The sequence below is a fragment of the Drosophila mojavensis genome, unplaced genomic scaffold (assembly GCF_018153725.1).
Source record: "Drosophila mojavensis isolate 15081-1352.22 unplaced genomic scaffold, ASM1815372v1 contig_80, whole genome shotgun sequence".
Taxonomy (NCBI): Eukaryota; Metazoa; Arthropoda; class Insecta; order Diptera; family Drosophilidae; genus Drosophila; species Drosophila mojavensis.
The window spans coordinates 4,715,880-4,956,111 of NW_025318906.1; the positions used below are offsets into that span (position 1 = coordinate 4,715,880).

General features: G+C 41.2%; 23 protein-coding genes and 1 long non-coding RNA gene across 35 annotated transcripts; 10 read left to right on the forward strand and 14 right to left on the reverse strand.

Moving 5' to 3' along the window:
* Positions 1-4,201: 4,201 nt before the first annotated feature.
* Positions 4,202-26,944, reverse strand: LOC6578731 (proteoglycan 4). 6 transcript variants are annotated; one of them, XM_015163296.3, is made up of 10 exons: positions 25,561-25,702; positions 22,904-23,356; positions 7,102-9,063; positions 6,613-7,035; positions 6,298-6,461; positions 6,108-6,230; positions 5,374-6,048; positions 5,155-5,309; positions 4,950-5,091; positions 4,202-4,880 (listed from the first exon to the last, which is right to left on the reverse strand). In XM_015163296.3, the coding sequence occupies exons 2-10, from the start codon at positions 23,127-23,129 to the stop codon at positions 4,680-4,682; spliced, it is 4,071 nt and encodes a 1,356-aa protein (XP_015018782.1). In that variant the 5' UTR covers positions 23,130-23,356; positions 25,561-25,702; the 3' UTR covers positions 4,202-4,679. The 6 variants fall into 6 exon arrangements, with proteins under 6 accessions (XP_015018782.1, XP_043866390.1, XP_002004639.2 ...); XM_044010455.1 differs by lacking the exon at positions 25,561-25,702 and adding an exon at positions 26,929-26,944 and having other exon boundaries at positions 6,613-9,063; XM_002004603.4 differs by having other exon boundaries at positions 4,950-5,088; positions 5,380-6,048; positions 6,613-9,063.
* Positions 26,945-29,125: 2,181 nt separating this feature from the next.
* Positions 29,126-32,074, reverse strand: LOC6578732 (inner centromere protein). 2 transcript variants are annotated; one of them, XM_032729768.2, is made up of 6 exons: positions 31,868-32,074; positions 31,622-31,805; positions 30,470-31,562; positions 30,317-30,413; positions 29,561-30,251; positions 29,126-29,501 (listed from the first exon to the last, which is right to left on the reverse strand). In XM_032729768.2, the coding sequence occupies exons 1-6, from the start codon at positions 31,934-31,936 to the stop codon at positions 29,308-29,310; spliced, it is 2,328 nt and encodes a 775-aa protein (XP_032585659.1). In that variant the 5' UTR covers positions 31,937-32,074; the 3' UTR covers positions 29,126-29,307. The 2 variants fall into 2 exon arrangements, with proteins under 2 accessions (XP_032585659.1, XP_002004640.1); XM_002004604.4 differs by having other exon boundaries at positions 29,561-30,260.
* Positions 32,075-32,531: 457 nt separating this feature from the next.
* LOC6578733 (bromodomain-containing protein 1) lies at positions 32,532-38,380 on the forward strand. Its single transcript, XM_002004605.4, has 4 exons — positions 32,532-33,886; positions 33,955-35,213; positions 35,274-35,572; positions 36,243-38,380. Exons 1-4 carry the CDS (start codon positions 32,779-32,781, stop codon positions 37,903-37,905), a joined length of 4,329 nt encoding a protein of 1,442 aa, XP_002004641.1. The 5' UTR covers positions 32,532-32,778; the 3' UTR covers positions 37,906-38,380.
* Positions 38,381-44,631: 6,251 nt separating this feature from the next.
* LOC6578734 (putative mediator of RNA polymerase II transcription subunit 26) lies at positions 44,632-46,995 on the forward strand. The gene has a single exon (XM_032729769.2). It carries the CDS (start codon positions 44,737-44,739, stop codon positions 46,663-46,665), a length of 1,929 nt encoding a protein of 642 aa, XP_032585660.1. The 5' UTR covers positions 44,632-44,736; the 3' UTR covers positions 46,666-46,995.
* Positions 46,996-47,532: 537 nt separating this feature from the next.
* LOC26527263 lies at positions 47,533-48,296 on the reverse strand. Its single transcript, XM_015163299.3, has 3 exons — positions 48,211-48,296; positions 47,838-48,155; positions 47,533-47,775 (listed from the first exon to the last, which is right to left on the reverse strand). Exons 1-3 carry the CDS (start codon positions 48,271-48,273, stop codon positions 47,614-47,616), a joined length of 543 nt encoding a protein of 180 aa, XP_015018785.1. The 5' UTR covers positions 48,274-48,296; the 3' UTR covers positions 47,533-47,613.
* A 2,283-nt stretch (positions 48,297-50,579) lies between these two features.
* LOC26528280 lies at positions 50,580-55,015 on the reverse strand. Of its 3 annotated transcripts, none has more exons than XM_032730023.2 (4): positions 54,810-55,015; positions 51,303-51,387; positions 50,930-51,247; positions 50,580-50,858 (listed from the first exon to the last, which is right to left on the reverse strand). In XM_032730023.2, exons 2-4 carry the CDS (start codon positions 51,363-51,365, stop codon positions 50,697-50,699), a joined length of 543 nt encoding a protein of 180 aa, XP_032585914.1. In that variant the 5' UTR covers positions 51,366-51,387; positions 54,810-55,015; the 3' UTR covers positions 50,580-50,696. The 3 variants fall into 3 exon arrangements, 2 of the variants coding, with proteins under 2 accessions (XP_032585914.1, XP_043866876.1); XM_044010941.1 differs by lacking the exon at positions 54,810-55,015 and adding an exon at positions 51,771-51,943; XR_004364120.2 differs by lacking the exon at positions 51,303-51,387 and having other exon boundaries at positions 54,810-55,013.
* Positions 55,016-60,725: 5,710 nt separating this feature from the next.
* On the reverse strand, positions 60,726-62,105 carry LOC6578735 (growth arrest and DNA damage-inducible protein GADD45 alpha). Its single transcript, XM_002004607.4, has one exon. It carries the CDS (start codon positions 61,750-61,752, stop codon positions 61,264-61,266), a length of 489 nt encoding a protein of 162 aa, XP_002004643.1. The 5' UTR covers positions 61,753-62,105; the 3' UTR covers positions 60,726-61,263.
* Positions 62,106-66,270: 4,165 nt separating this feature from the next.
* On the forward strand, positions 66,271-68,370 carry LOC6578736 (adenosine kinase). Its single transcript, XM_002004608.4, has 3 exons — positions 66,271-66,915; positions 66,984-67,139; positions 67,220-68,370. The coding sequence occupies exons 1-3, from the start codon at positions 66,836-66,838 to the stop codon at positions 68,079-68,081; spliced, it is 1,098 nt and encodes a 365-aa protein (XP_002004644.1). The 5' UTR covers positions 66,271-66,835; the 3' UTR covers positions 68,082-68,370.
* Positions 68,371-72,321: 3,951 nt separating this feature from the next.
* On the forward strand, positions 72,322-75,280 carry LOC6578737 (odorant receptor 43a). The gene is made up of 6 exons (XM_002004609.3): positions 72,322-72,826; positions 72,895-73,162; positions 73,540-73,639; positions 73,699-73,800; positions 73,867-73,974; positions 74,074-75,280. Exons 1-6 carry the CDS (start codon positions 72,385-72,387, stop codon positions 74,176-74,178), a joined length of 1,125 nt encoding a protein of 374 aa, XP_002004645.1. The 5' UTR covers positions 72,322-72,384; the 3' UTR covers positions 74,179-75,280.
* A 19,375-nt stretch (positions 75,281-94,655) lies between these two features.
* LOC6578741 (protein prickle) lies at positions 94,656-174,806 on the reverse strand. Of its 3 annotated transcripts, none has more exons than XM_002004613.4 (6): positions 173,222-174,806; positions 101,064-101,655; positions 98,951-99,064; positions 97,210-97,338; positions 96,933-97,136; positions 94,656-96,833 (listed from the first exon to the last, which is right to left on the reverse strand). In XM_002004613.4, the coding sequence occupies exons 1-6, from the start codon at positions 173,311-173,313 to the stop codon at positions 95,001-95,003; spliced, it is 2,964 nt and encodes a 987-aa protein (XP_002004649.2). In that variant the 5' UTR covers positions 173,314-174,806; the 3' UTR covers positions 94,656-95,000. The 3 variants fall into 3 exon arrangements, with proteins under 3 accessions (XP_002004649.2, XP_032586424.1, XP_015018789.2); XM_032730533.2 differs by lacking the exon at positions 173,222-174,806 and adding an exon at positions 146,733-147,466; XM_015163303.3 differs by lacking the exon at positions 173,222-174,806 and adding an exon at positions 115,427-116,838.
* Positions 120,007-123,725, reverse strand: LOC122757727. The gene is made up of 2 exons (XR_006357846.1): positions 120,432-123,725; positions 120,007-120,374 (listed from the first exon to the last, which is right to left on the reverse strand). It is a non-coding gene; the product is annotated as an uncharacterized LOC122757727 (long non-coding RNA).
* LOC6578744 lies at positions 136,124-138,056 on the reverse strand. Its single transcript, XM_002004616.4, has one exon. It carries the CDS (start codon positions 137,963-137,965, stop codon positions 136,274-136,276), a length of 1,692 nt encoding a protein of 563 aa, XP_002004652.1. The 5' UTR covers positions 137,966-138,056; the 3' UTR covers positions 136,124-136,273.
* On the reverse strand, positions 138,116-140,447 carry LOC116804156. The gene has a single exon (XM_032730534.2). The coding sequence runs from the start codon at positions 140,445-140,447 to the stop codon at positions 138,225-138,227; it is 2,223 nt and encodes a 740-aa protein (XP_032586425.1). The 3' UTR covers positions 138,116-138,224.
* LOC6578746 lies at positions 140,483-142,857 on the reverse strand. The gene has a single exon (XM_002004618.4). The coding sequence runs from the start codon at positions 142,736-142,738 to the stop codon at positions 140,621-140,623; it is 2,118 nt and encodes a 705-aa protein (XP_002004654.2). The 5' UTR covers positions 142,739-142,857; the 3' UTR covers positions 140,483-140,620.
* On the forward strand, positions 164,946-166,859 carry LOC6578748 (serine protease inhibitor 42Dd). The gene is made up of 3 exons (XM_002004620.4): positions 164,946-165,126; positions 165,202-166,551; positions 166,616-166,859. The coding sequence occupies exons 1-3, from the start codon at positions 165,111-165,113 to the stop codon at positions 166,759-166,761; spliced, it is 1,512 nt and encodes a 503-aa protein (XP_002004656.1). The 5' UTR covers positions 164,946-165,110; the 3' UTR covers positions 166,762-166,859.
* LOC6578749 (serine protease inhibitor 42Dd) lies at positions 168,094-170,108 on the forward strand. Its single transcript, XM_002004621.4, has 3 exons — positions 168,094-169,136; positions 169,228-169,378; positions 169,469-170,108. The coding sequence occupies exons 1-3, from the start codon at positions 168,156-168,158 to the stop codon at positions 169,585-169,587; spliced, it is 1,251 nt and encodes a 416-aa protein (XP_002004657.1). The 5' UTR covers positions 168,094-168,155; the 3' UTR covers positions 169,588-170,108.
* On the forward strand, positions 169,866-172,636 carry LOC6578750 (serine protease inhibitor 42Dd). Its single transcript, XM_002004622.4, has 4 exons — positions 169,866-169,955; positions 171,146-172,041; positions 172,117-172,261; positions 172,364-172,636. Exons 1-4 carry the CDS (start codon positions 169,925-169,927, stop codon positions 172,483-172,485), a joined length of 1,194 nt encoding a protein of 397 aa, XP_002004658.2. The 5' UTR covers positions 169,866-169,924; the 3' UTR covers positions 172,486-172,636.
* A 1,026-nt stretch (positions 174,807-175,832) lies between the features above and the next one.
* Positions 175,833-176,357, forward strand: LOC26527337. 2 transcript variants are annotated; one of them, XM_015163304.3, is made up of 3 exons: positions 175,833-175,939; positions 176,005-176,145; positions 176,211-176,357. In XM_015163304.3, the coding sequence occupies exons 1-3, from the start codon at positions 175,891-175,893 to the stop codon at positions 176,279-176,281; spliced, it is 261 nt and encodes an 86-aa protein (XP_015018790.1). In that variant the 5' UTR covers positions 175,833-175,890; the 3' UTR covers positions 176,282-176,357. The 2 variants fall into 2 exon arrangements, 1 of the variants encoding a protein (XP_015018790.1); XR_004364224.2 differs by having other exon boundaries at positions 175,874-175,943.
* LOC6578751 (serine protease inhibitor 42Dd) lies at positions 176,297-177,837 on the reverse strand. Its single transcript, XM_032730535.2, has 4 exons — positions 177,750-177,837; positions 176,795-177,669; positions 176,585-176,729; positions 176,297-176,516 (listed from the first exon to the last, which is right to left on the reverse strand). Exons 1-4 carry the CDS (start codon positions 177,757-177,759, stop codon positions 176,392-176,394), a joined length of 1,155 nt encoding a protein of 384 aa, XP_032586426.1. The 5' UTR covers positions 177,760-177,837; the 3' UTR covers positions 176,297-176,391.
* Positions 177,838-194,700: 16,863 nt separating this feature from the next.
* LOC6578753 lies at positions 194,701-196,331 on the reverse strand. The gene is made up of 3 exons (XM_032729656.2): positions 195,803-196,331; positions 195,420-195,743; positions 194,701-195,367 (listed from the first exon to the last, which is right to left on the reverse strand). Exons 1-3 carry the CDS (start codon positions 195,872-195,874, stop codon positions 195,203-195,205), a joined length of 561 nt encoding a protein of 186 aa, XP_032585547.1. The 5' UTR covers positions 195,875-196,331; the 3' UTR covers positions 194,701-195,202.
* Positions 196,332-198,655: 2,324 nt separating this feature from the next.
* On the forward strand, positions 198,656-200,579 carry LOC6578754 (cytochrome P450 9b2). Its single transcript, XM_002004626.4, has 4 exons — positions 198,656-198,938; positions 199,011-199,521; positions 199,585-200,221; positions 200,344-200,579. The coding sequence occupies exons 1-4, from the start codon at positions 198,736-198,738 to the stop codon at positions 200,508-200,510; spliced, it is 1,518 nt and encodes a 505-aa protein (XP_002004662.1). The 5' UTR covers positions 198,656-198,735; the 3' UTR covers positions 200,511-200,579.
* On the reverse strand, positions 200,538-237,326 carry LOC6578756 (protein espinas). Its single transcript, XM_044010456.1, has 7 exons — positions 236,715-237,326; positions 228,214-228,277; positions 212,418-213,000; positions 211,402-211,515; positions 210,339-210,467; positions 203,476-203,679; positions 200,538-203,296 (listed from the first exon to the last, which is right to left on the reverse strand). The coding sequence occupies exons 3-7, from the start codon at positions 212,955-212,957 to the stop codon at positions 201,836-201,838; spliced, it is 2,448 nt and encodes an 815-aa protein (XP_043866391.1). The 5' UTR covers positions 212,958-213,000; positions 228,214-228,277; positions 236,715-237,326; the 3' UTR covers positions 200,538-201,835.
* On the reverse strand, positions 225,766-228,200 carry LOC122757647. Its single transcript, XM_044010457.1, has one exon. The coding sequence runs from the start codon at positions 227,160-227,162 to the stop codon at positions 226,164-226,166; it is 999 nt and encodes a 332-aa protein (XP_043866392.1). The 5' UTR covers positions 227,163-228,200; the 3' UTR covers positions 225,766-226,163.
* Positions 231,391-232,377, forward strand: LOC122757648. The gene is made up of 3 exons (XM_044010458.1): positions 231,391-231,813; positions 231,881-232,051; positions 232,109-232,377. Exons 1-3 carry the CDS (start codon positions 231,610-231,612, stop codon positions 232,256-232,258), a joined length of 525 nt encoding a protein of 174 aa, XP_043866393.1. The 5' UTR covers positions 231,391-231,609; the 3' UTR covers positions 232,259-232,377.
* Positions 237,327-240,232: the final 2,906 nt, after the last annotated feature.

The window sequence follows — 240,232 nt, forward strand, 5'->3', positions numbered from 1 at the left end:
GAGCTTTATGTTGTGTCCATTGAGGCGTTGTCCTGCAAAAGATGCAGACGAAAAACCGGCTCAGTGGCTCACTGGCTCAGACCAGGCTCCAAATGGACATTACGCAATGGACCAAGCGAACGAAGCCAAGCCTCAGTCAGAGGTCTCGCATTCCAATTTGCGTAGCTGACGTCTTGCAGCTGCACATGCGCGAATTTCCTCATCTATAAGCCGCTTGCCATGCGCTGAAGACACCGAAGACCGAAGACATATTTTTAAGACTGCCATTTGACAAATATTGCTAATTAAACACCGTTTGATCGTTGGGCAATTCGATGGCCAGGCTCTGGGCACACTTTAAGCGGAAGCGTGGGTGCCACCTTCCTGCACAAACAGAGATAGAGATAGGTAGATAGATAGAGAGTTAGAGAGCGGCGGCAGGAGAGGGAAGCGACGATTGGCCAATTGCGCAATCGAATAATTCCAGCGACGAGCAACAGGTGTCGCTGCTTGAAGATGCAACCGCGTTACGTCAGGCGAAGACTTTCACATGGACTCACTCCGATTCAAAAAGCCATGTGGCTGCCGGAATGCCATCCAATTGAATACCGTCCAACGGTCCAACCGTCCTAGCCGCCTGCGAGGAAGCTTCAATGTAAATGAAGTTATTTTATGTGCGTGCGAATCTTTCGGCCTGTGTGTGGCTTGGTGGCTTGGCTCATTAACACGTATGTTAATTCATGCAGCGTCTTTTCATGGCATTTATTTAGTGTTGTCTGTTGCAACTGCAACATTTGAGTGCATTTTGTCGTGCGCCGCCTTTTTGTGATTTTTTGTAACTTTTTTTGTTTTTCTCTGTACACTCTTTATATGCCTTCCAACTGTTGTTCCGCTTGTGGCAGCAGCAACAAAAACTATACATGTATGCGTTGCACAGTGGTTCGCATCACAGATGCTTATCGACTCGAAGGTCTCTCACTGCTTTGATTTTAGTGAGTTTTCCACGCCAATTAGCTTAAATTCCCATGAGATCTTTATTATAATGCGATAAGTGTGCTCCCTGTGTTAAATGAGACTTTAAGCGTTGGCAGACATTCGCAAGCTGCTTAGCAAATGGATTCAAGTAATTAATAAGGGGATCTTTTTTATTTGAATTTTTTGAATACTTTTATTATTGCCTAAGCAAATCAAACTTTAATGAAATCAAAATTGATCAATTTAATAATTATGAATTATCAATCAAATATAATAAATCATGCCGTATGCATTAAGTATATTAAAATGTAAATATGTAATACATTTTAAGCTTTAAATGCCTTTCCAACTACCACTGTACCTGCGTGCTATCTTGTTGTTGTTAGACGAAAAAATTTGTATTTTGTGTTTTTGTGCTTGCGCTTTGTTTGGCCAAGTTTTTGTCAGCTTTGAGCCATTTGCCACACATTGACAGAAAGGAAAAATTTGTTTTCCAGTCCAACAAGGAAGTGGCGAGCGCATCTTCCACGCGCGTCCAATTATGACAAACGGCTACAGTGATCACCCACCGCCTTCGCTGTTACTCATGTGGCGTGTCACGAAGCTCGAGGAGGAACTGAGCAGCTTGGCTTTGAATTATTACTTGCAACACCTGCCTTGCAGCAGCAGCAGCGGCAGCAGCAACAGCGCCAATAGCAACAACAGAGACTTCCATTGTCATTGTCGCTGGCCCAAAGCGGCAGCAGTTGCCAATTGAAACGGCTGAGGTTGTGCGAAATGTGTTTATGGCTTTCAACAAAGTCTTGTTGCAATTCTCAGTTTAATGTTATGGCGCTGATGTCTGCAGTTGACCCACTACGCTTTGGCTCCTGATGTCCCATTCAGCTGAAGGCCGCTCTGCGGATGACATAATATACCGATTTGGCACACATCACACAAATTGACGCTAATACCGAGCATCGATTTAGACACCTGATATAATTCGCCATTGCCTATTTGCAAATTTGTACCCTCGACTCATTGAAAATGCGTAAATAGGGTATAACGGTTTACGTTGAAAAGACCAAGCAGATTCACAGTTTTGTTCGTCTTCCTTTACTCGTTTCTTCATATGTATCGATACTCTGATAGATCGTATAAGAGCATTGATACTCCAATACATCGTATAAGAGCTAGAGACTTGAAGATCTGTACATCTGCAATGTCCTCCCACAGCGCGATTTTTTTTTTCCTCTTTGATCTATTAACTCGAAGCGCTACGCTTAGCCTAAAGTTTACATATGAAAACAGAGGAACTTCCATTGTCATTGTCGCTAACCACAAGTGGCAGCAGTTGCCAACATAACATATTTATGCATACATAAACACATATGTAAGTATGTATCTGTAACAATATGGTTATGTTATATATTTATGTTACATATGTATATATGTCTGTATATAGTAACTTTTTGAATATCCCACGTCATTCAGCCTAAACGAAAGTTGTCAGCTCATATACAGCTCATATATATATGAGCATGTGTGAATGTCTATTTTATGCTATATTTATTACATGGAGATAAAATTAAGTTAGTAGCGAGTGACGTGCGTGTTTCTCGTCTGCACGTTTGTATACACTTGTATGTGTGTGCGTACGCACGCATGAGCTTATAGCTATCGTTATATATGTACATACATAAGTTAGAATATTTCAAGCCACCTTGACATAGTGTTTAGGGTATTTGCTAGTCGTTCACTTGCGACTCTTTAGCACTTTTTACACTGGTTACGCTTTAATTTGATGTCTCTTCGGTTTATGTTGCACGAGTCGCACGTTTACGTGAGCTGCTTTATATTAAGGGACACGCCCCCGCCGCTGTCGCAATTGAAAGGCACGCTAAAAGATTGCAGCGTCATGGCAAAAAATCAAAAATACAAAAAAAATGTAACTGAAATTGTTAGACAATTGGGTCAACATCTGCTGTTGACTGTGGATCCAAACAATCTAATAAAAATCATCTTCAGATGCTGTACACTACATAATATTTCCTTATTTTTAGTTATTTTTTTTTTCTTTTTATTTTTAGCTGCTCTTCGATCAACGGTAATGAGTTATGAAATAGGCGCTATTAACGAATGTTTCGACCTTTTCGAGTTTACAATTGCTGGCGCTAAGCGGTTTTGCCTTTAAGCCCAAAAAGCTCATCGACAACAAAAGGTGTCGATTAATTAAGTCGACATTGAACCACCAAAATATATAACCATTAGCAGGCTAATACATGGCGATTTGATAGATCTGTCGATACATTGACTTGTTTCAATGTTTCCATTGAGCTGTCGACAGCTCGCCCGCCCACTGTGCTTGAGATAGATAGAAAGATAATGAGTGATAGAGAAAGAGAGGGAGGGTGAGAGAGCGTGAACAGCGGTGCTAAGTCGTTACATCTGGTACATGCAAGGGTCAAGCAAGAGGCGTGCACCTGGCCAGCTAACCGTTACCACAAGCACTTCATATAATTGTTGCATAAGCCTCTGTTGGCCTCACTTTCGGGCTGTCGCACGCAAACGGAACGTACATACGAAATTTTCATATTTTCAGTTTTCTTTTTTTTCTAATAATTTTAATTTATGTATGCGTGTGAACCAAAGCAACCATACTCATAAATCATCAAATCTCGTTTCTTATTTTACTATTACTATTTTCCCAAAGAAAAGTGAAAACTGTCGAGACCATAAATAAAACGTAGTTAGCACCTTCAGGCATGCCAACTATTTTTGCCTTTTATTGTTAAGTCAGCATAATGAAAAATGCCAATTCGTTAGATAATTTAAATGTCAACAACTGAAGTTTGCAAATCATTTTGCTATGTAATTAAAAAAACAAACAAATTCAAAATGCGCGCCAACGGATAAACTTGCCTTACACTTTGAATCTTCTTCAACACTGGATTGAAGTGTGCTATATAGCTGTCACGCTTACACTGCAGCCTTTGGGGCTGGTAAATTGTGTGGTACACAGCAAAGAGTTAAAGTGAGATAGCATGAGATTTGTTTGCTGTACAGTTTTGGAAGCATTGGTAATTTGGCGGTATATTTGAAATTCTTTGAAACTTGGGCATAAAACACAAATTTATTGAATTTCAAAATTGTGTTAAGTGTTTTTATATTGACCCTTTTTCTTTAATAATAATTGAGATGATTTTTCTTGAAAAAAAAAAAGAAACAAACAGCAACGACCATAGAAAGCAGAAACAATTTAGGTAACTTATTATTACTATTATTATCTCTTTATTGATTCATATTTACATTCACACTTTAAAACTAAATACATAAGTACATCAAATTGGTAAATACTAGTGCTCGATTGATTTAAAATTGACTTTCGGCTAAGTTTTCATAGAACTGCTTTTAGAACTAGGGATAGAAGAATAAATTAAAAATTTAATTTTAGGTTAAAATTAATGATTAGTGATCGTTAACATTGCATTTAAATTTACGTTACTATCTGATATACATATATGTGATGTATACATATGTATTGTAAACTAAGTCTTCTTGCTTATTGCACAAAAACGCGTCTCAGCTGCAGTCATGGACTTCTCTTCCTCCTCTCTTGGACTGCAGTGGAAAAGTGTTTTAGGCAGTTGGACCTAAGCTAAACTACAGCTAAATTGCATATTTACAGGTTTTTTGCTAGAACTAGGGCTGGGGGATAGGGCAGTGCTGGAGGGGGGGCAGGGACTCTACTTCATGTAGTAACTGCTGGGCGCACGGCCCGAGGTGTACGTGCTCATGGGTATGCCCTGGGGGCCGGGTATGTGAGAGTTGCCTGACGAGTGCGTCACAGACTGATTCTGTGAGCCATAAAGATGATCGACGCTGGTGTTGCCAATGCCATTGCCCGAAGGCTCATAGTCCACATCGTAGTAGATGCCCGACTGGTTCTACATCAAATAAAAAGAACAATAAATGAGAGATCTGACATGGCTGAGATGTTGATGTTGTACGCCTACCGCTATGCTGCCATTGCTGCGACTCTTTGGGCGTGGCACTTGAAAATTGCGACCCAGCAGATCGGCGCGATCCTCCTCCTCACTGGAGCTGGAGTTCTCCAGTGCGCGCATGCCATTCGCACGCGCTCCCAGGCCGAGTCTTCTAGTAAAAATACCAAAAGGAGTTAGCAATAAATCAATTTCATATATATTTGCTTATATTCACCTGGGCAATGGCACTGGCGGCGCCAGGCTGGCGCTTGGATGCATTTGCATGGTGCTCTGCAGCGACATTCCACCGATGGTGCCCATGCCCATGGCACCCAGATTAGGGTACGCAAACATGGCCGACGATGGCCGTGTGGGTCCAATGGGTTCCGCCTAAAAAGCGAATTTCGATTAGATTTTTATACAATATAAATATTTGGGGCTCTCTGTAACTAACACTCACTCCGTAATGATTCGTCTGTGCCATGACATCTGCAATCTGTGCCCAGCGCATGCGATCCTCGAGCGTCACCTGATAGCCCGCTTGTGGCAAGCCCGCCGATTTCAATGGAGCCGTATTCATGTAGCCAAACACCGGCGAGCCCATTGCATTCTTTTGCTCGCGCTGCCAGCGACGTGACCACATGATGAGGCACACCAGAGTCAGCACAATGATGATCACGGCCGCCACAGAAGCGCCTATGGCCACGCCCAGCACCTCGCCGTCGATCTCGCACTGTGCGCCGTAGTGACTTGAATCGCAGGCGCAGCTCTGGGCGCCTTCCTCGTTGTAGCTGCAGACTCCATGGTTATTGCAATAGCCATCCGGACAGGCCTGGCACTCCCGGCCCGCACGCAGTGGCTGATCGGCCCAGGGATCGCGCAGACCCGGTGCGCAGGCACACTGGAAGCTGCCCCAGCTGTTGCTGCACGTGGCGCTCTCATGGCAATCGTTCAGTTCCGCCGACTGGCATTCGTCCACATCGTGCAGCGCCGAGACGGCGCCCTCCGGCGAGCTCACATACAGCACCGAGTTGCCGATGTTGTTGTTGCGACGATGCAGCACACCCAAGAGATGCTTCTGCACATCGCTGCGCAGATTGGGACGCAGCGTTTCCACGCTCTCGTCCAGCTTGAAGGGAGGAGAGAAAGTTAGTAAATTTTATGACCTGACTCTTTGATTTCACTCACCTTCAATGTCAGATTCACATAGACGCCACTGCCGCCCAGGTTGGGATCGCCTCTGTAGATGTTATTCACCTTGGCCTCCATAAACTCATCCGAATAGGGTGTCATAGACATGGCAGAGTCCAGCTGTAAAGGATGATTAGCTTAAGGCTTTCTCTTGATTCTCTGGGAATATTTATTCTGCTCTACTTACTGCGCGCACAGCTTCGTAGCTCAGCTGGCCATACGGCTCGCTGTTGAGATCCAGAAGTTTGTTGTCCCACACAATGCGATGCTCATAGATGCGATCCACGCGCATGCCCAGATGGAAGGAGATGACGCGGCGGCAGGGCTCACGATGTTTGCGACGTGAATAGCCTAGAAGTGGATGAATGTTTAGAATGGAACTTGAACAGAGAAACAGATGATTCTCTAATCTCTACTACAAAGTCTACTCTTATATATAAAGGGATTCTCTACAAATAGTCGAATATGATCTCTCTAATCTCTCACAGTTCCCTTGGCTCACCTGGTCTGCAGTGACAGCTGGACACGCCGTTGTCCGTTTTGCAGCGCTCGTGTTGCGCCTGATCACAGGTGGTGTCATCGCCCACGATGCAGGTGTCGATGCGCACGGGCGGTGGTGTGGGTCGCTGGCGGTAGTGTGGTCGCGTGGGTCCCGCATGTGTCGTGGATGCTGGCACCTTACTGGCTGTCTGTCCCTGTCCATGTCCATGTGCCGGTCCATGTCCCGGACTTGTGCCTGATTGGGACTGCAGTTCTACGACTTCCGTTTCCGGGACCGCATAGCCATTGCTGCTCTGCGTGACACCGTGATTCGGCACAGTTGCACCACCCTTCGAACCACCACCTCCTGCACCACCACTGCTGCCAGCTGCCCCTGGCAATTGGGGCAGACGTGTCGCCGGTGTCGTAGCGCCTGCGGGCGGATCTGTGGGATCACCAAATAGATTGATGTAAGTTCGTTTGCCATCGATTGAGACGAAGCCCTCGTCACCTGATGCTGACACAATGATGTCCGCCTGTGCTCCGCCGCCGCCGGCTGGCCCTCCCCCATAGCTGCCGTACGGCTTAATGTTGATCGTCTGCTGGGAGCCGCTGCCCTTGGGACCCGGACCTTGGATAGCCGACAGAGTGACGTCAAAGATCTCGCCATAGCCGGGCGGCAGATGCTGGCGCGTTGGCTGTATGGGCTGCTGCGGAGCTGTGGGCCGTTGAGCGGCTGGGCGTGGCCGGCCACCGGGCTTGAATTCGGGATCGTCCAATACAATGCCGGGTCGGGGATGGTAGGGAGCGGCCGGAGTGGCGGGAGCGGGCGATGGGCCATTACCGATGGGCGCCTTTTCAGTGGTGGTCGAGGTGGTTGAGGTTGTCGAGGTGGTTGTGGTAGTAGTTGAGGTGGTAGTGGAGCTAGTACTGGTGGTGGTGGTGGTGGTGGATGTAGAGGTGGTCATAGGTGATTTGGTTGTCGGAGCAATGGTATCCGAGGCAACCTGTTCGCTCAGAGGCACAGTCTGAATGCTGCTCGTAGCGGATGAGGCGCTGGCCTCCAGTCCCGGCGTGCGATTGGCTGTCATAAAGATGACCTCCTCCGTGGAGGGATCAAGATCGTGGCTAGCATCTGCAGCGCTATCCATGGACATGGGCACATAGCTCGACGACATGCCCATAACGGTGTTCACCACGGAGCTGGTCTCAATGATGGTGGTGTAGCCATCATGCTCCTCGTGCGGCTTCTTCACCGGCTTGGGCTTGTGCTTCTTTTTGATCACCTGTTCTTTGGTTGGCGTTGTAGGTGAGGGCTCGGCGGGTGGCATCAGCTCATCTTCGATCTCGCCGCCAGCTTCGGTGTCCTGGTCTGAGACTTCGATGTACTGCGCATTGGCATCTTCGTTGGAGAACTCCGAGTCGTAGGTGGTGTCTGTGGGCGGCACAGCGTCTAGATGGTCATCCGTTGGCTCTGGCTGCTGCTGCTGCTTCACATCCTCTTGCTGATGCACTGGCTCCGGCTCGGCGGGACGTGCGGGCAACTGCTGCGGCATTGGCTGATACTGCGGCAGCGGACGTCGACTCCCATTGACGCTCGTTGTGATTGGTGGGCGTGGCTTGTTGCGATACCAGGGCGGCCGATTGCTCACGAAGCCCGGACGCACAGGTACAATCTGTTCCGGAATGGGCACGCCCGTAATAAACGGACGGTCGGGTCGATCGAAGGGATAGGGAGGCGGTCGCATCGAAGTGCCTGGCTTCTGTGCCTCGTAGTCCAGCGGCAAGGGCTGCACCTCGGATATGCGCGGCGGTCCACGATTATTGATACGGCTCGCCGAGGGTCGCCGCACACCTTGCGTATTGGCGTGCACATTGACGTTGCCGTTGAGCAGCTTCACAATACCCGTGATGATGTCCTGGATGTCCGGATTGCCGTTTTGGCGTGGATTATGCGGCGTTTGAGTCGCACTGGCTGTCGAGCTGGCAATACTGCTCGGACTCGGGCTGATAGGGGACCCCGACGTAGTCTGTCGCAGCCCCCTTTGCACTAAAAAAGGCTGCTCGCTTGAGCTGCTGCCAATGGAGCTGCTGCTGCTGCCACTTAGAGTCTTTCCTGCTCGCATGCGATGTGTGCGCTCTGGCTGCTGCTGCTCCTGCTCCTCCTGCTGATCGTACGTGCCCGTCGGCTTGATGTTATAGTGAAAGTAACGGCCCGCTGAGACGTCCTTCTCGCCATCGTTGCTATAGCTGATATCATTGGGATGCTGTTGCTGCTGCTGCGGCTCGTGCAGTATGGGTGAGGCCGAACGCTCTACACGCGCACGCGTCTCACTCTCATTCAGCGGCTCTGAGTGTACGCTCTCCGGGATGCTGTTCGTGTCTGTCATGGTGCTCTCAATGCTCAAGCGAGCTCCAGAGTTGTGGCTGCTGGACTTGGGCGAGATCTGCGAGATGTCATTGTGCTGGGCAGCTGCAAGGAGAGTAAGAGAGAGGGGAAGTGGTGCAATTAGAGCTGGTGAAATTCTTGAGATTCCAAAGCTTCAGTTTCACTAATTATTTATTGCAGTGCAGAGAATCTGGTGCAGCTGCAACGGCAAATGTGGCGGCTGCCAAAACAAAAGCGACAGCGGGTTTCACTTTTCAGGTACGCCCCAACAACAGCAACAACTAAAACAACAATTGCGGCACCTGCCCTGTGCTTTGTCTTTGTCATTGTCATTGTGGATGCCGATGTGATGCACATTTGCATTTCTTAGAAATTCGAAACCGACTTTGAGCGAGAGATTTCAGATTGCCTCGGCTGGCAGGCATCATTTATTTTCGATGTCAAGTTTGTGTCTTCAGTCTTTTGTTCTTCTTTTCACTCTTGCAGTGTAATTGTTTGCTGTAGCCAGCCATATATGCATACTATATATGTAGGTATATACTTATATGTATATCTAAATCATATACGCCTGCCAACATCTGAAATTACGGGTTTCGCCTTTTGGCAAGCCAAGGCTGGGCAAACAGATGTCTTGCAGCAGTCAGACGCTCATCTGTCACACTTTGTGGCAGTCATATTACTTATTACCAAGGCGCCCCCTTCAGCCACGCCTCCTGCAAGGCAGGCACAATTGCACTGGCAAGACGAGAATTTCACAAATTGCTACGTGAAGCGTTGAAAAGATGCCAACATATTTACGACTGCCATTTGTATGGCTGGTAAAATATACTCGCTGCGCTACTTATCAGAGATGGGCAGGCCTATATGTGTGTATATATAGAGAGATATATCTCTGGGGGTTGCGCTAGTCTGCACAATAAATCAATGAAGAAATTCTGCAAACATTTCTGTTGAAGTTCAGTTTTACTTTTTACTCATCTGGAATTGGTGTGGCGAAAGATATAATATAGATATTATATCCAAAGCAGCAAAAGAATAAGAAAGAATTAAAAAATAGAGAACAATATCAAGAGCTTTCCCTTATTTTTTGCATTAAATCTAACTCGAGCTATTTCTTCTAGCTATAAACATTAGTTGGAGCTCTCATTTATATTATTTAGATAATTGTTAAACATAACAACTAAAAAAATGTATTTTTTTTTTTTGCAATTATATCATAAATTGAAAGAGAAATGCAAGCAATTAGTCTTAAAATTAGTTAAAAAGTAAATTTTAATTGCAATCTATAACTAGTTTTTGAGCTATAAAAACTTCCAAAATAAATCAACAAAATTTTTAATTGCTATACGAATTTCTATCTAATGCAGACTGAGACAGGTGGATTTCTATTCTTTTCAAACTTTAAAGTGCTTTCTTTTTTGGGGCGATTATGAGCCTAAACAAACCCTTTAGAGATCGACACCTGCTGAGCTTTGACTCAAATGAACTGACTTGAACTCGATTCGACAAGAACAGAGTGAGAGAAAGAGAGAGAGGGAGAGAGAGAGAGAGGGAGAGTGAGTAATGGAATTTGAGTGTCTGTGTGTGGCTTTTAACACCACCCGCCAAGCATTCAATATAATGTTACAACAATTTTCAAGAGTCTTAGCCATCCGAGTGCTATAAATCTGGTTACTTTCTTTGCTTTGGCTGTGATTTATGTGTTGCTGCTGCTGCGATCGTTGACTTGCCCCAGGCGCTGTGAGCGCAGCCTCCGAAAGCGAAGCGGTGTCAAGTGCATGTGTGGCAGACAGACACACAGATGGAGAGATGGACAGACGGATAGACAGTTAGACAGATGGCTGGGGCAAGTGCTTTTTGCCGCTGACATATTAGCGCGATGCAAGCTCGACTCTAAGGTCTGCCCAAGTGGGTGCCGAGTGCCTCGAGCAACCAGTTTAATATTATTTTCGAGTTTATGCCACGGCGCGCATAATTCACACGAGCAACAACCGCAGAAGAAGAAGACGAGGCATAAATAAAACACGTTTAGTTATTGAGCTTAACCCAATTGCTAAGCGGTTTTTTTTAATATGTATTTCTCCTCCTTTTCGATCAACATTTTGGCACAGTTTTTACTTTCACCAAAGCAAAGGCGCAACAATACGAAACACGCGGATTGATAACTACAAATATTATTTGTTTTGCTTTCTACGAAATGCGGCTTTGATATAATTAGCGCTTCCTTTTTAAATTCCAAATACCAAATATCAAATACAAAATACCGAACAAACAAAGCCGCAAAAATGTGTTGATCGCATTTTCACTTTCCTTTTGCGAAATAATCATCAAAAGAAAACAAAATAAATATGATTTTCCCACCTGTTTTTCAACTTCACTTTTTTCTCATTTGATTTTTGCGCTATTATTGATACGAAAATTGAATTGGTAGCGGGGTAAAAGTGTCTGGCCAAAATGAAAATCTTGCCGCGGGCCATTAAGTCAGTCGAGCAGAGACAACGCTAAAGGGGAACAGCAACTGCAGCACAATTTACCAAATTGAATCTGTGGCATGCCACACACTTTCACGGACAACGAAAGTAAAAGCTCTAATTAACTATCTTTTTGGGCAGCCAACTCCCAACTGTCTATATGGCACGGTCTGACATGTCTCGCAGAGTTCAATGCACCAAGAGCCAGCAATAACGACAACGACAACGACAACAACAACGACAGCAACAACTACAACAACGTTGACAACTTCGACAAGACAAGAGAGTCATTAGTTGCAGCGCTTGCCTACATTAATTTAAACGCTACTTGAGCCCACGACTCAGTTACTGCAAGGCTAGAAGGCGGCAGCAGGGCAGACAGGACTGGTTTTCCATCTCGACTGAATTGCAGCCCACACACACTCGCTCAGTCGCTCACACACACACACTCACACACATGCATGCTACACGACAAAGCAATTGGCAATTTCAGCGCCTCCAAATTGCTGACAACAGGCAGCAATCACTTTCTATTTCAGCTGCTTCGAACTGACAGAAAAACAACGACAGCAAAACTATTTCACAACTTGGCCAAAAGACCATAGATACAGTACCTGGCACAAATATAAGCCTCTAGCCCAAAAATGAAAGAAAAATTAAAGCTAGCGACAATAATTACATTTGCAGCGCTTATGAAATGCAGCAATTTCATATTTCGATATTTAACGCACGTACGCAAGCATTACGCATACGACATGTGCGCCAAGCTGAACAAAGCTGAACCAAGCCAGCCAGTCAGTCAGTCAGACACATTAGGCACTTTGGCAGCTGTTAGCCTAGCCAAATAACATATGCATGTCATATTTCAGCTCACATTTTTAGCTATTATGTAACTAGCAAATAATGGAGAAGGTGGCATAATAATGACGACAATTTGCAGCATTTAATATATGTTGATTGCCTATTAAATATTTCATTCACATTGCAATTTCATTCAATTTAAGCAGATCTTATAAATTATTAAAAATTAACTTAGCTGGGAATGCGAATATAAATTTATGGAAATACAATAAATGCAAATGAAACAAGTAAGAACGTTGCAGTCGGGCGTTACCGACTGCGGAATACTCATTCACATCCCATCAACAATTTAGTAGTTAAATTTCGCTTTAATACTGTAGAATATACAGGCTTTTCCGATTTGCCACGCCCCTACTTGGCGTAGACACCTCATTTTTGGTCAGTTTCTAGAACGAGATAACAGTACCCTAACTGCAAAGTTTGAATGCTTACTCTCAAAAAAAGTGAAAACTACAGGGTATTTTTCGATATGCCACGCCCCTAAAGAGGCGTAAAAATTATTTTTTGGGGAATCGATAGGTGAGGCTACCAGTAACTCAACTATCTAAATTTGAAGCTTCTAGCTATTATACTTTAGGAGATATACATTTTTGCGGTTTGCCACGCCCCCTGTGGGCGGACATATATCCGACAAAGCTTTTTGGTCTTGGGTGATCAGCCCGAGTATATATACAAAATTTGAGATCTCTGGCATCAATAGTGTCCAAAAAATAGCAGGCTTTGAAAAATCACTATATCTTCAGGTCCGATTTGCCACGCCCCTAATGGGTGTAGACTTATAATTTTATTTTTAGACTTTATAGAATCATAAGATTAGCTGACATGCAAAATTTCAGCATTCTAGGTTTACAACTTTAGGAGATACAGTTTTATCCGATTTGCCACGCCCCCAATGGGCGGAGATATATCCGCCATAGCTTGTGATCTTGGGTTGTCGATGCGGACCTATATACCAAATTTCAGCTTTCTAGCTCTTCAACTTATATGATTCCTGGTATATCGGAAAATGCATTTTCCGATTTGCCACGCCCCTAGTGGGCGGATCGGGAAAATTTTAACACTTTATAAATCGGAGATATACACGAGTATGCGTTCATACGGACAGACGGACAGACGGACGGACGGACAGACGGACGGACAGCAAGACGGACATTGCACAAAACCAATATACTGATTCACTTTCGTGAATGAGTATAAATATAAGACTTCCCCTGAAAATAAATATTTTAGCAGTGCCGAGTGCTACTCCGATTCTGGACTGTCCGACTAGAATATATTCAGAGCTGAAGATCTTCTACTCTATCATTGCTATCTCATACATACTTTACAAATAACAGACACATGTATGTATGTAACACATAGGCACGCACTGCATGCATGGTCTTGCTTGGGCTTGATTTGGAACGTAAATGTTGCATAACTTTTAGTCTAGTTGGACTATCTTGCTTAAATTTTCAGAGCGTAATAATGGCATATAGAAGCATATTCTATATTTGCCATTATCTAACTGTCTATCTATATTTACCAATGCATAAGTCTTTGAAATACATGTTTTCTAATTAGGAAGACGATAGATATACGAAATCTGATATATCACATACTGTGTATCGATCATCTGTGATGATTTATCTACTGTAAACTTTGTGGTCTGGTATGGTATGAGTTATAAATATTTACTGCACCCAAAGCTTGAAAACTCAGCAAAAAGAAATTTGAAACCATAAGTCGGCTTGAATCTCAACTCTATCTCAAAGCCTAAAATTGCCACAAACTTTTGATTACAATTCTAAATTTACTTTCCCTCCACACAATTTATAGCAAATATAATGTAAATTTTATTATTTACAACTCTCTTTTACACAATAGTAACTGAAGCCAGCTCAATTTACAAATTGTTTCATATTTCATATCTATTTTGGCCAACTTTCTACTTGATTTAAGCCCTTACGTGTGTTATTTATTATGCTTGATTTCTATTATTAAATATGGCTTTTGTTTTACTTTCAAAACCGCAACAAACCTATTTGTCAAGGCCTTCTTTAGAATAACGGTACTCCCTGACAATATCTAACAAACTCTGTTAATTGGAAAGTATTGATAGTGTTTTGTTATCTCACTATTACAGCATTCATATCTGAATACTACTCTTAACTCACTTCTCCAATTGGCTCGCGGCTTAGCCTTTACATTTCACATTTTTTCAGCTACCACAATTTAATCTTTCAAACGTCTCATAAAAGTCTTTTCTAAATCAAAATAAAAACGAACTCGAGCTTACGTCTGGCTTTCTGTAAGATTTCTATTTAAGATGCTAAGACCATCTGAATCGCCGCCTTGCCCTGTGGCTTCAGTCGCAGCTCACGTTCGTTCAACCTGGCTCATTGCACACACACACACACACACATGCCCTGAGAGTCAAAGAACTTGTGGGCAACGCCTCGGCTTGTACGCTAAAGATATTAGCTGGGCTATCGTGGCACGTCGCTTACATTTGAAATATCGCCATAGTTTTTATAGACAGACAGACGGACAGGCGGGGCGTGTTGTTCCCCAGTGCAGCCCTCAACTCAAAAAGCAGGCAATAAAAATAGTTTGATTTAATGCTAATTGATTCAGACAAATGCTTGCCGCACAGACTCCAGTGGGCGTTGCTATAAAAACCACAGCAAAACCAAACAAATGTTGCTGTTTATGACCACCGCAAAGAAAGTTTGTGTAATAAATAATTTGTTTTTCTTTTCTTTTTTTTTTCTTTTTCTCTTATGGCCCCTTCTATTTGTTTTTTCTTTTTCGCAGCAGTCATGCTGGCAGAAGGCCTTGGACTTGCACCGACACCGACACCGGCATCAGCAATGGCATCGGCATCGGCAAGGTATTCATTAGCAGCCCAAACAAATTCTGTTTGGCATCACTTGTGCAATCAAGCGTGGTATTTCTTGTATACCCTGTTTGGGTGTGAAGTGCAGCGAGTGTTTTAGTTTTTACAGAGTTTGTTTACAAGTGTAAAGAATGTAGCTAAAAAGTAAGTAAGTATAAAGTTACTAATCAGTTGAAATAGTTATGTAATTTAAAAAAAAAAACTAGAAGAAGGAAGAAGGAAAGCTAACATAACTTCTCTTTAACTTAGGAAAGAAAGCTAGCATTAAAAATCTGTATGCAAATATGTATATCTCTTCCATCTATTATAACTCAGAAAAAATAAAGGTTCAAGATCTAAAATGTAGTATGAGACAAGCTCTGCAAGATCTGCTAAAATATTTAAGCTGCAAAAATAATAGAGAGCATCAGCTTATCTCTACATTTTCATATATCATATAGTCTATTAAGTTGTCGAGTCACACTTAAGTCTTAACCTTTCTTCAGAGCCTTCAAGTGAGGCCTGTTGTCGCGCTGTCTAGAAAAATTTCAAATAAATGCGCTGCAATTAACAAGTGACGACAATGATGCGGCTCAGCAAACACACAGCGATAGAGATACAGAGAGAAAGAGAAAGAGAAACAGCTTTGTTCCTTTTTCATCTCTAGTGAAATTGAGGAATTTCGTTGCAGTCATTTGACGCTGGCCATATATTTGATGTACCTGAGCAAGGGGCCAAACCGTGAGGTATGTCAAAAAAATTTGTTTTTCTCTTTTGGTTGGGTTTTTCTTACTTAAGTTTATTTGGTTTTTTTTTTCAGCATTTGCCGCGCGTGTCATGCAATTAGATATGTTAATTTTGCAGGCTGCCTGCAAATGGAGTTCGAGCCAAAGGCAACGCGGCGGCCATTGTGTTAGCGCACAAGCGAATGACCTTAATCAAGGTCTGAGACGCCAACTCTGGCTACGACTGCGACTGCAGCCACAGCCTCAGCCTCAGCTGTAGCTTAGCTTTGAGCCGGTTGCAATCGGGATTGCTCGGCTGGCTGCAACTGGGGCCTGTCTAAGCCGAAATAAATTTATTAGCCCTAACTTTGCTCGCTCCGTTGGCTACTCTAGCTATCTCCCTCTCACTCTGTGTGTGTGTGTGGAAAGTGGCGGATATCCACAAGTGGAGTCGTAGCATTGACCGCTGCCTAAATAATAGATACACTTAACAGCCTAATTGTCTGCTATTTATAATTAAAGCCCAGCTAAGACCGAACTGCCTGCGAGTAACTATAACAGATTCCAGCATAAAACAAAGCATCCACTAATAAGCAGCAAATGCCAGCCCAGAAGGCAGCTAAGTGGCTCGGGCTCGGGCCCGGCCAGCAGCAACAGGGTTTTGTGCTTGTAAATTGAACTAGCTGCAATTTAGTTGTAGATCGCTATCTCTCAGCCTCGACTCGACTCTGGAAATAGTTGCAATATTTGCTTTTCAGAGGAACACGCAAGGCGCATAGTTGCCATTGCAGCGAAGGGCGGCGGCAGCTGGAGTTCACTAAACTGCAGAATAAAATCACTCGGCTGCTTGAATACACTGCTCGAAAACTGTGAGCTCTTCTAAGCTCATGCACAACAATAAACAGTTGACTGCGCTCCATATACGCTTCACTAATTGAACAATTAAAGCTGATTAAATGCTGTTTACAAAAATGGGGCATAGAATGGGCACACCAACACACACTCACACAGACACACGCCGATATCAGCTCAGCTCAGCGCCACAGAGGCCCCTTTGGCCACAAGCAAGTCCGCAACTTGCCGCAAATTGTGTTGGCCAACATAAAAAGCCAACTCTAGTTGATTTGAGTTGAATTAAATCAAGTCTTGTCGCAGCCAAGTTCAATGCTAAAAGAACGTAAAATTTATTGATTGAAAAGCGGCTTTTGCACGGCGCTATCTCTCTCTCTCCCTCCCACTCTCTCTCTCTCTCTCTCTCTTTCTCTCTCGCTCTGTCTAGTTTTTGCTCTCCTGCTCTGCTCACTCGCAGCGAAACTGTGTCAACGTGCCCCGAGAAAAACGGAACAAGTTGCGTCCAATATGGACAAACGGGCGACTCTCAATGGCGTGTGACAAGTTCAAAAGCAATGTGTATATGTGTATATGTCTGTATGTGTGTGTGTGTGCTCAAGTTGTGCTATCATACGAAAAGTTAAAAGAAAAAAATAAGCGTTTACGTTTTACAAATGGCCCACAGAACCGGCCAGCGACAGAGCAGTCAGTCAAACAGCTTTTTATTAGGCTATTTCTAACTGCGCGCCAACTGCTGACTGTGTGTGTGTATGAGTGTGTGTGCGCATGTCTGGCCTAACGCATTTAACGGCATTCTATTTCAAGTTTTACAAACGTAGTTTTATGTGTCAGCAACGCTGCCGAGAAGTCAACCAATTGGGCTAATTGTGGTTTACGGGCCTTCGGTAGTCCAGGCAATGGGCGCAGCAGGTGCCACGCCCACGCAGCGTGCAGATAAGAAAGTGTAAAGACATGGATGCACAGTATGCAAGGCAATGGCAAGTTCGTTGTTGAAGTTTTGTTTTGTTTTTGTTGATTTATCGCAGTTGCTTGGCAAAAGCAAGTTCGTTGCCTAAGTCTTCGCCCGGGCGTATTGACATGTTTTTCTTTTTCAGAACATAGCCAGCTGCATGTTGGCTGACCAAGTCTTTTGCTTATTCATCAAAGAATGTTGACTGAGAGCAAGTTTGTTGCCTAAGTCTTTTGTTTATTTCACAAAGAATATCAGCAGCAAACAAGTTCTTTTGTTGATTTGTTTAATTAGTGTAGCGGGGGCAAGTTCGTTGCTTAAGTCTTTTGTTCAAAGCAGCCAACTTACATGCTTCTAGTTTTGGCAAAAGAAAGCCTTTTCAGCATGATTTCATTTCAAATCCAAATTTACGCATATATGTAAATGAAGTCCAAGCCGAAGTAGCATCTTACAAAATAATCAAAGAGAGGGGGAAAAATACCGAACAGAACCGGTTCACAGATAATTTGCAGTCGGCGAATGTATTCATTGATTAACATTCAATCTTCACACAGACACACGCAGGCAATCTACATACATATGTATTCCGTCTACCTGTGCTGCAGCTTCATCAAGCGCAAAGGTGAACGTTACACGCCCGTTGCCCCACCTCGCCGCCTGGCAACGTCTTCGATTTTCGCCGCCTTTGTGCAATTTTGCGTGCGCCTCAAATGTCGCTGAGCGCCGCGGGACAAATGTTTACCATGGCCAGGGCCAAGAAGGAACTTGACCAATCGAAATCAAGATAAATTATGGGTTCGGGCTCGCTGCTATATGGGTGTGTGTCAAAGAGTATGTGTGTGCGTGTGTGTGTTTATGGTTATACGCTCCAACAACTTTCGTTGTGCCGAATTTCATTGTAGAATTTCGGACAGACAAGGGAGTGAAGGGGCTGCTGCTGCTGTCTCTGTCTCTGCCGCCTGAGCTGTCTCCAGCATGCATGGGAAAGGGAAAGTTGTAGTTGTATGCGCGCATGCAGTTATTGATACGATTCGGATTCGAATTCCGATTCCGTTTGCACAGCATCGACTCTAATTGAATGAAAAGGGTGGAGAAACGTTTAACTTAATTGGAGCTGGGCGCAAACGCATAAACAAAAACTCTCTCGCTTTTGGACTGATATCATCATTGGCATGAAATTGAAATGGCCATTAAGTTTAATAAAATAAAATACGGGCAGTTGGGAGAGTTAAATAAGATTATAATGTGAGGAGGAACGGAGAGATATGATAAGCATACAGAGCAAAAAATGAGAGACAAATAGAAATTGAGTGAGAGAGAACGTGAAAGACAAAGATAGAGAGATAGATGTAAACAGAGAGCAAGGCAGATATAGAGAGTGAGTGAAAAGGAGTGAGAGAGAGTTAGAAGGAGTAAGCGAAAGAAAGAGATAGAGAAGGAGACATTTGAAAATTAAGTATAAATGATCATCTATCAAAAGGAATGCTCCATGAGAGATAGAGTGCCTTTATAGAGACTTCCTGACTAAAAGCTACCCGATAGCTCCAACTACGACATTTATCACAACATCTTCATTTCCCAATCTGAAACCTTTTTTATGTTTTTTTTTTTTTTTTTTTTTTTTTTTTTAACAAAATTCCTTTTATTTTAGACATTTTGAATCATTTTTTACCACAGCAAGTGATCGCGTGTCTTTTGTCTTTGACTTGGCTCACAAATTGCTTTAAAGCATTCAAAGATATCCAGCTGCTATCGCGTATAGCCAGCCAGCTGTCATTAATCTTTATATTTCAGCTGCAACGATAGCGCACCTGTTCGGCTAAAAAACTTTAATTAATTGCGTCAACATGCCGTGCATCTTGATGGCCCACCAAGAATGCAGTAGCATCGCCGCCGGCGCGACCAGCGCAACAAATGAAACCTGCCGATTGACCCAATAAAAAGCAGCGCCATAAATTCGTGAAGCGTTGCGGCAGATTTGAGAATCGCGGCATCTTTACACAGTTATACACAGGCCCTGGCTAAGTAACAACTTTTTTTGTTAACTCTGTACCTCTCTTACTCTTTTCTCTCTCTCACTCTCTCTCTCTCTCTCTCACTCTCTCTCTCTCTCTCTCACTCTTCAGCTATCTTTCACTTGCTGCAAGTAGGCCATGTAACCGAAAAATGTGCCAAAAAACGCAACGTGAAGAGCAAAGTGTGTGGAATGAGCGAAGCTAATCTGAAAATTTAAGCAGAGAGTGAACCAGAGAGACAAAGATTATGCGCGCGCGCGAGAGAGAGTGAGAAACACTTGAATAAAATATGTGTTAAATGCAACAGGTTATTGTTGTCAATGCGACTCTCATCAAGCGAATCAAATTGAAGCCCATGATGAATTGCACTCATCCAGCCGGCTAACTGTTTGATTTTCTTCGTAGATTTTTGGTACACTCACACACACACAGACATACACCTGCGCAGACACACACATACATACACAAATTCGAACTCATCACGCTTTCTAATGTCGTTACCTTGATGATGTTGATCTTGTTGTTGTTGTTATTGCTGTTGTTGTTTTAGCTGTCGATTGCCTCGCTTCGTCGAACGACACTTTTCCAATGCACACACAAAACGAATTTCAATTCTTTGGCGCTCACCAGTCGAAAGCCCCCAGTGCCGTTATTACCGTTGCCTAGCATCACCATGGCCCAAGCCATGGCCGCTACTCAAGAATCTCAATTGGCTGCCAACGCTTGAAGAATATTATTATTATTTTTTTGTTTTTTTAATTAAGCTGCTGTAAAATTATTTTCACTTCACCTAATTTTTTTTTTTTTTTTTTTTTTTTTTCGTTCTGCGAGCCATGAAGAATGCAGCTTCAGCTGTGAGCGTGAACGTGGAATATTTTTTCGCCTTTCTGAATACACTTTAAGAAATGTTAAAATTATTTTTTCTATGTACTGAAGAGTAATATATATATCAACATAATACATTATTTTTTTTTTTTCAATTTTTTTTTACATTTCCATATTTTTTTGGAATTTTCTGAAAAGTTGTATAGCTCAAAAACACAATTTTAAAATAAAGAAAAACCTTTTAAATTTATTATTACATTGTCTACTATATTCTTATATACCCAATTATGACTAGATAATTATCTAGTTAAGAGCATTAAATCTTCGTCAGAATGTAGCGGTTTATTCCATGTTTATGTAAATCTTTTGTGCTGCGCTGCACACACTGAATGAATGGACTTCAGCTCGTATGTTAATGAAGCTTATTAGCTGCATGAAAGATTTGCTTTGAAAATGCCAACATGTTTGATTTAAATGGCCCAGTAAACAGTAAAGCCGAGTTGGCTTTAATTGATTCAGCGGGCAGGCACTGAGACTCATGTGTGGCTCGTTGCTCGTGTGGTTGGGCATGTGGTGCACCAACGCCTTAACGGCGCAGCGAGTGTTGATTTATAATTGAAAGAGAGGAGAAAAAAAAAACAGCTAAATAGTGTTATTTTAATGCCCTTTCTATAAATATGCTTGGGAACATGGAGCATATTATGGCCAACTAATTGTGAAAAGGTGCGGCAGAACATATTCCTTTAGGCTTTTACGACGACTTGAATGCCCAGCGAATGCACAACTATTCGATTGCATAACTAACCCATTGTCTGCATTTGAGTTGCCTCGCATACTAATCAACTATTGTTTAATTACTAGCGTATTCAGCTATTGACGCATGTCACATTATATTATGTTATCAAACTGTATATAGAGAAAGACTTGCATATTTATTAAAATGAATAAAATCGTTAATTGTGTCTGCAATTCACGCGCGTCACGCACTTTGTCAGCGGCAAAGCCCAGGCCATGAATCCGGCATAAAACGCATATTACACAATTGTTAAAGATATTTACATATACTACTTATATAGTGACGCATCGTATGACACACATGAATACCATATAATTATAAAATGTCTTCATTTTTGTGTGTCACGCCTAGACAGGTGGCAAATCAACTTCAAAAATGTCTGATCATTGCTTTTGGGTCAGGCCCGTATTTTATTTTTGAAACCCAAATTAGCATAGCTTTCGGTTTGGCAAAGCCAACTGAGACGACTACTGCGGGTGCGACTCTGCCGGCTGCCCAGCCGTCAGTCATCTACACCTGCGTGCTGCTCAAGTACTCGACGCTCGCACCTGAATAGGTATGTGAGCATCTTGTTATCTACTTTATGTAGCTATTCATTCTTAGTAACGCCCAATAAATTATGCACCAAACATGAGCTTTCTAAAAAGAAAAGATACACAGACTCGCATACACTTGTGTGTGTTAGTGTACGTGTGTGTATTAGGTTCGCAGCACGCGGCATTCGCTAGCGGCAGGCACTTGGCTAGGCTAATGGCATGGCACGGAATTTAATGCAGTTTGTGAAGCATTGAAGAAAGTTAAAAAATAAGATCTGACTTTAATTATGATAAAATATTTAGAAAATTGAAATTCCGCTAGAAAGTGCACAAAAAAATGGTAAAAGGCTTTAAAATTGTTTAGAATAAACATTGAAAAGAAATGCTAGACATTTTAGACTATCCATAAATGGAGAAGCAGAGAAGAGCATTGCCATACATGGTGATGATGAAAGTGGCATTTGCGTGAGTAATGCTAACCATAAAAGCCAGATCTCCAAAGTTTTACATACAAACTGTAGAGATTTGATTTGCTACATTTATTACTTATTATTAATTTATAAATATTAAAATAGTGCTGAAAATATTTTTTCAAAATATTTTTTCTATGAAATGTTTTCGCATGTATATACTAAAAATTTGATGGCAAACAAGAGAAGGACATTTAGGAAGTGATTTCTATATATTTTATTATTAACCTACTTAGCTTAGCTTGATATCTACATAGCACAAGAAAACATATCCAAATTCTTTAACAACAAATTCGTCTTAATTTTCTTTCCTCAATTAAAATGAATTCGAGAATATGACCTGAATCAGCAATAAACATGTCTTATATATGCGTATACGTATTATTTGGCAACTTTGTAGCGTTTTTTATTTTCCATTCGTACGCTACCCGGTTTTAAATTTTCTCACCTTTCAGCTTGTTGACTGAAAGAAGCCTCAACATTGTCTACGGCAAACATACAAAATTCGCATGTGAAACTCCTCTGGAGACACCCTTGTGGCAACGGCTTAAAGACTTCTTGACTTACCCGCTGTGTGAACGTGGAACAGCAACAGCAGCGACAGCACCAGCAGAGAAATTGACAGCAGCTCTGCTGACAAGTGCCACATGTGTCGTTGTCTTGGTATTCTATGCGGCTTGTTCGTCTCCCTCTTCTGCTTCTGCTTCTCGTTTTCGTTACTGTTGTTGTTGTTGTTGTTGTCATTTCTGCTGGTCCGTTCAGTTTGTGTTAAGTTCTGTGGCTTTCGTCGCATTTTTGCATAAATTGTTTTTGTTTGTTTCTTTTTTGGTTTTGCGGCAATAAAAGAAAGCCTCTCTTTATTCTAAGCTGTTGTCAAGAATAGTTAATTTCGATATTTTCTTCTTTTTTGGATTTGTATTTGTCAGTTTATATTGTGAGGCTGCTTGGTGCTTTGGCGTGGCATCTTCCTATTCTTTCTATCCTTCTTCTGTTTTCGGTTGTGGATTTACATATTAAGCACTGCAAAAGGAAAGAAAGAAATAAGTTTCTGTTAGCTCTGGGCAGTTGATAAATTTTTTAAAAAGCGTTACTGCGCAAGTTTGTGGCTTAAGTCTTTTGTTAGACACTCGCTTGGAATCGTGAGAACACAGGGCACAAATAAGCTATCTCTGTGCCTCTAATGGGGAGCACTGTCCATTTAAGTGGCTCGCCAGAGAAAGACATTACGTCAGGCAGGGGCCAAAAGGCCGCACAATTACGCTAATAAATCAGAGTACGCCACATAATTGCCCAAGACATAAGCAGATCAAAGGCACGACTACTTGCCCCGCGGCTTTCTAAGCCACATTTACATAACCTCGTGTCAGCGATAGCAGGTGGGGCCTGTGATAGTCGCTGTCAGTGAACTGTTTGTTGCAACGAAACGCCCTGATTGAAATGCTAATTTTGATTGATGTAAAAAATAAAACCAAAATCAAAGAGCGAAAGTTTAAGCACACTTTTTTAAGAGGTGTCAAAAGGAAAAGTGAAACTCAATCTCGCACCCAAATAAATCAAAACCAAATATATTAGCAAATCAAAATGGTTACAAAGCTTAAGCTGGTATTACCCAATAAGTGTAACAGAAGCAACAACAACAACAACAACAAAATGTATACGTGACGCCCTACAATTGTCGATTAGCGTCTAATCAGAAGCAAAGCAAACGATCGTTAAAACGACCACAAAAACCAAAAACAATTGCGAGGCAGCCTTAGCTGAAAGTGAAAGCACTCATTCAGAGACAGAGAGAGAGGGAGACAAGTAGAGACACTGCGCATTGTAGAGCAAAGGTTGCTCTCTGAGTCGCGACGGAAACTTAAAACTCGATTACGCTTACAGCTAACAAAAGCGAAAGAAACAAAAAACAAGAAAAAAAAAAGAGTTTAACTTCGACTTTTAACTGAACCCAGACCCAAAATCGAAATGAGCCAGAGTGCGAAGAAAGTGACAGACTATGGTATACCCTGTTGTGCAGTTCGTCAGCAAAAACGAGATTATCATTGTCATTATTATCACCATTATAATTACAAATATAAATTAATAGTTAATTTAATTTATTTTAATATTATTTCCAAATTATCTAATCCACCCTCGAGAGTTACAAATATTAGCTTGCAAACAATATACCCTTTTTACACATATGTAAAGGGTTCAGCCCATTAAGAGCCAAAGCTGTGGCAGCCGCCAAGTTGAGTCATGAAAAATCATCGACTGCACATGTTCATTTTGTTGTTGTTGTTAACAGTTTTTGAGTGCAGGAAGTTGGTAAGGTTTTTCCATACGACGAACCTTGAAATTTTCGGCTGCTCCAAGTGAAATAGAAAGTTTTACTTTTAATAACAACGAGAGCAGACACAAACACACAGCAACAACAACAATCAAAACAAACAATGACGACAGCAGGCAAAGGTGTTGCTGTTGCTCGTGATGTGGATGTTGATGTTGTTGTTGCTGTTGCTATTGCTGTCATTAAACTCCATTTTGTTTCCAGTGAGCGATCGCCAAATGGGCAACAGTTGTTGTAGCTGCCCACGCAGGCGCCTGTCAACATGAGCAGCACACGCTTGTTTACATTATCCGTCCGGATGGCGTTTATGGAGTTGGCTTTCTTGGCGTCTCGATATGCGGCTTAAGTCTTGAACGGAAGTGTTGCATTGGACTCATAATTAGTTGGCTGCCATCCCAAGTTAAATGACTCATGCGATTTTTGGGACGCTGTTGCGTAACTTCAGCTGAGCCTCGGATATTGCATGCGACGATGAAGAAGAAGAAGCGAAGTTGTTGATATATGGACGAAATACGCAGAGAAAAGGTAAAGGCAATAAGTAAAAAAACAAAACTCTGGAATTGCATAAGAGCGAATATATTCCATGTATCCATTATCTGGAATATTTCCAATCATGATGAAAAAGAAGAAGATGAAACTTTTGATATATGGAAGAAGCAAGCAGACAAAAGGTAAATGCAATAACTAGAGAGAACAAAAACTGGAATTGCATAAGAGCGAATATATATTCCAGGTACCCATCAACGGGAACAATATCAATCAGATCTAAAGCAGTGTGGCCTTGGCTTATGAATACCAAACAAAAGGCGAGCACTAACCCACATACATAGATTCATAAATATGTATACTAAATTTATACTTTCAACTTTCCACGTTATCCATTGTTAAAGCTTACCTCAAATATCAATCATTAGTCCAAATGCATTAGCAGTTTTTCTTTGATGGATTTACGTTATTTACGTTTCTTAATATTTTTTTTTTTTTTCTTTATGTCTTGTCTATTGAACGTTATTTTCAATTACATTTCGCGCACACAACAAATTTCTCCGAAAAAAAACAACAAAAACTGCAAATAAACAGGCAAAAAGGCAACCAAATTGAAATTTCTATAAACATAATAGCCGATCCAGCGAATGACAGAGAAAGAGCGCGAGAGCAAGAGGAGAGGGCAGCGGATGAGCGGACGATACGGACGTTGGGATGGCCAGATGAAGCTCGTTTGACAGCCAACGGCAGAGACGGATGCGAAAATGTGGTTTTGCGGCTGCAAGGAATGCGCAGCAAAAGCTTTAAAAAATTATCGAAAAACAAAATCTAAGATAGCCGTAGAGAGCGAGGGAGACGGAGATGCAAATGTTAATGGGTAAAGCAGCTGCCAGTGTTGTAAAGAAAAAAAAAAAAACAAAACAAAATTGGCACAAAAGCGCAACGTCGCCAAAATGGAACAACTAACTGTACGTAGCTGGCGCTGGAAGAGCAGCTGGTATTGGATTGGAATTGGTGCTGGGGCAATTTAGTGCTCGATCCCATTGGAAATAGCCAACATGTGTAGGCCGCGCCAACCGGCATAAGCTGGTCAATTGAGCAAAAGACAGGTTACAGACATTTTTGTTTAGTGAATGAGCTGCCTGGAAGCGAACTGGAAGTTTATTTCAAAAAGACAACGCGCGTCTGGCATCCGGCTTGGCCAACCCACAACAAAGTTGCAGAGGCTAATTAGTAGCTTTGGTATCTGCCCTTGCAGTTAGGTCATTATATTTAATCAACGTTTAGTTTTAGTTTTTTTTTGTGTTATGCTGTTGGCTGCAGCGGCATTTATTTTAATTAACAGTGAAAAGATGTGCACGAAAACAAATTATAAAAATATGCTTGCAACAAATTTCACAGCGCGAAATCCACGTAATTTGCAACAACAACAATAATAACAAAGACGCAGTTTAAGATGGTGGTAAAAGGTAGCGCAAAAAAAGAAAGTTTTGTTTTTTGTCTGCTTATTGTTGTTATTGCCGTATTTTTGCTTTTCTACACACACACATACACACACAGGTACCGAGAGAGACACACACGAACACATAGCAACAACGGCGCTCAAATATCATTCATTCGAATTCCGTTTACATTTTGCCTTTTGCGTCTGCTTCTTCTTTCAATTTTTAATTTATAAGGCAACGTCAACGACAACGGCAAAAGCAGCTCGTTTAGTTATTCACTTTTCTAAGATTAACGCACACATAGGCACACACACACACACGCACACACTTACACGAAGTGTTCAACCGTTTCTACATTTACCGTCAACAGGTGCTCTACGCACAGCGGCTCAACGAATACTGAATGTGGATTATGCAGCCAACACTGAGCATGGCCTGTGGTGAGTTACTTCAATTTCTTTGAGTGAGTTTCTTAAGCTGCTGTGGTGAGTTGAGCGAGCGCCCGCTGCCATTGACTCTCGCCGCAACGACAACAACAATTGAAAGTGCCAACCTATCGAATATATCCAATTGAGCGGCTGCACTTGCCAACTGCAAAAGACAAAAAAAAAAAAAGGAAAAAGCAAAAGGCAGTACACTTCAATTGTAGGTAACTGCCAATAGATTGGCCTAAACAGCACATTAGCCACTAATCGCGGCAACTGCAGATTGGCATTTGCCAATTTCCATCTGCCCAAACGCCGCTAACAAGCCGCCGGCTTCAATTGCTCTATGTTCTCTACGCCCATCTGCCTTCTAGTTGAGTGTGTGGGAGAGACGGTGTGGGGGAAATAGTTAAATTCCAATCAGCAGCGTACTCAACAATTACCGCGCAAATTGCAAACGCACGAGATCAAGATTAGGCGTGCACAAAGACAAAGGCCGCTAAGCAATTGAAAATGAAAACTGGAAACAAGGAATGGGAAGATATTGAGCATAGGCGAGACCTTTGATGCCCTACAAGTATGCACACATTGCATTCGTCACCCGTTCAACAAATACAATGCCAAATAAATTTGCTTTTCTAATAAAGGTAGTTAATTAGATATTAAAATTATTTTATAATTCTTGTCATAAGTTTTATTCATTGCCAATTCGAAATATGGTTGCTGACGAATACATTATTGGTGGATTGCATCTAAATACATTTCGCTTTCGTCCAAACATTTAACCAATACGCTGTTAAATTCATGTGTTTTCCGCGTAGCTTCGAGACTTGCTTCAGGCCACAATGAACTTTTTTGTTTTTTCATTTAATTATTGGGTTTTAGCTCATTTAAAAATTTGTGCGTAAAACTATTATAATATAACAATAATTGAGATTGCATAATTTTGTTTTGTATATAAATACGCAAACACAATAATTATAACGGAATAGCAAGTTCATATAAGAGCGACTAACGGAATTGTACAGCAAGTGTGTGTGTGTTTGCATAGGGCAGTCCTTCGCTTTTAATGCTTACAATGTTTTTACATACTCTACCCGTTCCATTGAAGTTTTACTGTGGAATGAAAAAAATTCATATTTCTGTCTGTGAGATCATAACATACACACACACATAAATATGAGAATTTGAATATAAAATGTGCTTCCAAAAATGACAAGGAGAGAGAAATACGCATACTTCCAGCTGGAAGTGCAACTGTAAATGTACTCACTCACATACATACAAACATACATAAATGTGTGAATATAAATTAATTTTCTGTGCATTTCATTAAACTCGAATATTTTGGATTACAGAAAATTCAATAAACAACAAAATAGTATATTTATAAAATGTTATCCTCTTATATGCATGTATTTGCCATATTTATGAGTCCCTAGTCCCTTATATACCCTACGCTTGCTTGTAATGCTCGAACCCCGAAATTTTTCGTTTTCCATTTCTATGGAGTCTTCTCTGGTGCCGACGCCGCCACCGTCGATGGCTGAGCAAACCGCCTCTATTACACGAGTCACAATTGCGTTTGCGGCTTACCACGAGTATACGATTGCATTTGCACCCACCACAAAAGGAGTGGGAGGAGCTGTAGCAGCAGCAGCAGCAGCAGCCACAACCTGAGCATGAAATACAAGAGGAGCCGATCACGAATCTTGCTGGCGGTATTTCGTTTTTCATGTCACCTCATTTGGCAGCCAAGCAAAAAGGAAAAAAAAAAAAACTTAAAAGAGAAAAAACAACAAGTGATAAGAAGAAGACAATCGAAATCGAAGACAGAAAACCCATTGGCCATGACCAGTGAAATTTCTGTGCACTTACCTTCACAGTATTAACCAGTTTTTATTCCATTTTATTTTTTATTATTGTTTGCCACCTGTTAATAGGGAAACCCTCACAACTGGCCATAATTGAGCACGTCGGCAGCTTTAATAGTTCTTAGCCTCTTGGGTATTAATGTCAAATTGAAAGATGATCAAACGGTACTTGAGGGTTCCCCATTGAGCGTCTGATTCCATTTTGCGGTCAGTGGGCGCTGCGTTAAAACTTTGTTTATCTATCTTCTCATAATTTATTCAATATATGTATTTGAGTACAATTTGTGTAGCGAAACTAAATCTGAAGCAATGGTAAAACACGAAACGGCAATTGCCGAGTGAAACAATAAGATAAATTGATTGCAAACTGGAATATTAACTTAAGTTAAACAAAACATGATGGCTTCTTTGCCTAGTATTTGGGCAACTCGGAGTAGCGCGGAGGCGTGGACCAGAGCACACTTGAGTTCCGCTTCAAGTGACTGGGATCGATGTTGGGGAAGATGTTCTTTAGATCTGGCGTTTGTGGCGCTACCGAGAAGAAGCTATCGATGATGTCTGTTGGGCAAAAGGTTTGCAGTATCATTCCTGCGCCGCGCACGTGAGCTGCAAGAGATTTACATTAGTATATTGACGTAATAAGGACATGATGTATTGTAGCTTACAGCGACTCCAGGTGGGCACCGGTGGCCTCTTGTAGGAGACTTTGCCCTCATCATCGGTGGAGTCATCCTCGTGCAGCATTTCGAATGTGTATTTCGATTTCGGTGGTGGCGGCATCATTTTCTTGGCCTTGGCCGACTGCAGCTGCTGCTGCAGCTTCATTTGCGCCAGCAACTCGCGTTCCTGTTCCTTGGCCTTGGCCTTCTTCAGTCGTTCGGCTTCCTCTTGTTGATTCAACTTGCGTTGCAGCTCCTCCATTTCCATGCGTTTGCGTTCCTCCAGAAGTTTTTCCTGCTGTTTCTTCAGGCGCTTCTCCTCGCGTTCCTTGGCCAGCTTAGCCATACGCTCCGCCCGCTCACGTTCCTTAGCCTCGCGCAATTGTGCCGCCTGCAAATGCTTCTGTTCCCGCTGCTTCTTACGCTCCTCGGCCAGCTGGTGCAAACCCTTGCGGAAGTCCTCACCGCTGTTCTCACGCGTTAAGGCCTTGCTGGAGCCCGAATTGGCAGACTTAAGATTTGTACCCGTTGCGGTTTTCATTAGCGTTGTGGCCTTGCAGGCACTCAATGGCGCCTTCTTGGGCTGCGCTGAATTTGTCAGAGTTGCGGTTGAGCTCTGTGTAGGAGTCAGGAAACGTCCAAGCGTTGGAGCCTGTAATTTGCCAATGACTGGCGTTGTGCTCGAGCCAGTCGCGCCCTGGTAAAGCTGAAACAAGGAGTATTATACAAAGAAGAGAGAGAAAGCTTATCTAAAAAACGTACAGCATCCCTAATGCGTCTGGAGCGTAGATTATTTTGAGCTTGGGCAGCATTCTCAAAGGCCTCCACGCGCATTTTCACGGGGCTCTGCATCAAGGGACTGAAAGAAGAGAATTATATATTATTATAATACTTGTAATTCCGTATATGACTTACTTGAACAGTTCGTGCGTGCGCGCTGGCAGCTTGATGCCCTTCAGGGATTTGGGTATGGGCTGCTCAGGAATTTTTGGTTTGGGCGCCTCCTGCAACGACTCGTCCTCGGTCAACAAGCTCGTATCCTGCGCCCCATCGGGCAAACTGTTCTCCTCACGCGCCGTCTTCATCGAGTTGTCCTTTTCGGATTCCACTTGGAACGTGGCATTGCCAGCCAGATTGTCGCCCAGACACATTGTGGCATTCGATGTGGGCATATTGATATCGAATGTGGCATTGGGCAAGGTTACAGTCTCGTTCATTACAACACCAGTTGTTGGCACTGCTGCAGTGGGCACATCTTCCACAGCATCTTCGTAGATGGAAGCTTGAGGTGGAGCAGCTGCTTGTGACTCCTGGGAGTTGCGTGTGTTGTTGCTGCCACGACGTGTACGCGATGCGATTGGCAAATTTTTGTCCAGATCGCTGAGGCGCTCCACTTTGATGGGCTTGTGGGTTTCCTTCTTTTTGCGACCCTTCTTTGTGGTTGTGGTGCTGTTTGCTGTTGTTGTTGTTGTTGACAGTATGGTTGATTCGTTTGTGAGAGTTTTTGTTGATTCCAGCGTAGTGGTTGTAGCTTCCACGTTGTCGTTGCTCATTTTTTCACGCTTGACCTTCACACGCAGATTTGTGGTAGACAACTCGTTGTCCTTTGCTTTTGACCCAACGGCGGCGGGCTCTGGTGCTTTGGCAGCCACAGATTCTTCTGTGGGAACGTTTAGCAGTTTTATTGTATGCATTTGTGATGCACGCTGCTCACTCTCTAGCTTAATCTTAACCATCTCCTCATTGCTGGGCCGACGGAGTTTTACATTTAGCGGCGGCTCTTTGAGGTTCTTCTCAGAGCGCAATTTGGCCGCTCGCTGTGGCCGTCCGCTGCTCATGCTGGTCTCAGCTACAATCGCAGCAGGCGCTGGCGGTGGCGGCATCAGCGTGCCTGTGGTATTTACCACCTCTTCTTCTTCCTCCTCTCCGGCTGCAGCCAGTAGCTGGGCGTTACCCAAGCGAGCGCTCTGTCGCTGTGGGACCTGGATATCGGGGACATCTGCGGGTGCTATTTAGTATATAAATTAGCATGGAACATTTCACTTCGATTTTAATTTCACAATTTACCATCGCCATCATCCTCAGCTAAAGACGTCAAACGCTTGGCTCGCTTCTTCGTCTGCTGCGGCGTGATAGAGCTGTTGCTGCTGTTATTGCTGGGCTTCGCTGCTGCTGCAACTTCAGTGATTTTCACATCCGCCATGGCGGAAGCTATCCCAAAGAACAACTGGTCCAACTCCTCAAAATGGGTCTGGTGAGAAAATCGAGTTCAGTATCGCTACTTGATGTAACTGTAAAATTCGCTTTGTATACCTTGCGTATTGCTTCCATTTCTATATGGAGTTTGGACACAGTTTGCATTACGCCCAGTAGGTCGTCCATTTTGTGCACACACTTTTAACAAATAGCGCAATAAATAATTAAATAACAGAACAACTTTTACTTTTTGACTGCTTTCCGTTTATTTCAAATGGCGGCAATGAGAAGCGCGTCGCCCCTACAACACAAGCGAGATATGACATGAAAAAATATCGATATGAACTAAACAACTATCGATTGATACCAAGTGGCAACTCCACGCTGCTATGGCGATATTAACAAGCACTGTTCCAGCTGTTTTCCCGCGCAAATTAATAATTTTTTATGATTTACTCAATATTTTTAGCTTATTCGATATTAAACGTGTGCTTGCAATGCTAATGAATTGTTTTCATTTAATAAATTGACATATGGATACCGGCAGTTTTGTTTATGACAAATGTGCTCGTTGCAGCTGCTCGTGTTTGCAGTGCTGTAAAACGTCAAATGACGTCTCATGCCATGACTGTTTTATGAACTGCAACCAAGCCTATGCAACTAAGTGTACCACGCAAATCTGATTAAGCCTATGGTCTTTGTGTTTATTATACATTTTGGGTGAAAATTTTGCATACGATGAGCAAATATCGAGTATATCGAATGATATACGCAGTGTTGTTAGCCAACTAGCGGGCATGCTGGCCGAACCGGTGCTGTAAAATACTCAAATACATTGTTAAAATTCGCCAGAAATTCGCAAGCCAGCGAAAATTTAGTAATAACAAGGGTAAACAAGCGATTCGCGCGCGCGTTGCGTTAACAAACAAGTAAGATGTATATATGAGAAGCCGCACGTCGTACACAGACACCACTTGTCACCAGGATTAACACCAATACAAATACAACACGCAGCAGCAGCAGCAGCAATGGGACTCGACTTTGATGTCGTGGAGTACTGCAAAGGTGTGAAATCAAAACAGTCCCAGCCGCCGTTCGCCTGTCCGGTGCGCGACTGTGATCGCAGTTATAAAACATTGGTCGGCCTCCAGGGCCATCTCACCAATTACGACCACGACAATCCACAGCCCCTGACGCCCATTCTCAAGCCTAATCGAAAAAGGGCGCGCTCTTCACGCGCGCTCCACTCAACGCCCAAAGACAACGGCAGTGGCGGCGGTGGAGGAGGTGGCGGTAATTCTGAAGGAGAAAATGGTTGCGGCAATGGTAGGAGTACTACGAATCCGGAATCTTTGGTCTCGTATAATGAGCAGGAGGGTACGGTTACCTTCAATATTGATGGCAAGAGCGTACGATTGGGTATTGATGAGCCGCTGCCACTGGTCGACGACGAGGAGTTTGCCGAGCTGGTGGAGCGTGGCTGTATACTGAATGCTGACGCGCCGCCACTGGAGGAGAATGCAGCGTGGGGACAGGTGCAGGTGCCCGTTGCGAATGTCCGTGAGATCAATGACTACAATGTGCCTGATGCGCCGCCCAGGCCCTTGGCTTACTATCGCTTCATTGAGAAGTCGGCTGAGGAGCTGGACGGCGAGATAGAATACGATGTGGACGAAGAGGATACCGCTTGGCTGGAGCATATGAACGAGCTGCGCGCCAAGCAAAATCTCAATGCTGTTAGCATTGATACCATGGAGTTGCTAATGGACCGCCTCGAAAAGGAATCTCACTTCCAGGCAGCCGCAAATGGCACGCCCACTGGCGTTGAGGTGGATGACGATGCTGTGTGCTGCATTTGCTTAGATGGCGAGTGCCAGAACACCAACGTGATACTCTTCTGCGACATGTGCAACCTGGCTGTGCATCAGGATTGCTACGGTGTGCCCTACATACCCGAAGGCCAATGGCTGTGCCGTCGTTGCCTTCAATCGCCCAGCAAGGCGGTCAACTGTGTGCTCTGTCCGAATGCGGGCGGAGCATTCAAGCAAACGGATCACGGCCAGTGGGCGCACGTGGTATGTGCATTGTGGATACCAGAGGTGCGCTTCGCCAATACCGTGTTCCTCGAGCCAATTGGTAAGCCACTCAAATACCCCACTAATTAACATAGATCTAAATGCAAATTTCTGTTTATTACCCGGCAGATTCTATTGAGACCATACCGGCTGCTCGGTGGCGCCTCACCTGCTATGTGTGCAAAGAGAAGGGTCTGGGCGCTTGCATACAGTGCCATCGCAACAGCTGCTATGCCGCCTTTCATGTCACCTGCGCCCAGCAGGCGGGCCTCTATATGACCATGGACACGGTCAAGGATGGCCACAACGATAGCTCGGTGCATGTGCAGAAGTTTGCCTACTGCCACGCCCATACCCCCGCCGACGCAAAGCTAAAGACAAATGTGCCCGACTTTGAGGATACGCGTCTAAAGATGCGCGAGGCGCGCAAAGCGCTGGCCAAGAAGCGTTCAACGGCGCCCGTGGTGCTAATACCGACAATACCGCCGGATCGTGTTCACGAGATCGCGGGCATGGTGCACATGCAGAAGAAGAAGGAATTCCTTGATCGCATCATTGCCTACTGGACGTTAAAGCGTCATTATCGCAACGGAGTGCCGCTGCTGCGCCGGCTGCAGAGCCAGGGCAACAATCATGGGGTGATTCAGCGCAACGGCATCGAAGGCTCGCCGGACACGAAGGAACTGTACCGGCAGCTCAAGTACTGGCAGTGCTTGCGTCAAGATCTGGAGCGAGCGCGTCTGCTCTGTGAGCTGGTGCGTAAGCGTGAGAAGCTCAAGGTGGCATTTGTGAAAATCTCTGAGGAGGTTGTAATGCTGCAACTGAATCCGCTTGAATCGGCGCTCAGCAAGCTGCTGGATGCGCTGGAAACGCGCGACACCATGGAGATATTCCGAGAGCCCGTAAACACCAACGAGGTGCCCGACTATATGGATATAGTCAAGCAGCCCATGGATTTGGGCACCATGCGCGCGAAGCTCAAGGATTGCCGTTACACGAAACTCGAGCAGCTGGAGGCAGACTTCGATCTGATGATACAGAATTGTCTGGCGTACAACAACAAGGATACAGTGTTCTATAGAGCTGGCATTCGGATGAGAGATCAAGCAGCGCCGCTCTTCGTGCAGCTGCGCAAGGAATTGCAGCGGGATGGCCTGCTGGAGCGTGGACAACGCATCCATGTGGACCACGTGGAGGGAGAGGTGGAGCAGGAACTAAGACAACTACTGTCGGCGCCGCCCAGCGAGGATGTGGTGCAAAAGCTGCTAATACTCGCCGACAAGTCACAGGTGCTCAAGAATCCCAGCTACCGGACGAAAAAGATCAAGCAAATCCGCCTGGAAATCAATCGAATGCGCAAAACCCTGCAAAAGGCGCGCTTTGCAGCGGTAAGTATACAATTGCACATATTCCAAGTGGATTAGTAGATTAATGGCAATTCCTTTTAGCGCTATGCATCACACGCAAACTCACAAAGCGACGATGACAACGAAGAGACGCGAGTGAAGCCCTCGAAGAAACGAATGCGCAAACGTCTTAATAGCAGCGCCATGGATTTAGATGAGTCGCAGGATGTGCCGCAGAGCCAGCAACATGATGAAGATGAGGACGACGAGGATGACTCGGATGACGACTCGATGGCGGACGATAATGTCAGCAAAGACACTGGTCATATGGTTCAAACGCCGCCCTGCAGTCCTGTCAAGAGTCTCAACAACAGCAGCTCACCCGTGGGCATCAATCGAAGGTGCGTTAGAATAGGTCGAGGTCTTTAATATTGCCTGTATATGTCTTAAAAGAAGCTCCATTTTATATTCGTGTATGATTGAATATGTCGTCGAGTCGAGCATAGTCGGTTGTCAGATTTTGAAGAGTTGCCAATTATCTATATATATATATTTATGTATAGCATAGGTAGTTTATAGTAACTATATCTCTGAGTACTGTTATTATAAATAGTGTGGGCATATATATAATCGGATAGTTATTCTATATATATAGCATTGAAAGAGTACTTCCGTAGTTATCCCAGTAGCTCTTAATAATTTGAGTTGTATAGCAGAAGCTGAGATGGAGTTCCCAAAAAGTGAGTTTTAAGTATAGGGAAAATACCGCCAAAAACGTACAATTAAGAGGGCGTACCCCAGATAAATAAGCAAAGATGGGGAGGTTTTTTGAACTGTCCAAAAAGAGAAGATAATCCGTGCGTCACAATCTAAAATTATATGAATCATAGCCGATACATTTGCGAAATTAAATTATGAGAATAACAAAATTGAGAACATGATAAATAGGTCAGAGTATAAGATTTATATTAGCTAAAAGGTATTTCCAAGTCCAAGGTATACTCTCTCGAAATAATTCACGGGCATTATTCAATTCTTATTCACTTTTCGCTTACTTTTTGCATCCTTTAGAACGGCCATTTTATTGACCCGCAAGTCGCAGGCGGCACTCAAGAGACCATCGGAGCCACTGACGACGCCTGTCAAGGAGGAGCACCACAATTCGCAGTCATTGAGCACACAGTCGACGAGCGCCAGTTCGAGTTCGACGATAACCGCAGCCACCGCCGCCTCCAGCGCAATGAATGCTTCGCTGCATGCAGCGACTGCGACGCCGACGGCCATGAGCAGCTTTGCATTGACGCCGCACAACAGCACAGCGAGTGCAGTTGGCATGGGCGTGGCAGGCTCCAGCCTCACCTCCGCAGCGCTGTCCATGAGCAACAAGCTGAACCTGAGCCTGGGTGCAGGCTTGGGCATGTCCAAGTCGCCTAAGCGGCCACCCCGTTTTCGACGTTTGCCATCGACGTCACCAAAGAAGTCACCGAACCCAGCGGCAGCAGCAGCAGCGGCGGCGGCAGCAGCAACGACGATGACGACGCCGACCACGGTTCAGTCTATACCTGCCTTAGCGTCGGCGGATCCGGCGTTGCCATTCGAGCGCATTCCAGACAGCTTTCGTGTGTACCGAGCTAACAATCAGCGGGATGTTAGCGAGAGTGACGATGCGCCCTCCCAGTCGAGCAGTCCGTGCAGCAGTTGCTCGGACTTCAGCATGTCGGGCAGCTGCTCGGACTTCGATAGCGATGAGGCCAGCGATGGCGATGCGCACAGCGACGACGGCGATTCGGATAGCACGAAGGCGCATGCGATGCGCGACGATTCGCAGGAGGACTGCACCACAGATGCCATGGACTTGCAGCACGCGAGCTTGAATAATGCGCAGGGCAATGGCAACATGGCGATTAGCAGCAGTGACAGCAGCTCCGACAGCGACGATGACGACGACGATGATGAGGAGGAGGACGATGACGAGGAGGATGAGGAGGAGCAGCAACAGCGCCAGCTGGATGCGAAAAATGCGCGAGTTACGCGCAGCACACCCACGCCATTGCAAGGGCGTGGCGGTGCCATGGCAGCCGCTCGTGGGCGTGGCAAGCGGCGCAACAATCTAAGTGAATCGACAAGCTCAACGGCAACGCCGCCGCCGCTGTTGCGCAAGGCGGGCAAACTGCGATCAGCCACGCCCAATGCGTCGCCTTTAGTGAACAGCATAAAGTCGAGAAGAAGCACCACCACAGCAACCACCGTAACGAACAACAACAAGGCCAGCAAAGCGCACCACGAACTGGAGGAGACGGCGACCGAGGTGCATGTGCGGCACAACAATAGCAACCAGAAGGCAGCGCTGGAGCCACTGCAACTGGTGTGGGCCAAATGCCGTGGCTATCCGTGGTATCCCGCACTGATCCTAGATCCCAAAACGCCGAAGGGATTCGTCTACAATGGCGTGCCATTGCCGGCCCCACCAACGGATGTGCTGGCCCTGCGCAAGAATTGTCTGGATGATGTTGTCTTTCTGGTGCTCTTCTTCGACGTGAAACGGACGTGGCAATGGCTGCCCGCCAATAAGCTGGACATCCTGGGCATCGACAAGCAGCTCGACCAGCAAAAGCTGGTGGAGTCGCGCAAGCCAGCGGAGCGCAAGGCCGTGAAGAAGGCGTATCAAGATGCGTTGCTCTATCAGAGTCAGGTTTCCGATCTAGAGGGCCAGGGTCCGGATCCCATTATGTGAAAACTGTTTGCCCAACTGCATTTAAGATGTTAAATGCGAACGTGCTCCCGCCTTACTTGCTCCAATCCGTGTATAGCTCATTATGTAGAAAGATTACTCGAAAATTGTTCAGTCCGGCTAAGGAGTTCTCGAAAATCGTTCAGCCAGGGAGCTGCCGCTTGTATTGTTAAAAAGAGATGAGAGATAAGAGAAGGCCCTCCATTAGAGTATTTCGTTCGATATTTTCTTAACTTTTTGCAACTTTATCCAATTTCTTTGCACTGCAAGTGTTTTTGTTTTTTATTTGTTTTTATTAAAGAACATGAAGAGAAGATTCAATTCTTAGTTCAATTTTATTGTAAAATATATTTCCAAATTTGAATCCTTTGCAAGATCAACAACCACAACAAAATGGAATTTATAACCTCAACACGTTTCACGAAAAATCAAATCAATGTTTAAGTTAAATAGTTTTAAGCATAAAACAAAAAAAAGGGGAAAAAAAAAAAACACAAAATAATAAAAACATAGTTAAGCTATAAATTAAAAAGCAACAACAAAAACATTGTAAAAAGAAACAGCAAACAAATTAACAAAACATTTACAAATAGCATTAAATTGTATGTGTGTGAGTGTGAGCGAGTGTGCGTGTGTGTATCTATGTATGTATGTATGGCTGTATGTGTGTTAATTAAGCGTGTTCCGTTTTTAATTTCCGTATGAACAAATATGCAAAAGTTTGATTATTATTACGTTATATTACAATGATGATGATGATGATGATGATTATTATTATTATTATTATTATTATTATTATAATTATAAATATTATAATTACGGTGTGTAATTAATGCAAATTATTAGTAGTAAGCGTGTCAAGCGTAGACAATTAAGTATTTGTAGTAGTTGCCCATAACAAGATTGAATATTGTTTAAATCTAACGGTAAAGTAAATGCAGAAAATAAATGTTTTAAACAAAAATGTAAACCTATCTACTTAAACTACTATCATATCATTGAAGCATGCTACATACTTTTGCATTAGCATAAAATAGGGTATATCTCGGCAACAGCTAGAATGGATCACCATATTATGTAGCTGCCTATATGAACTGGAGTCTCAGTTGAGATATTTTAATGAAACACACAGTAAAAAGTCTTTTTTTTTCTGCTCAAGCTCCCCTCGTTCCGCAGCACAGTTCTAGAGTCATTGGCACAGTTTGAGAGTCACAGGTCGTACGCGTCACAACAAATGAATTTAATCCAATTAAATTGTCGAATAACGCAAAAAAATAACACAAACAAACAAAACGTAACAAAGAAACAGACTCCGACGTATTGTAATGAGCGACGATCTGAAACAGTTGACAGATTGGACAGGTGGTGCGAAAGTCGCAGTTAAAAGCGTAAATACACAAGTGCGACACCTAATAAACATGTTTAATCAGTCTTCCAAAATTGTAAAGAAACGCGTCATTATTTACGCGCTTAGGTGGACAAATTATTAAGGTGCATTCATGGAGGTGACTCGACTCGAGTGCGACTTTAAGCAGCTGATTGATGGGGCAACAGGTGAGCGTCTTCCCCCATAGACATAGACAACTCAATTCAATGCGAAACTCATAGAACGCCCCAAAATCCATCCAAGCGCCGCTTGGCCTTAATAACTAATGCAAATTAATTTAGCGACTGTCTGCGATTGAAGTGTATTTATGTGGCCGTTAACTGCACTGAGCGAAACTGGAATGACTTTGTAAAAAAGTTTAAGTTTATTTAATGAGATAAAATTTAAATTTTAATATCAGGTAATTGTTTTTTTTTTTTTTAATTATTTGGATTATTTATGATTTATTATTATTGTTATTGTTATTAACAATATAATAAATATATTTATGAATTAAAATATTGGCATTTTGGTTGTCATTATTATTACAATTTAAATTTTCCATTTTTTATTTATGATATTTTTTAATAATAATTGTTATTAATATATTATGTCATTATCAAATATTATTACTTTTATAAAAATTAAGAAAAAATAAATTAATAAAAATAAAAATTATTTGTATTATCATTGTGACTATTCATAATAACAATCATTATCATTATCATCATCATCATCATCAACATCAACACAAATAACACACACAGAGAAACACATTTTTCTCTCAGTGCAGTTATAAGCTGCACTTGAGAACTGCTCAGCGCTCGACGTTGCGTCGTGTAGGTCACTGTGCGTTGGCGCTCTAATTGATGTATTTATTTAGTAATTGCTTGTACGGCCGAGCATGAAACGGAACTGCGTAGAGCAAGGCGTCTGGCCAAGAGCCAGTGGCCAGTGGCCAATGGCCAAGTGGAGCCGGACGAAGTGCGCGCAATTGGAGCACGCTTCAATGTTGTTTGTCTGGTGGCGGGGGAACTTCCCCATGGGTCAGTATGAAACTCGTTTTCTTGTCAAATTTCAACGGATTTCGGCAAATGACGTAAATGCTACCATGGCGGCGGCTCAGCACTAACAAAGCATTTTTATCGAACGTATATAAAAAGAATATTTTGTACATGAAAATAAATGGCCTTGGCGCTGAAGCTTTGTTTTTAAAATAACCAACAATTTTATTTTTAAAATTAAAGCAATGCAAAAACCAAAGCCCCAAAATGTCCAATTGCCCAACATTCCGCAGCATATGAAACAAAATGCCACAATTATGATCAAAACACAAAATGTGGCTAACAAAATTTGTTGCCGCTTCATTATTTAGCAACATTTAGTTAAAGTAAAATCCTAACTAAGGAGCTTAGGGAAAAAAATAAATTGCTGGGTTTTTTGGCCAACAAATTAATTTAGAAAAAAAACCACAAACATTTTTGCTGACTCTTTTTTTTTTACCATTCACAAAAATTCATTGAGGCCAGTGGCTGATACCCTGCTTAATTTTGAAGGGGTTTGGAGTGGATGAAATGAGAATATTTAAACTACCATTTAATTTTTAATTTAAAATAGGGTATACCAGGTTTACACATTAAGCATTAGCAATATATAGATGTAAGCGCTTGATTTAATAAGCATTGATAATGAAATATAGAAAGCTTTAACAGCTATGCATAGTATACATATTTATATAATATATATTTACTCAACTAATTGCAGGGTATTTAGCGCTCAAGTACACACATTTGTTTGCTTTCATTGAGCTCAAACAGCGTTGACTGATTCGGGGGTCAGAGGGGGCATGAAATTTTTCAATTAATTTGCACGCAGCTGCAGTGCCGAAAGTTCCGCACTATGACGTCTGGCTGCTAACTGGAACTTGGAGCTTGGAACTGGGTCTGACTCTCGACTCATTTGAGTATGGGTTTTTTTTGTTTCACACACACACACATACATATGTATATCCATACTAAATATGCATAAATTTATGCGTAATCGCTAATACCAAATAACTAAAGGCTTAAGCCGCGTCGCACGTGAGCCGCAGAGCGTGGCTCGCTTTTGATGATTTTTTTTTTTTTTTGCGGCATGGTTCAAGTGCGTTTATTGGCCATTAGCTTTTGCCTTGTCATGAAATTCGGCTGAAAGCAAAAACAAAATAAAATTTCCATAAATCGCTGGCTGTGCTTTAAGGATTTGTTATTGCTGTCAAGGTTCGGTGACAGCAACAGGAAAAACATCTTAAAAAGCTGCAAAGTTATGGCGTGGTTTCATTTTGATTTATGTATGTATGTATGCTTGTATGTGCGGAGCAGACATCTTAATGAATGCTAATTAAATGGTAATTAACACCGGTAGCCGGTAGCACACGTCGTACAGCGCACACACATTGAGAATTAGCCTGGCTAATCGAATGGTATATATTTTTGTTTGATAAGATAAGGCGCAACGTGCATGAAGTAGAGTAACCGTTGTTCTAATTAAATGGGACGTGCCTCCGTTTCCATTTCGCATCCATTTAAGTTCGTTTGAAGCGCGTGGACAACAAAATAATTAAAATAAATTGCGAGAGTGACGCAAGTAGCCAAAAAGCCATAAAAACAGACGAAAATATTAAATTGATGAAAGTCTGTTCCAGGTCCAGAAATTCTCTGGCGAGCATGTGACGTCGCAGTCGACGTAGACGCCAATATCGCTGCCGCTGCCGCTGCCGCTGTCGCAGCGTGACTGTGGTCAGTTCATATGAAATCTATAGCTATAAATAAAATCTTTATACTTGGCAACAAGCTCTTGCCAAATGTCTTACGAAATCGGCCTTCTGTGTGAAAGTTGCCAAACAAATGAATAAACCAACTTCCGTGAAAATCTTAAATAATTGCCCATATTCATAAAGAGTCAGAGCTACTATGGAGGTATCACAATTCGCCTGCCTTGTGATCTGTTTCACTGCCAAGTGCTAAGATTGACAATACGTGATTAAAGCCATGTGTGCCAAGAATGTGATGAATGCCATGTGATGCGCAGGTGAGCCCGGGTTGGCTCCATGTGGTGTTTCATCAACTGCTCTAGATGCCAGGCTAGGTGTGGCTTGCAGAGTTTGATGTGGCCTATATAGTATATTTTATTCATATTTCTTATGCTCTCAGTCGGCTCCATAAATTCCGTTTGTCCTCTTTGACCTCTGCAGCTGCAGAGAATTGGATTTGCTGCTGGATGATGAAGTGAATTAATATTAGTATTTTATTTTGTTTTTATTTAGCTACACGCTTTTGTGGAATTTGTGTATTCTATAAATTTAAATATATTTTTTTTCTATTTCTTCTTTTTTTTATTTTTTTATTTTTTTTTATATTTTATATTAATAATAAAATATTTTTTGCTAATTTACTAATTGATAAATATTAATATTTTACATGTTGTATTACTTTAATTATTTAATTTACTTATTTTATTCTATATTATTTTTATTGCATTGCTTAAGTGTATATAAATTTTTTTATTTCTGCGTTATTTTCCATCATTTAATTATTAATTTCTTATTCGATGATTAATTGCTTTTATATTTTGTTTTGGTTTTTAATTTGATTTGTTTAATATTTAATTATTTTGTTTTATTTATTTTTGTAATTATTATTGTTTAATAAAGTTTTATTGGTCGTTGATTAACTAATTTAATTTGCAATGTCTGGGAAGAAAATGTTTCTAGAAAATATTCAAACAAATAATAAGTGGGATACAATTTTTGAGATCTAATTTCAAAATAAACAAATATTGGAAAATTTTGTTTGTTGTTTGTCTCATTTCTTTCTCTCATTTATTAAAACAAATCACGTTTCATTTAAACGTTTTCACAGAAATTGATAACAATGTTTTACGTCCATTTGAGCTTAGAATTAATTGTGCAAATATTTATTAAATGTCAATAATAATTAGTATCATTTTTACGTAAACTTATTTATTTTGAGATTTGAGTAACAATTTAATATAAATTTTTATTTAAACATTTTTTTTAACGCTTTTTTCTTTAATTGTGCGTGTTAGTTTATTTTTCTGTGAAACTAATTTTATGGAACTATATTCCGCCGCTTATTTTCTACATATACATATATGTATATAGACACACGCAGGTGCTTAAATTCGCACCTAACACATGTTCATCTATCTCTATCTCCACTCTAATTAAATATTTATATTATATATTGTATATATTTATGATATTTCCGACAATAACAAAGCGAGCCTCCTTAAATGTTAATACAAAATTAAATATAATAATTATTGCACATCAGTATTGCAGTTCACAGCAGCTGTCAACGACAGCCGAATGAAAAAAATAATTAAAATTTTATATCAATTAAGAGCCACAAAAATTTCCAATTGATTTTCACATTCCTGAGGCCGGCGAATAATTTAATTTGCATAATTTATTTTATGGCACCCTTGGCGACTTTCCTTGCATATTGTATGTATATACACATATATATAGCACTGTTTTATGTACTCAATGTATGTATATAAGTCTGTGAATTGCCCATATAACGGCGCCGATTCGTATTTAATATAAAATGCCGCAACCGAGATGCTCTGAACCGGTTAAGCCCTGTCAATGTGCCCCCTTAGATGGGGAACGGGTCGTCTTGCAGGCGCGTCTGGCCGGCGACTGTACAACAGTTGCGTCTATAAATAAGTGCACGCCATATTTGGGCCTCAACTGGCCAGCTCTCTTCATCAATTGATATCTTGACAAATGACAGACGCTCTTAATAATAATGGCCGAAAGTCGTCTACAAGGCCCGAGCTATGCTCTGGCTATTTGATAAATCGAACTGGGGGATTGAGCATGCAACTGTAGCTCAGTGTTTGCAGCTGCAGCTGCCCTTTGCTGGGCTTAATTTATGCATTGGGCCATAACATGCAACACAGGCAGGCCTTGCTACTAAAAATACACATCAGCTGACCTTGGGGCAGCGGCTGGTGAATGGAACGGGCCAGCATAACGGAAGAAGAACCAACAGGACTGACAGCCAAGACTCGCCTCAATTAACTGTTCGAGAACAGACAGCGAGACAGACAAACCGACTGGCTGACAAACTGAGAAGCGAGATCAGATACCTTAGACCGGAGATGCGATATCTGCGTGCCGATTCACTGGACCTGGGGTAACAAAATATTTATTGGCATATCCTCATGCCAACCAAACGGGTTAGCCCAAGGACAAGGCAGCGAACTTGCGCCCTTGCGGTTCTTAGCCTTTAGACTATAAAAGGCAACGGTTGCGGCACCGAAAGCCAACAGTCTCCCAGCTAAAGTCGTCGAAGTTGTAGTGAAGTTTTGTGTTTTTTTGTTGTCGTTGCTCAAGTAAAAAAAACCCAAAAGTCCTACTAGTCCTAGACCCATTCCATTCCCAACGAGGATCCACCAAGATGCGTCTGCTGCTGCTCAGCCTGCTGGCATTGGGTGCGCATGCGCACTCCATTGGCTATCGCACCAATCTGCTGGCCTATGCGCCGGCACGCGGCGAATTCCCTGTGCAGAGCGAAATTGTGCAAGGCTATACGCGCTATCTGGACAGCAATGGAGCCGAGCGTCTGATTGCCTTCAACTATCCGGAGCCTCTGTACGGCATACGCACCGTGGCCCAGCCCGACAATAATTTTGTGCGCACCTCGGCTAAAGTGGAACCACAACAGCAGCAGCAGCAGCATTTGGCCCTATTCCGTGCCTGGTGTGAACAGCGCTATAATGCCCTGCGCCTGGAGCTGGAGCGCTTGCGCGCCGAGGGCAAGCAGCCAACGGCCAACATCCTTTCGCAATATGAGCCACTGGAGCAGATCATCAAGATGAATGCCTTTGAAGCGGTGCCCGGCCTGAGTCCCGAGCTGCAGCGTGTGCGCGACGAGCAAATGCGCATTTGGAACGAGGCGCGCCTGAAGGTGATCAATGCTGAGGCAGCGCTGCCACAGCAGTCTTACGTCAAGCAGAGCATCTTTACCGCCCAGCCGCAGCAGCAGTCCCAAGTGGTGCCCTTTGCAAAGAACGAACAGCCCTTGGTCAAGCAGTATGCCTTCACGTCACAGACCAATGCTGCCCTGGAATCGCCCAAGCCCGTGCAGGAAACTGAGGAAGTGAAGCGCGCACGCGAGGAACATCTGAGGCGCTATAACGAGGCACTGCAGCAGCAGCAGCAGAAGCAGACACAGGAGTCGCTGGAGTCGCAGCCACAGCCTATTCAGCAGCAGGAACAGCTTGTGAAAACTATTCCGATTCCAACTGAGCAGCAGCAGCAACAGCAGGCCATCGAGGATACGCCTGAAGTGCAGCGCGCTCGCGAGGAACATTTCAAGCTATACAAGGAAGCCCTACTGCGTCAAGCGACGGAGGCACAGGCTCAGCCCCAGCCCCAGGCTCAGCCAGATGCCCAGCCACAGCCCCAGCAGCCATCCTATGCACCTCTGCCCACATCAGCACCCCAATCCGGCGTAAAGACCTACGATGCCAGCAGCTCTGGAGCATACGTGTCCGCCCAGACCCCAGCACAGAACCTGCAGCCCGACAACTTTAACCAAGTCAAGGTGAAATCCGAGGACAGCATCCGCTACGATGAGCGTGAGCAGGCCGCACAGCTGGAGCAGGAGCGTCAAGAGGAGATTCGTCTCATGGAGCTGGAGCGTCAGCGCGAGGAGAAACGTCTGATGGAGGAACGTCGCATGCTTGAAGCTGAGCGCATTGCCCTGGAACAGCAGGAGAAGCAGCGCATGGAAGCTGAGCGCCTAGAGGAGGAGCAGCGCCAGCAGGCCGAGCAGCAGCAGCTGAAGGCAGCATCTGCTGAAGGCAGCTATCAGTATGCCAAGCCCCAGGCAGCTCAGGCCGCTCAACCCGCTCAGCCCGCTCAGCCACAGACAATAGCACAGCAGCAACAGGTGCAGAACGGTTTCTTTTTGCGCATTCAGTCTGGAGTACCCAGTCAGATTAGTGCACCCAGTAAGCCCAGCTCTGAAGCTTATATCCTGGCCGAGCATAATCCCTTCCTGGTGCGCTATGTCCCGCAGCCCCAAAAGGCGCAGCAATTCCTGCAGACCTTCAGCGCCACCCCAGCAGCCACGATCAAGACTGCAGGCAGCGGCGCCAGCTCCAGTTCCATCTCCAGTTCCAGCTCTAGCTACATCTCAAATTCCAGCCCGGCCAGCTCTACCTATAGCTCGGGCTCGTCAACAAGTGCCTTGAAGAGCTCAACGGGCCTCAGCGAATGGGAACAGGCCACGCGCGATCATTTCAAAGCCCATGAAATCGCCTTGGAGCAGCTGCGTCTGGCCAATCTAAAGGATGCCAATCAGATACCCTGCACTCATTAAATACGATACACGCACACACACACGCGCATATACAACGACATCCACATCGAAATGGACATCGACATCGACACGCTTTGATATTTGTTTTATTTTTTTGCACAATTCATCAAAATTCAGATCCAATTTGTATGCATTCCACTTACTTAGACTTAAAATACTCGCACTCATTCACATTCACATTCACATACACATACAGATATACTCATATATTCGTACGCATACTCGATCACCTGTAGCGTTAAGCGATTCACTTAGACTCGTAAGTTTTCTTTAATGCATTCAGTTGAGAAACAACGCAAAAATCAAAGTAAATTCACATTTGTATTTTGAGTTGGTGTTTTCTTATTTTTTGCTTACTTATATTTATTATGTATTTTAGTTGGGTCAATCGGCTTTCTGACTGCACTCGGCTCGCAGAAGTTGAAAGAGAGTGGATGGGGGAAGTCGAAAATCGAATCGAAACGAAAACATGTAGAAAACAGAAGAAGAACAATCATGGAATAAGGTATTACCGAAAAGATCAGTAAAAAAATAGATTACAAAATAGGGAGATTAGAGATTACAAACTTAGAGAGCTAAAAGTGATTGAACTTTAGGTTAAATATTTTGATATATGTATTTTGCATATACATATTATTTGATCATATATGAAGTTCTTACGAGGAAAGTAATCAAGCGTTTCTTTTGAAAAATATATGCACATACATATACAATATATATATGACCTAAGGATTATACAAAAAACAATATAGAGAGATCTAGTATATCTAGTTGCAACTTAATTCGCTTTCCAGCTCTTATACCATTTATACCAACTATCTATATGTCCATCTATTTTTATATCTAACTATACATGTATTCATCATATTCATTACAATGGAACTTTTATTTTGAGTTTTTGCATTTAAATTTGATATTCCAATTTAAATTGATTTTTTAAGAACATAATTAATCGAAAATAATATCCTGCTTAAAATTGAAATATATATTCGTGTACATGCAGGGGATTTTGTTCAGTTTCCAAGTAAGAAGCACTAAATAGTCTCCAGATGGCATAGGCAATTTATAGTTCGAAATGTCCCAGTACATGTCCTTAACATATTGCATGCCCTGCATTAGATGCATAGATAGATCATATGATCAGGGAGCTATACCGTTCGTCTCTTACTCACCGAAAGGGGACACGAATGGTTTATGTTTGTGAAGGGCTTGATGGCGTCATACAATATTTTGAACACTGGATGATTAGGTTTGCGTAAGTAGCCACAGAAGTCGATATCATATTCCCCTAACCAGGGCTTGTAGCCATTTCCCCATACTTTCGTTTGCCAATGGACCTCTAGTTGTTTGGCTGCCTTCAGAAAATTAACCGCAATGTTTAGGATGGTTTTGTTGCGGCTAATCGCACGAAGGCGGCACTGATCGATGGTGGTCAAGCTTGGTTCAAGAGATCCACATTTAACATTTGTAAACTTCACACTGGCCTTTGTCTGAAAAATAGAGATCAAAGACGATTGCAAAGCAGCTGGATTCAATTTTAATTACGTAAACATTTTCGATTAGAAGAGAATACAAAAGTATTATTGAAACTTTCCACTTTGGTGTCATCGTTCCAGTGGTACTGATTTGACTGAGTAATCCATAGAAATACAATCGATTTAAATAATATCAAAGTCAATTGAAATTATAGAAATAATACTAGTTATTATTTTTTTTTTTTGCAATAATTATTATTTTAATGGCTCAATTCGCTAGTGTATATACTAAATACAAATATGTCAATAAATTAAATATACAATATATATATGAGTTAAGAATTATACAAAAAAAAAAAAAAAAAAAAAAAAAACATCATAGAGTGAGCTCTTATACCATTCATCTATTCTTACAACTATCTATATTTCCATCTATTTATCTATCTAACTATTGTATTCATCATATTAAATATCTCTCACTTCATGCCATGCAAGTGCATTGAAGCTTCGACAATTTGAGTTTAGCTCCGAAACTTTCCGAATTGTTTCCTCTTATCATATTTGGCCGCAGACAAAGGAAGTTGCCCCAATGAACAGTTATAGAACGTTCTGATGCAAATTTTTTGCTGTTGGAATTGATTGTGTCGCCAGTTTGGCGGAGCGCACGAATCGCATTAAAAATGCGCATACGGCGGAGCCAACTTGAGGCGTAACTGGAGCAGCCAGCAGATGTATCTCATATGCAATTGAGATGGGAAAGATCCGTTAGATGCGCGGCACTTGCCGTACTGTGCGGGGCAGGTAAACTGAAGTCCGTGAGGTGCATAAATTTCGTATGCTTATGCGACAATCACACGGCAACAGTAACGGAGACAAAGAGAGAGATAGAGTGGGAGAGGGAGAAACAGCGACATCGACACCTACAAAATCGTAGCAATTAGCATATAGACCAGACGAGCTGACAGCCTAGCTATTAACTGACCTAGCGTAACGTAGCGGTGGAACGGTAAAAAATAACCGTTGGACTATCATTTACTGTGCGATAGGCATCTGGGCGATTACGTGGCGTATGAGTAATGTACGTATGAGTAATGTGTGTAATTGGCAATCGCACTGAGATGGGCGAATCAGTTCTGGCCATATATGGCCATGGCCACATCCGCCAAGAAGCTGCAGCCACTGACAACAGTGAAAAGCGAGCAGCAAATCTTATCAGACATTAGAAAATGCCCATTTCCTCTACAACTGATGAGACACCGAGACACGAGACACGAGACATGAGAGCAAAGTACGCGTCAAGCATGATTCACGCTTTCAAATACGAATTTCAAATTCAACTCAGTTTAAAGACGAGCGCGCAATATTGCAGCAGTTGTACAAAAAGCTAATCAACTGACAAATTAATTGCTAATCGCTAAACTCAAATGGCTGATGCAAGAGGCCAGCGACTAAATCATTGTCAGGCGTCTGCCCTAAATTGGGTTTATGCCTGATAAGTTGGCCTTCGTACCATATTCCTAATTTATGTACATATGTATGTAGGTATGTATACATATACATATATGGCTTGTCTAATGCGCAGTTACAATTCAGTTGTGGAGTAATTACGTGTAGACCTCTATGTATATATCGTATCAGCATTGATTTGGATATGAAATGCGCTGACATTTGAAAAAAATAATCTAAAATATTAATAGGTTTTTTAGAAAATTTATAATGGCCAGCAAAATAAATTTAATTGCAACTTTAAACTTCCCTTTTCTGAAAATTTGAAACTAGAATATTTAGTCTTTTAAAATTTTTCTTATTCAAATTTGAATTTGTAAACTAGAATATTATTGCGTCAGATTTTACGAGGTACAATGTTAGCAGTTCTTCAGTTTCAGAACAAGTTAAGTCCTTTTTCTTTTTTTCTTTTCGATAAAAGCACAGTTCTATTTCTGATTACAGATTACAGATTAAATTAAACTAATTTACTAAAAGTAACATACATCAATTAAAATTAACATCCATAATTTCTGGAGGGAGAAAAACGAAACCACTGCTCAACATTCTCATATTGGTGTCATTGGCACAACGTTGATTGAAAAATTCGCAAATTGAGCATTGTGGAAGCCAAATATATATATTTATACTTTTGTTCAAGTATCATTATTTTATTGTGATTATTTTTCTATCAGTTGAATCAGAGAAAATGCCATTTATCATTAATTACAAACAAAATCAAAAACCAAAATTTGAAAGTAAAACTGATCCGTTTTCAATATTTATGGCAATGCCCAAATTTTTTAATAATAATAACTCACCCAATTGCATGAATACGTAACGAACGTTTCTCATTGCTCATTGAAGCGTTATTCCATTATGCAGAGTCTAAAATATTTTATGTTAGTATATTTTTTTTGGTTCAGTTACTTTTATGATATACTCAAGTTAAAAGAAATCATAGCATTGTAATGGAACTTTTATTTTGAGTTTTAAGAAACTCATATTTGACAATACGTAATTGCATTTAAATTTGATATTTCAATTTATATTAATTTTTCAAGAACATAGTCAATCGAAAATAATATCCTGCTTAAAATTGAAATATATATTCGTGTACATGCAGGGAATTTTGTTCTGTTTCCAAGTGAGAAGCACTAAATAGTCTCCAGATGGCATAGGCAATTTATAGTTGGAGATGTCCCAGTACATGTCCTTAATATAAAGCATGCCCTGGATTAGATAGATAGATAGCATAGATAGATCATATGATCAGTGAGCTAAACCGTTCGTCTCTTACTCACCGAAAGGGGACACGAATGGTTTATGTTTGTGAAGGGCTTGATGGCGTCATACAATATTTTGAACACTGGATGATTAGGTTTGCGTAAGTAGCCACAGAAGTCGATATCATATTCCCCTAACCAGGGCTTGTAGCCATTTCCCCATACTTTCGTTTGCCAATGGACCTCTAGTTGTTTGGCTGCCTTCAGCAAATTAATCGCAATGTTTAGGACGGTTTTGTTGCGGCTAATCGCATGAAGGCGACACTGATCGATGGTGGTCAAGCTTGGTTCAAGAGATCCACATTTAACATTTGTAAACTTCACACTGGCCTTTGTCTGAAAAATAGAGATTAAAGATGATGGCAAAGCAGCTGGATTCAATTTTAATTACGTAAACATTTTCGATTAGAAGAGAATACAAAAGTATTATTGAAACTTTCCACTTTGGTGTCATCGTTCCAGCGGTACTGATTTGACTGAGAAATCCATAGAAATATAATCGATTTAAATACCATCAAAGTTAATTGAACATGTAAAAATAATTTTTGTAAAATATTTTTTTTTTTGCAATAATTATTATTTTAATGGCTCAATTCGCTAGTGTATATACTATATATATATATATGTCAATTAAACGTCTTATACATTTTTTATTTTGTTTATAAATATGTAAATGATTGGTATTAAAAAGAAAAAGAAAACTGGGTTATGCAAAAAATGGAAAAACAAATCGAAATAATTGTTTTATAATGCTAGGCAAAATAATTATAGAGACTGTCAACTATTATCTTAATCTAGAACTTCATGCAGCACTGATTATAGTTTTTGGTTCGATTCCTCAATAATTCACATAACTTACTCAGTAATAAAACTCTTGTTTGTCGTGCAAATACTTAAAAATAATTTCGCCAGCCTATTAAATACTTTCCATATATGGCGCTACTGTTCAGGTAGTTCCCCTCCTGATTCGGTTGGGCTTTAACTTGGCGCACTTGACTTTTTGTTTTTCCTCGGAACTGCGTCGTCTGATAAGGTCTCTAAGGTATACACATATACATATACACACACATATATGTCTAGTCTTTTTATTGCTGATATAAAATTTTCCGCGATTTGTTATTATTATTGCGCTGTTGCTTATGGTTTTTGCTATTTATGCAGATTTTGTCAACATTTGCTTTTTTACCTTGAGCTAATTTTAGCTATGCACCAAAGCTATTTTTGTACCTACCCAGTTTATTTTTGTACATTCCTTACAAAATGGGCAAATACCATTTTGCCCACCATTTACTCGTGTCACATGAAGTATGCGATTGCTGTCATGCAAAGAGAGGAGCTCGGGTTGCTAACCCCCCGGAGATAAGCGGCCGTCAGTTGAGAGAATGTGGGTCTTTGTGGCGCCTTGAGCATGCCTTGCCCACCCAATTCGAGGCGTGAGACACTCGCTCTCGCCCAGTATGACTGATAAGCTGATTAGATAAATGCCCATTGGCTGAGACGAGGGGCAATAGCCGTGCGTTGTCTGGCGCATTCCGCCGAATGTAGTATTTTGTTATGACATTTAATTGCAGTCGGTTGTAAAATACTTAATCTTAATTAAAGCTGAATTGTTTGTAAAAATAGCGCCATCGATGGCGACAGCTGAAACTATTCTTGGCATGGTTTTCCAGTTGCCCATATTACTCATCTTGATGGTCAAGTGTGTTGTTATTGAGGTCTAATTGAACGAGGTGCTTAAAAACATTTGTTTGCTTACTACTGTTGGTTTTCCTAATGTTATTATTCGTATTAGTATTAGTATGAGTATTAGTATTTTTTTTATATTTTTTTACATATGTTTTTTTAAATTTTACTATCATTATTCTAATGATATTATAATCATTTCTTATTTTATTTATCTATTTTTTTTTTTTTTAATGATAGTTCTCATGCTGATTATTAGCAATAATAATTGTATTATAATTGAAGTCTTTGCACTTATTAGCAATGCTGATATTAGCAATACAATTTATGCATTCTATAACGCTATATATACAGATTCTTCTATGTAAAGACATCAAGGAGTTCTTTTATATACTCCCACGCTCCCTTTCAGCCAGCACGATCTGATCGACCCCCGACAATATGTAGTTCAGGAAGTAATTTGATTTATAGCGGTCATTGGCTGTTTTGGCTATATTATTTATCGGCGTTTATATACATATATTATTGATTGGGTAATATAACTGTATTAATATGGCCTATTTGATGGTAAATATAATAAATATAATTGTTGCCACGCCACAGAAATAGAAACATTTTATATGCTCCTGTGCCAAATACATCAGCGAAAAACGTGATCTGCTCGTTAGTCACATGTGGTTTATCACGTTTGCGATAAGCCAAACTAATGACAGTCGTTCCTGTATCGGGTACAGTTGCTGCTCACATTCAAAAGCATAATTTGCATTTATTTCGGAATATTTTGTATTGCAATCTTTAAAGAAATAGCGAAATATGAAGAGTGCGAGGGCGAAAGATAAGATGATTAGAAGTTGCTCTTTAACCAGGTTCAAAGTCGCTTGTCACTCTTAGATGTACTATATTAATGAATACGATTTAAATGAATCACATGAATTGGCAACTCTACAGGCAGCAGGCATTGATAATTTGAAAGACGATAAGTTTAACGCCTTTCGCTTGAGTTAGCTGCGAGGGGTGCCAAGGGGCGCTGTGTAGCTATCAGCGGCAACAGTGCGTATGCTTGACACACATGCTTAAAAGTTTGCTTCATTTGGCAAACACATACATAGATTGGCAACAGCGGATATATAAACATTAACTGTTGCTATGGCATTTAGGCATACATACATACATAAATACCTGTATATAGAGAAAATTATATAAAGTAGCGAGATGTTTTATTAAATTCGGGAACGTTTTCGAGCATTCAAAACTGAATGTAAAGAAAATACTTAAAAATAATGAGTGCATGTTTAATTATGGCAACACTTGAAACCTGTTAAATTTTACAAAAAATATGTTAAATACATTTTGATGAGCTCTGCGAGCTTTGCTAATTCATGCTAGACAGCTAAATTGATCTAGAATTAGCACAAAAATAGCTGGATTTACTTTGAATAGGTATATTAAAAAGTTCTTGGCAAAGAGACCATAAAAATGAAATATATTTATTATATGCAACATATATTTGTAGGCGTAGAACTATCGCGAATCAAAACAAAACAATTGTACAGCACCAAAAGAAATATACATTTCAGATAAAAAATATATATGTACATATGTGTTTTTTTTTTAAGGCTTCCTTCTTCTTCTATTTGTAGAGCTCTACATATCGTTATGCTTATTTGCAGACGTAAAGCTTCGAAATTTGTGATATACCCCTTGACGTCATGAATATGTTTTCGTCACGGGTTCCCATGTGACGGGATATATATGATCTAGCGTAGGGGAATATTGTTTAGATTTGAAATTCTGAATATTTATATACTACAAATTGACTGAATAATAAAATTTTGGTGTATAGTACTTCCCCTGTGCGATTCTTGGAAAATGTAGGTGAATTCCTTTGTTTACTTAGTATATTTTTGGCAAACGTATATTTACTGCAGCCCCATAAATGCTTTATATTATGACATACACAATCGGCACATATAGTTAGGTGTAAAAGTAAGCGTATAAGCCGAGCATGTTGACAGTTTCCCGATGCACTTCATTAAGGAATATCGCTATAGCTTCATTAAACAAGGGCTTAATGTGACATAAACGCTAAAGTTTGGAATTAAATGCGGCCATTAAGTCGTATTAATACATCTCGTAATATTCAGTCGATGTTCAGGGATGAGCCGCAATCTGTTCTGCTTGTTTGGGGGATAAGCAACAGCTAAATTTGACTTACGTGAGAAAGTTTTATGACATTGACGCAAGCTCTGCCTTCTGCCTGGCTGGTCGACTGGAAGTTTCTTTTGTGGATGGGTGGCTTTGGGTGGCTCAGTCTGTGCTAACGGTAAACACGGCCACACGCTGCGTATGCGCAACGACTTGCGTAAGCAAACAGACAACGGCAACATGTGCACAATTCCTGCAATTGTTTTTCAAGAATTTTATAACGTTTCGTTCGTTCAATAAAAAACGAATAAAAAAAAAACAAAACAGTCAAACGGAACTTTTACAGTTGCACATTGTTCGCTCGAAACGTGCTCGGGCATGTCGCACAGCAGGTGGAAGCCCCCACCCAGAACACTGAGTTGAACAGCCCTTGGCGCTCTCTATCTCGCAATATCGCTCTCGCTTTCCGTCTATCTCACTCTCACTTATTCTCTCTGTCTCTCTTGCAGCTTTTTGTACAATTCTTATCAGTAAACAATTCAAAGTTTCTTTGCTGCCTGGCACGCGCTGTACGAGCAAGTCGAAACAAGTTGTGTTGCGTTGAGTTGAGTGGAGATAACGATGCTATCGAAAACCAACTGTGAACGCCCCGTCGCAATTCTTGTGAAATTCAGCGCATTTATGTTAACTGATGCCGTCTCTGCAAAAAAAGCGCTCGAAGCGACCCCCAGAAGAGAAATCAATGGCAGCCCAATTAACTAGTTGAGAGAGTTAAAGTGGCTTGACTGTGCTGAACAGACGAATACCCTGTAGACGGCATAGTAGTTGTAATATGTGGAATAAAGAACATTTATGTTTAATAATAAACAAAATATTTCATAAGATTTAAGAATTGGGTAAAATGAAAATAATGTAAAACAAAAAAATCTAATTTCATTAGAATTTCACATAACAGAGGTTTAATAAGCCGCGTACCAAATTTACCTCTATTAGTTGCCATAACAGCTGAGTTCACACAGTTATAATATGATAGGATACAAAAACTAAATTTTTTTCTTTTTAAGAATTGTTAAATTATATCTGAAGAGATATAGTCTAATAATATTTAATAGTCTACTCTCAGCAATTTCAAATAAAGTACAGGGTATCAAAGATTAAATAATATAGCACGATCCAGACAGCAGACAACAAAGTGTGATTATTATATTTATGTATGCGAATACACGCATTTCACAAACGTAAACGTGGTGTTAATTCGGCTTTGTATGGGACGCCTCGTTTTTTTATCGATTGGGTTTACTTACATGGTTGCTGAATTCAAACTATTTAATCTAGTGCACAGGTGCAATTGCGCTTCAGCGGAAAATCAAACAGAGCACACACAAAAAGTCTCTAAAATATTCATATTTGGCTTTATCATTGGCAGTTGCTGCTATTATCTTTCTAGCTCTGTCCCTGTTTTTATGGCTCCTGCGCTCCTGCTCTACTCACAATTATTTCGATGCGCAGTTAATGGTTGAAATTTTTCCGCAATGGATTGTTGGGAATGTGCAAGATATCTAATACAAATAGACTTTTGTTTCCAGGTCAGAGATCCGTTTCAATTGTTTACATAATAAATTTCCACAGAATTCGGAATACGGAATTCCATTTATATAGAGCAAACAAGCCAGAAGTCTAATAATTATGGTCAAACACTTTGTGTGTGTGGGAAATTCCATGCCCGACCTTGGACTCTTTTTAGAGTGTGGCCACAATCTCTCTTACTGCAAAGTCATACTTACCAGGGCTTGTGTGTGCCTGATAAGGCCTTTTTGTCGTCTGTTTGAACTACTTTTCACTTTGTGATCTTTAGACAAATGCATATACAAGTGCTTAATTGATTGAGTGAATTTGAAATGGCTTTTATTTCATTGATTTTCGAGAGAAATTTCTTCATATATAATATGAATATATGCACATACATATACATATATGTATGTATGCATTTACAATGTCTGCAATTTACAATGATTGCTCAGCACGCGCCTCGCATTGATTTAATTTCGTAAATATTTGAAAATTTACAGGGGAAATTTTTAGAAATATTTGTTTTTGGAAAGAATTGTATATTTTGGCGATATATATTATTGGCTAAGGGTTTTACATTATTTGAGTTTTACAATGCCCCAATATGGTCTGATATCGGTTGTCTGTGTAACTTGAGTAAATGTGTAATATTTGTTATTTCAATTTACAAAGCTTATCAGTTGTTAATTAAATGCATTTAAATGAGCTGCTTGAGTGAGTTTGTTGTTTTAATATACATATGTATTTATACATATATGTTAAAGGTTTACCAATTGCTTCCACGAATTTTCCATAAATAAACAATATCGATTTCCAAGCAATTGAAGTATTCATTAAAGAAATACGCGTATATATCATATATATAGCACCCTTATAAAAAATTTATAAAGTTCCGAAAAATACCTTATAAAAAGTGAATGCACTTTCATAGTAAAAGCGATTGCAGGTTTTATTTATATTATCTATATTATATTTGTTTATGGGAATCTCCGCTGCTTATTTTTCTGCTCTAGGCAATATATTATGTAATATATGTCTGTGTGTTAGTGTGAAAAAAAAAAACTGAACCGGTTATAAGCAGTATTCCATTCATCATATAACTATATTTCTCCCGCTCGAGCCCAGCGTGTCTCGTGTCCAGCGTCTCGTGTGTGTATTTGTGCGCAGCTTTGTGTCTGTGTAATCAATTGATGCGGCGCAGTGGAAAGGTTCAGAGCGGTTCAAACAAATACAATTAACTAAATATATAATCGTAAACAAATCACAAAAAAATATGCGTGCCAGCCAGCTGCTATATATATGATAAATTGATATGATATACTAAATTTTGGAAATTTTTGGAAGTTATCTGTGGGCATTGACACAAACAGATCAATTAATACCCGGTAGACGTCAGATAAAACGAAAAAAATAGGTATAAATAGGTTATTTATTTATGTACATGTTCCATTTTCTTAAAAAAATAAATAAATATCCGCTTTTTGGTTATATTTCTTGTTAAACTGAATGAGAAGCCAATTGATTGTGTTTTTTTTTTAAACTTTTTTTTGGGTACTCGGTGAATCCCATTTACTGCAAAGTTGGCCTAATAAGCAAAACAAATGTTCTTATCTAACTGCAAAAATGGGAGAGTTTCCATAGAAATTCCCAGCGATAACTCACTTGCCATATAATAAATATAATCCATGTTTAAGTGAATATTGATAAGCTTTGCTGTCTTTTTATTAGAGTATTATAAAGTCTTATATAGTATATGTTTTTATGTGGAATACAGGCAACGAGAATAATTCAGTTCAAGCGAATCTCGTGTATTTGAATAATATTATTCAATTACAACTAAAAACATGTTTGCGCGCGTAAATGGAAATCCGAATCAAAATAAACAATAACAAAATATAAATATGAAAAAACAAAAAATAAAAAAAATGTTAGCTGAACTGAAATCCAGTTTATTTAGTGAGTTTAAGTTTGAGCTATATTGAGTTGTATAGTTCAGGTTTGCTTCTAGGGTAGTCAGTGGGCAAACAACTACCCCTCTGTCTAATTAGCGAGCTGGGAAGTTGAAAAGTTGTCGCTAAAACTGGAAACGGAGTGCTTTCAGCTAGCTAACGGATACATTTGACGGATACATTTGAGAATATGCTAATTTATTGTTAGTTTGAGCTTGGCATGAAGCATTATGAATCGATATGAATCATTACCTTCGACGACATCTCCATTGTTTCTCATTAGACTTCGGTCGGGTAGCTATTAAGCTTAACGGATTATTTTGACTTGAAATTATGCTAATTTTTCACTGGTTGGGGTCAAGCTGTAAGCATCGATACTAATCGGTATTAATCGATATATATTTTTATGATTCATTGCCTTCAACGATGTCACCATTGTCGCTCATCATCTTTTCCGTTTGATTGTTCGCCTTGGCTCGTGTTCCCAGCACTCGTTTGTTTAAGTTTTTTAAATATTTTTTTTTTTCTACTCATTCACGTCTCATGTGAATTGTGAACTACCTGAGCAAACGTTGCATTCACCATGCCCTCCTAAATGGTATTTGGCCTAGGATTTCCCCACTCGCACAATATCTCGAGCTGTTCAATGAATGTTACTCATGACTTGGCAAAAATGCTTACTTAGAGTTTGCCTCAGCTGTGTTCTTTGGAATTAACGCAGCAGGTGTAAAGTACGCTGATGATCTACCTGTTCGTGCATGTCTAATATTGACTGAACAAACTGAACTAACTGAGCAGCTGATTAACGGGCAATACAAACTACCAATGTAGCGCATTGTATAACTGATCAACGAACTGCACCTGATCAGGTGTAAGCGTCAATCTGGGCAAATTAGCAATGTTTTTGCTTCAAGCATGTAAGTTACTAATTAATGGGCTCATGTGAAATAGCATTTTATATAATTGACTTAAGTAGCGCTATAAAGTGTTACACTTAGGGTAAATAGATCTCTTTTAACGGTAGCAAATCTACATTAATTTCAATAATTCTTCGAACTTTTTCTCATAAATTAAGTTGCGTAATTTTTCATTTATAATTAACATATAGTTTGATTAGGTCCTCAAGAATATTATGTAATATGTATATAAATTATGAAAAAGTAAAAAACTTAAAATGAATGTATAAATATTATATAATCCTAAGAGAAATTTTATTTAGATTACAGTGAAAATTATATAAATTTAATAAAAAATATAAAGTAGGAACAAATTCTTATCAATTATAAAACAATGAAAATTCAATAAATAAACATGGCTAAGCATAAATAATACTAAAATATGTGAATAAATATTATTTGTAATTATTTTTTTTTTATTTTTTATTTTTTGCTTATTTATCAAAATAATATAAGTTGACAAACAAAACCTTATATATTTAAAATTTTCATGCAGTGTAAAAATATATAAACTAGCATAAATGATTTCAATTGTTAATAATTTAAGATCATAATTTTATTATTATGCCTATACTTATATACATATGTACATATGTAGATACACATCTGTCTCAAGCAAATTTATAGCCAATTATACCAATTTCATTGTTGTTTTTTTATTTTTATTTTTTTTTTTCCATTTACAAATTGTCTCGAGTTTTAGTTTAGAGCTAACTGACCTATACAAGCTATACGTGGCTCTTAGCAACTCCTAAGATGATATGTTGCAAATTGTTGTTTTAGTTTTTTGTTTCTGACGGGCTCTGCAAACAAATTTTTCCATGTATAATGGCACGAAGTCGCGCTGTCTGGATCGTTGGCATTGATTATATTAACATGTCTCTGGCTGAAGCGTGCACGTAGAGTCCATATAAGGTGAACGTTTTAATTGGCCACTTTACAGCATTGATTCAGACCATATAAGTGGTATATATACACATACACACATATGCATAGATATATATCTGTCTGTATGCATGTATGTAAATGTAGCACATGCATAGGCTTGATAAGAGCGTGCCTATAAATGAGATTCATTGGGGGAATACCGCTGATAAAGCGCTTTAGATATTGATTGATATTCTGCTGTGATTTTCGGACTTAAGGTGTTTCTATGATTCTGACGTCAAGAATTTGTCATTCGAATTCCAAATTGGCTGTGAAATAAAGAGCTGAAAATTTGTATAAATAAGAAGATTTGTAAGGTTTTCTTTTTCAAGTTTTTTATTTTCTTTTCAAAAAATTCTTTTCTTTAATTTTGTGACTTAAAATTAAATAACATTTTTTTTGTTGGTTTTTTTTCAATGCTTTTTTCTTTTGTACAATTTCTACGCCATTATATGAAAAGCTAACATAACAAAACTTTAACTTTAACATACAAATTACAATATTTTTTTTACATATTTTTTTAATAGAGTGTATTACAATTTATGCGTAAATCTGTTCAATGCGAACGAAAAATTCGCCATTATCAATAATCTCTCTCAGTTAAAAAAAAAAAAACCAGCAGCTTGTCACGCGCTTAAACGTGTGCCGTTGTGTTGGTGTATTGCTGTATTGGTGTATGATTGTATTGGTGCCAAATCCAAGAGAGTGGGAGCTTGAGAGAGTGCATGCACTTCCGCAGCAGCTGTTTTGTTGTTGCTGCTGCTTGTTGCTTTTTCTGCTGCATTCTCGTCTGCTCCAACGAAGGTCGTTGTCGCCATCAATTGCCTCTCTCTATCTCTCTCGCTCGCTCTCTAGCATAATTCAACGTTTTGCAGCTACTTTAGCTTTCGCTGCTCCTCCTGCTCCTCCCCTTCCTCCTCTATATACACTTATACATATGCATATATATATGTTGTATTATATGTAATTGGAATATGTCCCAACGTCGGTTTCCGCAGAACTCTCCAAACGTTCGGGTACATTAACCTTGTCTTAACTGGTTGCTTGTTTGATTTAAACCCATGTTTAGCCCCACTGTGACGGGCTGTTCAACTCATAGCTTCTGCCATCTCTCCGAACGCGCCTACACCGCGGGCAGCTGGACAATGGGATGCTGGGGCGCATCCCAATGTGCCTCGCAGTAGTCGACCAGTTGATTTTCGGCCTTGTTCAGCTGCTCCTCGTTCTGCTCGCCTGCCCAGGTCTTTTGAATCAGGCAGCATGACTCGATGCTTTCCTGGCCCAGAATCCGGCTCAGCTTGGTGGCGTCGTCCACCTTGATGACATAGATATCATTCTCATAGCAGAACGCCTCCAGCAGCACCTCGTGCATGTGTGTGGCCGAATCGCCATCTTTAGGCACGGCCATCAGGCAAAACAATGAACCCTCTGGTGATTTGGATAGGGTATTGATCGCAGCCGAGAGGCCGACAATCACACGAGCCTCCGATTGGGCACGCAGCAGAGCCGTTTTAACGGTACGTCCGATGGGCATGGCACACTCGGTTAGCTCCAGGCTGTTGTTGTTGTGGCTGTGATAGTGATGCATGTTGGCTGATTCCTCAACGACCATATTGGAATTGTTGTTAATCTCTTCTGATTTTGTCACTTGAGCTTGAGCTTCAGCTATTTTTGTAGCTTCTCTTTGCACTTTTTGTGTTTGCGTAACGCACACTTTGTCTCGGCTTGGCACTGCTTTGTTTTTCTTGTGGTTGCTAATGTTATTTAGCGTTAGTCAATTTTTGATTAGCTTTGAATTGTTTTTTGTTTGTGCTTTTATGGCTTGACAATTTGCGCTATATTAACTTTTGCTTATGAAATTCTTTTCACGTTGACGTTGTGCGCTTTGAAATCCGTTCAACCGTTTCGCTTGCTGCCTGTTTCAATTTTGATTTTCAATTTCACAATGAATGCCAAACGATAGCGACGGCTCGCTTTTATAGCGACGCTCTCGCCGCGTACGAATTTCATAAGAGCAGAGACACGATTGAACATGTGCTGACGCTTGCTCTCTCTCTCTCTCTGTGGCCCAATGGCTGAGTAGAGCTTTTTTCGAATTTTTTCACGCAGCAGACAGCCGGCGTACTTGCTCTCACTCTCGTTCGCTCTCTCTGAAAGTGTATGTGTATATGTGCGTGTGCGTGTGTATGTGCTTTATTCCAAGTAATTTTTCGCTTGACACCTCCGTTCGCGCTCTAAATTTGAAGCTTCAGCAAGTTTTTTTTATGCCTTTTTGTTGCTGGCTTTTGCATGGATGCCGCCAAAGATTTCCGTTAATTTTGGCAATTAGCAAAGTTTATTTCGTGCCTCTTCTGTGGCTTTTATTACGCACTGCAGCCGCTTACCTTGCCCTTTTAGCTCAAACTCATCTCGTCTCAATGCCGCTCTTTGGGTGCGCGCTCTGAGCACAGCTTGAGTGCATATCTATATGTGTGTGTTTGTGTACGTGTGTGTGTGCATATCAGTTGAATGCTCGTTCGAACTTTTACTCTCAATGAATTGCCTTGATATCGAGCAATCTTTTTTCGTTGAATTCGTTAATGATTTTAAATTTCCCTAAAAATTCATATTGTCACACATTTTTTGGGGGAAAATTCAGCTCAGTTTGTGTCAATTTATAGCCCATTTAACGGTAATCATCAATTTTCAGCATTCGCTTTTCACGCGAACTCAAGCTGATGGCTGGTCATGCATTTGGCTATGCGCCAAAGTGGTCAACAGGTCGTGCCAAATGACTCAAAGGCAGCATAATAATGTTTATGCTTAAGTCGATTACAAACATACATACGTGCATGTATACACATTTACATATGCATACAAAGCTGACGTCAAATTGGGTCCGCGGCGCACGTTGCGTATACTTGATGTCCGTGCGAAAGTGTTTTGCTGTCTCATTGTTTAATTAATGAGCGCGCGACAAACACATAAAATTGTGTTTGGCATTGTTATTGTTGTTGTTGTTGCTGTGTTTGTTTTTTTTTTCGCATGAAACTTTAGTGAATGAATACCAGTCCAGGGGGTAAATACGTGCACATGGAAAACCAGCCAACAAAACCAAAAAAAAAAAAAAAAAAAAACAAACACTAAAAAGACACTCAAATATATATTGTTTGTGATGATGCATTTGTTAAATTTATATAGACGCGTATAATTCAGTTTCAGGAACTACTATGTATTGAGCACAGCTGTCTCATCTGGCAATTGGCATCAATTGAAAGTCTGTCAAGCGGCAGTTCATTTACCGTTATGGCGTTGGTATTCACATGTTTTTTTTTTCTTGGCTTCTTTTGCACTTTTTTTTATGAATTATTTTGTTATTTTGCATTGGATTTTGTGGTGCGAGCATTTTTTGTATTTATGCTGAGCGTTGTTTTTTCAGAATAATATTTTTGTAATTAGCCTGACCTGACCAAAGGCACGTACATATATACAAATAAATGAAATACAATATGAAATATGCAAAAAATCATGTGAAATTCAATTGATGTAGTAAATTTATACACATTTAGGTTGAATGTACGACAATTTAGAAGTGATTTACGTATTTCTTGGAAGTCACAAAGGAATTTATTTTGTTTCACTTAGGCCAGCTATAACTCTAGCTGCCTTCCTTACCAAAAAACCAAGGCGAAATAAAGTTCCCACATTAAACAGCCAAGCCAATCAAGTTTAATGAACTTCTTGGAAAAACAAAATTTATAATTTGATGTGCAATATGTGTTGAACTCAATGAACTGCCCGTAAACAAATATGAAAAAGTGCATAGAGAAAAGGGTTTAGTTGGCATTTTTGGGGCAAGCGGTTAATCACCCGGTATATCTTCCATACGTAAAGATCTGCTCGAAAACACTGACCTATCTGAAGTCTAAATATAAATATTGTTAACTTGCTGCGCATAAACAACGAAAAACACGGCTTGCAAATTATCGCCTAGCTCAGCTCAAAAATACAATTGAGGCGTAAGAAACAATAACAATAACAAGGAAAAGAGAACAGCAAATGGAATACTATATTTATACTTATATATCTTGGATCAGGCCACAGAATTTGCGCGCCAATTTTGTATGGCCAATGAACTTCAGCCACGCCTCAGTGTTGTTGACGAACGGTAAAGTGCACTACAACAACAATTACAGTGAACTCTACTTTAAAGTACAGTCAAATTAAGCAACTGTATTTTCGTGACAGACTTGCCCCCAAAATAAAACATAAAGAAATTAAAAAAAAAAAAAAAAAAATTTTATATATTTGGAGCCCAAAGCTTTGTTATTGTGAACGGGTGAATTTTTATTTTAAGCACATTTTGTTTGTATTTCAAAATAAATTATATTATTTATGTATATCATAAAGGCTTTCAAAAAATGTCAAGAAAATTTTATTTATTTATGAGAAGTTTCTTGATGCTTTTTATATTATTCATATTGTTTTTAAACATTTTATATTATATTGCTTAACTTTATTATTATTTATTTATTTTTTTTTATCAAGCATGACCCATATATTTTTTTTTTTTTTTTTTTGAAAATTACTTAATAAAAAGTATATATTATATTTTATTAAAAAGTCGTAGTAGTACACAGGCAATTTTTGTGTGGTATATTTACTGATATTTTGAAATTTTAAGATTTTAGTTAAGTTAAGACTTCTTCCTGCTGAACATTCTAGATATATAAGTAATTTGTTTTATATACTGCATATTTTAATCTCGAAATTTGCTTTGCAATAGAAACAATTTAGGGAAAATAGTACATTAATTAATCCGATTAGTCCATAGACAACATTCATGTTCAATTTCCTGATAGATGCGAAATAAACATATGAAAGAAGGTAAAGAAAAACACATATCGGATATCACTGTAGTTGAGTTTCAGTTACATGCGAATAACTCATGATGCTTAATGGAAAATAGGTCGGGGTTTCGCATAGCTTCTACCTGTTCGGCTTGGCTTATTGACTGCTACATGCCACACCGAAACAAGTGGCCGTCGCATGGCTAATGATGGAATTCTCACATTCGCGCTGAGTCATGCCGCTCAACTAAAAATATGTTCGACATGACTCAAAATACCAAATCTTGTCACTCAGCGATGGACTGGCCGGTGCATGGCTAAGGCAGAAAACAGGTTTACTCGAATTCCCTTTAAAATACACACTCACACACACGTATACACACCTATACACCATCGCTCACTGTACATACGCATTTTTATGGATCCATACCGATATGGAAGGCAAGTCCAAAGGTCGATTGCAATACCTGACGCGCTTTGCGTTCGCTTAGACTGAGTCGCGTTTCCACTCACGTGCGCTGCTTTAAGACCAGTTAAGAGCGCCACTGAGAGAGCTTAAAACCTGGTCAAGTTTACAAGGTGCAATTATGTATATGCAAGATATGTGTTTAAGGGGAATTTCTTAGTATTGGGTAAACCCCAGTGCAGAATGAGGTTGAATGCCTTATGAAAAGACCCAATGTCTTGAGATGCAGAGATGCCAGAGACTCTCTTTTATCTACGCACAGTTTCCGTACTTTTTCGCTGCACACAAAAAAGAAAACGGTTTGTGTAGGCATATGCAAAAAGTTCCCCCAAATGATTGAAGCGCATACTTGCAGGGGATTGGGGATTTGTTATCGTATAAATAACTCTGAGTGGTAAATCCCAAAGATATTGTAGTTTTCATTATAGTATCTAAATTTCCATTTATGAAAATAATAATATATTTGGAGTTTTATTGTAGAAGATTAATTTTTTTATTTTTTTGTAAATATGAGTATTTTCAATATTCATCGAATATTTCATTCTAACTTTTCAATAAGCACAAACAAATTTACAAACGACGTCTTCTTTAAAAATTTCCCTGTGGTTCAAGTGCTTTAAGCTAATATTTCCCTTTTGAATTTCATTAAGCAACCAGCAAGCATTTCTAACGGATTTTTTCTACTTCAAGCAAGTTGGCAGCACGATTCGCTCACGAAAGCTCAAGGTTAAGCCAAAAGCTTTTGCTTAGGCATTTGTTTTGCCGGCAAACGAACAAAGCTCTGCTGCTTCTTACACATAAACAAATGCCAGCTAACAGCTGACCTTATGCGAAATCAGTGTTGAATAAGACCCGAAGTAGAGTCTCTTTTTTGCACGTTGCGGAATTGTATTATTCTAATACCGACAATTATTGTTATAATAGAGCAATTTAACGCATACCTGATGTTTTTCAATTTGAACTTTAAAAGGCGGCACAGGGTGACTCATTAGAACAAATCCCACATTGTCTGGTACGGTGAAAAGCTCTGTGATGTAATCAAAAGACCGCACGAAGAACGAAAAGAAGTCGAAGAAAAAGCAGCCAAAAATCTAAAAATATGACCACCAACAACAACAACAACAATACCAACAAGAACAGAAGCGAAACAATAAACGAAGTTTCAGACCTTTTCTTTGTGTGAGCTTCAAAGTAATTCAGCATGGGAATGGAAGTACATATACAAATATATATATGGTATATACATATAAATACTCACAGCGAAACCGGCTCGAGCATTCAGTTCGTCGCTGGCTGACGGAAGTGACGGAACCGCCAGAGCAGCGAAATTTTTGAAATAGAGCGCGGCCTTCAGACATTGGAGAGGGGAAATTTCGTTTGTTGAATCGATTTTAAATACAATGGAGTACCTGCAATCTGTCTATGAGAAAATCTTTGGAGCCGATGAGCCGTCAGATGCCGCACAAATTTGTTATGATACGTGAGTATGCGTGTGCGGGATTTTCCCAATTGAAATTGATTTATTTATTTATTTAAACTTCTATGCAGGCCCCGCAAGGTCGTTTGCTTCGGCAATGTTCTACTGGATCGCACTGTGAAGCTAGAGGAGCCAGAGCTGCTGCAACGCTATGATCTGAAGCTGGGCTCCAAGGGCGAAATGGATCTGGAGCAGCTGAACAAAATTGCCGCAGATGCAGCTAATGGGTAACTCATTCTCAGACAGTTGCTAATTGAAATAAGTATATATATATTTCTATATTTTTGTATATGTTTTTTTTTTTTAGCTCCAGCTGCTTAATCAATCCAGGCGGTTCTGCATTGAATACGGTGCGTATTCTGAAACAGCTCGGCACAGACGCCCAGTTCTTTGGCTCGATTGGCAGCGACAAGCATGGAGAGGAGCTGCGCTCTCTGCTGCTGGAGCGCGGCATCGAGGCACGCCTGCAGGTGGTTGACGATGTGCATACGGGGCAGTGTGTGTGCCTCATGTACAATGACAGTCCCACGCTCTACGCCAACATCGGCGCATCCGCCCACTTCTCTGTTCAAGAGCTGAAGCGCGCTGCTTTGCATGACACACAAAGCTTTCTGCGACCCATCGAGCGTAAGCAAATTCTTTATGTGGAGGGCTTCTTTGTGCCGTACCGTAAAGAGGTCTGTGACTATATACTGTTGCACCTGGTGCGGGAGCGTCGTTATCTGGCATTGAATCTCAGTGCTCCCTACATAGTGCGCCAGCACCCGGAGGACATGCTGCAGCTGGCGCGGCGGGCGATGTTCATATTCGGCAATCGGCAGGAGTTTCAGGAGCTGGCCGAGGTAGCCGGCTGTGAGACTGTGGAGAAGCTGGCCCGCCAGCTGCTGGAGTTGGGCCAGCCCAAGATCCTGCTCATCACAAACGGCGATGCAGGAGTGCAGCTGGCCACCAACTATGTGGCAGAGCGGGCACCACCCGGCGATTTACGATTCGAGGATTTCAGAGCACAACGCGCCGAGCAGCTGGTGGATGCCACAGGAGCTGGCGATGCATTTGCTGCGGGCTTCCTGCACGCCTGGCTGGAGAAACGTTCGCTGACCGAGTGCGTCCGTTTGGCCAGCAATATCGCCTCCAAGGTGGTGACTCAGGTGGGCTGTAATCTGCCGTAGCTCGCATCCGGAGACCCTCACACTTTATGAGATGTGGGTCAGACAAAGAGAAACTCAGCGACACCAAAGTAGGCCTTCATTGCACCAATATTATATAATATAGAGATGTATATATGTATACGAATATGTACATATATGTGTGTGTACATATGCTTTTGTACTTAGTTCCTTATGAAGCGACAATGCACTCAGTGAGTAATCTATTCGCTCGCTCGGTTGAAGCAACATCAAGCAGAAAATATTTGTAATTTCAAATAAAGCAACTATAAATATTTCCATAAAAAAATAAGGTGACAAATTAAACATTTTTTCTTTATGAGTAATTAGAAATCAAAACTAATCATTTTTAATAAACCTCACAGAGTAAGTACATGGCATAAATATATATAAGAGAAATGATTAAAAAACAAATTGAATAATTTATATTTTTTACTTTAATATTATTTTGAATTTTTTTTTTGTTATTGTATAATGAAATTTTCATCAAATCTGACAAAGTAAACTTTCTCAAATTATTCTACTTGGGCACTTAAGGCAATTAATTTATAACAGCGCGAGCTACAGATTAACCATATACCCGATATATACACATAGATATAAATACGTATACTATATTAATATCATACATGTATTTAGATGCTCTCAGATAAAACTACTGAAACTTTCATAATATATATCAGTATATAAAATTATCATATCTAATTCCATATATTTATTTTGTACATTTTAATTAAAATAGGTATATACATATGTATGTATTTATGTTATATTTATTTATTTATTTTTTTTTTTTTTTGAATGTATAGAGTACTAATTTTGAACAGAAATATTTTTAAACAAATTTTAGGCATTCTTATCAGCATTGTTATTTTTATATACATATACATACATATATACCTAAGATTTATATAAATATAATTGCTATACGTATTTTGTAAACTTTTTTATATGAAAATATTTAAAAATATGTATATATTAAAAATTATGTTTATATATTAAAAGCAAATCGTTTGCTCCTGTTAAATTTATTATATTTTGTAATTTTTTTCCATTACTATATTGAGTAAAATATTTTAATTTATATAGAGCTCAAGTTTCAGCAGAATGCAGTCATTATCTCAAGGCCAATTTGAGAGCGAATTGCAACTTTGTTTTTTGCTCTTAGAAAAATGTGTGTATATATTTTACTGCATGGTTTTATTTTGTGTAAACAATCACATCGCATTATCTTATGTTGACTTATTCACGGGCTGCCCACATCCATAAGCCAGAGCGGGATATGATGACATAGCTCCAAATCTAGCATGTCTAGATATCATCAAAGCGAATGTTTCATTGTTGTTGTTTATCTGCGAATGGGGGGATTGCTCGCAATCGCCATTAGAATTGGAATTGAAGGCGGTTCGGTTCGGCAGTCGGCAATCGGCATTGGGACTGTGGCAGCAAGTCACACGTGTTTGCAAATCGTTAACAAAACTAAGCCGTATTAGCCAGGCTGCTTGACTCGTTCTTGTTAAAAAGGGGGCCAGAAAAGAGGGCGTCTTGGAGCAGCTGACGCAAAGGCCAACTAAGAGCTAGAGATGGACTAGAGATGTGGTATGAAGGGGAGAATATATACATATATATCATTTGAAAAGTAAAAGGCAAAAAAAGTAGCATATACAGAAAATAAAAAAAAAAAAAAAAAAACAAACAAAATTGCAGAGATAACCCTTACAATATTGATTGTCTTATTTTTTTTTTTATAAAAAAAAAAAAAAAATTACAAAGTAAATAAACAAGTTCACAAAACAAATAAATTTATCAAAAATCTATTCGTATATATACAATAATTTAAATATATAAAAAACTAATTAAGTGCAGTAGAAAATTGATTCATTTCAGCCTATCGAATTTTACGCACGATAGTTCACTCCACCTGCCCATCTCTAGTTTTGCAATTTACGCCCAACAATATACCAATGCCAAATTAGAAGCTTAGCAAAACAATTTCAGCTTTCTAGGCAATTCTCTCATTATCTCTCGCTCTCTTTCCATCTAACTCCTGCACTTTACCTTTCTCTCTCTCTCTCTCTCTCTCTCTCTACCTAACTGTATACTGTTTCTCTGATTCTTTCTCTCCCTCGCTCTTTCACTCTCTTTTTCTCTCTTTTCAAGCAAAAATAAGCTACTGTGAGCTGCTTAATTGGCAAAAAGCTGCTTAGCTATCGCCCACTAGAATTGTGTTAAAGTCAATATTGACACGCCCACACAATTGCGGGCGTCCATCGAAAGAGGAGGCGGCTGCTGAGCTGCCACACTTAAGCAGTGCCTCCATAAGGGACAGACGAATCGTTTAAATCACAACGGAATTTGCTGTTAATTGCTTGATATTAATTTTATACAAGTTCAGCTGCAAATCGGAGCCCGGAGCCCGGAGCCGCAGCCAAGCAGCTGAGAGTATACGTAATTAATGTCAGTCTGTGGCTTATAGGGTTAACAGGACGAGGACCAATCTTCTCTGTGTGTGTGTGTGTGTGCTGTCCTTTGATGTGTGTGCCCCATTGTGCTGCTGCACAAAATGTGATAATTAAATGTCGTCCATTTGGCTGAGCTTAGCTTTTAATTTATAATAAATTCTGGCTGCTGTTTCAAAATGCATTTTTCGACCAGATACTTACGTCCTTTGGTTGTCCTTTGATTTATGTGCAGCGCCTCGCATGAGCAGCTGTAACTGACATTGCATGTTGCCTGGCAGCGGAGTGGGCAAACTGCGGTCTGCTGCCTGGCCTCGCCCTTAGTAATGTTTGCACGAAATATTGCGCATACGCCACAGACGCCCACACACACACACACACACGCAGGCACTTTTTCGGCTTGAGCATTTGGCTTTGTCCTTTGCCTTTTTGCGGCATAACGCGCGGTTAAGTGGCCATAATGTGTGCCTTTATGGGCTTGGTCTACCCCAAGGTCCTGCTCCAGTGCCGGCTCCTGTGACTGTGCCTGCGCCTTTGCCCAGGTCTTATTTTAATTCCCCGCCGTATTTGCTGAGCTGGCATTGTTGTTGAATTATGTTATGCCAGTCGCTTGTTGATTTTTATATTGTTTTTTCTCTCTCTCTCTCCCTCTCTCTCTCTCTTTCTCTCTCTTATTCTCACTCTGTCTCTGTCGCTCTCGCTCTGTTTGTTTTTGTCTCTGGCCGCTGTCCACATGATAAGCGAGCGGTTCGGGTCCAAATATTTGGCTCTGGCATGTTTGCTCAGTTGTTTACGGATAATCCGCTTTTATTGTTTAATAAGTCATGTCTGCCTATCGCCGCACTGCCGGGCAGCCTGGTCCATTGCCTGGCTCATTGCCTGGCCCACTGCCTGATTGCTGCTGGCCACGTTATCGCCTCGTTAGCTTTTTGAAAGGATATTCGAACAGCAACCGAACAGCAGCGCCTGGCACATTTTTGTGCTGATGATGTCCTCTGTACGTGTGGAAAATCGATGCTTAAATTAAATACGGATTTGCATATGCAGAGCACAATTTGCGATTTAATCCTTAATCTTCTTGGCATCAGTTGTACCAAGGACTTTTTGTATGTATTAAAGGAAACATTTAAGCTTAAATACAATTTTAATTTTCAGCATTTTTGAGACTATAATATATAGTTTAATTTCACCCACAGCTTTAGAATGAAATTTTGAATTTTTATTAATTTTATTAATTTTTAATTAAAAAAAAAAAAAAAATTTATTATATATATATTTTTAAGTTTGTAACTATTTTTGTTTTGTTTTTTTTTTTTTTCTGTTTGTTCACTTTTTTTTTCCACCTTGTTGTGATATCTTGTTTTTTTTTTTTTTTTTTTATTTCTAGGGACTCTTAGGGATTTATTAATCCAATTATCATTAGACTCGCTTATAGTCCGCCAGGTTAAATGTTCTTGAATCTCAAGGTCATTTCGTTCTTCCTTTACAACAATGCATATTACATGAGATATATACATACATACTTATTACCTAATTCTCTGCATTAAAATCAAATTATATATTGATTCGATTATATATTCAAAGATCTGCTAGCTATAATTACATTACGAATTGAATAGCTAACTGTCACAAAATGGAAATTTAGCCCCTACTTTGGCACTTCCATTGCATTGCATTGTCGCACAGCCAATTTGGCAAATTATAGGCTAAGGGCAACGCCTCCAATTGCCAGAGGACAATTGGTTAAACGCCTTGCGAGTGCGCCAATAAAAGATATTTGCCGAGCACTCGGGGGCCACAGTGTCGAGTGGTGCTCCACGCCGGAAGTTGTGCAAAGTGGTGCAGTAATGGCTGAGGATATTGCTTTGGTGGCCATCAATGTGGGCATTTGGCGGCGTCTGGCGGTGCTCTATCCCAGTCCGACGACCCGCTGGCGGAAGTACGCGTTTGTGTTGCCCGTTTGCCTGATGAATCTGATGCAGTTCATCTTCTTGCTGCGTATGTGGGGCGATCTGCCTGCCTTCATACTGAATCTGTTCTTCTTTTCGGCCATACTCAATGCCCTGATGCGCACGCTGTTCGTCATGTGGAAGCGTTTGGCGTTCGAGAAGTTTCTGGAGCAATTGACGCATATCTATCGGGAGATCGAGGCATCCAGCGATGAGTGCAGTCGAAATCTGTTGGCCATGGCCGTGGCCGAGTCGCGTCGCCTGGCCATATTCAATTTGACGGCCTCGTTTCTGGACATTTTGGGCGCACTAATCTTTGCTTTGTTCCTGGAGCAACGCAGTAAGCGGATCATGTTTGATAGGCTTTCCAGCTTAACAGTAATGAATACGCCCCCACCTGGCCAACAGCCCATCCGTTTGGCGTTGCCCTGCCGGGCATGGATATGCAGCGCACACCCGTCTACCAGATACTCTATGTGCTGCAGTTGCCCACTCCCGTCGTGCTCACCATCATGTACATGCCCTTTGTCAGTCTATTTGCGGCCTTTGCGCTCTTTGGCCGGGCCTTGCTGCAGATATTGGCCCACAAGTTGTCACGCATCGGCCAGCTGCAGTCGGAGGAGCAGCGCTATCAAATGTTGATTGCTTGCATTCAATTGCACATTACCATTGCCAGGTACTGAAGATGTCGAGTCTCATTATACACTGCACCCATTAAAAGTGGGAGAATACCATTTCATGTATTTTTTTAATGTTACAGAGACTTACATATATCAACCATATTATTATATAGTTTCCGATTATATATTTCTATACAGTGTGCTTTAAAAATATAAAAGTATAAATGAAATAAGTGCATAAAATATTTTTCCTGAGACCGATTTCTCAGTTAGATTATTATGGAATGGATTTATTCATAACCATATTTAAATTAATATTGAAGTAATATACGTATATGACAAAACATTAAAAATAAAACCTATAGCCAAGCTGCTATAAATAAGTTTAGTGATATACATATAAATACAAGTCTCTCTCTAACCTCAATTCCAGATATGTACGTAATTTGACAGCACTTGTCAGCTCTATCATAGGAGCCGAGGCTCTGATCTTTGGCGGTATTATATGTGCGCTACTGTTCTGTTTAAATATAGTTGAGTTTCTCGAATTTCCACTATTCAAGCTTATTAAATGCCGTTAATCTATTTCTAGATCACCTCGCAAACGCAGATGATCTCAATAATCATGTATATCTCGACCATGCTATATGTGCTCTACACCTATTACAATCGTGCCAACGATTTGATGATTGAGGTTAGCTGAGCCTAGATTGACAGTAAAAAGCACCTCTAGCCAATTAACGGCTTTTTTCCTTTGCAGAGCTTGCGCGTCTCTCAGGCTGTTTACAATGTGCCGTGGCTGGAGTGTGGAATGGCTTTTCGGAGAACTCTTCTGATCTTTTTGATGCAAACGCAAAGGCCTTTGGTGGTGAGTGAGTGAGCCTCGCATGCATTTCATCTGGCAGATTCTAATCGAGGCTTTTGTGCATGCGCTCCATTTCATTTGGAGTCTGGTTTTCCCTTTCAGATAAAGGCGGGCCACGTTTACCCCATGACTTTGGCCATGTTTCAGAGTCTGCTGAATGCATCCTATTCGTATTTTACCATGTTGCGTGGCGTGACCAACAAATGAGCTGGAAGCCAAAAACTTTTCGGGCCATAAGCCAGGCAGCAGCAGGAGGAGGAGAAGGAGGAGGAGCAGGAGGACAGGGGCACAGGGGCGTGGCAATCTGAGTAATGCAAAAAGTTGTTGTAGCTCGTTGTAGTCCGGGCATTTGCATATGCTATTCGTTTGCGTAGTTATTTTGAAAGGATTTAATCTGGCTGTTTGTACTCCGGAGTCCGGACTACGGTCTGTAGTGTTGGCATGTAGATATAGTCGTAGTCATAGCATTTGTTGTTGTTGTAGTTGTAGTTGTAGGTGTAGCTAGTGCGAGGCATCTGTGCAAATAGTTTGTAGCGTTGCCTGGGTGGGTAGAGCGACGTATTTCTGTTTGCTTTAAGTCTTTTGTATGCTTAGCAATGCTTCACTTAGTTGTTTTAAGCGCAGCTCATGCAATATCTGCTTTCGTTTTGATGCCTCTGAGCTAGGCTATAAATGTTCTATTTAATTGCAAAGATATGCCAAAGTAAATAGCTGAAAGCCAAGTTGAGAACTAGTAAATTCCAGTTCGGCCTAAAAGTATGCTGCAATAAATTGAATATATATTCAATCAAGCAAAATGATTTAGCAGCTTAAAATTGATAATAAAATATAGAAAATTGAGTAATAAAATTGATTTAGAAAAGAATGAGAAATTCGTGAAAGGGCAGGACTTATACATCAATTGTTTATAATTTTTTTCCCTTGAATTTAAGTTTATGTAATTAGAGTATAGTCTAAAGATGTGTGTGCTACGTAGTTAAAGTGCTAACGTAGTTAAAGACCTGCCGACTAATTTATGAGAATCGCATAGAAAGACAGCAGTTAAAAGTTAACGTTGATTGCCGTTCAGTCTGCTCGATTCCGCAATAAGATAAGTTTACAATGAACATAAACGAATTGAATTCATGAGAATTGCATAGAAGAGCAGCAGTTTATTTCGATTGGCAAACAGACTTCAATTCATGAGAATTACATAGAGCAGCAGCAGTTAACTGCGATTGCCTAACATAATTTCACACTGAAATCGAGTGGAAGCTAGTTTGAAGTCGTTTTTGCTTGCGCTTTTTAATTAAAAGGCCCCAAACTCACTCGCTCATTGTCTGCTGCAGTTTAATTAACATTAGTCATCCTCTTTATTATGCAAATAAACAGCTTTCGCTACAAAAACAACAAGAACGAAAACAACAGCAGCAGCGTTTAATGCTGGCAAAAATAACAACTTAATTTAAAATTCATTATAACTGACACCAACTAGTTAAACAATTGTCGAGGCCACCCAACAACAAAGGACAATAACTAAAACAGCAGCAGCAGCAGTAGCGACAGTGGCAATAAAAACAACAACAATAAACCAACAACTGAGCGCGCTTGAATATTGAAATGAGCCTCGGTCGCACTTGAAATACGCAAATAAACTTCAAAGGCCAAGCGAAAGCTGAAGGACTGCACGCTGAGCGCGTCCTGTGTCTCCTACGGGCAGACAGGCGGACAGGCAAACAGTTAGCCGGAGACCGCCTGGCGAGCGCATAAATAACGGACAGCGCAGGAGTCAGGCAGCGAAGCCGTGCAATATTGGAGCCGGCCTGCGTGGCGTATACTTAATTTTATTATGAGGTGTCAAGTGGGCCAGTCGACTCTTGGCTCTAGCTCTGGCTCCTGGCCTTTTGTTTGTGTTATTTATGTTGTTCCGCCATTCGGCGGCAGGTGAGCAGAGCCGCGCGTTGCTTGAACGCTGGGGGCGCGTATCGTTAACCACCTGCGGTTGCAAAATGTAAACTTCCTTTAGGCATTTGCTTTTTAGCGCTAGTTGTGAGGCGCAGGCTAGCTAGGCCAAAAGGAAAGTAACGAACAGAAAAAAAAATGGGAATATGCAAATGGCACAGGAAGTGTAACTGCGACAGCTCCTGTCCTGGCTGAGCTCCGGGCTGTCTGTGCGCTGCATAAAATTAACAAGTTTTGTCGCCCCCAAATGGCTGACAAAAAAAAAAATGAAAAACAACCGAAATGTTTCATTAGAGCCATGGCCATGAGCATGTTATTTACCAACAGCTGGCACTGCCAGCCGAACCCCTTGCACCACGCCCCACGCCCCTACCCCTTGCCATGGCTTTGTTGTGGCGTCGCGTCAAAGGTGGCGCTGTTTTATAATTGAATTCATATGCCTCAATGGAAGCGGCAGGCGCCAGCTACACAGCAACCACAGCATTTGGCTGGGGGTTGCACACATTCAGCAGCCCAAAAAGGACCTCTCTATGTGTGGGTGGGCGTATTTCTGTGTGTGTTGGTGTGTGTGCCATTTGGTGGCATTTCATTTAAATGGATTTTCAATTGCGGTTTGAACATTTTGCATAAATTGCTGTAATGAGTTTATTTCGAGGCAGCAAGTGGCTTCGTTTGCTTATGCCCGCCCTCCGCTTCGCCCTCCCTCCCACCACGTTTGCCTCATTTGCAATTGTCAACTGGCTGTCCGGGTCGACAGCTGTATTGACAGTTTGTGTTCGCTGTTAATATTAATTGTGGCGTTTTGCTTCTGATGCCATTAATAATATCAAATGGCTAAGGCAACAATCGAAGCCAAGCGAAACAGTTCAATCATTGACAAGAAACGTTAATGAAAGAAATTACTTTAATTGCTCTATTAAATAACAGATAATGAGCAATATTAAAAATGATCTTTGCAGTGTACAACACTCGATAGGAAATTCATATTCAGTTTCAACTAGACTCTATTACAATGGAAATCAAATTGAAAGCACTTACTTTTATTGGTTTGATCCAGTGTGAGTGTATTAGCAAAACTACTCAATCAAGTTGATGTATCTATAATGAAGTTCACGAATGCGGTTTGTGAGCATTTCAATAAGATGTATATTATTCGTTATAGAAGATATTATGGAGCAATAAGAGATGAGTATTTTTAATTTTACAAAAAAAGGATAAATATTTTGTTTAGTAATGTATATCAAAATTGTATTGAATATATTGTATCTTGTATTGTAAATTCCAAAATTTAATAGTATTAATATCATAGGGAATAAATAATAAGTTATGCATGTTTTGCTGCTGATACAGTTGAAATTGACATGAAATCCTTGATTGTTGGAAAAGACACAGTCAAGATTTTTTCATGATCTATCACATTCGGAGATTAAGATTAACTCTTGCTTACAAATTTCACAATTCAATTGGTAAGTCCAAACACTAATCATAAAATGCTGAACACATAAACAAATTCCAAATGCATCTAATTATCATTCTAAATAAATAAATAAATAAATATATATAAATAAATATAAATATATATATGTATATATATACAAATCGTCAGATGAAGCACGTGTGTGGTTATGGTCCAAAAACAGCAAAGTTAATTATAAATTTGCTATTTTTGAATTTGGTCATGCAACAATGGGCAAGCTACGTGGGCAAGCCTAAAGTGGAACTACATATCTGAAAAACTTTAAGTGGTTGGCTCTAAAATTAAGCAAGATTTTTGCTTATAAGTGACACAGAGAATTAAATACTTTTAATATTAATTTTAATATTAAGTTAAGTCAGTTATATATGTATATATATACAAAATATACAAATTCTAAATTAACTAATTATATGCAAGTTTTGTAATGCCAATTAAAACTATTATGTTTAGAGCCGCACTATTTAGTCATTTGTTGAAATTCATAACAGGATCATTAGCTTTGTAATAAAAAAAAAAAAAAAAACAAGAAGTAATTTTTTAAATATTAGTAAAATTGCTGAAGCGAAGAATGCAAATGAGATTTCATATACATTTGAAGCTGGTTGAAATCAATTTGACTGCCAGTGCGATGGAGCCCAGGCTGATGATTTTCTTACTTCTGGTCATATTGCTATGCCACAGTGTGAGTATACGTCGCAGCTAAGTAAACAATTTCACATAATGCAACTTATTCCATATTTAAGGATGCATCGGTCTTTAAATTTACGAATGCGGTTTGTAAGTCCATGAATGCCACATTGCTCACCATCAACGAGTGTCGACTGAAGGCCATCAATCGGACACGAACAGTGTATAATTTTTTTTCTACTCTGCATTATCCGGTGCATGATGTGACCGTTGAGTTTCAGATATTTAAGAGGGCCAATGGATATAAGCCATGGCTATATAAGACTAAAATCAATGCTTGCCAGTTCCTAAAGAGGCCATACAGTCCGATAGTAATTATAATATTTAAGCTCATGAAGGACAACAGCAACTTCAACCATACGTGCCCTTATGTGGTGAGTGCCAGCGATTTATATTTTATGTTTGATTCATTAAGACTCTCATGCTGAAATCTTGCAGGGGCCGATGTTTATAAAGGATCTGTGTATTCAATCGGATAATCTTCCTCTAGTATTCCCCACTGGCGAATATTTAGTGGCCTCCAAGTGGTACTCTGTAAAAAAATTAACATTGGCCGTGGATTTATATTTCTCATTTGTCGAGGATCTAATAAATCAATAAACCCAAATGCAGCGACTCAGGGCATTTTAGCTATAGTTGAATTGTAGAGGCATTATTGTTTGTCTTGAGTACAATCTCTTAAAAAAAAAAGAAATGATTAATATAATAAATTTAATAAATATTTTAGAATATCATATCTATTATTTGTATTTTAGATATATGGAAATTTATTTATTTGCTTTTGAAATTGATAGATCTACTACAAAGGATCTATATTAAGGGCTGTACCAGGGTATGCTACGTATGCTCTTTGGCAGTATGCAGTTTTTAACTGATCATCAGTTGCTTGTAAATCCATTCGCAGGATTGCTATATGGACATATCGTCAGCAATATCTCCACCTCATAATTAGCTAATTCATCATCATCTTCGCAATCACTTTTATAACGGAACTTGGCATCTTGTGCTTGAATTGCCAGTATGTGTGCTCATATCGACTATTGCAGCTCAACTGCTCTCGAGCCGTGCTCAGACGATCTGGCATCTCAATGCATTGCCACTTCCAAATTAAAAAAAAAAAAAAACGAACACGCACTACACTTAGAAATTGGGGCGTTTAATAACCCCAAATGTCACTCACAGCATATAACTATCAATATTGTCAATCGATATCTATATTCAAATAATTTTCTGACACGCATAAATGATTTACAAATAATAATGAAAATTACTCTTATTTTTGTACTAGGGTGATTATTTAATAGCACCGGAACAACATAAACACATAAATTCAGAAAATTTTCAGGTATCATATGAATTATAAACGTTGCCTGCATAGTCCCAATATATTACAAAAATATTAGTTAAGTCATTCAAATAGAGTAGAAATATGAATAAGATGAATAATACTAGGATGGTCCAGATCTGTCGTGAGTATATCTAAATATAAGTATCAGCAGGCTATATGCTTACATATTATATATTGAAAATAGGGAATTGAGCACAGCAACTTTGGATGTGTGTGAATTAAAATTTTGAAAACACTGTATACAACATCATTATTTTTTAACATATACTAATACTAGTTTGACAGTTGTTTTGACTATTTTGCATCTGCTAAGCGTTGGAGGTTTCTTGGTTAGGGTATCAGATTTGCCAGCGGCGCGTTTTACTGATTGCTGAAATGTATTATTGAGCTATTATTTACAATGATAATTAAGCTATATGCTCCAATCAAATGATCGATTTTAGTTAATGCATAATTCATATTAAATGGAGATTTTCAGCGGAAACAGCTGTCTAGTCGACCATACAAAATACAAAATAAAAATATTAATTGCAATTTAAGCTTCTTATTGAGAAGTTTCATCTAATGGCAGTCAAATTAAGTCGAAACACGATGAACTGTAGAACGATTTTTGTTGGACTACTGCTAATATTTTTCACCCCAAGCCTGTTGGTGAGTCTTGAAGTCTATATAACGTATTATATGTAACCATATTATATGTAACCGTAATAATATACAACAGGACGCTGCAAAATTTAAATTTACAAATTTCGTCTGTGAGAATTTCAACAAATCATGGCTTAACGTTACCGAGTGCCGACTGCGTGCTGTTAGTCGTAATGTGACGAATTTATATTTTAATACAACACTGCTACATCCAGTTAAGAAAGATGTGCTGGTTAAGGGTCAGGTATTTAAACGTGCAAACGGTTATAAGCCGTGGCTGTTCACGGCATCCATCGATGGTTGCCGATTTTTAAAGAGACCTTATAGTCCCATTGCAATAATTGTCTATAAGATGTTCAAGAAACATACAAATTTGAACCACTCTTGTCCATACGAGGTACGTAGCAAAGGCATTAGACTTCCATTTATTGTTTAACTCACAATGCGTATTTTTGCAGGACTATGTAGCGGTTCAGAATTTTAATTTGAATTTGAATAATCTACCACACGCTTTACCCACGGGTGATTATCTATTGCAATTGGATTGGATTTTCAGTATGAAATTGCAATTGACTACAAAGCATTACTTTGAATTCGTAGAGGATTTATGAGTCGACTAGATAAGTGAAAGCAAATATAAAATATAAAGCAAATATTGAATATAAATAGCAACAAGAAAATCAAAATATATATTTATTTTTATTTAAATAAATTAGCTTAATTAAATTTAATGTAGACTATTTCAGTGCTGAATAGTGATGGTTCGCTCACTTGCATATCTCTAAAATTGTACTGATTCTGGGCTTCACTTACACAATATATTAATATATTCAGCATCCAATTGTTAGCAAAGGTCAGCTGGCCATATCTATTGAGATGTGAAAAAACATGGAAATGAGACCAATTGAAAACTCTCATTGATGAGCCAATTGAGCCAAATAATAACGGCTCAATTATTATATACGAACAAACGAGCCATACAAATATTTTGTATAATATCTACCAATATTTTGCTGGAAGATCATTTTCAATTGTTCGATATGGGCATCAAGTTCTTTGTATCTGGGTTGCTGTTTCTGTTGATGGCCCTACGGCTCGGCTTAAATGTGAGTAAAGGATAAAAAATTTGATTTAATTCAATTTGATTCTGTAATATTGTATTTAGGATGCCGTTATATTCAAGTTTACGAATGCCGTCTGCGTCAATCATAATGAATCTTGGATCAGTCTGCATTTGTGTCGACTACGAGCTATTAGTCGCAATAGGAATACTTTCAATTTGAATTTATCTCTCAATTATCCTGTGTCTTATGTAACTGTCAAAATTCAAGTATTTAAGAAAGCCAATGGATATAAGCCATGGTTCTTCGCAACAAGCATCGATGGCTGTCGCTTCCTGAAGAGGCCCTACAATCCAGTTGCAATCATTGTTTTCAAGCTGTTCAAGGAATTCAGCAACTTGAATCATACCTGTCCCTACAGTTCAGTAAGTAAGCAAATGGTATATTTTAAATAGCTTCAGTGATGTAATTTCTGCCTTATAGGGTCCGATCATAATAAAAGGATTCTATTTGCGTCACCAGATATTACCAAATGGAATGCCAACTGGTGATTATCTATTGGCATTGGAATTTCTGTTTAATAATATGACTCAATTGGAAACGAATATATATTTTGCCTTCATTGAGGATCTTTTGACATCATAAAATGGATTTGCAACTTTAATTTTAATCAACTTATAATTGAGAAAGGTAGTTTTCAATCTCATGATTTTGTTTACACATAAAAACAATTAATCATGTAAAGAAAATAATACAAAAGTTGAGTTTTTTTATCAAGTCTCTTAAGATTTTAGAGCAACAATTTCGAATTTATATATACTTTAAGCAATCGAAAAATATGATACAAATAAATAAAATATAGTTGAAATATCAAATCTATTATCTTTAACTGTAAATAATCTATATAATCTGTAATGTATAAATAATTATATTTCATTATTTCTAACTAGATATTTTATTGATGATCTGAGTCGATATAGCCCTGTCCGTCTGTCCGTCCGTATGTGTAAGTTGATCTCAGAACATATAAGAGCTAGAGAGCTCAAAATTTGCATGTATACAAGTTTATAATATTTTTCGATAACTCATCCAATAAATTTTTTATCGAGAATAATCGATAAATTGATTTTGTTTTTTCTGCCTAATTTGAACACTTTTAGGCCTGGAGACTTCAGATTTACTGTGTATATACATTTGACGAAGGTTTAGTATATTACAGATTTTGGACACCATGCTCCCTTACGTATTTCAAGTTCCAGAGACTTGTGTACTCACATTTTAACCAAATGATGAAGATAGTCCCACTGCAAGAGAAATTATTCAACAAATAAATTCTCATAATATAGCAGTCGCTGCTTACTGTGCAGTTAGCAGAGCGCGGGCTTATGCCTGCCTGTGTATGTATTTGTGCATAACAGAAGTGCAGAATGATTAGAATCTCAGCTTGGAGGGTTCAGGGTATCTCCTAGTCGAGCAATCTCACTTAGAGCGCTCTTACTTGTTTAAATTGCAATCAATTACAATTGATATATGCTTTAAACTTGTATTCGTCATTATTGAATGGTGATTTTTATTTTGCATACAGTTTGACCTTTGAATGCGCAAGTCTAGTATATTCCATCAGCAGAGTGTACTTATTGAGTGTATTGGGCCGAATAATGTATTTATAATTGCCTGTTAAAGCTATTGCAGTAAATTTAAAGAGTAAAATTAAAATCAAACATAATTCATACGCGATGGATAACAGATCGATTTTGTTTGGAATCGTGCTAGTATTTTTCGCGTTAAGACTGCATGTGAGAGAGACCAGACCTACTTCTATAATCATATGAGTATATATATGCATATATAATCTCATTCACAGCAAGCTGTACAATTTAAATTCACAAATTTCATTTGCGAAACAATCAATAAATCGTGGATTGACGTTACTGAATGCAGACTGCGCGCTGTTAGCCGTAATGTGACGTATTTTAATCTGAATCTGACATTGCTACATCCAGTTGAGAGAGATGTGGTGGTTGTGGGCCAGTTATTTAAACGTGCAAATGGCTACAAGCCATGGCTTTATAAAGTATCCTTAGATGCTTGTCAATTTGTTAAGAAGCCCTACAATCCCATTGCAATAATTGTTTACAAGATGTTCAAGCAATATTCAAATTTAAACCACAGTTGTCCTTACAAGGTGAGTGGAAAATGTGATCTTTTTTCACTTCAAGTGTATCTTACCTTATGAGATTTTATTCTTTGGCAGGGTATTATATTGGTACAGAAATTGACTTTGAGGTTGGACACCCTACCACATGCTATACCAACGGGTGATTATCTATTGCAACTGGATTGGTTAATCAGTAAGAAATTGCAATTTGTTACAAAGGCGTACTTCAAATTCATAGAGGATTTATAGAAGCAATTGACTATTTTACAAATTGAATTGAATATTTTCAAATAAATTAACCGAATTAACTTCAATGTTGACTTCCCCAGAGGCATGAATAGCTTAATATTGATGATATCATGGTCGCAGAGCAGACAAGTTTAGTTCGCCCCCTCCACTGGGAACTTATATAGTCTCTAGCCGTACTAAGTAGACCATTGCCATTGTGTTTGGGGCCATTTTGAAATCTCGCATAAGCAAAGCATTCATTTTCCAATTATTTATTGATAACTGTGTGCGTGTGTGTGTGTGTGTGTATGCAATAGCTAAACTACAGTCGAAATACCTACCCCCTGGCAGCAGCAATCACCTGCAATAAATCTTTTGCCTCTGGCCTGGACTCAGCTGCATGGGGAGCCACAGATGGCTGTGGTTCGTCTGGACTGGCTTTGGCTTGCAAGGTGGCACGGCAATGTCTGGCAGTTGTTGTCTGCAAAATATTTGCATTTTCACTTTTGATTTATTATTGTCATTGCCGTGTGTAAATTGCCAAAGCAAAGGTGCCAACAAGCAGCAGCCACAGCATGTGTCTGTCTATATGCGTGTGTGTATGTGTGTGCATGTGTATGCTGCGTTGACAAGGACACATTATGTTGGCCAAATGAATGGTAATTGCGGCACTGAAACAAGTAATTGAAGTGCAATTCGTTCAAGCTCCTCAAATAGATACGTTGCCTGCGGTTGAGCCACCCAGACTCACATACACACACACACACACCCACAGTAGAGCCACTCGACTTGCAGCGCTTATTTAGTTTGCCACACTTCGATTAGTGCGCCTGTCTGTTGCACTTTCAAGTTAAAGTCGAGTTTGCTAATTACAAGTTCAAATTGGCCTGGCAAGCGTACAAGTTTTGCTTCCAGCTCTCTGCGTACGCTGCCATTGCCTATTACTTCCGCCTCTATGCAATTTCCGCTTGGCGCTGCCTAAGCAGCTTGCCAGCAAAATGTCAACATTATATGGCCGCAAGACGAGGCAATAATGACAACAGCATGAAAGGACCGAGCACAACATAACCAGATAATTACACAGCTAGCTGTCCGGGCGGTGTCCTCCTTGAAAGCGCTGCCAGCCACAAAGTGGAAAATGACAAAATAAAAAACCACAAGCGGAAAATTAACAGGCTGGCAGGCAGGCAGGCGACCTACCGCCTGGCCCATACTTTTGGCCAAAATAGAATGTCTGGCTCTTAAAGCAGTTGGACTGCCTTCGAGTTAAAGACAAATGCCAACTCATTTCTAGCTGCGGGCAGCTAGAACTTTATCAAGATGCCTATCGCCGGCAAATGCAAAATTCCTGTTTAACACAATTCCAAACTTCGACATTTCGTACATTTTTGACTGTCTGTGCGCGCTGTAAGCGAGCCACCCAACAAACCAATCTCCCATCATCTATCTCTCTCCCCTACACAGCCGGCAGCTACATTTAAATGTGCCGCCAAGTTTCGGCTGTGGCTGTGTGGCTCGCAACCACCTGGAAACCACCCGTGTGGATGCTGCCGCCGTCTGGCACTGATTTCATGCTGTATAACCTTCGATATGCGAATGGCAAACAACGTTTAGCGCTTTGCCAGCCGACAAGTGTGGCTCCGCACCTCGAGGGCTTCAAATCCAGCACGGCGCGTATACGCAATATTTACGACTCCACTCGTACAGGGAGTTTTTTTTCTCTTGTTTTTTTTAGTCAGTTTGCCGTGAGGGTTGCAAGCGCTCAGCATTTTTGGCATTTCCATACATCAAATATTTATGCCATATTTTAGCTATTGCGACAATGAGTTAAATCTGATGGAATTCGAAAGCTCTGTTTGCTGAGCCGCAGCGTCTGCGATAATAAAGTTTAAAGCTGATAAACGTTTTGGCAATCAAATTATGCGCATAACCAGATGAGGGAAAAGGTAACGAAATTGTTGTGAATTTGTGGCAGTGTGTGTGTGAGTGCTGTGTGTGTAGCACAATTTAGATAGGAATTTAGCTGAGGGCACGAACTAGACTCAGTTAAGGGTTCGTTTGAAGTAAGTTTGAGAATGAGTGAATATATTTGATATGAATGTGTAGCTCGGAATAGAGGCTGATGGAAAAATAAAATAATATACTTTAGAATGCGTTTACAATATATATATAGAACATATATAGAAAACATGCAGTTATGTAGGTAAATATATAAAATTATTTATTGTATGAGTAAACAGTTTAGATAGTTTAGAATTTGACTTTTTTCTCTTTTTATATGTATGTTTAAATTTGTATATGTATTTGATTTAGTTAAATATATTATTTAAGCCATAGAATGCATAGGGTGTGTATAGAAGACGTTATAAAATGTAACTATCACAAATAATGTCTAAGGGGATATTTGATAAACTTTTAGTCGAGACCTAATCTAGTAGGTCTGCTGCCTGAGTCTTCTTCTAGTTCTGGTATGTGGGCTAGAAGATCTGCAGTAATTAAACCAGGCTGACTACCTCCTATATAATTTGAAGCCATAAAGATTATTTACATATCTCAAATTGAACTTCAGCAAAATAAATCTCTATTTTACACTTCTATACAAACAAAACTCATTCATAAATTCTAATATTTCATAATCTATGCTCATTTGCATGGTAATCATGATTTTAAGATTAATTCTCTCCAAGTACTAAGAAGCTTAAGCATGCAACACTGTATGATTGCAAGCATGTAGGCCTAACTAGTTGTATTGGCCACAATTCGAAGCCTGGTAATCCGTATTCATTTGCATTTAATCCATGCTTTGACAGTGACAAATTTATGCATTTAGCCAAAGCCGAGCGACAAATTGAATTTATGCAACAAAATGCAAGACGGCTGCAGAGCGAGCAGTACAATGTGCTCTCCTGGCAATCCTCAGCACATGATATTGTTATTTTTGGCGTAATTAAAAACCCATGAAAGCGACGACCAAACAACTAGCCACAATCGCATGAGCAGACAGACAGAGACACAGTCAGCCGGAGTGTGTGGCAAAGTAAACATGAGCGTATTGATGATGGGAGCTGCTCGCATGGCAAAAACTTTCATATCAATTTTAAGCCAAAGTAATGAAAAAGTAACGAGGAGGAGTTGGCAAAAAAGGAAATGCTGAAAGAAACGAAAGAGCAAACGAAATGGAACGTATAGACAAAGCATATTTACACAAGCGCAAGTAAACGCAGGACCAAGCAGGACAACGTTGACGATGACGATGACGATGATGATGATGATGATGATGAGGATGATGATAATATTGCTACTGCTGATGATATTGTTGTTGGCAGCGCACAAAGCAACGCTTATGACAAGCAACTTCCCAAAAAAAATGAAAAGAGAAAACGCCCACTGGACAGATCTAAGGATGCTGTTTACACACGCAGGACCTCCTGCTGCAAACTGCGGGCGCGTCTGCAGGCGAACGAAATTAAAAACCAATAAAAAGCTGCACACGAAATTAAAAATTATGTTTTCCTTTTTACATTTTATTGCTGCACAACAACAGCAGTAAAAAACATTGTAGAAACGCATTAAAAAAGACCAAGAAAATAACGAAAAAATTGTAAAACATAAAACGCAAAGTTTTCGCTTTAATACAGTTGGGGAAAATATGCTAAAAACATAGCAGAACTTTTTATTTTCATGAGCAGTGTGTGAAAGGGTGGTTTGATTGGGTCATAGAAAATGTAACGCAAGCCAAATTAAAGCGAGAAGAAGGAGGATGGTGAAATAAAATGAGATAGAAAAGGAGAGAATTATACAGTCAAATTAAGTGAAGCTCTAGAGAAATATGGCATATATAAGTATATATATATATTTCATTTCTCTCCTATATTTGCGCGGTATATGTAATATATATATTAGCTAAAGACTTCTTCAATTTAGAGTACGATTATCTCTTGTAGTTCCTTAACTTACTATCTGTGAATGGCATTGATTGACTATTCTCTTAGTTAGGGTATTTACTCAGTCGATCTTTATATTAACTTACATATTCCGCTTGTTTTGGAACGCTGTAAACTTTTACAATTAAGCAAAGGAATAAAAGTTATGCGCGCTTCTAAATTGTTGCTGTGCATTTCGATAATTGAATATTTGAGCTAAGCTGCAGACAGTTAAAAAAGGGAATGAATAAAAATATAGCATACATTTCAGCGCCACGGCAACGGCGGTTAATTGACGTCGAAGCAGTTGATGTAAGGCCATGCCTATGTGTATACATGGGTATGCATATATAGTCTTAGTTTATCTGGCATTTGGCATGCATAGTAAAATGTTCAGTTCGTTTGGCCGCCATTCATTGTGAGCAATTAAACAGCCAGCCAGTCGGGGTCGAGTCATTCATTTAATTTACTACCTGCACTTCAGCCAATGGCCGACATAGCTCCCTTTTATAGCAGCGCCTACCAGCCAGGTCCACTGCATAGCTCTGGGCCATGAATAATTTAAGCAAATCGCCGGCTCTTTTCCGTCTGTACGTGTCGACTGTGCGGGATTAGACGGCATTTGCATATTTTAATTATTTAGATTGTTGTGTTCAGCTACTTACGCGTCACACTGTCTCTGACTGCGACTGTGCGTAGCGTCTAACGGATGTTCAAGCGGAACTGTCGGCGACGCCAGACAGCCCCCCAAAAAAACATACCGAAAAAAAGGAAAAACCAGTCGAAACATAATTAAAAGCCGTCGCTGCTGCTGACTTGGGAGCTGCAATCCTAATCGGTAACTGGTGCTATCAATAGGTGGAGCTTGAGGTAGTTAATTTAAGAAACATAAGAAATCTAGGAAATAATTGTTGTACTAATTTCCGATAGATAAAGGCGTAGCTGTGATATTTTAAAATGGGAAATTTTTATATATATATATTTAAAGAAATATTCCCGGTCAATTAGCAATGAGTTCTGGTCTTTAACTTTTTAATTTTTGTATAAAGAGCAAAAACTATAAAAGCATTAAAGGTTTGCATAGCTCACACATTTGTTAACCAAAAACTAACCATGACCAAATTTAAGTTAAGCCAATAACGCTACCAACAAAAAGAAAATAAGAAAACATTCATAAGCATTTGTGGCTGGCTTTGGCCAATAAACACATTACAGTTGCCAGTTGCCAGTTGCCAGAGCCAATCATAAATTCATAATGAAATATGAGCGAGTGGCCAAAAGATACATTGGCCAAGCCAAAAGCTAGCCAACTACGGCGAGCCAACAATAACAACTGTTAGACAACAATGTCTAGTAATAAATAGATAGAGAGTGGGGATGGTGGGAGGGGGATAGAGCGGATGCTATAGAGAGTGAGTTTCTATGTAGTTGCAGTAGTTTTGGTATTTGGAAAAGTGTAGCCGTAAAACCAGGCGCTGCGACCGGCTGTGGCATTACTTTTATGATTATTTGTAACGTCTGTTGCTGTTGTTGTTGTTGTTGTTACTGTTGCTGTTGTTGTGGGTGACTTACAGCCAAAGTGACTTGAACAGCACATATGGAGACGCTAGCCGAGTCTAGTTTAGTCCGTGTCCGGGTCAGCGCACAGCAGCGCGGCAGCTTTAATTAGATTTGCACATTAGGCGACAAGCACGGGGTGAGGGAAGGCGGCTAATGATACTCGCATCGCTTATGCGTTGCACGCAGCATGCGGGCTGCGGCGGCGGGGGTGGAATGAACTGTTTATGGCCAGAGCTGGGAGACTTACTAAAGTGCACAGATAGCAGCACCAAAGCAGCTTCCAGCTAGTTCCATCAATAAGGCTTTATTTAATTTCGTGTCTCGCTATCTCAGGGCAACAAAACTTGGCTGGCTCTGTCCGACCAGACGCCTATACACGTGCACATGATTATTATTATTAGTTATGATGATATATCCTTTTTTATATGTGTGTGTGTGGGCTAGCCTGGCCTAGCCTGGCCAAATATTAATAATTGTTGCCTGTTTCCATATATATATATATATACTTTTTTTTCTATTTGCAGCCGTCGACGAAACACGCTAAAAATTAATTAAACGTTCGGCAACGTAGGGGGCGTGGCACACACAGGCGGGGGCGGGCTGACCGGGACTATGGGTAGGTGTAAATATTTTTGCTTGGCCATTTCGTGGTTATTTATGCGCTTGATGTTTTGGGCTGTTTTTACAGCCGAAGCCGAGGCCGCCCTTCGCCTGCTCTCATAAAGGCCAAACGGGTCTGCACTTGATTCATGTGCTTTGTTGTTGTTGTTGTGTTGCTTGTTATTGTTGCTGCTGTTGTGGAAACAGCACGCACTCCATATTGGCAATTTATATTTGTATTAATTAATGGGCCAGTAAACAATTGCTGCAGGCAACGCCATTAGCACGCAGCTAGGGTTTGAGTAAATATACAGAGCGTAGCATAAATATGGAGGAGAATGGAATGTATATGATGTATATACATATATGTCTATGTATATGTATTGAGGATGCAGAAGGATACGCATTTTTTGTATTATTTCTGCTGCGAGCTAATAACAGTCAGGCTAGGCAATTGTGCAACATGGACTTTCAGTTATTTCATCAATTTGCAGCAGACATCATAAATTTGTTTGGTATTTTGTAATTTGTAAATATTTGCATATGAATTGTGATTAAGCACGGCTAAGTGGATCATAAAATAATGCAGACAACATCGACTGGCTGCTAAATAACTGCAGTGAAAGCTGTGTATGAGAATGAACTATATTAAGGATGCAGGGAGGAGGGAATTGCGATGAATTGATAAAGTGACAACTTATCCTAAACCTGGCATGCATATGTTTGATAGATATAATTTTACTCAAAATAATTATCGTCTATCGATAGATCTTGTCCTTGTGACTCCTGCGATACTTTTCTGCTCAAAATCCATCTCTTTTTGGCTGAATTAAAGGCATTTTCTCCTATAAAAAGCATATTTTTCATAGAGCCACAGCTCAGCTATATCCTTAAGGATCCTATCAGGACATGACATTATGACCGCACAACAAGCTAAACTCTCATTTGACATTCAAATATTTCCAGCTGTCAATCAATTAATTCGGCATTTCGATTGAAAGCTACTTCATTTTTGGCATCTGCAACTTTGATCTTGCCACATGCCGTGGCACTTACCTTGCACGTGCAACACATGCCACAACAGCTGCAACAGCAATTGCCTCAAAGCTGCACAGCTTCTGCTGCTCTCAGTTGCTTCAATAAGCATCAATCTAATGCATTCCATATTCAAATTTAACATTCGGTTCCCTTTGGCCGTTGGCCGTTGCATTTGAAATTCAAATTTGAATTTAACTGCTGCGACTGCCCCCGTGCTTATGCAATGGTATTTTAATTTCGCTGAATTTATTTTTGTTTTGCTGCTTGCTGCGATTTCTGTTCGCCTGGTACTTCAGTCGAATTTTCGTTCAAATTTCGCATCAACCGCCGCTAATGGCCGTACCTGATTGACATGTAACGGGATTTGAATTTTTGCTGATTTTTTGGTCATCAACGGAATTTTAAATTTAAACTTTTTTTTTTGCTGATTACTGCAGTTTGAATTAAAATGCAACGGAATTTAAAATTGTAGTGGATTTTGCTTAGTGTTTAGCTCACGTCGCACCTGTTGGGTATGGGTATTTTTATTTTATTAATTTATTTACTTTTATTTTTATTTTATTTTTTTTTTTTTTTTTGCCGATTGACGACATTTATTTTTTTGTTTTTTTTTTTTTTTTTTTTTTTTTTAGCAATTTGTTTCTGCTAGTTTTTTTTTTTTTTTTGCCTAAGATAAAATATACTATATTGAACATAGGCTCTTCTGATGTGCTGGAGCTGCAGCTGTTGCAACCCAGACTAATGCTAACCTAGGATTGAGCCCTCGATATTGACACAAGCAAACATAAATTCAAGTAACAGTAAAAGTTTTAAAAAATACAAATTTCGTTTCAGACACATCTGGGGCATCGCTGGTGTATGAAATTTCGGTTGAAGTACCAGGCCAACAGAAGTCGCAGCTGGCAGTCAAAAAGCAGCGATTGCAATGCTTACTGTTGTTGGGCGGCTGACCGTTGCATTTAAAAGCAATTTCGAATAAATTACCAGGCAAAGAGAAATGGCGCCAGCTAGATTTAAATATTGATGTATAAGCTCCATTGCATACCTCAAAGGGGCAACCCGCCAAAATGAGACGAACGTTATGTTTTTGAACAATTGATTTATTTCATATAATTTATTTATTTGATATTAGAGTTAAAAATTAAATTTAAATTAAATTAAAACTAACTTAAATATTAATATTTTAATCTGTAAATCTAAAAAGCCCTGTCCTTTTGAGTTGCTACTTGATATGGTTGACTTCCAGCTGGATGCTTGCACGTTGTCGAGCTGCAAGAAAATGTAGAGGGCTTATTTAATGATCTGAGCCTATACTTTATATATTTAAGTACAACTAAAGTAGTTTTATTTTACCTTTGATAGAAGTGTTCGAAGTCCTGGATTGCTGGCAGCATTCAGCTTTAAAGAACAGCTGAATGATTCATCAGTTGGTATTGAGTAGCGGAAAGTGCACTCGAAATGCATTGCAAATAAACTTGAATTTCGTAATAAAAGAGAAGGTGAAAAGCGCAGGGTAAAAGCGAGCAACAATCGCCGACTAAAAGCGCTGCCAAATGTCCTGCAGCCAGTCACAATAAAAGAACAGTTCGAGTGGATGTTGTGCGTGTGTGTGTGTGTGTGTATGTGACATTCCTTATGGAATAAACAAGTGGTGTGTGTGTGTGTATGGGATTGATTGTTTGTGTAGCACACACATAATAACTGCAGCTGCACGTTTACAATTTGTACGTGCTATGCGTGTGTGTGTGTGTGAGCGAGAGAGAGAGTGAGAGATGAAAAGAGAGAGTGTGTGTGTGGTTTTGGTTTTGGTTATTCGGGCTTGATAAAAATGAGCGTCGGAAATGCGAATATAAATTTTGCCATATCTGATGTACAACTGTGTTTGTGTGCGTGTGTACGTGTGTGTGTTTGTGTCAGGATAAACGTAATGGCCAGCATTGCAGCCAGGATGCCAAGCAGACAGCAGACTGGGTGTAGCAGACCAATCATCAGAAGTATGCAGCGCGGGCAGAGGAAACGGAAATGACATGCAATAAAACACAAAGGCGCACGCATTGCCGGTCGAACGTGGCGGGTGGGTGGGTGAGTGCGGGAGAGCGTTGCTGCCGCTTGGAGCGGTGCTGCTGTCAACCGCTGTGGATTATAAACGCAAAATGGCATCTAACAACAGAAATCTATCTGGCCAGAGAAACTTTTACAAAATTACAATTGCAAAAGTTGTGCACTCTCTATTGAAGATTGAAGAGAGCTGAGAGGGGGAGCGGCAGTGGGGAGCAGACCCGCAGCTGCTGGCCAGACGACAACAACAAGCACCACCCACTCAAGCACTCTGGCACTCTGGCACTCAACCACTTTGGCTCCCTCTGTTAGTGCGACGCACTTGACCAGACATTCGAGTGCGCCTTTGTGTGCGTTAACGCCAAGTCATTTGGCTTATCAATGCCAGACGCAGACAATTTTGCGCTTATCGCTCGAACGCATCGCGTTTCGCCTCATGCAGGTGCCGCAAACGGCCATCGATGCTCATTTAATGCTGCCCTCCCCCCAGCCCAGCCCCAATGGCTGTGCCATGTATTATTAAGCGCCCATTAGCCAGAGCTCTTCTGGCGACAAACTGGCTGACACTAGTTGTGCCAAGGACCCGTTCGCACAGGGCGCCCATTGACATGTATGCAAACATTGCTCTAATGACGGTCAGCCCAAGTGCCCGCAAAACAAGCAGCAGCACCAGCCACGCCTCCCCATCTCTCTCTCTCTCCCTCTGTTTGTCTCCTGCTCCATGGCTGGACTCACTTGACATGCAGTGGCTTGCTTTATTGGCTAATTACGCCCTGCAGCAAAGCGGCTGCAGTTGCATGCCTGCATGTGATTGCTGTGCCCCAGCTTCGCCTCCACGGCTCCCCGCCTCCTCGCCTTGCCGGACCTGCCATAATTTGCGGCCAAGTTATTAGTACTGGCACAAAACTGGCATCGTTTTATTTTCGATTTTAATTTCCATGTAGTCGCTGCTGGCACTGCTCGTTGTTTTTTTTTCCATTTTTATTTTTTTTTCTGCTCGACATGCGCCTAATTTATATTCATTATCTGATGCATAATTTTAGATAACCTGACTGCGTGTGTAGCGCAACACTCTCCAATTGCCAGTTCTTCAACTTTGTTGCCATCTCGCAGCTCGCAGCTCGTATATTCTATCTCCCTCTCTCTCTCTCTCTCTCACTCTCAATGTTTATCCTTGAGCTCAAATGTTATTCGCGTTAACTCAATATTTGACTAGCGCATTTGATAACAACCCCCTTGACGGCCCGCTTCTTAAGCTGGTTTAAGCTTACCTTTAGCTGCTGCTGTTGGCAACAAGCTGCAGGGGAACTTTGAGTGGGGCGGCTATACAAATATTTGCACAAAAATCAATTTCAAAGGGAATTGCAAAAGTAGAAATTAGAGAACAAATTCGTTGCGAGCTGGCATAAGCTAGCTCAGTGAATAATTTTTTAAAATGTAATAAAAAATCAGTTCAAGTATTAAATTAATGTGAAGTGTAAAATCTCTTCATTATAAAATATAAAAAAATAAATAAATAAATAAAGAAAAAAAATGTGTTTTAATAAAAAATAAAAAATTAAATAAAAAATCCATATTAAAAAAAATATATAAATCCATGTTTTCTTTTGCTTTGAACTCTTTATTCATATGCTTTATTAAAAATTAGTTCTTAACCATAAATTATTGTAGTTTTTTCTTTAGCCAAATCAGAATGCATCCGACAGATTTATCTGGTGTGTGTAAATAGTTACTTAAACTTGCAATAAATATATAAATTTGTTAAATATATAGTAGGGTATAGTGTAGTCTATAAATATAAGTTGTTATTGTATATATGTATATTGTATTATGTGTCTAGTTGATTTTCATATTACTCTTACGTCTTGTCTTACGGCTAGATCTAGTCATACAATTTGTGTGAATTTCTTATAAGTATAGACTTAGGCTAGTTTGATTCGCTTAATTAGGATGTACTATATTTGGAACAGTATTGAGGAGCCCTCGCTGCAAGGGCTTCCTTAACGTATTTTCATATTTCATTTGTAGTTTCGAATGCTTTAATAACTAGGCGCCTTAAATCTCAAGTTGAACTTTATTGCTTTGTAAAAGTGCGGGATATGAGTTCTCTTTCTCTCTCTTTCTATCTGCTAGCCAAATATCTGTTTGCCTGTGTGTGTGTGTGTGTATGCTGTAAATTGATGGCCACCTGGTGGCTGTTGCAGCTGTTGTTGCTTCGTTAGCAATTCGTGCTTGGGGCAGAGCTCATTTATTAGGAGGAAGCGCGCGCGCAATCAGCGCTAATTAAAATGCCCTTCGGCTTGGATCACGAGATGATGCAGTTTTTGTCCTTGTCGCCAGCCAGCTCGGCGGGCTTGCGCTTCCGATCGTAGGCCAGCGCATCGTTGGGCACATAGCTGACGCGCACGCCGCCATAGTGTCGCCTCTGTGGCAGCTGGTACATCATCATGTAGTCCTCGGAGCTGGACGAACTGGATGAGCAGGTGGAGCACACATCCGATTCCTCGGACTCTTCCCTGTCACGTTCTCGCTCCCGCTCTCGCTCCCGTTCGCGTTGCTGGCGCGGCGATCTGTGCGCCGCCTCCTGCTCGGCCACCTGCAGCACCGAGGGCGGACCCTGGTAGGAGGAGGACAGCGGCTGGGCCGGCGCATAGGTATCGGCGCGCGTGGTCGAATGCGAACGATGGCCGCTGCCGCTGCGATGATGACTCGAGGACTTGCGACGACGACGGCGCCTCGAACCGTGCCCATGTCCATGTCCCTGTCGATTGCCATCCCGATCTCTGTCTCTGTCTCTGTCTCTCTCTCTATCCCTGTCTCTGTCCCGTTCCCCAGTTCCGCTAGTGCCAGCCCCGTTGCCCGAGTAGCTGCGCGAGCGGGGCAGCGTGTCGGGTATGCCCTCGAAGCGCACGCCCTTCTTCTTGCCCGGCTCCCCGCTCATGGGTGAGGAGGAGCTGGCGCCGCTCAAGATCGAAACGGGATGCGTCGGCGGCTGCGTGGCCGACTGCGTGGACTGGGGCGTCTGCAGCGATCGGTCGCCCGCAGAGTGCGTGGGCGAGCCCATCAGCTCCGGCGGCAGCGCCGTGGACGCCACACTCAGGTTCGGAGTTGGCAGCTCGGGCAGCTCCCCGACTGGCGGCGGATGCATGATGTCTGCATACTCGTGCTGCGACGCATGGAATTGCTGAGCGGAGGCGTGCAGCGGCGGTGCCGGCAGCTGCTGTGCGAAATGCTGTGCCATGTGCTGGGCTCCGGCCACGCCCAGTTCGGGCATGCTGGACGTGATGGAGTTGTCCATTTTGGTAACCTGTTGCAGCTGCCGCTGTAGCTGGTAGCTGTGCGTGGCGCCCAGAGGCGGCTTAGCCGGCCAAGCGGCATCCAGATTGGTGGCCATCTCATTGAAGTTGTAGACGCCATCGCGCTGCAGTTCCATGGGCTTGGGCATCAGATTCGGCTGGAAGTCGCCGGGCGACATGTTCTGCGAGCTGGCGTAGTCCGGAAAGTCGCGATGAGCCTGCTCCAGATCCTTGACCACGCCCGCATCCGAATCGGAGGTGGCGTAGCTCTGCTTGGGCATCTCGCTAATACTCACGCCGGCTGCCAGCTGCTGGCTCTGCAGCTGGTACATGGCCTGGTTGAAGCTCGCCTGGTGCTGTTGCTGCTGCTGCGGCGACATGGGCGGTGAGCTGGAGGCGTGGCTGCTGGGTATGCGCGTCTGTTGCGGCCGGATGCGCTGCGCCGGCGGCGTGGGCGTGGTGTACATGCCAGTGCCGGAGCTATCCGAGGGCGTGGGCGGCTCACCCTTGCTGCACGCAATCGAACAATAGATGGCGCCACGTCGCGGCAGAAATGCGCGACCCAGCAGCGAGCAACGGCAGGTGTTGCACGAGAAGCACTCGTCGGTGGCATGCCAGTGCTGGCCATCGTGGCTCATCTGGCCCTGATCGACGCCAATCGCCTCGCCGCAGTAGTCACAATACTCGGCGAACATCGCATCGAAGCAGAGCAGACAGTAGGGCTTGCCCTCGCGCATAATGTATCGCTGGCCGCCCAGCTGCTTGTCGCACTCGTGGCAGGCGAAGTGATTCATGTGCCAGGCACGTCCCTCGGCCTCAGTGCACTCATCCGCCAGGATAATCTGCGAAAAGTTTTGCAGCCGTTGAGCGAAAAGTTTGGCTTCGCCTCTCCCCTAGGGGGAGTCGGAATCTATGAAGGGGGAGGTGGGGAAAAAACTTACCTCATCGCAGGCTGAGCAGCGCGGCTTGAGCGTCTCGGCATGATGGCGGCCACAGTACATGCGGCCATCGCGATGAAAGTAGATGAGATCCACGAGCAGCTCGCGGCAAATGCAGCACGTAAAGCAGCCCGGATGCCAGCTGGCGTTGGGGCCAAGGCGCGTGGCAAAGACCGCAATGTCACCGGTGGAAATCAGCTCGTCGCACTGTCAAATGCAATTGCAATTGTAATGAAAGTTCAGGGCGGGGCAAGTGTTGCAACAGTTACTGGATACTTACGCCATCGCATGGACGTGCGCTCATCAGCTGTCGCACGTTGCCGCGTCCAAGTGCATCACGCTTGCGCTGTGTGGAGAACAGGCGCAGCTCCTTGCGCTCCTCATCCGTCAGTGAGTGACAGTAACGAACCTGCAATGACAGAAGAACCGTTTCTTGAGACACACAGACAGACAGACAGACAGAGAGACAGTCAGAGAATGAGAGACAGCCAAATCATATGTTCAAGTTGTTCTCGTTGTTCTTCTCGCCGTTGTTGTTGTTGTTGTTGTTGTTGGCGGTGGGCAGGCTGAAGCGATCTTTCCAAGAAGTCAACAACGGAGCGTAGATTGTTTGTCTGCTTTTAGCTGCAACTCAAAGTCGAGTGGCCTGTGGGCAGGGCAGACAACCGCAGACAGCGAACGGTAGCCAAGGCTGCCCATCAACTGGGCTAGCATCTAGTGGACTAGAGCGGCCCTCCTGCGGCTCCTGCTCTTACTGCTTGTGGCCTGTGGTCAGCGTCTCGTTTGTGTGTTGTATGCAAATTTTTTTCCGGGCTGCCTCTTTTTTGTTGAAGCAGCGCACAATTTGATTTGACTTTCGGCTTGGAATTTGGGCATTTGCCACACAGACACACACGCACACAGGTACATAGCTACGCACACCCAGCGCCAAAGTCTGGTCAGCAACTCGTTAACATGGCAACCCCTCAGTTAGTGGCAGTGGTTAAAAGTGGTAAATGCTAAAATGCTAAAATGGTAACTGATATGCCCCGACTCACGCAGCTGTGGGAATCCGCTCAACCTAAGTTCTATACCCTAAGCAAAAAGGAGCTTGACTAACATATTGTTTAGCAAAGGGATTAAAGGAAACCCTTGGGATTTCTGATAAATAAGTTATGTGGAAGGCAATAAAATTATTAGTTGAATTTTAAAGTATTATTTTTACATTTTTTACATATATCTGGGAATGGAATTGATGTTTGATCAAATTGAGCATTTTTGTATAGTAGATTGTCCTTAGATATGTATAGGTTATTCTTTTTTTGTGGTAGAAGAATTTGTGTGGATAGTGTTATTATTTATGTATAGATCATGCCTTAGAATATTTACAAAAAAAAAAATAAAATAAAATAATAATAATTAAAAAAAAAAAAAATAAAAAAAAACAATATAGATAATATTTTGCTGGTAAATCTATCCTCAAAATCACAAAATATTATACTAAGTACAGCTTTCAGCTTTTCATTTATATTTATATTTGTATATATTTTTTATTTATTTTTTCACTTTTATCTCATTATTATTTAATTGTTCTATTTTTCTACAGTCTTATATATATCTCTTTACAGTAACCCCAGCTCATCATAGGGTATGCATGCTTCGATTTACTCCTCTTTTAGCATTCAGTTTTTGTTTATTTTGTTTATTTTGGTTGTAGTTTTGTGGTTTTTCGCCAGGGCTGTCCGGTTCAGTTAGTTGCACTTGTTTCCTTGATTAATTAAAAGGCACAGGAACAACAACAATAACAACAACGACGACAACAACAATTTGGGAACTGGGCCCGTGTGGGAAAATAGTTGTTGGCAGTGACTTGGATGCCTTTTTGGTCGTAATTCGAGCTGTCGCTGCGAGGACACGAGGCCATTCAATCACGATAAAATGCGCACACATTTGAATAAATACCACGAAATTGACAGTTTCACTAGCCAGAGCCACCCCAGGGACCCACAGTGGGTTGTAGTGGCGATAGAGCGGAGACTCACCTCGTTATCATGCGGCGGCAGTTGATGCAGCAATTGTCGCACACGATATTGCTCGCCGGGACTGTTGACGTATGGCACTTTGTCGTCGGGTATTTGCGAAAAATACAAGCGAACCTGGAAAGAGAAAGACAGAGAGAGTGGTAGAGAGAGAGAGAGAGGGAGAGTTAGTTAGAGATCACACACTAAACTCTAAGCTAAGTTCATGCAAAAAGGGTTTTAAGCTAAGCTTCAACGATTCAGCATTATCATGCTCATCGTCATCATCATCATCATCATCATCATCATTATCATCATGAAGTCTGGAGGCCTGTCAAATGGCGCACAGCAGGTTGCTTGGCTGGCTAGAAGATTTTCTCCTTTTGATTTTATTACGTTGATTTGGCCATTTTGGCCAGGTTGAAAGGTGCGCAACGTGCTGCCACGGTCAACTTCTAAGCCGCTGCAATCGGCTGCTCAGTTTATTGGCCACGTTTTTGTTTTTCTGTTTTTTCTTTTTCTTTATTTTTCTCTCAGTCTCTTCAAGTGCCGCGAAATTTAAGCATGCGATCTGCCGGCAAATGACCACAGACTGAGCCAACGGCCCGCCAGGCAGCCAACTGGCCTGCGTGATAGACAGACGGACGGAGAGAGAGACGGACGAGCGGACGAGTGGACGAACGGAGTGTCCGACTGTCCGACAGTCCGACTGTCCGACTGACTGACTGACAGACACATGGCTTATGCTGCGTCAACGTAAATGGTTGTAAATAAATTTTCAATTCTGTTTGTAGCGTTTGCCAAAAATACAATATAGCAATGGCAATGTCAGCTGGCTAAACAATTATGTGTGACTAAGGGCTACCCTGTAATTGAGCCTTAAATTGATTCTGTCATGTAATTATTTGATACTCTGTTGTCAGTTCTACGTTCCCATCTACAAATCAGTTTGACAATCTTAAACTGCTGCCAAATCTTTAGGTAATAAAATCTTTGGCTAATTTGGCTTTCCATTTCGGTATCTGATCTGTAATATGAGCATTATTACTAGGCTCGAAACGGAATGGTATGGAAAAGCTGACTGCAAAATCTTAGCTTTAACAGTAAACCACTTCAAGTTCTCTGAAAATTGAATTATAGCCTCAGATCGAGGAAATCTCTACTTAAGAATGCTCATCTCCTTTTCATAGAATCAGTCTGAGCTAGAGCCAAACTCAACTGATATTTATGCTTCTGCAAATGACTGTCCCAGCCACCCTCTTCTCTACACTCCCCGCTTACACGGTATTCAAACGTCTGCCAGCTCGACATGTGATAGGCGGCGTCAGTTTGAGCGGGATTAACGCGACTCTATGCATTCCGACTGGCAACTCAGCCGCCATCAGCATGTCAAACTGTTGTTGCCAAAGTCTCTTGGGCAGGGTCTAGACCGAGGTCCAGCCTGCAGCCAGCGCTATCTGTCACTGCTCTAGGTTCAAAAAGAAAAAACAGAATGGGCCCTAAAAAATGGTTAGTAGTGCGCTTCTGGGCGCCGCGGTCGCTGGCAAAGATTGCGCAAGATTTATTTGGCATTGGCGCATATTTTACGCAAATAATTTATGTGGCGTTAAAGGCAGCCAAAAAACAAGAAAAAAAACGAAACAAAATGGAAAAATAATTGAAAAAAAAACCTCATTCAAATACAATTTTTTGTTCGACTTTTTGGCCATTGAATTGGCCATAAAAGTCGCTTTGAGAAATGGCTAACAAGTTGCAGCAGAGCGAGTGGGCCGCAGCAGTTGGAGTTTCATTAGCGCAATCTAATTTTCAATATGCAGACAGCTCCAGCTGGCCCACACGCCGAGGGTCGCTGCCAGGCGATGTCAGAGCAGCTCGCAGATGAGAGATGCGCGATGTGCGATGCGCGCTGCATTTGCTATCGGCTCGTCGCCTGACTGATTTATGGCCCGCCGATGAACAGCTCGGGCTCCACTATTTTAGTGACAAAATCACGCACAATAAGTCAGGGCCAGTCAGGTCCAGGTCCGTTCAGGTCCGTTCAGGTCCAGTGAGAAGTCAAGTGAAGCCAGGACGGGCCCGTCGAGTCACGCAGCTTATCGGCGCACACAAATCACTGATCTAGGCGCTGAGCACTCACCTGATCCGGTCGCAGGCCGGGCGGCACCCAGGTGTATTCCTCCAGCGCACAGCCACTGTCATCGTCCGAGTGCGATTGCCGTTGCATGTCCTGCATGTGCGGACCGGCTAGGAAGGGCGCATGCGCAGCCGCCGCCGCTGCTGCTGCCGCCGATGAGGCAGAGGAGCCACAGTTGACTGCCGGGTGGTGCAGCAGTGAAGGCGGCGACGGTGTCGACAGCGCCGGCGACAGTTGATGATGTTGCTGCTGCGGATGCGGCTGATGTTGCTGCTGGAGCTGTTGCTGTTGCTGTTGCTGATGCGGCTGTTGTTGGTGGGCATTCGTATACTTGGCCTGGCCAACACTAGGCGGCAGCATCGGCAGCTGTTGGTGGTGCGGCGGCAGGTATTGCTGGTGCCGCTGCAACGGCACCGGCGATGTGGTTAACATGCCCGCATTCTGCGCCCCATACAAAGCCCCCGCCGATGAGCTGCTGGGCAGGCCAACAAGTGAGCTCAGAGGGCCTGCGGCCTGGCTGGGCGAGAAGTGGCGCGGCAACGTAGGTATCTTCTGCAGATAGGAGATCTGCGTCAGTGGAGTGCGACTTATGGGCCTGCAAAGAGAGCGAGAGAGATGGAGAGAGAAGGCGTCTTTAGTTATTGGCATTTTTGTGGCGTGGCGAAATTCAAACTCAATTAAAATATTTTCACATCACATTACATGGCGGGTTAAAGGTTTTACTATCCGCTGGGAAATTGTGGTAAATAAATTTAAAATTTAACAGCCAAAGCCAAATCATATTTTAAATGAATTATGAAACCGCAAAACAATACGATTTCCTTTGTAATTCGCTGGCTGCATACATATGTGTGTATATATTTAATTTATATATTTTTTCAATTCATACAAGCTGTCAATTTTAGTTTGTTTTTTATGCGACGCCGTAAAAAAGGCTTCGTTTTTTTTACTGTAACTGCGCATCAAAATGAAAGTACAAATACGCTTCACAGCGCTTACACAAACAAATCGACGGCTCTGCTTGTTTTTTTCCCAATTGTAAATGCGCACATATATAGAGTGAGAGATATATTTATGTATGTTTGTGTATGTATTTGTATGTTTTTCTGCTGTCTGCTTTCCGGGCCCTTGGGCTGTCGCTGTCGCTGTTTGTCATTTTGTTGTACTGCTGACATTGTTATCCTAGCCGCGCCCCCAAAAAAACTGCGCTGCAAGCAATTGTCGGGGGACTGCTGACTGCCTGTATGTATATATGTTTGTGTGTATGAATATATGTATATGTGTATGTGTATTCATGTTGGTGAGCTTTGATCGTTTCAGTTAAGCATTTCGATCATTTCGACGTTCGTTGAATTTGTTTGAGTTTTGAGTTATTGAACATGAGTGTAAAATAAGACTATAGACTAGATATATATCAAATACCCAATTTGAATGGCATAGGTACAACACTTAATAATGATTTATAGCACAAAGCTTTAAGCTGATGAATGACGAATGAGGGATTGAAATATAAGATCAGGTATATAAATCAGACTGATCCAGCCTAAAATATTCATTGAAAGTTTTATTAAATTTGCGCTTTTAAGATCATAAATCATTGAATATATTGTTTTTATAATATACAAAAAAAAAAAATAAAAATAAAAAAATAAAAATAAATAAATAAATAAAAATAAAAATAAATAAATAAAAAATAAATAAATAAAATAAAAATAGAAATAAATAAATAAAAAATAATAATTAAATGTAAAAAAAAAAAATTATATTGGCTACTAGAATTTCTAATATTTTAAATAACACTGGAGCTGATTGGATCTCCTGTAAAGACATATTTTTTGACAATTTTCCAAATTTTCTTAAATGCAGATAAGCTCTTAATACCAGTAATAAAATATCACAAAAATATCTTTCTGAGTATCCCGAGTAGCCAAATAGATCTGCGCTTTGTATTGTAGGGGAATCAAATGCGCGCCTTATATCAACCACAGCACGCACCATTTTATGCCAATTGTTGTAGTTGTTGTTGTTGTTGTTGTATCTATCAAAGGATAACTGTGCATTGTCTGTGCATATGTAACGCTAGCATTGACTTCCTCCTGGCCAAACGTTTGCCTGATGGGCGTGTATATATACATATACACGAATATTTGTATTTGTGTGCGTGTGTGTGAGTGTGTGTCCATGCGGGCGTTTTATCAAAACAATGTGGCCGCCCTTTTGTTGTTTTTGTTTTTTTTTTTTTTTTTTTTTCGTTTTATTTGAGGACCCGGATGATTTAACCAGGCGAATTCATTCTTTTTGTTTCAGCATCCGCATCCGCATCCGCATCCGCTTTAGCGATTGCAATTTCATTTCTAGTTCGCTGACTACGCGCTCAGTTGCTGATGTGTCAATATATTGTGGAAGGTGGTGCCAGTGGAACGGCTGCAGCGAGTGGCTGTTGCGGTTAGCCCCGCAAATTAATTGCGCAGATTTTTCGACTTTGGCAGCCAGTAAACCATGCTAAAATGTAGTTTTGCCCCATTGTTTTATGGAGCGTCGACATTTGCATTTTAAAGCGCAAAACGCTGTACCCCGAGAGAAGAAGAGAGGTGAGGACTGTAAGGAATGCGTGGCGTTGCAGTGCACTGGATTGGCGTGGGATAGCCAAAAAGGGGAACCACTGCACGTGCAGTCGCCGTCACAGTCGCGGTCGCAGTCCGCGTCGCAGTCACAGCTGGAGACAGATGCCAGCGGCGGGCAGACAAAAGTGTTGGCTGCTGTCAAATCAGCCGCATTCAAACTCAAATTACAAGCCAAACAAACGGGCTGGCGAGCCGAGAGCTGAGACTCGAAATTCAGCAGACACGGCAACTGGGAACCTGGCCGGAGCTGGCCTGGCTTGGCTTGGGTTGGCTTGGGCTGGAAATACTACAAATGAAAAGCGAAGCGAATGCCAAAACTGTGCCTAAACAACAAATTTGTTGCTGCAGCCAGGAAAATGAGAGGAGGCTGCAGCTGGCAGGAGTCGGGGCTGGAGTTGGAGTTGGAGTTGGAGCTGGAAGTCTGTTGAATTTATTGTGCGGTCAGTTGGCAGTTGGGCTGTTGTGCTGTTGTGCTGTTGGCGACCTGCATTTCTTTTCATTTGCGCGCCACATTTTTGCAATTTGCAAATTTATTGTTGACTGTGCGGCGAATTGCGTAAAATTGGCCAAAAGCAATTGTGGCCAAGTTTCAATTTGTAGTCGTCGCTAGCTGTATTAAGCCATTAAAGCAGCCGCAACTAGCCGGGCTCGCCAGTAGATGAAAATGGAAAGTGTCATAGCGAATACGCAGCGAAATTTGCGTGCTATGCAACAATGTTGCTGGCAACATGTTGCCCAACTGCCGGCTGTTGCTATAAAACGCAACGATTTTATTATGTTGCAAGCCCTCGAGCTGGTGCGCGTGTATAATAAATGCGGGCAGACTGTGGCCTGCGGGCAGCTGTTGCCAATATTTGTATTTGCATTGCCAAAGCATAAACTTGAAGAAGAAGAGGAAGTGAAAGAAGAAGAAGCAGCAGCAGCAGCAACAGTTGAAAGGGTTCACTTTGGCAGTCGTTGAACCAAAAAATAAAGAAAGACCTAAAACTGGTTTTTCCCACTTGGCTGTGCTGCCTCCACTTCTGTCTTGACGCTAGGCTCATGCTTTCGCGCCCTAAAACTAGTTCAAAGCGTTGCCATTGATAAACCGCACCACCTCCTCGCCACGCCTCCTGCTCGTCTCTGCCGTTGCCCATTGCAGCTGCACGACCATGTCAAGTGGTGGCAACATCGGCTTAAGCACTCGCCATCACCATTATATACACATACATATATATATGCATATGTATATAGGTATATATATCCATACTATATTTAGCTGGGCCGCTTATCTGGCGGCTGGCATCTAAATGAATGATCATTATATACGCCACGGCGAACGCGTTGACAAATTGCAAAGACGGACGTCTCAATGGCTGCCCCTAGATCTGAGCCATAGCCAACAGCCGCAGCAGCCGTAGCAGCAGCCACAGAGCAGCAGCAGCAACAATTGGTTGTGCGGTTAGCTGTGCCCACAAATTTGGGTTAATGCTGTTGTAGGCGAAAGTTTCCACACTCTAGTTTTCCATAGCTCAATTTTTCCCTCCTCCATCTCTCTCCACCTTCCCCCCGGACAGGTGGTCCCTTAAATGTCGTCTCTGGAATTTGACCAGTGAGACTTGTTTAGTAAGTTTTACGATGTCGACAGCAACAACAACAACAACAACAACAGCAGCAACAGCAGCAACAATTATTGTCCAGGTTCCTTTGCGACTCCTGCGAACAGCAGCGTCTGTTGCGTTTTATTGTTTTACAGCTGCAGGCAAAGTTAAGTTCAGTTAGCAGTAGTCGACTATGAAATACCCTAATCAGAATTTGCAATAAGTATAGGATATACATTATAGTCATTTATATAAGAACTCATACTCATTTATATATATAAACTCATTTTATATATGAAATGAGAATCCGTTTTCTTTGATATACCAAAAAGAAATTTCTTATAGAAAATTAATTTTGTTGAATAAAATTCAAGTATTTTATCTAAAGATCTAAACTATAATTTTTTGTTCCTGTCTATTTTAGAATTTTTAGATTTTTGACACTTTATTAATCAAAAAAATAATGCAAACTTTTATAATTAACAAAGCTAATTAAAAATATGATGAAATCAGACATATAACTCTACGCTCAAAGTAAGTAACAAAGCAAAATGTTTGAGTGTGAAAAGAAATGGCATTCTATCAAAATATAATAAAGACTTAAAAATGTAATTAAATATATATGAAATTATATTAAAGATTTAGCAAAATAATAAAATTCATATGAAAAACGCACGCCCAACTAACTAGTAGCTAGGATATACCTATCCCTATCCTATCATATCCCTATGCACGTCCAGCTACAACAGCCACTAGAACTAACTACGGCCAGAGAGCTTTATTAAAACCCATGCAGCGCGCACACAACTAGTGCGATTGTCATAAACGATTTTTGAATTGTCAATAAAAATTGTCGTAAAGTTTATGGCAAACATGGAAGGAACACACGTAGCACAGCTTCATCTAAGCCCCCATTCCTTCGGCTCCTTTTGTCTCTGCATTGTGTCTGGCCTGGCTTCAACTACACCCAGCCTCCAGCCTCCAGCCTTCAGCCTCCAGCCTCCAGCCATAGTCGCTGTCAACATGACATTTGGCGTGTTGACATTTTTATTGACTTTGGCAGCGAGTCGTACCCAGACCTCGTGCTCGTACCGCTCCATGGCTGGTAAAAATTCCAGCTCGTTGCTGCTAGCCTTTTTTTGCTGTTGTCGTTTTTTGCTGCAGCTAAAAGTTGATTAAGAATGTCTGCCGCAGTCAGAGTGAGCCCATGCTGTGGCCCATTCTTCGACTGCGTGTGGCCATTGCATTTATTGCGCATACGCCAAGTGGCACTAATTGCACAAAGACACAAAAAGAGAGAGAGAGATAGAGGAAGAGAGTGCGGAAAGGAGAAACAGAGAAATCAATTAAACGACTAACTGTAAATGAAAGGCAGCTGTTAATTTGTATGTTCAATTTAGAAAGTCGCGCATAAGCAAAATAATTGCATAATTCTTGCAGATCACAACGCGAATTTTCACACCAACCGCCATCGATGCGGAGCACCAGAGCGGGCCGAGAGGCTAGGGGCGTGGTTGGCTCCCAGGCAAGCCGAGAACAAATTGTTTGCTTATCTTTCGGTAACAAAGCTGATGACCAATTAATGTTGCTGTTGGCTGTGGCAGTTGCAGTTGGCTGTTGCAGTTGCTGTTGCTGTTCTTGTTGTCGCCAACATTTGCAGCAGGCGGCAAATATGTTGCTGCAACATTTCGCCTTGGCTTTTAGCTTTTCACTTTGGCTTTGCTCTGCTGCTCTGCTAACGGCAACGAAAATTGTTTTGTGAGCGTGCAAATTTTCACAGCTGCTGCAACAGCAACAACTATGCCAGCAATTTGTGTGCGCCAGTGTGTGTGTGTGTCTGTGCGTGTGTGTATGTGATGTTGCGCGGCAAACATCGAAGCAAAGATGCCACAACACTTCAACCACAACAACAATAACAACTAAAACGATCTTCGTCTGCCGCCCAGTGAAGTGTTAGCTGGAAACAAAAGCAGGTTTCAGAACTCTCTGTCGGAAAATGCCGGGAAACGTTGCACTCGGATCTGCACTTAGCTCAACTTGCAATCGCTGCTGCCTCGGCTGCTGCTGCTATTGCTGCTGTTGTTGCTGCTGAAAAATTGCATCATCAATGCAAATTTGGCGCGCTAAATGCTTGTCGAAAGAGAGAGAGAGAGAGAGAGAGGGAGAGTAAAGAGAGAGAGAGAGGCTGTGGGATCTGAGCCATTGCTGCTGACATAACGGCCAATAATGTTGACTATGGTAATTGATTGGACGCGTTAGTTTGTTGTAGCTGCTCCTCCTGCTCCTCCTGCTGCTCTCGGCTAGCGTCTAATTAATTTTTAACTCGCTGTAAATTCATCACAAAATTGAAATGCATTTGTCTCGGGTCGCCCACTGATTGAATATAGCCAGAGTTCTACCAAAGACTCGCTCTCTCTCACTCTCACTCCCTCTCCCTCTCTCGCTCATTCAGCGGCCTACGGCTAGCCAGCAGCAGCAGAAGCAGCCTCAGAACATCCCAGCATCTTAGCATTCAACGGTCGTTGTCTTTGGTCTATGAACTTGTTTTTGTTTTCTTCTCTTCTCTTCTCTCTCTCTTTCTCTCCCGCTCGTTGTTTTTAATTGAAGCCGTGTCTTTGCTTTTTATGCTTTTTGTTCAACTCGTGTTCCTCTTCATATCGTCTTTATATTTTTTCCGTTTTTTTGTGTTTGGGGCTATTATAAATTATGCGGCTGCTTCGATTTTCATTTTGATACATCCAAGTTTCCTTAGTGCGTGGTGATTATGCTCAATTTTGTTTTTGACCATAATTACTGGCTGGCCAGCCATTCGGGCCATTTGTGTATCCGTTAGCTTAACACATTTCGCTGCGGCTCATCTTAAATTTTTTTCCATAATTATTTCTGTTTTTTTTTTTTTTTTTTGGCTTTTTGACTTTTTGGCTTTGTGAGTTTGTGCTGTTTGCTAAACAAATTGGCATTGATTGATATTTGTTTCACCTTTGCCACTTGAAGCAGTCGAGTTCAATTGACCATACATCAGCGTCGAGACATGAGCACATAATGTATAGGATAAATGTTTAACTTATCATCTGAAGACCTTGACTGGAGGGCATCCCCTATGAATGTTTTGATTGAATGTTGATTGTGATGAGAAAATAGGCGCTTGAAGGTCATGTGGAATGGGAAATTGAGTGGGGCTAACAATCAAATATTGGTCAAATCAATATTCATTTCAGACAGGCCAAGAAGATATTTCTTTATGGCGATCGATCACATTCTATCAAAATCTCATTTCAGCTAATATGTTTTCTTTCAGTCATTTCGGGGCTATCTCAATGGCATTCACATTGCAGCAGCTCCATTTAGATATGCGTTCCAAGTACTGAAAGCTATTTCGCAATTTCACACCTAAGACCCACATTTGAGTCGCATAAATCATTTGATTAAAGCCTTGGCACCTGCCCGATGCGAGAGCCATAAAGCCCCACCGCAATTATAAATGACATTTGCAGACGCTAAACATGTTGGAGTGGGGGGACGAAGCGAGATGCAGTCGATGAGGATGATTTATGTGCGAGGCTCCTTAACAAAACTGTTCACAAATTAACCGTAATATGATTTACAGAAAGCCGCTTTTGCTGCCGCGGTTTATTTCCCAGAGTGCAAGTTGCCTGGCTTTGATTTATGGTCAACTGCAATCGGAATCTAATTTCTTGGCCATTAACAAAACCAAAGCAGTGCAGTGCAGTGCAGTAGGAGAGCACTAAACACAGATGGGAGCAGCGGGAGCAGTAGAAGATGCTGCGGCTGTGGCTGCTGCTGCTGCTGCTGCTGCTGCTGCCTACGCAGTCGGCGCAGCATGTTGGATGCTGCGTCTTTTGAAATCGAACTCCAGCCGAGAGCTGCATCGTGTCTGCATTTGGGATTCCGACAAGTTCTGCTTCTGCTACGACTGCGGCTTGTTTCCCCAGCTGAGTTGTAGTTGTTGTTATTGTTGTTGACTACTACATGACGACAACTGGCTCAAAATTAAGCGACGAAACTTTTGGCAAATGTTGACAAAGTCAAACGGTAACTGCTGAACTTGGCCTGGCTAACTGTTCTCTGGTATGTTGACAACCTCCAGCCAGCCGAGCTTAACATGCCACATAATTAGCTGCTAATTGCTTCGTTTTTTTATTTTTTATTATGACTGCATGACAGTCAATAATCTATGCAATTGATATCCACTGATAAACGCAAAGCGTGCAGGACTAGCCATGATAAGCAGTTAGAGAGATAGATAGAGAGGAGAGAGAGAGAGAGAGAGATCTTAATGGCCTGGCCATAACAGTTATACTGTGTAAAAAGTGGGTAAGGTCTGTCAGTCATAATTGCTTTGCATATACCTGTCAACAGGAATTTTTCTTGCTCAGGAATTCATTCACGTCATGCGGACAGAGGTTATCAATCAGCTTAACCGGACATAGAATGGATTGAATAAGAAATGAATTTGCCTCTTGTATATATAAACATCTAAAAACTTAGATTATGTGAATATATAAACAGTTTAGTATTTATTTATCTATTTATCGATTTTTGTCTAATCTTATTTCCTTATTATATTCACATATCTACAGATTTTGATTTGGATATCTTTTCTCAACCGATTCTTCCACACATTTCTTCGCATTTGACATTCCCATTCGACCCAATCTTTGTCGACTTTTTCCACACATAACAGTTTCGTTTCGTAGTGGCCTCTGCCCATATTCAGACGGAAACATTAATGCCAGATAGTAATGGCCGTGCTTTGCTCTCGTCTGCCTGCTGTGTGCGTATTGGACTGGTCGAGTAGCTCTGTTCTCGATAAGGTCTACATAATATCAAATGCACACAAACAATGATAATGCGCAACGTGTCGTCGTGTTGCCGGCCCCAAAAACGCTTATCATGATTAGAAATGGACGCAGGCAGCGTAGCCTTGCTGCCTTGCCGCTTGCCACTTGCCACTTGCCACTGGCCACGAGTGAAAAACCAGAAAAGCCTGGCCACCAACTTGGGCTGGCAAGTTCAACAGCTAACGAGGCAGGAATGCAAAGAGTGTTAATGCAACAACCAGCTCCCTAGCCCCTTCGCCCCATCCCCGTTGCTCATGCTCTCGCGCTATCCGTCTCCCTCGCACTGCGTAAGTGCCTCAGCGAGTGGCATGCAGGCAATTTAAATGCAAAGGCTCGCCAAAGTGAAGCTGTCAATGAAAATTACGCGCAGCTCTTTTTTTTTCTTTTTTACTCATTTTCATTGGCTCCGGTTATCGCGCAATAAATTTATAGCCAGCATGTTGTGCGTGTGTGTGCGCTAAATGTTTAATTAATTAGCGAGAGAAATGCATTAAGTGATTTGTAGCCGCATGCCTGCCTCTTAAACAACAAAAACATTAAGGGAGAGAGAGAGAGAGAGAGAGAGAGAGAGAGGGAGAGAGAAATATTTGTAACAATAAAATATTTTTGAGTGCGGCGCATGTCATTCAGCTGTCAACTTTTGGCAACAAAAGGCGGCCAAACAGATCTGCATAATGCCAAAATACGCACTTCATCGCATGCTGTGTGATAGTGTGCGAGTGTGTGTGTGTGTTTGTGTATGTATCACAAAATATATCCATGACCAATTGGCTAACGTGGGCGCAGACATGTTGAAGCTAAACAAAATGTATCATGAGTTGGCAGAATGGCAGGAATTCTTTGAGTTGGGCTAGAGATGAAAGCGTGACACGACAAAGCACGAAATGAAATTGAAACCAAATATTTCAAAGATGTCGAATACTATTTTATGTCAGAAAATGTATATACAGAATTTTTTTAGATTAAATGGAGATAGATGTGGAGAAAAAGATGGAGGTATAGAGAACATATTCATATCGAGACAGCAGAATATATTATTGTAAATAAAATAAAAGTATTTTATATTTCATATATTTTATACATAACGAATATCTTTTGTATTTCATATATATTTTTTGGGTGTAGAAGAATTACAGAGATATATCAATACCCACTGATAACTTTTTTCTAATAGAAAATATTGACAATTAATTTTTCTGAAATATTTCTAAAATCTATAGTTCTATGTGCGTCGCTCACGCACTCAGCTCTCGATGCGAGAAACCGATTTCAATTTCTTTTGATACCCTCGGATATCTGGCAATCGGACATGCCCCAAGTGATTCGAGTTTGGACACTTTGACAGCTGCTTAAGCGCTTAAGAAATGCGCCGAAACGCGTGGAAGGGCAACTTCAGCTTATGGCCATTATCGCGGCTGAGAAATCACGCTTTAACCGAATACACAATTAATATGCGACGCAATTGTTGTGTAAGGTATAAATACATGTATATATACACACATATATATGTATATAAGTGCTGCCCTGTTGTGCTGGCCAAAGTAATTAGCATGGCAAACATGCGCGCAAGAAAGAGACCGAGTGCGTAAAGAGCTGAAGCGTTTATTTCTTCAAGGAACAACATGACTTTAATGGCCTGCCTTATTTTCACAGGGACAAAATCATATTTTATCGTTTTGCATAAATAAATCAAGAGGCGGCACACTTGTTGTTGTTCTCCTCTCTGGCGCCGTCTGCCACGGTCTGCCTCTCAGTCGGAGTCGGAGTCAGAGTTGGAGTGGAAGTCTCCACCTTTGCAAATGGCACTTGGCAGGCAACTGTTTGGCAAGCTGGCCAATTGTCTGGCTGGCTATGCCAGTTGCATGCACTCACAAGATTTGTTGCATTTTGTTTTTGTAATTAAGTTGCATCTGCAACACAGCAACAGCTACAGCCAAGTCGCACAGAAATGCCTCAGTAACGCCCAAAACTCATTTGTCAGGCGCTTTTGGCTCAAATGGCAAATGTGCCAGTGGATCTTGGCTTAAACAACAGTTGCTGCTGCCGCTGCTCGCTGTTGTTGCCCAAGTGCCCCTAATGGCTTTCTTAATTAAAAACAAAATCAATACAAGTGTGTCTCTCCCTGGCAGGCGTTGAAGTGTTTGCCCTGACAAATGCCCGCCTCGCTCTTAACTATTGTTTATGCATGGCGCTCTACATGGAAATTTCGTGTACTACAACCCAACGCATTGACACTGGCAATGCCACAGATTTATGTTTGAATCGTCTATCACAAAATGCCTGCGACTATATTTAGAAATTGTTCTGTGTCTCTTTTCCTATTGTACTACTCCAAGCGTTAGTTCAGGCGGCCATAAATTGTATTGTCTAAGTGAACTGAATAAACAATTAGCCTGGGTTTGAGCCAGACCTGTTGACATACCTGAGATATATGTCTGGGCTCTTAGTGACATATAGATATACAGCTTTGATTCTTAGTCAAGACAATGTGATGTGTAGGGAATTTTATTTACTTTTGTATACTAGACTTGAACTAAGGCCCGAGTTATTATTGTCTTCTTCTCAAAAGAAATTTGTCTTGTGTCATTCTTTGAAAATATTTTTGAATAGCTTTTCAAAGCCATTGAAATGTTCGAAAGGGGAATATTATTTAGTTATGCATTTGTGTGTAAGAAACAGATCAAATCGTGAATAATTTAGCTGATTTAGCTTCTTTACAAAAACAATATTATACGCGCTGTTCGTCTGGTCAAATCAATATGTATTTATGTCATTCCTGAACATGCTGAGATTTTGCTATTGAGTATTTACTATTTGTGATTTGTTATATACATCAAGAACAAGAAAGATCTAGCCTCATGTGTAGCGGAGTTCTTTATACACTCACTCCCTCTTGAAACTTTTTATTAAAAAAAAAAAAAAAAATAGAAATAAAATAATTTTCGGCGCAGTATTTAACAGTTGCTTTTAGAATAAGTTCCCCAAAGCTTATGTTCTCTTTAGATATATTGTGCTCACTTACTCTTAGTGCACTCATACACCCATACATATAACTTATATGTTCTATTATTCGACTGTCTGTCTGTTCGGTAATGCTACGGACACGACATGAAGTCAATAAATAATAAGCTCTTTAAACTACATAGAGAAGCCCATATTGGCATCAGAGCTGTCGAAAGACAAATACGGTCGTTTTTTAAATATATATGTATAAAAGATATAATAATATATAATATACATATATTATTGAAAACTTATCAGAAAATCTACTAATTGAGCCATTCCAGCTAGACCCATCTAGTTGCTCATCAAGCAAAATGCTTAAGCACTTTACACATTGCCGTTTAGCTAATTATGTTTCGAGCAAAAGAGAGAGGGCGAGAGAGAGAGAATTGTCATTAGAACAAAATAGAAAGAAGGAAACGACATGCGCTGCTGTCGTAAAAAGCCAAGTCGGAGAAGTCATTTAAGCCCTGCTTAGCCAACTATATAGCAAATAGTTTATGTGGCGCGAGCAGCTCAACTCAAGTAAAGCTCGAGATTTATGCAACTGTCGATGGTAGTTAAGATTGAATTGAATGCTTAGACACGAGCTGAGCACAGCAGCAAATGGCTCAACTGGAGTGGACTGGACTGCGGTAAGATTCAGGTAAAACCTGCAGCCATTAATGCGATGGCCAACTGGAGATGGCCATTCGGAGTTGGAGTTAGCGAGTTCAGCTTAAATGATTGCCGGGCAATTTTTTAATAACTTCATTAAGAGTCGTGAAAAGTTGCAATTAAAATGTGCAGTATATATCAGTGGGTGCATTAAGAACTGTTGAAATGTTGCCCGAAAGAAAGAGACAGAGAGGAAGAGTGAGAGAGAGAGAGAGACTCCAAGTGGCTGCGGGGCTAATTCGCTTGACTCGCGTGTGGCAAATGGCAGCTACTGAATCCTCAATCAGAAATTCCTTTGCCTCTCGCCTTTTTTGCTTTTTGCTTTTCGTTTTGGCCTTTACAGTAATTTCTTTTTAGCTGCTGGCTCTTGACTGTCAGGCGGCATCAAAACGGCGTCTGTTATTATTATTAATTATGTTTTGCGAGTGCGTTCTAAGTTCAGCTCGTTTCCATGGGCCCTGGCGGGCCTTTCCTGTTGTCAGCCCATTTGAAATGCATTGATTAGACCCATTGGCTTTGCTTGAATGCAAAAGCAGCAGCTAATTGAGTTGTGTTTTTTGTTTTGTTTTGTTTTGTTTTGTGCTTCTGTTTGGCTTTTTCCTCGTTCACATGCCGTTTGGCTTCGCCTATGGGCAAGTTCGTTGCCTAAGTCTTTTGTTTTGCGCATGCATTGTAAATCATAAAGAGCTGCTGCGCTTCAATAGCACAACAATATATGCAATATATTCGACTGCTCGACGGCCAAAACAGGCAATGTCATGACACTGCAGAACAATTGCATTTGCGCAAATTTTTTTTTGCTCCTTTCGGCCCACTCTAATGCGCTCTTCCTTGGCAGCGAGGGCAAGGCTTGCAGAGCAGCCAAACAGTCAGCCAGCCAGCGCCCATATTTCATAAGCTGCGTGCTGCACAAACACAATAACTTAGGGCCACAATATTTGCATGGCATTATGCACAATCATGACATGAGCCGTACCAGCAGCAGCAGCAACAACAACAACAACAACATCAACTTTTGCTCATGTTTATGTAAAGCGAGCCGCGCCAGACAAAAGGCATTGGTAAATCACACTTTGGCAGTCGCTGTCGCTGTCGCTGCCGGCAAATGCGGCGTATGCGTAACCCGAGCATGAGATGCCAATGCTGTTGTCGTTGTCGCTGTCGCTGTCGCTCAGTTGTTGCTGCTGCTGCTGCTGTTGCTGAGTGAAGGATGCGCATGCACAGAGCAACAAGCGAAACCGGCCGGCCGGTCAGTCAGCCGAGCAAAGAGCGCCCCAGCTAACCGTCAAGCGTCTCGCATTGGTTTCAATTTCAGCAGCAGCGACAGCAACAACAACAACAACAGCACTGAGAACAAGTTGTTGTTGTTGCTGTGCGTTGCTGTTGCGTGCAGTTTTGCGGTTTTGTGTGCTGTGCTGTGTGGAGAACACGCAATGTGTGTTCATTGACTTCTGTTACTGCCAACTTGCGCAACAAGTTGTTGGCTGTCGCTGGTGCTGCCGGGTAATCAATCATTATTTGCACAGGGCACCACCAGCAGCAACCAACGGCAATCACTTTGCCAAGTTATGCATTTAAATTGTCAGCGATATTGCATCTGACAAATGATCGAAGATCGGGGGGGCTAAAAAGTTACTCACTCATTTGACTCCTGCTGTGTGCTCGATGCGTTTGCTCCTGTTGTTCGTGCTCCTGCTGCTGCTGCTGCTGTTGCTGCTGTTGCTGCTTCTGGATCCGTTTCGGTTATGCCGACCACTTCCGGTGGCTGCGTGGCGCTGCAGTTGGAGCTGTTGAGCTCATTGAAAGTGAAACTAATATCATGCGGATCCTTAAACGGCTTCATGCTGCGCGGCAAACTGCGTTGGCGCAGGCTCAAATTCAGAAACTTTAGATCGTTGGCGGTAAGCGGTAGCAATTCAGCTCCTTCTGCCGGCAGGGCTGGTGCAGTGGTGCGTGCGGGTGGCGGCGGTGCGGCGCGCTGTTGCTTCTGCTTGGGTGGCAACGCCGGCTTGGGCTCCTCCTCCTTGAGCACCTCCTCTTCGGACTGTTCGATTATTTCCAGCACCTGAGCGGTGCAGCTCGACTCCAGCTGCTGCTCCAGCTGCCTGCTATAATACTTGGCGATGTGCTCCGTGGCGTCCGTGGTATTGTAGTGCTTGCCACGGATCAGATCGCCCAAATGATCCGCATCGATGCCGAACAAAAAGGGATCGTCCAGCACGGTTACCTTGGCATTGCGTTTGGTGGGCTCCTCTGGCGGCAACTGTTGCTGCTGCTGCTGCTGCTGTTGCTGCTCCTTGTGCTTGGGCTCGCCCTTGACATGGGCACGCAGCGAGCGCAGCAGCTTTTTGCTGCGACGCGGCGCCGTTGTCGATGTCTCACATTTGGCGGGAAACAGCGGACGATTGCTTGTGGCCGTTGCTGTTGCTGTTGTGCTTCTGTTACGCTGTTGTTGTTGTTGTTGTTGTTGTTGGTGGTTGCTGCTATCGCCCAGATCGATGCCATCGTCCGCATCTTCGCCGGCATCTAATTGCGCTGCGATAAAATCGCAATCGCCAGTGCCAAAGCCAACCGTATCGTACTCATCGCTCCGCGTTCCCCTCAATTGGCAGTTATTGTTGTTGCTGCTGGCATTGTCATTTTCATGATTAGCCTCGTTGGCGCTGCTGCCACTGGCCGCCAGTCTCTGGGCAGCCGCTTTGCTATAGAGCTGTCGATAATATTTCTGCTGGTCGCCATACAAGAAGCAGACGCGCCACCATTGTTTGCATGCCAGCAAATTGGCGGTACGTGGCACCACTGCCGGCTCCAAGTTGCCCGTTGCTGTGGCAGCGTTCGATGTTGCTGCTGCTGCAGTTGTTGCTGTTGTTGCTGCTGTTGCTGACAGGCTGCTCATGTTGCTGTTGCTGCTTATTATTATTGTTCTGGGTTTGTAATTATTTTCCTTAGTTCATTGGCTCTTTTTTCTCTCCTGCCCACTGCTTGTTAGCAATGACATTCTTGTTTTACTTTATTTTTATTTTTTTTCGTTTTTTAAATAAATTTTCTTGTCGTGTTGCACTGGAATTTGTGTATATATAAATTTAAATATAAACATATATTTATTTTTATTTTTATTTTTATTGCTTTCTTTTTCGTTTGTCTACATTGTCAGGCTGCACACTAATTGGTGGGAGCTGCACGATTTATGGATTGGCCACTTTCACAGCTAAAAAGTAAAAATGAATCGATCGACCCGACGGCGGCGGCTGCTGCATATAATTTTCTAGACTTTCCAAATGCCTCATTTCTTATGCAGCACAGAATAGAGAAGAGAACAGAAAAGAGCAGCAGGAAAATCTAACACTTTCGAGTCTGCATCGAGATAGCATCTTGTGGCTGCAATAACAACAACAGAAGGAGGCATCGGATCGATCGAGGCAGCAGTTGGGTCTGCAGATGAAGCTAATCAAATTTGCGGACATCGCCGCCGTTTACACATCGAATAATGATGGCTGCTGCTCAGCAAATAGCAAAGCGTACACATTTGCCAGTACGGCAGGCCAGCCAGCAGGCCTGCGGGCTGGGAGGGCGGCTGTTAGTCACGCCTCTAATAAAGATAGCTAAGAGAAGACGAACTCAGCGCTAAGTGCTTGCAGCCAGGCAGTCAGTTGGCCGTGCGGCGCTGATGCCCTTGTCAGATAATAATAACTTCATCTTCATCTTCATCATCATCAGCCACTGCAACTGCAACTGCAACTGCAACTGCTGCCCCATAAGTTGCACCGTGGCGGCCACTTTGAGTGTTGGCCAACCGCAAACAGCCACACATACCCATATGTGGTTTGTGTTTTTTTTGTTGTGTTTTTGGTTTTTGCCCTTTTACCCCCCCCCCCCACCCTCTCCCCCCCCCCCCCCCCCCCTCTCTCCCCCTCCTTTTCCCCCCCCCCCTCCCCAACGGGTCCATAAATTATTTTAATAAAATTTAAGGAAAAAAAACCCCCAAAATATAAAAAGTAATTTAATAAATAATAAAAAAAATTAAAAATAAAAAAATCAAAAAAAAAAAAAAAAAAAAAAAAAAAAAAAAAAAAAAAAAAAAAAAAAAAAAAAAAAAAAAAAAAAAAAAAAAAAAAAAAAAAAAAAAAAAAAAAAAATAAAAAAAAAAAAAAAAAAAAAAAAAAAAAAAAAAAAAAAAAAAAATAAAAAAAAAAAAATTTTAAAAATAAAAAAATAAAAAAAATATTAAAAAAAAAAAAAAAAAAATTTTAAAAAAAATTAAAAAATTTAAAAAAAAAAAAAAAAAAATTTATTTAAAAAAAAAAAAAAAAATAAAAAAAAAAAAAAAAAAAAAAAAAAAAAAAATAAAAAAAAAAAAAAAAATAAAAAAAAAAAAAAAAAAAAAAATGTAAACAAAAGTGTTCATTCAGCAGAGAGACTCTCTCTACAAAGCACTGACTTGGCTTTGTTTTTCGGTCGCAAGACAGATAAGCGGGACCTTCTTGTGCCGTCGCTCGTCGGGAGTGTGGGGGGGTTCTTTTCTGCCTTGCGATCAGAGTTCATAAATTTTAATTTGTAAGATCCCTTAAACTCGAGGTGGAGCTATACTCCACGAAAAAAAAACAAATTATACTGAGGAATTAGGGGAAGAACTGGCACAAATTTACATCAAGAACACCGACACAACTAAGCGTGGCCATAGATGGCATTCGGCACACGCGCTCTTTACCCACCCAACCATGGTTTTTCACAAACAATTTTACCAGAAAAACCCCAAAGAAGCTCCAACACTAACTAGCCTACCCCATTATTTCAACCCTTCCTCCAGATTAATGACTCATATTGTTCTTGGTTTCATTCCTATTATTCATAATATTCATTTTCATTCATTTAAATAATATCTAGACATTGGGATACTAAGATTACAATCTATTATTTTTCTTATACTAACAATGTTGTTATTATTTTACATTTTTATTTTACATTATTATTAGTTTTTTTTTTTTTTTTTTTTTTTTTTTTTTTTATGCTATTCTTTAAATTGTTCTATTTTCTATCGTAAATCTTTCTTGCTATTAAATCCTATTTATTTGTTATTTATTTATTTCATATTTATATTCTCATTTTTTTTTTTCTTATTTCATGCTAAGTTTGTTTTATTTATTTCATTAATTTATTTAATTGTTCATTTTATTTAATATGATTATTATTATTATTATTATTTTTTTTTTTATATATATTTATATATAGATATATATTTATATAGATTTAACTTATTAAATTTGGTTTATTTATCTACTTTATTTATTTATTTATTTATTTCTCTGTTTATTTTACCTTTTTTTTTTTCATAATTTAGGTGAAATCATTTAGTTTAATTCACTTGGCAAACAAATAGATATAAATATAAAGAAAAATGGTCTTAATAATTTTATTTAAAAATGTGGTTGCAAAACAAATTATTTTAATTTAAAAAAAAAAATATGCTTTGCTTCATTCTTGCATGCAATTATTTCCAAACATTATATTATTAATTTTTTTTTTTTTTTTTTTTTTGTATATATTAATTCATGTAAAAAAAATATAATGGTTTGGGGTTGGGGGAGTGGGAGTACAGGGTATCTTCCAGCACTTACATGATCTTTAGATTTTTTCACTCCAGCGATGAAAGGCCTTTCCTCGTGGTAGCTGTAGCGTGGCGTTGAGGTTACAAAAAGAATATAGGGGCGGACAAACACACAGTTTTTGTTGTTTTTTTTTTTTCTTTTACCTTTACATTTTTATACTTCTTTTTATATTTATATCTATTCAAATTATTATTATTTTTTCTTTCTTACTTTTTCGATTTTTTATTTATTTATTTTTTTTTTTAAACAAAAATAATTTTTTCTTTTATTTATTTTTTTTTTTTTTTTTGTTCTACATTTATATATAATTTCTTTTATTATTTCTTTTACTTCATGTTTTTTTTTTTTTTTTTTTTTTTTTGATATTGTTCTACTTTTATATGTGCATATATGTATCTATATATATATATATATATGCATATATATGATAAAGTTTATTATTTCATTATTATGTTATTGATGTTTTTTTTTTTTTTTTTTTTTTTTTTTTACGTCATCGTATTATTTTTTCTATTTTCATGCTAGTTTTAAGTCGTGGGTTTTAATTTTACATTTTTCTTCTTTTAATTTGGTGAACTATTTTAGTTGCTAGTAGCAAAATTTTTACAGTGTACGTCACATATGTAATTGAAGTGTGGTTTTTGTTCTTTTTTTTTTTTTTCGTTTAGTTGATTATGGTAGAACTAGAGTTTTTGTTCTTGACTGTGTGTAGTTTTTTTTTTCCACTTTTAGATTTTCGCGGCTTAGAGTTTTTGGGGTTAAAAGTTTTATAGGTTTAATTGTCACTATGCAATTTATGAGCCACGATTCACGTTTGTGTTTCCCCCGCCTGCTGTTGAAGTTCCTCCAGCCTTTCGATAAAGTTGCTGCGATCGATCTTGATGGGCCAAAAAAATTAAAACAGAGCCCGTGTCTAGGGCAGGCTTTTCTATATTGCCGTGCCCAAATTTGACACGGGCGTCAAGAAAAATTTGTTGCTGCGCTAGAGAAAAAAGTTGCTTTATTTAGCTAATATGCCACAATATGCCAATCTTCGTACCTTTATTAATTATTGCAGCGCACGAGTTCCTCACCATATATGTATATATATTATATACATATATATATATGGATTTAGTGTAAAGTCGCAACGTGGAGTTCTAGAAAAAGGGCTCAATTTTGCACTTTTTCGGCTTATATAGCTTTGGGTAGATAAAAGCTTACAGGTTTTATTGCCCCTAAAGTTGGCTGCACTAATATTTGTCGCTGCAGAATTCGCACAGCGCGACAAGATCAGCTGTTGCGCGTGCGCGACAACTTTTCGGCACCCACCGAAAGCTCTCAATGCAGCGCTGCAAGCACTGAAAAAGGTTCGCTGTACCTTTTCAAAGCTTTTGCAAGCGCGCGTACTTTTTGAACTATTTCTTTCGTTATTTTTATTTACCCTTATTTTTTTTGTTTGGCTTGCGACCATTACACCACCCGATAATATACCACCGTTAGACGGAATATTAGCGGGAATATGTTCGGATGTCTATTGCTTAATGTCTTTGGCATGAAAGGTACCTATCTCTTGACCTTGCAAATTCTCTAAAAGATAAAAGCAATTTCCTAGTTTCTTTTTCACTCTACATTTCAAAAATTGGGGTGCTAATTTCGCATTATAATTGTGAGCGAATTTGCTAAGTGAAAAATTTCGGCGATACACTTCCTGCCCTTCCCTAAATGTAACAGGCTTAGAACGTAAATTATACTGTTTAACATTTCGTTCATAAGCTTGTTTTATGTTGGCCTGTATATCTTTACGAATTAGGGATAAGTTATCTGATCGAGATAGTGGTACTAATGGTTCTTCAAGCAATGTTAATTGCTTTATCAACTTGTAGTCTGAACCATGAGTTATCATATCTAACCCAAATAAAGCTCTATAAGGGGAGCATCCAGAACCAATCTCTAGCTTTCCCAGAGAAAAGAATGTGCAAATGTTTGCAAAGCCCCATAAAATCACTATCGAGAGTTTCGTCAGTAAGGACTCTCACACGATAAATAAATTCTTCCACTCCTAGTCCTTCAGATGACCCATCAAAATGGAGATTCCATTTCTGCATAATGTCAGCTGTTCTTCTGCTTTGGACAGACGAACCTCCTGGCGAGTATGCCATAGGAGTCGGAATAGACGGCAGCTGCTCGCTTGAGCTGGGCCGTGAATCAATACGGAGCGCCGACATCACACGAGTGACTGACTGCTCGATCATTTGCTGAATTATATTATAATCAACGCCTGCCGATTCTTGACGAGTATGGCCGGCTCGATTGGGTCGGCCTCGTCGGCGGGTACTAATGCCTCTTGGAGGAGGAACTACGTTTCGGTCAGAATTATGGCTTGCATCTAAACCGGATATAATTACCTCACTGCCTTCGAGCGATCGCTCTTGGGGATGCTCTAGAGACTCAGGCGGAACTTCACCTAATGCTTTGGCTAAATTACGCGTTACCATACGCGAACTACCTGGAATTGCTGATGTTGAAGCTGGTTTCGGGTCAGGTGAACAGTTACCAATAACCAGCTTAATTGACCTTGGGTCCAATGTGGACTGACATTCCGGACATTCTTGCTTATTTTCCAGCCACTGTTCTAGACATAACTTGTGAAAATTGTGCTTACAAGGGGTACAATAACATTGCTGGGTATTGCTCATCCCTTGGCTACAAAGACTACACAAACTAACAGTTTTCTCTACTGTGCGCATATCTTGAGGACTTCTTGAAATAGGCATTTTGTATCTAAATATTTTTAATTTGCTAATGAATGTAACAAGTTTGGGTTGATATAATGGGGAAGGTAGCTAGGTTTTGTGCTGTTGTGTGCTGTTCTTGCTATATTATACAATTAGGGGAAATAATGGATTTTGGGCTATTGCTACTAAAACTGGTTATAGAGTATTGCTATGCAAAAGTTAACTAAAGTGTGAGTGTTCGGCAAGGATACGCCAATGCAGCATATACACAAGTTCCAGACAACACTCTCAACATTTAGCAACTTCTGTCATAACAACATCTACTGGCCAGACGGGTATGAGTTTATATTGCACCCAGATTCATCTCATTTGGCCCTGCAACAACTACCAGAGAACAATCAGTATTGATATCCGAGCTGGGCCCAATATACAATATTCTGGAATCGTATCTGATAATTTTACAAAACACAATTAAAATAATATCTAAATGAAATAACAACTATACGAAGACAAACGAGCAAACATGGTGATACAGGTGTTATTATAAGTTGAATTTATCTTATTCGGGTTTCTCGGTCTGAGATTCAGCTCGAATCTTTCAGCTTCGTAGTCCCTATTAAGAATTGATTTGACTCATCTGTCACAGTTGCGATAGGCCGACCAAGCAAGTCCAATCTATTTCAGCACTCTGGACACTGAGTTTTCAACCATCACCAAAATGGGTGTTTCAAACAGCCAACTCTTTTTCTGCGATTAGAGAAAAGACCGTGTTGATTATTTGAACATTAAAAATGGGACTCTGAAAGCGTGATGCCTATAAAGCTGCATACTTTCATGCCCCACGTTGGGCGCCAAAAATTTATGTAAACAAAAGTGTTCATTCAGCAGAGAGACTCTCTCTACAAAGCACTGACTTGGCTTTGTTTTTCGGTCGCAAGACAGATAAGCGGGACCTTCTTGTGCCGTCGCTCGTCGGGAGTGTGGGGGGGTTCTTTTCTGCCTTGCGATCAGAGTTCATAAATTTTAATTTGTAAGATCCCTTAAACTCGAGGTGGAGCTATACTCCACGAAAAAAAAAAACAAATTATACTGAGGAATTAGGGGAAGAACGGGCACAAATTTACATCAAGAACACCGACACAACTAAGCGTGGCCATAGATGGCATTCGGCACACGCGCTCTTTACCCACCCAACCATGGTTTTTCACAAACAATTTTACCAGAAAAACCCCAAAGAAGCTCCAACACTAACTAGCCTACCCCATTATTTCAACCCTTCTTCCAGATTAATGACTCATATTGTTCTTGGTTTCATTCCTATTATTCATAATATTCATTTCCATTCATTTAAATAATATCTAGACATTGGGATACTAAGATTACAATCGATTATTTTTCTTATACAAACAATGTTGTTATTATTCTACATTATTATTTTACATTATTATTAGTTTTTTTTTTTTTTTTTTTTTTTTCTTTTTTTTTTTTTTTATGCTATTCTTTAAATTGTTCTATTTTCTATCGTAAATCTTTCTTGCTATTCAATCCTATTTATTTGTTATTTATTTATTTCATATTTATATTCTCATTTTTTTTTTCCTCATTTCATGCTAAGTTTGTTTTATTTATTTCATTAATTTATTTAATTGTTCATTTTATTTAATATGATTATTATTATTATTATTATTTTTTTTTATATATATTTATATATAGATATATATTTATATAGATTTAACTTATTAAATTTGGTTTATTTATCTACTTTATTTATTTATTTATTTATTTCTCTGTTTATTTTACCTCTTTTTTTTCATAATTTAGGTGAAATCATTTAGTTTAATTCACTTGGCAAACAAATAGATATAAATATAAAGAAAAATGGTCTTAATAATTTTATTTAAAAATGTGGTTGCAAAACAAATTATTTTAATTTAAAAAAAAAAAATATGCTTTGCTTCATTCTTGCATGCAATTATTTCCAAACATTATATTATTACTTTTTTTTTTTTTTTTTTTTTTGTATATATTAATTCATGTAAAAAAAATATAATGGTTTGGGGTTGGGGGGAGTGGGAGTACAGGGTATCTTCCAGCACTTACATGATCTTTAGATTTTTTCACTCCAGCGATGAAAGGCCTTTCCTCGTGGTAGCTGTAGCGTGGCGTTGAGGTTACAAAAAGAATATAGGGGCGGACAAACACACAGTTTTTGTTTTTTTTTTTTTTTTCTTTTACCTTTACATTTTTATACTTCTTTTTATATTTATATCTATTCAAATTATTATTATTTTTTCTTTCTTACTTTTTCGATTTTTTATTTATTTATTTTTTTTTTTTTAAACAAAAATAATTTTTTTTTTATTTATTTATTTTTTTTTTTTTTGTTCTACATTTATATATAATTTCTTTTATTATTTCTTTTACTTCATTTTTTTTTTTTTTTTTTTTTTTTTGATATTGTTCTACTTTTATATGTGCATATATGTATCTATATATATATATATATATGCATATATATGATAAAGTTTATTATTTCATTATTATGTTATTGATGTTTTTTTTTTTTTTTTTTTTTTTTTTTTTTACGTCATCGTATTATTTTTTCTATTTTCATGCTAGTTTTAAGTCGTGGGTTTTAATTTTACATTTTTCTTCTTTTAATTTGGTGAACTATTTTAGTTGCTAGTAGCAAAATTTTTACAGTGTACGTCACATATGTAATTGAAGTGTGGTTTTTGTTCTTTTTTTTTTTTTTTTCGTTTAGTTGATTATGGTAGAACTAGAGTTTTTGTTCTTGACTGTGTGTTTTTTTTTTTTTCCACTTTTAGATTTTCGCGGCTTAGAGTTTTTGGGGTTAAAAGTTTTATAGGTTTAATTGTCACTATGCAATTTATGAGCCACGATTCACGTTTGTGTTTCCCCCGCCTGCTGTTGAAGTTCCTCCAGCCTTTCGATAAAGTTGCTGCGATCGATCTTGATGGGCCAAAAAAATTAAAACAGAGCCCGTGTCTAGGGCAGGCTTTTTCTATATTGCCGTGCCCAAATTTGACACGGGCGTCAAGAAAATTTGTTGCTGCGCTAGAGAAAAAGTTGCTTTATTTAGCTAATATGCCACAATATGCCAATCTTCGTACCTTTATTAATTATTGCAGCGCACGAGTTCCTCACCATATATGTATATATATTATATACATATATATATATGGATTTAGTGTAAAGTCGCAACGTGGAGTTCTAGAAAAAGGGCTCAATTTTGCACTTTTTCGGCTTATATAGCTTTGGGTAGATAAAAGCTTACAGGTTTTATTGCCCCTAAAGTTGGCTGCACTAATATTTGTCGCTGCAGAATTCGCACAGCGCGACAAGATCAGCTGTTGCGCGTGCGCGACAACTTTTCGGCACCCACCGAAAGCTCTCAATGCAGCGCTGCAAGCACTGAAAAAGGTTCGCTGTACCTTTTCAAAGCTTTTGCAAGCGCGCGTACTTTTTGAACTATTTCTTTCGTTATTTTTATTTACCCTTATTTTTTTGTTTGGCTTGCGACCATTACAGAGCTTAGAAAATCAGAGCCGAAGTGCTGATACGCTTTGAAAAATAATTAAGTTCTATGTGTGGGATAATTCCTTGTTAATGGGAGGCTAATAAGAAAGAAGTAAAAGAGTCTGGTAACTGGAGATTGACTACCAATCACATGAATGAAGTTAGAGAAAAGAAGGCAAGGAGAGAGACGCCCTCAGTAGATGAGATTGAAATGCAGCGGAGTAATTGCAATTTAAATATTATATTCTTAGAGAATTAGAAAGGCAAGTGGATAGAAGTTAATCAATCAGAAAGAAATGCCTTGGGGTTATTGCAATTTGATTACCAGAGCAATCAAGTGAGAGGAATGTGGCACATAAGGCTTGAATATTAATAAGATAAACGTAGACAAATATAAAAGAAATAAAAAACTCGAATACTTCTGGAAAATTTAATACAAATTCTGTCAAGTGATGAAAGAAGAGAGAGAGGGGGAAAGGGTTGAAAACACAAAGAAGTAAAAGAAGTTGAAAGTCAACTAAGGGAAACTTAAGGGATATTCCTTAGCAGCATATAAAACTGAGTTACTCTCTAAGAACTTTTTAGCTCATTTTAAGAGCCCTCAACTTACTCTCATTTCCGATTCTCCCATCTACCTATTGTTGAAACTCTTGAACACTTTCTTCTAAGACCAAACATGATCTATAAATCTCTATACTTCCTCGTTAATACTTAAATATAAATGACTTTAGAAAATTGATCACAAACAATGGTAAAGTGCTTCCTTTGCCTTCTCGAATCTGTTTGTTGAAACAACAAAATTAATAAGTTCCGCCTTAGACACACACTAACAGCACTTCATTAGAGACAAAACCCATTTGGAAATTGTTAAACAAAAAAGCGCCAGCAGCTGAAATAATAATTAAATACAAAATAATACGAAATATGGGTTATCCGGTATGAAAGTTGAATCTGAATGTGTTACCAATTTATTGATACAGTGGCTATAGCCTAACCGGGCCGGAGCAACTAAACTAGAGCCGAGAAGTGTTGCAACAACAACAGCAGACAAACAAAACAACAACAAGAAGAAAAGAAGAAAGAAAAAAATAAAGCCCAAGAGACTTGAGTATTTGCCGCACAGAGACTTCCGGCGATGTTGGCTGATGGGAAGCTGTGTGTGCGATCAGCGAGACTTAAGAGTGCGAGCGATGGTGAGTGAGTGACAGAGCGAGATAGAGAGAGTGAGAGGGATAGAGATCTGACTGCAATTACCGTTAGTATTTATTGATACACAGGCACGGACATGTGTAAAGCGACGCCGATCGGTGTCGCGATAGTCAGCGCATAATTTATCAATAAAATACGATAGTTTATTGAATATCGACTTGACCCAATGGCCGAGACAACAACAGCAACAGCAACAGCAACAGCAACAACTAATTGATTGGAATCGCTGATGCTGCAGGCCAAGTTTCCACTGTTCAGGCATTTGCATTCTGGCTCTGATTTTGACAGTCGGTCAGACAGTCAGCCCTGCCAGCAGCTGACACTAGTCTGGCTAAATTGGCAGCAACTGTTGCTGCTGCTGCTGCTGTTATTGCTGGCGGCGCTGCCATCAATCAAGCTAGCTGCAATTGCCTTGTCTAGTTTTATGCTGTGCTCTTTTATTATGACTACTTTTACTATTATTATTTTATTTCGTTTTGCGCTTTACAATTTTATTGCAACGCAACATTTGTCAAGTTGCCAAGTTTTCAATGCTGGCGGCGCTTTTTTTCTCTCCTCTTGCGTGAAAATTGCGTGGCAAATGACAGCAAGAGAGAGAGAGAGAGAGAGAAAGACATGCAAGCAGACAGACAACCAGACAGACAGACAGACAAGCAGACAGAGAGTATTGCAATTAATTTTATTGCTATTTATGCATATTTGCTGCAATTGCCGCTATTCATGCAATGCGGGTTAAAGAGTCAATTGCTTTGTCTTGGTTTACTTCTGAGCCGCGTTTACAGCTGTTAGCCAGCAATTGTAAATCAGAATCGCGCAGCGACTCACTCAACTAGGCAGTTAGCCGGAAATCTGTTTTACACTCGCTGCTATCTAGGACATCTTGCAGTACCTGCAGCAGCAGCAGCAGCTGGCCCACGCCTGTTCACGACTTTGAACTAATAACGCCCTTTGTCGCTGCCTGTTGTCTAGGACGCCCACATGCCACATGCGGCAGCCAACGCAAAGATCCACAGAAGTCGCTCCAACAAAAAATAAAGTAAAGAAAAACAACAAAACTTGAAGCCAAACGAATTTGAAAAAGCCAACCGCAACTCAAATTCTTGGTAAGCATGTGAAAGCCGCGCTCAAGTGTTCTTTTCCCATTCTTCTGCCTCATCTTATTTTTCTTTGCCACATTTTTGAAAATTGTGTTATCAACATCTCAAACAATGCCACAAGCCTTCAGGTTTAGTCATCGGCTTAGAAGCCACTAGAAGATACGGCTCATTTAACTCGGCGACCTCTGCGGATGAGTACCGCAAACAGTAAATATCATAATTTCCAACGTGGATCAAATCAGTCAGATGCTGGAGCTGCTGATGCTGCTGACACATATTCGATATTAGCATACGAATGGTTTGAGTACAAAGCTTGAGCTGGAGTGGTTAATAACAGGCGCTACAATATACGATTTACCAGTTATAACTGTAAGCAACGAGTTGTTGTTGTTGGCATACGTCAAGTGAAGAAGAAGCAGCAGAAACAACAACAGCAACAGCGGCAGCCGTGGCATCTGGTGACCGCGCCCGCTAATGGATTAACTTGTTTGTATATTTTATGTGGCAGCCCAAACTATAATTTAGACAAAACTCTCTCGACTTACGCCGACTGTGGAAATTCTAATAACACAGTTTAGCGAGGCCTAAAAAAACACTAAACAAAACTTAGAGGCTCTTAGGCAGCAGCCAAAAACTTGTTTTGGGCCCAGCCAAGCTTTGGAGTATTCTAGGCGCTCTAATGAGCCATTGTCTGCTGCTGTCTCATATTTCATTGAAGTCGATAAACATCTAACGCCTTGGCTAATGGCTCTCGGGCTGCTCGATCATTAAGCTGTGCAAAATGTTTCGTATTTTTTGTCTTGGCAAATTGATTGGCTTTTAAATGAAAAACTTAATTGCATCTAAATGGATAAAAAGGGAAACAAAAATGCAAATGAAATGTATTGCAAGAGTTAGACAAAGACAGTGAGAGAGAGAGAGGAGGGAGTGGCGTGAGGGCGTTTGTTGTGGCTTGGCTTGGCTGAGCTTTAATTAACAGCGAGTCGTGTCTTATCTGAGAGTCAAGCTGGTACGTGTTGTTGTATGTCAAATGCAATCAAAATACAGCGCTCGCTCCATTTACAGATTCGAAGATCGAATTCGAATCGCTCAGAGCGACGGCTGTGAACCAGTTGTTTTTTATCTATTGCAAAGATGATTTGCACGCTAACGCAAGCGGACAGCTTGACAGTTACAATTGCAACGCATATCGATAATGATGATGGCCATGGCGATGGCGATGATGATGATCAGGCAGGCAGTCAGTCAGGCTGGGCAATTGAGGCAACGGCAACTATTTCAAGCTGACTGCACTATCATTTATCATTTAACGTAGCGCTTGCGCCCATTCTCGCCAGAGCAGAGCGGAGCAGATCATCATTAGCAGCAGCATACTTCCTTCTTTAAATAGTCGTAAAGTTGCCTAATTAATTTACGACCAGCTTTTTTTTTTATTTGGCTATTTTTTATGATTTATGAATACACAGCAAATCGCTATGCGAAAGAGAAAACAGAAGAAAAAAGATCCCAACGACAAACAAAAGACGCAACAATATTTGGCTAATTGTTGGCCAAAAAAACCTCAATTAGCGCCCAAAAAGGCATAAAAGCACTTTTGATATGGAAATGATTAATGCGCTAAAGCAACAGCAGAAAAAACAATTTTTATTACAAGCAGAATGCGTCGAAACGAAAGACTTAGGCAACGAACTTGACTGATGCTCAGATGCTACTACAAGACGCGCTGCTGTTCAACGGTTGTTGACCCACAACATGACACACACGCACACACACACGCACTCGATGCTGTTGTTATGCTAAAACTACAATATAAATAACTGTAAACATCTTCGGCTGTTCTTTATTTGGCTCGAGAGGCGTTAGCTATAAATCGATGCACATTAAACAGAAAAAAAAAACGACATTGTTTACGCTCTGACAATTGCGTGAAACTAACAAATTAATACAGTCCGGCAATTTGGCTAGAGAAAGTCTTGTGGCCGTAATTGGCTGTTAAGCATTTCTTGGCCATAAACAACAGTTTTGACTTTTTTCTCCCATTTTTTTTTGGCTACTGCCGCCGGGCAGCATAATTAACGCCATAGCGAAAAGAATTTTGTAGTTTAGCTAAGCTGCGTAATCATAAAATATGGCCACAAAATTGCAGGCTGCGCTGCCCTGGCACTTTCCATCAGCAGCGCTGCAGCTGTGGCATCGGCCTGGCTAAATGGACACAATTAACCTGTATCTCTGGCTCTGGCCCCCTCGCACCTCTCTTTCGTACCAGTTCCGCTTGTCAATCAAATAGACACCAAGAGCTGCTACTGCTGCTGCTGCTGCTGCTGTTGCTGCTGCAACGGCTGCTGCGTCTAGTTTTAATTAAAAAGTTTTTTCTTCTTCTTTGGTGCGCAGCGCAGAAAATGGTAGCATCCACAGTTGCCAGTTTTAATGAAGGCGTTACGCGGCCAGCCCGCCAAATGCAATAGCGTCTGCATGGTCAATGAGTCTATTGCAATTTACACTCTCGCTGCAGCATTCGGCTTGTGGCATTTAACCCAATAAAGCGAGTTGCCAATTGCCGATCGCCAATTGCCAATTGCCAATAGCCAATCCACATTAATTGGCATGTCAGGCAATTAGAAATCACAGATAACTTAACCAAGCCAGCCAGCGCCCACACGGAGACACAAACCAACATTACACTGGCTGTCTTATTGACAGCTTATTGGTGAACACACCAGGTCTTAGCATAACATGTTTGCAGTTTATATTTATTTTTTCTGCCTTGCTTTGCAAACGGCCCACACACCGAGTGTGTGCAGATGCCGATGGTTGCTGGGCTAACAAGCCATTGTTGACACATTGCAGCCATGTTAGAGATCATGTCATTGTGGGAGTTTTTGGACGCACGTAATTGGATCAGAAGCTGCATAGAGAAAGCCGACGTAGCCGCCGACGACCAATAATCAAATTATTTGCAACTATTTCAGCAGACTTTATATGGCTTTGCGCAAGTGTTTTTTTCTTCCTTTTTTTTATGTATGTGGTTGATAGTTTTTTATGGCGCTGCTTGGCTGGTTGGCTTATTTGGTTATGACTTCATTTGCAGCGCGTAGCGTGGTGAAAGTGCGCCAGAGACGCATCAGGCAAATGAATCAAATTGAGTGCGTTATGAATGGTCATTAAGTTGGCTGCTGCTGCTGCTGGCACAGGTTCGTTGCCTAAGTCATTCGTTTGCAACCATCAAATTTCATAATGATCGCCCGATTCTCGCCGCACTGATAAAGACAAAAAATATTACAAGCACAGACAAACACACACATATACACACACTTATTGAGAGAGACATAAAGTCGTTAAGCCAGCCGCAATGACGCCTGTGCTTCGCATTTCAAATCAGTCTCGAATTTCATTTTTTTTTTTTTTTTTTTTTTATCTTGTGAACCTTTTTATGTTTAATTTTTTATTTGGATTTTTCGTTGTTGTTATTGTGTAGCGCACTGTTGACAATGTAGACATCGAAGCGTCGCGACGCACCTTTTAACACTTTGCCGCGCTGCCGCTTAGCGGCTTATCCCACTCGAGACTTGGCCTTAACTTTTTACCAAGCCCTGCGATTCGCGTTTCGTAATTTGTTGCTTATCCTTTGACACTGCGCTACAAACTCTGTTATTGATTTGCGGACAACTTGGATGTTGTTGTTGTTTGCTGGTGCTGCCGGTGCTGTTACGCTTTAGGCAACTCAAACTCGAGCAACGGTAAACGACAGATCTGGCGCACGACAAACTGGCAGCGTGCTCGACCCCGAGACCCGATCCGCAATGAAAAACAAGCGAGTGTAATGCGCGCTGGCAACAGGTGCAAACCGTTCGCATGCGCTGTCGCTCTCAAACTGCGGCACTCGCACATGCCACAAATGTTAAAATGCGCAGCAGTCGACTCTCTGCATGCTGTTAACTTTTGCGTTGCCTGTATTTAGGCTGCATTGAAAATGCATTATGCATTTGCGATCAACATGCCTAATAATTAATTTTTTTCTAATTTTGTTGGCCTAAAATAATTATATATATATGAATATTTTTCTCATAATATTTTCAATAATATATTTTCTTATTTTTAATATATTAATTTATATTATTTATTTACAGATTCGCATTATGTTAAAGCTTGCTGTTAGCTCAGGAATATTTATGTTATGTTCCCTAGCACGCTCTTCAGCTTCGACCCATAGGTGGCGCTTTTGATATTCGAAAGCGCCTAAAAGATGCAACAGTTTTTTGTCACCAGTTATTTTGCTCTGCTAGATCAGTCATGATCTATTATTTTATAATAAATAAAAAAAAAATTATTTTATGATCTATAAGATTATTATTGTTGATAAAAAAAAAAAAAAAATAAATAAATAATAAAAATGCGGGACCTGAGAAAACGCAATAACAAACAAGGTCTCTTTTACGATCTCCCATTAATATGTTAATTAGGTTATCTTTAAGGCGAGAGCTTGTGCTTGAAAATCATGTTTAAGAAGTAGAATTCGATGCCATTGATATTTAAAATTAATTTATGAATACCATATTATAATGCATTCCATATAATTTGTGCAAATCAGAAGATATTTCCTCATGTTATATATCTCAGTAACCCCAATGGATAATTGTGCTCAGAAAATTAACTAAGTGTAACTGCTAGGTCAATGTTCATATATGAAAATAATTTTAAAATTATTACAACTAGGCCTAATTTATAATGTCATTAATAAATGAACTTGCACCAGGGATGAGTTGGATAATTAGGAGAGAGTATTTTCATAAAATATTCACAATGAAATAAATTTAAGGCAGCCTACCAACAATTGTGCATTCATTGAATCGTACAATAAAACTGTAAATTATATATTATTGTCTAATTGTGCGTTAAGTAGAGTAGAATAAGAAAAGTTCAAGGTCAAGTTGCATTTCCAAGACCACATATGGAGCGCAGCGAATGCCAGTTAGTTGGTCAATATGTTGAGCAGCACTCGGTTGGAGTGCTTTGGTGGCTGGTCATTAAGCCAGAGACACGACATTAACGCGCTCTGCTGATGTCTTGTCTGTTTGCGGTCTGTGGGTTAATTAGGGATCAAAACAATGCGAGCGGAAATGTTTGCTCTTTTTTCCGAGCATTGACTTATGATTTATGACTAGACACTGAAGACACTCTAGAGCACTGCAGCGTGTGAAGCCGGCGCCTGGGGGGGCCCTCTTAAAACTTACCCCGTATTGCATATGAAATCAATGGGAATGCGCTTGTTCGCTTACCTGCAAAATAGGAAAATGGATATCAGATTAAATGCGTATTAAATGTGGCCCTAAATGCGTATCGTTATGTATGTATGTATATGGATATGAGCTGCTTGCTATCACAAAATCAATTTGGCTAATTGCAAACATAATGGCCTCGTTTGTCGACACATTTCAACAGACACCAACGAGCCAGCTGCCCGCAGCTGACAACCGACAACCGACAGCCGAGAACTGACAACTTTTTGACACGCAATCGACGAGCGATGTGGGAGCGTTTATTAGCCAAATAAAATAACCCCCAAAGTGTCATCAAATCAATGCAAAGTAGCACAAATCGAACTGGGAGAATGGAAAAACTTTGCCGAGGGGGAAAGAACATTTGCAACAGCCCAGAGCCATTAGAGCCTTGGCTCTGAGAGCCAGCCAAACGAAAATGGGCAATTCTTTTGGCCATAAAACGTCGTAATAATGACAAAAGTTAGCCCCACAGGCGGAATAGTAGGACACAGGTGTGTCCTTAAGCATGAAATAGTTTTTCTCCTGCCCTCTAGCTTGCCATCGCCAACTCAAGCTGAAATCAATAAGGGTCTATTCCCAGTGGAGTGTAACGATTTAAAGAGTTCCCCTCGATGTCATATTAAAATCAATTTTCTATATTTACTCTACCATTTACATTTTTAAATTGTTTCCCTTTACATTTACATTTTCATTTACTGTTATACATAACTACAAATTTATACGACTGACTACAAAAAGTATGCCAATGCTATAGACAATCAGCTGAAGCTGCAGAATATAAAAGCATTGTAGCATATTTTCTCTTGCTACAGTAAACACTCGAGCGTATGCTACAATTTGTTGTACATTGGCAACAAGTCTGTGCCACGATTTAGACGTACTGTGTGCTCTCGATAACTGAGGCCACGTTCTCGGCTATGTCACAGAGCTGTGTGTAAGTATGCATGTAGAGCGCATCTCTGTAGTATTTCTTGCCCTGCATCACTCTGTGCACATAGACGGCAGGATTTTCGTCTTTGAGCTTCTTTAGGCAGGGCGTGTTCGGCGTTTCATCCTTGAGAGTACAGAATCGATGTATTTCGGTCTTGAAGCAGCTCTCTTCGATGCCCATCATCAGGTCTTCCCACTCGTCGATGCCGTTGCCAATGCAGCCGCGCACATAGATGAAGCACGAACGCTCCCGCTCATTGCTGTGCTCGCAGTGCATCGGGGATTGCTGATCTCTGGTGCAGTGGAGCGTCGGCAGGATGTTAAGCAGAATCTGAAAGTACATCACACGCCTATTGGGGTCGGGCAGTCGCATTATGAATCGCTTGATGGTGTCCAAGCGCATATCCCACGCCGGCTCGCGTGGCATCTTCACTTCATTGTAGAGAGCACGAAGCGCTTCGATATCGTCAAACCGTTCACAATGATAGCCCACATTTTGGATATTGAACTGCTCCCGTTCGTCGAGTGTTCGCTCGTACGGATGCAGCTGCTCGTGGGGCTTGATAAGTGGCGCCAGCTCGGCATGCAGTTGGGTCAGGCTGACAGTTCTCGCCTTGAGCGACTTGTCTATGACCAGATCCAATTGCTTGTTGATCTTCCACAGATACTCCGGTGGTGCAACGCACTTTCCAACTAACAGCAGCATCAGGCCATTACGACGGCTGCAAAAGATGTGGGGAAAGATTCGCAACTTCCAAAACTGTCTGGTCAATAATACCTCATTCGGCCGGTACATGACATTTATGATGTGCACATCGCCCGGATACAGTCGGAATTGGTTCCGCTCAAAGAAGAAGCAACGGCGGCAATAGTGCATCATCGGATCGGCTAACAGCCATTCGCAAAACAAAATATTCTGTCCGATATTCTCGAGGCGCATCACCTGCTTGAATTGCCGCTCGAATGGCGTACACTCAAAGTGGTACTCGAAGCGTGCAGAGGGAAGCAAGGTGCCGCAATGGTCCTTAATGAATTCTCTATCGTTGACCCTGAGGCCCACACTGACGACCTTCGGCTCTAAGGGCACCTTGACAGGTGGCTTCTGATCCTCTGCAGGTGAGTTCGTTTCGGTGATGCTACTCACGGAATATATTGACTTTACTGCCAGCAGATCTATATCCGATTGAGGCTCTCCAATTAAATTTGGATTACTGCCAATCACTTCGAGTTTTCTCATATCTGGAAAGAACTCGACGACACGATCAATATCCATATATTTCAAGTTGAGACTCTTTTCGAGCTCTTCCGAATTGATCCAACTGGTCTTGCCCTTGCGTGCGTTTTCCACCCCAAATATTTCCTGATTAGTCGCGTTACTCAGCCCCGTGATTTCCAGATCAGCAACGCCCGAGCGTTCCGGCAGTGGCACCGTCTGCTGCACCTCTGGCACAAAGACACACTGCTTTGCATCCGAATGAGCGGGCAGAACGCCGTACTGCTGCGACACGAGGCGGGTGGGATTCAGGCGATCCGCGTAGTCTATTATACGGTTAATATTGCCCTTGTTGCGCTGATCCAATGTGCCGCTCTGGTTCAACAGCATCTGCTCGGGTCGGCGGCCGATGCGCTGATGGATCTTCGCCTGCACTCGGGCGCGATCGCGCAGTGTGTCGTGCCACTGCTTGAGCCGCTTATCCATATGCTCGCTGCCCTCGAAGCCCGTCACGATCGAACATCGCGAACTAGAGGCAACATATTTGCCCGCTTCTTTGTCGAATATCGAGTTGATTATGTCCTCAACTATATTTTTGCCATCCTGGCGAGTGACCTGCTTCAAATTGCCGTGCTCTCGGAAAAAATCGGACGACTTGGACTTGTTTGACAGGGTGTTAGCTTCGCTGACCTGTGGCCCTTGCTTCTCGCGTGCATATCTCAATCGATACAATCGATGGCTCTTCATGACTTAAACAAAGAATTGTGTTGAGATTTTTTTGTATTTTTTTATATTTTATATTTTTTTTTTTTTAGTTTTTTGTTGATTTTTTGATGTTTGTGGTTTTGTTTTGTGTGTGTGTGTGAGTGTGTAATTTGTTTTAGTTACATTTACTACTAGACATGCTCAGTGCTCTCGATAACGGAGACAATATTTTCGGCAATATTGCACAGTCTATAGAATGTGTATATATATATGGCGTCTCGAAGGGATTTCTTTTGTGCCCAGCTGCCCTTGGTGCATATCTGTGGCACAAACATGGAAAGCTGTTGCTCCCACAGCTCAATGCCATTGGCGATGATGCCGCGCACAAAGATGAATTTCGTGCACTGCCGTTGCTTCAGCTTGTGAACGGAATCGCTCAGCTTGAGCGGCGTTGTTCGGCCACGCAACGGCGCCAAGAGCGACTGCAGCTGCTCAAAGAGGCTGATGCGCTGTTGCGTGTCCTTTTTGATGCAGACCAGCTCAATCAGCAGGCTCACACTGTAGTCCCATTCCAGGCCACAGTTCTCTGGCCTCACCAAATAGAAAAACCTCTTCAAGTCTCTCATGTCATGGTCGCGCTCGCAATGGAAGCCCACGTTGCGCTGATTGAAGGCCTCATTGTCCTCCAGCTGTCTGACATACGGGCAGAGAATCGGCAGCGGCTTGAGCATCGCCTGTGGTCGCACAACTCTATTCGTCGCATACGTTCGATTGAGGAGCATTCTCTCTCGCAGCAACTGCAGGTACTCCTGCGGGGGCGTGCACTTGCCATGCATGTTGAGGGTCAGGGCATAGGGGCAGCGGAAGAATATGCGAGGACTTGTCTTGAGCAACCATCGCTGCTTAACGATGCCCACCTTGCGCGGGCGGAAGAGCACCGATACTTCGCGCACGCCGCCCGGCCGGAGGGGAAACGGCTCCTTGTCGAAGACGAACACATCGTCCGGTTTGCTGAAAAGCGTTCGATTGTAGGCAAACGACTCGGCGCAGCTCCACCTAAAGTTGATCAACTCACGGCCGTTGTTCTCGATGCGTATTATGGTGCGATAGGAGTACTCGTACGGATTGCTCACGAACTTACGCTCCACAATGGGCGAAAACTCCGGCCGATGGCGCCGATATGTGGTGCCATTGAAGCTCACCGCCAGCTCCGAGACGGCGGCTTGCAGAATTCTGGTTTTCGAAGTAACCGCTGCTAACTTTTCGGCTGGCCTTTCGAGTACGTCGCTTGGCGTAATACTCGATATCGTATGACCCGATGTTCTCACACAGGGCTGCCTACGCCACAGATTCCGGCCGACCAACATAAGTTGATCGATCTTCGGACAGAACTCGAGCACATTTCTAATGCCTGTTTTCTCTAGCTGTAGACACGTCGCAAGTATTTGCGACTCGCCCCACGAGTTTCGCTTAGGGCCCGGACAATCCATCTCCTCACTAATCCGTTTTGGTAGACCCACAATTTCCACATAATCTAGAGATTCGTTGCACACCAAGCTGTCTTTACGCGAGGTGTGATCCAGAATACGCTTGATAGTCCGCTCCTCGCGATTGTCCAGATTGAAGAGCAGCTCCTCTGGCTGCCTGCCCGTGGCCAGGCATAGTCTTCGCTGCAGCGCTCGGCGCTTATGAATCATATTCTTCCAGTAGAGCAAACGTTTGTCCACATAGCTAAAGTCCTGGCCTGACACGCACTGCTCCTCTGGCTGCGATTCTGATTCCTCGTAACGCTGAAATATGCCATCCACAATATCATAGATCAAGCATTTATCTTCTTGCGCTTCCGAAATTGCGCCTATTTCAAAGATTTCCTGACTCGCCATGGCACCAATTTATAAGGATCAAAAGTTGAAATTAGCTAGGATTATGAGTATTATGTCATGTGTTTTTAAACTGACAACAGGAGCAAGTGGATAGCGAGACCTGATTAAAATAAATCTCAAATCTAAAAAAATAAGATAAGCTATAAATAATTTAATTGAATTCTGGGCAAGTAATTTGCTATATTGCTGTTCATTGTATATAACTTGAAATTTCATCCTGCGTCAATTAAAATACAACTAAATTGCTGAACTTTCGGCCTTAAGTCGGCACCAGTTCACTGCTCTCAATGACCGAAACGATATCCTCGGCAATATTGCACAAATGCGAATAGGTTTGTATGTAGAGAGCATCGCGAAAGTATTTGGATCGATGTAGCTTCTTCATGACCGCAGCATTGACCTTCTCATCGAAGACCATTTCAGTGAGATCGATGTCGGGAATAAGTTTGATTTTGGCAGTCGGATCCGGCTCCGCTTTAGGCGCAAATGGGTCCGCATACTCATTGTCCTCCTCCTCCTCTTCGGCCTCGTCCAAGAGGTGCATGTAGTAGCGTTGCAGTTCGGGCTTGTAGAATGACTCCTCGACAATAAAGACAAGATCCTCCCATTCCTCGATGCAATTGCATATGGCACCGCGTACATAAATGTATCTGGTGCGCTGTTTCTGCTCATCTATGCGCGAAACCATGTCCAGGCTAGGCGCCGCGCCAAGTAGGGGCTCCTGCAAGATCATCAGGTTTTTAAACATTTTCTCCCGCTCGGCTGTGTTCTCGATGCGCATGATCAGCATCTTGATGGTCTCCAAGCGCAGGTCCCAGGGCTTTTCGCGCGGTTTCTTCAAATGCTTGTGCATGCCCTTGAGCACCTCCAGATCGTCGAAGCGCATACAGTTGTATCCCGGATTCAAAGAGTTGAACGTCTCCCGCTCATCGAGGGCGCGCTCATAGGGACAACACGCGGGCGGCGGCTCTATCAACGGCACCAAATCGCCCAGATGTCCCGTCAGCTCGTCCATCACAACAGTGTTGGCAAAGCAAATTGTTTTGCAGTGCAGCTCCCGGAGCCGGGCCAAGTACTCCTTGGGTGGGGTGCATCGGCCATGGAAGCGCAGCTGCATCGATTCATGATGCCCGCAAAAGATGCGCGGCTCGACCTGCAGGCGCCACAGCTCAACGGCCATGCTCACCTTCCGGGGCTGGTACAAAACAATCAGATTATAGCACTGATCGGGGGTCAGTCGAAAGTTGTCCGTGTCGAAGAAGAACTCATTGTCCTTGGCCAGCAGCAGGGATCCGCGATTGTAGTAGTAGATGCCCTGCGACCAGCGAAACGAGAGCGTCTGCTTGCCAATGTTCTGGAGCCTGAGCACATGCTTAATGCGTCGCTGGTACGGCTCGCATGTGAATTTCGTGAGTATTTCAAAGCAGTCAGTGAAGGGCTTCTCGCACACAATATACTCCTTGCCGTTCACTTTGAGTGCCAGCTCGGGAGGCTCTGGCTCTGCCTCGAACTCGGTTATCATCGGCTCCGTCCAGTCATCGCACAACATTTGATCCTCCCCTGAGCAGGACTTATCGGTGCTAGTGGACACTGAATGTATGCTCTCCTCGCCGATCTTCTTAACTTTTGGCTGAGGCCGCAGCTTGTCTATGCTGATGCCCTTCACTTGTAGCTGCTGCAGATCGGGAAAGAATTCCACCACCTTGGTTATGTCATTGAATTGCTCATCGATGCGCTCATCTAGCACCGGAGAGTTCATCCAATTCCAGCTCCGCAGCTGGTACCGGGCCGCGTCTGAGCCCAACAGCTCCTCCTGCACAACTGCCGGCAGTCCGATGATCTCGACATTTTGCTCACCCCGCAGCTCCGGCTGTGGCCAGGTTTCGGGCACGGGTTCCATCAGCCTGCAGGTGCAGGGGTCTTCGCGCTCTATAAGAGCACTGACTGGCTTCTTGGCCAGGTTGGCGGGCTTAACACGCTCGGCGTAGCTCATGAGTCGTTTAACCGTCTCCTTGTTGCGATTGTCAAGGGTCGAAGAACGATTGAAGAGCACCTGCTCCGGGGTTTTGCCGGTCTCGATTTCGACACGATTCTGCATCTTACGACGCGTCTGTAGCATTTCATGCCAGTACTGCAGTCGCTTGTCCACATGCGATACAGAGTCTCTTTGCTTGAGCTCCTCGAATTTGGGAATGTCACAGGACGACGATGTCTCGGGAAAATGTCCCCGTCGCTCCGCAAAGATCGCGTACAATATTTCCTCGACAATGCGCTCACTGTACTGAGTGATGCAGGGTCCAGCCTTAAACTGGTCACTCGAAGAACCCCCAGGGAATTGAAGAGATGAATGCGTATTGTGATTCAAGTTGATCATTGTGAATGGATCATCGCCGTCCATGTTGTTATTCCTGGGTAGTTTGCGATCCCCAATGCTGCAAGCCTCCTTCAAGTCGCATCCACTTGAAGTGTTGTGGTCGTTCATGGTCGGAGAAATAAGTATACAAATACAATTGAAACTAGTTTAAATATTCCAATTAGGTATATTTAGAGAATGATTTCGATTTGGAATCTCTAAAAAAAAGTACAAAAATCGAAACTCGATTTGAAGTGAGAAACGAGGCAGACGAGCACTAGATGGACATTTTGAGTACATTCCTAAACCTTTTTGGTGCTCTCAATGGCAGACACAATATTTTCGACAGCATCGCAGACCAGCGTGTAGGTCTGTATGAAGAGCGAGTCCTTGAAGTACTTGCTGTGCAAAACCTTTCGGGAGATTAGCCACTCTACATATACCGAATCGGACGGCATCTCTTCGCCCTTCTGGGCCAAGTCGTTGATGTAGACCTGCAGCTCGGACTTGAAGAACTGCTGGCCCAATCCCTCGCTCTGTATCTCCCAGTTCTCGATGGTGCTGCTGATGATGCCGCGCACATAGAGATAGCACGAGCGCTCCTGCTGCTGGCTCAGATGCAGATCCTCGTAGATTTCGCCAGAATTGCAGCGCATGGGAGCCAGCACCTCGACGAGTATGTTCTGCAGAGACTCGCGTTGCTGCACCTCGTGCTGGTAGATGCACTGCCTCAACGTGTCCAGGCGATAGTCCCAGGGCGGCTGGCGTGGCTTCTTCACCAGCATGTAGAGCTCCTTGAGTGTCTCCAGATCCGCATAGCGCTCGACTTTGAAGCCTGGATTTTGGGCAGTAAATAGTTCGCGTTCGTCCAGCTGACGCTCATAGGGGCACTTTAGTTGGCAATTCTCCACAATGGGCGCCAGCTCCGCATGTAAGGAGGCCAGGCGCTCAGTGAACTGGGTCTGCTGCTTGTCTATGATCAGCTGCTGGTCCCGCTCGAGGCGCTCGCGATAGGCCACGGGCGTAGTGCAAACGCCATGGAAGCGCACATAGAGACGCCGCATGCCACAGATGGCCGAGCGCGTCAGATTCATGCACCAGCGCTGCTTCTTTATGCCCACCCACATGGGCTGGAACATGACGTCGATGCGACGCTGTGTCCCCGGCAGCAGCACAAAGGGCTGGGCGTCGAACAGGAACTCGTTGTTCAGCACCAGGTGCTGCTGCAGCTCCTTCTTGTAGATGGCGCACGACTGCCAGCGCACCTGAATGAGGCAGTTGCCGATGTTCTCCAGATGGACGATGGTCTTGCGCATGCGCTGCAGTGGATCGCACTGGAAGAATATCTGCAAGTCATCGCTGAGGATGCCATGATCGACGCCAAAGCCAAAGACACGCCCATTGATCTTAACCGCATTGAGAGCAGGCACTACGGTTGCCTTGACCTCGGCCACCGGAGGGCGCGGAATTTTTGACTTGATCATCGATTTCGATGGCGATACCGATCGCGATCGCGACTGCGATTGCGATTGCGGTGGCGTTTGCTGTGCCTCGTCGACTGTTTCGGTCGACACCTTATAAATAAGATCTTCGCCAACTGTTTGGCTCTCCAGCACCTTTTGCTTGCAGCGCTTGGACGCCGATGCGAGCTGCAGTTGATTGAAGTCTGGACAATATTCGAGAACACGCATAATGTTTTCCTCCTGATCCTCGAGCCGCTTGCCCAGCGCCTCGGAGCGCTGCCATTTGCTCTCGGCCGGATGCAGTGTGTCGGCCAGCTCGATTTGTGCCACCTCCGAGAAGCCCACGAACTCAAAGTCCGGCAGCTTAGGCTCCGCCAGGGACAATTCGGCCAGCTGACGGCAATGCGCCGGATCCTGGCGTATCTTTAGTACCGGCTTTTTCTGAGTCGGCGGCGCCCCCTCGCTGCGCTCGGCCGTATCAATTAGACGGATGAGCATCCTTTTGGTCTGCGCATCGATGGTCGCATGGCGATTGAAGAGGACATCCTCCGCACGCTTGCCCGTCTGTCGTTCGATGCGCTTTTGCAGCAATTTGCGTTCGTGGAGCATTTTCTTCCAGCACTTGAGACGCGGATCCATGTCGTCATCATCTTCGTCGTAGTCATCTTGAATGCATTCGTCCAGCTTTTTACGAATTTTGGGAAGCACCTGACAGTCACTGCTGCTCACGTTAACTCCAAAGATTTGGGCCTTTTTTATCACATCGCAGACTTCGTTCACCAATTCGTGTGCCACACAGTCCGGCACCGGTTTCCGGGTGTCGCACACATTCCTTGCTGATAGGAAGTTTATTTTGGTCACAAGCGATTTATCTGTTGTGTCGGTTAACAGGTTCTCCATGGACTCCATGTTGAGTTCATGCACATCTTTTTTATTATTTTCTGCAATTGCCTCCATATAGCTGCAGATATCTGATTACCCTCTTTGCAAGTTGAGTATGTATTGTATCCAAAAAATAAATATATATGTATATTTATAATACTGACTGACGAGCTCAGCATTCGATGTGACTTGTAGCATTCTTCGATCAACTTACTTGGCATACAAAACTGAGGAAAAGTAAGATCTTGCCAAGGTTTCGATGGTAATGGGGTATAAATAAAAAAAAAACCTGTAAACATCTTTGTCTATCGATGATATAGCTGAAGTTAAATTAATGAAATTCTCATTGCTTAGAAATCAATAATATTTTTAGCTAAGGCATTTATATATCAAAGATGGAAATTCCCAATTTGCCATGACTGCAGTGAGCACATCCAAGTCTCTTTTAGTTTGATATGCTCAATATACGCCTTTTACATTGTGAGCAAGTATAGTTGGTTATAGAGTGATATATATTTATTTATAGAAGTAAACATTATTTCATTATTCGCTACCTATAGCTATCAGCCTCAATGAATGAAAAGTTTTCGGCCTCTGCCATATATTTAGCAGTGGCCTGAGTAGTTAACAATAGCTGTCAAAGTTGTTGGTTATAGCTTATAAATGGGTTTACGTGCTAGCCGATGCTATATTACGCAGAATGCTTGACACAGTTGCAATTTGTGCAGCCCGAACTATGTTTTGGGAGAATTGTGCTAATTTGCTAACGATCCACAGAAAGCAAATGAAATTCACATGGCTCGTGTGACAAGTCATCGTAATTTGTTGAGCAACATCAGCGAGGGCAAAGCGAACACACACACAGACACATACCAAAGTCCTGTCGCTCAACGACATTGACGTGCCGCCTTCACACAATTCAAAATTGTTATAGTTTTATTGTGGTTGCTGTTGTTGTAGTTGTTGATGTTGTTGTTGTTGTTGTTGTGTCTGGCAGCCAAGTGAAAGGAGTTGTCGTGGTGGCAAACAAATGAAACTTACCTGAAATGAAAGAAGGGCACAAATAAGACTTGATTTATAGACAATGCATGAATGTTGTAATATATATATATATATATAGCTATGTATTTGTTAAGATATTTATGATATTGGCAGAGCTCATTTATGTGTATATATATATTTCTCTTTTTTTTTAAGGACTCTTAGTTGAGTGCTGCAATAAAAAACTAAACTGCAAGCTTTCTGACTTGCCATTGTGTGTCTGCAACAATAGAAATTGTAGTTGACAGAAACAAAGCCATATCAATTACCCGGGGCCGGTCGACTGGCAGTCGGAGTTGAAGGCACAAATAAAGTAATTTAGTCCTGGGCAAAGCCAACTAACCGCAAGCAGAGGAAGCATGCAACGCTGCCGCATTTCCGGCCGCTGGCTGGCTTTTGTTGCCAATTTCAATATGCTCATTATTATGAGCTTGGGGATCTGTGGCTCTGTGTGCCCGTGTGCCTGGAGCATGTGGCTCATGTACGTGCTCCAGGCAAATGCAATCAACATATTGTAATTCTGAAATGCATATTGAGAACGTGCAACAGATACTTGCCACAGCAGCAGCAGCATTCGCACAATGTGCATGCAATGCGAAACTTTGGGCTGCACTTAACGGGCCGTCAGACAAAAACAAAAAGCTGTGAGCGAGTAAACAGAGTGGGAGAAGGAGAGGATGAGAGTAGGAGCACTGCCTCATCTACATTCGACATCTGCGCTGGTGCACTGGATGCCACAGCAGCAGCAGCAGCAGCAGCAGCAGAAAAAATCTGGCAGTGTTTGCATTTTGATTTCCATTTCGCATGCACTCAAGTAATGCATTTATTATTTACCAGTCCATGCAAGAGGCCGGGCGGCGGGGCAGGGGCAGGGGCAGGGGGGGGGGCACAGCGTTGCCAACGTTAAGGCAACTCAATTCAATTCCGCAAACTCATGTTGCAGTTGTCAACGGCGCAGACGAAGACACTTGTGGACGAGCTGTTAAACCGAATCCCCTCGACGCCCCCTCTCCATCTCTCTCTCTCCGTGTCTATCTGAGCAAATCTATAGCTGGATGCTGCACATGTTGCATACCACTTGGTGCCTGTTGACAGGCAGCAGCCAGCAGCAGCAGCAGCAGTTGGCAGCAATACTCAGAAGGCAACTGTTGGCGCTTCTTGAGTGAAGGCAGACGACCGAGACGGACACTCAGACAAATATGCTTATTTGCCACTACTTGGGGCATATGCACTTTACAATTGCGTTTGCCGCTCTTTGAATGAAAGCAAACAAAAAGTTTCGTCAGCTGTCATAAAGTTTTCATTTGCTTAGCCAGTGCTGCAAAAGGCAGCAGGAGTATCGTGCAAATAGTGTTGCAAACTGTCAGAGAGACTTCACTTATTTGGAAAGTTTTGTAAGACTAGTTAGCCGCAAGCAACTGTAAGCGACTTTTGCCTCTTTATACATACTTCTTAATAGTATTATGCTTACATATTCGTATATATGTATATACCCTATACCTACTCTCTCTCTTCTCTTTCATACTGTATACTCTCCCTCTCCCTCTCTCTCTCTCTCTCTCTCTCTCTCTCTCTCTCTCTCTCTCTCTCTCTTTCTCTATTTCGAACCAATCTCTCTGGCAATTGACCTTTCCATACAAACAAACTTAATCAATCAGAGCATTTCACGCTGCGACTTAGGCAGGAACAAGTTTTTTTGCATCTTGTTATACCATAACTTATGGCGATTTATACACATGTACACATAATATTTTATTTGCATCCCGCTGCATATTTGTTGCTTTTTATTTTCTTTGTCCATGCATTAGATGACGCTCATAATAATCAAATTTTTATTGAATGAATTGCAAGCTGTAAAGCTGTAGCATTTATGTTTGAGTTTTTCTGCTGCCTCGAGGCCATATCCATTGAGCAGGCAATTGCTGTGACCAGTTGCCAATTGCATTTTGTGGCCATAAAAGTGCGTTACAAATAACTGCACTTTTATTGAGCGGCACCGTTAGAGCGATAGCCGCCCATTGGCCGACGATCAGGGCGATCGGGTTTGAAATCGAGTTCGTATTTGGATTCGACGCGAGTTGATTTCGATTTAATTGCTGTGCAATTTGTGCAGCCAAGAGTGGAATGTGCTGTCAAATTGTGGCACTTAATTAAAACATATTGAATGTGCAGTTAAATTAACATTTCAATTGCACACTGATCGACCAGCAGATGCCCTGTTATATGATCTATGTTACCTTTAGATATCTCTCTCTGTCTGTCTCACTCTCTCTCTCTCTCTCTATCACTTACACACACTCTCTGTCATTTAATCTCTCTACCATTCGCTCTCTCTCTGTATCTGTCTCTCTCACTCATTTTCACTCTCTATGTTTTGATCACTCTGTATCTCTCGATCCTCACTATATTACACTCTCTCTCCCTCTATTTTCATTTTCCCCACTCTATCACCCAATAATTCAAGAGATTTCTTTACATTTATATTGATTAAAAAATACATTACGATTCATATGCATAGTTTTACTCAGTAAAATATATTAATTTATTATCATATTGCCCAAGGGTAAAAAAACAAAAACAAATCAATTTTTCACCCTCTCGCTTTACATACTTTATGTTTATAATCTGAAACGCATTCGTTTTTCACATTTCGCTCTCTCGCCCATACATTCATCTATATATATATCTCTCTCTCATTCTCGCATTTCCATAAAGATCTAATTATTTATCAGCTGTGAAACGTATTACAAATTGTTTATAAATTCATGTGAATTAAGTGTATTTAGTAAACAAAGTTTTTGGCACAGCATGTTAATATCTTATAAACACACATTCAATTCAGTTTACAGGGTATACGAGTGGCAATGCAAACCGCTCATTGCACTGCAATTACAACACCCAAGCTGCCAAGGCGCTGGCCAGTTTGTATTTTCGAATGTTGCAGTTGCACTTGTGGCTCTCGTTGCTGTTGTGTTGCTGTTGCCTTGTGGGGCATTTGAAAGTTTGTTGTAGGCTTTTATTTATTTACCTCACTTCAGCCGATTTGATGATCGCCTTGGGTGGCGCATCCCAATAGTTGGGCGCTGGCGGCACCCACTGCCGCAGCACTTGATAGTTGCCCTCGAGCAGCTCCATGCCCTCGATGACCTCCACATCGGAGTCGCCATCGTTGTTGGCGGCGGCGGCGGCGGCGGCAGCAGCAATATTGCTGTCGCTATTGTTGTTATTGTTATTGTTGCTGCTGCTGCTGTTATCGGCATGCAAATTATCAATGGAATCGCTCATTGTCAGCTGCAAAAGGCTGCGATTTTTTGGCGCCGCATTCAGCGTTTGGCGTTAGCTCAGCTCTAGGTAAACAAAGATGCGCATTGCCATTTGCGCTGAGTCACACAGTTACGCACGCACATACACACACACACACCATCACATGTATATATACACAGACACAAAGAACTACTGCGCGAAGAGGAAGCACCATCAAAACAATAACAACACAAAGACGAAGACGCGACTCTTGAGCTTGAACCGGGAATTTTTAACTTGTAATATTTGTTGTTTGTTTTCAGATTTCTGGGGAATTTCCTTTTGGGGATTTTAACACAATTATTTTGTTTTGCCTATGGCATTAAATATTTAATAGTTTGTATTTATTTATTGTCTTATTATCAGCGTTTCGACAGCTGAACGCGCAGCGCTTCACGTTGCACTCACGAATTGTTTCTTTCTAATCGGCGAAAATGTTCGTTGCGTTTGTTTTGGCACGAAAAATTGACAGGCACGGCGAAAACACATCGCACAAAAGCAGAACGCAACAACAAACACTCGCACACACACACACACACAGACGCACACTCTCATATACACAGGGACACACTCTCACATGCATAGAGCGGGGTTAATATCTGGCATTTGCGTTTGCATCCCTTGTGAAGCATAGAGCTGAGACTCGACGCGGTTCGACTCGACTCAACACGACTCGACTCGCCTCGCCTCGAGAGTCGCCCCTTTGTTCTGCCACGTCCTTGGTCCTGGCCACATTTCGCTGTTTCAGTTTCATTTTCAGTTTCAGTTTTGTGTCTCGACTTTCCTTCGCCAGCTCGCCAGCTTTTATTCTTTTTTCCTTTTTTAGTGTGTAAAATAAGGGTTTGTAATTTAATGTTTTTATGTCTGATTTCGTTTTCGTGTGCATTTCAAAGAGGGGGGTTTCCTGGGTGGTGGGTGGTTGGATCTGCGGTGCATGGAAGGGCACGGAAGGTGTTGTACTCAATGCACGCATATTGTTGAAATTATGTAGCCAAAGACACGGCCAGCAGGGGCGGCTGCCTGGCGGTGAGTGTTCACCTTTTAAGCACTTGAACGTTGCTCGAAAGTAAAACAGTGGGTCAAGATTTGAGAAAATCAGATGTATTTCATAGAATGCAAGAAGCCAAAGAGATTTTACTATACATATTGATGAAGCGAATGAAGGCAATATTGGATGGAAATAGAATAAGTAAATTTCGCTGATTATACATATTTTTATATGTATACAAAATACAGAAAAATATTGCAAAATAATATATATAATAATATAATATAATATAATAATATAATATATAATATATATATAATAATATAATATATTTTATGAAATTATTAATATTTAAATATTTTTTTTTTAATTATTTATTGATATTACTAATATTAAATTATTATTGATATTATTATTAATTATTATTATATCTAAAATACACTTATACTTTATCAGATAAATATTCAGATTAATACAGACATGCATACTTTTCATCACATAAAAATAGCTGGCGCACCACTGTGCTCAGCCACTCGAACAAGTTTTCCAGGCACGATCCCCGTGAACTTACTCACTCACTCTCACGCTCACGTACAAGGAGCGCAACCTTTTACGGCCACTCACTCACACTGTCTCACACATACATAAAAACACATACACTCGCATAGAGGGCAGTGCGAACCCCGAAAGACACAAAGCAATCTACACAAACAGCGCTAGGAAGGAAGGAAGGAAGTGAACGCTCGAACGTATGCTCATATTTTGCAACAAATATTTCGAGCAAGACAGAGAGGTGAGAGAGTGAGAGAGGGAGAGGCAAGCGCTGCAGAGAGCAGCACGTGTGTTCTCTCTCTCTCTCTCTGTCTCTCTGGCTGCTGCTGCTCTCTTTATTGCCTGGGTTTTCCACTTTTAATTCACTCACTCAATTCGAATTTGGTTTTTGTAGAATTCACCCCTAAGCGTCTTCACGGTAATTTGAACACGTGCCGCGAGCAGCTGAGCGCACAACTGTGCCACCTTGGGTGGTGGACAGCACCACCAAAAAGCCCACTGCCCAGGGGGTGGCTACGGCCAGACGTGGCAGCGATCGTAAAATTTAATGATTTCATATGCTGCTGCTTCTGCTGCTGAAGCTCACCTCTGAAGCTTTGGTCGGCAATTAGCGCGCAAGTTTTCTTTTGCTCGGACTGTACGCTGGGTGGGTGGACCACCCTTTGGGCGCCGCAAAGTATGCAATGCACTCGTAAAAACAATCAGCTTGGCAACACTTACGAGCCCCCAGGGAATAGGAAACACTGCCAGCGAAAGGGAAAGCTCCGCTCTGCGTGTGTGTGTGTGTGTGTGTGTGGGCAGCGGGCAACGGGTAACGGTATTTAATGTGCAAATAGCTCATACTACCCGTCGACTACCCTGTGGAGCTAGCATACCATGTGTTATTGTAGCTGTCGCTAGCAACAAATTGCGTCGTTTGCCAAATCAACCCTGCAGACGGCAACAACAGCTCCCCCATACCCCTCCCACCAGCTAGCTGTATATTAACAAACAAATATGCACAGCGACGACAAACATAAGCAAAGAGCGGAGAAAGGGAGCCCATTAGAGATGGGGACACTTTCAACAACACTTCAATGGCCGCATCACAATATCCGTTAGAGCCTTTGCACGGTGGATTTTTAATTAAAATGCAGCCGGCAACATGCATGCGAGTGCTAGCAACATGTTGCCAGCAACATCTTAGCAGAGCAAGAGCAAGACTTGTGACATTCATAATTCAATTTATTCATTGCATTATGCATATAGTTAGCAGCTCAAATGGCTGAAAAGAGCCCGACCCGGTTTCTCTCAAATCTCCAGAGAGTTGATACAGATATACACTCACACACACACATACAGACACAGAGCCGCACACCCACCCACCTTGGCACACTCCACACAGTTATGGCATAAAAATAATTATATAAACTTGATGCCCGCTGCCGTCTGTCTGGGCAATTCTTTGATTGTTAACCAAGCCAGACTGTCAGGCATTTGCAACCCCTGATAATGTCGACGCCCACATAGACCTGACATCTTCCTCCCGATCCACCCATTAACCGCACAGTTTTCAAAACAGCCAAAACCAGAGAGCGATATAAACAGTTACGCCCGAACGTGGGTCCTTTCCTCTGAGTCGCTCTGGGTCGGTTTTAACATGATTTGTTGGATTCGCCAAGATTTCCTAATTCCATTCGTTAGCCCTTGCCCGGAGGGTTGCCAGCTCAGCTGTTCGGCCCGTTGCCGGTGGGTGTTTTGTAATTTGTTGGTTGTTCCGTTGTTTGGTTGTTACGCCACTGCATTCTCAAGTGTTGTCAAGTGGATTGTGTCCAAAAGTGGGGATTACACAAAAGCTAATGCAGTACAACATATGTACATACATGCCACAAGTAAAGCCAAATAACTAGTCGGATATTCTTAGATTGAAGTTTCAGTCGGAAGTCTGGTATAAGAGGCAATACAGGCCAAAAGAATATTCAAAAGATTCCATTCATTCATCCTAGAGACTCTTTCCTCTTTCTCTTTCCTATACAGATTAAATTAATTACAAATTACATTGTCATCCGCAATGTACAGCTAGCAATCTAGTCATATATTTGCCAAGCCCCTATCTAGCATCTCTAAACAGTTTTTCCCACAAATCATTTAGAGCTTTTAGCTAGAAGTATTCGTACATATATTGGCATTAAAGATGCGACTAATCTGGGCATTTCCGATTTCAATTCGCAGTTACCTCTATAGTTTCTCTGGCATTTCCGATGTCAATTATAGATTGTTAAAAGTTCATTTACCTTGAGTACTACTATCCCTACTACTATGCTTTAGCACTTCATTATGGGCGAGCTATTAGCGGGCTTGCATGACTTTGATATGCTCATTGTTGTGTCGCCCGGGTCTGATGTGGGAAATACTCTGCGAATAGGCCACACAAAAGTAGTTGCCATCAAATATGTGTATACAAAAAAATGTAAGAAAAATGAGTACTGGAAGTGAGCACTATTTGATATACTCTGGGAGCTAAGTCAAAAGGGGTATATAGATCTAGATATAGATTAATATATGTAGAGTAAAGTTATGTCAGACATATTCTGTTTAGAATAGCAAGGGGGAGACAGAGAGAAGGAATAGAGGCAGAAAGTGCCAGACAGAAAGAGAGAGTAAGAGAGAGACAATGTCTAAAAGGGAGAGAGAAGGAGACATTCATATTCAACATATACAAAAAAAATAAACTCCATATGCCTTTTATATGCCTCTCAGTCACATTCTTTATATATATGTCTCTCTTTTTCTCAATCTCACTTTGTCTCTTTTTGGAACTGCCAATTATCTTGCATCACAGCTCGTTCAACTGTTTTCCAAACTTTACGAAGTATCTCTTAGTCCGTTGCCAATTTCTCATTTCTTTCTTTTGGCGCTTTTTTAGCCATTTTATGGCCGGTTTTGCTCTGGGTCGTTACACTCGCTGCTAAAACTGTTGTGTGCCAAAAAAAAAAAAAAAAAAAAGTAGCTAAAGAAATAGAAGCCATATGCAAATGCTCATACTTCTCATAGATGCTGCTGTTGTTGTTGTTGTTGCTGTTGCTGCTGTTGTTTGGCAACTTCCTTTCCGGCTTTGTTGTTTATTTAAAGAGTTTCTACGCGTCGTTAGACATCGTAGCCACATGTTGATATTACCAAATCCCACAGCCACATCAAAGGCAGCTTTTCTAGTTGACCCCGCCCCCTTGGCTATGGCACGCCTCTACCTTGTTCTACGTTTATTATGGTTTTTAGTAGGCATTTAATTCGAAATCGCTTGCTCGAATTCCAGTTAAATGTTTGTGTTGGCCCGCAGCATAGAACTGAAGTCAAAGTCAAAGAAATTTAGGACTCTGGCCAAGAATATCGCCATCGGCGCAGCATCAGCTCGTCAAACAAATGCTACGCATTAAATGCCTATTTGTATTTATGTTTGTTTATTTATTATTAAAATCAGCTTGTTTGCACTCACTTCTATGTGTGTGTGTGTGGGTGTGTGGTTGGGTGGGTGTGCAGCTCATAAATATGCAAGTCATTAATAGAAATATGATTTACCCGAGGCCAGAGCCAAAGTCACATCAAAATCCACGTCAAAGTCAAAGCAAGCAACCAACCAACCAACCCCCAATGGCTCTGTCTGTCAGTGCTCAAGTGGAAGATGATGGGGCGACGGGATGTGGGCGGCAGCGGCGGCTGCACGATTGACAGCCTAAGCGTTCCATGGGGATTGGGGTTAGTAACGGTGTAACTGGCACTCAGCCTGCTCCTGCTCCTGCTCCGTCTCCTGCTCCTCTCACACTCCCTTCTCCCCCCCGTCAGCTGCTGCAGTTTGCCTCATAAATTGAGTAAAAATTACGCTTCATTTGATTTAACACAATCGAATTGTTGTTGTCCTCCTCGTTGTTGTTCTGTCAAGGCATTTGGTATGTTGACTTCTAACATGGTGTGCCGGTCGCCAGTTACGGACTTCGCCTTTCAGCGACAATTGGATTAGGACATCATGACCATGATGAGCAGCCGGTTAACGGTTAAACGATAAATGGGGTAACATACAATTGAGCCGATTTTTGTGGAATTTCCTACGTGCCAGAGGCTGACTAGAATGCTCAACCTGTGCGGTTGGGGAAACTGAAGTGAGTGAAATGCTACCCTAGTCCATCAGTTGGGCTAACATACTTCAAAAACTAAGCAGATTAGTTATAAATTATTTATATTTTGCGTATGCCTTTTTAAGAATTCAAATTGTTTGAGGAAATTGTATACCAGAAATTAAATAAAATTGTAAATTGTTTTATATAAGTATAAATATGCTAATATTGAATTCAGTTTTTAGCTTTATTATGTTTAATAAGTCTGAAAATTCAAAGTTTTTATATTTAATTTTTATTTATATAAAAATATATATATTTATATATACTTTACCATATGTTTACTTATAAATAAGAATTAAATGCCTTATAATAATTAAATTCTTTAAATTCCACTTCAACTCAACTAATTAATAACGCACCACTGAATGCACCCCTCCCACAATTTTCTCTAATCCCAATCCAATTAATTAACGCATTCATGATCTACTTTTTCTCACCTGCTGCTGCTGCAGCTGAACGCACTTAAATGCTATTTCAGTCATCGCTGACTCAGTTTCTATTCGCAGATAATGAAATAATTTCAGCACTCCACATGCTCAGTCATAATATTAGTTTTGGTCAATTAATAAAATGGCTTTTAATATTCGCAAATAGCGTGCAATCTGTGAGCCGCATCTCGCGCGCCTTTGCCGCAAATGCAATAATAAACACATTGTCTGCATGGTTTCTAGTTCAGTTGCTGCTGCTGCTGCTGCTGCTCCTGCATTCGTTTGTTCTCCTTCTTGCCCCTCCTAGGCGATTGGGATGCTGGGTAGGTGCATATATTTTATGGACCTTCGTTTCCATTGCTGTTAGCCGCAGCTCGCCAGTCAAGCAGAAGGCTAATATTTCCGCTATTGGCGGCGATTTCTTTCACTTTGCTGCGGGCCACTGCAACTTGCAACTGTTGCACATGTTGCGCCTTGCTCGAGTTTAGTTTTTCTTTCATTTTCTTTTTTTTTTTTTTTTTCTTTATCGTTTTTTCTATTTCGTTTTATTTTATTGACAAGCAGCGTTTGGTTACATGGAACAGCTATGGAGTGCTGCTCCTGGACTCTGGCAACTGTTGTTGTCGACAGCCAGCGGCAGTTGCAACATCCGCAGCATCCGCACATGTGGCACGGCCCGGCCCGGCCCGGCCAGATCTCTTTCTCTCTCGTTGTATATCTGGGCATTTTTTCCTGTTTTGTAGCAAACGGGCATTGTTATTGTTTATTGATGCACTACTTTGCGCTATTTTCGTGTGCCAGCCAGATGGTGGGCGTTCGTGAGGAGAACCAGAAAGCCAACTAACAAAATGCCAGCAGCAGCAGCAGCCGAAGCAGCAGCAGCTAAAAATACATAAATTATCTTAAACTCTGCACCAAGATCTGTCGATGTCGATGGCTACCAAGTGCAGACGTAATGAGTCGCCTTGTGGGCGGGGTCATGCAAATTTGTTGGCTAAGTGGAATTCAATTAGTTGTCAACTTTTTTGGGTTTAACTGTAAATGCAGCAGCAGCATCTGCAACTGCAACTGCAACTGTGAGTGCAACAGCAACCGCTGACAGCTTTCGCCCATAAAACGTGCAGTTTCATTAGCTAGTCATAGACTTGTCTCTTTCTCCTTTGCCTGCTCCTGCGCGCTGTCTCTTAAATTTGACAATGCCCCATCACATAAACACAACGGCATAATTAGGATAGTCCCAAACAACTTGCAACTTGCAACTGGCAACCTGAGCTGCCAACTAGCCGCAGCTCAGCTCAACTGTCGCAGTTTTATTGAATTGTCAAGCGGCTCTTATATAGTATCCGTATATATGGCCAAGAGTTCGGCTAGGCTGTCTGCCAATTACAGACCAGACTTTGTAGACTTTGCAGGCTTCGCTGTTATTGTTTGGCGATTGCAGCGCAGTTTTTGCTTTTTTCTTTTCTTTGCTTCTCTCTTCGTTTTATTGTATCAACAATTACGTATGGGAGAGCCTGTCGCTTGAGCCGACTCCTTTCCTTTTGGCTTTTATGTCGCATGTAATTAGTCACGACGTTGGCAGACATACAGCAGGCCAGCGGCTGCTGCGGTGCTGAGCCGCGATTCTGTATCTGGCTGCCTGCTGGTGTCTCAGCCTTTGTTGTTTGCCGTTAAGGCCAATCGCTAAAGGTACAAAGCAAAAAATAAAAAAATAAAAATAAAAATAAAACCGTAAAAAATAAAATAAACTCTGCGGCAGTTGAAGCCGCTGCAATTGCGGAAGTGTGAATTGTAGTCGCTGGTTGCAATTGATGGGCTGTTGCTGCAGCGTTTAGGCCGCCACCATAATTAGGCCAATTAGCTCTGCAAACTGCTCATAAATAACTCGAATTTTAGCTTAAAGCCTTGCAATTGCAATCGCTCTAGCAGCAGCTGCCATCGATGGTTCGCTGTTGCATGCGGCCATCATTTAACATATTCATTAGAAATTTAACGCACACACACATACACAAATACATGCAACTAATTTATAGACACATGCAGCGCTCAATAATGGTGTATTAATCAAAACACAGTTAATTTTAAATTGGATAAAATGGCTTTAGCACAATGAGAACCGGTTCGAGCCAATGGAGTACTTACTCCCTGCTCTCTCATTACCCGCGCGGCTTCGCGCTGTGCGAGCTGCTGCGTTCAGAAATGAAACACACAATTTCAGAGTTTCGAAGTTTTGTAAGCACTTGAAAAACTTGGAATTGCTGCGTAATGCTGACAACAACTACAGCAACAACAACAACAGCCATAATATAAATGTGTATTAACAACATGAGAACCAGCAACAACACGAGTTTTTCGAGACAAGAAGAAGAAAAAACAAGTTAACTGTGCGTGTGGCAAATGCCAGACTAGACTTACCCTGTGAAATGAATTGTCGAAAACTTAATGTGCCTGCTTTATAGGCGATCCAATTTAATTCAAAGTATACGTATATATAAATAAGTATTATAATATTGATATACTCATATATGACTGCATTTTTTGTTTCTTTTCCCTATTTTAATATATTTAATCATTTTTTCGTTCTCCCCCAACCTATCTAACTATATAGATCTTTCTCTCTTTCACCCAGTATCTCTTTATTTCTATCTCGCCTTCACTTCCTTTTACATACATTTACATACATATGTTATATCCTCCCTCTCACTCTCTCTCTCTTTCTCTCTCTCTCTCTCTCCCTCTCTCTCTCTCTCTCTCTCTCCCTCTCTCCCTCTCTCTCCCTCTTTCTCTTTATCTGTCTATCTATCTCTCAGCCTCACTCCCTCTATCAATCTCTCTCTCTCCTTTTCTCTCTTTTCATATATAGAGCTTAGCCCATATTCCGAAAATTCAACATTTTTTACAGAGTATAAACAGTTTGTTGACGACTGATGACTTCGGATGTGCTCGCCTCGCACTTGAGACTCTCAAGTCTCAACTACACACAGAGTTTCGTGCACTTGAAACTGTTACGCAAATGTGCGTAATGCGCATGAATATGGATGGATACATGGTAGCCAGTGCTGAAGCGAATACGATCGCGCTTTGCGAGTGCCGAATGCTTGAGTCTGTGTGCGTGTGTGTTTGTTGCCCACATGCAAAAGGCCAACTACAACAACAACAGCAGCAACAACAACAATAAGAAGGTGGCAACAAGCCCACAGCAACGGTAAAGCGTTCCGCTAGGCAGGCCTTCAGCAGTTCAGCCGATTTGGCTAGGCGCGTGGGCCTTGGCTAGGAACTTGAGCTACTGCCTACAAAGCGAAAAGGTCTCCGACATTTGGGACTGTCGACGACGAAGTGAGTGCCTTGAAGTGGCCGCAACGCAAATGTTTCGAAAATGTTGGCCCATAAACTCCAGCAATTTGTTAAAGCCCTGCTCTTGGCCAAGTTAGTAGCGTGTAGCGAACAGCGCAATATGCTTTTCAAAAACCATAAAAACTAATTATGCTCTGCTGTGTAAAACATGCCTCATTCGTTCCTCAGAATTCATAATATTCCAAATTTTTACGGCGCAACTTCAATTGACGCTGTAAAATAAGCGCGCAATGAATTTTTACTCAATCTGGCATTAATTGAAGTCGAGCTTCAATTGACTTGAACTCGAGTTAACTTTCACAACATGCTGCAGCTGTCAGTCAAATTGCAGGGTATCAGGCATCGCAGCGGCTTTGATGAACTGACACAAAGCTGCGCTGCGACTGCGCATTCAATCAGGCGCCTAAGCCCGAGCACAATTAATCCTTTAAGCAAGTGAAGTACATAAACTCAATTTAGCGCACGCTGTCACACAACTCGCAATCAGCGCAGATACTCCAAGGCCCAGAGACCCATACATATATATGTATATATATGAACTGTATGTATATATATGAACTGTGCGACATTGCGCGACGTGTTGGGTAATTTGGAGAATTTATGACAAGCATTATGGCAACACTGGTTTCATTCGAGCTGCAATTGTATCTGTGTGGCTCTGGCTCTGACTCTGGCTCTGGCTCTGACTCTCGCTGCGGCTGTGTATCCATGTATCTATGTCTATTCTGACCGCCCAAACCAGTTTCATTATATATATGTATATATATATTTATGCAACGCGCTTGGCTTTCTGATTACTCACGCTCAACTGCCCACCAAATACAAGAGCTCAGTGCTGATCGTGAATTTAACGTCTGCTACCAACTGCGAGCTAACATAATGGCCTGTTCTATTGGGGCGATTCCCAATGCGCTTGCGTTGACGTCGGCACATTTTGAAGATTTGATAAATTAGAAATGCCAATTATACAAATAGTCAGAAGTTGCAGCCAAATTGTCAAAACTGTTTGCCGGCTTGCAGCAGCAGCAACAGCAGCAACATCAGCAACAGCAGCAGCAACTGTTGCTGGTTTTCTTTTCGATTCAAGTGCTCGCTGCGTGACACGCTTAAGAAAACATGTTCGTGATCCGAACTTTATTTGGAGTATGTTGTGAAACAGCATGAAAAGCAAGAGTCTGAGCAACTTATGTGATAATACATGGAAAAATCGAAAATGATGGACTCTTGATGTAATGAAAATTATGGACACTTCCGCTGCTTACCAGGAACTTTGACATGGGATTGTGCAATAAGCTTTTGAAGGGGTAATTTGAATTTTTTTATTTATTAATTCTATTTTTGTTGCGATTTTTTTTTTGTTATTTCTTCATTATTTTTTTATTAACTTGTTTTTTTTTTTTTTATTATTATTATATTTGATTTTGTGACATATATACACTCCATAAAATATGAATATGAAATTTATAAAAATAAAATATATATATATGTATTTAATTTATTTGTTTTTATATAACTATTTATATAATTATTTTATATTATTTATTTATTTATTTTTAATTTTTTGTTATTTTATTAGATATTTGACATTGCCTTTCTTAAACTTAGCCATGTCAATCTCCCTATAAATAATCTCTCAAGGAACTATTTCCTATTAAAAACCTTTTCGTGTCCGATCTTATTTCGTGATTCGTGCGATTACGCCTAGTCTTGTCTTGTCCTCGCACTAAACTATATCGGCCATCGCTAGTCGAGGCTGAGCGGCCAGTTTAACAGGCCGCCAAAGGTGCGGCAGCGAGTCAGGCCTCAATCTCAGCGGCCTTAATACAGTTCTGGCCAAATCCCTGCAGCTTTTAAATTGCTTTTGCTCTCTGCCAGTTAGCCAGCTTGCCAGCTTGCCAGTTAGTTAGCTTTGCCAGCTTGCCAGTTTGCCAGCTGCCTTTGCTGTTTGTCTAAATGTCAAATGCGATTGCAATGCGCTCGGATGCACATTGGCGAGCCGCCGCTCTCGGTTGTTGCCCCCAGCCAGAGAGGGGCTTCGCCTTGCTCTTGGGCGACAAACAAAAACAGCTCCAGCTTTAATTGCCCAGAGTCTGTGGCAAACTGTGGCAACAAATGTTAAAGTGCAACGCCTTTATTTTTATTTGAGTTTTATTTTATTTTCTATTTATTTTTTTTTTTTTTTTTTGGGTGTGCCGCCACAAGAGCTGCAACTGCAAATGAGTTTTCCAATTGCGCATTGCGTATACGCCTTGTTGTCTGGGTGCACGAATATTTCCCAGGGCCTAATTCAATTAAGCTGTCGCGGAAATTGGCCAGCACTACGTGTCGCCCATATTCTTCGGGCTGGCTTTCGCAATTTAAATAAATCATCAGCGCTTGCGAAGTCAGAGCATAAAATTCTAGTTTCGGTCTAGTTCCATTTGCCGTGTGCCCCGCTCCATGTGCTGTCGATGCATTTTGAGTACGTGCCGCATGTCTCGAGACTGTTGTGGCAAGACCTTCGTGTCTCCCGTCTGCCAATTTAGTATTTGCTCTTGGGTCTTGGCTCTTCAGTCTTGCTTGAGCTTGGGCTTGGGCTTGGGTCTGGGCCTGAGCCTCTGGGTCTCTGTCATGCACTTTTACATGTTCGTGCGGCTGCTCCAGTTTTTTTTGGTTCTGTGTTTTTCTTAGTGGGGCCTAGGGTATTACCGGGTATTACCGTGCGATAATACCGCAATTCATCATTATTATATTGTGTCTGAAACATTTTTGTTGTTGTTGGGCCATGTTGGCACGTCAGCTGGCGGTCGGTCTAATGAACGGGTTCCGCATTTTGATATATTGACACGAAAACAAAAAGCGAAACAGCATAAAAAGCATAAAATAATACAAAGTACATCCACTTTTTATTCGCCGGTTAATCGTGTCTTAAATATCTATATATATGTATGTATGTATGTATGCATGCACATGCGTTACATGCTGCTTGGGGCGTGGCTAGGCTGGGCAACGCCTCAATTAGGCGTTAACTGATTGGAATTCTAACGGCCATGCCACATGATTGCCGCAAATCTTTGTGCTCATTAGTCGGCGGCCTGGCAAACTTGGCTGCCAGCTTGTTTATTTAAATCTAAGCACCAACATTTGTCCCGAACTTACAGTCGCAGCGTGGCCAAATTATAGCAATTGGCCACGCTGCAGGCCCGACTCCAGCTTGAAACAACAAACTGGCTAAAGAGAGGCTGGCCGGCGCAATCATTAGGCTTACGCTTAAGCCTATGCTTACCATTTGGCTGCCCATGGAATGCTGGGCGATAAGGAAACGCTGGCCTAACGAATTTGCAACCTCAAATTTGGATCAATAAAAACAAAAAAGCAGCAGCAACAACAACAACAACAATGGCATCAGCTACAACAACACGCAGCAAAGGAGACCACCAAAAATATAAGCAGCTAAAATTTAGAAAATTTCTGGTGCCAAATGGAACTACGAAATACTCTTTTGAAAACTTTTGAATTGAGAAGGCTTGTAATGTAAAAGTTCTATTTATATTTTCTTATTATTTTATTTTATATATTTTTTATATATTTTTTTTATTTTATTTTTTCAATAGTTCAATATAATGCCAAATAATTATATTATATTTTTTAAAATTGTTTAGCCTAAAAACAAAGTAATTTGCAATCTTTCATAGTAACATTAGGCGCACCTTAAAAAATATCTCTCTTCTTTTCCTAACTGTCTCCTGCCTATACGGGCCTTCTTTCCTTTCTAGATCTCTACTTAACTGAACTCGCCCATGCTGTAGCTATAGCTGCATATACCCTATTCGCAGCGGCATTGGGCAATACAAAAAGCACTTTGTTAGCTGGCGGCGCAGTTGGCACAGAGAGACCAACCCAAAAAGCGCACAGAACAATGGCCAAGAGCGTAGCTGACCTCAGTGCGAACATTTGGCCAAATGTGTGTGGGTGTAAGTTTGTGTAAGTGTGTGCAAGTGTGTGTGATTGTGTGCTAAGCTTAGTCCATTATGGCGCCTAACGTACGAAGCGTTGCAGGCAACAGAAGAACATTGAAAGCGAGAAAGGGAGAAACAGAGAGAGAGAGAGAGAGAGAGAGAGAGGGCGAGACAGCGAGCTAGGACCAGTTGCAGTTGTAGATGCGGCTGCATCGGATGCTCATCAAAATGATTGCATCACGAAGAACAAATTTAAACGGCGATTACCGCCCAGCCACCCCCCTACCGGACCTAGTCCGCCTCCTACTTTGGCTTTGGCTGCTATCCGTGTCCACTTTTTGGGGTAGAGGCAATTTCTATAAATGCAGCTAAACGCATAAGCACAGCAACAACAACAACAGCAACAACAACAACAACAGCAACAGCAGCAGCATCAGCAACACCAAGGCGGAGTCGGAGTCGGAGTCCATGTCCAAGTCAGAGTATGAATCGTTGCTTCGCTTGGATTTATGGGCTTTCACAAAATGCCGCTGTGATTAAGTTGCATGAAAATTATAGTTTCCCTAGAACTTTTATGTCGCTTTAATTGATGCAACTCCGGATGCGGTCCAGCCGGGCTGAGAGGCAGTTATGATCTTTGAGGCAAGTTGACAGATGAGCTCGCAGCATGCGGCAGCCAGCAGACAAGTTGCGGCCAGTTGCAACAACTTTCAACAAGCTCGTTAAAAAAAGAACGCAAAACATTTGCTGGCTGAAGGGAGTATGTAGATATAATATATAATATTTATACATATGTATATGTATTTATGTGCAGTGTGAGGCACGCAATTCCTCTGTAACGTCTGGCCAGCAGCACAAGCTTGGCAACACACGCACACACACACACACACACATACATATATTTGCTTGCCTGCCAAACTGGCTAAATACGCTTGAAAAAATAACAACACGTTCTTTATACAATTACATTAGAAGGCCAATTAGCTGCAGTTCATGAAACTTTCGCTGCTTTATGCAGCACTCGAGCATGTCATTGGCCAATAAGCAAACGAGGCATGCAAGAATATGCATGCTGTTACAGAGTTTCGGAAGTCAATTAAGCAGGCGACAATTCTGAAACGATAATTAACAGCCTATTGAGCAGGAAAATGATGGGGACTGTGGGACTTAAGAAAGCTCTACATTTTGATAGCTACCGACTATTACGTGACATGCAACAACATAGAATATGCTTATGCAATGACTACAAATGATTTCTGCTTATATAGTCAACATCTCTGGCTGTCTTCAGATGGCCAAAAGAGCGACACTCCATGATATATTCGTTTCCAAAGATGGTCTTATGAATCATTCTATAGGGAAACAAGCAAGTCACATATGCAAAAGCCGCTTCCTTTCCCAGCTCGAACCGCATGCCTCGGCCACGACTTTAGTGGCCATTAATGCTCTCTTTTCATAGTAGTGTCTGCAGTTGTAGAATTTTGAAAGAATTTCTCGCACCTTTACCCTAGACATGCCTTTACCTTGCTTAACTGTACATTTGACTTCTTCTTGCCGCTCCCCTCAACAACAGCTCAACGCAATTTGTTGCAACTTGTCCGCCCGCGCAGCCAGCATTGGCACTGGCAAATTGGCAATTGCACATTTGAGGGACAAGTGTAAATATTGTGATTGCAAATACGCTTTCTGATTTATGACCGTAATTATATGCATACAGGGAAACATGCGGTACAGACTTGCATATATACGACAATATGCAAAATGAAATCGTGCGGCAAACGTGTAATTTAATGCGATTTTGTTGTAAGCAACGCCAACAACAAAGATGCAGAAATGAACAGAGAGAGAGAGAGAGAGAGAAGGGAGATGGAGAGAGGGAAGAGAGTGGGTAGAGAGAGAGAGCAGCAGAGTTGCAGCTGCAGCTGACGGGGCACAAATGAAAATGACAAAGCTGTCCGGCGCGCAGGCGCAGCCAGCTGACTGACGCGGCACCCACTGTAACCACTGTAACCACTGTGCGAGCTCTTCGAGCCCACTGTCACAGTGCCTGCCAGTGTCAGTCCTTCAGTCTGCTTCGTACGGCTATCAGTTTAATGGTCGACTGACTTAACACGCAAATTAATTAAGTGCGACTGCGGCTTTTGCTTGTGTAGCCAACAAATTGCTTTGTGGTTGATCAGCAGCAACAGCAACAACAACAGCAACAGTGGCAACATGTTGCATACAAATTGTGGCAACATGCACATATCTGTGAATCTGCGCCTTGAACCCACAGCTTGACCTTGTCCCTGACCCTGACTATTAAGATGTTATCTATGCAGCTGCCGAATCGCATTCGCAACTGGAACACTGCCTGCAAGAGATATGTGCACACATATGCTTCGGCATAGCTCTGTCTTGCGTTGAGCATATCGCAATCGCCATTCAGTTAATTCCACTTACATTCAGTTTACACTATGCTTTGCCGTCGTTAAAGGCAATAATCTAAATGAGCATTTTATTAAATCGAGATTGGCTATTTAGCATTATTTTATGCATATGTCTTATGTCCATAAAGTTAATTGAGATAAATATTCATGAACTTATTTAGTAATATCTATAATTTCTGCTTTATGGATCTGTGGCACATAAACAGATGTTGTTTGGGAAGTAGATGAGCATGATGGATCGATGTGGTATAAACGACATTTGTTGCTCATTAAATCGGGTTTGAAAAGGGTATACTGTTTTATAGAAAGGAAGGCATATACATCGAGTAAACATGACTGGTAATATGAAGCTGAAAAGGGCAATGCTTGTTTTGTCTCTAAACATCTATAAGAGGATCAATCAACATAGATACTGCTTCCAAGAGTCAAACAGTCTCAGAAGCTATATAAAAACAGAGATCTGTTGAAATACATAATAATATCAGTCGTTTGATTATATATTGCCTATATTAAAAAAAAAAAAAAAAAAGGTTTATAAAATACTGTGAAAATAATATACTTATATGGAAATGTAAATATATAAATAACAATATTATGGAATCTAACAAATAAAAGTCTGAGAAAACAGTTTGCTGCAAGTTTTAATTCAATTTTTGCAGTGCATGAAATTATCTTTTTCAAGTGCCTCCGAGACAGCTGTCCAAATATGACAGAGATGACAAAAAACAGTCAAGCGAAAAGATAAGCAAAAAATTGTTTCGCATAACTTGAACTTTTTGTGTTTCGCTATGTGCGACAACCCTTCAAGCAGCAGGCACCAAACTGTCTTCCTTTTTTATTTCATTTTTCGTGTTTCACTTTGAACTCTTTCTTCTGCGCCTTCAGCCGTCGTAATTAATACAACAACCTGCTGCCGAGCTCTATCAACAGCTCTAGAATTTTACAAAAATTTATTGATTGCATTTTATGGAGCTCATATCTTTGCGCTGTGCACGTTCTCCAATACACTTGCCCCAATTTCCGAGGCAACGACGATGTCGGCGGCATGCGCTACACAGAGAGGGCGTTACGTGGCGGGGGGCGTGGCATTGCTCACTTATGTGGGGAAGATATTGAGGCACGGAGCGTCATCGGCTCTAATTGGAGTAAATTATGTTTACACATTTAGTCGTGCAATTAGGTCAGGCACTTAGTGTGTGTGTATGTGTGTCTGATATCGTATGAAATGCATACTGAGACTCGCTTTTACATAATTAAGAACGGCGTAGAGAGTAGAGGGTCGTGTGAGGTCTCTGCTACCGCTACCGCTAGTTTTATCTCGCATTCGGATTTTGGAATACTTAATTAGTTCTCGCGATACGATTTATGTGTAGCTCTTACGAAATGGTTAGGAAATGCATTTACTAACAGGTTAAATGGGGAATGTCTTGACTAATACTTGACTATGGACGCATAAAAATGTCGGCAGGCATTAGATTTGACGTCATTAAGAACAGGAAAACGAGAAGTTATGAGTCGCACTCAGTTATCCGGTGGGAATGCTAAAAATATACAAGATCCAATTGGTTTTTTTTTTTTTTTTTTGTTATCTTCCAAGAGCCGACTTGTCCGAGTCAATGAATTGAACCTTCTCCGCTTGAGTCAGTGATCTGTTAGCTGTTGTTAATCGCCTAGAAAAATTTCACGTATTTTTCACATTTCAAACGGTGACGCCCCAATACCCAATTGAAAACCCTGGATCGACTTGCAGTAGCGCATATTTTCATTTATGTAATTAGAATTAAATATAAGCGGGGTTTTCCAAGAAACACAGAAGGAGAGAGAAATAGAGAGCTGAGCAGAGCAGAGAGAGTGAGATACAGAGAGAGAGTGGGAGAGCTCGAAGAGCGAGATTTCGCTCAACAGGTTTCGTTTCTCTTACATTTTCTGTTTCAGTTTTATTTTTTTGAAAATATTTGCTCAGTGCTCGTCTTGACGCACCCACTGTTCTGCGGGAAGCGGTGCAGGGAGTGCCCAGTATTACGGACCGGTTATCAGCTCGCTTCTAGGTGCTCGCATATTCTCGCTGCTCCAACTTTTTGCCAAGCTCAGTTTGTTTTTAAAGCTGCAGTCGAACTGAGCTGCCCAACAGACGATCGCGTCGAGACGCAAAAAAAAACAGAGGAGAAGAATTATATTTATAAGTTTATCTATATATATACATGTGTATACAGATATAAAGCAGCAGCTAAACGAGTTTCCCTCTCCGCAGTAATTGATCGCCATGCCGAACAAATACTGTAAGCTAAGAACAATTGCGGCAATATCCGATTTGCGAAGCTCTAACCAATGCTCTCTGCCTCATCTCTTTACAGCATCAGCAGCGCTGCTTCTACTGGGCAGCTGCCTTAGCCTTTGCCTGTTCCTCACACCCGCCACGGGGAACGGACAGCGTATTATAGACTATGGCAACATCGTCTTCAGCAGGCGCTCTAGCTTTGACAACCAGATACAGAGCAGATCCCGTGTGGCGGCTCCGGCCCAGAATAGAATCAGCACAGTTTCGGCAGCAGCATCGCCACCAAATATCCAGCAACAACAATATCCCGCCCAGCCGCTAGCTCCAGTTGAAGCTCCGGACGCATCTCGAACTCCTAGCGTAACAGTGCTTGGCATCGATGGCTCAGCCGACCAGTCAGCAGCTGGTCAATCGAGAGGCCCGTCGGGTCCCATACGTCCGCCGGCTCAGTTCAATTACCGTGAGCGCTTCAGCTCCACACTCTTTCAGCCCATCTCGCGCAACAATGCTAACCGTAATGTCGTCTATTCGCCCTCCTCGGTACACGCTATGCTGGCCATGCTCTACGGCGTCTCAGCTGGAGAAACGGCCACCGAGCTTCGATCGGCTGGTCAATTCGATCAAAATCAGTTGACGACAGCCATGGACTTTCAGCGAGTAAGAAAGCTGGAGCGAGAGCTGCAGAATGCTCAACTGATCGTGGCCAATAAGCTGTTCTATAACCATGAACTAGCGATGGTTAATCCCGATTACGCACACTATGCCCATTTGTACTTCAACTCGGAGATTGAGGGGGTCAACATGAAGCGATCGGCGAATACGGCAAGCCGAATCAATGCCTGGGCAGCGGACGCCACACGCAATATTATACGCGACCTGGTCAGCCCCAACGATATTGACGATGAGACCCAAGCACTGCTGGTCAATGCCATTTACTTCAAGGCGCGCTGGGCAAACGAGTTTTCAGCCATGGATACAACGCCGGACAAGTTCCGTGTGAACAGCAACAAGGCCGTCACGGTGGCCATGATGTACAACGACGATGTGTACGCCTATGCAGAGCTGCCAGACCTGGATGCCGTAGCTCTCGAGCTGCCCTATGCCGGCACTGAAGTGTCCATGCTATTCGTCTTGCCCAACCAGGTGGATGGTCTGCCACAGCTGGAACGGCAACTAGAGCGAACGGATCTAAATCAGATCGCCGCACGTCTACGTCGCGAGATGGTCGCAGTGCGGCTACCCAAATTCCGCATTGAGTTCGAACAGGATATGACGCTTCCGCTGCAAGAGTTGGGCGTGCGTCGCATGTTCACTGCCAACTCACAGGTGAATACCATACTGATGCGTCCCGTGAAAGTGTCAAAAATACTGCAAAAGGCCTTCATTGATGTCAACGAGGCTGGCTCTGAGGCAGCAGCTGCCACATGTAAGTTGAGACGCCTTCCAACTGTAATTCAGAATTCACTCAATTATGCCATCTCTTTAAATAGTTGCCAAATTTGTGCCGCTGCTGCTGCCAATGAAGTCACGCGAATTTATTGCCGATCATCCATTCCTGTTCGCCATACGCACACCTGAATCGGTGCTCTTCATTGGGCATGTGGTCCAGCCGCCGCAGATCAACGCTAGACAGTAGAGCCGTCCTTAGCCCCTAAGTTAACTGTACGCATTTGCTATTTGTAATACGTATTCGTAATTTTTACATTTACTCTAATATACACACACACACACACACTTATTTTGTTAGATAACCTTTGCGCTGCACCTCGCAGATTGCTCAGCATTTGTGCCTTTTCCAGCTGAATCGTTAGCCTTTGGTTTCTGCCCGCTAAAAGCTCAGCAAACCCGTTTCGCTCAGCAGAGAGGCCCCTTAGGCTAGCTATTAATGGTAGCTGGTAGCTGATCGCTGGTAGCTATAACAATCTTTTACGTACGCCAATGGCCAATGTCATATAAACAAATGCAAATTTCATCAATCGTAACTTCCTCAATGCAACGCGCCTCTGGAAAGTCCAGCGACAGGTTTGCCTCCCGATGACTAAGGCGAAAAACCCCCTTGAGAGAAATACTAAAAGTGAGACAAATGAAGCGTCTATCGTTGACATTGCATCATCACGACAATACAGAAATAAATAAATTATAATAATAAATCAACGGACTGGCAAAGTTCTTGGGTAGAATAAAAACATGGGGACTTACGAACTGGAACCATCAATTGTAGATGTTTGTTTACGCAAATATGTTGCTGATAAGAAAAAAAAAAACGGGTTTTTTCTCATTGAACGCGTAGGTATTTAAACCGAAGCTGAAATTCTCTGAAATGATGTGAGTTAAATTTTCTGATTTGAGACAGCAGATTATAAATCTATTATTATTTTGAAGGAATGGAATCAAATTAATTCTCGGCAAAAAGGGGGTTCAAACTAGATTACGCAGGATTATGGATTCTGCAAAAGAATAAACCTTATTCCCAAAGTTTTATATCATTACGATTTTATTTACTGATACCCAAGAATATATTTGTGCAATATAGTTTAATCATAATATATTTTTATTTATATGTGGTATGAATATATATTCTCTCTGAGAAATATTCTTCATATTCTATAGACCCCATATCCACTATACCTTTTCTCATAGTGTATTCCAAATCTTGCGCTCTCTTTAAGTTAATTGATTATAAATACATTTCTAATAGCTTTAATGGATCTGCGGAATCTACTTAAATCTTGACAGTGCTGGTAATTAGGTCACTTACTAGATAATCATTCTATCTCATTCAGCTGTCATGCGGAGTCAACCTACCCTCTCTCGCTCGCTCTGTCTTATCAGAATTTCAATTAAAAGCAACTTTGAGTGTTTTTTTGTAGATCCTAAAACCTGCTCTGTGTCGCCGCTACATTCTGTTTTGATTTTCCGGCTCGCGTGTTTCTTTAATTGAGTGTGAGCTCTGGTGGCAACAGCAGCAACAGCATCAGCATCAGCTTGAATTTAAATCTTAACTCAATTTAAAGCTTGGAAATACCCCCAATGAGCTACGTTAACTGGAGACGACTTCTAGTCGTAACAGCTGTCGTGCTTCAGCTGCTGCTGCTGTTCAGTAGCGGTGCGAACGGCAATCCGGCAGCTGCTTTAAGCGGATCTACCGAACGCTTTGGCCTGCGCCTGGCCACGAGTCTGGGCCTGGCACAGCCACACAGCAATGTCGCTGTCTCCCCGCTACTCCTGCAAACGGCTCTCACTTTGCTCTATGCTGGCGTCACGCCCAGCTCGGCGCCAACAGCTCAGCAGCTGCGCGTGGCTCTGGAGCTGCAATATTTAGGTACTCCGGAGCAGTCGGTGCAGCAATTCAGGCAGCTGCTGGCGGATCTGAAGCAGGAGGTGGCCATCGGCTGTCAGCTGCGACTGCTCAGCGAGCTCTACACTCAGCAGCGCTACACCTTCAGCTTTCGGGATGAGTTTGAGGCGCGTGCCGGTGCTTTGGGCATAGGCGTGCATCGTCTGGACTTCGACAGCTGGGCAAGCACAGCGCAGCAGATTAACTATGACTTCCTGAGGCGCAGCAACTACAGCGTGGGTGAGCTGGTTAGCAGCCATTTGCTGGAGTCCACCAGCGGCTCGGACACTCCCTTCTTGCATGTCTCGGCGCTCACATTTCGCGCACCCTGGGCCCAGGCCTTCGATGCACAGCAGACGCAGCGCATCAACTTCTTTACCGAGGGCAGCCGCAATTCCAAGCTAGTGGATGCCATGTTCATGCAGCATCGCCTCCGCTATGCGGAGCTGCCCTCGCTGGATGCCTGCGCCGTTGAGCTGCCCTATGCCACAGCGGGCCTCAGTCTGCTCATCATTTATCCCAATCAGCCGCTGGGCTTGGCCCAACTGGAACGTCAGCTGCAACGCATCGATCTGCATCAGCTACGTCGAATGCTGAGCGAACGCAAAATCGCTTTAACCCTGCCCAAGTTCAGTTTGTTGGCCCACACCGAGCTGCGCAGAGTTCTAGAGCAAGTAAGTTAAATTCTAAAATGATATATATAAGATGTTTCTGAATCTAGCTGTGTATAGTATATAATAAAATTAAACCTCTCTCTGCCTGCAGCTGGGCCTGTCCAAGCTTTTCACACCCGAGGCTCAGCTACACAATGTGTTCAGCTCAATTTTGTCCAGCTCGGCGCCACATTTGACCGCAGTGCCACACACCGTGCTGCTCGAGCTGAATGAGGCGGGCGGTGAGGCGGAGCAAACTTTTGGTAAGCTCTTTAAATTAGCTTAAGACTGGTATTTCTTTTGACTACAGCTGCATTTTATTGTTCTCCCCTCCGTCCACTGCCCCCCTTCAGTGGCTGCCTTCACCGATCTATTTCGCAGCACATTATCCCTGGTGATCAATCATCCGTTCTTCTATGCCGTCGGCAATGAGAAGACCCTGCTACTGGCGGGCCATGTGGTCGACATCTAGAATCGAGGACCAGAGTCTAGCGCAAAGGTTATCGGCTTATCAGCGCTCCGTCAAGGTGATAAACGATCTGTAAACAAAGCAACACACGAAAAAAAAAAAAAAAAAACCAGCCAGCTGATCGACTAATTTACGAGAATCTAAGACGTAATCGCAGCTCCAAAAGTCTCTCACAGCCAGCCACGAATTCAGTTCACATTCGGACGCTCAACGCGCGACGACGCAAAATATTAATCAAGCGAAAACAGTTTCTCTAAAAGCACACACACACATAGAGTAATATATATACACACATACATATATGTGTATTTATTTCGCATATATATAAATTGAAACAATCATGACGCTCAGCTCAGTGCAGTGCCTATTACGTAAGCCTCAATTATTGCCTATAAGATCTTTATAAACTTGTACTCGAGCATACACAAACAAAAACCAGTCTCAGTCTACGAAAAAGCAAAGTGACAATATTTATGGCTCGATTTATTGATAAAAATTACAATAAACCACAAAACGAAAATGAACAACATTTGAATACCCTAGACACTAAAATTTATACATTGAATATGTATATTTGTTTTATTTTATTAGATGAACTTGACTGATATTGTAAAGCTTATCAGCTCTATTGAAGTGGTTCAATGTTAATATGATTATATTGGATTTTGATCTATAGTAGCTTTACTGCCTTAAACTACGCGCAGCATCTCTACCAAATCACTGCAATATATTTTGGGTGGAAGTCTAGTTAGATTAGATAAGAAATTATTTAGCTAAGATTAGGTTAATATTATATATATATTATATATAATAATATATGTATGTGTATTTCTGCATACGATTCTTCTCAACTACGTTACTCACTTTATGACACAGCCAGAATACCCCATCTCTGTCAGTATAACTAGGCAAGAGAACTAATGGGTTGTTTATGGTCTGTCATAACAGAATCAAGGCTCTTCAGAGACAATCGAACAAGACAACGCGACACATAATTTAATTGGAATTTTATTCCAAAATATTGGTCTCGTATGCATATATCTATGTGACAGATGTTGATGATGACAATAGCTGTCTGTGTGGGCAAACGAGAGCCCAAACCCGTGATAAGATTCATGGCTATTAAAATTTCTAGATGGTATATTACAGAACTTTTGGAGACCTTGTCAGATCGTTTTCTGCAAAGATTAGCTTCTGTTAATATTTTGTTTGGGACCAGCTTTCAAATCAATTTTGGATTTGCATATCAAGTATCAGATTTTATCTGAGATCGCATTAACTGACTCTGATGAGAAAAGATATTTGTTAAGTCTCAGCAAGATTTAAATAAAGATTTATCTACAAAAAATCGATACTTTTCTATATAATTATCAGACATATACAAAATTATTTGGTTATAGAAATATTGCTGCAAATTTGGTAAACTGTCAGATTGAATAGGACTTTAGTATTCCTATATTTAATAATATCTTAAATATGCCCTATTTTCTGAAGTATTTCTCTGGTATTTATTTATTTTCATCTGAATTTTGCAATCTACTACAATAAAACTTTTCACCAGTTTCCTTGGCAATTCTCGGCAGCTGCCAAGCGAGAACCTCGGCCGGCTTAGATGCTGCCCGAGATCGCAATCTGCTCGCTGCCGATCTCTACAATGCAGTGGGTGCGGAGCGACTCAATGAGAATGTTGTGATTGGCACCGCCGCCATACAGACCTCGATGGCGCTGGCCTTCTTCGGGGCCAAGGGCCAGACAGCCATAGAGCTGAAGGAGGGCATGCGCTTGGGCATTGGCGATGCGGATCAGGTGTCGCAGCGCCATGGCAGCTTCCAGCAGGCGCTGACGCGCGACAACAATCTGCGGCTGGCCAACAACATCTACATCAACGAAAATCTGGAGTTCAAGAACTCTTTTCGTGATGTGGCTCAACGTCAATTCGACTCGAACATTGAGAAACTCGACTTTCATCCGCCGTACAACAAGCGCACTGCGGCTGCCATTAATCAGGCTGTGGCGACCAAGACAAATAATCAGATTAAGGACATACTCAGGGCGGAGCTGCTCAACGATCGCACCGAGGGAGTCATTGTAAATGGCGTCACGTTCTCCGCACCCTGGCAGAAGGCCTTCAAGCTGGAAAAGACAAAGAGTCGCAGCTTCCGCACGGGCGATGGCCAAAACGTCAATGTGGAGACCATGTGGACGTTGCAGAACTTGAACTATGCCGAGGTTAGCAGCCTGGACGCCAAGGTGTTGGAGTTGCCCTATCAAAATCAGGAGTTCTCAATGATCTTGCTGCTGCCCAATCGCAAGGATGGCCTGCGTGCCCTCCAACAGAGTCTGGTGGGCAAGAATCTGCTCACCGAACTGGGCTCGATGAGCATGCAGAAAGTGGAGGTGGAGCTGCCCAAGTTCAGTGTCACTTTCGGCCTTAGCCTCGAGAAACCTTTCAAGCAGGTGCGATAGCAGTTGAAGTAGTACAAGAAATTCTTAGTCTAACTCTATTGATCTATTCATCTGTTCTCTATCTAGCTGGGCGTTACGACCATGTTCTCCCGCGAGGGAGACTTTGGTAATATGTACCGTATGTTCGTCAGCCACTTCATCAACAACGTCGAGCACAAGGCCCATGTGGAGGTCTCTGAGGCGGGCGTCGAGCAGCCTCTGGAGACGGGTGGTAAGCTATAGCTTGCTATATTTCTCTTTGACAATTAATACCCTATCTTTCTCTCTCTCTCTCTCTCTCTCTCTCTCTCTCTCTTTGTTTTCACTCCTTTAGTTTTGAAGGGCTTGTTCTCGCGCTCGAAGAAATTTGAGGCGGATCATCCATTTGCCTTTGCCATCAAATACAAAGATTCGATTGTCTTCATGGGACACATTGCTAATTATGCTTATGTCTGAGCTCAAATTTTACCCTCCAGCTAAGTTGAGGTGCAAATTAACTATCAAATTCATTTGTTTTCTTTTCTGTTTTTATGTTTTTAGTTAATGAACGCAAATTTGATTAGCAATCAAATTAAAACAAATAAATTTTGAATGTCGCCAGCATAAACAAATCGTAAATTTATTATTTATAGTGCTGTAGAAAAGCAGAGTAGCTGAGAACAGTTAGACGAATGCAATAAATTTGTAACTTAATGTTTATTTAATAAACTGTATTTAACTGGCGTGTGGGTTAAAAGAGGGCAAGAGGTTTATATCCCTCTGTCTCATTCGATTTGGTATGCTAAATAAAGATAAGCTAACATAAACGAGTTCTGGGTATAGAGTAAAGACTTTCTGCATATTCAATTTTACAGAGCATTTTCCTACATCATCTTTTTACAGGGTACGCACTAGTCAGTCGCTTTCAGTATATATATAAAAGATCTACCGTTTTAATATTATGAATTCCAAGTTCAGCCTTGACAATTGATTCTAATCAAGAAATTCTATTGGAATTTTGCTTATTTTAAGAGCCTTAAAAACAATAGAGCAGAATGATCAAATATTGAGATAACATCAAAAATATTAAATAACCTAAGCAGCTATACGAAATTCGCAGCAAAATATATAACGAAATACAAAATGCAGGTAAATAAAATCATGTTTTAATTATCAGCTCTCAAGATCTTTTTTATTTTTTCTCCGGACTCACCTTTCGAGCTCCAAATGCATTTTATTTGTGGTATCCATAATAAAATCCTTGCTGAAACGCTTATCGGCTTTGCTGTTTCGCTTGATTTGCATTCACAAATATATTTAACGCACACACACTGATGTATATCAACATACATATGTATGTAGGTATTTGTGCACACACATAAATTAGGATTTCAACATATTTCCTATTAATTTGCCAACAAAAAAGGCGCTGAAGGTGACTTGAGGTGAAGCCAAGCGCAGGCGCAGCCTTTTATTTATTTCTATCTTTACTCTTTACTCTTTACACTTTATACTTTACTCTTTATTATTATTGTTGCTATAATTTATTGGATTTTCTGTCGCGTTTTCCTAATCACACATAAATCAAGCAAATTCTTGTTTATTTCTCTTGGACTCTTTGTCGTCGTTGTTGTTGTTGTTATTGTGACAGCATCTAGTACAAATCTTTATGTGCAGTTAATTTGGTTCAATGGCTGCCTGGCAACTGGAAACTGGTTGGCATTACACGCGATATTTGGTATTTGGAAAAGCTCAATGAGAGTTGGCCAAGTGGGAAATTTAACGCGTCACATTAATTGCTGCATTTTTTGTAGCCACTGCGCTTCATTTGACGCGAAATTGTCGCACTGTGGGGCGAATCGTGCAGATATTTTGAGAGCATTTAAAATAATTGATGCGCGTTTTCCACTTTTACTTCTGCTGCACTCACACACATACACAGACGCACGCATTCACACACTCAAGCCGAAGGAGACGGGAAAACTGGTCAACTATTTCTTCTTATTTATTTTGCGCATGTAGCGCTTAATGCCTGACAGCCTGGACGGCTGGAAGGCTGCCGTTTTTTCCCTTCTTCTACTCTTTTTTTTTTCTCTTTTTTGTAGGTAGCCTGAGCCAACAAAAACAAACAAGCTACCGATTCTGACGGCCAGATAAGCCCAGCGCACACACGCGTGGGCGGCAACGATGGGCGAAGGAGCAGGGAGTGGGTAGCGCGGCGCGGGCAGCTGCACACTGCAGTTTCTTATTCGCGCAAACTAAACACGCACAACAACAAAAGACGTGAAATTGAGCAAGACGCGTTCAGAGCAGCGAATGCCGAAATACGTCTGTCTCGCTTGACACCAATACACAGACTGCGCGATCCTCGAGCGCGCACAATTGTGCACCTTACGAGCACACGAAGCCCGAACGCTCTCTCTCTCTCCCATACACTCATACTCATATACTCTTTTGGCTCCAACTTCAAATGCAACTTCAACTGTTGCGTCGGCTGGCGCTCTCACACACGAGCTCTTTTTCACATTCCCACTCTCTCTCTCGTATTGACGATCGCTCGCTTGAGTAAGAATACTGGTTACTAAAATACTGGGCACGCTTGCGCTGCCGCTATTGTTGGCGCTGCGTCTGCTCCATGTAATTGTTGTTGTAATTGTAATTCTTGTAGCGCGCCCTCGCTTCATCGCTTCATCGCTTGTGGCCAGCAGCTGCCGCTGCAGCAACGCGGGCAGCGACGTCTGCCTTCCCTATCTTCTTCCTTGTCTCTCGGTTCTCTTCCTGCTGTCCCTTTGTTAGATTTGTTTGTACTGCTTGACAAGTTTTTCTTTGTTTCATGTTGGCTTTGCGACTGGAATTTCAAGTGGGCACAGTCCAGCACCCTATTCCTCTATCTATACCTATCCCATTCCCCCCGCCCTCCATCCACACCAACCAGCGCAGCAGGTGCAGCTGCAGGCGCAGGCTAAGGCGCTTTTAAAACAAATGCCACAAATGTCTGAAGAGCTCCCTCTCTCCATTATCGGATCGATCTGATCTTGCAGGGGCAACACAGCCTATGCCAACTGACTGCTAAGCTTAGCGCATTTCAATGCCCTTTAACCATTTGGCATGCACTTTGCAACACTGAAAATTAAAAGAAAATATATATTATAAAAAATATAAATATGAATTTAACATATATATACAATTTAGTGTAGTGAAAAATTACTTTTTTTTTAATATCAAATATTTTTGAACTAAGATATATTATTAGGAATTGGTGTAGTGTTAACAAAAATACTTTCTTAGTTTCCTTAGTCTTCTTTTTACATATTTAAGAATTTATATATACAATTATATATCAAAATAATATTTATATATGTATATTATATATTTTAAATTATATATTTTTAAAATTAAAATACCAAAATATCTAGAGATATATCTTCTAACCTTTTTCACTCTACACCCCGAATTTTTCTGAGTGTCTGAATTCACAATGAGTTCTTAATTCCCGAACATATTTCGGAATAAATTGAATGTTTTAAATATGTTGTATGCATAATATAAAAGAGAGCACATAATTCTTATGGCTTTCCTTAATTTCTTCTTATCTTTTCATTTATTTCTTTCGTTTTATTAATTTTTACCTTTTTGTTGTGCCTGGCTTTTTGGGTCACACGTAAAGTGGACGAGGCATATTTAAAAACCCAAAATTATGGCTGTTTGTATATATTTTTAGCATGTCGAAACGTGTGTAAAAAGCCCAATAACTATCCGAGGCCTTTTCAATATGGCCTAACCAAGCGGGACTAATCAATTCTATTAAGCAATTAAGCACGGTTTAGCTAAGTAGAATGGAATTCTAATGGAAGTTTTTATAGATCAAAAAACATTTCAGAGATGAAGATCATTTTGTTGCTACTCTCGACATTAGCTCCCCTCAGCCTGGGTTGGTATGACTTACATATCACATATTGTATTGTATGCATTAATGTAGATTTCGATTCTTTGCAGCTCGAAATTTGTATATACCCAGCAAATGTAAGTCCACCCTGCTCTCTTTAGAAGTTTGCGCCTATGTGGGATGTTTCATAAATATTGATCAAAGGGATATCGAATTCATTAACTGTGAACGTGAACTAAGAGGAAGGCCACGTAGGTTATCAATTGAAATGACCCGATCGATTTATTTAAAGTCCATTTTCCCAACTGTATTTTAGCCCTGAACTTTTACTCGGAGGGCAAGTGTGGCCCACTGTTGGTGCCCAAATGCGAAACTTTTGAATTCTAAATAAAACGTTTGAGCTGAAATTGACTCTGAAATTTATTCAAGTTGATGAATGCTTAAATAATGAAATGACATAAAATTATATTGCTTGAAAAATGTCTTATAAAACGACTTCAGAACTTGACAATGTGTCCGGTGAAGTAAACCGCGTGCTGATCGCGTATGAGGAACACAAATGGATGATCGGCCACGAAGGTCTTGGGATCCAGAGGCAGAGACATGGGCACCCCAGCAGCATCTAGATGGGAGAAAGATTGTTAAGATCAGCTTAAGAGATATAAGGGCAGTTAGGAAGGTCGCACGTACAGCTAACTCCAGCAGCCTCGCAGCCGATCTCGTTGACATCGATGAAAGTCTTGTGCTGCACCTGGGTGATGCGGGTGCCAATGGGCGACTCATCGAAGATGTTGCTAAAGTCGGCCGCATCCGAGAACATGGCTTTGATGCCCATCTAAGGACGGCATCAAATATGAATATCTGTGTACCGGGACGAGGCCCTAGTTAATATTAACAAACCTTGAACAAAGTGGGCTTCAGATCGGTGTCAAACTCAAACTTGAACTTGGGCAGATAGACAGAGACACTTTGCCATTGCCAACGATCCTCGAGCAGCTTAAAGTCGACGCCCTTCAGCTGCTGCTCCAGCTGCTGCAGACCCGTGCGCTTGTTGGGCAATATGAACCACATGGTCATATTGATGTTCTCGAAGAACAGCTCAATTGCCTTGGCGTCGAGCTCGGGATAGTCGGCATAGTAATACCAGTTGTCGGCAAACATGGTGGGCACCTGAATGGAGCGCTCCTCGCTCAGCCAGAAGGCGCGATCCTTGGTGTCCTCGTCATTGAATGGACGCGCCCAGCGTGCCTTGAAGTAAATGGCATTGATCAGTGCCACATTGGTGTCCGGCTCCAGTGCCTCCACCACATGCTCAATCTTGCCTTGAGTCTTTTCCTTGACCCAATCGTTGATGCGCTTCAGTGCCTCGTCTTCATTGTCGAAATTCAGACCCTCAACACCAGAGTCGAAATACTTCTCGGCTACCTCACGGAAATGTGGAGTCACCTTTAGCTTCTCGCGCGTGTAGACTTTGTTGGCGATCTCCAGCACCGTCTTGGACTTGATGTACGAGTGCAGCAGACGATGGTAGCTTTCGGCGAGGCCGTCTTTGCTCTCCTTAGCGGACACATGCAGCGTGCGCTGCAGTTCCGTTGCAGTGCGGCCCTCGGCGCCGTAGTAGGCCAGGCCCAAAGCCAGCTGGACGGACACGGGCGAGATTACGACATTCTCGTCCTGGCGATCGGTGGCCAAGGTTTGGAAAAGTTCGGTGGCAAACAAGTTGCGTTCTTTGATGGTATTCGCTGCGGCCAGCAGCGGCAGCAGCAGCAGCACTACTGCAAGACAACAACAAACAACAACAATTCGAATCGATTCAATCAATGCCTGGCCGAATGCTGGGACAACAACAACTTACAGTGGTTCATTGCGCTTGCGTGGACAACTCAAGACTAAAAGTGAAATGGCCATAGAAGCTGTCATTTATACCTGCGCCAGGAATCAGAATCACCCAGAATAAAGCAAAGCAGCGACGTTAGCAGCGCTGCTGGCTGCGACAGCGACGTATGTGCTGCGCATGCCAAGCAGCCAAAGCAAATAAAAGATAAAGCATGAGACAACAAGAACAAAAAGAAAGGTAGGTGGCGCAGGAATGACAGCTTCTTCTGGTGGCTTCTGGACGCTCAGAAATACTGGGAACAGATCGCGTGCTCTCACACACACTCTAGCACAGAGGGCTCGCACTCTCTTTCTCTCTCTCTCTGTCTAGTTGAGAGTGCGCGCCCACTTTACACTTGTTGCCCTTTTCTTTTGTTTGCTTTGGGCTATTTTATGTTTTTTTGCGAGCGGATAAACGCGCTTACCGCTTCAGCTCGGCTGTCAAATTAAAGCGCGCGCGTTCACAGTGCCTTCTAAAGGTGCATTAACTTGAAAATGCATGTTTTATGCGTTGCATTCAAATTGTTTATTTTCGTATTTGTTTAGATAATGCGAACATAAACAAAACGCAGCTAAACCAAACAGTGCATTGCGTAAATTGTTTATCGACTAATGTACCAACACACACACTCACACACACACACACACGTGCACATGTGAAGGCATGCTTAACAGCGTTCCAATTAAACGCAACACGCACACATAAAATTTATGCGTGCAAGTGGAGAAGGCGACTGACTCGGCGCTCTTGGCCTGGCCTTATCCAATTTTTTATCATTAAAAGGGGAGCCACTGCTGCTGTTGTTCTTGCAATCCGTTTTTCTCTTTTTTTTTTTTCATTTTTGAGGCAGGTATCAAAGTACCGAAATTTGTTATTTATGCACAGTTTGTGTGAAATGCTAATAAATTTTAATGGAATTTTAAAAACATGCTTTATGGCCGGACTGAAGGAGGTGCATAAATACACATATGAAGCCAAAAAGGCGAACAATTTATGAGAGTTGAACACAAATTTAAGCAAACGGCTGTTCAGCTTTGTATTTATGATTAAGTATCGTAAAATTTGATTTCTTTTCGACTACTGTTTGCGATAGTTTATTGATTCTGGCTGAGAGTTGAAAAAACGAGATAAAACACTTTCAGCTAAAGAGTTGTTCAAGCAGCTTTTGACTTAGGCTTATATATTGGCAGATGAGTGTGCGTGTGTGTGTGTGTGTGTGTCCTGGCAACGACCGAAGCTGCCAAAGCTGCTGACCGTTCTGATTGAATGATTTCACTGATCGAGACAAACCATGTTAAAGATCGTGATGTTGTTGTTGTTGTTGTTGCTGTTGGTCCAGCTAAGGAGTCTGTTGTTGTCTTTATAGATACACAGCACGGCAGCCAAGCCAGAGCAAAAAAAAAAGGAATGCCGATAAAAAAGCGTCTTGGGGCTTGGACAGCAAAGTCTGATGCGCGGCAGGTCGACAGGCGACAGGCGTCAGGCAACGAACAAGGGGGCGGTGCATGCAACGGCAGCAAAATGCTGCTGATAAAAATAACTTGCCACAAACAAAAAACAAAAATGGAGAAGAAGCAGCAGCAGAAACAACGCTCTTTTGAGCCGGGCGGAAAAGCACAAGAATGATGAGCCAGCAATAACAACAACAACAACAGCAACATTAAGTAGAAGAAGAAACAGCCGCAGCTGAAGAGCAACACGAATTATGTGATCGGTGCAGCATCTCTCTCGCTGTGTGGGTTTCGTATCTCCAGCTCTGCGTGCACGTAACCCAAAACCAGTTGATGATAGAGCAAAAAACTAAGAAGGCAACCAGCCAGAAAGAGAAAGAATAAGCCAAGAGCAGCCAAAGTGAAAGAGTTGGAGACAGTAAAAGAAAAAAAAAAACAATGACAAGAAGAAGAAAACCCTTTTTTGTTCTAAGCATAAACAATAAAAATGTTCACATAACTTTGTACAAAATAATTGCAATTTGCATAGCAACAAGTACAAACAGAGAGCAGCAAAGTGGTACCATGATCATCTCTTGAAGATCATCTATTGCGTGCGCACTCAATGGGAACTGCTTTCAGCGGGGTACTTAGAAAGGTGAATTGTCCTACTTAAACAGCGGGTCAGCTTTCCAGAGTACAAACTATTGCAGATCTCACAGAGATAGCCTTGAGAAAGTATGAAGAAGACCCACATTATTTTTGTGAATGTCAACTGAGAAAATTGGCATGACGCCAAAATGAACTTGATTACAAAGAGTTGACGAGCAATTATAATAGATAGTTGGCTCAGGAGAAAAAGAAATGATCTACTAAGTTGCAGAGCTTCAACAGAATATATCGTTGGGTAACTGAAAATATTATTCTAGTAGATATTTTGTATTAATAAAAATTCGTGTTTTTTTTTTTTTTTATTATATTTTATCATTCAATTAATATACCATAGCCGCAACTAATTATAATGTAAAATAATATTTGAAGTAATTTTTTAAATGAACATGAAAATTGGAACATTTCATCCGTCGTCTCTTTTATCTCTCAGGGTGGGGCTAAATTTGTGAGCGAAAATCTTATTTGAGCTACATTTTATGCTTTCGCTAATTACAATTTACACTGCACTCCACACACACACACACACGCTCAAAATCAAAATTATATATATATAGTAATGATTGTATTTTATTACACAAACTGTTCCACAAGTCTTACTGATTGCCGATAATTGGCTTAGCTGGCCTTATCATACTATTATGCCAATTAGAGACTTGGCTATAGCTAAGAAATTTATATTTATATGCATATTGCTGCAATTCATTTAAAGACAACTTTCTTAGAGCTTGTTATACAAGCACTCAATAATTAGCCAATTGCCAATGGATGTGCGGCAATCTAATCGACAGTTTGGCCAGGCAGTTGGGCAGTGAAAACGAGCCAAACTTTCATTCAGTTTCAACAGCAATATTGACAGCAGCTACAACAACAACAACAACAGCAACAGACTGCAGTAAATGTAGTTTATGCAAAGCTAAAAAAACAAAAACTGGCCACGCTTCATGGCTGGGCGAGAAACACGAAAACCGAGACAAACACTCAGCCACTTGACCAGAGCTAGAGTGGATGCTGACAAGCGCAAACAGCCAACAACCAATAACAACAACAACAACAACTACACGACAACGTGGATGACACAAACGACACGTCAATCTAGCCGCTGCCCACATGTGGCATGCAACATTGAAACAGGATTTTCCAATTCGAGATGTTGCTGCGACAAATTAAGCTGGAAAAATGCAAGTACAACTGCAACAACAACAACAACATCAACTACTGCCTTGATGCGTCTCTAGAACTTGTCGCAGTTCTCATTAATTAGCACTAAAATGAGTGAAATCGAGAAACCCTTAAACAGGATCTCTTTGCTGAGCCTTTCAGTTTCTACGAAATCGCCAACATCTTCGTCTGCTTCTTCTTCACTTTTGGCATCAAATAAGGCGCAGCAACATGTTGTTTATGCCCGCTGGGACAGACATGACAGACAGACGCTTGTCAATTGATACAGCTGCTGCGATCTACATGCCAAGTGGGCGCAACCATCGATCGACGCATCGAGCTAGACACGCTCCTCAATTCAATTCAAGCGTATCTACTGCCCAAAGCGAATCAATTTGATTGGCTTTTTGGCAAAGAACTCGAACAGCAAAGCATTTAGATTTGTCTTTGAACTGATTGCTAGATCGTTGCGAACATTTATGCACTGAGAGGCAGAATTCCTAAAAAAAAAAAAAGAAAATATATTTAAAATATGTTTATATAGAAAACAAAATTTTGCTTAATCATTTCTTATCTTTTTGGATTTAATACTCTTGTTTCTATCATTAAAATTCATCGTGAGTCTTCAAGAAAATTAATAAATATATTAAATATTTGCGCATTTCTAATTAATCTACTTAAGTAACTATAGTTTCTGATCTTCAAAATTGATCGTTGATCATAGGAAAAATTGAAAAGCCCGCTCGATTCTTGCTTAATCCATATACAAAAATATTCTTACGATTTCTAGGGGTTTGACTTTCAGCATCAAAATTCCTCGGCAATCTTCACTTAGCTTCAATTTCAGGCAATAAATAACTTGGCCTCTAAGCTTATTCTATGACACATGTATCATATTTTCTTTGCATTATTTTAATTTATTTTTATTTTTGTTTTATTTTTTTGTCATTGATATTTTAGAACCTAATATTTCTCCAAGTGTAACATCGTTTGATTGATGTCACAACACGCACACGCACACAGACACACCACTAAACTGTCCATCATAAAATGTCAATTAGCTGATTGAAATCAGCGTCAAGCGCTATTATTTCAATTTATGGCCAATGGAAAAATTTCGCAGCCAGAACCGTGAGCTGTGGTAGCAGCAAAAACAAAATATATATAAAGGAAAAGCAAGAGCCATGAGAAGATCAAGATGCTGCTGCTCCTGCTGCTGCTGCTGCTGCGCCTACTTTCTGCTGTGGTTTATGTAACGATCAGCCTTTCTTAAAACGTCTCTCGCTTTGCATTGCAAATGAAATCGTTTGCCCGGCCGCAGCAACAATGGCACACGCGATCAGCTGAACTGCGAGCGGCCAGGCCTGAGCCAATGATGCTGTCTGCTGCAATGAAGCCACCCGCTCTCTCCCTCTCTCTCTCTCTCTCTCCCGCTTGCAGCATCTGCCTAGAATTGCCTTGCTGCGTATGTTAATTTTCATGTCAAAACATTGATCAGCAAGAGAACGAGCGAAAGAGAGGGGCACAAAGAGAAGACAGTAGGAGGACCAATTGAATTATTTAAATGCTCTTAAAGGTAGGCAACACTTTTTAATGAGGCAGAATTTGGCAATTAATCAGCAGCATACAAAAGTAGGCAGTACTTTCCAAGGCAAAGCAATTTTAAGATGCGCTCAAAAGTATGCAATGAAACACATTAAGCTAGGCTTAGCAGGGTATTAATAAATTCGCTCTAATGAACGGTATTTTATATAAATTTAATAAAATAAACCTTTTATTTTACTTTTTCTAAATATATAAGTAATCAGTATGCCATCATTTTCCAGTCTAAGCCTAAGGCAACTATTCTCATATCTCTGGCTGCTCTTGATTAGCTTGTCAGCATATGGGAAGTGCTATCAAAACCAATTTCAAATCAACCAGCAGACAGCGATTGCATTGCAGCACCATTTTTGAACGAGCCCAGCATTAAAGCAACAACTGCAGCTGGTTCTGCCCTTATCCTGTCGCATGTCCTGCAGCAGCGAGACAGGCAATTTGTCAAGCGCTCAACCTACGCCTAAAATTGAACTGTCAATTCCAATTTTTTTTCAACACTCGCCGATAAATTTATTGATGTATGCCAATAGGCAGAGCTTTGGACGCGAATTTAGAAGGATTTTTTGTAGGCGTGTGAACGTCAGCAGCAGGCGAGCAGAGCAGAGGGCGTGGGAGGACCGCCCACTGTAGATATATATGCAAATGGAATGAAACAAAAGCCGAGCTGCGATGCGCACATGTGTGCGTTTTAAAAGCGGATTTCCCAAAGTTGTTTTTTACGAGCTTAGTTTACGGAAGCGAAGGGCGCGCGGGCGAGGGGGCAACGGGAAATTTATTGTGCGACACGCCCGCGAAAATAGTTTTAGAGAGTGCGTTTTATGGCCTCGCTGGTGCTGTTGTTGTTATTTTTGTTGTTGTTGTCGGCCCGCGAAAATGTGTTAATGTGTGAGATTCGCTTGGCGACTTTTTGTGCCTGACGTCACACGCGGCAAACTGCCGCCTGTAAGTATGCGGCGCAAAATGTGTTGCCTCGCTTTGTTAGCAGCTGCCTCGTCCACTCACACACACACACACACACGCTGGGCCAACAATTGCAAAGTGTAAAATGTGTTAAGCCAACTGAAATGGGATAAAAAACAAGAAGTTGAGCGCCGCTACTTCTCTTTCTCTCTCTCTCTCTCACTCAGCTACCTCCACTTGAAGCTTAGCAACTTTTGTTGCTGCCCTGCGACTTAGTTTTGCTTTGATGGATGTAAAGCCCCATTGTGTATGAGTGTGTGTGCCAGTGTGCGTGTGTGTGTGTGTGACTGTGTTTTCTTGTTGGATTTATTTGTGGCAACACAAAGATTTTTTAATGGCATCTTTTGTAGCTATTTTTTATGCCACAGCCAAAGCCCCAAACCCATTTCATAAGTGTGCACACACACACACACACTCACATGTGTGTGTATTGATATGGCTACAGGCGAGGGTGGCTTGAAAACTCTTTTAAGCACAAATAAACTTGGCACATTGTTGCCCTTTCATACGTTGGCCACCCCGCCGGCTTTTTGATGCGATGGCTGTAAAGGGGGAGGGCGGCTTGGCGAGATGTCGGTGCCCGGGGTTTGCGCACTCAAGCAAGGTGTTTGCCTGTTAAATTATATAACAATGCAATGAACTGTAAAATACGCAGCTAAGTGCTGCTGCTTAGTGCGCAGCTCTTCAAAATGGAGTCGCTGACAGAGCTGCCAATGGAAAGTGCCATAAATGGACAGAGGTTCGCCCCGAAGCTCCACTCCCAACTCCACTCACCCAAACACATGAGTGTGTGCTAGAGTGGGCTAAGTGGGTGGCTGTCACAAAGCCATTTTATAGCTTAATCATGGCACAGGTGAAAGGTGCTGGCTACTCTTGTAAGAAACTACGTATAAGAGGAAGAGCACAACAGCTGCTTGTACAGTCGCGTCACGCTAAAAGGGAACTATAAAGAAGCTAGCTTTGAAATGAAAAAATAATTGATACACCATTAGCAATACATAAAAAAATTTTCTATTAAGGAAAATCTTTCAATATTTGCAGAAAAAGAAGAAGAAAATTCAACTGAATATGAAAAGGATTTGATTAAAATATCAAAATATAATTTGCTTTGGCTCATTTCACTTGACAAATTCGTTAGGTTTTCCCTCAATTTAGCCAGTCAGGCTAACTATCTGCCTAATGTCAAGGTCGGCCACACCCAATACGAACTAAGAAAAATTTCCAAAAAACACGCCACGAAATTGTGTTAAATAATGAAAAAGTAAATTTCGCATTTAGATAAAAGCAAATGTGAAAATTATGCACGACCTGCGCCTAATTTATAAAACAAACAGCGAAGCATAAACCAACACACACACACAGATACACACAAATACTAACTCACATACTGCGTGTGGCGTAAATGTGGGCTAAATATGAATTACCGAGAAAATAGTGCGCAGTTAATTAAAACATAATGAGCATTAAGCATGGCAGCCTAAAAATCAATTAAAGCATAGCTAAGAGAGTGTGTGTGTGTGTGTGTGTGGGAGTGTGTATACGAGTGTGTGTGTGTGTCGTTCTATGTGTGCGTGCTGTCATAAAAAGTAGCTCACACTCTATACGAGTCTTAGCAGCAAATGCTTTAATGTGTGTAGCCAAAACAAAAAAAAAAAAACTCTAAACAGCCGAAGATTTAATGCTCTTTTTATGGTCAAACTTGTCAAACAAACATCATGTAAGGCCTTGCAATCAAAGCAAATCTCTATAACTGTATCAAAAACATAGTTTTCTAACTTATCACGAGTCCAGCTCGTGATTAAATTATTTGATCATGTTCTTTCAGTTATTTTTGAGCATGTTTAGCATACCTCATATATCGACTTGTGCAGATTTCGCCTATATATCTTAAACATTTTTTCAAACATTTAATATAAATATGTTTAATGTCCTTTGCTAAATTTCAGTTTTATTCTCTCCAAAGTGACCAGATCAATAAGATCTTCCACAATTTCTAAGAAACATTCGTAATATCTTCTGTAACATCTTCTTTAGGAAAATTAAGCTACCCTCTGCTATTATTGCTAAAAACCCAACAGCCGCAATTTGAATTCAAATCGAAATGAAATGACTTTACTTAGATCTACTTATGTGACCCTCATACGAGGGTAGTAAGGGAGCCCAGCCGGCTCTTGGCTGCAGCCCCGCCCACTTGCTGCTGTTCCACCATCCTCCCTTTAATTTAAAGATTACTTTTTCTGCTGCTGCTGCTGAGCGAAGAGCTTTGCGCTCCCTCCGTGCTTTACTGTTTGCGTTCAATTGTTTTTATCAGTTTACATTTAAAAACAAAGTAAAGAAAAAACAAAACAACAAAACAACAACAACAAAATACGACAAACAAATAAAAGTCTTGATGGAGGTTTCTTTTTTTTGCGAAATACTCGCAGAGATTTAGCTGTGATTTAGCCAGCAATCGTTGGAAAACACATAAACTTTTTGCCTCCTTGCTTTCAGTTTTATTGGCATTCCATGGGGGAGCTGAAAGGGTGGAAAGGGGAGCACACTGGAGCTTTGTTTGTATTTGTATTGCTTCGATTTGTTTCGACAGCGGCTTAAACTAAGGCAAGTGCAAAGCTTCGATCTAATTGAAACTTTACTCATTAAATCTCTGCTGAAAATTGAAATTGTAAAATGAACCGAAAAAGGTTAGATAAGGTTAGAAGTGGAGTTGTATATATATATATTTGGATATCTCTATCTATATATACATTTAAACTTCTGAATGTTAATAGGCATTGGAAGTTTGAGAGCAGATAAAAACTGAAGTTGAATTAAGATTGAATGAAATTTAGAGTAATTACTATTTTATATAGAATATATGGATTAATTATAGTCATATAATATGTTACAGGAACGAAATGAAATGATAAGAGACTAAATAATAAGGAATATAGCATATAAGAGATAAGGATAATAATGATTAAGGAATGAAGAATGGATAATGGATATGATTTTTATGTAGCTATATTACATTAGTTATACAATTTTTCGATCCTTTCTGCTTGCAGGAAAAATACATCTTCATCGTCTTCAGTCACTTAGCTATAGATGGTAAATATAATAAACAGCTTGCATATTAAATAGATATGAGATATGCACTTTCAATGGAGCAACTATTACTATAAATATATAAACATATTGATTTCCTCTATTTCCAGCTGCTTTGCATATTTCGCAGTCACTTAATCCGGCTGCACATACGTCTGGGCACATCATATTTATTACTTTTGACAGCAGACAGCCGACAGTCGACGGCAGACAGAAGCTGTGGCTCCATTACTCATCCGGCGCAGCTAGACGAGCGCTGGCAGCTCCTTAGGGCTGCCAAATGCGTTGATGTTTGCATTTGCCCAAGTGAGGTGCGTGTGTGTGTGTGTGTGTGTGTGTGTGTGTGTGTGTGTGTGTGTGTGTGTGTGTGTGTGTGTGTGTGTGTGTGTGTGTGTGTGTGTGCGTCTGCAGCAATGAAATATAACGAATGATGTCACAGGACGAGACGAGGTAAAACATGCGGATGCCTGTCAAAAACATCTGAGGTGCACACAGCTCTCGCTTTCAATGGTTATGGGGCGAAATCCCTCTTCAAAGTAGACAATGATAATGATTGTTGAGAGATAGATAGTGTGAGAGAGAGAGAACGGAAAAAAAAGCAGCGCTCGTCTAACTGTTAGACTAACATTTGGCCGTGCGCATTCTGACAAATAAGACAATTTGTCATTTGATGCAGAAGCGACACGAGTTGCGTGGCAAGAAAACGCTGAGCAACAGGGGCTGTGGCAGTTGCTGACAATGGCAAACAACTAGTCTGGGACACATGTGTTGATTGCCAAAGCTGGGCGCAGCTGTTGCAAAAAAATGTAATAATAGCACCACAACAGTAACAGCAACAGCAACGAGAACAACAACAACAACAACAAAGGCAGCAACAACAATAAAGCTCATGCAAATAGCTATGGGGGCTCTTTAAAGCGGCTTTAATAGCTGCCCAAATAGCTGCAGGCTGACTGCACAATGGCCACAAAAGGCGATTATGCATAACGCACAAGGAGCGAGGCGACCAGAGCAGCGCGCGCTGCATAATTATAAAATTTCACTCACACACTTACGCACACACTCGCACACACTGGCAACATATAAAAATGTAATGGCATTTAAGTGGCCGTCGGCGTCGCCTTTTCATTTGGCCCGCCTCACAGCAAGCAGCACGACGCAATTAATATTATGGCGTGGCAGCAAAAGTTGATGTGCCACAAGCTCCACCTGCCCGACAGAAGCCCAAGTTGAGATTTGCTCGAGGGGCGATATGGGGCGAAGGGGCAGGAAGCACTTAGCGTCGCAACATGCGAAATGAAAAATTGTGTTGCCTGCTTTTTGGGGGCAGCGCAGCCATTGAACTTGGGCCAAGCAGCAACAAACAAGAAGCAAACATAAAAAAACGAAAAATATAAAAAAATGAAATGAAATGTCGCATAAATAATGAAAAAGTGCTTAAAATTCATAAGTGCTGGCCATAATTCACAACCTGCCGGCAACCCTCCCCTCTCCCGACATGACCAATTTACCGTGTCCAACCAAATTGCCTTTGTTCGACTCGAGACTGTTATCAGAGCGAGCATTTATCAAGGCTGCATATAAATTATAGAGTAAATCTAATATACGTATATGTATATGTTCAAGTATGTATATATCTATATATAGCCTGCATATGGCAGACAGCGACATTCTAATTGGGCTAATTCGCTTGCCAAACTTTAGGTTCAGCTTTAGCGCAGAGCTGCGAATTTTCCAAGCTTATGCAAATAAATATGCGAAATGTACGTGACCAAGTGCGTAATATGCAAAAAGTTGAGCAGCTACAAAGCAGCAGCAGAAGTAGAAGCAGCAGCAGCAGCAACAGCAGTAGAAGCAGCAGCAGCAGCAGCTTCAGCTTCAAAGCAGCAGCAACAGCAACAGCAGCTTCAAGTCGTCATTACGCTCTGCGAATTTCAAATGAATGTCAGGCAAAGGACATCCATACATACACACACACACACACAGTCAACTTTCGCACGACATGCTCAATGCTTGTGAGACTGACTGACTGTCATGTAGGCGACAGCATTTGAATTCCTAAACAGGCTAGAGATGTGTGCGTGATGCGATATTTGTGATAGCTTCGGTACAGCTTGAGCAAAGCTAGTATAAACAGAGACTTACAATTGAAATGTTAACTAGGAAAATAAACTAATAATCTAGCTGTTAAGCGGCAAGGCTTGGCTAAAACTATTGAGCATCATTGAGACCTCCATCACTTGAAATCCTCACAACTCGGTATGGGGTTTGCTTCTTCTTATAATAATGGATTTGCGTTGTTATAGTAGTGTTGTGATGTACAGGTTCGACAATTAATAATAAAAAATACAAAATAATAAAATAAAAACAAGTAAGAACGTTGCAGTCGGGCGTTACCGACTGCGGAATACTCATTCACATCCCATCAACAATTTAGTGGTTAAATTTCGCTCTAATACTGTAGAATATACAGGCTTTTCCGATTTGCCACGCCCCTACTGGGCGTAGACACCTCATTTTTGGTCAGTTTCTAGAACGAGATAACAGTACCCTAACTGCAAAGTTTGAATGCTTACTCTCAAAAAAAGTGAAAACTACAGGTATTTTTCGATATGCCACGTCCCTAAAGAGGCGTAGGAGATATACATTTTTGCGGTTTGCCACGCCCCCTGTGGACGGACATATATCCGACAAAGCTTTTTGGTCTTGGGTGATCAGCCCGAGTATATATACAAAATTTGAGATCTCTGGCATCAATAGTGTCCAAAAAATAGCAGAATTTGAAAAATCACTATATCTTCAGGTCCCATTTGTCACGCCCCTAATGGGTGTAGACTTATAATTTTATTTTTAGACTTTATAGAATCATAACATTAGCTGACATGCAAAATTTCAGCATTCTAGGTTTACAACTTTAGGAGATACAGTTTTATCCGATTTGCCACGCCCCCAATGGGCGGAGATATATCCGCCATAGCTTGTGATCTTGGGTTGTCGATGCGGACCTACATACCAAATTTCAGCTTTCTAGCTCTTCAACTTATATGATTTCTGGTATATCGGAAAATGCATTTTCCGATTTGCCACGCCCCTAGTGGGCGGATCGGGAAAATTTTAACACTTTATAAATCGGAGATATACACGAGTATGTGTTCCAAATTTCAAGTCTCTAGCTTCAATAGCGCCGAAATAGATTGCGTTCATACGGACAGACGGACAGACGGACGGACGGACAGACGGACAGACGGACAGACGGACGGACAGCAAGACGGACATTGCACAAAACCAATATACTGATTCACTTTCGTGAATGAGTATAAAAATAATCTGTTGTTAATAGATAATATGGATGTACAGGTTTTACACTACATAAAATCGAAAAAATTAAAAATAAAAAAAAAATAAAAAAAAGGTATAAATGTGAGCTCGAAAAACTTGTACTTACTTACCATTCCGGACTGAACTTATTCACTTTAAGTCCTGTTTAATTTGCTGCTCATTTGATTTGGCCTCTCTTCAAATCATTTTCGCTCTCTCACTTTGCCAGCCTTCATTTGATAGTTTCTTCAAGAAATCTTCTGCAAATGGAGCGGAAGCACGAGCACGAGCACTGCTGTCAGCTCCACTCTGAATACGAGTCAAACAAGGAAGATAGCCACGCCCACACGAACAATGCCAAGTACGCGACGGGCCTGGCACCTCTTTGCGCCCCCTCACAGCAGCCGTGCGCTCTGTTTGTCTGGCAAAAGTAAAAGTTTTGGCATTTAATTTCACAATTTATTTTAATTTGCAGCAAGTGAGTGACTGCCTTATGCCACATGCCAAACGGTTCGTGGCTCGTGCCACGCTGCCGTCCTTCAATTAGCGCGAGGCGTGAAGACTGCTGCAAAATAATGTAGCATGCAATTAGGCGACGCATTCAGCAAAATGGCAAAATGGCAACGGAAGCTGGATGCGAGGAAGTGGCCAGCGCTTGAGGACAATTCCCGAGCGATGCATGCATCATGGTGGCAAATGCAAAAGTCGCGTCCCAGGCGCAACACGATGCGTATGATTGATGGTTGGTAAGTGTGTGCCTCAGCGAGTGTGTATGTGTGTGTGTGTGTGTGTGTTTGTGAGAGTGCCTCTTGTGCTGCAGACGCCGCAAATGTAATTTGTGCGACTCTTTGGGGAGCTGTCGCCGACTTTGACTGATGACAAACTTTGCATAGTTCGAGATTAAAGCAGAAAGTTAAAGGCAATCGCCGGCATCGCCGGGCGGCCGGCATCGATCTTCATTTTCATGGAATTCAATCAAGTTTTTCCATTTGGCTGGCAAATTGAAAACATATGTTTCCACACATCCGCATATAAAGAAAGCATTTTCCTCGTACAAAGTTAAAACAAACGCTGCCATAAAACAAACAGACTTGAGGCAGAGCAGCTGGCAAACACGGAAAGAAAAGCTACTTAAAAATGTTGCACACGTACAGCCAATTGTGAGCTGGCCAAGACAGCGTACACACACCCACACCCACACACACACACACACACACACACACAAGCTGAGAGTCAACAACTTTGCCGACAACGTCGCCAAATTCCCCAGAGCCGAACTGAAGGCAACTTCATCAGGCGCCGAGCTTGAGCTTCCTCCTTGTCATCATCAGCCTCATCATTATCATCATCATCATGGCGGATGATGATAATGATGAGTTTCATCAGGAGCTACATGTCTGAGGCTTTGCTCTGCCTCCCTACATACACATACACACACACACTCGCACATGGCGCCAAGCTCTACTAAATTTCACGCAATCACGACTCCACACACACACGCACACACACATGCTCAGTGTTGTATGGTCTGTGTGTTTGCTGACAGCCTAATAAAATATTTAGTTGGTGCTCATTGACAAGTTTGCAGACACTGACAAGGTCCTGCCTCGTCGTCGTCGTCGTCGTCGTTGTCGTCTTCCTCTTTAACTTGGCAGTGGCTTTGTGGTCTCTTTATGCCCGTGTCTGACATTTGTGGCAGGTGTCATTCACTCGCTTAGCTAATCATTTATATGCAGCCAGGATAACAGAATATAAGCTGTTATTGCTGCTGCTGTTGTTGCTTGTTTTTATGTCTCCACATCAATTCTATTAAACGCTCATAAAAAATGCCGCTTTTTTGCGGCAATCATAAAAAATGCAAAACCAATATTTAAAAGGCCATCAAATCAAACAAAATGAAACAGTGTGTGTGCGTGTGTGTGTGTGGGTCAAATAAATAAGCCGAAGCTCACGCTTAGCATCCCTTTTGTTATATATGTGTTAGTATAAACAACGTTTAATATCTCATCAAGTGTTACGCTTTACGACTACTTAAAAACACATAAAAAATGCCAAACAAAATCAACGCTGAAAGCCATAAATTCTTGTGCATAGAAATGAAAAACCAGTGAAGCGAAGTTTGGGCCACGACCAGCAGCAGCAGAAGCTGAACGAGGGCCAGAAAACCGAAAGCAAATCGTAAAAGCGAAACGGAAAAAGCACCAGCAGCAACAACAACAGCAACCGCATCCCTCAGACAGCGAACAGATTTAATGATGCAGCATGATTTGCGCATAAAAAAAGAAAAAGATATATATATAGTATGTGGATACAGCAAGAGAGAGAGAGAGAGAGAGAGGGGCAGAGCATGGCATAGACAGCAACCAGGACGAAGGATTCCGAGATGGAAACTGACAGCCATTGGCAACTGGTCGCTGCCCCGCTTTGATAAACTGCACTCACATACACATACGCTTACACATTCACTCCTCGCCTCCACCGAGTGGAAGGCCCTGGCAACAACAACTGCGTGTCAAAATGAGAGTTAAGCGAGAAAGGGTGAATAACCTGAAGTTCATATAGATACAAATACACTCAGAAAAATCAAGCAACGCCATAATTTCCTTGATTTCATTGCCATAGTCGAGAGCTGCATATAAAAATGTTAATTTATGCTTAATTATGTGAATTTACAGCACTGACAACTAACAGAATATGTAAGCGAGCATTCAAATTGCTTCTTAACATAACAGAGAATGCATGGAGCAGTAATGCATACAAAGAGCGCACATAACATTTGCCAAATTGAGAGCAGCGAATACAAAATAATATGAAGAAAATCAAAAACAATTACGGTTTTTGTTTTTGCGCTTCATCTCATGTGCAGGTCAAAGCAGCAAGAGCTCGAACAGCAGACTACAGCTTCACTCTTCACTCTTTACAAAATAACGCAATGAAATTTAACATATTACTCTTTTGCTTTGATATGCCTTTTGACTACGCAGTCATAAACTGATAAATTCTTGAATTTAATTTTTTTCGTTTTACACTTTACTTTGCTAGCGCTCGCGAAAAAATATTTTTAAATTATCTAATCATATGTAATAATTAGTTACTCAATTATTTTCATTTATTAAGCACATTGCCAATTATTACGCATTAAATAGCTACGAAACTGCGTATGTCTCACTGATCAGCATAGACTCTGTTAATACTAACAGAATAACCGCTGCAACAGCAGCTCGCTGTTAACAGACTGAAAATTCCAATCAATCAATGTAGCTAACATTTTTAATGGCAAAAGCATAAAATATGGAAAATGAAATAATATAACATTTTAACACTCATACATAATTTTTGACGAAAAGCAAGATATGTAGATATATTTCTCTGCACTGCATTTATTGATTTGTAATTTGTAATTTGTTACATTCAAAATATTAAACTAAGGAATATGCTTGAAACCAACTTACATTATAGCTTTGAAAAAGAGTTATTAATATTTCTAACAAACAAATTTAAATTTTGATGCCCATGATCTAGTTCTCAATATTGAAAATAATATTTAGACTGGCCTGCAAAGTATTATATATCCCCATAAACGGAGTTTCGTTTGATTACACTGAGTATCTGCATCCATTAAAAAGCACTTATGGATTATTTTGATAAATCGACTTATAAATTGTATTTTGCGTTTCAGATTCAGTCATCATAACAAATTAGCTCAGAAACATATTTGATTCTCATATATAAATTTTAGATATAGATTCGAGTGGTATTTAAAGCAAAAGGCGAGACTAAAGCATTATTGATCTATAGATTGGGATTATAGAAATCGAAAATAAAGCCATAGCCTTCAATGTTATGCCCCTTAGAAATATTTAGTGATTCGGCGCTAAATCCTCTGTAAACACGAAGTAAACGTTGGTTATGAACGTTGGACTCCCATTTAATATCCAAGTCATGCACAATAGATATTCCCCAGTTGGTAATGTGTGCGGTAGGGCCGTCCATTTCAGATAAAACCCATCAAGAATTTGTGTTCCCTGCTCAAAAAAGAAAAGAAAACAATTGTTTGCTATCATCAAATCACGATGCTGGATTTGGATACTTGCATTGTAGGGACAGGTATGGTTAAAATTGGAGAATTCGAGAAAGAGTTTACCCAGCAGTATAGCAAACGGATGAAATGGCCGCTTAAGGAAGCGGCACGCGTCGACAGTTGCATTTACCAGCCAAGGCTTGTAGCCATTGGCCTTTTGGAACAGTTCGGCGCGATAATGAATTTTATAGGCTGGGTGTAAGAAAGTTGCATTAAAGTTGAACGTTGTCTTATTTCGGCTGATGGCTCGAACTCTGCATTTATGAATAACAACCCATGACTCGTTATAGCTCTTACAAACAGCGTTTGTCATCTTAAACATAACAGCTTCCTATCAAAACAAATTAAAACACACCTGGCTTAAATAACAAACGGGTTTTTTTTCTTTTTCATTAGATTCCAACTTACATTGTAACTCAGTTTAAGAGCAATCCAAAGCTGAAGAATACCATAAACTATGAGAACAGTGCGCATCGTGATGATTCTCGTATAAAATGTAACTTAGTAATGTATTTACAAATTCGATAACAATTCTATTTAGGACTTGGGAGCTATTTTCGCTTCAGTTCCCACAAAAATAATTACAAATATTTTTGTATAGCTGTGGTATTATATATACAAAATTTTTATCAAATTATACAAATGGTTGTTATATATTTTTGTATCTTAGCAAATCATTTGTAATTAACGGAATTTATGATACTCAGAGAATTTGCGCTAAGTCAAATTAATCCGAGAGAGAAAAGGACAATTTCGGGTTTTGCTAAACGAAAGAGAGAGAGAGAGAGAAAGAGAGACAGAGGGAAAAGACTCATTTTGCCTACCAATTGATGCAGGGATCACATTGTTGGGATGAAGGAGCACTCTGGAAGCTGGTTTTACAATTGGCATATAGGCTGGTCGGACATATTAAAAAAACATATTTCTTCTGAATTCTATTAGGTAAAAAATCTTGTGCAAATCATTTTCAATTATAAGCACATGTTCTGCTTGACTACATCGACTAAATACATTTTTGGAAAATAGTTAAATTACTAAAACCCACTCGAACGTATGATCAATTTCAATAGATTCATTAGATTTCACATGTGTGCAATATATAGACGACTTTAATACAAATCGAACATTTAAGCATCCGCCTTTAGGTCTTCTGTGAATTTAAAGTAAATGTTTGTTATAAACTGTGGTTTCCAGTCAAAATTCCAAGTTAAGCTCAAAAGATATTCGCCAGTTGGCATACCATGTGGCAGAGATTTATATCTGAGATAAAATCCATCGACGATTTGTGGCCCCTATTTGAAGAAAATGAGCTAGCTTTCAGTTACTTCGGTTGTAAATACATACCAGATAAGGACACGTGTGGTTAAAATTGGAGAATTCTATGAAAAGTTTTGCTATGGCTATTGCCACTGGATTAAAGGGTTTCTTCATAAAACGGCAGACATCAACAGTCGTATTAATGAGCCATGGTTTGTAGCCATTGGCCTTTTGAAAGACTTCAACTCGGGTATGAATTTTATACGCAGGATGCAGAATAGTTCCATTCAAATACATGCAAGTCTTATTACGACTGACGGCCCGAAGTCTGCATTTATGGAAGACCATCCATGACTTATTGAGAGTCTCGCAAACCAGATTTGTCATCTTGAACTCAATAGCCTCAGCTTCCTATTTATAAATATATGAAATAATTTAGGTGCTTTAATTTCGTGCTGATTCCAACTCACATGGTAACTGGGCTTGAGAGTTATCCAGAGCTGAATAATAGCGCAAGCAATAAGAAAGATCCGCAAAGCCATTGTACTCGGATGACACTCCACTATAGAATAGTTGTGGAAGCATGTGTACAAATGTATCTTAAGCGATATTTCCACATCAGAGAGCTATTAATATCAAATAGATCCCGATGTTTGGTGTACAATTAATGATACCATTACCCTAATTAAATTGCAAATTTCAATTCAGGGTATTATGTTTTTGTGAATATATTTGTAACAGTCAGAAATTGTGGTATATAAGTTTTTGATTAGAATGAAGTAATAAAATCTTATCATGTCTGTCTGGACGTCCACCTGGATAGTAAACGAAAATAATGCCTAAGCTACACCAAGAAACTACTTAGATTAGAATACTGTATCTTGATGTCAAAGTCAAAATTTCTTAAGTCTCCAAATACATTGATACAAAAAATAAGCACCATTTTCTCTTGATTTTTAAGTAAACATAACCCAATCCCATTTTTTAGAGCAGTCGGCCCCAATTATAGTGACACAAGTGTTCGGTTCTAAAACAAGATCACATATAGAGAGATACATATTAATCATTCTGGTTGAATACATCAACTAATAACATTTTTTGGAAGCGTTTAATTATTATATTCGCCATAATTTTGATATTAGATATAAAAAAAAAAAAAAAAAAAAAAAACACATAAATATGTATACATGTAGGTATCTGAAAAGTTACGACATCCCTGGCAAATGTCGTTCGGAACGAACGCAAGCTTCGAGCTAGATTATGAACCGTTTGTAGAAGTAAGAAGAATAAAATAATGTATGGTTAGTGGTCGTACAGAACAGTTGTGTCGTATAGAACAGCCGATGATGTTGAAGAATAAGAATAGTAAAATAGAAGAACAGTTTTAAATCATGCTTCGCTTTAAGTTAATTTAATAATTTATTTGCATGCCCTATTGGCAATGTATTAATAATAGAGTACTAAATTCAAGCACTTACAATTGAAATACTTACCACAAATGGGCACGTATGGTTAATGTTCGTAAATTCTAAAAAGAGTTTAGTTATAAGTATAGCAATGTAGACTGGATATCTCTAAGTACACGTAGATATCATTATAAAAGTCAAAAATTTCATATGATCTAAAATTCTCAAAGAATTTACTCTCATCTTGATACAGAAAGTTTTTTCCATTTATGTTTTGCTTTACCATACAATTTACACATTTCAGTCAATAACGTCAATTCTCTTCTCTATTTCTCTTTCTCTTGTGCCTTTCCTTTCTAACAACAAACAAATGACAAACATTTTGCAAATTTCCAAGCTCGAAATGTGCCAGTCACAGTCTGGCAATCAAGTCAAGTCAAGCCAAGCCAACCCAAGTCAAGACAACCCATGTCTAACCAAGCAACCATCCATCCATCCATCTAGCTAAACTAAACAAACTGACTAAATATTTAATTACTGGCATTTTGTTAGAGCGCTCGCGGCTAATTTGCTGTTTAACTGTTTAGCTCCACAGTCTGTATGGAGTATTTTGTATGAGGTATTCAACTCTGCTCAACTCCCAGTCTGAGTCAGAGAAGTTGGCCCAACTATAGGTCAATATGATAAAATATTCAAACCGTAAACAAAACGGTTTTGTTTATGTCATAGTTTTTGTGTTTGCTTTCAAAACTTTGCAGTTCTAATGGATTACATAAGACTCAGGTAAAGCGAACTTCTATCCATATTCAATCAACTTTGGCGATGCGTAGCAAATCAATCTATCAAGTTGTCAGTCAAGCAAACAATTCTCAACTCAACAACAACATTGGACTTTCATTTGATTAAATAATTTAAAGTCTAACTCAGAGAAATATTTATGTATTTTTTATATACCGCGTACATTGAAGTTTAGAATGATTTTTTGAGGAATATTTATAATATATATGTAATAGCCATGTGTGTCTGTCAGACAGCTCGTCTGCTCTGGCTGTACTCGGTCAACATGGAGGTCTAATGGCATTTCTATCTTATCGAATGCTAAGCGCCAACTGATATAAACAAAAGTAATAGCTTTATCGTTATCAAATAGCTGTTGAGCACATTAAAACAAGTCCCTTTTGAATTGCATCAGCCGAAAGTATATCAATTGATACATAACAATAATATAATATCAACTTGTCTTCGTTTCCCTTTAGATTTCCCATGCGATCTGCCGTTGACAGTAATCTTATAGCTTTAGAGAATCTATTGTTAAAAGGCATCTGATTCATAAAAAAAATGTATGTATATATAAAAATAAATTTATATAATATGTAAACGATAAAAAGTGTCAGTCATAATATTCTTATCTTTTATAGGTCTATATTTATCATTAGAGTACAAGTACTTTGTATATTCTCATTATCACTTTCTCTCTCTCTCTCTCTCTCTCTTGCTTACTCTGTAAGTTTCTAATCTGTTTTTAAGTACATTTTAATCAGCTGTTTGCTTACATGTAATCTTGTTAAAATATAAATTTAAATCTTGTGGAAATCAATATAATATATGAATGGGCAACAATCCGCTAGAATCTGCCCATTAATTGCAACTTTTGGTACTACATTGTACATTGATATATATCAGCTTATTTACAGGGTATGAAATCGTAGCAACTGTTTTTGATATAATAGTACTGACAGAGCGATAACAATGGCAGAGAGCGCGAAATTGGAGGCAACGCTCACGAAATGACAAATTCTAAACGGGTTAATTTCGCAAGTCCCAACAACTTTTATCTATCAAGTATTTTTTATTGAGTGCCCATAGAGAGAGAGAGAGAGAGAGAGACGTCATATAAATACTTGTTTGCTCAGTAGCAAATTTAGTTCCAGCTGCGACTTGCGGGTGGTTAGAAGCGTTCTGTTCGCATTTGTCAGGGTTAAGATCAAGGTCGAAATATGGATCTTATTTTGTTGCTGGCCCTGGTGGGCCTCTTCTACTTCACTTACAAATGGTTAACGGCGCGGTACAATGAGTTTGTGGTGCGTGGACTGCCTTTCGAGAAACCCTTGCCCATTTTCGGTAACAATGTCGATGTTGTGATGAATAAGGCCTCATTCCAGAAGCTCGTTGCTGAGTTCTATGCTCGCACCCGACAACAGTAAGTCTTCAAACGTGCCCCAGACCTATCTCAAGTATTTGCTGTACGCTCTTTGCTTTGATTGATTTTTAGCAAACTGGTAGGCTTCTTCAACTTTCGCACGCCCATGATACAAGTGAACGATCCAGAGCTCATTAAGAAGATCACCGTCAAAGACTTTGATTACTTTCCAAATCATCAAGCCGTCTTTTCCACCAACGAGCGATTGATTAACGATATGTTGAGCGTGATGAGAGATCAGCGCTGGAAGCACATGCGCAACACCCTAACACCTGTCTTCACGTCAGCTAAGATGCGCAGCATGTTCGGTCTGATGAACGAGAGCTTTGCCGAATGCATGGATCATTTGGATCAGATGTCCAAGACAGCTGTCAAGCCCGGCGAGGGCTTCGAACTGGAACTGAAGGAGGTGTGCAATAGATTGTCAAACGATTTGATTGCAACCACAGCCTTTGGTCTAAAGGTCAGCTCCTACAAGACGCCAGATAATGATTTCTATGAAATCGGCAGGTCGGTAGCCTTCTTCCGCGGCAAGGCTCTGTACAAATTTATGCTGTCCGCAGCTATGCCCACATTGTTCAAGGTATGCTCATCTACTAGAAAGGACATTTGTCTCAACTTGAATTGAATTGAATTGCTTTTGCAGCTTCTCGGTTTCAAAATCTTTGACTCGCAGAAAACAGAATTCTTCATTCGTCTCGTTGTCGACGCCATGAAATACCGCGAGGAGAATAATATCGTGCGACCCGATATGATTCAGCTGCTCATGGAGGCCAAGAAGGAGTCCGCGGAACAGTGGAGCGACGATGAGCTGGTGGCTCAATGTTTCATCTTCTTCTTTGCGGCATTCGAGAATAACGCCAGCTTGATATGCACCACCGCTTACGAACTACTCAATAATCCCGATGTGCAGGAACGCCTTTATGAGGAGGTCAGGGAAACACACGAAGCGCTGAAGGGTGAGAGGCTTACCTATGATACGGTCACTAAGATGAAGTACTTGGACATGGTTGTATCCGAATCTCTGAGGAAATGGGCCCTGGCCGCTTCGACGGATCGTGAATGTGCTAAGGACTATACGCTCTACGATGACGATGGCACGAAGCTATTCGAATTCAAGGCGGGCGATCACATCAATATACCCATTTCGGGTCTGCATTTGGACGACAAATTCTTCCCCGAACCGCACAAGTTCATACCGGAACGCTTCAGCGACGAGAACAAAGATCAGTTAGTGCCCTACACGTATCTGCCATTCGGCGTGGGTCCACGCAATTGCATAGGTGAGTGAACTTTACGAAATTGGGGAACCCAGTTCAAAAATCCACATTCGATTTTCAACTTTCCCCAATTCCTTTATTATAAGCTCCCGCTACATTAATCGACGCATTTGTGTGTATTCCAGGGAATCGTTATGCTCTGATGCAGGCCAAGGCCATGTTGTACAATCTCGTGCTCAAGTACAAGATCGAACGCTCTCCCAAGACTGTCAAAGATCTGCTGAGCGATTCGCGTGGTTTCCAGCTGACACCCCAAAGCGGCTACTGGGTGCATTTGGTGCCCCGCAAATAAATCGATTGAAACACAAATTGTTATTCGTTGAGTTTACGTTAAAATACACATATGCATATTGTATATTTATTTATATTGTTATTTTTGATTATGTTTCCATACACACTGACTTTAATACTAATGATAGACTTAAGATCTAACTCCAAATATAGACAAAATTGGTAATACTTAAGACTCGTCATATGTATGCGTTCCACACCTATATCTGGCTTAACTTTCCAAATTCTTTCACATTTTATAGACATAATCAATTTTGCAAATGCCTTTTACGTTATTGTTTTATTTTATTTTTTACAAGTGTCATAAAACCAAAATAAAAAAAAACTTTCTCAAATATTCTGGACACATTCCGCTTTTATATAACTCTTTCACTTTCACACAGGCCGACGGGCGAAAGCCAAAACATTACATAAAAGCCTAAATATACCTCTAAAAAAAACAAAAGAATCTTTTGCCAACAAAATTAAAGAGATATAAAACTGTATATAAAGAACTGTATATATTAATGTATATATAAGGTATATATATATATGTTTGTATATGTTTATCTGTAACTATGTAAATTAGGGTCTCAGATTGGAGGGGGAATTTTCTTCATAAGTTATTGCACATTTGCTATGCGAAAACTTTCGCTCTTTTTTCACTATTTCTTATTGTTTTATACACAAATTCTTTTGTTGGCAGTTGCTTTACATCATAATTTATTGTTCGTTGCATTTTTATTTCTTGTGGCTGGCAGATTCTTAGCTCTATACTATGATCAATACTTATACAGTAAAGTATATATAATAATATCTATATGTAAATGCTTGATATACCGTTTAGATTTGTACAAAGTTGTTGATAAAATCAGTGATATCTTATATATATAAATACTCGGAATACTTGTGAGCTGGATAGTGTAGTAGGAAAGATAAAAGCTAGCCGGATAAAATGGATAAATATCATGTACAAGAAGAAGAGAAGAGAGAGAAAAGTTAGAAATTGTTGTCTTACCAGCTCACATTACAGCTAATTTAAATGCCCAGAATCCTTAGGGTATAGTCAATATTTCTTGTATATGTGTGTGTATGTCTGTATATATGTATGTAGTGTTTATCGATATGTCTATTTACACAATTTGCCATTGAAGCTCGATTTCAAACGCTATATAGACGCTGTGCATTGCCCGGACGCGCCTTACCCAGCCCGAAGAAGTTCCAGACGCGCCTTAGGCAGCCCGGCTTCTTCTCGGGCAGCAGACTGAGGCTTTGCTCCTCGAGTATGGTGTCCAGGATGTAATAGCTACTCAAATTCAGCGGCGGCGGCGGCAGCATTGGAGGTGGTCATGATATTGTGCAATTCTTGTTCTCGTGCATAATGGCTGGCATTGTTGCAGACGGAGCGCCCAGACAGCTGCCGGCCGAGCTGCCCAGCTGGCCATTGGTGTCGCCCGACTGGGCGAGCTTCTTCTTGCGCTCGTAGGCCAGCGCGTCGTTGGGCACGTAGGCGACACGCACACCGCCATAATGCTTGCGTGCGGGCAGACGGTACACATAGTCGTCCATGTCGCTGGAGGAGCTCGAAGAGCAAGTGGAGCAAATGCTCGCCACATCGCAATTGTCCAGATTGTTAAGCAGATTCAGTGCACCGCTGCCGGCTTGGGTTTGGGCATTGTGCAGTCGCAGATTCGTTTGATTGATCTGCATCTCCGAGGAGCTGCGCGATTGATTGCGCCGCCGGCGTCGTCGTCTCGCATTCGAGTTGTCCGTGTAGCTCTTCGAGCGGGACATCGTGTCTTGCACGCTGTGGAAGCGCACTTCCTTCAGCGGCGGCCGATTGTCCAACTGCTGCTGGCCGTGCTCCTCCTTCTCGTTCTGCTTGGCCGCGAAGAGCTGCTCGTAGCCATCGTGCGGCAGCTCCAGCTCACGCACTGACTCATTGTCCAGCTCCAGCTCGTTGCCCAGCTCCTGGGTGCTCTGCGTCATGTCCGAGTTGCTGGGCGAGTTCAGATTGATCTTGTCTATGCTCTGATAGCTATGCGAGTCCTCGGCCTTGGACAGCAGCATGTCTGGCATGGAGGATGTCAGCTGCGTGTCGCCAAAGATCGACTTGTCACCTGAGCAGATGTTGTCTAGGCTGATGCCCAGCTCTGTCAGATCTATGGGCGGCGGATGGGCGGGTCGCGGCATGCCAGGCACACAGCCACCCAGCAGCAAATCGGCCACGCCCGCTGCCTCCATACGCTTGCGCTCCTGCCGCTCCAGCAAGTCCCCGGCGCTGCCCGTGCTCTTGCCACCATGTCCATGTCCATGGCCATGACCATGCCCATTGCCCACCCCAGTCTTGCCACGCCCCGCCGAGTCGGCAGTGCGTCGCGGCGAGCGCGCTATTTGACTGGAAGTGGAGGCGCGATGCGTGGGCCGCAGCTGCGGACCGGAGCTCGTGTCCGAAGGCGTTGGCGGCTCGCCCTTGCTGCACGCTATCGAACAGTAGATGGTGCCACGGCGCGGCAGAAACGGACGACCCAGCAGCGAGCAACGGCACGTGCAGCAGGAGAAGCACTGATCCGTCGCATGCCAATGCTGGCCATCGTGGCTCATCTGGCCCTGATCCACACCAATGACCTCGCCGCAGTAGTCACAGTACTCGGCGAACATGGTGTCAAAGCAGCCCAAGCAATACGGCTTGCCCTCACGCATTATGTAACGCTGGCCGCCCAGCTGGTGCTCGCACTCCTGGCAGGCGAAGTGCTTCATGTGCCAGGTGCGACCCTCGGCCTCCGTGCACTCATCCGAGAAGATGATCTGGGTGATGGATGAGAAGAGCAAGCGAGATGGTAGCGAGTGAGTAAAAGTGAAATATGGAAATCAAGGTAAATATCTATAATATCTATAATTATTTATATATAGAGCGAATATTATCATTCTAATTTCAAGTTGTGCGAGTTCCATCATTCAATCAGTTATTCAGCTTCGTTACTCACCTCATCGCAAGCGGAGCAGCGCGGCTTCTGTGTTTCGGCATGATGTCGGCCACAGTAGAGATTGCCATCACGATGGAAGTATATCAAGTCCATGAGCAGCTCCTTGCACACACTGCACACAAAGCAGCCGGGATGCCAGCAGACTTGGGCGCCCAAGCGCTGGGCAAAGACCACAATGTCACCGCCGGAGAGCTGTTCATTGCACTGCAATGAGAAGAGAGAGAGAGAGACATTAGATATATATCGTATAAATAACAAAAATATGCTAAAGTTCTGCACGGGGAGACAACGTGGCGATAGAAATCTGCAGCGTCTGCTTTGGTTGGGCAAAATATTTAAGCGACTATAAATGCTAAATAACGGTAATAAAACGCTTAAGCCCCCCAAGCGAGGACATGGCACAGAACCAGCACGAGAACAGAACGCCAAACACCCCCTCCCTCAACCATCCATCCCTCGCCCTCGCCCTCACTCTCACGATTACTTTGTGGTTTTGCTTTTTCACAACGGAAATAATGCAAAAATAGCTGCCGGCCATGTGCCCGGCCTCGTCGCAGAAGTGCTCCCTAGAGAGTGGAAAAACCAGAGACTTTAAACTGTTTGGATAAAACACGGAGCACGAAACACGAGAAAAGGCCGCAAGCAAAATTCTGGTGTCGGTGTCGCACTCGCAATACGAGTAGGAGTCAAAGTTGGAGCAGGAGTCGAGGTAGGAGTTGCTGCTGCTGCTGCTGCTGCTCTGGCTGTTGTCACGGAACCAACCCAAACGGAAGCGCAGTTTTAATGACTCAACCTCAACTCGTTAAAGTTGAAGCAATTCGCATAATGAACTCATTTACGTAGAGCAAGCAACGTAATAGGGTCAAGAGAGCTAATGTCCTCGTACACTGCTTAAGGAATATGTTTGCCTTCCCAGAAAGAAAACGTCCCTGAGGGCGGCAGCTATATAAGATTCCTAGTTACTTGGAACTGAAGCAAATGCGGAAGAACATGCGGTAAACAGGCTAATGCGATGGCGATGTAGTATGAGAACGTTATTAATAGATTCGCAGAGACTCTGCAGCATTAGAAAAGTAAGTTTGAATAACACCGAATAATACCAAATTTTATACATACATACATCAGGTAGAATCATATATAGTTGGATCTACCGCGAGCAACTTCTTTACTCTGATACTTATAACAAATTGATCTGTGTATTTCCTGAAAATAGCTATATTTAAGCTAACAAGATAATTTGAAATTCCGCTATATTATAAGCTCCTGAACTTGTGTAGCATTTTGAAGATTTATAACTTCTTACACTGAAAAAATCTAGTCCACTTCTTGGATGCATAAAATAACTATTTTCTTTTCGACTAATGAAAGCTTCTGAGCTGCAGATAATGAAGTTCATAATTGAAATAAGCTCTTAATTGCACTGGAAAAAATTAGGCATTTGGAAATAGTATTAATATTATGCTAAGCCCATGAGAATCAGGTTGTAAATAGAATATTCTGCTAATATCATTCCCACGAATACATTAGGTGGCATATCTGACAAATATAGAAAATTCCATTAGATATCTCCATTTCTAATAGGTTTTAGCTAACTTTTTAATAAGTTCTAGCCAAGTTAATGTCTTTGTTGTAGCCGAATACCCAACATTTTATTTCATTTCGGAAACCTATTTGCCACTTCTTGAACCTTTGAGAAGGAAATCCCCCAACTTCGTTCCATTTTATGAGCATGCAAAGCAATTAACGCTATTGCCCTGATTTATGAATGCTATTTCGGTGGCCCACGCCAAAAAAGTTGTGGCACATGCGAGGCGGCTGCCATTTTGCGGCTAGTCAGCCCTTAGGCCCCAAACCCTTTTGTTACTCGCTGAGCTTTTAGCTACGACAAAAGCCGTCGCCAATTTGCGCCATTTTCGTTTCAGCTAGCGTTTCCTGTACTGGTTTGCTCACCCCCCCTCCCAGCCCCGCGTCCACAATTCGCGCACGCAAATTACCCCAGCAGGGCCGCAAAAGCCACAAGACGTTGCAAGGACATTGTTGGAGTGCTGTGGAGTGGTGGAACTGTTGACTAGGCTGCTTGCAGCTTCTTAACTTTCCAGGCTATTAAACCTCAGTCGGATGCCAGTTGGTTGGCCTCCCACTCCCCTCACCCCACACCCCACACCCCACACCCCACGCCCGCAATCAACATTTACTTTTGCAAGCCATTAAACATTGACAGCCAGTACCTCCCAGGCGCCAGCCTCAGCCCCAACTCCAGTTTCTGCTGACAGGGCTGATAATTTCCTTGGCCTGACAACTTGGCCCACTGCATGCGTCGTTAATTGTTGCCAACTTCGTCTCTTTCTCATTCCCTTCACAGCGGCAAAGGCAGCCACCACGCACTTTAATTAGGCTCCATACCAGGCCCGGTCGCTAATGATGTATTTTTGCGCATCCTGTTGCGGTTGAGGATTGCTTCTTTCTCTAGTTCTCTCTAGTTCTCTTTTTCGGGGCCAGCACTTTGTTGTGGCTTAGACAACTTTTGGCCGGAACAAGTGCACTAAGTAAGTAAAACTTAGTTATTCTGTGGCCAAACTAAATTGCAAGTGCAAAAGTTTTGCCAGTTCCATTTGCCATGTGTCCACTTAAAAGGACATTTTTCAGGATTTGCGCCACTGCTGCTGCCGCTGCTGCCAAATGTCGTGTGTTTAACAGCAATCGCTGCTCATTTATCTTATCAATCCAATTAATCCCAGTCGCCCGTCGCCAGTCGCTAGTCGCCATGCAATTGATGAACCCTGAACCGTGGAGTCCTCCAGCGCTGCACTGCAGACAATTATGCTATTGACAAATTGTAGCTGGCTGCCACGCGGAGGCGCCACCTGGCACACAGCCCTAGCTGGCTGCTCCTGTTCGTAACCCATTTCGTGTGTCTGTCCTAATCCCAACTTTGGCGCTGTGCCCGACAAACTTTGCAGCACCAACAAGCAAGACAATTTCCTGCCCAATTCTCCGCTGCCTCGCCTTTTTCATTTATTCACTCTATCGCGCTCTCTCTCGCTCATTGCACAGTGCCTTCAAATTATTAATGACGCTCGTTATCGTGCCCTTTTCAGTACATAAACTTTTTGCTTAACAGGCACAGCGAGGCAACAATATTTGCCAGCTACCTTTTATATGCACTCCCCCAGTTCAGTGGGAAAAAAAATGAAATATATTTCATGGCATTTTCTTAATAATTATTTTGTATTTCATCGTTGCCGGGACGACCTTTAGTGTCACATCCTTGTCAAGCTCGGCTGTCACATCCGCTCAGCGCTCGACAGTTGACTCCATTGTTGTTCGTGTGGAAAATCGGAGCTGGCCAAATCATTTGCCAACTCTGGTCCTGGCTCTGTCTCTGTCTCTCATTGAGACTCTGACTCTGACTCCGTGTCCCTGACCCCGACTCAGATTCCAAGTTTGACGCACGTTTCTGGCCTTGTGCTGCGACTCATTTACGCTTGACTGAATATGAGTGCTTTTTGGCAGCATCAGCAGCGACAGCGACAGCAGCGGACGCAGCAAGGGAGTAGACATCATTCAGGCTCATTGAGCGTTTTCATAAATTTCCTTTAAGCATAATTTCTGCTTGGCTATCCTCCACGCTTTTCCCTTTACAGAGCCCCGCCCCGCCCAGCCAGTTCCAGTGGGCGGCATTTGCTTTGTTCACATTTTAACCTTCGTTTAGCAAGTCGCAGTTATGGTTTGTGAATTTTAAGTAGCCGAGCTCTGTGCTGTGAGCACTGGCTCTGGCTCGTCAGTTTCTGCTCATCACATTTAATCTGACTTAGCTTATCAGATTTCATTAATATGGCATTCATCTGCAGTTGAACTCGGATGCTTTGAACCGAATAAATATTCATTTATGGTTGGCTAAAAGGCAGGAATTTTGATAGATGTCAAGCTGAATCAACTAATTGAATCTATATAAATATTTCTTATAGAGTATATGCACTCTCAATATATTACTTTTCTATATAATATCTGCTCTTCTTCAATTCCTTTAATAGAATCTTAAGAATTTATATCTTTAGTTAATGTGAGTTGTATTAGCCAAGTTACGCAAAAACAGTTTACACACGTGCTACGGTAGCTACATACTAAGCACACTCATTAAGCAACCGCTATATACCAAATTTATTTATGACTATCTAACGGTATTTCTTTTATTTCTTTTCTATTTTCGTTTATATAACTCTCTCCCTCTTTCGCTCAATTTATTGCTTAACTCTAACCAAAATAATTATATAAATACCGCGATAATAGCTACATCAAAAATTGGTTAAATATTTTTCATTTTTAATTCACAACATATCTTTGGATTTGATTGCGTTTCTAGTTATTACGATATCTGTATGCACATAAAAATTTAATTGATCATATTTCTCTTTAAATCATATATAATTTTTCTTATTTGCTCACGAAGTATGCACACTTTCCTTTAAGTAATCAAAATCGTCGCCCTTTATAGAAACTTCCCAACTTTTAATACCCAGAGAAGTCTGCGGCAGGTAAACTTTCAACTGTATAACTTACAGTGGTAAAAGTCGCATCATAAATAACTAAACTATCTTATAAGGTAAGCCCTTGAATCATTGATCAAAACATATGAAATCAAATATGTGACTGCACTTTGGCATTAAACATGAGTGGAGAGGACAAACTTGGCTTGAATTGAAAACTTCGCACGCTGTTCGCGCGTCTTGTCTCTCTAATGAACTCTGAACCTGGCGTTGGCCCGGTCCAGTGCTGGCCCTGGTCCCGGTCCTGTCTGCCATATAAGTCGTTGCGGCAAGGCGTAATAAATGCAACTTGGCTGCCAATTTGGTCGTCGTCTCCCACCGACCAACAAGCCAAAGCCAAAGCCAAAACCAAAGAAAATCACTGGAAAAACTTGGGCACAACTTTAATGCCAGGCAACACCTCCGACGAGCCGCAACGCCCACGCACGTAGCAGACAGCGAGGCATCTGGCTGGCCAAGGGGTGCGGTGGGGATCGGACAAATGGATGCTGCAGTTGCTGCTGCATGTCCAACCCGTTGCCCAGACTCAGACACAGACACGCAGCACTGCGTGGCAGCATGCGGCATAAACTTTTTAATAAGTTTTACGAGTGGCGAATGTGAACACAATAAAATCAAGCTCCACAACTATCTGCGGCAGACAGTGGGAGCTATGGATCGACATTGGCGACGGCAACGGGAACAGCATCGGGATACGGGATCAGGGTTATGGAATATGGTATGCAGCAGCAGCAGCAGCAGCAGCAGCAGACAGGCCAAGTTGAAAGTTGAAGCTGAGTTGGTTAGCCAGCACGCACTCCGCTCCAGAGACTGCCAAGCTAATAACAATGCAAATTTTGTGCATGAGGGGGAAAATATTTCACTACCTTCTACTGAAGGGGCAGCACTACCTACTGCTGCTGCAGCTACTGCTACTACAATACTATTTTATGCTACAAGCATTGTGCTTTAGTGCCATTTCACTGCGTTGAACAGTTTCTCTCCCTAAATATACATATACAAATATATATATACATTCACTTTTCGCTATACGCTGCAGACCAAAAACCTGACAAGCAGATTGGACTTAACAGTGCGCGACTAGCAGCTCACCTGGGAATGTTAATCGGCTGTAAAAATGGGAAAATCTCTGGCAAATATATCTATTATTGAATATAAATATTCATATATTATAGACATAGGCTGTGTTTAAATATGCAATAGCAAATAATATTCTTGAAATTGGAAGTAAGTGTCATTATTTCCAATTGAGTCTGAGAACAAAAAAAAAAAAATCTATTAAACCAGAATTATGATTGAATATTTGACTTTTTCTAAATAACAATACCTTATATAAGGTTTAACTATTTTTTTTAAGCCAACCTATAAGAAACTGTATAGATAATATATAGAGCCTCTAAAATATCTAGTCTTTTGACTTTTTCTTTAAAATTTATAAACCAAAATTGAGCATATATAGTAAATATCTGACAAATTTGATTCTTAGTGTTAACTGAAATACGCACATACTAGACTTTTCGCCTATACTTCATAAGTCTTCGGCTTCAAAACCCTAAAATGGCATTGATACTCTATTTCATAAGTGACGTAATTGCCGCAACTCCCACAGCAAAATTGCGTCTATTATCGCTGCTGCTCTCATAGTTTCAATACAGCTTGTGACATCCACTTTATAGGGTATTTGAAATCAACTTTCCGCACTCCGCAGTCCACGCAGTCGAGTGCCGTAGCTCGCAGTGTATGCGTGAGTGTGTGTGGAGCGTGGAGTGGCCTTTTGTATTGCTGTTTGCAATGGCAGTTGCTGCAATTGTTTCTGCAACAACGTTTTTCATTTGCAGTTTTTCGCCTTGTTGCAGCACTTTGCCGTTTGCTAAAAGTGTACTTAATGAAATCTTTTTGTCATCTTTTATTTGAGACGCTGCCAACTTGCGATACAACGCGACGCGACGCGACGTTTGAAAGTTAACCATTTGCCCCCGCACACCTCTGTTCCCCTGCACCGACCAACAAGTCCCTTATTGTTTCTGGCAGGCGCCATTGTCAATTTTTTTTTTTTTGTTCATTTTCATTCCACCCACTATTTCAAGGCATCAAGCGAGTCCTGTCAAAGTTTGCGCAAAACTTTGCCTGGGCTGGGCGCTGGCAAAAACTGAAATCGAAACTCGCCTTTTCTTCGGGCCGCCGCCTTTGTTGCTCATAATAAAATGCAAATTTCTTGGCTCACAATTAAGTTGAAGGAGAACAAAGACAGGGACAAAGAGGGAGAGTGGGAGTGACGGGAGAAGGACTGTAGATGAGCTTGCAACTTGTACTTACCCCCTTGCAGGGCCTTTCATCGGACAACAGCCGCACCGCTCCACGTCCGAGTGCTTCCCGCTTGCGCTGCGCCGAAAATATTCGCAGCTCCTTGCGCTCCTCGTCGCTCAGCGAGTGGCAATAGCGCACCTGCAATGGCAAAAGCAAAGGTAAACGTAAACGTAAAGGTAAAGGCAGAGGTTATGGGAAAGCATGTTTAATGGTAGCTGCAGCTCGAGCTGGCGCTGGCGCTGGTGCTGGAGCGAACTTTTCTTGTATTGTAAATATTAATTAAAATCTCTTTTACAGCAGCTCCAAAAAGGCAACGCCAACTTTTTTAATCTCGCACTGCAGCAGGGGGCGTGCCTTGATTTTGTATACAAATTTATTCTTCCCTTTCTTTTCTCTTGGCATACCCTGGCTGGGGAGCTGTACTTATACTTTACAGTTATTGTAGTTAATAGAGTCTATTATCGTTGACTGATCTTATTTAACAATGATCTTATATGTTGGCCTATCTGAATTGAGCTTCAGAAGGAATGATTGCAATTTGGTTTAAATCATTATATGAAGGTATAGCAACAATAAACTTTTTTTCTAGAAATATCTGCAGAAAATTATGTATTTATATATTATTGTTCATATTTTTATTTTTTTATTTTTAGAATCATTTAAGGAGTATTTTGTTGCAAACTTTGTCTATATTGATAAAGCATAGTTTTTAGAGATCAGACAAATTTAATCTTCATTTTATTTAATTAACCATAAAATACATTTAGTAAACTTATAGAGAACTCAGTCGTATGCATTCTACATGTGCTCATTCTCTGCGCGCTGCTCGACTATAAACCATCTGTTAGGGTATTCTATCTTCGATCATGCTAAAACTACTTCTTTCCATTTACTGTCACTTTGGTTGCGTTTCGATATTCTTAAAAAAAAAACTTGGCAAACGCTTTCCTCCACATTAACTGCATTTTTATGATGCTTGAGTTCTTTTTCGCATCAAGTGCTCCCTAGTGCTACCAATCTGATGAGTCGAGTCCTTTCTGGCTGTCGTCTTCGTTTTTTGGCTAATACTCACTTCGTTATCTTGGGGCGGCAGCTGGTGCAGCAATTGTTTCACGCGATACTTTTCCCCCGGACTGTTGACGTAGGGCACTTTGTCGTCCGGCAGTTGGCTGAAGTACAAACGAACCTGTTAACGAGCAGATAAAAGCGAGACAGAGACAGAGACAGAGACAGAGAGAGTGAGTTAGAGATTGTTCATAATCAGATATAAAAACTTAAGCACTGCAGTTATATATATATTAGTCATAAACTTTAGTTTTAACGATTTGGCGACAAATTCCGTGGGAAGCGTTTCATTAGGGACAAGCCATAACGTATTAATCAACGTCCACTGACAAAACGCTTTCACCAACTTGGCTAAAAGCCAATAACAACAATGCACGCCCACAGCGCAAATATCGACAAGCAAAAACCAACAACAAAAATAAAAAACGAAGAAAAACATAAAAACAAAAGTAAAAGCCACGCTGCAAAACGTGCGAAAGTGGAAAAATGTCGCGAAAAAGTCATGAGCCAGCAGAATGGCTGGAAAAACAGAAACAAACGAACTGCCCAAACGATTACAGTTCGATTTTTCAGTTATTTTCGTTTAGTTTTTCCCGCGCCCGTTATGCAAGCAAAATGCGGGCAACAAGCGATTTAATTACAAAATACTTTCGCTTTTCGGATCGATTGCCAGCCGCCAGATTGGGGCGATAATTATCGAACCGAAAAACAAAATGGAAAAGCCGCTTTTCACCGTCAATTAAACTGCTCGAATTTCCTTAAACGCAACGTCAGTGAACTGGCTCTGGCTCTGATTTTTTTGGGGCCGTGGCCAAGGCAAAACGAAATCAAAAGTCAATTGCCCACGGCAGGTGGTCAAAAAGAAAACCACATGGCAACCACATGGTAACCACATGGAAATCAATGCAGCCGTTGGCTTTTTGATTTCACCTAATTAGCTGCGACAAATTGCAGTCATGTGTGTTGTGTTTGCGCACCACGCCCCATCACCACACGCCCCATCCCTCATTGCTCATTGCTCACCTGATCGGGTCGCAGACCCGGCGGCACCCAGGTGTACTCCTCCAGAGCACAGCCACTGTCGTCGTCCGACTGTGAATTGCGCTGAAAGTCCAGCTGCTGATGGTGGCTATGATGATAGACACTGGCGGTTGCGGCCGTCTTGTAGCTAGCGGTGCGCAGCGGCGTGGCAACCACCGAGTTCAGTGGCAAATGATTGGGCGGCTGGCAGTGGCGTCGCTGCAACGGCGACACAAAATGCGAAGGCGTCCCGCTGCTGCTAGCCGTCGATGGGGCATCCAAATTGTTGACCGTCGAAGTGGTTGAGTGGTTGCTAATGCTAATGCTGCTAGCAGCGAGCTGTTGCTGTTGCTGTTGTTGTTGTTGTTGTTGTTGTTGCTGCTGCTGCTGTTGATGTTGTTGTTGTAACTGTTGCTGCTGCTGCTGTGGATAGGGCGCTGCACCTCCAGCCTCCAGCTGCAGCAATTCGCTTTCCGTTTGCGTATAGTAACTGCTGCCGGGCTGCTCCATCTTGCGCTGTTGTCTGCTACCGCAGCTGCTCATGCGCGGTGCGGGAGTGGGCTTCAATTTGTGGCTCAACTGGTTGCTGCAAGTAGATATATTGGACATTTGAGATTAGTCTACCATCATATTTCCTGTGAATTGAGTTGTAAGCAGATTACGATATACTCTAGAAATTTAAATACAATTTTAGATATACAATCAGGTATTGAAAGATAGCAAAGCTTTAAAGAAAATTCAGTTGTATTTGTTTCAAAAATTTTGTTTATTTTTCACATGAATAAATTAAATTGACACTATTTATAATTTATAAAAAATATTTGGATAGTATTTTAAATATATACAAAGGTTTACATAAATAATCATCAGCCTTAAGCAATCTTAAGAACTAATCAAATTAAATTATAATTGCTTTATTCATCATAAATCATCAAGCTCTCTCGCGCGCCTTAGGAATCCACCCATTATTACATAATATGCTACATATAATTAATAGAGCCGCTACAAAATATCCACTTGACTTTATGGCTTCTCTTGAATCCCCGCCCAGTCACATTTGCAAATCCTGTTGCATGCTAATTCGGTTGGCCTGAGACTTGGAAAATTGCGCATACGTAATGTTGCTCCATTTGCAGAAACGATATGCACAAAGCTATGTATATTATTAGAGCTATATGTGCACGGATATTCAACTGAATATTCATATTCATATGCGCATGATGAATGCTGACAAGCCCAATTTGCAATTAGCCGGCTGAGATGTAGCGAAAACTCATTTAAATTCAACGCGCCGGACATTTCTAATCTGTTCTGACTGCAATTGTGGCCGAATTGCAGCTGCAGCAGCAACAGCAGCAACAACAGCAGCAGCAACCAACATGTTGCAGCTGCTGGCGCATGCGTGTTGCTGTCCAATTTATGAAATTTCGAAATTGCCAGCGCATGTCGGGCCATCAGCATGTGGCCATCACCATAGCCATAGAGTCATAAACTTTAAGCTCCGTCTCTGACCAATGTGGAATCTGCCTTCGTTCCCTGCCTGCCTGGCTGACTGGCCGACTAGCTGGCTGGCTGGCTGGCTGGCTGCTTGCTTGCTTCTTTCCGACTGCCGCATTATTTTCTGTGTACTTTCACTCGAAGCAACACTGTGGCACACACTCGGCCGATTATGCAGCCAACCAGCAGCAACAATTTGATATTGCTTTAGAAATTCCAGCGGCAACTTTTAACTTGCTTTTCATATGGCACCCAGCCTGGTCATGTTTCAGTTTTAATTTGCCTTTAAATACCCTGTTTATAGATGACTGACTTCAAGGGGAGTTTGCATAGGCAAGAGATGGAACATTCAAGAGAAGATTGGCAGCATATAAACTCCCATCTTGAGATATAGCTGCATAAATAAATGTTGTTTTGCTTGACCTCCACGAACTCAATACATACTAAAGATTATATCAGGGTTTGTATAAGCTTATGATTATTATAAAAATAGCTCAAGAGAAAGAAAGTTAGGCCAGTATAATATGAATATATAATATAGCATCAATTAATTTTAGTACTTCAATAAACTAGAAATTCACGTTCTGCATAAGGAAAATAAGTATATGAATTTACTTCAGTTTGCTTGTTGCTTAAGCTGAGTCAGATTAAAAAAAAAAAAACATGAAAATACAAAATAATTCTATTCTAATAGCACATTTCTACAGGGCATTTGCTAGTCAATCAAATCGCAACTCTCACATTCTTACATGATTTCTCTGTTAATTTCAGCTTGCCCGCTGGCCATAATTTAGTGTTTTGGTATTTCTGTTTATATTTTCAGTTTCTGTTTCTGTTTTTTAATTTCAGCAATTAAAGTCATTTGTGTGACTTAACGCCAAGTGCTTTATGCGTTTAGCTCTTCATACCATCGTTGCAGTTGCGTGTTAGGCTTGACTTTTCGAGTTTAACATTCTCATTCATAAGCATCTCTGGATTTATATCACATTGCACAACATCTGGAGCATGAACAGCAAACAAACAAACAATCGAATGAACAAAAACCAGCTGCCTAATGTCCAAGCTGTAGCCTAATCAATGTGAGAAGCGGCAGCTAAAAGCAATTTGCCAGCACGCCAAGCGATTTATTTGAATAACTTGTAAATTTATGCAAATGAATGATAACAAGAGAGCCTCTGACTCTGACTTGGCCTCTGCCTCTGCCTCTGCCTCTGTCGTTTGATCAGAGCCAAGTCAAATTTGTGTGAGGCTCTTTAATAGTAGCTATACGACTATAAAGCCTTGACTGCAGACCCTTTCGCCAAAGCACATTTTAATGGGTCTCGCACTCGGCAGACTGTAGACTGGGCTGCATGCAAAAGTGAATGTCTTGCAGCATGTTGCATGTGTAGCTAACTGATGGGCATTTGCTATTAGCATTAACACCATGTTGTAGTAGTTCAGCCGGAAGATCACCAGCGATAATATTAAACAGATCGTTAAAGAAAAAGAAACAGAAAATACGATTCCGAAGTGAAGCTAGTGAAAGTTTTATGTGCTACGTTTTGTGGTTTCCAATGCAAATTCCATTTGTTATGTTGGACAGTGCCAAAAAAAAAAGAGAGAAAAAAAAAGACAGCAACAACAATCAAATATACACCTTATCCACATCTGCGTGCGATCAATCAAAGGGGGCGAAGACTAGAGCGTTGCTTTCTAAACGGCAGTCGATCCATTCGATCCATTCATTGCGATTGTCAACTGCTGCCCAAACAAAGTCAAGGCATAATCTGTCACAAATGAATTGTGCGCCTGTTGATTGACTTTGATAGCCCAACACCAGCGTCAGCCCAATTCAAATCTAGCCAAAGCCAAAAATGTATAAAAAACAAAATAAATTGATTGCCAAATATGGGCGAGACTGTTGACATACTCGCAGCTGTCCAGCAAGTCTCAGCTGTTGGCCAGGCTGGGTCGGTGGTTTTCTCTTTTCGTGCAAAAAGCCATAAGCAACAAGGACGGCTAGCATCGAGTATAAGCAACTGCGGGATGACCTGCACTCTGTCTAAAGAAGTCTATCCCAATGACATATTTTTCCTCAATTAGTTATCGAAATAATCACTGATTGCAGAGTAGTTGGTATAGGTTTTACAATATATTTATTTGCGTATCGATTAAGCATGTATAGAGTATTTGATGTCAGTCAACTCTTGCGTTTCATTTCGAAGCTAACTTGCAATTTGATTTGCCTTACGCAAACGGTCTAGCATGGAGCTGACGTGCATCTGACCAACTATGGTGCGATCTATGACACATGCATAAATTTGGGTTAAGAAGATTTTGAGTTTCGAGTTTGAGTTTATTTGGCTTGATGTTTGTCATTTCCTTGATGTGTGTGTGTCACAACTAACCAGACAGACGTACGCTGGCATATGAGCATAATTAAAGTAAAGTGCTTGACACATATTGCAAATGGAAATGGAATGGAATGGCTAGACAAGTTATTGCCACAGAGAATAGCTTAAATAGTAGGTCGTATAGCAGATAAATGTCAATTGCAAAATTCTAGCTGCCAATATGCCCTGGAGTCACGTTAAATGGAATAACGCTGAATCCCAAACCAGCACAAAAATATCTCGCGGTGATCCTGGACAGGCGCCTTACATTCCAAAGGCATGTTACATCAGTGCAACACGCGTTCAAGGCCAAACTTGGTAAGCTATCATGGCTACTAACACCACGAAATAAGCTGTCGCTGGACAACGAAATCAAAATTTATATAACAATATTAGCCCCTAGCTTGTTTTACGCTATTCAAATATATGGCGTCGCAGCCAAATGTCATTTGAATAAACTGCGAGTATTACAAGCAAAAACTTTAATGAAGATCACTGGGGCTCCGTGGTACATTAGAATAAGAAACATCGAACGCGACCTCAAAGTAACCAAAATCAGAGACAAAATACAGGAGATGTCAAAAAATACACTGGAAGCCTAATGCACACCCAAATAGCTTGGCCAGACGACTAGGCTCTGCAGTCAACTGCCGTAGAAATATAAGAAGAAGACTGAAACGCCACCACTCTCAAGACCTACTGGATCGGGTCTTGACCTAACACCTCCAGATTTGACAAGAATATATGCATATAATATTAATATTAATATAGCTTTTAAGTAAATAAATTTTTGTAAATATCTGTTTAGATTAAGTTACCAATTAGGTAGCGGTGCGCTAAGCTGTAATTAAATATATTTTATAATTTCTCTTAAAAAAAAAAAAAAAATAGCTGCTTATCCGAAACGGTGGACCCATTATTTGAATATTAGGCTGTAGACAAATTTCACTTGATATATTAGGGCCATCATTTTATCCGAGATTTTCCGAAATTATCAGGAATTTATCCACAAGGCTTTAAAACATATTAAATATATTTTTCACTATATTTACCAATTTGATAACTGACTTTCCTGTTATCCAATCGAATTAAAACAAGATTTAATTATAGTTAAAGGTGCATTTATTTGTTATCCCTCTCACAATCCGTTTCAATTAATTAACACTCAAATCAATTTATGGGCTTAATGGAGTACTTTGATTGCTATCCGAACCATATACGGAACTGTAATTTACTTAAATCCAATCGCTATAAATCCATTGATTGCGCTCCGCTGCTTGATTTGTAATCTCTTTTCTGTGTGCTGTTGGCCAATGCAATATCCAGCTCATTAGGTAACATTTCAGCAATTGCGGCACGTTTAATTCAAATGCCAATGCCGTGTGCCCGTTGGCTGGCTAATAATATCTCAATTATCCGCATCAGCACAGCTGATTGGCAGTGGCTATCCGGCAGTGTATAGCGAATGCATTTCAAATGTTGTTCTCTTTCCAATGGAGAGTAGCTGTAGCTGTATGGCCAGCGATTTCATTAAATTTTAGACACGCAGTTTCTCCAGAACTGGTTCAAAATCATTTAGGCACACACACACAGAGACACACCTCTGTGTGTTGTGCTGATGTACCCCAACCAGTTTCCTAGAAACTGAAGAGAGAGAGAGAGAGAGAGAGAAGTTGCACTACGACACGCAGACATTCGGCTTGGTTCGGCTCGGGTGGGCAATTGAACTACGTGGAAATTAAAACGAAACATGCAATTCTTGGTAATTGAAAAATGTAGAAGAAGCAGCAGAGGCAACCGCAGCGGCAGCAGCAACAACTGAACCGAATCCGCATTAAATTACTTTCACAATTGGTCAAAAGATAAACTGCAGTCGACTATCAGTGAGAGGCAGAGAGAGAGAGAGAGGGAGAGACTTGGGATTATCTGCACACGATCTGTGGATCTTGTGATTTGTAGCTAGCATTTAGACCTAAAATGTGGGCTGGGGGGCGGTCAGCAGTTGATGCTCCAGAATCGAAAATGCGATTATATTAAAATGTTGCCACGTTTTGGGCGTGGCGCATCACAGAGTCAAGGCCCCCACACACTAAACTCTAGCTGCAACGAGTCGCTCTGTCTGCTGTGCCTTTTCCCAGTCCATTACGAAATCTGCGTGGCTCAGCCTCTAATTTGCCCTGACCTTGTTGCGTACCTTTGTCTTGGCTTACACAAAAGGGGCGGCAGCAGCATAAAAAGAAGAGAGAAAAAATACTTTATATGCATACACATATAAACAAGGGAAACAGACCAGTTTATATATAGATTTATAGACATTTTCTTCTCTTTTCTTTTTTTTAGAGTTCGAGTTGCATTTGACTCGAGCCTGCGTCACACACGACAAAGGCCCAAAAGCAAACAAGTCACGTGTGAGTGTGTGAGAGTGTGCAACACGTGTTGTTGTCGCTCAAAACTTTATGCATTTTTTATGAGCATGCACACACTCACTCACACACACGGTTGCACACTGGCACACGCAACTATAATGTGTGTTGTTTGTTGGCTGTCTGCGCGCCTTTTAGCCATTTCTTTTGGAGTGCTTGATGGGCGCAACCTGTGGCAGCGCCGGTTTGGCCCGTTGCGCAAGTTTGTGTCTGTGGTGTGGAACGCCTCTTTAAGTACCGCGAGTGATTTAGTGCAATAGTGCCGTTATACTAGCAAGGCTAAAACTGTTGACTGCCTGCTGATAAGCTGCAGTCGTTGCAAGCAGCAGCAGCCGCAGCAGCATTAGCCACACATCTTCACACACACACACACATGCAGCATAGTCAACAAACATGGTCTAAAATGCATAATTAATCGAACTGTGCACGGTTTCGACTGCTTTGCAGCATGCCACATGTGGCACAGACACCACAGAGCACACGGCACACCACTCTACTCATTTCTCGCATTGAGTCGTTTCGCTTTTTGAGTTTTTTGCATTTGGTGCTTGAGCTCATTTCTTTTTTGCCTCCGACTGTCATTAACAGCCTTTGCATAATTTGCTGCTATGCAAATGCAGCTAGATGTCTGCCACTGCAACCAAAGACTTGCACCAAACTACGGCTCCTGCGACTGCTCTGCTCTGTCCTTGCCCCTGCTGCTTCCCACTCTGCTGCTGCCTGTCAGCGTCTTTGAACACGTTTCTTCGCTTGCCTCTTGTTGCATGTGGCAGTGCTTTAATTTATGCAAAATGTTGCTGTTCTACTGTTATGCAATACAGCTTTGCCCCGCCTCTCCTTCCCTTCACCACGAGCTGCTACCTCAAACCTTGTCTACTACTCTGTTGGCTTTCAGCTTTTCGTTCATCAAACACGCTACCAAATTCGTTAACTTTCAAGTTCACATTTAGCCTTCATTTGGGCCAAGTTTATTGATTTTGTTTTGGATTTTTTTTTTTTGTTTTTCCTTTTTTTTCCAATAATAAAACAAAATAAACTGGCTTTAAAGAGCTATCGAAAATTTATGCGTTTTAAATTGTTGTAAATATTTTGGCTGACGCCCATAAGCGGAAATACGTGGCAAAAAAAAAGACCATGAATTAGCTGGCAAATTAGCTGGCTTTTTGTGTTATAGTTATTTATTTATTTTTATTTATTTTTTTGGCTCTTAAGCTAATGGAATAGGTACAACGTGCCGATACAGATGAATGCACATATACAGATAAAGATACATATATTTATATATAGGTCCAGGTACATACACAGTTACATCAGCAGGTACATACTGACTTGGCATACCTCAAATATTGAGAATAATTGGTATACCGAGCTTAGGTTGCTTTGCAGCAATTACATGCAGATTGAATGGCCGATAATATGAGACTGAGTCGACTGTTCTCAGGCACACAAATAAAAACTCCCACAGTTCTTAGAAGACATAAATTAGATATTTCTGTCTTTTCCACATTTAATTTAGCCAACGACAAAAACGAGAAGAAGAAAACGCAGGGAAGAGACAAAAAAGCCCAAGAAAAAAGAGCACGAAAGTTATACATACATAGGTGATAATAATTATAATTGCGTTGAGCTCCATATCAAATTAAGGCACAGAGACTTCTCTCACATCATCAAAGAGATTAAATCTTAAGACGACCAAATAAAAAATTATATATATATATGAGTTGATTTAATTAAGAGAAACGAGAAGAGAAATAAAACGAGCTCCGCCAGACAAAAACGAAAATAATTGACGAAAACCGAACTAGCAAATCGTACAGTCAAGTCGAAGATGAATGAATAGCAGCAATACAACAAAAGCCAATAACAACCAAACCAACAAAGAGACATCAAGAAGCAACCCAAACATAGAAATTATTCTATAACAAAAAAATATAAGCCATCAAATTGGAAAAGAAGAAATCAACGAAGCGTTTTACACGTCGCTGATGGATGTGTCTGCAACTGTGACTACCAAACAGGTGAATAAGAACGAGAGAGCGACCTGTTGCTAACGTGGGAAACTAGTTGCAGCGACAATTACCAAAATAAGAAGAGGCGCAACTCGTCAGCAAACAGAACAGAAATATATTTAGAAGACTCGAATTCAACCCTGTTGCGGTTGCTGCACTTGCCGCGTTGCAAAGCAGCTCAGCTGACCGTGAAGTGGCAGCGGGGGCAGTCAACGATGACCGAACTGGGGCATGCAACAGAGTGAAACAACAACAATAACAACCACTGCACTTTGGCTAAGGTCAAGCGTACCGGAAGTGTGGCATATAATTAATTTTAGCATGTGCATCATGACGCATCGTCATCCCAGCCAATTGGCGATATTTTTCCCACACACCGCAATTGGAAAATGGAAAATGGGAATTGGAAATGTGCGTGTGCGAGTGCGGTGAGGCATGACAGGATTAACTTTTGCATGTGGCACACACACACACTTACAAGTGCACACTTTGATATGCCGCCTGTGGCAACTTCCCTGTTAACTGCAACAAGCTGCACGGCGAGCAAGCAAGTAAACATCGAGCCACATTTAAATAAACCGAGAGAGAGAGAGCTGGAGTACCCGAGTGATAGGCAGAGGGACTTGGTCTAATCGCCGCCTGTCACAACACAGACTCGTCTCGTTGACCAGACCGGCGCTTATGTAGCTGCCAATGTAACTGCTCGAATTCTATCTGCATTTTGTATCCGTATCTGCATCTGCATCTGCATCTCAAACTCTCTGTCTGCGCATCTGGGTCTTTGCCTATGCTAAAATGCGCAATTAAGTCATCATCCAAGCATTAGATGCCAAGTGCATTAGCCAAACGCACACTTGGTCAGGCAACCAGAAAGCCAACCAGAACAACCAGATCAGAACTTTCCTTTTACTACAAATACCCTGTAAGTTGGACTAGAGCTGGCGGCGAGCCACGTTTGCAGAAGATGAACAGGACAATGACGACTCCATACCCACATTATCTTACAGCTAATCTGAGGGTGAGCAATAAAAAGACAAAAATAAGAGAAGCAACACAAAATCCTGAGAACTCCAAAAAAAAAAAAAAAAAAACACTCAAATTCCTTGTTACAATAAAGAATGAAAACATTTTTAAGAAATACGTCTTATAATTTAGATATTCCAAAGAGTTCAATCCATCCCAACCGACCAGAACAACACGGTCCAAGTAGAGCCAAATATACGAAATACAAATAAAATATCCATATGGATACTTCAGAAATAAATACATCAATGTCCCATTCCAAATAAGAGATTAGACATCAAATAAGTAGAAGATTATAGCCACAATTTTATTGAATTGAAAATATTTGAAATACTTGTCAATTGTTACAGCCCAAATAGGCAGAACTATTACAAACTAACCGGTTTCATCAGTACTATATCGGAAATATACATAAGATATACAAATTGTCCACCATATTGTGAATTATTTATCAATAATACAAATCATTTGAGTTTGATACATAAATATGTCAAAAACAAACTTGGTAAACATTTTACAGGGCATCTCTGCAGTCCATCAATGAGCACACGTCCGGCCGACTAAGCAGAATCATCTTGTACTGAGGAACTGCGCAACTGTTTGGCTAATGAAGCTTGAAGCGCAACTCGATCAGCTCTTGAATTGGGATTAGTGAACAGGATCTTGTTAGCGAATGAAAGCGCCGTTAGTTGTGGCAACTTCCTCGCCCAGTTGATGTGGTTCCATAACTCCGCTTGGCTTAGCGCTCCAACTCTTCGTCTGGCACCTCGTCCCTCGTCGTATGTTGGCCAGCAATTTATCAAAATGCAATTGTTAAGGCACTGGCGCGGCTCATTAACGCGCCACTTGCCGCAGCCGCAGCGGCAGCGCTTGCCGCGTGGGCGACCCTGGGGCAGGTACAAAATGCAAGCTAAAGACGCTGTTGACCTGGCTCTTTTGGGCATGCCACTCACGCCCCAAATGCGCATGTACACATGTTTTTCTAACTTAATTGTGAGGCGCGCGCAGGCACATGCAGCAGCAGCAGCAGCAACATGCGGACATGAATAACAAATGCCAACATCAGCTTCAGCTCCAGTTGCGGTAAGTGGGAGCTAGGGGCAGCCCTCGTTGAGAAGACACTCGAGTGCAGCTGCCTCTTAATAATTTGCGCGAATCTTGGCCAAGTCAAACAGCTCAACTCAGTGCAGCGCTCAGCCAAGTGGCAGAAATATTTCAAGAAAATCACGATTTTCAACTCGAGCTCTTTTTTTTGGTTCCGCTTCGACACTTTCACAAAATAAGAAAACAAGAACCGCCAACATAGGAAATAAACAAATGTTGAAATTTAGTTTATCACCAACTATCAATGGAATAGTGTATAAGAGCTTTCAAAATTCCGTCACACCAAAAGACTAGAACGATTTCAAGCATCGACTAATAACTCCCGGACACATAACCTATGGAACTGCTCTACGCAGGCGTCCATAAAAATAACCAACAACATTTAAGCCGCGTGTTTATCTCACAGATACATTGAGCGGCTAGCCATGAGCCTAAACAAGCCACGACCTTTTAGTGACTTATGGCCACAAAGCTATATATCTGCGATACATGGAGAACTCATCTAATAAGTATAATCAAAGAACAGGAAATACAAACGCCCTTCAATTTGGCTGGTTAGGGCCCTTCTTCTGTTTTGGCCTCAACACATCACTTAACCAATTATTGCTGCTAGCAGGTTGAGTGATTTTCTTCATTTAAATTGAATTTCAACCAAGCAAACCACAAAAGAAATAAAATATGAGAAAAAAAAATAAGGCTCATAAACTCCGCCACCTGAACAACTGATAGAGAATGACAAAAAGGCCCGGGTATACGTCCTTTTTTTTTCTACCTTTGTAAGACTCGGCACATTTTTACGGTTTTTTTTTATATATGTATGTGGACATAAAAAAAAGATAGATTTATCCAATAATAGCAGGAGAAGGTGCATTAAAAAAATACACTGTGTTAAGATAGTTAATAAATAGAAGACATAGTTACCCAGGTAACGCCCAAATATGAAAAAAAATTAACTTCAACCTCTCCGCTATTCTTTACACTAATAAATTTTATGAAATCGGAGGAGCCCCGCCCAGCCCCCCTCCTCCTAAACAGCCAACATGACATATGCCATGCCAAAAAAAGATATATGGAAAAGCAAGAGAAAACGCGACGAAGCTACTCACTGCGCGTAGCGAACGCAGAAATAAAATCAAACGCTACAACTTCGACTCCTAAACCACCTGAGCAAGGCTATGATCTCTCGTCGCCGCCATCACCACCAGGATATAAATAGTCCAAATATTGCGCTGGAGCTGGTAAAACCACACAAATTACTTTAACGATGAAAAATATAAATTACAGGAATGACTCGATTGCTATCCGAACATTTAAGGCAGAAAATAAGTCGTTATTTAAAGCTTCACATCCACAGGCCACAAAATTTCAACAACAAAATTTGTTGGAAGCCAAAATTCAGTTTGAAAGTTATTTAAATAATAATATTGTAAATAATTTTAGTTACATTACTCCAAATTCCACAATCCTCATAAAGAAAAGACAGTCCAATAACCCTTCTTCACTTCTGGCCACTCTTCGTTAATGATGCCAGATCGCGCCTAAATGCACTTCAATTAGCCACAGCCAATATTTTCTTTTGGCATATTTAAGGCATGAATTGAAAAAGTTCCCCATCATACGATGCAACTACCAGTTACTCTTGATCTTACCGATTCTAAAATATTGATGCAACCATCCTTCGGCATGATTCGAAAAGCGAAGGCGAATCTAATTAAAAAGTCTGGTATATTTATGAAAAGAGGATAAAACAGTGCATCGGTTTCGCAGCGTGGAACGCACAACTGCAACTATACGAAACAGGAAGCGGCGAAGGGTAGCAAACATCCAGCTGACAATTTCTGGAGATTCAGACGCTTCGCGTAAAGGAAATCTACGTATTTGTTAGAAGACATAATAAGAATAGCAAAATTTTACCTTCCAAAAAAAAAGATGGAATGAGCAATAATTCTTTGGGATTTTTTGAATATTTTAATGTAGAAATATAACACTCAAGCTGAACCACTGAACCCAGACTAATAAAGCGGGTAGTGTGTGTGGAACCATCCCCATACCATCACAGTGGATAAACCTCATGCATATAGCAAGAGTCTACGTATTGCGTAAATCCACCAAGGAAGAATAACGAGCCAGTCTTATAACAACTTAAATTGTATATAAGACCTCTTGCTCTAAAGCAAGGACCTTCGTATGTTTCGGTGGCAAGAGACTTTGTCCATCGAGTAATAATAACGAGCCAGTCTTATACAACAATGAAATTGCATATAAGACCTCTTGCATATAGCAAGGACCTTCGTATTTCAAATGAATACCTCACCCCCACGAGGTATTTAAGAACGAGACAGTCTTAGAACAATTAAATTGTTCAAGACCTCTTGCATACAGCAAGGACTTCGTTAAAAAAAAAAAAAAAAAAAAGTTCCCAAAAAAATTCACAAGAAAAAAATTCAAAAAAAAAAAAAAAAAAAATACAAAAAAAATTGAATGTGAACAATTCAAGAAATGATTGCTGATTTGTGAGCATTGACTTAAGGATAGTCAACTGTTCCGTACCTGAACCAGTTGAGAACTCTAAGCGAGAAAATGTGAAAATTGAATTTCATGCTAGTTTTTTAAAGTTTACTTTTAGGAGTCAGAGTCATACAGTTAAAAACAGTTCAGAAGCTCACGCTGTTTTATAGCTATTAACTAATATCTATTACATACATACAATTCAAATTTAATTTCTCAACTTTAGAAGCTGTTCATCAGCCTATAAAATTATGTTAACAAACAATGAAAAAATGCGAATATCTCAATTAGGCATCAATTAAATTTCCAAATAGCCATAAAAAACAATCAAATTCTTTGACTTAGTTCTACTTGTCGCTCATAAACGTTGCGGATCACAAAACGTCGGGGCACTCGAATGAATGCCTCGACTGTGAAAGCTTTTTATGAGCATTTTAGAGCGCCGTCCATATAAAGCTATTAAACAGCCATTAAACTAGCCCATAAAATGTTCCATATGAGCTAAGCTCCTATCAGTGGGTCTGGGCTCTGTGGCTCATTAATTCCATTTGCTATTCCCACAGGTTCGGATAACAGAGCCGAAAACAGAGGGGCTGGGGACGGAATGTAAAACGCGTCAAACGCATTTCAAATTAGTTTTGCCGCTGTTGCCGCTCCAATTGGGAGGCAGCTAGGGTAGATAGCTTCTCATCTATAGATATAGATTATCTTAACAACCTGTTGGGGCTCTCCTTTTGAGGTATTCGACTTGGATTAGAGAATTATGGGCAATACGCTTTGCTTTCTAAGTGCTCTCGAATAAGGTTGAACTCACGTTTTGGCAGCCAGTTGCTGATGTTGTTGCTCTTGTTGTTGTTGTTGCTGGCCATCAAACTTGGCCAATTGTTCTTCAATATCGCTTAATTGCATATCATCGGCAATGGCTGCTGTTTCGCAGTTGCCACGCCCACAGTCCAGCAATTGATCCGTTTGCGTATTGTGCAGCCAAACAGCGTTTCGATTCCGGCAAACATTTAAACTGAGCAGCTCATTCAGTGGCAACCGTTGATTGGGTCTGTTTCGATGCTGTACGCGCTGCAGCTGCTGCGGACTGAGGCAGCCGGTTAACATGGCCACCTCCACGTCGTCATCGGTTTCGCCATTGCAGGAGATGCCCGATGAGTGGAAATGTTCCTCCTGCTTGGCGGGCAAACAGTCGCTAGACAGATCGCTGCTTATCAAACTCGATTGCTGCGAGTGCAGAGCGCGTGCCAAGCTTGGCGCAGTTTCGTTCACACAGCCAGGCGCTGGCAGCTCGAGTGAGATGTCGTAGGGCGCCAGCTTGACCCTCGTTTTGGTCTTCACCGCAGATTTGACCAAGTGGCGCTGCTTTGAGCAATTCGACTTGAGCTTGCGTGGCGTCAATTTGGTGACTGTCGATTGGCGCGACTGATGTGTGCGATGCACGGTTAGAGCAGCAGCCGGAGTGGGAGCAGCAGCTGCTGCCTGAGCAGGAGCCGAAACGTTTTCCTTGCGCTCTGTGGAACGTCGACGACTGCGTCGTATGCTTGGCATATTGCGCGGAAACAATTTGCCAGCATCCGGTTGGGATATTTTCGATACACTATCACAGCTTTGAATGCCGCTTCCACTTCCACTTCCACTCCCACTCCCGCTCCCGCTACTGCTGCTGCTGCTAGTATCCGTAATGGCCAGAACCGAAGCGCATTCGCTGTGTCGTATAACTTCGCGATAGTTTTTGTTGGCATCATTTTGCGAGTGGGGCAAGCAGATTTTCCACCAGCGCTTCTTGGCCAACAGCTTGGACATATTTGGAACACAATTGAAGCTGCTGCCAATTAGCGCATCACAAATCAAATCAAATCAATTGACACCGTTGCACTGGTATGTCGCCTGTCGGCTGCACAGCAATTACTGTCCGCTGCAATTAACAGCCAATCCGTTTGTGCTAATTACGTGCGTAAAATCAATAACAGAACGAGAAATCAATGAAAATCGAAAATAAATTGCGCGCAATTCTCACTACGAGCGTCATACAAACTGTGCGCTTTGAAGTCGCGATCGCTACTAAAGCCGTTGCGCGTGCGTCGAAAGTTGTTTCGACAAACAGAAAGTTCAACACAGCAGAAGCAAACAGAGAGAGAGAGAGAGAGCGCACAGGTTGATGCAGGTCAAACTCAACACAGCCGGCTGAAATTCACCTCACGATCAGGCACGCGCTCTCGCACACACATACACACACACATGCCAACAAACTAGCTCTCTGATCTGAACTGAGCCGCTCTCTCTCTCTCACTCTCTCTTATACGCCTAGCAAGTGCTGCTCAGCGCGTAACAGGTGCCGGCTTAGCTGAGGCAGTGAGACGAGCTGGAGTTATAGAGCTGCAATTTTGAGCGCTTTTTGTTGTTGCTTTCAGCGCCTGTGATTTGTGGCCGCATTCTATGCGCTTATTAAGCGGCTATTGGCGTGAGCGCTAGGCAGGCGCTACTGGTTGCCTGATTGGCTGCAGGCCACATTTGACACATTTCAGGCACCTGGCGTGAGTGACCCATTTCGAGCAGCATAGCTGAGTTTAAGCTCAGGTATGAGCTAATGCTGCAGGGCTCTGTTGTTGTTGTTGCCGCATTAGTAGCCTTACAGCAGCCAACATTATTATGTGCGGCACAGCCGGAAGGGTTGCAGCTTCAAATTTCACTCTTGATTGACAGCTTCGTAATGCATAAGAGTGAAATTAGCTGCGGCTGCAAATGATTTTCCGACTTTCTAAACTTTAAGTCGTCAACTCATGTAAAGATCTCAAAAAAGAAAAAAAAAGGAAAAACAAAAATTTCACTTGTGAATTCGTTTCTATGCACTTACGTCTAATATTTGCCAAGTGACGTATCCATTTTGCTGGCCAGCACTGTAGAAATTATTTGACTAACTGTAATGAGAACAAAATATGCCAATAAGCAAATAAATTAGAGAACAAAGTTGAAATGTTGACGCAGAGGCGTGGAAAAGGGGGACAGTTCGGCTAGAATTATACAAAAACGTGCAACTAATTGCCAACAAAATGGCAAACAACAGAATAAACAAAACTGTACGCAAAAGTATTTTAATTACCAGCATTTGCAGTGTCAGAACAACATGCCACGCCCCCACCACAGAAGAGTGCGTCCAAACTTTATTTGACAGTTACAACTGAACAATTCATGAAGTGAAATGCGCAAAACGAAACAATTTTGATTAAAACTTGCGACACGCAGCTGGCAGCTCAAACTGTCAGCCAAATGTAGTTGGCAGCCAGATGTAAGGGGCGGGGGGCGTGGCAGCGAGGGTAGTATTACGTGCAGAATCTCTGACAATTGCCATTTGTGTTAAGTGCAGCGGGCAAGCAGAGAGGGCAACAGGTAGGAGTCAACGTCACACAGAATAGACGCAAACAGAAAAAATAGAAAAGAAAATAAAAAACTCGCTGGGCGAACGTCCCCCGCCGTCGACGTCGACGTCACTGCAAAGGTCGTAAAAGTTGAGATTTTAACGTGCGCTCTACACGTGTACGCTCTGCGCGAGTGTGAGTGAGAGTGAGAGTGAGAGTGCTGGGCGCACTTGGGCGCAGCTGATGCCAGGGCAGAGCAGCGCTGCCGGCGCATATCGCTGCCAAGATGGCGTCATAAAGCACTAAAAAGTATTAAAACAATTTACACTTTGTAAAAACAACAGCAGCAGCAGCAGCAGCCGCAGCAGGAGTCGCAGCAGCAACAACCGTTGTGTGGCTTGTTTGCTAGCACGTGCGCGTGCAAGTGTGAGCGAGACAGCTACTCTGGCATTGTGCTGTCGCTCGCACTTGATGTGTTATTAACATTTGGGACTTCTTTTCTCTCGCCGCCGCCTGCAGCTGCTGCTGCTGCTGCTGCTGGCACAACATGGCGCCCGCTCTAACTATCATAATCATAACGGTGCCATCAGCTTAGAATTGCGAAATGGCGCCTGTGCCGTTGACAATCGCGTTACCATAATTCCGCTTCATATTCTTTTTTGTTGCGCTAAACTCAAATAGCATTTGGCGCTTATTTGCATAAACAACGTGAAAGTCGCAAAGTGAAAAATTGCATGGAAATATATTTATATAGAAAAAAAAAAATTGAATGTAATAAGAATCAAGGAGAATGGAAGTGGAAAAGGGAAAAGGCGGCAGCAGCTGCCTAAGCCTCTAAAGGCAGGCACTGTGGTTGAAATTGAAGATTCTGTCTCATAACCAATCGATATGTAAAGTGAACAAATTGAATTTGTAAAAGGCTGGAGAAAGAGAAAGAAAAATAAATAAAAATATTTAACAATTACAATGGAAAATTCAATTTTAATAATTGCATATTGATAATCTTTCTTGCAATTTTTACATTTGCCAATTGGTTTACATTATTAAGTTTGGAGTGTGTGCTCGGCTGGCCATTGTTGGCTGCAGTTGACGCCATGGTGCGTCATGCACAGTTATTCATTTTCAATGAGTCTACCGTTATATCCGCACGCCAGCCATGCCACCAATGTGCCATATGCGTAGCCAAGCACGGCCCCCCTCAACCAATCCCCCAGTCACGCCTCCTATAGAACAGCGACTTCCTCTTAAGACAATAAGCACTGAGCGTTAACTATGGAGATGGAGATGGAGATGGAGCTGATGCCGAGAGCTCAGAGCTGGGAGCTCGAGTTGAAGTTGGAGTTGGAGTTGGAGCTGTGGCAATAACAACGGGGAGCCGTAACAATTGCAACCAGCTCAAAGAGCCAGCTTCTGTGTCTCTCAGCTATTTTCTTTTTTTTTTTTTTTTTTTTCATTCGAGTTTCCTGCGTGGGCGGCCCTAATGATGATGTCTCCTGCTGCTGTTGCTGCGGCGGGTTGCTGTGTATTCTTTGTTGCTGTTGTTGTTGTTGTTGCTGGGGGAAATGTGGCGAAAGTCTCAAGTGCTGCCTGCCAAAGTCCCGTTATATTTATGAAAAATATTTCGTTGCATGAAATGCGATGACAAAACAAGGCGGCGCAATCATTGCGTTGATTTGCAAAATGGCGCCGATGACAGTCAGGGGGCGTGGGCGTGTGCTCACTGATTTTTAATTAAAAAAGCAACAACAGCAGCAACAACAACAAGCAGAAGCGCAAAAAAAACAGTAATACACAGAGAGAACTCCAAAGTGCGCGTCACAAGGTTTCCTTTTGTTAATCGACTTGATTGTAAATATTTTCTTGTCGCTCCTCTCACCCTGTGTCAGCCCCCCACCCCCCTCGTTGTTTAGCTGTTGCTGTTGCTGTTGTGTTTGCTTGTCATGTTGCTGCGCTTCTAACGGCACATTCAGCACAGCCCCAGTGACAGTGCCACAAGCAGGCACAAATCTTGCCTTGCGTCCCGCCTCCGTCCTCAGTCACACCTTTACCCCTGCTCAGCAGCCGCCCCTTTTTTGCTTTTTTTTTTTTTTTTGTAGTCAGTGTGTCGCTAGCAACATTTGCCTTTGTTATTTATGGCAGCATTGTTCTTGCTGCTGTTGTTGTTGTTGCTGCTGTGTGTTGCTGCTGCGTCCCTCTGCTGATGCGTTGCGCGTTTTTTCACGCGCCAATCTTCAGTTCGGTAGCAAAGGTGGGCGCAGCATCAGTTTGTTTTTTGTCATTGCGTTTTTAATTTTGACTTTGACGCCGGCAACAACAATAATGTTAGCAAAGTCTGTCAGCGACAGTTGAACACAATTTTTTGTTATTTTATTTTGACAACAAGTTATGACCACATAAAATAAAAAGACGGCTATAAATAGAAACGTACACAGTTACATAGTAACAAAAAGAATAGCATATACATTTTCGTAGACTAGCTGATCTTTAGCCTACATTTGCAACTATTAAAAGGCTGCTGGAGTCGAGCAATAACTTTTGTAGGCCTTTTGGCTAGTACTTTCTGAATTGAATTTTTATTGAGCTCGAACTTCAATAAAGCTGCTCAACTGCTTATTGGGAAACATAATTATTTAATAAAAAAAAGAAAATAACATAGAAAATAATAATCGCCGACAAAAAAATAAAAATAAAATTTTTTTTCTATTTATGTAGCTGATTATGTAATTATTTTTCAATTATTATCCAATTTTGCAATGTCTTTGATAGGTTTCAATTTGAGCAGCCCTAATATAGAAATAATTACAAATGAGTAAGCGCTTGTTATTGACTTGCTTCACTTATCACTCATTAGTTGAAAACGCGTCGTCAAATCGTTCAGTTTAAGCCTAGCAACTATGTCCATATATTACTGGCTCATTATAGTTACATTGGCCACGCCCACTTGGAGTGAACATACTCGAGTCAAGTCAATAGAATGCCATTCGTTCGATCCCGAAAACATTCACATCAGAAGCTGTATTCTAAAGCCGGTTGGGCGTGGTGTTAAAGATGTTTATGTGGTTATCAAACTACCAAAGGAGCCAGTAACCAATGCTACGGTAGATGACTATAAATACTATATATATCATATAGGCGAGGACTATAGACAAGCTGTGTACTTTATAGGTTCGTCTGGAGTTGAAGCATCGCGGCTATGACAAGCCCGTTTTATATTCATTCACCGTGGATGCGTGCCGATTCATGAGTGCCAGCAATCGTAATATCCTCGCGAACGCTTTCTATAAATTTCTCAAATTTGACGTTTACACCAACTTGAATCATTCGTGTCCGTTCACTGTGCGTAAATTTAAATTAACATAAGTTTCTTGCCATTTTCATATTTCAATATTGCAGGGCGAATTAATCATCGATCATTTACGCTTCGATAAGAATTTCAATTTTCCAGTACGCATGTCCTTGGGCAATTATAAACTAATGAGCTATTGGTATACATATAATGTCCTGCGCATTACCATCCAATTGAACTTTGAGATCACAGCTTAAGATATTGCATGACTATAATGGATTACGAAAATGGATCATATATATACTTATATATCGATATCTTTCTAACTATAACTGTTTCTGGCTTGAATATAAAAAATATATTGTTTCTTGATAAATTAAATTCTAATTACCACGATGATATATGTATATTAAACAAATGTAACAAAAATTAATAAAGCACAAAAAAATTGAGCCAATTTTGAATTATCTGGTTGACTGACCACTAATAATATTTCTATAAAATTTTTGTGAATATATTTTTAAATATTCGTATTAAATATGAGCAATATTTATGTCCGCTCTCGGTATACTCTTTCTCGTTTTCACGATAACAACCAAAAATCTTTGACAAACTGTTCTAATTGAATTTTCGATGTGAATTTTCTAAATATAACATCATGACATGGAGGAGAAAGGCTCGAGAGACAAAACGTAAGAGGTTCTTAGAGTAGTTAATAAATGAATTAATAATAAAAATTATAAAAGCAATAGAACTGTTTCATTTCCATAAAATCCTAATATTATTTATCTAGCAGAATAATCTCAGATTTCCTTTTACTAACTGGAAATGTACTTATATCATGCCCTAGTTTGTTCTAATTTGTTGAGTCCTTGTCCAGGCTCATGCTGTAGCTAAGTGATTTATTTATTACACGATGACAGATAATACCAGATAACTCCAGATAATGCCAGTATTATTTATATGTACTAACAACATACAATTCATCGCTTGACCAAACATATAATTTGTAAACATTGAAATTGCGGGGATATTTGTACGCAATGGCTGATCAGTTAAACCAGCACAGCGATGAGCTTCGGTTGTCAGACTCGACTTGTTTGTTTTGCATTGTGTGTGCTTGCCACGCCTACTTTGATGATCAGAATAAAGCTAAAAGGAATTCAATGCCAAAACTTGAATCCAAAACTTGGCATCATTAAACAGTGCATCATTAAAGTGTACAATCGTGAAATTAAGGAATTGCACTTTTATATGACGCTGCTGCAGAAGCCAGTATCAAACGTCACGGTTGGTAAACCCTTCAGTTGGCTATATCAACATATACATATATGTATTTCACTTAACTCATATTATATCTATACATATATTATATCTATATATACATATATATATATGAAACTGCAGATGCATTTAGACATCAAGCGCCGCTTCAGGTCCACCTCTGCCACCTTCGACATTGATGTATGCCGATTTTTCCGAAGCACCAAACGGAATCCCATTGCCAATGCCGTTTATAGTTTCTTTCATCTGCAGATCTACTCGAATATAAATCACACGTGTCCCTATGATGTAAGAGTCTAAGTAGTTATAACCATATAGATAACTATTTTTTTCAACTTTTATTTTTTAATGGACAGCATGATCTAATTGTGGACCATTTACGTATTGCTCATCAAATTAACTTGCCAGTGCCTCTCAGCTCTGGCGAATACGAGATCACAACTTATTGGTATGTGCTAAACAAACTGAGTGTCATTATCAATGTCAATATTGTGGTTTCCGAATAAAAAATTTGACATAAAACAAATAAAGGATATTTGTTTTTAAATAATAAGTACAGTCGAATATAATTACTATAATGCTTTCTCATCATTATGATAATTTCCCATATATGTATTAACAATCTGTTTCATGTGAAGGAAATCGTATCTTGCAAAAATTAATATTTTAATCTGCAAATCATATTCAAGAAATATCTTCCAACTTATAAAGTGTATATATGTGAATATTATTCCTTCAGTTTTCAGTTGTGAGGCTACCTTTAATATATTGTATTTAATTTTACACCCAAGCAAGTTTTTATTTTAGAAAATATTTAATATAAAATTTAAAAAAATAATTGACCCAAACAAAATTTTTTTTATACTCGTATTAAACATCCAAAGAGAAAAAGACCATGATCCACAGCTGAGCTATGAATCATTTTTCCCCATTTGTCATCAACTTGTTGACAGGCAGTTAAATCATTTGTTGTTGTTGCTGCCATAAGTGAAAGTGCAAAGCAGCATTCACTAAAATGTCAAGCGCAGCAAAACCTTGCCACACGCTCGATGTGTGTATAATTAAATGCTGTTGCATGTGATTGTTGTTGTGGCAGATGGACTGAGTTGGACAGACTCTGTCAGAGCATCCTCCGTCCAGACTCCTGCCCGGTTCAATAAACAGTCAAACACTGGCGAGCAACACCCTCAATTAAGCAACGTTGACAGCAAACAAATAAAGTGAACACCCAACGTCAACATTCGACTCGCAAAACTGCAACGCCAGTCACGCCCACACACCACAGCCGCCCGCTTATAGCATTGGGCTTTTATGAGCATGAGGAATTATGAATATTGCATGACATAAGAAGCTTTCTCTCTCTCTCTCTCTCTCTCTCTCTCTCTCTGTCTGTGCCTGTGTCTCGCCCCCAACTTACCAGCACAGAGCTCCCATCAAATCAGTTCTAAAGACCCTCTAAGCAAGTGTGTCCTATGTCTAGGCTAATAAATGTCTCTGCCTGTTTGTTGTGCTTGTGCGAGTGTGAGTGTGCGTGTGTGTGCTGGGTGTGTGTAAATAATTAAATTCTTAATTATCTCATGCCTCGCACATACTCGTAAACTCTGGTTAACTCCTGCTGGCACCTGATTAGCCGCATTCAACTTCATTTACACTTTGCCCGAGAAAAAAATATGAGAAAATATTCATTTAATTAATTTTAATAATTCATACGTCACAAAATAGCAAAAAATTCCACACATGAAGACTTTCGGGCTTTAAACCCAAAAATGCCAACTGAAAGTGTGAAATAATGTGTCAGAGTTCGTTAATGAACGAATTAGTATTCATTATGAGGTGTTTGCTTCGGGGGCTCGTCGCCGTTTGCCATTGCAATTTGCATAATGCGCTCGTCTCCTTATCTATTTTTCCCTGTTAGAGGGGCGTCGTATGGGCGTGTGGGCGTGCCCGTTGCAAGCAGTGTGAGTAAATTAATATAAATGACAGTAAACATTGTCGTTTTAATGGCCCTGACTATAGTTCCAGCAAGTGTTAATGTTTAACTGGGAATTAATGCTTTCATTCTAGTTCTGCATGAATTGCGTGTGACAACTCTAAAGGGATTCGACTATATAGATAAGCATGTGAGTATAGGAAGTACCATTAATGCTATGCATGTTTCATTTCAGTCGGAAAATTGCGCTTGTGAAACTTGTCATTAATTTTATTATTTTTATGCAAGCATGTTAAAGCAGCGAAATGAAAGCTTGAGACGTTTATTGAAAATTTAATTCAAACGCGAAAAATCAACAAACACGTTATACATTTTAACATGCATTTTAACAATGAAGGTAACTAGCAGTTCTGTTTTCCTGCAGTTTGTTTTCAATTGCTTCTAAGGCTGACGGAATTTTTTAGAAATTTAACAAGAATATCTTCAATATTATATTCAACGAATAGATAGAATTATACATATTTAGAAATACATATATGGAGCTTATTATTAATATTGATTGCTAAAAGAACAATAAATGACCTAAATCCAAGAATTTAAAACAAAAATAATAAATAAGATTGGAAACCTTCTTTTCTAAACAAAAACATTTTTTTCACACAGCAAGCTTAGCTTTAGCATGAAATTTTATAAAGGTCCTTATTTTTTATATTATTTTTTTTTATTTTTATTTTTTTATTTATAATACAACAATTATTAATAGCTAGTCCTCAAGCAATTTACCTCACTTGTTAGAAGCGCTGAGAATTTAATAAATATCTGCTATAATCTATTATATCTCTCTAACTCTAATAACCTGTTTCATATAAAAGTCCAAATATAAAAGGTAATTTTGAAAATTATTTGAAGAAAAACTTGTTAAAAAGATTCCACGTACTAGATTTGCCAAATTGAGAGTAGACTTAGTTATTAATATGTAAATATGTAAATATATAGATTGATCTCGTTGGAGTTCAAACCATCTGGTTATTAATAGTTATTATTTAAAGATTTGCTTATTGTTAAGTATAAGAAAAAAAAAAAAAAAAAACTTTCTTAAGTTCAATCGAACGTAAAACTAAAATAAAACATATCATAAAACAAAAGAGGGTATTAAATAACGTTCATTTTAATAAACTTTTCTGTTTCATATTCTTTCTAAAACAATCACCAAATTCTGTTGAATGGCTCGCTGAATCATTACCGGAAACCGAACTTGACAAAGTGCCAATTGACTGGAGTTGGCCTTTTGTAATCGGAGCTTCAACTGTAAATTAGGCATTCATATCACACGACACCTGGCCAACTCATTAAAGCAAACGCAGCTGCCGCCCCCTTTGCAATTAGCTGCCGTTCAACCTTGAACATGCTTTTGTCCACTTGACTGTGTCTGTCTGTCAGTCAGTCAGTTAGCTTGGTGAAAGGCCGTCCAATTGATTGTTGAAGTTCATGAGCCTTACCTCGCTGACGGGTTGATGACTTCTAATCCAATTAGAAAATTAACTGGCAGCACGTAGTTGTCTCTACGGCTCTTGGCTGCGACTTGGCTCGTTAAGCAATTTACTTGAATGCGAAGTTTCTTTCACAATCCCAATTTGGTTTTCGGTTGGAGAGTGTAAATTCAATTTGTTAACATTTCAATTTTCACCTTCGTTATTCAATTATGCATAAATGCACACACACTCACACACACACACTCCGACAGCGACTCGCACGCACTCACACACACTTCAGAAATCAGCACGCGTAATGATATGCGAGGCAACAGTTCAAATCCGGGCGTTTTAGCTTTAACCCGGCGATGCGCTGAACTCGAAATAATTTTTGTTTAGCTCGAATGCCAATTCAAAATGCAGCGAAGTGGAAATTCAGTCGCGTCCAGTTGCAAAGTGCAAACAAATTTGATATTTTTTTTCTGTATATTTTTCTCTTGCTTTTGTTTATTTGTTTGTGTCCAAAACATGGAAAAATCGCACGCGATTCGAGTGAATTCAGTACAAAGTGTCAAAAGTCTTGCGAATCCGCTTGCACGTTGTGTTGTGCCGCGTTACCAAACCGCAACTGATTTGCCATGGCCAAAAGCCAGAAACAAGGACACGCTGTCTGCCAGTGGCAACATGCCCGGAGACGTCAAGTCTGCCGCACCGAACCAATCTGTCTGTGTGCGTGCGTGTGTGCGTGTGTGTGTATGCCTTAGCGTGGGTGTTTGATGCCATTGTTTTGGTTTGCCTTGCAACCGGCTTCAAACCGCGTTGCATACGCACAGGCGCAATGCGAAGCTTACTCTTCGCTTGCCTGAGCTAAGAGAGCAACGGATTCTAAAGTTCTCTTTCGTTTTTATTCTGCGTGTTGAGTGTGACAAATTTTTGGTAATTTTATCAATTAAGTACAAGCAATAAGAAATATAAACAATTAAAAAAAAAAATGTAATTAAATTAAATTAAAAAAAAATTAAATTAAATTAAAATACCTTTTTCCAGTTAAACAAAATAGACTATTAAATCAATTTATATTGTCTTATGAAGACAGAAGGATAAGCTTTTGTATTGCTTATCATATATAAATATATTGTTAAAATATTCTTCAAGAGAAAAACTTTTAATAATTTTGTATATGTTTAATTATCAAATTATATTGTCCTTTATTATTATTATTTGTTTGTCTGTTTTTTTTTTTTTTTTTTTTTTTTCATTTTCTTTTAAATTTTAATGTCGCTTTAATTTTAATATAATACAAAATATATAATCTAAAATTATATATTTCAATTTTATTATTATTTTTTTAAATATTTTAAATGTATGGCTTTAATAAATATATTATAAAAAAAAAAAAAAAAATATATATATATATATATATATATATATATATATATATATATATATATATATATATATATATATATATATATATATATATATAATTAATTAATTATTTATTCATCAAAGATAATTGAACAAATTTTCCGGTTCCCGATATTTTATTTAATAAATTTTGTATTTTAAAATAAATAAAAATATAGAAGCAATAATATTGAAACACTTATTCAGCTTATTTAAGAATAAATTCAAAAACGATTTTGATCTCAGGCAATATTTAATTATTACATTTTAGAGCTCATTGAATATGAAAATATGTTTTTTCAAATGTGGATGAAAAATCAGGTTAACTAAAAAACTTTAATGGGAAAGTAATATATATTAAATGTGGATCAGGAAAACGTATTTTAATAAAATATATATAAAATATATAAAATATATATATAACCCATATATCAGCGTGGAACTCAATCTAATTTGTCAACTTGTAATTTCTAATTATAATTTGGTTTATTTGTCAGTAATTAATTAAAGACACGCATAATACTCCCAAACTAATTAAAATTTCAATTAATATCGTTTGCAAGTCAGCGTGAATCATTTGGGCCAATAAAACGTAATGAATGTAAATGCATGAAAATTAAAATCAATCAGTTTTAGTGTTAGTTAAGCCCCGACAATAATGCAGCCACTTAAGCTATCAGCCAACTAGCACGAGCAGCAGCAGCAGCAGCGGCAGCGGCAGCGGCAGCGGCAACAGCCGCAGAAAAGGAAAGCAAAGGACGAGGCCAAGTTGAAGGACAACATTTATGCCACCCTTGAGATTTGGACTCTATGAGAGAGAAATGCGATGCGGACGACGACTTGTGCGGCAGTGCTGACGATGCGGCTGAGGGTGGTGAAGTGGCCAAGTGTCCTGGGAGTGTGAGATGGGGGGAGTGAGTGAGTTGCCTTGTGGCTAGCGCAGTTTCGCGTTGACTGGCCACGCCAAGCAGGGGCAGGAGAGAGCCACAGAGTTGGGTCGTGTGCCTCGACAGCTTTGCTTAAAGTTATGCGCAATTCCTATAAATGTGCATGCGTTACGCAAGGCTGAACAATTGTGGACGGGAGATGGAGATGCGAGCAAAGGCCAATGAATGCCTGATGATGTTGCCAATGATGACAACAACAACAACAACAACCACAACAACAACAACGACGTTCAAGGTGCGTTCCCAAAAGGCACTTGAAGCTGCATTTACCGCTCCTGATTCGAGTTGGCAGCTCCTTATATTTATTTCATTACTTTTCTGTTGGAGCCGAGGGTTGCCTTTTATAGAGGGGTTGCTATTGAAATCTGAAATTGAAATTACTTAGCATTTTGCCAAGTTTTATGACCAACACTTTTGCCACACTGTGCGCCGCACAGATGAATGTGTGAAATGGACAACATGAAAATGGCCAACTGTGCCCGCTTGTCATAAAAGCCATGTTCTATTAAACAGTAATAACGATTCGCCAGATTTCTGTTATACAACAACAGCAACAACAACAACAACAGCCAGAACGTGGGTCGCACAGTAGTCAACAGTTTGTTCGCATGTGTCAGTCGCAATTTTACGAGCGAAATACTTTTGGCCATGCAAAAAAAAAAAAAAATAAAAGTTTTACGGCAACAAGCGGAAATGGCATTTTTACTGGCCATCTAAGCAGCCAGTTCCAGCTCCAACTCCAGCTCCTGGCTCCCGGCTCCATCTCCAGCTGTGCGATTCGGCTCCCACACAGTCCCATTGATGGGCCAAATTGAAAACTATGCAAGCAAAAAGGGAAAAAAGGCAAAACTTTGCTGGGTGGCAGCATTTTCTGCTGCAATGGCACAAAAATTGATTTGTTGTCGATTTCAGTCGCTTCCCCCCCGGAATGCGGCCCTTTTGGCAGGCGTTACAGCTTCGTTTTCAATCTAATTTATGGCGCTGCAAGTGCAAGTAAACATGTGCGACAAACGACCTTATGAGGCCAAAAACTTTTTGAGGGCGTCCAAAATCAAAAGCTGTTAAATAAAAATACTCTTCGTTTGCTTTATTGGCATTTAAGTTTGGCACAGCGAACGGAGCTGCAGCTGGACGTGGATACTGTTGCTGCCAGGATGCTGCGGCTGCTGTCAACAGCAGAAGCGTTGACCA

Coding starts and splice junctions, on each gene's coding strand:
- LOC6578749 (XM_002004621.4), top strand. CDS start 168,156: ATGAGCTACGTTAACTGGAGACGACTTCTAGTCGTAACAGCTGTCGTG. Junction 169,137..169,227: donor TGCGCAGAGTTCTAGAGCAA/GTAAGTTAAATT, acceptor CTCTGCCTGCAG/CTGGGCCTGTCCAAGCTTTT. Junction 169,379..169,468: donor TGAGGCGGAGCAAACTTTTG/GTAAGCTCTTTA, acceptor GCCCCCCTTCAG/TGGCTGCCTTCACCGATCTA.
- LOC6578735 (XM_002004607.4), bottom strand. CDS start 61,752: ATGGTCGTTGAGGAATCAGCCAACATGCATCACTATCACAGCCACAAC.
- LOC122757647 (XM_044010457.1), bottom strand. CDS start 227,162: ATGTCCAAGCTGTTGGCCAAGAAGCGCTGGTGGAAAATCTGCTTGCCC.
- LOC6578753 (XM_032729656.2), bottom strand. CDS start 195,874: ATGGCTTTGCGGATCTTTCTTATTGCTTGCGCTATTATTCAGCTCTGG. Junction 195,744..195,802: donor CTCTCAAGCCCAGTTACCAT/GTGAGTTGGAAT, acceptor ATTTATAAATAG/GAAGCTGAGGCTATTGAGTT. Junction 195,368..195,419: donor ACCACACGTGTCCTTATCTG/GTATGTATTTAC, acceptor TTCTTCAAATAG/GGGCCACAAATCGTCGATGG.
- LOC26527337 (XM_015163304.3), top strand. CDS start 175,891: ATGAAGATCATTTTGTTGCTACTCTCGACATTAGCTCCCCTCAGCCTG. Junction 175,940..176,004: donor ATTAGCTCCCCTCAGCCTGG/GTTGGTATGACT, acceptor GATTCTTTGCAG/CTCGAAATTTGTATATACCC. Junction 176,146..176,210: donor TGAACTAAGAGGAAGGCCAC/GTAGGTTATCAA, acceptor ACTGTATTTTAG/CCCTGAACTTTTACTCGGAG.
- LOC6578756 (XM_044010456.1), bottom strand. CDS start 212,957: ATGAGCAGCTGCGGTAGCAGACAACAGCGCAAGATGGAGCAGCCCGGC. Junction 211,516..212,417: donor CGGGTCTGCGACCCGATCAG/GTGAGCAATGAG, acceptor GCTCGTTAACAG/GTTCGTTTGTACTTCAGCCA. Junction 203,680..210,338: donor ATGAAAGGCCCTGCAAGGGG/GTAAGTACAAGT, acceptor TTCTCATTGCAG/TGCAATGAACAGCTCTCCGG.
- LOC116804156 (XM_032730534.2), bottom strand. CDS start 140,447: ATGAACGACCACAACACTTCAAGTGGATGCGACTTGAAGGAGGCTTGC.
- LOC6578732 (XM_002004604.4), bottom strand. CDS start 31,936: ATGGACGACCTACTGGGCGTAATGCAAACTGTGTCCAAACTCCATATA. Junction 31,563..31,621: donor AGCTGAGGATGATGGCGATG/GTAAATTGTGAA, acceptor TATACTAAATAG/CACCCGCAGATGTCCCCGAT. Junction 30,414..30,469: donor CGCACGCACGAACTGTTCAA/GTAAGTCATATA, acceptor CTCTTCTTTCAG/TCCCTTGATGCAGAGCCCCG.
- LOC122757648 (XM_044010458.1), top strand. CDS start 231,610: ATGTCCATATATTACTGGCTCATTATAGTTACATTGGCCACGCCCACT. Junction 231,814..231,880: donor AGCCAGTAACCAATGCTACG/GTAGATGACTAT, acceptor TGTACTTTATAG/GTTCGTCTGGAGTTGAAGCA. Junction 232,052..232,108: donor ATCATTCGTGTCCGTTCACT/GTGCGTAAATTT, acceptor TCAATATTGCAG/GGCGAATTAATCATCGATCA.
- LOC6578737 (XM_002004609.3), top strand. CDS start 72,385: ATGGCTGAGGATATTGCTTTGGTGGCCATCAATGTGGGCATTTGGCGG. Junction 73,163..73,539: donor TTGCACATTACCATTGCCAG/GTACTGAAGATG, acceptor CCTCAATTCCAG/ATATGTACGTAATTTGACAG. Junction 73,975..74,073: donor AAACGCAAAGGCCTTTGGTG/GTGAGTGAGTGA, acceptor TTTCCCTTTCAG/ATAAAGGCGGGCCACGTTTA.
- LOC6578736 (XM_002004608.4), top strand. CDS start 66,836: ATGGAGTACCTGCAATCTGTCTATGAGAAAATCTTTGGAGCCGATGAG. Junction 66,916..66,983: donor GCACAAATTTGTTATGATAC/GTGAGTATGCGT, acceptor ACTTCTATGCAG/GCCCCGCAAGGTCGTTTGCT. Junction 67,140..67,219: donor GCCGCAGATGCAGCTAATGG/GTAACTCATTCT, acceptor TTTTTTTTTTAG/CTCCAGCTGCTTAATCAATC.
- LOC6578741 (XM_015163303.3), bottom strand. CDS start 116,682: ATGAGCAGCCTGTCAGCAACAGCAGCAACAACAGCAACAACTGCAGCA. Junction 97,339..98,950: donor TGCCGCCGCATGATAACGAG/GTGAGTCTCCGC, acceptor CTGTCATTGCAG/GTTCGTTACTGTCACTCACT. Junction 97,137..97,209: donor GCGCACGTCCATGCGATGGC/GTAAGTATCCAG, acceptor TGCATTTGACAG/TGCGACGAGCTGATTTCCAC.
- LOC6578733 (XM_002004605.4), top strand. CDS start 32,779: ATGGGACTCGACTTTGATGTCGTGGAGTACTGCAAAGGTGTGAAATCA. Junction 35,214..35,273: donor AAAAGGCGCGCTTTGCAGCG/GTAAGTATACAA, acceptor AATTCCTTTTAG/CGCTATGCATCACACGCAAA. Junction 35,573..36,242: donor CCCGTGGGCATCAATCGAAG/GTGCGTTAGAAT, acceptor TGCATCCTTTAG/AACGGCCATTTTATTGACCC.
- LOC6578746 (XM_002004618.4), bottom strand. CDS start 142,738: ATGGAGGCAATTGCAGAAAATAATAAAAAAGATGTGCATGAACTCAAC.
- LOC6578754 (XM_002004626.4), top strand. CDS start 198,736: ATGGATCTTATTTTGTTGCTGGCCCTGGTGGGCCTCTTCTACTTCACT. Junction 198,939..199,010: donor TATGCTCGCACCCGACAACA/GTAAGTCTTCAA, acceptor ATTGATTTTTAG/CAAACTGGTAGGCTTCTTCA. Junction 199,522..199,584: donor CTATGCCCACATTGTTCAAG/GTATGCTCATCT, acceptor TTGCTTTTGCAG/CTTCTCGGTTTCAAAATCTT.
- LOC6578744 (XM_002004616.4), bottom strand. CDS start 137,965: ATGGCGAGTCAGGAAATCTTTGAAATAGGCGCAATTTCGGAAGCGCAA.
- LOC6578748 (XM_002004620.4), top strand. Junction 166,552..166,615: donor TGAGGCAGCAGCTGCCACAT/GTAAGTTGAGAC, acceptor CTCTTTAAATAG/TTGCCAAATTTGTGCCGCTG.
- LOC26527263 (XM_015163299.3), bottom strand. CDS start 48,273: ATGACACCAAAGTGGAAAGTTTCAATAATACTTTTGTATTCTCTTCTA. Junction 48,156..48,210: donor TTCTAATCGAAAATGTTTAC/GTAATTAAAATT, acceptor TCTATTTTTCAG/ACAAAGGCCAGTGTGAAGTT. Junction 47,776..47,837: donor ACCATTCGTGTCCCCTTTCG/GTGAGTAAGAGA, acceptor CATCTAATGCAG/GGCATGCAATATGTTAAGGA.
- LOC6578751 (XM_032730535.2), bottom strand. Junction 176,730..176,794: donor TGAAGCCCACTTTGTTCAAG/GTTTGTTAATAT, acceptor TGCCGTCCTTAG/ATGGGCATCAAAGCCATGTT. Junction 176,517..176,584: donor CGAGGCTGCTGGAGTTAGCT/GTACGTGCGACC, acceptor TCTCCCATCTAG/ATGCTGCTGGGGTGCCCATG.
- LOC6578750 (XM_002004622.4), top strand. CDS start 169,925: ATGACGCTCAGCTCAGTGCAGTGCCTATTAC. Junction 169,956..171,145: donor CTCAGTGCAGTGCCTATTAC/GTAAGCCTCAAT, acceptor ACTTTTCACCAG/TTTCCTTGGCAATTCTCGGC. Junction 172,042..172,116: donor TCGAGAAACCTTTCAAGCAG/GTGCGATAGCAG, acceptor TTCTCTATCTAG/CTGGGCGTTACGACCATGTT.
- LOC6578731 (XM_044010455.1), bottom strand. CDS start 23,129: ATGCGACGAAAGCCACAGAACTTAACACAAACTGAACGGACCAGCAGA. Junction 9,064..22,903: donor GTTCCACGTTCACACAGCGG/GTAAGTCAAGAA, acceptor CTCTCCTTGCAG/CTGCCCAGCACAATGACATC. Junction 6,462..6,612: donor CAGCTGTCACTGCAGACCAG/GTGAGCCAAGGG, acceptor ATCCACTTCTAG/GCTATTCACGTCGCAAACAT.
- LOC6578734 (XM_032729769.2), top strand. CDS start 44,737: ATGCGTCTGCTGCTGCTCAGCCTGCTGGCATTGGGTGCGCATGCGCAC.
- LOC26528280 (XM_032730023.2), bottom strand. CDS start 51,365: ATGACACCAAAGTGGAAAGTTTCAATAATACTTTTGTATTCTCTTCTA. Junction 51,248..51,302: donor TTCTAATCGAAAATGTTTAC/GTAATTAAAATT, acceptor TCTATTTTTCAG/ACAAAGGCCAGTGTGAAGTT. Junction 50,859..50,929: donor ACCATTCGTGTCCCCTTTCG/GTGAGTAAGAGA, acceptor TATCTAATCCAG/GGCATGCTTTATATTAAGGA.